The sequence below is a fragment of the Macrotis lagotis genome, chromosome X (assembly GCF_037893015.1).
Source record: "Macrotis lagotis isolate mMagLag1 chromosome X, bilby.v1.9.chrom.fasta, whole genome shotgun sequence".
NCBI classification, from domain to species: domain Eukaryota; kingdom Metazoa; phylum Chordata; class Mammalia; order Peramelemorphia; family Peramelidae; genus Macrotis; species Macrotis lagotis.
In genome coordinates, this window is record NC_133666.1 from 136,767,347 (window position 1) to 137,036,853 (window position 269,507).

The window sequence follows — 269,507 nt, forward strand, 5'->3', positions numbered from 1 at the left end:
AAATTTATCAGCTGATGGCCACTTTTCTAATAAGGAGTCTCTCTTTAGTTAAGTTAAAGGTTATTGTCCTTCCAGTAAGGATTCCCTGAAAAGGATTCTAAATTAGGGAAATACATACGTAAATAAATTACTTTCCCTTCCCTCAAGAGGCTTATACTCTAGGGAGGGCGAAAATAATGGGAAGCCTTGCTTGGTCTAGAAGAGGCAGGCAGAGGCAAAAAGCATTTTGTTAAGGGCCATTACTCTGGACCAGACTACAAATACAAACAAACAAAAAATATTGCTACCCTCAATGTACTTACATTCTTAATGGGTTAAGATAACATCTAAAAGGAAAGTAAAAAACTGAGGGAGGACCTGGGAATAGGGGCATGGTAGTCCTGGAAGAAACAATATGTCCAGAGACAAGTCAATAGTAATGGAGTAATATGGAGTAATACTGAAGAATGGCAGGGGTGGGGGGATCAGGAAAGATCTTGATTACAAGGCAATATATGAATGGTACTTTGAAGGAAGTTAGAATTTTAGGAGAGGTAAGGATGAAGGAAAACCTATAACCTAATGTCATTTGCGTAGGTGTAAGGGCAGAGGGTGGACTAAGACTGGCCGCAGACCAGATAGTTGAGCAGAAAAGTTGTTACTCTGCAGAGGTCTTGAGAAATCCCCAGTTATCATCATCAAAGACTGATGAAGCATTCCATGCTTTCTATCCTCCCCTTTCACCCCAGAGATGGGAAGGAAAGGGTTGACAGCTATTCTGTTTCCAAGAGGTCAAGGTCATTGACAAAGTGAACCTGATATTGCAATAAAACCCCCAATTGAGGGTATGTAAAAACTTGCTGGACTGAAGTTTTTCCATCTTTTTTAGTAATTAGAAATGTTAAGAAACTTGTCAAGAAAAGGTTAAGAGGGGGGCAGCTAAGTGGTTCCTTGGATAGAGCACTGGTCCTGGAGTCAGGAGGACCTAAGTTCAAATTCAGCCTTGGACACTTAATAATTACCTAGCTATGTGACCCTGGGCAAAGTCACTTAACCCCCACTGCCTTGCAAACCCTGCCCCCCCCCTTAAAAAAGAAGAAGAAGAAAAGAAAGAAAAGGTTAAGAGGAAAAACTAATCTAGACATAGGGACAGAAAACTCATTAACAGGATAAAACAGTCCAGCTTGGTAAAGACTGTCTCCCTGAGGAATCAGAAACTCTAAATTCTAAGCCTGAGTCTGCCAAGAAGGAACTATGTCACTGGAGCAAACAATTTCACCTGTCTGGTCTAGTTTTCTTTTCTAGAAAATAAAGGGCCTGGACTTAAAAAAAAAAAAACCCCTAAGTCCTCTAGGTTTAAAAGTTGGGGATTTTATGATATTTATTTCTTTATCAAAAAAAGTCTTTGGGAACTTCTGTAGGAAACATTTCTTGATGTTCACATTCGTATTCATCTAGTGGAATTCCATGATTCTTTGTAACTGAAGAGTTGGATCACCCCAAGGCCTCTAGGTTTGAAAATTGGGGATTTTATGATATTTATTTGTTTATCAAAAAAAGTCTTTGGGAACTTCTGTAGGAAACATTTCTTGATGTTCACATTCATATTCAGTCTAGTGGAATTCCATGATTCTTTCTAACTGAAGAGTTGGATCAGAGAATTGTATTGGTAAAAATTAGACCTCATCACCAAAAGGTTGGTGGTCACACCAACAAGCATCAAGCACAAACTTTTCTGTTTGTCTCTAAAGCCCTTTGAGTATCTTCCCATAGCAGCTCTGTGAGGCAATGACAATATTGCAACATCCCCTTACAGGTAAGGAAACCAAGACTCAGAAAATTTAAATGATTAACTCCACTGGGTTTCAAAGCTTCTTGATGATATGAACATAGAGGGACTACGATTTTCATTATTTTTTCCTTTAAAAAAACTATTTTTTGGCTTTATGTAACTTTCATTTCCTAATGAAGGAATATCTATCCTCTTTCCCCACCTAGAGAGTCATTCTTGTACCAGAGACTGACTGGCAGAGAAGGGATGTGGGGAAGAGGAGAAAGGGGAAAGAGAGAAACAGAGAGACACAGGGAAAGAGAGAGTCAAAGAGACAGAGAGAGAGAGAGAGAGAGAGACAGAGAGAGACAGAGAGAATGGGGGGGGGGGGTGTGGGGGGAAGAGATTTGACTGGGAAAGGGAAAAGAGAGGCAAAACTAACTAATATGTTGGCCAAGTCTGACAGTATATGCAAACTTCAACCATTCTAGTCAACCACCTCTGCAAAGAAATGAGAAAGTTGAAAAGGAGAGCACAATTTTTAACTTTACACACAAATGCCCTGCCCAAGCCCCGAGGGCTCCTTTCTCTACCTTTTGGATAAACTCAAACACCACAGACACGTATTTGAATAGGTGGATTTAAGAGGTCTTACTCAGAAAGAGGTCTGTGTTTTATAAATTAGACTGCTTACTTCTGATTTCTGTTAAATATTTGATTTGAAGGAGAAAGAAGCTTTCGTTGAGTTGATTGTTATTAGGAAATGAGTGCCATTCCTTTTAGGGTTTGACTGGGACTCTGGAGAGTAGTTGAAAGAGCTTAGGGTCAGAAGACCTTGTGACTCAGGCCAGTGACCCCCCCCTTTCCAGCCTCAGTTTCCTCTCCTATCAAATGAAAGGTATGTCTCTAGGATTTCTCTAAGGTCCCTTCCTGCCTTGTCACTCCATGGAGTGACATTAATATAAATAATAAATGACACATTAATATAAAAAATTACATATCATCATCATCTCTCCCAGAAAATAATTTTCTATTGCTCAGAAGGAAAGAATGCCATCACAGAAGGACAAAAACTCTAAATTGCATCTAGAAGATGTTGTAATTAAAACTTTCCACTCACTCTGTCTGCTTCTGACTGACCCTGTTCCCTTCCTTTGACCTCTGAGTTTTCCCCACTTCCTATTCTTGAGGAGCAGTCCACCCCACCCCTTGTTTGGGCCACTGGAGAGAATCTAACTTCATCTCCTTGCAGCAAACACACACCCACGCACTCAAATTCCCATGAAAAGACAAACTAAGGGGGCTGGAGGAAGAGAAAAAGAGAGAAATGGTCAGAGGCAGAGAAAGAGAAATTGAGACTGAGAAAGACTGAGACAGAGATACACAGAGACAGAGGCAGAGAGGTTGAAATGGGGAGACAAACAGCAAGAGAGAGAGAGAGAGACAGAGAGACATGGAGAAAGAGAGAAGGGGAAAAGAAAAAAGAGGAGGAAAGGAGAGAGAGAGAAGAGGGAGGGAGAAAGGAGGGGGAGAGACAGAGATATAGACATTGAGATTGAGAAAGACTGAGAGACAGAGATCCACAGAGAAAGAGGCAGAGAGGTTGAAATGGGGAGACAGCAAGAGAAAGAGAAAGAGAGACAGACAGAGAGACATAGACAGAGGCAGAGAGACAAGGAAAGAGAGAAGGGAAAAAAGAGGAAGGAGAGAGAGAGGGGAAAAAGAAGGAGGGAGAGAGAAAAATAGAAATTGAGACAGAATAAGTGAGATGCAGAAATATACAGAGACAGAGGCAGAGAGGTTGAAATGGAGACACAACTTGAGAGAGAGAGAGAAGGGAAAAGGAAAGAGAAAAAGAGGAGAGAGAGAGGGGGGGAGAGGAGGGAAAAGAGAGAGAGGAAATTGAGAGAGAGGAGGGGGAAAGGAAAAAGAAGGGGGAAGGGGAGAGAGAGAGAGAGAGAGAGAGAGAGAGAGAGAGAGAGAGAGAGAGAGAGAGGAGGGAAGGACACAGAGAAATTGAATATTACCTTAATTTCCCTTAGATTTTGGTTGTGTGAGTCAGTACTTTCTCTCAGACTTATAGCCAGAGATACTTCTCCACACCTCCCATTCTTACCTTAGTAGTATAACTTTCACACAAAACAAATACCTACCTTAAAATGACTGTTCAATTTCTACTTGAAGACCTCCAAGGAGAAGGATCTCACTGCCCACTGCCTCTCCGGCAGACCATTATACTTTTGGGCAGCTCTAACTATTTGAAAGTTTTTCTTGATATCAAAGCATAATTAGCTTCTTTGCCACTGCCACCCATCACCTTCTAGGCTAAATGACATAGTGGACAGAGCCCTAGATCTGAAGCCAGGAAGACCTGAGTTCAAATCCATCTCAGACTATTTACTATCTGTGTGATCCTGAGTAGGTTACCTTTATGAGAGAAATAGTCAGAGACAGAAATAGAAATTGATAGCACCTACTTATCAGGACTGTGAGGATAAAAAAAGGATTTTATAAAAGATGTGACAAGTGAATGAAGTAGGGCCTATAGAAAGACTTATTCCCTCCCTCTTCCCCTTCTGAAACCAAACAGAACAAGTTCAATCCCTCCTCCCTTCAACCCCTTTACCATTCTGGTTGACCTCCTTCCAATATTCTCCTGTTGACCATTATCTTTTTAAATCATGATACCCTGAGTTGAACATAATACTAGAAAGTTCCAATAAGCAGTGGAATCATGACTTCCCTCTTCTTGAAACTGTGCCCTTCTGAATTCAGCATCAAGATTATATCAACTTTGGGGGCTGGCAACTGTGGACTCAATGAGCTTGCAGTCCACTAAGCCTTCCAGATCTTTTACAGGATAACTGTTGTCTAACCATGCCTCCTCCTCCATCTTATCCTGGTGAAACTGATTTTTTGACCCAAAACAAGTGCAAGATATATGTTGATCTCAATTCTTTAACAGGAATGGTCCAAAGGGCTGGCCTCTTAGTGGGCAAGTACATCTTAGGTACTGAGAGGAGGGGAAACAAAGAGGTAGGGACTTGCAGAGAAAATGATCTAATTATTTTTTTTTTGTTAAAAAGGTAACTAAAAAGAAAAAAGAGGGTAACTAAGTTGAGCAGTGAATAGAATATCAACCCTACAGTCAGGAGGAGCTGACTTCAAATAGTCTTAGACACTTAATACAGACTTAGATACTTAATAATGTGACCTTGGGCAAGTCACTTAACCCAGATCACCCTCCTCCCCCCCCCCCCCCACAAAAAAATAGGCCTAGGATACATCAAACCAATCCCCTTGGATTCTTGCTTTGGGGACTAGTAGCTAGGATATGACATAATTAGGAAAACAGCCAGCAAGATTTGGGCCTTAACTGCCTGGTGCTGAGTGGGACTTAAATGAATGAAAAAAAAAAGATGAATTAATGAATTTATTTTTTAAAAATTTAAGTTTCTACTTAATGATTTTCTTCTAGGTGGTTAATAAACAAGAAAGGGGATTTGGATTGATATTCCTCTACAATATAAATGGAGTTGCCTTGAATTCTGAAGGGTGAGCTCTAGTCTTAGGTAGTCTGAATTCAGAACACTACTAATTTCCCTGCCATTTCCCCTTGTCATGGGTATCCTTCTGCCTTCTCCCTTTCCTCTTTAGAAGGCAAGTTCCTTAAAGACAAGGGCTGTCTCTTATTCATATTTGCATTGTATAGTCACATAGTCTGGCATGTTGTAGGTTCATAAAAAATACTTTTAATATTTATTTAATTCAACTTTCTTGGAGTTGTGATATTATAGACAACAAATACAAATGCAGGAGAAAGAGGAGAACAAGAATCATTTGGGGATGGGTAAGACAGGCTTAGGGAACACTGGAGTTGATCCTTAAAGGAAGTAAGAAATTTCAAGAGGAGGAGGTGAAGCAGAACATTCCAGGCATGGGAATGTTCCCAGGCTTTCCACTTTCCTCAGAACACTGTAATATATCATAAAGACTTAATAATAAGATTTTGTGGAATCTAAATGAATTGCATTAGGAACACATGAGTATAAATTTAAAACTATGAACCTTAGAAGTCATTGACAATACCAAGTTCCTTGTTTTGCGAATAAAGATTCCAAGGTTGGTACTGTTAACCTTAGTCTAAATATTTGAAACCAAGCCTTCTGACTTCAAATGCAGAGCTAGTTAGTGACTTTGTATTAATTACCTCTAATTTACAGAGAAGGTGGAACCAGGCTATAACTTATCTGTGGTTAACTACACATATAGCAAGTCAATGATAGAAAATAAATTTGAATCTAAATTTTTCTTGGTTTTTTTTTTTGCAAGGCAACGGGGTTAAGTAGCTTGCCCAAGGCCACACAGCTAGGTAATTATTAAGTGTCTGAGGCCGGATTTGAATCCAGGTACTCCTGAATCCAAGGCAGGTGCTTTTATCCACTATGCCACCTAGCTGCCATTTTTCTTGTTCTTACAACAAAATTTTCCTTTTTTTCTTTTTTTGTAGTTTTTTTCCAAAGTATGTTAAAAGATAGTTTTCAACAATCATTTTTTGTAAATTCTGTGTTCCATATTTTTCTCTTTCCCTCCCTTTCCTCTCCCATCCCTTTGACATCGAGTAATGTGATATAGATTTAAAATGTGCAATTAAGTCAAACTCATTTCCATATTAGTCAAAAGCAATAATTTTTCTATCTTTCTTTATAGAACCTTAAAATATCTCTGGGAGGGGAAGTGCTCCAAGTATTCCATTTTAAGAAAAGTGAAATGAGGCTGATCTCTCTTCTCCAAATTCCAAGTCTTTGAAGGATTGTTCTGCTAAGGACTAGATTTGTTTTATTTGACCCCAGAGGGACAAACCTGGTGCAATGGATAGGAGCAACAAAGGCTTGAAGTCAGGAAAATTTTAGAGTTAAGCAAAAGCAGGATGGATTGCCTTGAAAGGATTGCTCCTCCACAGGGATCTTCAAGCAGAATCTGGACCATCATTTGTGAGATGTACTGAAGTAGAGAGATTCCTTTCATGTAAATGGTAGACTAGATGGCTGCTGAGTTCTCTTCTGACTCTCAAATTCTGTGATTCTTTGCCCATTCTATTTCACCATGCTGCCTTATAAATTCTGCCTTCCCACCCACCCCCTAACCCCTGTCATCAAAAACACAAGTGTAGACCTGCCTTTCCCTGCTTTGCTCCTGTTCTCCTCCCCTCTCCCTCTGCTCCCCAGGCTGCCCTAGTCTGACTTCTCTTGGGAATGAGTGCCAAGCCTGGAGTCAGAAGACCTGTGCCCAAGGATGACTCAATGATATGGCCCTGGGCAAGGACCACAACCTCACTGACCTTTAGTTTCCTCGTCTGGAAAATGGGACTAATAACTGCACTAGCACCCTCACAGAATTGTAAGGAAAGTACTTTGTAAACCTTGAAGCCTACTTATGCATGAACTGTCATTAAGCCTGAACTCATTGCTGGTAAAAGTTTAACAGACCGCCCCCCCCCCACCCCGTGAATACAAAGCATACTTTTAAATTTAATCTCTTATGAACAATTCTCCATCAATTTCTTAAATCTAGGGACAAGCAATGAAACAAATCAAGCCCTGATTTGTGATGTCTGAAAATATAATCATCAACTTCACATCACATCACATCAACTCTGTGAGATGTTTAGAGCTGCCTCCAGCGTATCCCTGCCTTTTGACACAGTATCAACAGACATTTATATGTATAAGTAGGCATAAAATATATGAAAAAAAGTTGAAGATTTGGGAAGGAGAAGTCAATAGCAACTGGATGGGAGGATGAGGAAAGGCTTTGTGTAGAAAGAGTCATTTGAGCTGAGATTTGAAGGAGTAAAAGGATTCTAAGAGGTAAAGATGAGGAAGAGAGCACTCCAAGCAAGGGGTGTGACCTTGGAAAGACATAGAAACCAGAGAGTAAGACAAGAACTTTCAGTGAACTATGAAGGAGGCTGGAGGATGGAAAGGGATTGGTTCCTCTGGATTCATCATTGTAGAATTATTAGATGTCAGCACTGGAAGGGATCTTAGCAGTCATCTTGCCTGACTCCTTCATATTGCAAAGAAGTAAACTGAGGCGAAAACAGAAGGAGCAATCTGGCAAAGGTCCCACATCAAATTAATAGCAAAGCTTTTCACTTTAATATAAGCCCTGCCTCTTGACATCATAAGACTTAAACTGCATGAGATCTTGGGAAGATCCCCAGTTCCAAAGTCAGATATTTTGGATTGAAATTACATGTGACCTTGGGTAAGTCAAGAATTATTTGTTAACATCCTACTCTATGCTGAATACTATAGAAGAGTAGAGCTAGAACCTTGGCCATAAGGTGGGTCAAATTTGATATAGGAACAAAACAGAATCAGAATGATTTCTTCTTTCTCCAAATCTTTATCAAGAGAGTAGGCATGGCCAGGGTTTGATACTAAATCAATTCCACTGAGGCAGAAGTGGAGGGGGTACCATAGGTTGATGATAAGGGGGCTCTTGAGTTAGCTAATTAGGATACTTAAATATGGTTATAGAAAGAATTCAGCTATGAAAAGAAAGGGCTATTCTGACTCTCCAGAGTAGGTGGGTTATAAGCACTGGTATTGCAAAGAATAGCAAAAATAGTTCCAACTCTCAGGGAGTTTATAATCTATTGGGAGAGACAACAATTAAACAGCTCAGTAAAAACAAAATATAAATAGGATAAATTGGAGGTCAACTGAGAAAGAAGGCAATAGCTTTAAGGGGTATCTGAAAATTTTTCTTGTAAAATTAATTTCCCTTCACTGAAGAGAAATGATAGGATCACAGATTTAGAACTATGGAGAGACTTCAGAGACAGCCTAGTTCAACTCCATTACTTTTAAATTTTATTTTCTACAAACACTTCTTTCTCTCCCTCTCACTGCCTCTACCATAGAACTTCTTTTTAAACTTGCATTATACATGTGTTTAGTACAGTAAAACAAATTTCCACACAGACCATGTCCAAATATACATATCTCAATCTGGATTTTGAATCCATCGGTTTTATGGCAGGAGGTAGGTGGTATGTATGATTCATCTTGGTCTTCAAGGCTTACATTATCATTGCATCAGCCAGAGTGCTAAAGTTTTTCAAAAGTTGTTTTTCTCTATAATTTTATCATTATCAATTGTTCTCCTTCAGATCATTGAGGTTGTCTCTGTTTCCTCTGAAACTGCCTATTTTGTCATTTCTTATGACACAATAATATTCCATTACATTCATATTTTATAATTTGTATAGCCACTCCCTGTTAAGTAGGCATCCCTTTAATTTCCAGTTTGGGGTTAGAATGAAAAGAACTGTTGTAAATATTTCCTTTACATGTCAATTCTACAGATGAGAAAACTAAGACCTAGAGAAGTTAAATAACTTACTCAATGTCAGATGTATAAATAGGAATTATTGAACCCCCAAACTCCAATTTTAGAGCTAGTACCTTCTTATTGTTCCTATTACCTTTCAGCTTTAAAACCTGTAAGTCATTGTTTTTTACTTTATTGTGACGTTTAAAAAAATATTCAAGTAATATTATATTTTTTCCTAGTTACATGTAAAGACAATTTTTAACAATCATTCTAAAAATGCTTTGAGTTCCAAATTTTCATCTCTCCATCTGTCATCTGGAAGTGATGAGGAACCAGATACCAAACTAAATCCTTGTTTGGATTTGAATTAAACTTTCTGCCCCAAGGCACCTTGCTGGATGCCCCCTTAGCACTGTCAAGGTCACTGTACAAGATTACCAGGGTTGCTACTTGAAAGCCGGAAGAAAAGACCCAGTGTGCCCCTCCCTCTACTCCCTCCTCTTGTGGGTGATAAAACACAGTGCCAGGGGTGGCTGCTTGCAGGGTTTCCGTTGGAGGAAGAGAATGCTTCAGAACATCTAGTCCTGCTGAAGATGTGGCCCCAGATAAGGCTATTGGTGGTGCCCACTGACCTTTTCCCCTGTTGTGCCTGTGGGGAGAGGAAGTGGGAGGTGGGGGAGGGAAGGTGGTGCTGGCTGCTGGTGATGCATGTGTCAGCCAAGGGGGCAAGAAGGGGGAGTGAAGGCCCTCTCTGCCCCAACCCAAAACACTGGGCATTCTTACCACTCCACTCCACTCTAATGGCCATGCCCATAGCTCTCTCTGGTTCTGATTAAGGAAAATTTCCTTTCATATTTCAAGCTATCCTCATTTCTTCCAACACAGTCCGAATGTGGTAATGACTGGGTGAAAAGAACAAATGTTGGTTCAGAGGGTGTATGGGTACAGTGGGTATAGTGCTGAGTGAGCCAGTTTTGTCAAGGGGAATCAAAATTCCAGAACTGAAGACTAAGTCCCACCTGGGTAGCTACTGGGATAAATAACACTGGGAGCCCCTTCCCTAATAGCTTACCTTTTTAGGCTCATTACACTACTTCCCTTTTCTCACTCTGGTTCCCTACTGCCTCTAGGGTTGTCTACAAACTTTTCTTGTATTTAAAACCCTTCACAATCTGCTTCCATCTTACTTTTCTAGATTTATCACTCTTCTTTATCCATTCAATGGTGGAGTCAAACTACCCCTCAAAGGTAAGTTCACATCTCCGTGACATCATCTGTAAAATGTTTAGATTAGATGAAAGTGGTTGGTGGCATGGTGTATAGAGGGCTGGGTCTGAAGTCAAAAAGATCTGAGTTCAAATTTGAACACCTCAACACTTGCTAAGTGTTCGACCCTAGACAACTTCTTTAATTCTGTTTGCCTCACTGTCCTACTCTGCCAAATGAGATGGAGAAAGAAATGGCAAACCACTCCAGTACCTTTACCAAGAAAACCCCAAATGGGGTCATGAAGATTCAGATAAGACTGAAAATGACTGAACAACAATTTGATGATGATGATGAATAGGGTTCTCTCCCACACAGATTTAGGCAGACAAGAATTTCTATATTAGCTAAAATTTAGATTATGAAAATTAAAGAAGAAAGGTAAAATTCAGTTCTTAATGGTCAGAACTGAGTTGTGGAGGGTACTGAATGCCAGGAGTAGGAATTTATTTTATTAGGTAAACAATGAGGAAGTTGTTGAGTAGATGATCAACAAGATGATAGTAGTAAGATTATTTGAACAGTGAAGTGAAGGGTTGATTGCAGAGGGGATAAACTGGAAGCAGGTAGACCAACTAGAAGCCTATCAAAATGGTTTAGCCCTGATCCCAAGGATACAATGGACAATGTTGAAACCACCTTGGTGATGGATAGGTGGAAATGAGAATAACCTCTATGTGGCTACCTCTAGGGTTTGGAATATAGCTCTAAGGAAATCATCAATGTAACCCAGGGCTTCCTAGAATTCCTTTGGAGGCCTTATGGATCTCAGATCTCATCTAGCTGGAGCCTGTTGGACATATGATTGAAGAGTCAGTATGGGAGGATAGAAAGGTCATCTTATTAGGGGAAGGAGAATTGATCTCATGTATTACCTGTGTGACCCTGGACAAGTTACTTCCAGAACTTCATCAGTTAAATGATGGGGTTCTTTTCCAGGTTTGACATTCTGTGAGTCACATGTTATTCACCTCCTCCTACTTCTTTTCACAGCCCCCTGCAAAGACCTCACACAACCAACTCCTGCATCATTAGCTTTAATAACAGCTTCCATTTGTATAACTCTTTTAACTTTTCAAAGTGTTTTTACAATGATTATCTCATTTGATCCTCAACATTTCCATGAGGTAAGTCAGGAATTACTAACCCCATTTTATAGATGGGAAAAAGGAGGCTCAGAGATGCTGTAGGATTTGGCCAGTAGCACACAGATAATTAGTAACAGAGCAGGAATAGAACCCAGATCTTTGATTTTTCAGTTTGAGGCTCTTCTACTAGAATAAAAGTCCAAACTGTGAGTTCCTAGTGGGCAGAGTCCATGTAGAATTTACTCTTCTGTAGGCATATTTGCTTATATTTGTGCATGCACACTCATACTTACAAATATTTGTATATGTGATTATGAATGTGTGTGTGTGTGCATCTATATGAGGAGGCACATGATAGTAGGTAGCGAGACCCCCATTTAAGAACTACTGGAAAGCAATTTGGCAGAAATCAGACTTAGATCAGTAACTTACATCATATACCACAATAAGTCACTGTTGTATAGGGGCAGTTAGGTGACATAGCGGATAGAGCACCAGCCCTGGAGTCAGGAGGACCTGAGTTCAAATTTGACCTCAGACACTTAATAATTACCTAGCTGTGTGACCTTGGGCAAGTCACTTAACCCCATTGCCTTGCCAAAAAAAAAGTCACTGTTGGAGCATAAAAAGGTCACATCACTAAAAAAAAAATTAGAGAAGAGCAGAAGTACCTTTCATAGCTCCAGTTAAAGAATTGGAAATTAAGGGGATGCTCATCAATTGGGGAATGGCTAAATAAATAAATGAAGAATTCTTAACCAAATAATATAGAGGTGATTCTGAAAGAAATTAAATATTTACTTTGATATAAAATTCAAGTTTTTTTGTATTAATAAAATCAATACAGATATAATAATGAGAAAAATTCATTAAGCAATCAGTGGCTCAGTGGATAAAGCACCAGCACTAGAGTCAGGAAGATCTGAGTTCAAATCCAAGTTTGATCACTTATCAACTGCATAACCCTGGGCAAGTCACTTTCCTTAGTTTCCTCATCTGTAAAATGTGAAGGTCAATTGAGATAAAAATTATAAAGCACAGCACAGACCCTGGTATATAGCAAATACTATATAAATATTCTATTATTAATATTAACTGTCAAATGGAATAATATCTTTTCTTCAATTATCACTGATAAAAATGTGATATCTAAGATATATTAGAAATTGATACAAATATAAAAGACAAATAGTGATCCCTCAATGAATAAATAGTTGAAGGATACAAATAAACTTCTCAAAAGCAGAACTGCAACCTACTAATGACAATATAAAAAGATGTTCCAAATAGTGAAGAATAAGAGAAATGGGAATTAAATCACCTCTTATTCAAGAATTGACTAAAATAAAAGTTAATGATAGAGAAATTATGGGAAGATAGGCATATGAACTCACAGTGAGTAAAATTGTTGATTGTTCCATTCATTTTATTTTTTTTTAGGCTTTTGTAAGGCAAATGGGGTTAAGTGACTTCCCCAAGGCCACACAGCTAGGTAATTATGAAGTGTCTGAGACTGGATTTGAACCCAGGTACTCCTGACTCCAGGGCCAGTGCTTTATCTACTTCACCACCTAGCCACTCCATGTTCCATTCGTTTTAGAATACAACTTGAAGTTATGGGATAAAAATTACTAAACCATTTATTCTCTTTGAATCAGTAATTTTACTACTTGCAACATTCCCCAAAAGCTAAGGAAAAGCCTGTATACTGAAATATTCATGGTAGGTTTTTTTGGGGGGCGGTAGTAAGCTAAGAATAGGAAACAAAATTGGTGACTATCAGTTGAGGAACAAATTGTGGTATATGAATACAATGAAATATTATTATGCATAAGAAATTATGAATAAGAATTAAACAAGAAGATTAATATGATTTGATGCTAAATGAGATAAGCAGAACTAGAACAAAATACACACTATAATAATGTAAATAAAAAAACACCATAAAAGAATTGAACTCTGAATGACTATAAAAATCCATAGTTGTCCTGCAGAATAGACAAGAAAAGATGCTCCATCTTTTCAGCCAAGAAGTAGAAAACTGTAAGAATAGAATGTTTCAGACATTATTCATTCAATGAAGTTATTTGTAGTGTTTTTTAATTAATTTTTTTCTCATTTGCAAGAGGGGTCTTTCAATTGCAACAGGGATACTTGATATAGAAAAACAAAAGACAGTAGTAAAAGGTTTTTAAAGAATATTTTAGAAGATGCATTCTCCAAGGATAAAATACAGCACTAAACTCAGAAGGTAATTGCTCGCACAAGCATACACACACAAATTCACATATGTGAATACATGCAAATATATGTGAATTGTATATATAACTACATACATGCATAAACAGAAAACACACAAATAAATTCCTAATTTGTTATTAGTCAGAATACATAGTAATATACCTATTTTGTAATATATAACTATACATTGAAACTATATAAATTATTACTTTTATTATGTGTATGTACTAGTCTGTATTGTATATTATATAATACACAAATATATAAATTTATAAATGTAAATATTATATATACAAATATACCAATTGCTGCTTTTATATATGCTGTGTATTTAGTAACAGACCTAATTGTTTTATATATAAAATGATATACACACCTACAATAAAGACAGGAATTTATATGTGGGAGAGACAGTGAACTTGCTTCTTCCAATTCGCTATTATTGTGGATGAAATTCATTTGTATACCATTCCAGAGAGAATCTTCAAAATTTTAAACACCAAGTCACATAGTTACCTAGTTTAAAAGACTACTATTTAGTTCAAAATTCTTGAGATCAAAAAAGAGCCTAAGGGCATTCTGTTTTTCATGGCAGCCCCTAAGTTGGATATAATTGGATATAATTATAGTCTCTTGCTATGACTACAAGTCACTCTGACTTTATCAGAGAGAAACTTTCTGGTCACTTCACCCTTATAGACGGGAGCTGAAATGGTCAAGAGGTGATTCTGATGAGATGAAAGCCAGAATCTGATAACAGAGAGAGAAGATTGATGACCACAGACCAGAGGAACAATCCTGTAGGGATGATGTGCTCAGCAGTGATAAATGAATGATGCTCCCAGAAGAATAATGCACCAATGGTGAAGAGGCATAGCTAGCAGAGGATAGAGAGGAAGGAATCATGGCAACATCTCCAAAAGATCACAGCAATGCTGTAGTTATGAGTAATCTCTCCTCTCAGGTGCTCCTCTGCACTGTGTATGTGTTCACTCAGTGTTTCTCATCACAGTCCTTGGCACTTTCAAATAGCTCAATATCAGAAATAGATATGGTTTTATTGATTGAAACAATACTAAAGAAGATGCACTTATGCCTTATCTCCATACTATCTCTTAGAATGAACTTGTCCTTTGTTCTTGAAGATACCAGGGAGTTGATGCCATGACAAACACATGAATTGGATTTGATTGGGCAAGTCAATCTTAGAATATAGCCTATAGCCTAACTGGATTCTTTGGCCTTGCATCTACCTCATTGAGAAATTATTTGTAAGATACTTACTACAGGGCGGCTAGGTGGTGTAGTGGATAAAGCACCAGCCCTGGAGTCAGGAGAACCTGGATTCAAATCTGGTCTCAGACACTTAATAATTACCTAGCTGTGTGGCCTTGGGCAAGCCACTTAACCCCATTTGCCTTGCAAAAAAAAAACATAAAAAAAATGATACTACAGTGCCTGGGCTATAGTCAGCACTTTATAAATAATAGTCATAGTAGTGCAGTAGAACCCTAAGGACCTGTTCTTTTTTTAAAAAAAAATTATTTTCCCCCCAATTACATGTAAAAAACAATTATTAACATTTGTTTTTTAAAATTTTGAATTTTAAATTCTCATCTTCCCTCTTTACCTCCCCCCCTTACTGAGACAGCAAACAATTTTATAAAGGTCATACATGTATAATCATGCCAAGCATATTTCCATAATAGCCTTGTCCACTGGACTTTTCCATCTGCTATTCAACTAACCTCTCCTATTTTTATGTATTACCTTACCATTTGTTCAGTCATGCCTGACTTTGCATAACCCCATTTGTATGTTCTCTTGGCAGAGATGCTGGAGTGGTTTGTCATTTCTTCCACCAACTTACTTTACAGATGAGGAAATTGAGGCAAACAGGTTGAAGTGACTTGCCAAGGTGACACAACTAATAAGTATCAGACTCCAGATCTGGACTTAGGAAGATGAGTCTTCCTGACTCTAGAGCCAGGACTCTATCCAAAGCTTCACCTAATTGTTCCTATCTTGCTGTATTACAATGTAAATTCCTTGGGAGCAAGGACTGCTACTTTTTTTGACCATGCTATTTCATTAAATACTTTTATGATATGTTACTCATGTATTCTGATTAATAAAAGTAAACACATCTGTGGCAGTTTATGACTCCAGATTACCTTGAAGTTAAGGTAGGGCTTCAAGTTTGAGAGGAGGATGCCTCAGGTGCTAAGAATATATTTAAGGATGAAGAAACTTCTCTATTATAGTTGAAACTCAAAACAGTTTGCTACCCCCCCCAAACTCCACTTCCATTAACCACAGAACTTTCCCCCACCTCACTATTTTTTTTCTTCTTCTTGTAACTAACTTGTTCCAAGAAGAAGAGGGGAAGAAGGCAATCAGGGCTAATCTCTTCATTTTTAGAAACTAAAAAGTGAAACAACTAAAAACCCAGAATATGTTGAAATTAATCCGGGAAGTGAGAGTACAAAACTTCAGTGGAACAGTTATTAGCCCTAGAAAGGCAATAAAATGAAACCCAGGGGCAGTGATGATATCTTATTCTGCGCCTAAGCCAGTCTATTTCAAAAAGCATTTATTAGTCACCTCCTATATTCCAGACATTGGTCTGGTAACATTGTCAGTACCAGTTCTTCATAAAGTTCTTGGACACTTTTAGCCCTTAACCATTTTTACATGGTAGGTAGAAAAGAAACAATTTATAATCTACATTTTAAAAGCATATTTTTTTTAATGTTTAGTACAAGTATTTCATAGGGTCAACTAGGCGGCTCAGTAGATAGAATGCCGGGCCTGAAGATAGGAAGACTCATCTTTGTGGGTTCAAAACCCTGTCTCCCACATTTTTTAAACATATGACCCTGGGAATTTAAACTCCATTTGCCTCAGTTTCCTCATCTGTAAAATAGGCTGCAGAAGTAAATGACAACCACTCCAGTATCCTTGTCAAGAAAACCAAAAATGGAGTCCCAGAGGTTCAGACACAACTGAAAATTAACTGAACAACAATAACAAACAGCCACTTCATACAAAAAGTGCTCTTATTTTAGAGGCTAAGATGAGAAAAAAATTACTTGTTTACAATAGTTTTTGCACTTATTTGTTTATTATTTGACAGGATCTGTGAAGACCTCTCAGTGAGGAGCTCCCTCTTCCAAGACAAATGTTCCAACTTTTATTCTGAAATTTCCAGAATTAAAGTGTTTCCTGGGGGCCTTGAGAAATCAAGAGACTTTATTAGGGTCACACAACTAGTAGAAATCAGAGGTAGGAGCTGAATAGATAGTTTTCTAACTCATAGACCAGCTCTCTAGCTACTCCACTACACTATCTCTATTCTAAATAATAAGGAAAAATATGGTTAGCTGAATTGAAGCTATTTTACTGGGAGCTGAGATGAAAAATTATTTTTCCTTTAAATATAGAATCCATTAGATGGCTTCTATCATCCCTGTAACCTATAAAGAAAATCTAATAGTTTTAGTCTTTTTAAGAACAATATAATTAAAATTAAGTTTAGAATAAAAAGATCATTATGTCCTTTGATTCAGTTCTGACTCTGTGAATACTGAGTTAGGGCATTTAACACTCTTTAGGATGCAGTTGATATATTATTAAAGGGTTTTTTTGGTCTGGTATTCTTAATCCCCTTTGACTCCCTAGAATCAAGGACCATATCAAGATAAGGAGTGTATTTCATATCTAAAGAAGTGTGCTTAGTTCCACCAAAGAGATCAGAAGCAGTGATTAGATAGAGGATACTTCCTTTTGTTAACCAAAGGAAGTGTTCTTTAGTTGAACATAGGCTATGCTTAGCTAAGAGAGTTGACCTTTTGTCTACTCTGACCCTGACTAAAAACAGGAACCTTTTAGATTTTGGGGAAGCCATTTCTCCAGGGGTGGGCTGCCAAATTTATGTTATTAGTGTTCTGTTTGGTTAATTTAAAAATAAAAAACTAAACTGAAACAACATATCTTCATTTTTACATTACTGTATAATTTTGCCTTCTGTTTCTCAATTACTAGGAAATACAAGTTAGAAATTGCTTTAGAAGCAAGGGAATTCCAATTAGCAAATGAATTCTGTCAGTGGGAATGTCTTTCAAAGTAGAAATGTTTGTGTATTAGTAAATTATCTCTGACAGATTTAGAATAAAAAGCAAAGCATCAATTCTTTCCTTCTATGATATCAAATTAGCTTTGCTCTGTTGCATAGCTAAACTGTACTTCTCTCTGGTCAGCTGTCTCACAAGTGCTTTGGTCACAAAGATGGATGAATGATGAGCTAAATGAACCCCAGCCATTACTACAAATGGGACAGCTAGGTCTAGCAGTGGATAGAACTGGGGATAGTTGGGCCTGGAATCAGGAAGGCTCCAGAGTTCAAATATGAGCTCAAACACTTACTAGCTATATAAACCTAGGCAAGTCACTGGGTATTGTTTACTTCACTTTCCTCATCTATAAAATGAGCTAGAAAAAGAAATGGTAAACCACTCCAGTATCTCCACTAAGAAAAATACCAAAAGGGGTCATGAAAAGTTAGACAGTTGAAAAAACTACTCAATAATACTTTCCAAAAATGAATGAATTCATGTTTTTCTGGAATTCAATTTAATCCAGCTAAACAACCATTTATTAATCATTTATTTTATTCAGAATACTGTACTAGGTACAAAGGATTATGAAAAAGAGAACTTACATTCTTTTTTTTTTGGTCTAATTTTTCTTTTCAGACAAAAAATGTATTCTATCTCTTATCTCCTTTCTCATGGGGGAACATAAAGGAAAATAATTCCCTTGTAACAAATATGCATCACCAAGCAAAACAAATTCCCTTCACTGGTCACATCCAAAAATGCGTGTTTCATCCTGCATCATAAATCCATCACCAATCTGTTAGGAAATGGGTAGCAAGTCATCATCAGTCTTCTGGAATCAGGGTTGGTCATTACCTTGTTCAAGGTTGCAATGTTATTCAAAGTTGTTTGTATTTACAATGTTTTTATTGCATGTGTTGTTCTTCTGGTTCCACTCATTTACCTCTGCATCATTTATATGTCTTCTCTAATTTCTTAGAAAATATCCCTTTCAGGGGTGACTAGGTGGAGTAGAGGACAAAGCACCAGCCTTGGAGTCAGGAGTACCTGGGTTCAAATCCAGTCTCAGACACTTCATAATTACCTAGCTGTGTAGCCTTGGGCAAGCCACTTAACCCCATTTGCTTTGCAAAAAACCTTAAAAAAAAGAAAAGAAAATATCCCTTTCACCATTCCTTACAGCACAATCATATTCTCTTACATTAATATAATTAGTTTAAGATTGTGAGATGAAGAGGGAATGCCTTATTAGCACACAGGAGAGACATTTGTATCACCCAAGGCAGGTGATAGAGGATCATTTAGTAGACCACTCTCATTTGAACTTAGAACATAGAATGCTTGAAGGGAAGTAAAATGAAATCAGGATAGAAAGGTAGATGTGAGTCAAATTGTGGAATTTGCATTTTATCTTGAAGGACTAGGGAACCAATGTACAATTTTGAGCAGGGATTTACATGGTCATAGCCATATTTTAGGAAAATAATTTTGGCAATGTACAGAAGATATATTGGAGAGGGGAGTGACCAATTAGGAGGCTCTTACCATAATCCAAGAGAAAGATGATCAGGACCCACACTATGGTAGTGGTGTACAGAGAGAGATATAGAGACAGAGCTGAGATGATGTGGAGGTGGACTGCAGAATTTGGCAAATGATTGATTTTAAAGAAGGAAGGAAAAGGGAGAACCAAGGCTGCTAGTATGAATGGTTATGGCAGCTAGGTACTGTAGTGGAAAGAGAGGAGGATTTTTAGTCATTTCTCTCAGTCTCAGTTTCAGCATTTGCAAAATGACTATAATAATGGCATCTGCCATATAATTTTAAATCTATCTATCTATCTATCTATCTATCTATCTATCTATCTATCTATCTATCTATCTAAATATTAGCTACCTGGCTAACCATAAAGGAGGGTTATACCTTCAACAAATAGAGAAATAGAGGTGTTCCATCATCTGCTTTCAAACAGTGGCCTAAGTCCAAGATATTATCAAGCTGATTGAGGAACTCATTAATTTGATCATGCATTCTCTTGTTTAAACACCCCCCCCATTACATATTTAATAGGGTACTCTTGCAATTATTATCTCATTGGATCTTCATAACAGTTCCATTAAGTAGGTAAGGCATTGATAGAATCATAACAGTGTTAAAATTAGAAGAGAACTCAGATGTTATTAGAGCATGTATTTAGAGCTGGAAGGAGCCCAATCCCCTTATTTTGACAGATGAGAAAATTGAGTACCAAAGAGGATGGATAATTTGCACAAGGTCACAGAGACAATAAATGACAAAAATGGGAATTGAACCCAGGTTCTTAATGCCAAATCCATCTTTATTTCTGCAGCACTATACTATATGAAACATGAATCCTCTCTAGAGTATTTCATCAATAATAGACCCTACATTTCCTAGACCAGGAAATTTTTTTTTTTGCAAAGCACACAGGGTTAAGTGGCTTGCCCAAGGCCACACAGCTAGGTAATTATTAAGTGTCTGAGACCAGATTTGAACCCAGGTACTCCTGACTCCAGGGCTGGTGCTTTATCCACCATGCCACCTAACCACCCCACTATGCCACCTAGCACCCCACTATGCCACCTAGCTGCCCCTAGACTAGGAAATTTGCTGAAGATGATGTTCTATGACTTTTAAAGTGGTACTTTTTGCTGAGACTCAAATGCCTATTTCACCTGTCCTAATCCTGACCTAACTCTTTACTCATCTTTTTTTTTTTTTTTTTTTTTTTTTTTAGTTTTTGCAAGGCAAGGTTAAGTGGCTTGCCCAAGGCCACACAATTCGGTAATTATTAAGTGAGTGAGGCTGGATTTGAACCCAGGTACTCCTGACTCCAAGGCCAGTGCTCTATCCACTGTACCACCTAGCCACCCCCCCCCCTTTACTCATCTTTAATGATGATTATCCAGCTTCTTGGACAGTTAGGTGGTGAAGTGCAGAGACTTGGAGTCAAAGAGACTCATTTTCTTGAATTCAAATCTGGCCTCAGATGCTTACTAGCTATGTGACCCTGGGCAAGTCACTTAACACTGTTTGTGGCAATTTCCTCATCTGTAAAATGAGCTGAAGAAGGAAATGGCAATCTACTCCAGTATCTTTGCCAAGAAAACTCCAAATAGGATCACAAATAGTCAAACAGAACTAAAAAACAACTAAATAAAAATAACATTCAGCTTCTATTTGATGGTAGGAAACCTATTAAGGAAGCCCATTTCATTTTTTAAAATTCTATTCCATTCTAAATAATAGAAGAATTTTCCTCAAATTGAGGTGAAATTTCTCTCTCTAAAATTCCTACCCATTGTTCCATGTTTTACACTCTGGCACCAAGCAAAATAAGTTTAATAGACTTTCCATTAGACAGTCCTTCAAATATTTGAAGACAGGAGTGATTCACCTTGGCAGACTCAAAGATCCATAAAGTTTACTGTCTTCAGGTTGAACCGCTTTAATTCTTTCAACTAGATCCAAGGGCACATTGTATCTATCAGTTAATTATTTCTGTCAAACTATAAAGGGACTTGGTCTTGACTTGAAAAAAAATTGTCATGATTTGTTTTTAATAAATTCATGTTCCTGGTGATTACTGCTTCCCTTTTTAAGTACTCACATTAGTCCACCTAAATCAGGAACTGGGGGCCTGGGAAGGTTATGTGACTTGTTAGGGGCTAGAATATAATTTTTCAAACTGGGATTAGAAAATGATTTTCCAGTTATTTTCTCTTTGATTTTTTTTTTTTTTTAGGTTTTTGCAAGGCAAATGGGGTTAAGTGGCTTGCCCAAGGCCACACAGCTAGGTAATTACTAAGTGTCTGAGATCGGATTTGAACCCAGGTACTCCTGACTCCAAGGCTGGTGGTTTATCCACTACACCACCTAGCCACCCCTCCAGTTATTTTCTACCTCTTTCCATTCAATGATTTGACACAGTAAGTTATGATTACTTTGAAACTCAACTATTATTGTCTTCAGTGTTTCTTCTTTCTACTGAATCTGATCTTAGTTTTGCCTGGTACCTGAATTGGATAAATGCCAAGAAGAGGACTGACTATGGAGGTAGGAGGAGAACCTTCATTAAAGATGAGTAAAGAGGTAGTCTTAGCACCATTTAGGAAAAAAGTAACCCCATCATTAGGGGCAGTTACCTGGCACAGTAAATAGATTACTAGACCTTGAGTCAGGAAGACTCCTTTTTCTGAGTGTAAATCTAACTTAAGACACTTACTGTTGTATGTATGACCCTAGCTAAGTTACTCAACTATGTTTGCATCAATTTTTTCATCTGTTAAATGGCAAACCACTCCAGTATCTTTGCCAAGAAAACTCTAAATAGGAACACAAAGACGCTGAGGTTATCCCTTCTTTGCCATGGTTAGAAGAGTCTAATTTTTTTTTTGCAAGGCAAACGGGGTTAAGTGGCTTGCCCAAGGCCACACAGCTAGGTAATTATTAAGTGTCTGAGACCAGATTTGAACCCAGGTACTCTTGACTCCAGGGCCAGTGCTTTATCCACTATGCCACCTAGCCACCCCAGAAGAGTCTAAATTAAAAAAGAACTTTCTCCCACATTTGTTGTGTGATCCTATGTAAGTCCTTAATTCTATGTGCCTCACTTTGCTCATCTATTAGGTGAGGGGTTTGGACTCAGTGGTCTCCAGGGTTTCTTCCAGTTCTTAATATATGGTCTTATAAATAAACTTTTCAACCTGGAACAGTGATTTTATTGATGTAGGGAACTACTTCCTACCAATGCAGGTACAGGCAACTCCTCTGAATTGGCAACTTAATAGAATAACCTGAAATACTGAGAAGTAAAGTGATTACATAGACAGTATATACCAGAGGACTTGAAACCAGGTCATCTGATCTCAAGACTAATTGTCTTTCCATTATACCAAATTGCCAAGCATTCAAATTTGACAAATATAAGTCAAATCAACAAGTATTTTATATGTTCTTACTCTTCTAGAATAGGGGAAAATTCTAGTTTTTTCCAGTTTAATCTTTCTTTGCCCAATAAGAGGTCTCTAATTCCAGCCTCCTACCACCTAATTCCTGCCTAACCCTTTTTCTAGAATGTTCTTTATCTGAATGCCCTAGATCTAGAAGCTTCCACTTTCCCACCTGAATGGTGCCTACCTGACCAAGACTTCCAGAGAGGGAGTCAGACCTATTTGAGATGGATACCTTCTCCTTTTCAGATGACACTTGGGTTGCTCTCATCCTGAAGCTTCCTGTGACTTCCTAAAAACAGGAACCCAAGATTCCTAGTCAGAACTTGGTGCTGTTAAGAGTTAAGTCCTGGGATCTACCTCCTGCAAGACCAAGAATTCTTCTTTTTTTTAAATCTTAATAGTATTTTTTCCAGTTACATGTAGAGATAGATTAAAACATTAATTTTTGTCAAATTTTCTCCCCTCCTTTCATTCTCCCCTCCCCAAAATAGCAATCGATCTGATATAGGTTAAACAGGTATTATCATGCTAAACATATTTCCATATTATTCATGTTGTGAAAAAAGAATCAGAACAAAAGGGGAAAACCACAAGAAAGAAAATACAAAAAAACTAATTTTTTTAAAAGTGAAAATAATATGCTTTGATCTACATTTTGACTAAATAGTTCTTTCTCTGGATGTGCATGGCATTTTGCACCATAAGTCTTTTAGAGTTAGTGTGGGCATCCCTTTAGTTTCTAGTTCTTTGTTGCAGCAAAAAAAAAAAAGATACTTACAATAAGGGTAACTGGTAGAAAATTAGGATTGTGATATATCACTCATGAGGCTTCCCAAAGGAGACTGTTTTGAAGGAAACACTGACTAACACATATCCTGCATATTTTTAGTAATAAACAAATAAATAAACACTAGTCCCCTTTTGTAGTCATTTGGCTCTTAAGACTTAGCCCCTTTTCCTTCCCACTAACTTCCTTTGGGCTGTACCCAGACTGTCTAGGAAAAAGTACATGAATGTGGGAAGGGGTGATTTTAATTGACTGATAGATGTTTAATCCAAAAGGACTGCTAGAGTCCTTTTCTCTTTCATCTTCCCACTCAATGAACATGAATCAGTTCCAGGGTAATATTTCACCTTGAGAGGTCATTTAAGTCATTCCTCTGGCTAAGCAGGAGGAAAGGAAAGGGAACTAGCTTTTATTAAGCACCTATCATATATCTCATTTGAGCCTGAAAACTACAATGGGGAGAGAGGGAGAAGGTGCTTTTGTGATCACCCTTTCACAGTTAAGAAAACTAAGGCAGACAGATGTTAAGTGTCTTAACTTAAAGGGTCACACAGCTAGAAAGTAACTGAATCAGGATTTGAATTCAGGTCTTTTTGATCCCATGCCTAACTTTCTATCCACTGGGTCACCAAGTTATTCCTCTCGCACAATATAAAAGCCTGTCCTGGTTTTAAAAACTCAAGACTCAGACAAAAACTCAGAATCTTTAAATGTTAGAACTGGGATCTGAGATGTCATCATGGCTAACCCCCTTCAAATCCAACTATCCCCTATATAAGCCCCTTAAGGGTAGAGATTCTTCCTCTTTTATCTTTGTGTACTCAGTGGCAAGTGAAGACTATATAATGGGTCAACTCTTGTTGATTAGTTGATTTACAGGAGATCAAATTGAGACCATGATTTTTAGTGCTCCTCTTTGAGGGAGCCTTGCTGGTAAATGAAAGAATGTTGATTTGGATATTGGAAGACTCCCTTGTGTTCACCCAAGTAAAGTGATTCAGGAGTGGTTCTCATCTCTGACCTAAAGCAGACCTTAGTTTCTTCTGGTGTTCAGTTCCATGTGGTGATGGACAGCACCTGGTCTTCATCTTGTGGCTCACATTTAGAACACTGATCCTGGGTCTCCCCATCTACAGGTTAAATTACAGGTTCTTAGGAAGACACAGAAGTTGTTCTAATCTGAAATCCTTTCACCAATGATCTCTCTCTAACCCCTCCCTGAAGAAGAGGAAAAACAACTACATTGGGGAGGAAGAAGATAAGTAACTTCACAATCTTGCACTCTTGTCTCTAGTTTCTTTTTTACAGATCCTACAGCTTAAAGTTGTCAAAATATAATTTTGTCAAAACTATACTCTGGGGGCGGCTAGGTGGCACAGTGGATAAAGCACCAGCCCTGGAGTCAAGAGTACCTGGGTTCAAATCCGGTTTCAGACACTTAATAATTACCTAGCTGTGTGGCCTTGGGCAAGCCACTTAACCTTGTTTGCCTTGCAAAAAAAAAAAAACCTAAAAAAACTATACTCTGGTCAAAGATTGATTTTCTTAGCTATTATGAGGAATGGAATGTGTCCTTCTTTTAGACTTAGAAAGAAATATTTGTCCTGTCCTCCTCTTTTAGACAAGATAGCATTGTATAAGGATGATACTCTGATAAGATTTTGTTCAACCTAAGAGAGTGGCCTCTAAGGACGTTTTAATGTTTTGTCTATTTTTGTTATATCCTGGTTCCTTCTGCTTTGCTCCTGTAAAAATATTCTGGTCTCCCTCTGTTCCAGGTAGTTATCTTGGACAGATGGCCTCCACCTATGCTTTATGGTAAGTCCTAGAGAATAAAGCATCATGTCTAACATTTTCTGTGATTTTATTTTAACCCTATGTGGTTTATAAAACATTTTCCATTAGCTGTCATTTTCCAGTTCAGTGGTATACCAGTAAATTTTTAGCAGGTCCACTAGGAGAAAAATGTACATACAATATACATTTTTAGAATCTGCCAGTGTGAAAAGGCACCACCACATCCCTGCCCCTATCTCACATAGAGAGGAAGTAAAGAACTGGGTCCCTGAGGTGAAAAGAGGAAGCCCCTTGCCCAAGGTCACACAGGAAGTCATGACAGCCAGCACTAGGGCTCAGGGCTTTTTTTCTTCTTCTTCTTCTTCTTAGGATGAACAAGCAATAGGAAGCATTTAAGCGTCAACTATGTGAGGCACTGGATTATTTAAAAAAACCCAACAAAAATAGTCCCTGCCCTCAAGTAGCTTAAAGTCTTTTGGGGGATCCAGCAATAGAAAAGGCTTGGGTTCAAAGATATCAGTGACCAGCCATCAGCCCTCTTCTTTGTCCTTTCCTGCTCTGTATCTAAATAGACAGTTGGGTGGCACAGTAGGTAGAGTCCTGGGCTTGGAGCCAGAAAGACCAGAGTTCAATTTATCTACACTAACTGGGCAAGTCATGCCACTTGTCATATGTCACTCATGACTCAGTTTCCTCAACTGTAAAATGGGAAGAACAATACTTCTCTCCCAGAGTGGTTGTAAGGATCAAATTAGATAAGATTTGTAAATCTTGCTTTATGTACAGTAGATATGTATAAATGCTTTATTCCTTTCCCTTCCCCCAAAATGTGCTTCCGGGACCCTGACTCTCTCTTCTCCTTCCCAACCCTCACTAACAGATGAATTACCTTTGTTGGCAGCAAGCATCAGAGAAAAAAACTTACCCAATCTATTTTTCCCCCTGGGTATATCAGTGACATGAGCCCAAAGGTTGACTTCTTTGCCACACCTATGACTCTGTCTTAGTTGAAAGCCACAGAGTACTTAGCCTGAAAGGCATGAATTGAACACCTACTGAATACAATGAAAGGCTAGTATTGTGGGCAGAGAAGCATACTCAGAGTCAAGAGAGTTGCCCTCAGACTTATGACAAAGCATAGTATCCATTCTAAAGGCAGAACTGATGATGTCTGAATGCAGATTAAAATACTTTTTTTTTGAACTTTATTTTTCTTGAAGTTTCTGGGGAGCTGTGATTACTTTTTTTAGGTCTTTTTTTTTTTTGCAAGGCAAATGGGGTTAAGTGGATTGCCCAAGGCCACAGGGCTAGGTAATTATTAAGTGTCTGAGACTGGATTTGAACCCAGGTACTCCTGACTCTAGGGCCAGTGCTTTATCCACTAAGCCACCTAGCCACCCCAAGTTGTGTTTGCTTTTGCAACATGACGATTGTGGTAATGTTTTCCATAACTACACATTTTTAACCTATATCAAATAATTTGCTTTCCCAAAGAGAGGGTTTGGGATGGGAAAAAGGGAGAAAATTCGGAATTCAAGGTTTTAAAAGTGAATATTCAAATTTATTTTTGTATGTGGGGGGGGAACAAAATAAAATAGAAAAAAAGAGTTGCCTTAAAATTTTGATTCTCCAATTTCCTAGTTATATGCTCTTCTCTCTGACCATCAATTTCATTCTTTTTAAAAAAAATTTTTTTGAAGGCAATGGGGTTAAGGGGCTTGCCCAAGGCAACGAGGTAATTAAGTGTCTGAGGTCGGATCTGAACTCAGATACTCCTGATTTCAGGGCCGGTGCTCTATCCACTGCACCACCTAACTGCCCCTCAAATTTTTCTTAAAGAAGGAGTTGGGGGGGCAGCTGGGGGGCAGCTAGGTGGTGCAGTAGATAGAGCACCGGCCCTGGAGTCAGGAGCACCTGGGTTCAAATACAATCTCAGACACTTAATAATTACCTAGCTGTGTGGCCTTGGGCAAGTCACTTAACCCCATTGCCTTGCAGAAACCTAAAAAAACAAAACAAAACAAAAAAAGGAGGTGGACTCTTGAGTCCAATGACTCTGGGAGGGAGGTGCTATAATTATCCTTATTTTGCAATTGAAGAAAGAGGCAGAGGTCATGAAGTGACTTGCCCAGCTAGTATCTGAGGTTAAATTTGAACTCTGGTCTTCCTGTCTTTTTGCTTAGGGTTCTAAGATTCAACCCTTTTAAAGACCTCATAGCTCTGATTCCATGAAGTCTCAGACCTGGGATAGAGTGGGTGAACCCTAAACTGTTAAACTTTAAAAATATTAAGGGGTAGCTAGGTGGTAGAGTGAATAGAACACCAGCCCTGGAGTCAGGAGGACCTGAGTTCAAATATGACCTCAGACACTTTGATGCTTTGATGCTGTGAGACCCTGCACAGGTCACTTAATCCCAATTGCCTTGCATCCAGGACCATCTCCAATTGTCCTGATTCATATCTGGCACTGGATCCAGATAGCCCCAGAGGGGAAAGTGAGGCTGGTGACTTAGTACAGCATCCCCTCACTCAATTCCCATTCAAGTACATGTCATGGCATCATTTCCCTGATGCCATGATCTTCTTTGAGAACAAAACAATTAAGATCCAAGATGATCACCCCAAGCCGAGCTAAGGGAGATCAGGATACTTATATAGCAGTTAGGGAGGGAACAGAATATGCGTAACAATGGTAGACAGAATCTATAACTTCCCTAGAGGCCATCCTATTAAGTTGATCACCCTTATATGTGCACTTGGCTCTAAGGGAAAAGGTTTTCTCTACTAGACTGAAGTACAAGGAAGACAGGACAAGTCTTCCAGTATCCTGATCATTGTTTTTTCTGAGTTTGCAATTGGCATAGGGGGAGATAGTTACTGACTTCCTACCTACAAAGGTGACCTGTAAAGTGAAGGCTAACTACAGTTTTGGGTTTTGGGTTTTTTTTGCAAGGCAATGGGGTTAAGTGACTTGCCCAAGGTCACACAGCTAAGTAAGTATTAAGAGTCTAAGGTCGAATTTGAACTCAGGTCCTCCTGACTTCAGGACAGGTACTCTATCCACTTCACCATCTATCTGCCTCCCTGACTACTGTTCTAAAGAAATCATCCCTTTTCCTTCCTATCCCATGATTTTCTTTCTTTTCTCTTAGTCCTAATTCCTCATATAGAAAATGACTAATACATAAACATGTTAAACACAAATGTATATGTATAATGATCACTAGTCTGTTTGCCACTAGGAGGAGGGGTGCGAAGGAATGGTGGAAGAAAATTGTGTAACTTAAAAATATGCATGTGGGTGAATGTTGAAAAACTTTCATAATATGTAATTGGAAAAATAAAATAAAATAACAATAAGAAAAAAGAAATTCTTTTTATCAAGACTATAGTTGGGGGGTGGCTAGGTAGCACAGTGGATAGAGCACCAGCCTAGAGTCAGGAGTACCTGGGTTCAAATCCGGTCTCAGACACTTAATAATTACCTAGCTGTGTGGCCTTGGGCAAGCCACTTAATCCCATTGCCTTGCAAAAAAAAAACTAAAAAAATATAGTTTGGAAAAACATTATTATTATTATTATTATTATTATTATTATTATTATGCTTTGACAAGAGGAAGGGAGAGATGAAGAAGGGCATCTGCTCTCCAAGAACATATTATCTCATGGAAGAGAGATAAGAAACATACTCCGTCCCCCTCCCCCACTCCAGTAAAAAGGGGGAAAACTCATTTATTAAGAGACTATTTGTCATTTGGACAACTAGGTAGCAAAGCAAATGGAGTGCCAGGCCTAGAGTCAGGAAGAGCTGAGTTTCCAATCTGACTTCAGACATTTACTAATGTGTGACCCTGGGCAAGTCACTTAACCCTGTTTGCCTCAGTTTCCTCTTCTGTCAAATGATCTGGAGGAGGAAATGGCAAATCATTCCAGTATCTTTGCCAAGTAAACCCCAAATGGGCTCACAAAAAAGTCTAACATGACTAAAACAATAACAGCAAACAAAATTTGTTGAGCACTATTTTAGACATTTAACATGTATTTTCTATTTGTTAATAAAAAAAGCATAAGGACATTCCTATGGCAATGGCTAAATTATTGTAATTGAAGATAGACTGCTCTGTTTTTCCTCTCTATGTCTCTGTTTCTCTCTATCTCTGTCTCTGGAAGAAATAGCAAATGAACTGAAGAAGGAAATGGCAGACCACTCCAGTATATTTGCCAAGAAAATTCCAAATGCGGTCATGAAGAGTTAGACACAACTGAAAAACGATTCAACATCGAAAGAAAGAGTATTGGCCTGGGAACCTGGAGATTTGTGAATTCTACTTGCTCTGCCATGGATGTCCTGGGAGGTCTGACCTTTCTGGGTCTCTTCAGTCAAAAGAGGCAACTTGGGGTGCTTGGTTTCTAAGGCTCTTTCCAGTTTTGACTTTCATTGGATCTAAGCTTAATTGGTAAGTATTCAAGAATAAAGAACAATGTATTGCAGTAAGTGCTACATTTGGAGTCAAAATAAAGTTTATACTCAGATTCTGGCTATGGAGATTGTGACCTGTGTGAGCTTGAGCAAATCTCTGAAGATCCCCCCCCCAGGCCTCAGTTCCCTCATCTGTAAAAGAAGTGGGTTGGATTAGTTGGCCTCTGAAAGTCTCTTAAAGCTCTAAATCTATGATTTCATGAACTTAAGGTGTCAAAGGGTAAATGATCAAATCAGAGAACATTTTCTGAAGTAGGAAAGGTTTTTGCCAGCAAGAATGGAAAAGGAGTGAAGCTATTGTAGACAATTAAGGGGGGGGCTCAAACCATAGCCACTGATTAGTTTCTTGGGTTTGGTTCTGCCGCTCAGAGAATCCCGACTCAGACTCAAGAATGCAGGTTTTGGAAAGAAAATAGAGATTTATTAAAGGAAATTACAGCATATTAAGAAAGGGATAGAAAAGTTAGAAAGAGTTTAAGTGAGGGGCGGCTAGGTGGCGCAGTAGATAGAGCACTGGCCTTGGAGTCAGGAGTACCTGAGTTCAAAGCCGACCTCAGACATTTAATAATTACCTGGCCCGGTGGCCTTGGGCAAGCCACTTAGCCCCATTGCCTTGAAAAATCTAAAAAAAACAAAAGCAAAACAAGAGTTTAAGTGAATATCACAGTGGATTGCTGATTGAATTGGCCAGGCCGGCTGATGAGGGTTCAGCCCGAGACTGGAAGGTAAAAAAGGGACCAGCCCCTTCCTTGAATCTCCTTAAATTCTCTCCCAGAGTCCATGGGAGGGGTGGTGACTTGGGAATGACCCAAGTCCCTCATTGGAGATTTTACCTCTTGGGGAGGGGTCTCTTGGATGGTCTTCCAGGACCTGAGCCCCTGGCTGCCCCACCAAAACATAATGTAATCCAAATCAGGTTGAAGGTCAGGCCCTCAGGTGTGGAAGGAAGAAGGAAGATTCCCTTTACTATGGGAACCAAAGATTTACAAAATTTGTCTAAAACTGATCTCATCACTCCCATGGCCAGGTTTTTCTGCATCAAAACCTACTAGCCCAAGTGTGTGAGGTTTTCTAAGAGAGGTGGAAAATGAATGGAAATTGGGGGAAAGTGAAAGGAGAGATGGATTTAGGACTAGATTCAAAAACAGCATCTCAGAAGGACTAGCTTTAACTATTATTATTATTATTATTATTATTATTATTATTATTATTATTATTATTATTATATCTGAATTCCAACTCTGATGGCAGAGATGGCTAGTTTGGTACCCCAGAAGGAAATCCAGTCATTTACCCTTTTAACTAGACTTACAGAGTTCTGTGATGGTTTTCCTGTCAGACTGGGGTAGCCAGCAAGCCTCAGTCTTTCAGACTGAGGAGACTGAGGGTGGAGGGCAGAAGTGGTACTCTGGGGTTTCTCAGTTGCTAATGTTTCACAGAGATCCTTCAGAGCTCAAAGTCCCTTCTCTTTATTAGGTTTACAGAAAAGAAAAGGGTGGGAGTCACCTGATTATCACAGGGAGGGAAAATGATCCAAGCAAAGAACATTTTTTTTTTGCTGGGGAGATGGTGAGGAGGGGTATTGGGGGGTGGGGAGGCAAAGGCAGAAGAATGGGGAGCGGGGAGAGAAAATGAGAGGAGATCCTGGAGACTTTACTGCATCTCTGTAGCAAATGGAGTCAATGGCTACATGGTGGGATTCTATTGGAAAAAGTGTTAGGCATAGTTTTATGAGAAATTAGTGTTTGATCTAAATGACACAATTTTGGTTTTTCATAAAGCAATTATTTGAAAAGCACCCCCCTCTACCCCACTGCAAAAAAAAGGGAAGTCATTCAGGCTCATTTAGAGGCCTGGTTCTGGCACCTATAAACTGAGAGATATTAACTGACATTTATAGGACAATTTACAGAAGTTATCTCACTTGGTCCTTACAATAAGGTTAATGGTGTTACTATTCCCATTTGGGTGGCAGGACCTGAGTTCAAATTTGACCTCAGACACTTGACACTTACTAGCAGTGACCTTGGGCAAGTCATTTAACCCTGATTTCCTGTCATCCAAGGCCATCTCCAGTCATCCTATTCCATATCTGAACCCTGGACCCAAAAGGCTCTGGAGGACATTCCCCCTCCCCTCCCCCATTCAATTTAATTCACAAAATAGGCATAAATGCTCAAAAAGAAATGGGCACAAATATTGACAATGTGTTCTTCTTAGTGTAATTATCTCTTTTTCTCTGGGCCCTCCTAAGAGAGTTTTCCCTATTTTATTAAACCTTGAAATTTTCACAATGGAGGGCTATTTTTTACTTCCATTAAAATGACATTCTTTTCTCCTGTGAGTTCATTACTTTGATACTCTGATGGACCTGTGATTTCACTGATATTGATATTCCCTTTGATGATCAAAATCGCCACACACTTAGCCATGCCTGACCTTCTTGTACAAAGCTTATTCAAGTCCTCCCTTAAACTCTCCTCAGGATATGGACCCACATAAAAGGACTTCCTCTAAGAATGATTTAAAAGCATTTATTAAATGCTTTCTCTGTATAAGTACTATGCTAAGTTCTGAATATTCAAATATTAAAAAAAAAAAAGCAGACATGCCCTACCTTCAGGGATCTTACACTCCTCTTATTCACAAAGTCCTAACCTAAAGAGTTCTGTGATTTGCTTAGCTTCCGGGGATCTTGTTTGAGAATGTCTAGTGACAGGAACTTCACTGCCACCTGAGAGATCCCAAATTACCTTTTTTTAAAAACAAAAACCTTATTTTTAATTTTTTGGAATAAAACAGGCATTTCCATAACAGTATAATAAAAAGATGATTGCACATGAAACCACAAATCTATTATACACACTTGCTATTTCTTTCACATTACCACAAAATTATCATGTAAATTTCCTTTAATTCCTCCTGCCCCCAACCCTAGAGATGATTATATTAGACACAAATTACATATATATGTAAAATTATTCTGTGCATTCACTATCAGCTTATTCTCTGGTTGTAAATAGAGACTTTCTTCCTACATCTTTTATAGCTAATTGGGTATTTGTAAGAGTCTCATTATATCTTTTTTTTTTAGGTTTTTGCAAAGCAAATGGGGTTAAGTGGCTTGCTCAAGGCCACACAGCTAGGTGTTTATTAAGTGTCTGAGACCAGATTTGAACCCAGGTACTCCTGACTCCAGGGCCAGTGCTTAAATATCCACTTCACCACCTAGCCGCCCCTGAGTCTCATTATATCTTTAGATAGAGCTAATTGTTCTCTTTAGATGAAAGTAAAATTATCTTCCTATAATCATCTCCAGAAACAAGCAGACCCAGTGTAAATTGTATAGCGGCCTTCCAAATGATTGAAAATAGATTTATGATGGAAATTATGGCTTTACTTCTCCAATTTAAACATGTCCAATCCTTTCAACCTTTCTTTGTTGGGTGATGTTCAATCCTTTCTTCATCCTGTTTGTCTTCCCCCTATGCACTTCAACTTGTCAAATGTCCTTAAAATGGGATTCCCATAACTGAATACAAAGGATAGATGTCTTCTAGGGCAGTGAAGTGACACAGTGGATAGAGAGCTAGGTATGAAGTTGGGAAGACTCCTCTTCCCTTAGTTCAAGTTTGACACTTCCTATCAGTGTGACCCTGGGCCTCTGGTCCAGTCATCCCAATTCATATCTGGCCACTGGACCCAGGTGGCCCTGGAGGAGAAAGTGAGGCCCCTTTACTCAACTTCAATTCTTGTGCTTGTCATGGCATCACCTCCCTGATGTCATGGTCTTTGAGAATGAAGGACAAACATCATCATGATGACTCCGGACAAGTCACTCCATCCTGCTTACCTCAGTTTCCTCATCTGTAAAATGAGCTGGAAAAGAAAATGGCAAACCACTCCAATACTTCTGCCAAGAAAACCCCAAACAGAGTCATGGAAATGACTGAAATAACTGACAACAGAAAACTCCCTGTGAACAAGAACTATTTGTGCTTGTTTTTCTTTTTCAGTTGAAGGCTTAGGAGAATGCCTGGTTCACAGTAGGTCCTTAATAAAGGCTTGTGAATCGATTGCTAATTAACTTGTGTCGCAGCAAATCTCTCAGTTGCATTATTAGTATTAGTCTTGTTACTTCAACAAACTTCCAAGCAAGATCCCGGACAAAGATCTTATTCTTTAGATTTCTGAATCCTAGAGCTATAGAAAGTCAGACCTGTTAGGAACCTTAGAACAGCGAATTAACAGTTCAAGAACCTGAAAAGACTTTCTCCACTTCAAAAATCGCTAGGATCAGCATTTCTAATATTTTGATAATGATCTCAATAAAACTGCTTTTCTTTGTAATTCTATGCATTTTCATTTATGTATTTAAAAATATCCTTCTGAGAAGGGTTCCTTAGACTTTACCAGACAGTCTGAGGGGTCCATGACCCAGAAAAGGTTAAAAATCCCTGTTCTGGAGGCTTTCTCAGGATCCTTTCTAGTTCTGCCATTCTTTGAATCAAAGCTTGAATTCCAAGGTGGTAGGAAGCCAATGCCTGGCAGTTGGGGGCACCAGTTCTGGCAGCCCAGGCCTGCTGGGCCCCCAATTTGCATTGTAAATAGAAATGCAAATAAGTCCATTAGCTTAAAGCTTGAGAACGAGGAGGGAAGCCCCCAGAGCCAACCGATTACTTAATGAAATGCAGGAAGTGGTGTTGACTCATAGAACTCAGCCCAAGACAGGAAGTCTCCTTTCTCTTTGTTGTCTCTGATTATTTTAATAATCATTTAAAAAGAAAAGGAAGAAAAAAAAAACCCCGGGCCAGCCTTACAATCCCCTTCCCTATCCCGGTTCTGACACTTTTTGATCTTTTTTGATGTTATTTAGCCTCTATCCCAGAGTTTCTTGGCTGAGGTTCAAGAAGCAAGCAAAGGGACTGGAAGGTCCTTCTCTGCCCCTGCCCACTTTGGGGGCTCTGCTGAGGCTTCGGGGAGTAGAGATCACCAGAGACTGCTAGAGCTTCTCTGGGGATTTGCTTTTTAATAATAAGCTATGAATGGGGCAAGAGAGGGAGACCAGAGAGGCTTGGACCGGGAAGTAAAGAACCAGCCTCACAGTCGGCTCTTCTCTAAGTCCCAGCCAACTTGGTCAGAGAGTATGATGTTATTTCCAGCCTGAGGTTGCTTCTCTTGTATCACAGACTTTGAGGTGAGGAAACCCATAGACAAGGAAGGAAAATAACTGCCTGAAGTCTACCTAGTCTGGATCAGAGGGAGGAGGTTGGTCTGAGGCTGAAAGTCTTTTAGCCTGAGTTCGTTTTGGGGTTTTTTTTTTATGCTATGGATCCCTTTGATAATTTGGTGAGGCCTGTGGGTTCCTTCTCAGTATATTGTTTTTAAATGTATTTTAAAAAAACCACATAGGATTCCAAAGGAAGTAAATTACAATAAAATATATATGTGTGTTTTTATGTATAAACACATACATTAGTTGTTGTTTAATCATTTGCAGTCCTGTCCATCTCTTTGCCATCTCTTTTGAGGGTTTTCTTAGCAAAGATTATAAAGAAAATCAATTATAATGAAACACATACATGTATATATATATATACAGATATATATCTTTTTATGTATACTCACATATATTTGTTATTTAGTCATTTTTCAGTCCTGTACAACTCTCTGTGACCCCTTGTGGAGTTTTCTTGGCAAAGATACTGAAGTGGTTTATCATTTCCTTTTCCAGGTCATTTGAAGATAAGGAAACTGTAGCAACAGGGTCACACATCTAGTAAGCAACTGAGGCTAGATTTGAACTCAGGATAATCTTCCTGATTCCAGGTCTGGTACCTCTGTATATATACAAACGTGTGTATGTATGTATGTATATATGTGGCTAAAAATCCATATATCTTTATCCATTTATCTAAATTTCATGGACCTTAGGTTCAGAACCCTTGGGCCATTCTAGGAGGAGTGGGGGAAAGGTTATCTTCAAATATCTAAGTATAACTGGAACAAAGAAGTAGGGAAAAGAACAATTATTGATTAAATGTCTATTATAGGCAAAGTACTATTTCATTTGATTCTCCTAAGGTAAGTGTAAAATTATCCCCATTTTACCACCGAGGAAGCTGAGGCTTCCAGAGGATAAATGACCTGCCCAGGGTCACACAGCTAATACTTGTCAGTCTGTTTTTGAACTTAGGTCTTCCTGACTCTAGACCCAACACTCTTTTCACTTATACCTGCACACCCAGTTGTTGACTGAGGTTAAGATCCGTGATGCCTCCTATTCCCCACAAAATTTAAGATCTTCATCCTAAGATAAGAAGAGTTTCTCAAGTTTCACAAATTTGAGAAATGCCCCTCTACAGAAAGAAAGAATTTGAGAGTTGAAATAGACTCCTAGAAATTATTTAATCCATCTCCTCCTGGTCCATCCCTTTAAAGCAGGTGTCTTAACAGGGTCTGTAGTCTTTGCAGCAGGATCCAGGGCTGAGCAATCCATGGATGACCAACCCCAGACTTCCTGGATAATGTGACTCTAGGCCCTAGGGTTGAGGCTCTGAGACTTCAGGACAAAGTAATCTGTGGCATTGTGAGGTGGAAAGAACTGGATGCTTCATCTCCTTCATAGGTTTGCATTAACTATCTAATGAAGAAGCTGAGATATGTGAATACTTTGAAGGGGGGGAAGCATGACAGGTGGGTGGTATTAATACTGTCATTATCAGACAATTCAAGAGTACCTTGTACCAGTTGCATATGGGTTCTAACATGTGGTTAAAAATTTAATGAGCCAAATGAACCTTCCGGATAGTTTTCTTTTTTAAATAGGAATCACAATCTGGTGTCCAGGAAAAATGGAAGCTTAGGAGGGCTCTCTATCTCTGCCCCTTTCCCTCATCTTTCAACAAAGCATTGAACAGAGAAGATGGAAGGAGGATAGTAAAATTTTTCCCCCTAGAATTCTCTTTTCAGTGACCAGCTCTCTTGTTTACCTAGTAGTATGGTAGGATAGAAAAAGATTTAGTCAGAAGGATGGATTCTAATCCCACTTCCTTCTCTTTGACTACTAGTGATACAGGGGAAAGATGAAAAGAATTGTGAATGTAGAAATTGGGGGGCAGCTAGGTGGTGTAGTGGATAAAACACTGGCCCTGGAGTCAGGAGTACCTGGGTTCAAATCCGGTCTCAGACACTTAATAATTACCTAGCTGTGTGGCCTTGGGCAAGCCACTTAACCCCATTTGCCTTGCAAAAAAAAACTATCACAGGGATAGAAATTGGGTGGAGATGTAAATGACTACCACTTACTCTTTTTTATTTGTTTATTTATTTTATATTATTACACTAATCTTGTTGTGAGAGTAATCATAAAACCCCATCCCTCCAAAAAGATGAGAAACCTCAAGAATACTGAGAGTAAAAAAATGTACTTCAGTCTGTGTTCAGATTCCAACAGCATTGTCTCTGGGATGAGTTGTCTTCCCCATCATAGCCAACAGAGAAGTTGCTTCAATATTTTCCCCACAGTTGCTATTACTAGCTGTATTTCCCTCCACTCTATTCCTCCCTAGTTTCATTTATTCCATTCTCTCTCTCTCTCTCTCTCTCTCTCTCTCTCTCTCTCTCTCTCTCTCTCTCTCTCTTCGTCCTGTCCCTGTCCAGAAGTGTCTTGTAGCTGAGTACCCTCTCCCACCATCTTCCCTCTCCTTTACGACCTATTCCCTCTTTTTCTTTTTTCTTTTCTTTTCTTTTTTTATTCTCATTTTGTACAAATTTTTTTACATTAATAAAATATTCTTGTTTAAGAGTAAACAAAATACCCCTCCCCCCATGAATATAGACTTGCTTGGGTGATAAAGTAAAGGGGAGAGAAAAAAAATTAAAATTAAAAAAAATAATAGTAATAATTGTAGGTATGGCCAGGTGGCGCAATGGACAAAGCACCAGCCCTGGAGCCACGAGCACCCAAGCCCATATCCAGCCCTGTAGACCCAACAATCACCCAGCCGTATGACATGCAAGCCACCCGATCCCCACTGCCCTGCAAAAACCAAAAAGAAGAAAAGAAAAGACCCAAAATAAAATAAAATAGTAATAATGGTAGGGGTGGCTGGGTGGCAGACAGAGCATTGGCCCTTGAGCCAGGAGCACCAGGGTCAAAATCCAGCCTCAGACACCCAAAGATCACCCTGCTATGTGGCCCCAGGCAGGCCACCCAGCCCCATTTGCCCTGCACCCTCCCCCAAATAATAATAATAAAAAATGTGCTTCAGTCTTTGTTCCAACACCAACAACTCTGTCATGGGTGGATCTCATTCTTTATGGTAAATCCATCGCAAAAGTTACTTCCATATTTTTCCAACGTTGCCATTGCTGATCGCAACTCCCTCCTTTCTTATTTCTCCACTACCATGTACTATATTTTCTCTCTCCTTTCACTCTGATTCTGTTGTAGGGTGGCTGAGTGGTGCAGCAGAGAGATCCCTGGTCCTGGGGCCAAGAAGCCCTGAGCTCCCATACCAACCCCTTAGGCCCAGAATCTACCTGGCCCCATGGTCCTGGGCAGGCCTTTCAATCCCAGCCCCTTGCAAGAAGTAAAAAAGAAAATGTGTTATATCTGACCACTCTCCCCCCATGGTCCATCTTCTCCTTTATTCACATCCCCACCCCTTCCCCCTACTCCCCGCTCCTTCTTACTCCAGATGCCTATACCCCATTGAGTATATATGCTGTTTCCTCTGCTAGCCACTTCTGATGAGAGCAAAGGTTCCCTCATTCCCCCTTGCCTCCCCCCTTCCATATCATTGCAATAGCTCATTGTAAAAAAAAAAATCTTATTATATGAAATATCTTGGCCTATTCCCCCTCTCCTTTTTCTTTCTCCCATTACATTTCCCTTTTTTTTCTATTGACTCCATTTTCTTAAGTTGTTTTTTTTTGCAAGCAATGGGGTTAAGTGGCTTGCCCAAGGCCACATGGCTAGGTAATTATCAAGTGTCTGAGGTCAGATTTGAACCCAGGTACTCCTGACTTCAAGGCTGGTGCTCTATTCACTGCGCCACCTAGCCACCCCTATTGACTCCATTTTTATACCATATTTTATCTTCAAATTCAGCTTTCTCCTGTGTTTCAACTATAAAAGCTCCCTCTACCTGCTCTATTAACTGAAAAGGTTCATATGAGTATTATCAGTGCCATTTTTCTATGCAGGAATACATGCAGTTCGTCATCATTAAGTCCCTCATATTTTTCCCCTATCCTCCAATCTCCATGCTTCGCCTGAGTCCTGTATCTGAAGATCAAACCTTCTGTTCAGTTCTGGCCATTCCAACAGGAACATTTGAAATTCCCCTGGTTCATTGAAAGTCCATCTTTTTCCCTGGAAGAGAACATTCAGCCTTGCTGGGTAGTTCATTCTTGGCTGCATTCTAAGCTCTTTTGCCTTCCGGTATATTATATTCCAAGCCCTATGAACTTCCAATGTAGTTGCTGCTAAGTCCTGTGTGATCCTGACTGCAGCTCCATGATATTTGAACTGTGTCCTTCTGGCTGCTTGTAATATTTTCTCTTTGACTTGGGACTTCTGGAACTTGGCTATAATATTCCTAGGGGTTGGTTTTTTGGGATCTCTTTCTTGGGGGGATCGGTGGATTCTCTCCATTTCTATTTTGCCCTCTGCTTCTAGAATATCAGGGCAATTTTTCTGTAGTAATTCTTTGAAAATGATGTCAAGGCTCTTTTCCTGATCATGACTTTCAGGTATTCCAATAATTTTTAAATTATCTTTCCTAAGTCTGTTTTCCATATCAGTTGTTTTTTCAATGAGATATTTCACATTTTCTTCTAATTTTTCATTCTTTTGGTTTTGAAGTACTGATTCCTGATTTCTGGTAAATTCATCAATCTCCCTGAATTCTATTCTTTGTCTGAAGGATTTGTTCTCCTCAGAGAGTTTTCTTATCTCTTTTTCCATCTGGCCCATTTTGCTTTTTAAAGCATTCTTCTCCTCAATAACTTTTTGAACTGTTTTATCCATTTGACCTAAGCTGCTTTTTAGCATGCTATTTTCTTCAGCATTTTTTTGGATTTCCTTGACTAAGCTGCTGACTTCATTTTCATGTTTTTCCTGTATCTCTCTCCTTTCTTTCCCCCAGTTTTTCTTCTAACTCCCTCATTTGATTTTCAAAGTCTTTTTTGAGCTCTGTCATAGCCTGAGCCCAATTTCTGTTTTTCTTGGAGTCTTTAGATGCTGGAGCTTGTGCTTCCTTATCTTCAGATTGAGTATTTTCTTCCTTCTTGGGCTCATATGCAAAATATTTCTCAATGGTCTTCCTCTTGTTTTTCTGCTTGCTCATTTTCCCAGCCTGGGCCTGGTTTTGAGGTGCTTCCTGAGCTTTTGGGACACTCCCACAAGGGTCTCAGTGAGTGAGGCTCTGTCCTCTCTCCTGGTCTGTGAATGACCATAAGCACCCCCCTCTCTCATGGGGCTGAGGTGGGGGGGGGCCCTGCTGTTCTATGGGGGGCCTAGACTGCAATCAGGATCTGAATGTGGTCAGAACCCCAGAGTCCTGTTCCAGAGGCCCATGACAGAGCTCGGCAGTCTCTCTCTCTTCACTCCCTTCCCTCAGCTCAATGGGCTCATGCCCTGGAGGCTCCTGCTTACCGGCTCCACCTGCTTCTGTTTCCAGGTTTGGGCTGCTGAAAGACCAAGCTGCTCTCTGTATGCCTTGAGGTCTGGGCTCCACATGTTCGCTCTGGCAGAGGTCCCCCACTTTTCCCCCACTTTTTGCCCGGTGCTCCCCGGGGTGCAGCTTAGGAGACTCCCCCGCCGCTGTGAGCCACGGCTCCCAGTGCCCTGGGGCTGCCTCCGGGAGGCTGAAGTTCTTTGCTCTGGTGGGCCACCCCTCCTGCGGGCTGCCCCTCCAACCCCGGGGAGCAGAGCCTTTCTGCTCTTTTCCAGGTTACCTTGAGTAGGAGAACTGCCTCACTGGGTCCCTTTGTGGGTTCTGTCTCTTAAAAGTTTATTTAGAGTCCTTAGTTTCGAAGTTTTATCAGAGAGCTCCTAAGACTTGATCCCTTCTTGTCACCATCTTGGCTCTGCCCCCCTATTCCCTCTTTTCTCTCCCACCCCACCCCCTTCTCCCTTATCCCATCCCTTTCTTCTTATTTTTTTCTAGGGTAAGATAGATTTCTATACCCTATTAAGTGTGTATGTTATTTCCTCTCTGAGCCATTTCTGATGAGAATGAAGGTTCACCCCATTCCCCCTTGCCTTCCCCCATTCTACTCCATTGTAAAAGCTTTCCCTTGACTCTTATGTGAAATATTTTAGCCCCCTTCTTCCTCTCCTTTCCCTTCCTTCCAGTACTTTCCTTTATCACTCATTGAATCCATCTTTTTACTATATTTTACCATTATATTCAGCTCCTTTCTGTGCCTTGTCTATATATTCTCCTTCTATCTGCTCTTATGAATGAGAAAATTCATATGAGCTATCAGTATCTTTCTCCCATGCAGGAATACAAGCAATTCAACATCATTAAGTTACTCATAATTAGTCTTTCTTGTCCACTCCCTCTATGGCTCACCGGAGTCCTGTATTTGAAGATCAAACTTTCTGTTTAGCTCTGGTTGTTTCAGTAGGAAAGTTTGAAAGTCCCCGGTTTCATTGAGAATCTGTCTTTTCCCCTGAAAGAGGATGTTCAGTTTTGCTGGGTAGTTGGTTCTTTTGCATTCTGGAATATCATATTCCAGGCCCTATGAGTCCTTAATGTAGACACTGCCAGATCCCTTGTAATCCTGACTATAGAGCACAGTAGTTGAATTATTTCTGGCAGCTTTTAGTATTTTCTCTTTGACTTGGGAGTTTTGGGGTTTGGTTACAATATTACTGGAAGTTTTTCTTTTGGGATATCTTTTGGGGGTGACTAGTGAATTCTCTTGATTTCTATTTTACCCTCAGCTTCTATGATCTCAGGGCAATTTTGCTGTATTATTTCTTGAAAAATGTAGTCTAGCCTCTTTTCCTGGTCATGACTTTCAGGTAGCCCAGTAATTTTAAAATTATCTCTTCTGGATCTGTTTTCAAGGTCAGTTGTTTTTCCAATGAGATATTTCACATTTTCTTCTAATTTTTGTTTTTTGGTACAGTTTTATTTCTTCCTGATTTCTTGCAAAGTCATCAGCTTCCTTTAGTTCCATTCTGCATTTGAAGGAGTTATTTCCTTCAGAGAGCTTTTTTATCTTCTTTTCTAGCTGGTTAATTCTGCTTTTTAAGGCATTCTTCTCATTTGCCTTCTGTTTTGCTTTTTCCATTTGGCCTAATCTGGTTTTTAACATTATTTTCTTTGGTATTTTTTGTATTACTTTTCACCAAGCTGCTGATTTGGTTTTCATGATTAATCTACATCACTCTCATTCCTCCTCCCAATTTTTCCTCGACCTCCCTTAATTTTTTTAAGCTTTTTTTTGGCAAGGCAATGGGGTTAAGTGACTTGCCCAAGGTCACACAGCTAGGTAATTATTAAGTATCTGAGTCCGGATTTGAACTCAGGTCCTCCTGACTCCAGGGCAGGTGCTCTATTCACTGTGCCACCTAGCTATCCCTATCCACTATGCAACCTAGCTACCCTCTTAATTGCTTTCCAAAGTCTTTTTTTTTGAGCTCATCCATAGCCTGAGCCCATTTTCTATTTCTCTTGAAGGTTTTGACTTGGGAGTTTTGGAGTTTCAGTTTTCTCATCATATTAGTATGTATTTTGATCCTCCATGGGCCCAAAGTAATTTTCTATGGTCTGATTCTTCTTTTTCTGTTGTTTGCTCATTTCCTCAGCCTATGACTGATTTACTGCATTTCCAAGACTTTGGGGGTTTTTTTTTTGGCATAACTCACAGGGACCTTAATTCCTCCAAAGTCTTATGAGAGGCCTTGACTGCTCTCTTGCCTGTGCTCTGGGATGTGGGTGACCACAAGCCTTACCCTCTGCCCTGGAGCTGTGAGGAGGATCCCTGCTTGGCTGTGCTGGTGTTGGGGGGCCCAGACTGCAACCTGAACCTGAGTATGGGCACACAGCTGAATCCTGCTCCAGGGAGAGCAGAGAGACCTCTGCAGTCTCTCTGACCCCCTTACCATCTATGGACTGAGAGCTCTGGACATGCTGGGTGGCTCTGTGGATTCCTGCTGCAGGTTCTCACAGCAGGCTGTTCTGAGGCAAGGGCTCACTCTGTACGAACTCTAGTATAGCAGAGTTCTCTCACCACCCCTTCCAGCTGTTCCCAATGATTAAACCACCCCCTTTGCCATGGACCCAGGGACCTGTCAGGTTGTGCTGTGCTGTGGCTGGGCTGCACTGAGGCTTTTTCCAACCTCCAAGACCTGTCCGGGAGATCTTCTAAGTTTTCTTGGACTGGTAAATTATATCACTGAGTCTTTCTGTAGGTTCTGCCTCTCTAGATTTTGTCTAGAGTCATAATTTGATGGTTTTTGGAGTTTTTTGGGGAATGAGTTTCTGGGAATTCCTGCCTTCATGCTGCCATATTGGCTCTGTCCCCTTACCTACTCTTTCGATGTAAATTGACTACCATGGAAAAGATATAGAGAATCATGATTGTAACAGAAACAAAATCTGTAATTTTAAAGGCTGCAATCTTGTCAAATTGGGTGGGTCAAATTCTTGATGTAACTGACTACCAGATTCATTGTTTTTTTTAAATTTATTTTTATTAAAGATATTATTTGAGTTTTACAATTTTCCCCCAATCTTGCTTCCCTCCCCCCTCGCCACAGATAGCACCCTGTCAGTCTTTACTTTGTTTCCATGTTGTACCTTGATCCAAATTGGGTGTGATGAGAGAGAAATCATATCCTTAAAGAGAAGAGAATTCTCAGAGGTAACAAGATCAGACAATAAGATATATGTTTTTTTCTAAATTAAAGGGAATAGTCCTTGCACTTTGTTCAAACTCCACAGCTCCTTATCTGGATACAGATGGTACTCTCCTTTGCAGACAGCCCAACATTGTTCCTGATTGTTGCACTGATGGAATGAGCAAGTCCTTCAAGGTTGAACATCACTCCCATGTTGCTGTTAGGGTGTACAGTGTTCTTCTGGTTCTGCTCATCTCACTCAGCATCAGTTCATGCAAATCCCTCCAGGTTTCCCTGAAATCCCGTCCCTCCTGGTTTCTAATAGAACAATAGTGTTCCATGACATACATATACCACAGTTTGCTAAGCCATTCCCCAATTGAAGGACATTTACTGGATTTCCAATTCTTTGCCACCACAAACAGGGCTGCTATAAATATTTTTGTACAAGTAATGTTTTTACCCTTTTTCCTCATCTCTTCAGGGTATAGACCCAGTAGTGGTATTGCTGGGTCAAAGGGTATGCACATTTTTGTTGCCCTTTGGGCATAGTTCCAAATAGCTCTCCAGAAGGGTTGGATGAGTTCACAGCTCCACCAACAGTGTAATAGTGTCCCAGATTTCCCACATCCCTTCCAACAATGATCATTATCCTTCCTGGTCATACTGGCCAATCTGAGAGGTGTGAGGTGGTACCTCTGAGAAGCTTTAATTTGCATTTCTCTAATAATTAATGATTTAGAGCATTTTTTCATATGGCTATGGATTGCTTTGATCTCCTCATCTGTAAATTGCCTCTGCATATCTTTGGCCATTTGTCAATTGGGGAATGGGTTTTTGTTTTAAAAATATGACTCAGTTCTCTGTATATTTTAGAAATGAGTCCTTTGTCAGAATCATTAGTTGTAAAGATTGTTTCCCAATTTACTACTTTTCTTTTGATCTTGATTACATTGGTTTTATCTGTGCAAAAGCTTTTTAATTTAATGTAATTGAAACCATCTAATTGGTTTTAGGTGATGTTCTCTAACTCTTCCTTAGTCATAAACTGCTTCCCTTTCCATAGATCTGACAGGTAGACTAGTCCTTGATCTTCTAATTTGCTCATAGTATTGTTTTTTATGTCTATGTCCTGTAACCATTTGGATCTTATCTTGGTAAAGGGTGTGATTCATTGTTTAATGTAAAATTTGGATCCTGATCTCCTTAGGCTTTGCCTTCTACCTAATTCCAGGTCCAGTAACGGAAAGGGAGTTCACCTTCTAGATGAGAGGCAAGACATAAAAAACCTGTGTTGGACTCCACTCAGGGTCCCAGTCTTCTCTGAAGTGTTGGTCCATCCAGTGCTGCTTGATTGTTCTTTTAGCTCTCTCTCTTTCTCCCTCTCTTTCTACCTATCCCTTCCTATGTGTTGTAACTTCTTTTTTTTTGAATTATAAAGATTTTATTTATTTTGATTTTTAGAATTTTCCCCCTAATCTTACTTTCCTCCACCCACCCCCCACAGAAGGCAATTTGCCAGTCTTTACATTGTTTCCATGGTATACATTGATCCAAATTGAATGTGATGAGAGAGAAATCATATCCTTAAGGAAGAAACATAAAGTATAAGAAACATCAAGATTAGACAATAAGATATCAGGGGTTTTTTTTTAATTAAAGTTAATAGTCCTTGGTCTTTGTTCAAACTCGACAGCTCCTTATCTGGATACAGATTGTATTCTCCATTTCAGAGAGCCCCAAATTGTCCCTGATTGTTGCACTGATGGAATGTGCAAGTCCATCAAGATTGATCATCACCCCCATGTTGCTGTTAGGGTATATGGTGTTTTTCTGATTCTGCTCACCTCACTCAGCATCAGTTCATGCAAATCCCTCCAGGTTTTCCTAAATTCCCATCCCTCCTGGTTTTGTAACTTCTTTTAATATTTTTTTGTTTTATATCTACCCTTGCTTTCCTGAGTCTGAATAATGATTCCTCATAGGCAGAACCAAATTCAAGTAGCCAGCGGCTACACTAATTTCCTCTTCTGTAAAATGAGAGGGTTGTTGTGGTAGCCAGATCCCCCCACAGTACCTAACTCTTTGTGATCCCATTTGGGGTTTTCTTGACAAAAATACTGGAATGGTTTACCATTTCCTTCTCCAGTTCATTTGACAGATGGGGAAAATGAGGTAAACAGGGTTGGTTAAATGACTTGCCCAGGGTTATATAGTTTGTAAGTGTCTGAGGCTGGATTGAACTCAGGAAGATGAATCTTCCTGGCTCAAGATCCAACATTCTATTCACTGTGCCAACTAGCTGCCCCTAATGAGAAGGTTATTTTTTGCCATATTGCTAGATGGCAAAGTAGATATAATGTTGGACCTGGAATCAGGAAGATCTGAGTTCAGATCTAGCCTTAGATTCAAAAGTTGTGTGCCCCTGGGTTAGTTACTTTACCCTTTGCCTCAGTTTCCTCATGTGTAAAATGAACTGGAGAAAGAAATGGTAAACTACTCCAGTATCTTGCAAAGGAAAATCCTAAATGGACTCGTGAACAGTCAGACATGAAGCAACAACAAAAATGATTCTATTTAAGATATAACAAAAATTAAATAAGGGAGTTGATCTAGATGGACCAAAGAGTCCTAAATGAATGATGCTATAGCCTTTCCCAAGCCTATACCTCTGAGGCTGGCAGAGAACTAGGGACAGGTGTTTGCTGAAGTTCTGGCAGCTTTCTTCACCCCACACCAAACCAAGGTTAATCATTGCAAACAGAACGGTTAATCTGAGCTAGTCAACAACCCTTGCTGTGATTCCTTGCAGCTGCCCTCTCCATATACCCCCTTCTACTCCCTACTCTCAAAATGACTTCCTGGGAAATGGTTCCAATTCCAGTTTGAGGAGAAAGGATTTAACTAGGTCACTTGGCTCCCTATTCTGGAGAATAGGAGAAGGAGCCCTTCTCCAACAAGAAAACCAATTCCCTCTGGCCTTGAGGTCAGGAAGCCTTTGTTTGAATTCCATTTGTTATTCCTCCTAGCTCTATGATCCTCTACCTCTCTGAGGATCATTTTTCCCATCTGCAAAGTAGGGGCTTTAATACTATATATATTATCTATGGGTATAGGGTTCACTTTCAAGGGTCCACTTTCCTATCCCTATCCCTTGAAAACAGGTATCTTGTTTGAGTCCAAAGATTACTGCATATATTCTGGAGATATTGGTTCAATTCAGATACTCACTAACTGATTCTTTGACCTACATGGATCTCTGTTTCCTATCTCTAAAATAAAGAGGATGCCTATCCCACTATTTAGTATGAAGTTTATGGTTGTAATATTTTGCAGATTTTTTTGGATAGGTTGATTAATTATGTTGACTTTCCCCTTCTCATTTTCCCCTTTTAATAAAGGTCACTTGTTATATGAGATGGCTCTCTAGGAGAGGATGGGGGAGGGATACTGGTTGAAATTCTGGCAATGAAGAAAAAGATTTTAAAAAATTTATTTTTAAAAACAAAAACAAATAAAATGAAGGGAATGATCTGAAGGCTAGGTCAGGAATTCTTAACCTTTTTGCATAGATCCATTTGTCAGTCTGGTGAAGTTAGTGGATTCCTTAGAATGTTTTTAAATGCACAAAATAAAATGCATAAGATTAGAAAGGAAACCAATTAGACTGAAACACTGTAATCAAAATATTCTCAAAAGTATATTCATGACCCTTAAGTTTAGAACTTTCTGCAATTATCTCTAAGGTTCAAAAGCCTCTAATATGTGAGGAAAATAAACTCTTTTTCAAAGGTCATTTGTTCATTACTCTGGAGATGTCATTTTAGGGGGTTGTTGTTCAGTCATTTCACTTGGGTCTGATTCTTCTTGATCCCAATTGGGGTTTTCTTGGCAATGATACAACTCATTTTACAGATGAGAAAACTGAGGCACATAGGGTTAAGTGACTTGTCCAGAGTTATATAACTAGTGTGAGTCTTTCTTATTTTCAGCCCAGTGCTCTATCCGTTTTGTCACTTAGTCATTCTCAGCAATATCACAGTGCATGACAAAGACTATGTGAGTAAGCACTAGTTACAATTTTTTTGAACAGAAGTTTCCTTGCCTGTAAAGGGATGTTAACTTCCTGCCTCAAAGCATGAAAAGTCTTCTCAATGTAAAGCTACCTCCTCCAAGGAAACCTTCCATCAATCCTGTATGTATCTTTAATTAACCTTGTCTCCTTGAGAATATAAGCTCCCTAATATGGAAATATGTTTTACATGACTTCACATTGTTAATCAAAGTCATATTGCTTGGTGGGGTGGAAGGAAATGATAGAATTTGGCACTAAAAAATTTTTAAATGAATGTTAAAAAAATTTTCACATTTAAGACAAGGGCAAAGGATAGGGTGGGGGGGAGAGGATAAGGGAGAGATGTGTGGAGGAAGGATAGATTAAGGAAAAGGAGGACAAGGTAGCTGGTAGATATAGAGTGAGGAAAGGGTAGGTAGGGTGAGAAGGAGAGCAAATAAAATAGGAAGGAGGAAAATACCCAAGAAGTCATTATCGCTTAGAAGGTGAATGGGATGAATTCGCCCATAAGGTTGGAATATTGCTGGGATGTAGGAAATGATGAACTGGTGGAGTTTTTAAAATATGGAAAGGGGGCAGCTAGGTGGCACAGTGGATAGAACACCGGCCCTGGAGTCAGGAGTACCTGAGTTCAAATCTGGCCTCAGACACTTAAAAAAATAATAATTGCCTAGCCAAGTGACCTTGGACAAGTCATTTAATCCTATTATCCTACAAAAAATAAATATAATAAATGAAAATATGGAAAGATTTGGAGTTATGAAGGAAGATGTGATCCATGTTCAGAGAAACAAGGCAAGTGGAAATAAGCAAAGTTCAATCTTACATATATAGTGTATGTATGAGTATATATGTACATATATGTATGATTATAATTATGTATATATATATGTATACATGTGTTTATATAAAATATACCCATGATTAATTGTAGCCTTCTTGGGGAGAAGGAAGGGGACAAATAACAAAAAAGTGTATAGCAGAAAACAACTTACAAGGAAGCAAAGATGGACAACTTTGAACACATATTTTTTTTTTAGGTATTTGTAAGGCAATGGGGTTAAGTGACTTGCCCAAGGCCACACAGCTAGGTAATTATTAAGTGTCTGAGGACAGATTTTAACTCAGGTCCTCCTGACTCCAGGGTCAGGGCTCTATCTACTGCACCACCTAGCTGCCCCCCCCCACAATAATATTTTTATGTAAATTTTCTTGAAATGGAAATTTATTGCTTTATAGTGAAAAACTCTACCGTCTACATGGCATTTTTTTTCTTATTTTGTATTTTAGCTTAAAATAAAATTTAAAACTAAAAAAATTTAATTGAGAAATATTTAACAAAATAAATAAAAAATATCTTTTAATAAAAGATTGTAAGCACCCTGAGAGCAGGGACTATTTTTTCTTTTACCTCATCTTTCTAGGAGGCAGCTAGGTGGCCCAGTGAATAGAGCACTGGCCCTGGAGTCAGGAGGACCTGAGTTCAGTCCAACTTCAGACATTTAATAATTGCCTAGCTATGTGACCTTGGGTAAGTCATTTAACCACATTTCCTTAAATTTAAAAAAAACCTCTTCTAATACTTTATGTCTGCTTAATAAATACTTGTCAAATGATTAAATGTGCTTAATAAATACATGCAAAAGGATTAAAGAGCTCAAGAAACTATTATCATTTCTAAAAAGCCATTACTATTTAAACATTTTCTCTTTTTTCCTTATCAATAAAACCTAAAAAATAGGCTGCTAGTCTGGAGACATGAGACAAAAGGTGGATGGAAGGAAAAAAGAAAGACATGGGTGGGGCAGCTGGGTGGCTTAGTGGATAGGGCAGTCAGGAGGACATGAGTTCAAACCCAGCCTTAGACACTTAATAATTGCCTAGCTGCGTGACCTTGGGCAAGTCACTTAACCCTATTGCTTTAAATAACATAAAAAAAGAAAGACTTAAAAAAAAGAGAAAGACATGGGTGACAGAAACTGGTACCTAGGAACTTAAAGTAACAGAAGAAAGATCATAATTATAGTCTTGGAAAGAATTTTGGATGTCATATAATCCAACCTCTTCATTTTACAGATGAGAAAACTGAGGTCAAGAGATGTTCAGTGACTTCTCTAAGGTCACATTGGTAAGGAAATGGCAGGTCCAGTGACTTTTAATTTCACTACTCCAAGGTCAAGGCTATCTCCACTGCACTATCCTGCCTCAAAGTGGGAGGAGATGTGATAAAGATAGATGAACCCAAGAAGCCAAGGAGATGTAAAGGACCTTGGAGAATAGGGTCTAGATTTAGAGGTTTCACTAATCAGGAAAACTGGCCAGAGAGTGAAATATGAAAGCCTCAGGACCAAGCCCTGTCTGAAGGACAAATTCTGAAAAACTGTGAGAGGTCGTTGAGGCCTGAGGCCTAAGGCTGGTTTTTTTTGGAACCTTCATCCAATCTAGGTCACGGTTTGCACTTCCAGAGGTTGAGCAGATGGTCCAGCTGGGGAACTCAACTCATGGAACATCTGGTATCTTTCTATGTAGCAGTTTTCCACTTAAGCCCTCATGCCACCTCGTGGTGACTATCTTTATCTTTCTGGAAAGAGCTTTTAATAATTCTTTTATGGAGGGGTTTTCTCTGCCATCATCTAGAGTAAATTCAAGCAATCATGGTCATATCACTTTGCTCAGCCATGTGAAGAAGGAGATGACATAGCACCTTTTCTTTATATATTCACAAATGTATTTATATGTGTATATATATATATGTGAATATGTATATATAATATTTCAATTAACAAGCATCTATCCCCCCCCATCTCTTTCTCTCTTAGAGGTGAGTGGTGGAAGAGGGCAGAACCTCACACAACATATAAGTATAATCAAGCAAAAAAGAAAAAATTCCCACATTAGCTATGTCCAAAAAAATATATGTCTTAATCTGCCCCCTAAATCCATCACCTCTTGGTCAGGAGGTGGGTAGCAGAGTTTATCACCTGAAATTATGGTTGTACATTTTATTTGCTTCAGTTTTTTTTTTGAAACCAACTAAAAGATACAGTAGACAGAACATCAGGAGGACTTGAGTTCAAATCTGTCTCAGACACTTGATACTTAGTATATCTGTAAGCTGTATGACCTTGGTCAAGTCACTTAACCTGGACTGCTTCACATCCAGAGCCAACTTCAGTCATCAGATTCAAGAAGCTTGGAAAAGGTAATAAATTTCAAAATGAATAAGAAAGGTCAGAGAAAAGCAGGGACTATTGGAAGTTACCTTGGAGATAAGGATGGACAAAATACTAGCTCAAAAAGGAGAGCAGAAGTAGTTCTACATGTGAAACTTTAGAGAATAATATGAATTGGGCTCCAGTCCAGAAATGCATCTTAGAAGAACTCAGAAAGAATTTTAAAAAATGAAATAGAAAAATTGGGAAAAGAAATGCAAGAGAAAATTAACATCTAGTAACACAAAGTGACAGAAGAAAACAAATCCTTTAAAAATACAATTGGACAAATACAAAAAAGGAAATAATACCTTCAAAAATACAGTTGAACAAATGGAAAAAGACAACAACTCCTTCTAAAATGGAATTGACCAAATGAAAAAAGCTAACTGAAGAGAAGGAAGGACAAGAAACAAAAAATAATAATATAATTGTATTCCATAGCATTTGTATACCAAAGTTTGTTTAACTAATTTCCATTTAGTGGGTTTCTAATTCTTTGACACTACAAAAAGAGCTGCTTTAGCTATATTTTGACTTATATAAATCTTTTCATCTTTCTTTTAGCTCTTTGGAATATAGGTATAATAGTGATATTGCTAGGTCAAAAAGGTATGCACACTTTATTAGCTTGGTACATACTTTCAAATTGCTTTCCACAATGGCTAAAACAATTCTCAGTTCTAGTAACTGCATTAATATGCCTCTTTTTGTTCACCCCCTCTAGCATTTGTCATTTTCCATTATTCATCAATTTTTGCCAATTTGATGAAAATGCTGTGGAATCTAAGAGTAACTTTAATTTGAATTTTTCTAATATTAGTGATTTGGAGCATTTTTTTTACATGGCTATTGATTGCTAGGATTTCTTCCTTAAAAAATAAGGAATAATAAATAAATTGAGTTTTTGGTCTTGTGTTTATTATTTCATTTTGACCTTATATTTATTTTACATAGATATACATAGAGATAGATTTTCCTGTTAGAATGTAAGCTCTCATGGGGAGGGGCAGCTAGGTGGCATAATGGATAGAGCACTGGCCCTGGAGTCAGTAGTACCTGGGTTCAAATCCAGTCTCAGACTCAGACACTTAATAATTACCTAGCTGTGTGGCCTTGGGCAAGCCACTTAAACCCCATTTGCCTTAACAAAAAAAAAAAAGCTAAAATAAAAAAGAATGTAAACTCCCTGAGAACTTTGTCTGGTTTACAATGCATTCTTTATAAATATTGATTATTTGATTGAGAGAAATGAGGTCTTCCCATTTATTCTACCTATAATCTAGGTCAATAGGTAAAATTATGACTATATCCTAGTTTGCTTGTAAGTAATCCCAATTTCTTCATTCTTGATTTACTCAGCAGTGAAGATATTGCCTCTTGACCTCCAACTTTTCTCCCTTCCATAACAAACATTAAGTGACTTCTGTGTATTAGGGACTGTGCTAGATGTTAGGGACAGAAACAAAGACAAACAAAGCAAACCAAACCCTGCCCTCAAGGAATTTACATTCTACTGGGAGGGTGGGGTGGTGAAAAGCATTTCTATAGATAAATACAAAATATATCATATATAGTTTGTAGGATTCAGAGTGGGGCCATAGAGAAGTAAATTGCTCTACCCTTTATAGTAATGTGGATTTGATGATTGGCCCCTAAGTAATAGGTGAAAGGTAGTCTCTGGTCCTGTGTGATGCTCAAGGCAGTGGTCAATGATCAGTGAAGTTCTGGAGTATGAGTGACTATAGAAGGAATATGTTTGAGGTACCAAGGTTATCCAAGTGAGTTCTGCCACAGGGCTCACCCTCCCCCTCCCTCTAGAAAGGCTCAGGATGATCTTTAGTCCTGCCTAGTCAGCAAGTAGTAAAGGTAGAGTGTAAGGAGGGTCTGCTAAAGACTTACTTGTCCCACTCCCATAGGAAAACTATTTGCTTGGAGAAATCCATCCAAGTTAACTTATTAACCTCATCCTGAGCATCATCATAGTATATATATCATTAATTTATTTAGTACATATTTTATATACTAAATGTATATAGTCATACAAAACACACACACACACACACACACACACACACACACACACACACACACACATATATTTACTGTGGGCCAGGGCTTTACAAATATTTTCTCATTTTGCTCCTCTGAGGGGTAAATGCTTTTATTATCCTAATTTTACTGAGGAGGAAATTTAAGACAAACAGGTTAAGTGATTTGTCTAGGATCACATAGCTAGTCAATGTCTGAAGCAGGATTTGAACTCTTTTCTTCCTGACTCCAGGGCCTGCCCACTACATCACCAGCTGCCTCATCCAGATCCTTACTCTTAAGGTTACCTTGGAGGTATCCCATTTCTTAGACTTTTCTTCCCAAGATTACAGTAGAATGATTTCCCCCTAGGAGAGATGGCTGGTTTATATCCCACTTCTTCCTTCCCAACTAGCATATATTTGAAAAGAACTCAAAGCAAGGCCACTAAAAGAGGGAATTACAGTCTTCATAGTGGGCCTGGAGGTAGCCTGGGTGGGAATGATATTAGAAAGTGGCTCCAAAATTCTATTGCCCGCACTACTTGGGGTTGACCCCCTGGTCAGAGCCTAAGCTTCTGAAGCATAAGCCATTGCTGCCACCTAATGGAGACTTTGAGTCATAACTACTCGGGGAGTGTGAGGAGCTGTCCTCTGTTGCAAGTGATGAATGTCTGGATGCCCTGTTCTGGCTTTTCTCATTTGTCATTTGGCTTCATCTAATTCATCAGCGACTCATAGGACGCCATTACCATCTGGACTGCTTTCCCTGTCTTGATCTACCCTGAAAAGGATGCCAGGCTGTCCTCTGGCATTATCACCAGGTCTTTATCCTAAAACTACAGTGAAACCACTCCATATTTTAGAACATAGAATGTTAGAACTGCAAATAAAAAAAAAAACTACATATGAGCATTGCTTCTCCATTCCACAGAGGAGGAAATTGAGGCCCAAAGGAAGACAATTGACTTGTCCAAGGCCTTCCCACTATGGTAGTATTAAAAGTTCAAAGGATCATGACTTGGAAGAGATCTTTGATTTTATCTCATACAGTCCTCTCATTTTATAGATGAAGTGACTTGCCCAAGATCATATGGGTATTAAGTGAAATAAAAGATTTAAACCCAGCTTTTCTTTGACTCCAAAGCCATTACTCTCTCTCTTTTTATTTAACTATATTGTCTCTTTAAAACATGGTCATAGGATTCCCAACTCTTCTATGAGTTTGTAAGCTCTTTAAAGTTGAGGAATAAGCATGATATGGTAGATAGAATGGTATAACAAGAAATGAGAAGGGGAAGGGAGGAATTCCACAAAACTGACTATCTGCTGTGCCTTGCCTATAGTATGCATTTAATACATTTATCAGTTGATTGGGAAGGCAACTTTCCTTACCCACAGTCCTCCACCTCTACAAAGAAGGGAAATCCATTTTCCCCCAACACTTTCCCAAGCCAAATTTGTTCTTTTATAATTAGAGTTCCACTTTTTAGCCCTTTTTTTTAGACTTTAAGAGTAATATGTGTGTGTGCATGAACATTTATGTATAGGTATACACACATATATGCTATTTGTTAAAAATATATACATATAATATACACATCTGTATGTATATGGACAACAAAAATATAAAGGCTGAAAGTAAGGCATGTATGTACATTTATAATGTACATTTATAATACTTTCACACATTTCTACAGACTGTATGACACATATATGCCTCAAAGGTATTAGTGAAATATTTAGCTTTAAGACTTTAAGGCTATATACTCTAAACCATTCTAGGGGAAGGGAGGGAAGAAGAGGAGAAGAACATGTGATGTTCCTCTTTTTATTTGTCCCATACCTATCTTTTTTTTTAAGGACCAAGCCAATTAATTTAATTTTTTTAAATGAATGAACTAATGAATACAGTTTATTGTTGATGTCTTTTTTCCCCATAAATTACAAATTAACATTTTTTTGGTCTTTTTTGGGGGAAAGATTTCATGCCTATTTTTTTTTTGAACTTCAAGTGAGCCTTTCTCATTTGTCCAGTGACTTTAGAGACTTATAATATTCCCTCTTGGTCTTTGGTTCAATTGTTCTATAAATTGATTCTTTCTTTTTAGGATAAGAGCAGTTTGGTTAAAGCAAAGAATAGTGTCTCCCAATTTATAGACTCCTGGAGGGACTTTTGTCACATCCAGATCATTTGATGACTGGGATAGGGACTGCACCTAAGTTTTCCTTGGAATGAAGAACATTTTTACTTGTTCAACTTCATATACCAGTCCAGATTTTTTTTTCTGGGCTACTGAATAGTCTCTCTGCTATTTCCTAAACCCATACACAACTATTATAGTATAATCTTCATTTATTTCTTAAGTACCCAGGAGCCCATGGTAGTGAATGTGATTAGTGGTTGGGGTAGTAGCACTTATTCATCTGTACCACATCCTGAGAATGGGGGGAATCTATCACAGCAGCAGGCAATTCTGTTTCCAGATGGAGTAACTCAGGTTCAAGAAGACTGTATAATTATAGATTTAGTCCTGTGAGGAACCTCAGAAATCATGGGGTTCCACCTCATTTTACCTTCAAGAAAACTGAGGCACAGAAAGGCAATGGGATTCTGTGAGAGCCAATGTAGGACAGTATTGAAAGCGCGATCTGTCTTCAAATCTAACATTCTTTACTTCATTCCTGGAACTGGCAAAGTCTGAAAACCCAGAATATGGCTGCTTAAACACTGAGTAAGAGACACTGATAGAGATAAATTGGATCTCACAGTCCAATTTTTTCCTCAGACTTTACCATTTCTCAAATCATTGTATAAACAGGGCCAAAAGATTGATCCCAGGTTGTCCAGTTTACTAATAAGCAAACACCACAATTCAGACCCAGGTGCATCATCCCTGGTCCTTCTAATCCACTGTTTTGGGAAAACTAACTCAGTTTTCTCCAGTCATCTTCTATGCTATCAAGAATAAGCAAAAGGAGATCCCTTAAGAAAAGGAGTCAGCTTATTTCTTTCACTTGTTTATTTTAAAACATTAAACCCAAGCTGAATAGAAACCACAGAAATTACATTGAAGAGATTTTTAGTATTTGCCAAAAAAAAGAAGAGAATAAAACAAAAAAGAAAACAACCAAAACCCAGTAAAAAATAGCTACAGTACATCCATGAAACTACCAAGGTTAAAGGAAAAAAAAATACAAGAACAGGTTCAAGCCTCAGTTCAACCCTCACAATTTAAAAACATATTGGGGCAAGTTTAGGGACTTGCAGGAGGAAAAAAGAACTAGGAAGTTGAGCATTTCCTTAAAAAAAAATCATATATATTTATATATTATATATAACGTATATAAAGTGGTATGATATACAACCATTATGGTTAAAAACACAACAACAAAAACAAAATCAGTACAAAAGGCTCAAGGACAGGATGACCAGTCAAGTCCCACCAACACCCTCTTGTCAGAGAAGTTGTTCTCCATGACCTTGACCTTGGGGCCTGGCTCTGAGGGGGTCCCTGGGAGCTGATTGGGATCAAGGGAGGCATCCATTGATGGGGCTTGGGATTTGGAAGGAAAATGCTGTTTTGGAATTGCATAGTGAAATGGGTACCCAGGGCAGCCCTTAGGAATGTTGGTCGGTCCTCCCACCTCCCTACCCTCTAAATCAAAGGGAGCAGGAATGGTGTCCTCCTTCTTCTCTGGCATCCCATTTTGTTTCCAGCAATCTCTGCCTTTATGGAAAAATCAGGGGCCAATGGAGAATATATTGTTCTATAAACTCCTTCATTCTATGAACTTGATCAGAACAAAACTAAATTGCATTTGAGGGTGGAGTTCCTCCAGTGGTCTTGTACTATTACTTGAGAAGAATCAGTCTGGGGTCTAAGACATTCAACATCTTTCCACCCCAACTACTGATAAGAGAGCCTTTGGAACAAAGTGACATGTGAATTAGGAGATGGTAAGGCCAGTTAGTTTGCTGGGGGGAAAAACAAACAATTTTTCTTTGAGTTAGGCCACAATCTTTCTGAGCCAAGCTGGGGAACAAAGCCAGGACTCATTCCAGGGAGGGATGGAGTGGAAGGGCAGGGAATCCCATCTACTTTCAGTCTAACAAGCTACTAGAGAAAGAGAGGACCAGAGTGATTCCTGCTCTCTCCCTCCCTGGAAGAAATCTGGACTTATACTTCCATTCAGCATCACTCCTCTTTCTTTTCAAAAACCAGGATTCCTAGATTTCTACCCTAAAGGGTGAACTATAATGTTTTCTCTCCTAGTACACCAAGATCAGTCTAAGACTATGGGTGCCCATTGTGAAGCAGAAGAAGTTCAAAAGTGTCTGGTTCTGGTTGGGTAGAAGGAGAAGGAATGATATAATAATTGAGAATACCATAGTTATAATCAGAAAATTTTGTGTCTGGCATGGGGAAAAGTTTCAGTCACCCAGAAGGTAGAACCCTGGGATGATGCTTTTGGGACCCTTTAAATCTTAGAGCCCTGGGGAAAAGCACCAACCATCTTGCCTTTGCTATGACCCTGGAGCTGGTTCTCTTCACCCTACCAAACAATGGCCAAGGAATCAGTTCCATAAGACAGATGGAAGATACATTGACTTCTGGGTTAGCGAAAAACTTATATTTAGAAGTCAGATTGGGGTGTAGGATGCAACTGGGGGAGGGAAGGGGTTAAAAATAATTCAAACCAATCTAAGGTAGCAACCTAAGTCACATTGTTTGCCTAGGATGCTAGTTGGGTGTTGCAAAAGCCCCATTCCAAGTGCTGAGTTTTCGGTTTGAACCCCCCCTTTTTTTTCTTTTCCATTTAGGCAAGTAAAATTAACTAAGTTAAGAGATTACAGACAGGATACAAACACTACAGTTAAAGATTCCCAAGACAGCACAAGAAATTCACAGCCAAGTCTGGAATTTGATTTCTTTTAACGAGTACAATGCAGTCTTGAACACTGGACCCAGGAGTTCAACATGCTATTTACATTCACATTGTGGAGATGTCCATGTGCTTGGGAAAAAAAAAAGTCCACAGGCCCCCTCCCTCCCTAAACTGGAGGGTTTTCTTTTCTTTTCTTTTCTTTTTTTTTGTGGGAGGTGGTTGGTCTGATCAGTGGTGGATTTTTTTTGTTTGTTTTGTTTTTGCTCGTGAGGATATGGTGGTAAAAGAACCAAACATACCAGACAAAGTTGATAATGTTTGTGCTTCTAAAAAAAAGACACAGAGATAGCCGAAGCTTAGTCACATCCATGTCCAGAATGCAATGATTAGAAGGGAACAGAGGCTAGAGATGTTTCACATGGAGGAAGTTCCTGATGGTAGCTTCCAAGATGTCCTAGTGATAATGTTCAGGAGGCTCTTTGTGGCACGGGGATGTAAGGTCAGCAGCTCACATGAGTGGTTTAAAAAAAAATAGGTTCAGATGGACCAATGGGAAATTGTTGCCTTGCTCTTAACTTCGCTGCTAGGGATATTGCATGGAGCTGCTGTGAATGGTGTTGGGAGCTATCACAGCATCCCCTGGGGAATGGGCACCTCCCCAGACTTAGAAAACCATGGTCTCTTCCCTGAAGGAGTCTGAGGTCAGATAAGAAGTTGAGTCAAAAGATCTCCCTTCCAGATACCCCCTGAGGTTCTCAATGGCACTGGAGTACTATTACTAACTGATTATAGATTGTAACATTGTTGTCATGGCTAGCTGCCTCCTAGCCTGGCATCTTTTGGAGTGAGCTTCTAAGAAGAGGGATAATGGACAGATCATCATAGCAAAAGGTGATTTCTCTCATGAGGGATCCCTGACCCAAGCAGAAACTCTCTTCTGGTCTCTGAAGCACAACTTTCATTTCCAGGGGATTTATTCCAGGTGGTCCTGTTTTGTTTGTTGAGGAACTGAGGTCTCTTTGGAAAGAGACTGCGCTGCTTGCTCCCTTTTTGTATCTTCAGGTGTGTGTGTGTGTGTGTGTGTGTGTGTGTGTGTGTGTGTGTATAAGCGTAAAGGGGGCAGCATATATTCACAGCTTTCTTTGGTAGGACATTGGTTGCCTAAAATCTGACTCTAGAAGGGGCTCTTTTCTCCCTGCTGCTCCCATGAAACTAAAGACCCTTCCATCCTTCTCCCTGAAAACTTCTTGTTCTCAGAAATGGAAATCCTACCTTGTTCCTTTAGGACCCCATTATACTTTTCTTAAAAATTATTGGGGGACCCACCTCCAAAGAGCTTTTATTTATAAATGGATTATATTTATGGACAGTTACTATATTAGATTTTAAAAGATTTTAGTATTATGAAAATAGTTTATTTCCTTGAGAACCCTGTGAAAGAGTCCTGACCTCATGGGTCCCCAGACCATACTCTTGAGAATTGCTTCTAGCCTAACTCTTACATCTCCAAGGACCAGTAAGGAGGCCTAGGGACAGAATGGGGGTATGGGAATACAGACAAGATAGAAAAAAAAAATCTCAGAACAGCCCAGGGGGATGTAAGTATTGGTCATTTCCAGTAGTAATGGCAATGTGGGTCCCCTCATCTACACTTCTTAGCTGCCTGCCACAGAAGGAACCAAATAGTATGAACTGCTAATTGATGCTTCCTCTCTTCACTACACTAAGCTTTATTTACAGACCCTTACGGACTGTTATTGATGGACTCTAGCATGGCCTCTAACCCTGACAGGCCAGCTAGCTCCTCCTGATCAAGTCAGTGACTAAATCCTGGTCTTAATGCTTTGGATCTACTCTAGGCTCTTTGGGTCTAGATACCTTCTATCTCTGGTAAACAGTTTGCCAAGTAGGTAGGTGGTATGAGGGAAAGGTGAGACTGAGGGAAGGAAGATGACACCTCTCCCAACTTTCTGGCAAAAAGGAGAAAAGAGGCAGAAGAGTATTCTGTAACCCATGGCAACAAGCACCTTATGGTGGATGTCTCATTCCCATTTTGTAGACAAGGAGACTGAGACACAGAGGTTCAGTGGCCAGCCCTAATTCATATTTCAAATGGAAGGACCCCTGTTCAGTCATCACATGGGAGATTCTTCTTTCAGGCAGCTATGGAAAGGTCATCCAGAATGGCTGAAATAATTGGATTGATTGGAAGCACATTCTGCTCACAGTGTCTCCAGAACAAGGAACACATCTTGGCTGCTCCTCTCTCTTGAGCACTTCGCTGAAGCAATTTTACCCCATCAGTAGATCTCCTTTCCTCCAGATATCCAGATTCATTGCTTTCTCCATCTTAGAAATCTCAGTGTGGGTACCACTTCTGGATGAGGAAGGGATTTAAGTGAAGGGGTGCTGGCCTAGTTGAACCATCTCTTCTGGAAGCAAGGGGCCTTGGATCCAGGTTACTATCCAAACCATTGGTCCTGGCCCTGTTCCTCTCTGCCATTCAGGCCCAGTGGTCTGAGGAGTCCAAGGACATGTGGGAAGTGAGGTTAGTGGTTAGAACCAGGAAGAGCAGAAGGAGGGAGGAGATCTCCCATTCACAGTTGGCTCATGAGTCCTTGGCTTTCTATTTCTGATGCAAGCAAACAGACTAGAGAAGCAGAACCTGTTTTCCAAACTCTCAGAAATCTATCTGGGAGGACAATGCTTCTATTCCTGGGATAAAAAAAAATGAAAAAAAAAAGAGGGGAACAGGGAAATAGTCCAGCAGCAACCCCTATACTTTAAGGATGTCTCATCTGGCCTTCGAATGTTCTACCTAGAGATTACAAATATCATTAGTGCAAAAAAAAATAAACCAAAAAAAAAAACCCAACCCTGGCAAGTATTTTGCTAAAGGGAATTTGGCACCAAGGGGGTGGCCAGTTCCTGCTGACTCCTGGTTGGTTCTGGATAGCCACATGAGAGAGGAGACAGAGGCAGGGGACAACACAAGGTTAGGGGAAGGCCAGGGAAGTGAAGGGAGCCCAAGCCTTTGGTTTGACACCAGGTACCTGATGCTCACTCTAATGTGTATAGGAAATTTAAATACTATCATCTCAGAGGCTTCAGGAGGTGATGACCAAGGAAGGGAAAGAGAAGGCAGTGTGAGAGAGAGAGAATGACCTTGGCTGTGAAGGGCACAAAAGGCAGAGGTTTTTACCAAGACTTACAATCCACCATCCCCATAGATAGAGACAAACTTTCTGGAATAAAGTCTCTACCAAGAAGCTAAGTGATGAGCTGGGGAACATGGTTTGTGGGTGCATGTGTGACTGCATATGAGTGTGTTTATGTATGTGTGTGCGAATGTGAGTGTGTAATGTGAGTGAGAGACAGTGAGACAGAGACAAAGAGAAATGAGAAAGTCAGACAGGAAGAGACTGAAACAGTCAGAGAAGAGATGAAAATAGAGAGACATGGAGACAGAAAGTATGTGGATATGTCCCCTTCACAGGTGTGAAGGAATAGGTAGGTGTGTGAGAGAGCTTATATTTGATGGCAAAGAATATGTGTCTAAGTGAGCATCTATCTGGGTCAGTATAAGGGTATACATTTAGGTCAAATTTGAGAGTTTCTGGGTCAGAATGACATGTGTTCACCTGGGTCAGTGCCTTTATGTTTGGGTCACAAAAAGATGCCTATGAGACTGTTTTCCTGACCAGAACAAGGAAACCCTGGACTCAGCACCCTCATAACTTGAAGCTGGTCCAGAATGAATGAGAGAAGCACCGTTAGGAATCACTCCAGAGCCCAGACCTTCAAAGCATCTTTTCCTTTTGCAGGAGGGACAGAGATGAATGAGGCAGAGGAAGAGGAGGAAGAGAAATAGGAAATGGATCTGTTAATATTCCCATTTGGCTTATGGAAGAAGCACATGAATCTGGGCCCGTGGCCTGTGCAGCTCGTGTAGGCTGGAAGGTGAGTCCTTAGCTGCCCCAGGAGCCCCTGCCCTCTCACTGGGCTTGTTCCCTGGTGGTCCTTGGCCTCTCAGGGTCCCAGTGGCCAGATGCTGGGAGCAGCAGAAGCGGGAGGTACAGCGCCAGCATCAGGAGGAGTGGAGGGAGGGAAGCAGAGTGGTTTGGCAAGGGAGCACAGGGGGGCAGGGAGGCAGTTGGCACATTTGCGATCGGTGTCTAATGCCCGCTGCTGGAGTCAGGGCGAGGTTGGTTGGTAGCGAGGTATTTGGCTCTCATGCTGGAGGTGTACTAGAAGAAGAAACAAACAAACAAACAAAAAAAGATTAATGTCAAGAAAGCTTTGTTGGGAGGGAACGTGTGCCCAGCTTGGTCAGCGACATCCACTCTAGGTTTCCAAGACCCAATTTCCCCTGGTCTTCATGCCAGGCCAAATAACAACCTAACCAAGGGCATGTTTGCTACCCTTTGAGTCACTCCTGGGCATCTTAGGGGCCATTCCTCTGCCCTCCTTGCCAGGGGTCAGGCTCCACTAGAGAGAACCAAAGGAGGGGAACTAACATGACCTGCTTTTGATCAAAAGTCACCCGCCAGCCACCCCAGAAAGGGGGACAATCTCCTTGGCTTCAATTCCTGAATTCTTGGCCAGAATGGGAGTTACGAAAATCAGGACAGTTTTTGTTTGTTCTTTTTTTGGTTTCAACCTGCAATTTAATTTCTTTTCAATTTTATAGGAAACTAGAAGGCAAAGAAACTCCATCTAACAATGAAGGCTGGCACTTTGAAGAACTGCCCAGATCACTAAAGAGCTCAGTGACTTGTCCAGGGTCATAGAGGAAATACCAGGGATAGGACTTGAACTTCTCCCTCTCTAAGTCCAGTTCTCTGTCTACTAGGCCATGATACTTCTCAAGAGACAGTTTGCAATCTCTAAACTTGAAGGATAAAACAAGGCCATATTCTGTATCCCAGATGGGGCCCTGGTACCATACGGTAGGGGCTCTCAGAAGCCACCTCACATCACTAGCGTTCTTGTCTGTTCTCCCCCTCCTTCCTTCTCTCTCTCTCTTTCATCTCTCTCTGCTCCCTCCCTTTCTTTCTCTCTTGTTCCCTTTTTATCTCTTTCCCATGCCTCTCCCTCTTTCCCTCTTTTTCTCTCCCCCTCCTTTACTCTCCTCCTTCCCCCTTCTTTCTCTTTCCCATCTCTCTCCTCTCTCTCCAACTCTCTCTCTCTCCCTCTCCTCTCTCTTTCCCCCTTTTCTTTCCTCTTCCCTTTTCTTCCCCCCTCTTTCTCTCTTCTCTTTCTTTCCTGTCTCTCTCTCCCACCACCAGGTGCTTGGAATTAAAAAAGATATAGGTGGAATTGGTCAGAGATCCAACTAACCTCCTCTAGCAATAAGTTTGTCCTAGAGGAAGCAATGTCCTGACATCAAGTACAGCCCTGGCCTCTAAACTGGGGGAGGGGGACAGTCCTCCTGCCATCTGGTATCAGGCAGCTTTGCATTCCTCCAGGGAACCATAATCTCAGGTTGTGCAACATCCAGAAATTCTGAATAAGCCATCACATTACAGAAAAATGCCAAAGATTGAAGGGATCAGGACAGCTGGGTGGCACAATGGATAGAGCACTAACCCTGGAGTCAGGAGGACCTGAGTTTAAATTTGATATTAGACACTTAATTACCTAGCTGAATGACCTTGGGCAAGTTGCTTAACTCCTTTGCCTTGCAAAACAATCAAACAAAAAGATAAAAGGGATCTTAGAGATCATCTCTCTTCTCTACCTAGTCTTTCATTTTATTTTCTTATTTTTAGGTTTTTGCAAGGCAAATAGGGTTAAGTGGCTTGCCCAAGTCCACACAGCTAGGTCTGAGGCCGGATTTGAACTCAGGTACTCCTGACTCCAGGGTCAGTGCTCTATTCACTGTGCCACCTAGCTACCTACCCCCAAGTCTTTCATTTTACAAAAACAGAAATCCAGGCCAGAAACTTCAAATAATTTACCCCATGTTAAGATGAGTAAATGGCCAATCTCCTCTCTAGATATAGTGATTCAATATCAGTTCCCTCAGATTTAGAAAGTAAGCAAGGCTTATTTTTCATGTTTCTTGAGACAGATGAAATCATTCTAAAGCAGGTTCTTAAGCTGTAATGAACTTTTTTTTTTTGCTTTGGCAAAGCAATGGGATTGTGACTTACCCAAGGTCACACAGCTAGGTAATTATTAAGTGTCTGAGGCCCGATTTGAACTCAGGTACTCCTGACTCCAGGGCTGTTTGATATACTCTGTGATGAACTTTTTCTCCTTCTTCTTCTTTTTTTTTTTTTTTTGCAAGGCAAATGGGGTTAAGTGTCTTGCCCAAGGCCACACAGCTAGGTAATTATTAAGTGTTTGAGACCAGATTTGAACCCAGGTACTCCTGACTCCAAGGCTGGTGCTCTATCCACTGTACCACCTAGCTGCCCTGTGATGAACTTTTAAAAATATTTTGCCTATGGTATTTCAACATTATTGGTTTTCTTTGTAATTCTATATATTTTATATACATTTAAAATATTATTCTATATACATTTAAATATTATTCTAAGAAGGAGTTAGAGGCTTCACCAGACTGCAAAATTGTATATCCATGACACCAAAAATTAAGACTAAGAACCTTGCCTTAATAGGTGAAATTCAAATTTGAGTCTAGAATCAAGATGGTCCAAAAGAAGCCTCTGCTGCATCTAGGACTTCTCAAAGAAGAGACTACCACAGACACAAAGTAGTCAGAAGATTTAGATTCAAAACTTCTCTCTATTATTTATTGCTTATGGGATCTTGGGACAAGTAACTTCATTGCTCTGAGTCTTGGTTTCCTCAACCATAAAAGGAATGTTGGATAAAATGAGTTTGTTTTTTTCAGATTTTTCAAGGCAATGGGGTTAAGAGGCTTGCCCAAGACCACACAGCTAGGGAATTATTAAGTGTCTGAGGCCACATTTGAACTCACATCCTTGGTCTTGGGCAAGCCACTTAACCCCATTGCCTTGGAAAAAACCTTAAAAAAAATGAACTCACATCCTTCTGAATCAAGGGCTAATGCTCTATCCACTGCACCACCTAGCTGTCCATCCATGGACATTTCTCTTAAGCAGGACACAGCTGTCAATTAATGCCCCAAGAAGTCACCCCTTCCACTGTTCTCCTGTTCCAAGTGTGGGGGACATTCACATTGGTCCAGAGTTGTACTGACGATCTAATCCCTGATAGTTTTCTCCAGCCTCTTCCTCTGTCACCTAGGGTCAAGAGCTAGAATGGTGGAAGAAACTTCATATAGTTAAGGGGACAAACTCATTCATCTTCAGGCAAGAGGAAAGTCCTAAACCAGCTAGTCAGCCATTCTCATCTTGAGGTTCTCCTCCTTGGGGATCTCCAGGACATAGAGAAGCCACAGCCTCCTTTTGTTGCCCCTATCACTTGTTGGCTATGTGGAAAGGTCAAGGAATTTTATTTCTCAAAGCAAAGTGAGCAGCACTCAAGTGGGAGCAAGGTTTAGGAAATAGCTGGTGACAGGATCATATTAATAGTATTCTATGCAGGAAAAACTGCCTTTTTTGACAAGGCTTATGGAGCTGCATCAAGTTAAGAAGAGACTAGACACCGAGGAGTACTGAAAAGGGAAGAAGAGATGAAATCATTCCTTGAAGACTATGGGTTGAAATGAAGAATTAAGGAGTAAGGGTTCTCAAAACAAGCACAGGAGAAATTCTCCAAACACATTTCAACTAGCAGATCTACTTCTTAAATCGTGACAGTGAAGTGACTGCTTCCAGATCTGTGACTGAAAGACTTTTTAAGACTAGGAAAGAAACCAGGGGAGTGAAATCAAGCATTCTGATCTTGCTATGGTGAAGTAGGGGATTTTGCTGAATGACCCTAAAGTCTCTTGACTTAGTTTTCTCAGGTTCAGTGAAAATGTGGGGAATAGATTGAACCGCCCCAAGGCAGGAAACAAAATATCCTTCCTGGTGGCCACAGAGAGCACTCGCAAGCAAGAGGGACATTAGAATCATGATGAGACATGGCAGATCTGGTAGGAAAGGAATCCAAGGCTACATGTCTTCAGGAGTCTGTCAAAAATGATTCCCCTTAAACAATGTCTGAAAGGAAAGGTCCCCAAACTAGGTAAAAGAAGGAAATATCAGGTCTATGACATAAAAATCAAACAAATAAGCCAGAAACCCTACCTCACTTCTGTTAAGTCATTGTCAAGCAGATTCACAGAAGCGTGTAGAAGGCAGAACAAGATTAATTCTCACAGAATTGGATAAAATGCATCCAAGAATCAGAGAATATCTGAAACCTTCTGTGCTTCATCAACTAAAAGAATGGAGGCTGGACTTGACCCTCCCAACTAAAACAAAATCATGTGGCAAGAACTGTTATGGGACTAGTAAGTACATGATGGATGGATGGATAGATGGATGGATGGATGAATGTATGGACAGATGGAGGGATGGATGGATGGATGTCCCAAGGATATAATCCAATTTCCTTAGCTATAGATCAGAACCTTACCCTGAGAATCTAGGGGAAAATCCACCTATGAAACCCCTGTTCTCACCCAGCTGTAGGCTCTAATATCAAACCTGCAACTAATCTGCTTGGGGTGATTCAGGGATAATGAACTGTTGTTGGGTTATTATGATCTCAACTTGTCCCTTCTTTTTTTTTCCCCGACTCTCCTTCAACCACATCTCTGCTGAATGGTTACAAAAGATAATACCAAAATCCTTACAGGTCTCTTTATGTACCTGCGAGCAGTTCTGGGTCAAAGGAAACCATTAATAAAGTGAAAATCCCTAAATTAAATAACTTAAGTATTCAGGACCATCACATTATCTTCAGATTAACTTGCTTCAGTCTGTGCCATAGGGTGATGATGGGATATAGGGTGAATAGGCATTCAAGTAGTCTGGGCACAGAAAAGAGGTGACCACAGAGGCCAGTGGCTGGCACAAGGACCTTCTGTGGGTGTTTTTGCATGACTTATGATGTCTATAGACTGCAACTCATGTAGTAAATAGCAATTCTAGATTCTGCAAGGGAAAAATGCCCCATGAAAACCTAATCCTATGACACTAGCTGCTACCCTCTCTGTGTGAACCTCTCAGGCTGACTGATATCTTAGTCCTCTCTTGCATAAGGCTATAACATGGACTATAACATGAATCATGGACTACAACATGAAGCCAAGGGGATCTCCGTGCATGCATAAGGGGAAGAAGCCCCTTAGAAATGGAAAAGCTTCCAAGTTGAACCTCCTTCACCAATAATAAAGCAAATCCTATAATCTATTGCATTCCTACAATGAGTTTATAATTTTCCAAAAGTGCTTTCACAATTTTTCTCATTTTATTCCCATAAATATTCCCCAAGAAGGATCATCTCCTTTTTACAGAAAAAGACACTGAGGCACAGGAAAACTAAGTAATTAGCTCTAGGTCACATGAAGCAGACACAGGACTCAACATAGGTCTCCCCACTCTAAGGCCAGTATTTTTTTCTACTAGAACACAGCTGGTAGGAAGAGGTAGGTGCTTTTCCAAGTGAAGGCAGACTAAGTCTATATAAGACCAGTCCAAGAGTAAATATGCCCATCACAGCAGGACTGGTGAAAATACCCAGCCCTGCCTAGGCATGGCCAGGGCACCTGTAGGGGTAAGGAAGAAGCAAGAAGCGCTCAGAGCAGATGACATAGGGAGTGGAAAGGGGAAGGAAAAATGGAGCCAGGTAATTCCACAAAGCACCAGCAACATGCAGAGGGCAGGCCAGGCTTGGCATTTCTGCCCATGCTCCACCTCCAGGTGCCCTGGAGCTGGGGGAGCCCCTATCCTTGAGAGCCCCCAATCCAGCAGAGCCCCCAAAACAAGATGCAACCCAAGCAAGTGACCATGGCATCCAGAGGGAGGTGAGAGCAAAGGAAGGAGAGAATTAGGGAAAGGGACAATGGAGAAGGAACAACTCAGACCCTCTGACACACAGATAGGCAATATGAAACAGACAGTGACTTAATATGGCATGGACACCAACCCCACCCCGACTTTAAGGGGAAGGCCCACCTATCTCCCAGAGACTGCCCTTCTCTTCTGGGTTCTCTCTCTCTGTCTCTTTCTACCTCTGTCTCTCTGTCTCTCTACCTCTGTCTGTCCTCGTTTCCACCTCCCCTCCTCTTGCCTTTGGTTCAGTTTGTTTGCAGTTACACCCAGCTGATCCCACTGAGTCATCAGAACTGTAGTGCTTGGAACAGTCCCTTTCTCCCTTTCCCTGGGTACCAGGAACAAAGGGAATTTGTGTGGTAAAAGAGGCCAGAGTCATGAACTAGGAGCCTGAAGGCAGGGGTGGGGGAGAGGCAAGCAAAGGCTAAATTCATGGGGTTTAACAGGGTTTAGAGAGATCAGTTTAAAAATATTTCTCTTATTTTTTTTGGGGGGGGGGAATGGGAAGAAATTTGGGTTAAATGATTTGTCCAGGGTCACAAAACTAGTATCTGAGGTTGAATTTGAACTTGAGTCTTCCTAATTCTAGGGTCAGTGCCCTACCACTGTGCCACCAAGCTACCCCAAAAGTATTTCTCTTAGTAGGAATTCTTTTGTTTTTAATTCTTGGTATGGTCAGAATATAAACCAACTACCATGCTGTTCAAAGTAATAACAATAATAATAGCTAGCATTTAAACAAGGCTTTAAAGTTTGCAAAGTGATTTGCATAGGTTGACTCCTTGATTCTCACAACAACCTTGTGAGGTAGGTGCTATTATTTCCATTTTATAGAAGGAAACTGAGATTGAGAAAGGAAAAATGACTAGACTAAGCTCATACAATGAAGTATGTGTTTGAATTCAAGTCTTCCTGATTCCAGGTCCAACATATGCCACCTGGCTGCCTAAGGAATCATAATATTTCTTAATAACCCAGAAAATTTTTTGTAGTATGTGGGACAATGCTCAGGAAAATCTAAGAGCTTGAATAAAGCACTTTCTCTCACTGTCTTCATTTGGTACTGGTACTTCTAAGGGTCCTAGGAAGGCCCTGAGACTTCTGTCAGAGAAGTGAGGTCCGGAGTAGGAAGTGAATATCCATCAGTTCTGGGATGGGATAGGGAGTTGCCACTGCTTTTTTTTTTAATATCTCATTTAAGGCAAAGGGGCTAAGTGTCTTGCCCAAGGTCATGTAGCTAAGTAATTATTAGGTGTCTGAGGCTGGATTTGAACTCAGGTCCTCTTGATTCAAGGGTCAGTACTCTATCCACTACGTCACCTAACTTCCCCCATTGCTACTGCTTTTAAAAAGAGGAATATGTAATCTCCAGGTGCCTAAAACACTACTAATTAGCCCCTCAGAGGACTGGAGCAGAAAGGATGTGTGGAGAGCCTTGCAGAACTGGAAACTGTGTGGGCTGGGAAAGCCCTTCCATTAGTAACAAGAAGAAAAGGGCTATAGCCAGCTGGAACTGGCTAAAACTATAAATCAGGACTTGACTTACTGTTTTGCAAATTGTTTAAACTTAAGAAAGTGATGGAAAAAGTGTGTGTATGGCAGTTATTGCTTTGGTACTGTGTTTTTCAGAGAACTGGTTCTTAAACATTTACCAGCATACTATTGGTGATGTGGATCAAGTATATACCAGACCAGCATGGGGGCTGGTGGGTCAATGGGATCTGGAAAGAAATCAGGCTCCATCTGATACATAAGGATGACAACTGGCATGACCTCAGGGTAAAGGGGTCTTTTCTCTCAGAGTAAGGACAACAGCAGCAGTTTAAGCCTGAGTGGAGGGAGGGGACATGACTAGGAGCCCTACAAGTCGAGAGGCTCATGGACAGTTGGGGCCTGGGACCTAGAGGTGGATGCTGCCTTCTTAGCCAATCACTGGCTGAGTCTTGAAATGGGCTTTGCCCCTGGTGGGAAGGGTGTGGAGGAGAAAGATGCAAGGATGGAAATAAATGTGAAAAGTAAAGGCCTTGGCCAAAAACGGGAGAAGGAAGAGGAAGGGGAGGGGGAGGAGAGTGCAGGGATGGAAGGGAGAGGTGGAGCAAGAAGGACCTTATTTCAGTACCTGTTCCATTTGAGGGCGTTGCTGTTACCAGTATGTCCTTGAACTGTCCGAGGGCTTAAGCTGCCAGCTCATATGGCTACTATTGTCCAAGGCAGCCAGATATAGCTGTGATGTCGCAGGAGAGAGAGAAAAAAGAGAGGGCAGCCTCAACCGGCATGAAAAACACAGAGCAAGCGAGATGGTCCATGATGGGCAGAAGGGTGCAGACCCCCTGCAGGAACAGGAAGGGGGGGAAAGGACAGAAGGAATTAGGGAAGGAGGACAGGAATGATTGGGGAATGGGGGGAAAGAGGAGAGAGCAGGAGAAGACAACCAGAACAGACTCATCCATCATCCAGACACGTCACCGCAGCATTGCTTCAATGGGGAGTGACTTCCTTCTGTCTCTCCTTTTCCTCTCTGGCAGTTGAGGCTGCTAAATTTCACAATGACCATGCTGCAGGGGCTTAGACTAGGAATCATTTCCTCTCCTCTCTGCCCTTCAAAAGACCCAACTCAACATTTTCCTTCTCCACAAAGGCCTCTTTGACTCTTCTACCTGCCTACTCGGTCTACCTACCTACCTATTACAGAGCTCTCCCTTCTAGGAGTTCACTCATTTTGATCCTTAATCATATACTGCTTTATATTGTCATTGAGCTCTTCCATCTTTTTCCAGATGGGGTATTAGCTTCTAATGAGTAGGCCCCATCATATGCTTAATTCTTTTAAACCTTAAAGTCCAGGGCACATGATAGAAACTGAAAAAATATCTGCTGAATGAATGAATGAGTGAAATGTCTGGGTGACTTTGGCAGTCCATGTGGATGGGGTTGGGGGTGGGGCAGGGAGCAGGTCCTGTCTATCTGACATTTCTTGATGTGGAAAACAAAAAGAAGATGACTAGGTTCACTATACCATGTGGAAAACTGTCCCTTTTCAGATTCCTTCCCTTCTTCCCAAGGGCTGGAGGTGATGCTCCTTGCCTGAGAGAAGATCTTCCAATGCACCTTGTTTGATATCCAGCAGCTTCTTCCCTGTCTGTCCACTGAGCAGAACAAATTCTCTTGCCAGCATTTCTCCCCCATCCCAGGTCCCACAACTTACATTCACCTCTATTTTGAAATTTGTGAGCTGTTGCTCACCTAAATCAACCGATGAGACTCGCAGGCCTGTGGAGAAAAACCTGTTTTTCTTGGTGATAATAGAAGTCATAAGGCAGAGAAAGAAAGAAGTTCCCCTCTTCCAAAGGAGAAGACAGAACTAGGATGATACAATTCAGAAAGAGGGGGAGAATGGATCATAACATATCTCACCAGTCCTTTGGGGTCCACCAAAGGGACCCAAATCTCCCCATTCCCCACCTACTCACCATGCCATGGTCTGCTGCCATATTTATTTTCCAAGACCTTATATTCCACCAAGAGTCTGCTGCACTCTGACCATCAGTTCTCAAGTTCCTGAGGCTAGTCTTAAGCACAGTAGACTCTGCCAGGGTGGCCAGTCTGGCAGCTGAGACAACTCAGCATTTAAATTGACCCATACTGGGTCTATGTCTAGACCAATGCCTTAGGGTCAGAGCTGTCTGTCTGAGCCTGAACGTGAGAAGAAATAAAATCCAACTCAAGAGGAGGGATTTTCTACCTCCCAATTTGAGACAGGATCCTTCCCCCCTCCCCCATCCCAAAGACCTTTTCATAGATGCCCTTGGGGAAAGAGCTATCCATGTTACCTTTCCAACCCCGCTTTCTCCAGAAATAAAATCACAACTGAACAAAAGTTAAGTCAGAAGAGAGAAAACCAGAGATATGGGTGATCATCCCCATCCTGGAGGCCTCCATGCACAGACTAGATGGAGGACTGGAGTTAACCACCATGCAGAACCTTGGGTACAAATGAGAAGGGACACAGGGTTTAGGTTTGCCAGTGACTCTAGACTTGGCTCTACTTTGCCTCTTAATGTTCTGGTTTGAGTTAGACTTACTGAAGGCGGCGGGGATTCTCGACCAATCAGAGGGGTATTCTCACATCTAGGGTTCTGAAAATTCGCATTCTGGCTCCTGTGGAAAAGGGCAAAATGTGAACTTGTGAGAGATTACCATGGCTCCATAGGAATTTCCTCTTACCATACCTTACAACTTAACAAAAGGTATTACTATTATTCTCTTGAGGACTTAGGATCCTGCTTCACAGGGACCAGGAACTTTTTTTTTTAGGTTTTTACAAGGCAAATGGGGTTAAATGGCTTGCCCAAGGCCACACAGCTAGGTAATTATTAAGTGTGTGAGGTCGGATTTGAACCCAGGTACTCCTGACTCCAAGGCCGGTGCTTTTTCTACTATGCCACCTAGCCACCCCTAGAACCAGGAACTTTTGTAGCCTTCACCCCACCCCCCAACCACAATGTTACTGATATTTATTTTTAAATCAATCTCCTGCTTCCCTCTCAGTCACTCATCTCTTATAAGAAAGATAAAAACAAGGAAAAAGGGGGGGAGGGGCAAACTATCAGTATTCTAAAAAAAAAAAAATCTAACATTCTATATAAGGGTCCACACTAGTAGACCTATTCTCCAGCACCTTTGAAAGGCAGCGAGAGGAAGAATTTTCTCCTATATCTATTCTTTGGGACCAATCTTGTCCTTAGCAACACTGCAACATTATTTTGTATTATTTTGTTGGGGTTTTTGCACTTGGGCTGCTGGAGTAATTTTGTGTAGTTTTTTTGGCCTTCCTTAGTTCATTAGATATTTTGTCAAAGTTTTAATCATGAATTTGGAATAATTGGGCACCTGTGCTGTCAAAGAGGTAGAGGCAATTGGGGAAGAGAAGGGGAAGCAGGTCCTGTCCCTGCCCAATTGAGCCTCCAGTGATGACCAGACTCTCAGCACAATCCTATCCCCTCACTAGCCTCTAACAACAATAAATATCAATGGTATAGCAATTTACAGTTGAGGCTCTGGGCTTTTTTTTTTAACCTGAGCTAAGTAGCTCATGGATTATTTATCCCAATTACATATAAGGAAATTTGGCGTTCAGAGGATTTGTTCTCTCATTGATGATCACACAGTAAGAGGGAGAACCTGCATTCAAATTTAAGTCGGAGTCCAAATCTTAAGCTATCTCTCTCTCTCTCTCTCTCTCTCTCTCTCTGTCTCTCTCCCTCTCTTCTTTCTTCTCTTTCTCCCTTTCTCCCCCCTCTCTCTCTTTCTCCTTTCTTTTTTCCCCTCCCACTCCCCCTTTTCCCTCCTCCCTCTCTTCCTCTTTCCCTTCCCTTCCCTTCCCCCTTCTTTCTTCCCCTCTTTTCTTCCCTTTATCCTTTTCTACTCCCTTTTATTAATATCATTTGGCTTAACATCACCTTCAATTCCTACTATATCCCTCTCTTATCATTTTTGAAGCAGCTGCTTGTTAGAGCTAGAAGAGATTTTAGGGATTATTTAATCCTTCCCTTCAAATACTACAGGTGAGACAGAAACAGAAACAGGTCTTTGCATTCTATCTTCAGTTCTTTCTAGGTCTCATATTAATTTCTCTTCTACATTCAAAGGGTGACTAGGCACACCATCCACAATATTAACAGGCAGCTAGGTGATACAGTGATAAAATGTTGGATTCAGAGTCAGGATGACCTGCATTCAAATCTGCCTAAAATATCTTACTAGTAGTGGAACTCCAGGCAAGTTAATTAATTCTTTTAGCCTCAGTTTCTTCCTTGGCAAAAATGGAGTAATAGCACCTCTGTCAGAGAACTATTTAGAATAAGGAAATATGAGGATGAGGAAATAATATTTCCAGCACTTTGTAAATCTGAAAGCACTACATAAATGTTTGGGCATTGGAGGTAGAGGAAGGGGGGACTGTTGGCTCAGAGGATTATGCTGCCTCATACCCCACATCTGAATGGGGGGGAGAGAAGAAGTGCTCTACCACACTGACTCACATGTACTCTGTGACAGGAGCATTGCTGACTGTGTGTGCTGCTGCAGGGATACTGGTCTCACTGCCGTAGCTGCTCCCACAGCTGTACAGACTAGGCATGTGTACTCGATAGAGGTTGTCATGGGTCTGCCTGGCTCCTGGAGTCGCAGACTCTTCCTCCCCATCATCATCAGCAGCCCTAGAAGAGCAAGATGGCATCAGCAGAATAAGTGAGAAGATGGGTGATCAGAAAAGAAAAGGGACTGATAACAGACAAAAGACCAGAATTGTAAAGTCTGGCTCTGATTTTCCTAGGAAGTATCAACTGATCAATCAAAAAAACATTCATTAAGTTTCTACTATGTAACAATCACCATGCTAGACAATGGAGATATATAGTTTCTCTTCAAGAAACTAAAATGCTATTGGGAGATATAATATGTATTCACAGGAGCACATATATTCCTGCTTCTTTCCCTCCTCCCTGTCCAGTATTTCAGAATTCAGCCTGAACTAGATTCTAAGACAATTGAGAAATGTTTAATAAGATAAAAGTACATAAAATATAATGCCAATGTGTAGTCAGCAGGGATCCTTTCTATCTGAGTTTAGAGGACTATTCAAAACAAAACAAAACACTGCTTTAGAGGACAGTACACAAATCAATGTAAATGGTACTAGATTTTACAAAAGCTAGAAGCTAGGCCAACTTGGGCAAATCACTTATCCTTCCTCAAACTGGGTTGCTTCCCATTTAAAGTAGATTAAAGTAAGGGGCAGCTAGGTGGCCCAGTGGATAGAGCACCGGCCTTGGAGTCAGGAGTACCTGGTTCAAATTTGACCTCAGACACCTAATAATTACACTTAATAATTACGTGGCCTTGGGCAAGCCACTTAACCCCATTTGCCTTGCAAAAACATAAAAAAAAATAAAGTAGATTAAAGTAGACCTAAAGTAGGTCTCTTAAGTCCCTCCCAACTTTTATATTCTACAGGCTACAGATCTAAGTTTATTCAGGACATGAAATAAGGTAAACATTATATCAAATATCTTCTCTATTTCTACCCTTCCACTCCCTCATCTCCCATACCTCCCACCATTTCTTTCCCACCATTTCTTTCTAATTCCTTTGGAATTCCAATTCCAAAATTTCTGAAATTCCTTTATCTGATGATAAGTTTTTATCATTTTGCTTCTCCATCTGCTTTACTATCTGTAGCACTGATCTTCTTCATCATGACCTCTATTCCTTTCTTCCCCTACACTCTTTTTTCTTTCCTATCTTGACCCTCTGAAGAACCAGTTCAACTGTATTTAAGTCCTTTTCCTCCTTCACTCATTATGGTTTGCTAAGACTCAACCTTGTATTACTTCCAACACCCTCTGCCTTCACTTTCATTCTTGTGCTAAAATGAGACCTCAGAAAATCATGAAGTTTGGGTCTTTTGAAAATTTATAATACATAATATCAAATGGGTCCTCTCTGCTGCAAGGTAATTGTTTTACATGATACTAATCAATTCACTAGCTCACTCATCACAGCAGCTATTCCAAACCTCTTCATCCCTCCTCAAAAATCTCAAGGCATTAATACACCACCACCACACCTTTCAACTGAGATCCTTGGCTCATCTCACTGAAAACACTTCTCACTCCTTCCTGCTAGCTCACCTCACATCATTCATATGTCTTCTCCCATTATTTCCTTTGGCCATCTTGCAAGAAGTGACTCTTTTCCCCCCTCTACATTCACAATGACCCCATTCTATTCTCTCTTCATTAGCAAGTTGCCTTTCTATTTCTACTCTCTCTGTTATCTTCAGATTCTCTCTGTCCTCCACTGTTTCACTGCTTTATCTGATCACATCATCATGTCTCTCCCCATATTTAAAAAACTATCCCTTGATTCATTGCCAGCTATTATTTTATATCACCACCCTTTAAAGGCTAAACTTTGAGAGAACCATCTAAAATTGGTGCCTCAATACAATGATTCAAGATAATTCTGAATAAATGGAAAAGGCTATCCATTTTTAGTAAAATAACTGATGGAGTCTGAATGTAGATAAAAGCATACTTTTTCTTTACTTTCTTTCTTTTTCTTGTTTTTTAACTGTTTTCTTTCACAACATGATTAAAATGGAATTATGTTTTGCATGACTGCACATTAATAACCAAAATCAAATTGCTTGTCTTTTCAATGAGGGGGGAGGGAAGGAAAGAAGGGAGAAAACAAAAAACTAATAAATGTTAAAAATTGTTTTTACATATAATTGGGAGAAATAAAATGTTAAATTAAATTTAAATTGGTGCCTCCCATATATAATCCATATAAAAATGTTTGCATTCCTAATGAGGAGAAAAAAGAATATGGAATTCAAATTTTTTAAAATGAATGTCAATACAGAAAATGATTAATATGTAAACTTGTTAAACACAAATGTACATGCATAGCTTTTACAGACTATTCATCACTGAGGGAAGGAGGTGGGAAGGGAGGATGATAGAAAACTGTGTAATTTATAAATATGCAAGTGAATGAATGTTGAAAAACTTTCATAACATGTAATTAGAAAAATAAAATAAAAAATGAATGTTAAACATTTTTACATGAAATGGGGGGAGAAATAAATTATTAAATTTTAAATAGGTGCCTTCACTTCCTTTCCTTTTATTCTCTTCTAAACACTCTGTAGTTTAGCTTCCAAACTCATCATTCAACTGAAATTACTTTCTCCAAAATTACCCAAGGTCTTTTCTCAATGCTCATCCTTCTTGACCTCCCTTTTGGTGAAAATGACATCAGTTCCCCTCTTCTTTATATTCTCTTCTCTCTGAATTGTTGAGATATTGCTTCTCAGTTTTATGTCTTCCTGTTTCACCTTTCCTTCCCAGCTTATTTGTTAATTCTTCATCCAAAGTTCTGTCCTTGACTCTCTTCTCTTCTTCCTTTAGACTATCTTGTTTGGTCATCTTTTCCAGATTTCATCCATTCAAATATCATTTTCTATGTGGTTGATTCTCGGATCTGTTTATCCAGCCCCAACTTTTCTTCAGACTTGGTATTCCATCACAAGGCTGGATATCTAATGTTTGACATCTTACAGAAATCTCAGACTCAAAACATTCAAAAGAAAACTATTTGTTCCCCTCCCTCCCAATATCTTTCCTTCTTCCATACTTCCCTATTATGTGAGAGCACCATTCTCTTCCCAGGCACCCAGGCTCACAATTTAAAGGGAAGCTAAGACAATATGTACTTTGATAGCATCATTATATGTGCCAGTTCTCATGCTAACTACTTTACAAATATTATATCATTTGATCCTCACAACTCTGCTAGCAAGTAGATGTTAGTTGTTTTTATTATACCCATTTCACAGTTGGGAAAACTGAGACAAACTGAGGTTAAGTGACTTTCCCTGGTCACACAGGTAATAAGTATCTGAGGTCAGTTATGAATTCAGATTTTTTTTAACTCCAGCCAAAATAATATCACCTATCTCTCAGGAAGATAGCTAGGTGACAAAGTTGAAGAGAGTGCAGATCTAGAGTCTCCAAGATTCATCTTCCTGAGTTCAAATCTGGCCTCAGACCAGATATGCAAATGAATGTTGAAAAACTGTGTGACCCTGGGTAAGTTACTTCACCCAGTTTGCCTCAGTTTCCTCATCTGTAAAATGAACTGGAGAAGGAAATGGCAAACCATTGCAGAATCTTTGCCAAGAAAATCCCCAATTAGATCACATAGACATGATTGATAAATGAACATCCACGACATTTTCTGACCAGGCCCAGCACTTTAATTCATTGCACCATTAACTGTCATAATAATAATAGCTGACATTTATCTAGCATCTATTAGATAAATACCAGGCCACCTAGCTTCCTCAAACATCCTCCTCAACTCCTCACTCACATTCACCCCAAAGATGCAATCTGTTGCCAGTTCTGTCTTCACAACATTACTCATATATAACCTGTCCTCTCCCCTGACACTGCCTAAGCCCAGGCCTTTCCTAGTTCCCACCTGGAATACTGAAATAGGCTCCTGCTGGTCTCCCTCCTCAATTCTTTCCCCATTTCAGCCTATTCTCCACTAATCTGCAGCACTGATCTGATCATGTCAATTCCTCCAGTGGCTCCTTCCAGAATATTAAAAAATTTTAAAGAAATTTATTTATTTGTTTTTTCAACTATACACAATGCTTGTTTCTAACCAATCTTTTTTTGCAAGGTTTTGAGTTTTACATTTTTCTTCCTCCCTCCCTTCCTTCCCCAATAATTTTTTTCTAGGTTTTTGTAAGGCAAATGGGGTTAAGTGGCTTGCCCAGGGCCACACAGCTAAGTAATTATTAAGTGTCTGAAGTTGGATTTGAACTCAGGTTCTCCTGACTCCAGGGCCAGTGCTCTATACACTGCGCCACCTAGCTGCCCCAACCCAATTCTATAGATTTTTACTGATTTCCCCATACCTAACATGCTCCCCTTCCTCCTCTCCACCTCCTCATTTCCTTCCTTCCTTCCTTCCTTCCTTCCTTCCTTCCTTCCTTCCTTCCTTCCTTCCTTCCTTCCTTCCTTCCATCCTCAACTCAATTTCTTCCTTGTAAGGATGTCTTCCTTGTTATTCCTGCTAATGCCTTTCCTCTGAGATGATCTCTGAATTACTCAGCATATAACTTGTATGTACATGGTTATTGGAACATCATCTCCTTCTTATGGATGTGTAGGCAAGAATTGTTTTTGATTAGCACAGTGTTTCAAAAAGAGCAAGCACAGACTGCCGGACAAATTTTCTTATGAGCTCTCTCTCCATTGGATTTGCTCCTGATGATGCGGACCCTTCCTATGTCTCAAGCTCAAAGACACTTGGAGCAGATCAGAGGGCTATAGAGAGCTTGCTAGGAGGGCTGTTCCTTTTATCCATGGACAACTCTGATCAGATAAGAGGAGCTTATTCGAAGGCCTTACTCCCATCCACTCAGTCCTTTCCTTCCCCATGACAACTAGAGCCTTTCATCTTCCCTGTATATTTTTTCAAAAAACTGGTATGTTGAAAATGCTTTTACTGGCCCTTGTCTGAGAGTGGGACAGTCAGTACAAAGACACCTGAGCAAATCAACATGTCCTCATCATGAGGCTCAGACCATCTCTGGTCCCTCCCATATTCAGGAAGCAAAAAGGTCAGGTCTTCCCTTCAGGGTGAGCCTCATATTTTGACCAAGACCATATGTTCTAGATGCAATGTATTGTAGAAAACCACTAGATTCACAGTGAAGGACCCTGGTTCTATGACCACGAGACTTCATTTTTCTTAGTCTCAAGTCTAAAAATGAAGAGAATACCACCTGTCTTGCCTACCCTATGGGTTACTGTGAGGCTAAAGTGAGATAATGGAATAGTAAGCATTTATTTAGCATCTGCTCTGTACCAGACTCTTTGCTAAGCCATGGTGATGTAAAATGAAAATCCTTACCCTTATGTAGTAGGTGGCATATGAAGTAATGTTTGGAGGAAACTGAAGATTCTGAAAGTTTGAAGTGAGACATGTATAACCTCCATCAAATTGTCTGATGGCTCAATAAGCAGGGGATGGGCCAGAGGAAGGGAGAGTGTTTGGTACTCAAAATTTTTTTGCAATTAATAATATTTTATTTTTTTCCAATTATATATATAAAGATAGTTTTCATTTTCATGTGAAGACAGAAATCTTAAAGTCCTCTCCATAAGATTTTGAGTTCCCTATTTTTTCTCTCTCCTTCCCCCCTCCTGAGAAAGCAAGAAATCTAATAAAGGTTATACATGCACAATCATGTTAAATGTATTTTCATATAATCATATTGTGAAGGAAGAATTAGAACAAAAGGGGAAAAAACCACGAGAAAGAAAAAACAAAAAACAAATTTAAAAAAGTTAACTAGTATACTTCAGTCTACACTCAGACTCCACAGTTCTTTCTCTAGATGTGGATGGCATTTTCCATGATGAGTCTATTGGAATTGTCTTCAATTATTACATTGCTGAGAAAGGCTAAGTCAATCATAGTTGATCATTGCCCAATGTTGCTGGTAATGTGTACACTGGAATGCAAAATTTTTAAAAAACAAATGTAAAAGTCATTTTGAGAATTGGAGAAGAAATAAAATATTGAAAAGAAAAAGTTTTAGATGGGAAAAGAATGAATTCTAGACATGGGGAATGGGAGAAGGAATGAAATGTGTGAAAGACAGCAAGAAGATCAGTCAACTGGGGAGAGGGAACCATATAGAACAAGCCTGAAAAAGGAGGTTGCAGGGGCAGTTAGGTAGTGCAGTGAATAGAGCACTGGCCCTGGAGTCAAGAAGAACTCAGTTCAAATCCAGCCTCAGACACTTAATAATTGCCTGTGTGACCTTGGGCAAGTCACTTAACCCCACTTAAATAAATAAAATTTTAAAAAAGTAGATTGCAGTCAATCTTCAGAGGGTTTAAAATGCCAGGAAGGAGAGCTACTGGGATTGATTGAACAGCAGTCATGTTCAGATAAGGCAATTTCGGAATATCATTTTGGCCTCTGTTAAAGAGACAAACTAAGGAGGGCAAAGACCTCAGGCAAGGAGATGAATTAAGAGAATACAGCAATAGTTCAGAAAGAAGATTATAAGGGCCTGAACTCAGTAAATAGCTGGGTATGTGAAAAATCAAAGAGAGTAGATAGGGCTAATGGGAAGGATGACAGCACCTTTGACAGAAAGAGAGATATTGGTAGAGAAGAAGGTTAAATTATGGGGAAGACACAACCAAAATGAGAGCAGGCAATTGAAACGAAAATTTAAAGTAAATGTAAAATGTAAAAATTCTTTGAATACTAAAGAGTGCAATACAAATATATGGGATTATATTCCTTTTCATCAAAAGTTAAGATTTGCTATTTTCCCATGTTATATTCCACTCAGCCAGCAGGTGGCAGGCAGGATACAAGAATATCAGTAATTGGGATCCCAGATGAAATTCTTTGAATCTTATAATATCCTTAAATGAGAAAACCGTAGTTTGTACATCTGGAGTGTCAGGAAGCTCACTACCTATTAAGGCAACACATTCCATTTTGGGGCAATTTTCTAAAACTTAAAAATATCTTCCTTATATTGAGCCAAAATCTATACCCACTTTACCTTCAACTCATCTGTTCAATTTCTGTCCAGGGGAAACAGCAAAATAAGTTTAATTCCCTCTTTTATATACGAGCAAGTCTTTGAGTATGTGAAGACAGAAATCTTAAAGTCCTCTCCATAAGTAGTTCCTTTAATTCTCATACAACTAAGGCTGAATTAACTTCCCATTTTACTCTTCTTTAAATAGGAACAAACAAAAAATTTCCTCTTTCTCCTCCTACATTTACTCCACCCAATTCTAATTGTCTCAGAAAAGACCAGTATCTGGACTATCTCTTCCTATGGATTGGCATCTCAGAATTGTCTCCACTTTCTGGTCCTCAATTGAAGTTTTTTAAAAATCTATCTGAGAGTATATTTATTAATATATATTCTGGATATAGCTTGTTATGTTCATCTCTGAGTCCTGTAGATTTGTGTAACTGCCCAAGACCCTAGGGGATATCTATAGCCTAAGTCATTTAATAAACTTTGAATCCTATAGGGATTCTTCTTCTCACCTGAACACTAAAGGGATTCTAATTAAGCATTTGTACTAAATGCTGGGGATATAAAGAAAGGCAAAAGACAGTCTTGCCCTAGAGGAGCTTATAATCTAATGTGGGAAGACAACATGCAAACCAAATAAAAATATGTGCAAACAAAGGATAAATAGGGAATAAAGTCACAGAAGGCACCAGAATTAAAAAGGTTGGAAAAGGCATTGTATAAGAAGGTGAGATTTTTACCTCCAAGTACCACAAAGACACAGTCGTCCCCCCCCCCCCCCCCCCCCCGCCGTTAACCTCTAGGTTTCCCCTCTCTTACCTTTTCTGCTGCCAGGTATGAGGAACGCTGCACACTATAGAGCTGAACATGAGGGCCGTGACAAAAGAAAAAAGCACCAGGTAGATGAGACCCTCTACTCCATCATAGCAGAAGCCAGTCAGAGCCTGGACATAATCCTAAAGCAGGGCAGAACAAAAGAATTCTTAGTTTTAGCCAACAAACAAATAAACAAACAAATAAATAATAAAATAAAATAAATAAAACCAGTGATCCCATGTTGATCTACAGCCCCACTTGTTATTTCTTTGTTTCTTAGCCTTGTGTGGCTAGTCTGGTCTGAAATGGCTTTCAAGGCCATTGTTGTTGTTGTTCAGTCGTTCAGTTGTGTCCCCTTGACCCCATGGAGTTTTCCTGGCAAAAATACTGGAATGGTTTATCATTTCCTTCTCCAGTGGATCAAGGCAAACAGAGGTCAAGTGACTTTCTCAGGGTCACACATCTAGTGAGTGTCTGAAGCCAGATTTGGAGTCAAATCTTCTTAACTACAAGTCCAACATCCTATCCACTGAGTCACCTAGTTGTCTCCTTCAAGGCCATATGGATGCACCAAATCCATTGCTTTTGAGTGGTACTTATAGTAGCTGTGACTCCAAACAAAGCTAACCAAATAAGGGTCATGGGGGACAACTTGGTGGCAACATTCTGGGAATTGTTGGAGAAAGGAAATTCTGAGAGAGGAGAAACAAGAGCATGAAATTAATCTTCTCTTTTATTGGAATAATAGCAAAGTGTTGGATTTGGAATTAAAATTAAAAACCCCAGTTCTGCCAGTAAATTACTCATTTGACCTTGGAGCTGTCTCTGGACTTCAGTTTCCTCCTCTGTAAAAATGGGGTAGCTAAGTAGCCCAGGAAACAGGAGACATCTTCCTTAATTCAAATTATATCTTAGACACTTGCTAACTGTGTGGTCCTGGGCAAGTCATTTAATCCTATTTGCTTCAATTTCTTCATCTGTAAATAAACTAGTTAGAGAAAGAAATGACAAACTATTCCGGTATCCTTACCAAAAAACTTCCAAAATGGGGTCATGGAGAGTCAGAAACGACTGAATAACAAAAATGAGGAAATTAGACTAGATGAACTTTAGAGTTCTTCTCCAATAACTCAATATCTAAGCAAGCTCGGGTGTAATATGCATGTGGTGTGAGCCTGTTATTTTTTTTTTTTGTCTTTTGTTTTGCAAGGTAATGGGGTTAAGTGGCTTGCCCAAGGCCACACAGCTAGGTAATTATTAAGTGTCTGAGGCCAGATTTGAATTCAGGTACTCCTGACTCCAGGGCTGCCCTGTGAGCCTGTTATTTTAACCACATCTTTGGGGTAACCCAGTCTGGAACTAGATCAGAAATCTTCATGTACTAACAATAAAGTATCAGAGAGCAGCATACCAGTTTCTGAGTCCTTCCAAGTTTTTCTAAGTCTTTGATTATGTTATTCTCTTGAGCTATCTTTCTCTCCTGTGATTACTGAAATTTTATCCATATGGGTAACTAGGCGGCATACTGGAACAAGGCAGGGCTTAAGGTCAGGTAGATCCAAGTTCAAATCCAGCCCCAGACACTAACTATATGACTCTGGGCAAGTCACTTCCCCTGTTTACCTCAGTTTCTTCAATTGTCAAATGAGTTAGAGAAAGAAGTGGCAAAGCATTCCAATATCTTTACCTAGAAAAATCCCACATTTTATCACAAAGAGTCAGAAATGATTGAATAACAATATCCATACTGCAAAGGCCAAGTCAAGTCCTACTTTCTCTATGAAGCCTTCTCTGATCAGTCCAGCTCAAAGGGATCTCAAAATACCTTAGAGTTAGAAGGAATCTCATAGGTAGTATAACCACGTGAAAAAAAATTGGACTTGGAGTCAAGTGATCTGGATTTGAAACTCAGATACTTCTTTTTCATTTCATCCTGGTCAAAGCACAACCTCTTTGACCTTCAACTTCCTTCTTTGTAAAAAGAGATAATACAATACCACCCTCTATAAATCTTCAAATGTTAAATGGATTTAGTTTTTTATTTGGATTGGACCTGTGATTTATTTAGTACAGGAAACTCCAAATAAGGAGACTCTTTCAACCATTGAAGATTGACACTTACTCTGAATCTTATTGTCTTAGTTGACTGGAGCAGTAAGAGAAGAAATGAACCCGCCCAGAGTCACACAGCTCATGTGTCAGAGGCAAGACTTGAACCCAGGTCTTCTGGACTTCAAGGCTGATTCTCTATCCACTACACCATGCACACTACTTCAAATGCAAATTATCATGACCATCACCATCCAAGTGGACCAAAAATCATTTCTACATCTTGTCCAAAGGGGTCACCAAGCTATTTTAAAGACCTCTGTCTAGTGAGAGGGATCTCATTACCTTCTGAGGCAGCCATGCCACTTCTAGGCAATGATTACGGCATTTTAAGTAGTTATACTTCTAGTCTGAACTATAAATCTAATCCAAAAGACTTTAAACTAAAAAAGATGAGGGAGAAAGATGACTGCCTGCCTGTGTGTATCCTTCAGGTTAATTATCATGAAGAGTAATGACAAAAAAGGAAGAAGAATTGCAATTGAGACATTCAGAAATTTACAGGAGACAAAATCAAAGAAAGAAGTCAGGAGTAAAAGACACAGCTTCAAATATTTATACAGAATGCTCAAAGTTGGGCAGATGAGTAGTGCACAGTACAAAGAGCACCAGACCTGGAATCAGGAAGATGAGTCTTCCTGAGTTCAAATCCAGCCACTTGGTAGCTGTCTACTGTCTAGTTGCCTCATACTATCAACTAACAAATGTCATTTCCCTCTATCAACTTTAGTTTCATCATTTGTAAAATGGGACTAATACCACCACTAACCCAGAGGACTGCTGTGAGAATTCACCGAGATAATATTTGAATGTACTTTTCAAAGTATAAAGCATTATATAAATGCAATGTTTGATGTTGAAAATAACAATAATCTGCATCTAGAGAAAGAACTATGGAATCTGAAATGCATACTATTTTCACTTTTTTAAATCTGTCTTTTGATTTTTCCTTCTCAAAGTCCCCCCCCCCCCCAATTCTGCTTCTTCTTTCACAATGTGAGTAATATGGAAATATGTGTAATACAATTGTACATGTATAACCTTTATCAATCAGATTTCTTGATATCCTAAGGTAGGGGCAAGGAAGGGTGGGAGTAAGAAAACTTTACAAAAATGGATGTTGAAAAGCAGGGTAATGGAAAGAACAGTGGACCAGAAATACAATCACACATAATTCTAGTTCTAACTCTGCCATTACTATAGTCTGTATATATAGTCACTTCTCCTTCAGGTCTGTTTCCCCAATTATAAAATGAGGACCCTATGGGCCATAGTTTGCCCACCCCTAATTTAGATGGTCTCTAGGGTCCACTCTGGTTTTAAGGTTCTTTAATTAAAGAATTCCATGATTCAAAATCCCAAACAAATACCCAGGACCCCAGTCAGTCTTTCTTAAGCCTATATGGCAGATTTATGTTCATTAAGATGCGGGTGGGAAGAAAGGGTGAGACAGGAAATTGTCCAAAGGGAACAATGTGGATGAACAAGGAATTCATCAAAAGTGAGGGGGAGAGAAGACTGATTCTGATTGAAAAAGAGAAAATTTTAATAAAAAAAAAAAAGACATGTACATCTCTTTGGCACAGGAGAGGAGGAAGGATACAGGGATAACTTTAGGTGATGTAAAAACAAAAATTAAAAAATTGACTGAAAATGATAGGAGGTAATAACAGAGAATGAATATAAAAGCATGCAGCAGTCCTGCCCAAACAGAGTCAGGAACAACAAAGATTAGAATGAGCTGAGGCTGATACAGAAGGCTAAGACACCAAAATAATGTTTTAGTTCTATTGGGAAAATAAGAGAAAGAATCCTTTGTCTTAATAAAAATGATCCACTTGCTATTATTATTATTATTATTATTATTATTATCATTATTATTATTACTACTATTAATAGAGAGGGGCAAAGAGGGAAGTGAATAGGCTTGAGATATTTAAAATACTTTACATGAATTATCAAGGGCTCAAAGAGAAACCTACATATTCTAGATGGTCTCACCAGCCACACTTCTTCATAGCTCTCCTAACAGGTAACAGCAGGCTCCAGTTAGATGCTGCTAAGAGTCTTCCCTAATGGTCACTCACCAGATGCAGGCTGCGGCAATCCACCAGGGCAGTCAAATGCTGTAGATTGATCTCTGTGGAATTCAGAACTTCCTGGATGCGAATCAGATAATCCTGGAAAAAATACCAAAGCAAGAAGAACAAATTATGGTCACCTTTAGACTCAAAAGGCTGTGCTCTGGGTCTAATGTCAGTGGGTAATGGGGTTGAATTATAATTAATCCATTCATATCCTCTCACCCAGACTTCTCCAAGGTCAATGAAGATGTGAGCTGTCTAAAACAAGGAATGAAGTAGATGGCCATGGAACAGAACAAGGTGAACTAGCTTAACCCTTGAGGATGGAACCCCTAAAAGTGATCTCATTATCATTGAGCTCTAACTGTTAAATAAATTAAAAAGTGACAATTAAAACAGAGTGGGGGTTTGGAGGGGGAGTTTACCCTCTTCTTAGGAGCAAAGTATTTTAACAATTTGCAGGACCCTTTCCCAACTCTTACCTTGGAGGTGGGATATTCTCTAAGTGCAGACCTCAAGAGCTCCAGAATATCATCTTGCATTTCCACCAGGGCTTTGTGACTCCCAGACAGCTTCTGTTCAATACAAATGTGACCAGCTCAGGACCCATAAGGAGAAGGGATATATGATATAGTGGTTAGAGCATGGGGCCTGAAGTCAGGAAAACTTGAGGTCACATCTGGCCTCCGCCCTTTACTGGATGTGTGACCTAGGTAAGTCACTTAATTTCTGCCTCAGAAATTAAAGGGTTGTTGCAAGGATCCAGTGAGATAATTTTTGTAAAGTACTTATGTGTATAGCACATAACAGTTATTATATAAATGTTTGTTATAATGTTGATGATGATGACTAGCATAGCACTTAATGTTTGCAAAGTGTCATCTATGTTGTCTCATTGCATTTTCACAACAACCCTGAGAGATGGGTGTTATGATTATCCTCATTTTGCAGATGAGCAAACTGAGGCAGATTCAGTGATTTATCCAGGCACAACTTCAGGTAAGTAAATGTCTGAGGTTGTATTTGAACTCAAGTCATCCTGACTCCAGCTGGAGCAAACTCTCTCACTGTGGTCCTCAAGTCACCTAATCTTTCTGATACCATTTTCTTTTGTAAAATGGCTATAATGCCACATATCCCATCCAACCTTATAGATTAACAGTAATAGCAGTAAAGGATGTTAAAGTGTTTTTCCAATTCAAAAAAAAAGGACTATAGTTAGTAATATTATTAAGCCTAACCAGAGTATTAGATTAGACTATTTCTCATTCTCCATTTCCTCCTCCTCCTTGGTTGTTTCCCTTCTTGTTTTAACCGTGCTTATTTTGCTTCTAAAAAAGTTTTTCAAAATTTATACAATAAAAATTGTGCGGCTTCCTTTAGTGATCATCTCTATCTGTTGTTTACTTAAGAATTCTCCTTTTATTCATAGTAATGAAAGGCATTGCCTTTCTTCTCCAATTTATGATCTCATCTTTCATCTTTAGGCCATTTATGGAGCTTACTATGACATACTGTGTGATAGGGAAAGCTAAACCTAGTTTCAACCTTATGGCTTCCCGATTTTACCAGCAGTTTTTTGTTGAATAGGGAGGTTTTATACTAGTAACTGGTGTTCCCTGGCTTTTCAAACACATTTGATTGTGTCCCCTCCATTTTCCTTTCACTATTGCCCACTGCTAAGACCTCTCCATGGACAATACTCCACCTTCCCCAAGGAACTTGCTACTGCAAATGATCAACAATTCCTTGTCTCACAGGAGCTCAATCCCAGAATGATACCAGGCTCAGAGCAAGCGTGTGAGAGCCAAATCATCCCTGTGGCAATCTCATTAGTTTTCTCCTTGGTTCCTATGAGCCAGGGCTCCCTCCAAACAAGGATAAAACATGTGAAGCAATGATCATCAAAAGAGACGGAATAGCTTTTTTTTGGAAAAAGACTGGATCAGCCTTGAGGAATCAAGCTAGAATTCAGTAGGAGGAAAGGTTTCATAAGGGAGAAGCTGGCTTGTTCCCAAGGTTCCCCTCAGGTTTATCATCCCTGGACAGCACAATGACCTACACTGGTACCTTCTGGAATTTGTAGAAACCAAATAAGTTTCTGAGATTGAAGTCTCATGTTCAAATAGGTTTTGGGGAGCAGAGCCAAGCTGGTCTAGTCTGTGAGTGCCTTCTCTCTCCATAGGGAAGTCAGACTTGTGGGAGATCAGATGGAAAACCCCAAAGTTCTCCCTTTCCCAGAATGCTATGGTTTTGGTGTGTGAGAAATACAGCTTATTGCCAGTGAACTACTCACCTGCTGAAAGGGGTTTATATATCCGGCAGAACAGTCCAGGTAATAATGAAGGATCTCTGAGAATAGAAAGAAGAAATTTCTGATTGTAGCCATTAGATAGTCATCAATCGCTTTCTTTTTAGACTTTAAAGGCTGCAAAGTGCCTTACATTTCTTTTTTTTTTTATCAATCACTGTTGAAGAGGTAGGTATTAGGCAGGCTCCAGTGTCTCAGAATACACAGGTAAAGTCTAGAAGGCAGCTAGATGGTACAATGGCTAGAGCAGTGGGCCTGGAGTCAGGAAGACTGGATTCAAATCTTTTTTTTTTTTTATTTTATTTAAGACAATGGGGTTAAGAGTGACTTGTGGGGTGGCTAGATGGCACAGTGGATAGAGCACCAGCCCTGGAGTCAGGAGGACCAGAGTTAAAATCTGGCCTCAGTCACTTACTAATTACCTAGCTGTGTAACCTTGGGCAAGCCACTTAACCCCATTTGCCTTGAAAAATCCTGAAAAAAAAAAAAAGAATAACTTGCCCAAGGTCACAAAGCTAGGAAACTATTAAGTGCCTGAGGCCAGATTTGAACTCAGGTCCTCCTGACTCCAGGGCTGGTGTTCTATCCACTGCACCACCTAGCTGCCCCCTGGATTCAAATCTAACCTCAGACACCTACTAATTGTATGACCCTGGTCAAGTCACTATTTGCCTCAATTCTTCAAAGATAAAATAAGTATAATGATAGCACCTATCTCCAGGATGTTGGAAGGAACAAAGGAAATAATATTTGCAAAGTGCTTAACACAATGCCTTACACATTGTAGGTTCTTAATAAATGCAAATTTCTTTCCTTCCTAGGAAGCTGTAAGGAGCCTCAAAAGCTATTTAATCCAATCTTAATCTGTTTTATAGATGAGGAAACTGAGGCTCAAGGAATTTATGTAACACACAGATTGAATCATAGATTTAGAGAAGGAACTCCAGAGGTCATGTAGTCCATTCTCATCTGCCATTCCAAAAGAAGCAATGCTCTTGGGCAAGGCATTTTAGCTCTTGGGCCTCAGTTTCCTTATCTGTAAAATGAGGGGTCTGGACTAGAAGACCTATTAACCTCTAACTTTTTGAACAATGCTCAAGGGAGTTTCCTGTTATACCACAAAATCAGAAAAAACTGTAATTTATGCCTATGCCTTTTAGTTTTATGTTATATTCATTTCTGAAAACTTTCCTCCTTGTTGAGCCTTACCTTGTAACAAAGGTTAAAAAAGAAAACGTTCAGTAAAACAGACCAACATGTCAGAGAATGTCACCATTTCACATTCATAGTCCCCAGCTTTCAGAGATGACAGAAATTATAACTCACTAGTTAGGTGACCTTAGGCAAATCCCTTAAACTTTCTGAGTTTTAACTTCATCTAGAAAACGGGAATAATAATACTTTCACTACCTACTTTGTAGGGTATTGTGAGCAAAGTGCTTTATAATTTTAAGAGGCCATATAAAGACAAAATATCATTACTGTCAATTTCTACAATATAAACAAAGTTCAATAATCCACATCGGAGAGGTGAAAGTGATGGGGATGATCAGTAGCACTGGATGACTTTTGATAATGCTATTTAGCTTTGGAATATAATTGGTAATTAAAAAAAAATTCAACTTTCTAATTATGCCTACTCACACCGCCAGATGGTGTGCTCAAGCCTGGAAACATTTTCTAAGGCAAAGAAATGCCAGTTTGGGATTTTACAGAAGATCCAAAACAATAAGCAACAGGTGGATAATGGAACATTTTCTTTAAAAAGTCATTTAATAAAATAACCTTCATATGTTCATGTACAAAATTTGTTTTTAAAGCCTCCCTCCCTCCCCATTCACTCTGTGATTTAAAAAAATAAAACTAAACCTGCTGGGGACATGGGACAAGCTGGCATGTTATATAGATGGAGGGCAATCTAGCAAGTTTCTAGATGCTTGAAAGGAGACAGCTAAGTGGCTCAGTATTGGGCCAGGAATTAAGAAGATTTGAATTCAAAACTAGCTTTGTGACCCTAGGTAAGTCACTTAACCTCTATTTTTTTTAATCTACTAGGGATGAAAATGACAAATCACCCCAGTATATTTTCCAAAGAAATCTCATAATGGGTCACAAAGAGACAGAATTGAACAACAACCACAAGAATTCTCAGAGAAGAGGGCTGAAAATCCCCTCTGCCCAGTCCATGGAGGGTTGGTGTAGGGGAGAAAGAAGTGAATAAGAAGTATAGCATAGACTTGGAGAGAGCCAACATGGAGGCCCAAAACTGGGGGATTTAGATGCTCTCTGTTCACATGTACTGTTGTGCCAATTTCCCTAGACTTACTTTATTGATAGACTTTGAGAATAAATGAGGAGATACTCTCCAGATTTGAGATGTTTTATTTTGAGTTATAATGAATTTTATTTGTATATTTATTTATACATCATTTATATATATATAATGAATTTTTTAAAAGTGATATGGGAGGGATTAGGAAATAAAATTATTTTAATTCTACCAACAGTTGTAACATTAAGATTATTATTACATAATATGCAATACTAATTCCATATTAGTTATAAGCTTATATTTATAGAAGTCTGTAAATTTAAGATGCTAAGATTTGTTTAGTCTGCTCCTTATGGGAATTAGGTGAAAGTGATTAAGTATCTAAAGATTTCTTAACAATTACTATTTTTCAGAGTTGCATACTTTAAAAAAATTGAATTGAAGATCTATCTTTTGCATATACTGGACAAGAGTAAAAGCATTCTAGCTATGGGAAGCTATGAGCAGCATATGAGTCATAAAGTCAGTTAATCATCTGGCAAGCTCAAACATTTTCTGTAATTATCATATTAATATCTCCTTGATTTCATTCAGTATTGAGTCATCACATGTAGAATACAATAATAATAGTAGTTAACATTTATATGGTGGTTTCACTTTGCAAAGGGCTTCACAAATATCTCATTTGAGACTGACACCAACCCTGCAGCTAGGAGCTTGATTACCTCCATTTTATAGATTATAAGACAGGTTAAGCAACTTGCCCAGGCACCTCCATCTAGTATCTGAGGCCAGTCTTTCTGACTCCAGGTCCAGCAGTCTGTGTCAGCTGCACATTGACTTAGAAAATCTCAAATTAATATAATCAGTGTTTTATGGTTTGTTTATTTATTCATTTATTTAGTCAGACATTTCTCAATATCAATTTAATTTGGTTCAGGTTGCACTTAGGAGTATTGAGGGCCTCAGAGTTAAAATTTGGCATCTCTAATTTACTGCATAACCCAGCTGCTTCCTGGTTCATTTGGTCCTGGAGAGTAGAACCAAGATCAATGGGTAGAGGTTACAAAGAAAAAATTTAGTTGAGAAAAACCTCCTCATAGCTTTATTTCGGTGTTTTGTTTTGTTTTGTTTTTTGGCAAGGAGAGGGCAAACATGATTATAATAATTCATCAAGGTGGAAACCTATCCCCCTCTAACAGGATAGATTCACAACTCATATTGGAGGGCTTCCTGAAGACAGTGAATTAAGTGACTGTCCAAGATAATGCAGTTAATATATCATCAAGATTTGAACCCAGCTCCTCTTGAATCCAAGGCTGAAACCTTTATCCACTATGCCACCCACTTCTTAATGGTCAATAGTTATAGAGAAGTAGACTTTAGCTCCCTTTTACAAAGAAAAATTTCTCAATAATTTGAGTATCTAAAAGCTGGTTAAAAGTAGAATGAGCCATTTTGTGAGGTAATGAGTTCCCTATCAGTATTCAAGCAAAGGATGGGTTTACGTATCACGTAGAAGCTGGACTAGATGACCTTTGACATTCTTCCCAACTCTTAAATGCTCTGCAATATGAAATTCTCGGGGCATGGAACAGCATGAAGGCAGGGGGATGGAAGAGAGCAGGATAGGGTCAGTAACTAGCTCTATTTAACTGGAACAGAATAAAGGAAGGGGAGTGGCATGAGAGAATTTGGAAATCTCAATCAAAGCCTAACCAAGCAGTTCATTGGGAACATTTTGTAGTCTGAGGGAAAAACATTAATTGAAGAAAATAATTATGAGGCTGGGAGAAAAATCTAGATGAGAACTGATGAGGACATGAACTAAAGTAAACAAAGTAAGAGTGAAAGGGAGGGAACAAATAGAAAAATTTCAAAGTTGAAAGGGACCTTCGATGTCATCTAATACATTGCCCTCTTTTTTTCCCACTGGATCTGTGAATTCATCGGTTGAGTGAGGAGAACTCCTTCTATCACAGGTCAGCACCTGCTCTGTAATGAACAGCTTTAAATTTACTTGGTTCAGTTGACTTGCCTAGGGTCACACAGTCATTTCTTCCTGATTATAACTATATACCACAAACAACCACATCTCACATTTGTGGTTGTGTTTCAGTTCTTTCAGTCATGGCTGACTCTTCTTGATCTCATTTGGGATTTTTTGAGCCAACATACTGGAATAGTTTGACATTTCCTTCTCTACCTCTTTTTATAGATGAAGAAACTGAGGCAAACAGGGTTAAATAATTAGTCTAGGATCGCTTAACTAGTTAGTGTCTGAGGCCAGATTTTAATTCAGGAAGAGAAGTCTTCTTTGTCTCCAGACCAGGTCATTCTATCCAGTTCTCCACCTAGCATGATGACATAGAAGGGAGACCACATTTGGACTGGAAAACCAGAAAAACCTACAGTAAGCTGGCATTTGAGCTAAGTCCTGAAAACAGTTTTCAGTAGGGGGTAATCATCATAATAAAGTATTCATACAGTGTTTTAAAGTTTGCAAATTTTATATAGCTATGTCATCTGAGGGTTTCAACAATCCTATGAAGAGGTATTATCCTTATTTGACAGATGAGAAAACTGAGACTCAGGGAGGGTCCATGCTGACAGTCATTGAACTAATATATATCAGAAGAGAAATCTGAAGTCAGGTCTTTCTCTACACTTAACCCAAGGGCTCTTTCTGCTACACCATCCTGCCTCTCTTAGGAGAGGGAAAGAGTTAAGAGGAAAAAGGAATGTTTCAAGAATGAAGAGGTAGTGAACAAAGGCAGAAAAGCTTGGAGTAGGTACGTAGAACAGCTTGGCTGTGAGACCAGCATGTGAGAGGACATGGTGTGAAGGTCAGAAAGGCAGATTGGAAAAGAGACTCAGAGACACCAAGCAACCAGCCCTCAGTCACAAAGTAAGAGTCAAACTAACCAGTTTCACCCCTAGATTCTTTGGGTCCTTGCATTAAACTATAGCCTGGTCTGCAACCTCTCCTGACTCCAAATTTCTAAAGTACCTAGTGATTCTTGGGTACTTATGATAATGCCGACTTGTGACACTTTCTGTATGGCTGACTTGTATCACTATTTACCTTCTCAAGTGTGTATCTTGTCCTCCCAAGAAGACTGAAAGCATCTCTAGAATAAAGACTGCCTTCTTCAGTAACCCCCACAGTTCCTGGCAGATCACGGGTACCCAATGACTGCTTGTTGAATGAATGAGTTTGTTGGCTCAATAATGCAGGAAATGGGCTTCCCTCCCTCTTTCCCTGGCCTCTGTGGACTGGGAAGGAGGAAGGAGGGAGAGAGGGGGCTGCCAGCCAAAGGAGATAAAAGCCCCAGTCTCTCAGCAGTAATAACCATCATCTGTCTCCATTGTGAAATGCTTCCATCTGAAGAGTGAAAAGCACTTTAACTAAAAACACCATCCATCATTGAGAGCTGGCTTCCCCCTCCCTTCTCCCCAAAAGCCTGGGAACAAGTGCAAGAGTTGCATCACCATCACCTAAAGCAGTGGACTTTGGGGACCATTCACACCTACCCCATCATCTTATTCCCTTAGGAGAAAAACCAGTCTCTCCATCTTTCTCCTTGAACCCTGACATTGGCATTGAGGTGGCTCTGAGAGGGAAGTTGTGGTATAGTCAAGGATATGGAGTTAGCTACAGACTCTTACCCTCTCTGGTCTCAGTTTCCACATCTGTAAAATGAAGGTGTTGAATTACATCAATGAATTACACCGTGGGCTAGTTGTTAGTTGGCCTCTTAAGGCTAATTTCAATATCTAATCTAACCACAGTCTGGTCACTGACAAGTCACAACTCCCGTGTGCTTCAGATAACTAATTCTCTGAAATATAAGCAACAGATGGGCTGCTAATCTACATGGGTGAAGGTAGTCACCCTCAGAAAGTTCCCTCAAACTAATGAAATCACAGTTCTGAATCACACTTTCAAAAAAAAAGAAATCCTGATCTTGATTCTCACGTATCTCCCGTTTAATCCTTGGCCTCTGTCGTCTGCTCCTGACCTTAGTCCAGTTATATCATTTTGTCTCCTATCCCGTTCCTTCTTTTTCTGATTTCAAACCCTGCCCACACTGGGCAGACTCTCAACAGGAATTCAATGAATAGGAACCTTTAGGGACAACCCCCCCCCCAACAGGGAAGGTAATATGATACTGTGGGAAGAATACAGAGCACCTAGGTTCAAATTCAAGTTATTTGGGTGATCTTGTCACTTAATTTGACAGGTTCTCATGTATAAAGTTAGGGAATTGGATGAGATAACCCCTGAAGTCTCTTCCAGATCTGTGATTTCCTCATTGCCTTAGATCTTGGTACCGGTACAGCATATCTTCCAAAATTGATTAGACCACAGCATTAAAATAGGACCCCAAATCTAGAGTTGAAAAGGACCTGAAAGATCATCTAATTCAACACCTTTATCTTCCTGAGAGCCAGTTTAATTATAGGATTTGCTTAAGGTGACAGAACTGTAATTTGAATTTAGCTCCTCTGACTCAAAAATCTATTTTTTAAAATTGCACCACATGGCTATCTCCATATGTCCAGGAGTAGGATCTTCAGGAAGAATCATCCCTGACCAATGTACCATGAAAAGCAGCTAGATGGCATGATAGATATGCCAAAAAAATATGAGTCTCCCATAAAGAACTGATACAAAGTGAAGTCAGCAGAACCAGGACAACATTGCACAGAGGACACAATAGATGATCAACTATAAATGACTTAGCGTTTCCTCAGCAATACAATGATCCAAGATAATTCAAAAGGACTCAAGCTGAAAAATGCTATTCACATCCAGAGAAAGAGCTGAAATATGAATGCAGATCATAGCATACTATTTTCATTTTATTTGTGAGTGTGTGTATTTTCTGTAGACCTGTTTCTTCCTATACAACATGACTAATATGAAAATATGTTTTAAGTGATTGTACATATATAACAAATCAAACTGCTTACTGTCTTAGGGAAGGAGAAAATGTGGAACTGTCAAAGTTCTAAATGAATATAACCTCTTTCAACCTCATTTTGCTCATCTGTAATAAAAATAGCATCTACCTATCTCCCAGAGGATCAAGTGAAGAGTGCTTTGCAAACCTAAAGCACCAAAGCAACTAGTTATCATTATAATAAATATCTTTCTCCTCAAATTATCCTATATTGGCCAACATGGAAATACGCATGATTTCACATGCATAATTGACATCATATTGCTTGCTTTCTCAGTGGGTGGGGAAGAGGGGTGGAAGGGAGGGAAAGATTCTGGTACTCAAAATTTTAAAAAAGGAAAAATGTCAAAAATAAATTATAAAAATTTAAATTTATAAAATCCTATATTTACTTATCTTTTAACAAGCTAAAATTTCCCTAGTAGAAAGCAAATTCCTTAAGGTGGGGGGAAAGATGACTTCATATCATTAGCCCCTTTTACAGTGCCTTATAGAGTAGTAGGCATTAAATAAATTTGTTAAGCTAAATTAATAGCAGTGTGCTGAGAATTGTGGTGTGCATAGAAATTCTGTTCCTCAAAGCTCTCACTCCCTTCCACTACTCTATGGAATAGGGACACTGGTTTTCCTGATTCTCCTTGAACAGGATCTTCCTTTTCCTAAGCATCCAGGTGTTTTTACTAGCTGTCCCTTTTGCCTTGCACTCTCTTCCTCCTAATCTCCAATCCAAATTTCTCTAGTTTCTTTCAAGTCTCAAATAAAGTCCTCCTTTCTGGAAGATTCTTTTTCTAATTTTCTTTAATTTCAGTGCATTATCCCCAACTTATCCCATCTATATCTTTTTTCATACACAGTTGTTTTCATATTGTCTCCTCTGTTAGACACTGAGCTGCCTTGGAGCATGACTTGTTTTGTTTGCCTTTTTTTGGATTCCCAGCACTTAGTACAGTACCTGGAACTCAGGAGGTATTTAATAAATAATAGCTGACTGACTGATGAAATAAGAGTGTTGAATTGTGGTTGTTATTTCTGTTCAGTCACATCTTTGTGACTTCATTTGGAGTTTTCTTGGAAAATATACAGGAATGGTTCACCATTTCCTTCTCATTTTACAGATGAGGAAACTGAGGCAAATAGGGTTAAGTGACTTGTCCATGGTCGCAAAGCTACTAAGTGTCTAACATCAGATTTGAACTCAGGAAGATGAGTCTTCCTGACTCTAGGCTTGTCACACTGTCAACTAATTGATAGCAAAATAAGAGAATTTTCACTACCATCCCTGCCAAAAAGGAGCTAAGCATCTCATGAGGAAGACAAAAGTTGACTCATGAAATGGTAACTAATGGCACAAGGCAATAGATGACAAGTGCCAAATAACTGTACAGATAGCAGGTCAAAGGGTTAATCCTTGTGTCTCCCCATCAATTGGATGATTGGTCATAGGGTTCAGATATCCTCAAGGGTGTACAAAGCATCTTATGTTGCAGAATCTCATAGTAAATCCTTTGCTGCAAATTACCCAGTTAAGTCACAAAAAGGACTCAGAAAGACAAGGGGATGGATGTTCTAGCAGACATTCAATTTAGTCATTTTTAAGTTGTGTCCTACTCTTTTTGGCCCCAATTGAGGGGTTTTTTTTTTGGAGGGGAGTTGGGTTTTTTGTTTTTGTTGTTTTGTTAGCAAAGATACTGGAGTGATTTGTCATTTCCTTCTCCAATTCATTTTACAGATGAAGAAATGGAGGCAAACATTAAAGTGACTTGCCCAGGGCACACAACTAGTAAGTATTTGAGATTGGATTTGGATTCAGGAAGGTGAGTCTTCCTGACTCCAGGCTTAACACTCTATCCACTACACACCCTCGCTGTGGAAACATTAAAGATGCTCAGATGCAAAGACTGGGCTGTTCCCCCAGGATAGATCACTGGGGGAAGATCCTAATGGTAAAGAAGTCTAGGTAAAAAAAGAGCTGAGGGGAGAGGTGGAGAGAGAGTTATCTAACATAAATGCATGCAGTTATTATATTGTACTATTATGGTTTCTTTTGTGGGATACTTAAGAGGATGTTGGGAAAAATTAGAAAGAACATCTGACATAGCTGGTTAACCTCTCCAGGTCTCAGTATTCCCACCTGGAAAATGAAGGAATTGAATTCAGTAACCTCCAAAGTCTTCTAGAACTAGATCTAAATTCTATGACATTGAGTCTACTTAACCTTAAGAAAGGCAGAGATCATGCCTGAGAATTCTCTTGTATTTTCCAATGACCCTAACATATATCTAGACACCCTGCGGGAGAATGTATTTGAATTCTTTATATGTTAGGATGTTTAATATCACTTTGAAGGGGTGAAAAAAACACCAGGAAATTGAAGGATGAAGAAGAAGAGCACAGTCTCAGCAAGGATAGAGAGGGAACCTCTGGGATGAATCACAGTGCAGAACCAGTACACCCTTCCCTCTGCTGGCATTTGTATTCAGTGACTTAAAATTCATCTCCCTGACAAAATTTTAACAAGGCTGCCATGTTTTTACACACCTCCTTCTTCCACCTCCTAGTTTCTCCTCGTCTCATGATTGGGTGAGTTACTGCTGACAGTAACTCCTGTGGGAAGGACAATGGCAGCTGCCAAGAGATTCTTCCCAGTTTTGAAAATCCACTTCTGGAGTTCCCCTGCCCATTCCATCCCCACTCCCCTGGAGGATCCAAACCCAGGGGATTGTTCTTTCCTGAGAGTCTTGGTAATTTCTCAGGCAGGAAAAAGATGAGTCTTCATTCAGTTAGCTGAAAGACAATGAGGAATCAAGGCCTGTCCCTTGGAACCAAGGGGGAAATTCATAAAAGATACTGATGAAAGGATCAGTGAAAAGTCAGTGAAAAGTAGACTGGGTTAGGCATTGGAAGATACAGCTCTGCTACTCACTGTGAACCTTGGAGAAATCATTTAACCAAAGAGAGACCTCAATTTCCTTTTCTGTAAAAACAAAGAGTTTGTCTCTTCTTTGCAGTTGGGGACTGGGTAGCATGGTAATTGATGTGGAATAATGTATACCCTTTCAGACTTGGTTGATATTGGTTGGTTTTGCTGAAATGCTGTTGCTATTGTTATTTTCCTTAAAAATTATTCCTGGGGATGGTTCGACAGGAATAATGATATGGTAAGGGGAGGAATATATCCTGACATGAAGTTGTTGCAAAAACAAACTATATAATGCTTTTTTCCCAAAGAACAGAAGTCTATTACAACTTGGGCATTCTATGAATATCTTTGGGTCAGTAAGGCATGGCTGGTGGTCAAGGTCTCTCCCAAATGGGTGGGACAGAATTCAAAAAAGTATGCTCCTTCTAACTTCTCTACTTGAGGTTCCTTTTCATAGCCTTAGAAAATACAGAATTATTTTTGTGCTACAATGAGATAAAAGAATATTTATTTGTTATCCCCCCCCACACACACTTTAAAAAAAAAGAAAACCATGAACCCTAAATAATTTGCAATCTACTGCTATTATTATCCATATTTTACAGATGAGGAAACTGAGGTAGAGCCATAGCTATTATCTATTCAGGATTTGAACTCATGTTCCTGACTCTAGGGTTCAGTGCTCTATCCACTGTGATAATTGAAAAGTTTCTGTGTGTAGCATTGTACATAAAAAGCTGACCTGAGTTCCATTGGATGACCACTTGCTAAGAATGGTCAGAAGATGTTTCTGCTGAGGTTCATGAGAGACACGATGTCCTGGTGACTGGAGTGCTTCCACTGTAGTCAGAAAGACCTAGCATCTGATACATACTGGATGGGTGCCCTCAGACAAGTCACTCACACTCTAAAGGACTCCACAGCTGCCCTTCACCCTTCTGTCTCTAGTTTATGCCAGGGCAAGGGGTGGTGAGACAACCTCCTGCAGAGGATTTGAGCAGGGACAATTCTTTCAGTACCCCAGGCTAGAATGAAACCTAACAGCTGTTATTTATGATGCATTAGGCTATTCCTGGACTGCTCACACCAGCTGCTACCATTTTCCCCACTGCATCTGTCTCTCTGGGACAACTTCTGCCTAGGGCTCATTGGGGTTAGTAAATGGCAGTTACCCAGGTCTCAGGATGAGAGCTTGGGTTTCAGAAGCTATCTTCCATGGGACCCATCCCTTATTACAGTGGGGCACTGTGGGGTTACAGAAAAAGCAAGTGATAAAGACATCATCACCCCATTCCATTCCCAACCTTGGTCAAAATCATTAATCCTTCTCCTTATCTACAAGTAGGTATAATATTTCCTGTCCCTCTCTCTCATGCAGTTATCATGAGGAGGGAGAAGAGATGATGAATGTACTTTGAAAAAGTTTTAAATTTTGAACAAAGGTAAGTTATTACTTATTTTACTTACTACTACTGCCAGATTCAAACTCTCAACAGTGCTTCAAGAACAGGGACTGTTGTATGTAAACTTTTAAAAAATATATTTTGATAGCTGTATTTTAATATAATTGGCTTCCTTGGTAATCCTGTATCTTCTTATTTTTTTTAATGCATTTAAAAACTTTCTGAGAAGACATCTGTCAAGTTAGCTAATTATACAAAAGAAGTTACAAACCCATTCCCTAGAAGAATGTTTGGTCAGAGCTAAAGACTTGGACAAAGAAACGGGTTGTACTAGACAGAGACAAGCTCCTTGCAAGCCCAGCCTGTTATGTGTGAGTATCTTGAAAACAACAATGGATCAGGACAGTTGCATTTAAATCCCAGTCTAGTCATTTAATAATCTATGTGATCCTAGATCAATCACTTAACCTCTTGGTGCCTTAGTTTTCTCAACTGTAAAAGGAAGAAGGTAAATTCCTTGACATCCACCGAGTTGCTTCCTTTTAAGTCTTTCTGTTCCTAGGGAGAACACACTATCTACTGACATCTAGGGAAACCTTAAGAAATATTCTTTGATAAATGACTCTTACTGTGCCATAAGAAATAATGATGTGGGGTGGCTAGGTGGCACAGTGGATAAAGCACTGGCCCTGGAGTCAGGAGTACCTGGGTTCAAATCCGGTCTCAGACACTTAATAAATTACCTAGCTGTGTGGCCTTGGGTAAGCCACTTAACCCCATTTGCCTTGTAAAAACCTAAAAAAAAAATGACAAATGTGAAAAATGCAGAAATGAATTTACAAATACTTAGATGAACTGATGCAGAGGAAGTGGAGCCAAGAAAACAACATACACAATGACTATAAGAATATAAATGAAGAAAACAAAATGAGCCTTGTGTATATTATGGAATCTGGACCAAGTTTGACTTCAGAGAAGAGTTGAGAAAATCATTTTCCTCCTTCCCTTTTTTATTTTTTTTTCACCAGAGTTTGAAGACTGGTGGTATAAAACATTGCATATATTGTCAGACACAGTTAATACAAAGAACTGCTTCTCCCCTCTTCCTTCCTTCTTTCCTCTCACTTTCTTCTGTTTCTAAGTCATGTTCTACTCTTCCTGATCTCCTTTGGATTTTCTTGAGATACTGAAGTAATTTGCCATTTTCTTCTCTAGTTCATTTTACAGCTGAGAAAACTAAGGAAAACAGGGTGAAATGACTTGTGCAAAGTCACATAGTTATTGTCTGAGGCTGGCTTTGAACTCAGGAAGATGAGTGTGCCTGGTTCCAGGCCTGGTATTCAATCAACTGCACCACTGAGTTTTCTTTCTAATTAGTTGTTTAATGGGATAGCTTCCTGGATTGGGGAGGGAGCCAGATATATTCAGAAATAAAAGTAATACAAAAACATATTATTGATTTTTTTTAAAGGGGGGGTTGGACTAGATGACCTCTAAGGTCACTTTGAATCTAAATCTATGCACCTATGGTGTTGTTCCAAAACTGTACTGGGGGAAGGGACCTGAGAGAGGTAAAATCACATTAAGAAGCAACAATAGGTCCATTTTCTTCCTTCTCTTAAAACTTATTAATCCAATCAAATGGGAAAGAAGAAAGGGGAAAAACCATCTTTTTTTCCCCCTTTTCACCATTTGGCCTTCTTTTAGCTCTCCAGAGGGACCTCAAGAAAATTTAGAGCTGGGTTTTGTGGTGTGGGGAAGCAGGGCACCAGACCAGTGTTACTTTGTTGTGCTTCTAGAAGATTGGACATTACTACAAAGGTCTATGAGTAGACCAGATGTTTCTACTCATGAAGAAATTTTCTTTCTAATGGAAAACCTTGCTTCCTGTATTTAGATTAATCAATTATCATTAATATTTTACCTTTTTCAGAATATTGCAACCTTCCTCCCCCCAACTTGGCCACTGTAATGCAATGGTTGTCCCAGTTCTGTAGACCCTCATCAGTCTCCTTATTTTGTGCTCCCTTCTCAAACATCTAACTATATACTTCTCTCATTTGCATTTTTCTGCATTCTCTAAAGATTATACATTGTTTAGCTACACTTAAATGAAAAGCATGACTCTGACACTTGTTTATATGTCCATGGTCCAGTTCTTTTCCTTGTGCAATAAATTATACTGCCTGGATGAAACTGAAGTCCTATTTCTCTGAGTTAATTTTTCAACAATTGGTTGAATATTTCTATGTGACACCCCCTTTTCCCCTAAGTCTCTGAACAAGAAGAATGAGAAGAATTCACTTAGAAGTTTTTTTTTAAATAATTATTTCACTACAAAATTTGATTTAGGAGAAAGAACTCTGAACCAAGGATTCAAAGCAATCTGGATAAAGCTAGTAGCAGCTCTGCTACTAATTCACCCTATGATCCTGAGCAAATCACCCACACTCTTTCCTAACCTGGGACCTGCTCTGGATGACTATACCTTTGAGAGTCCAGAATCATTTCTCTGCCTAGATGAGGTATCAGCATAATCGCTTTTTTCTTCTGCTCCTAGTTTTTTAAGTTTTTAAGTAAAAACACAAACTTAAATTTACTTACATTTGTTTAAAATATATAGTTGTTTTTGAGAGAGTCTATCATGGTGTAATAGGAAGAGAGAGTTGACCAGGGAGTCAGGAGGACTGCTTCTGCTACATACTAGATATGTGAATTTTGATGAGTCATTTATATTTTTTCCTTTTTTTTTTGTAAGCAACGAATGGGGTTAAGTGGCTTGCCCAAGGCCACACAGCTAGGTAATTATTAAGTGTCTGAGGCCAGATTTGAATTCAGGTACTCCTGACTCCAGAGCCAGTAATCTATCCACTGAACCACCTAGCTGCCCCTTGATAAGTCATTGAACATCAAAGTGTGCCAGATATAAAATTGAAGACTGTAAAACTGAAAAACGGCTGTGATCTGCATCAGTAGAGGGAATTTTCCTACCAGGAATCCCTTTCACTTATCTACTTGAAATTAAATTGTGCACATTAATTAAACAACTAAAATGTTACAGTATCTCTTTATTTTTAAAAAAAGTATATTAGTATCTTTTATTTATGATGCATTCAAAGGGCAGCTAGGTGATGTAGTAGACAGAGCACCGGCTCTGGAGTCCGGAGGACCTGAGTTCAAATCTGCCCCCCACATATAATAATTAACAAGCTATGTGACCTTGGGCAAGTCATTTAACCCCACTGCCTTGCCAAAAAAAATAGCAAAAAATAAATAAATATTTATAGTTCATAATCCTTTCTGAACAAATCCCTTCTCCATCCAGCTAACTTTCCCTCATAAGAAACATTTTAAAATAACAAATAACAACAGTTCAGCAAGACTAACTGTGTTTGAGAGCAAATGCAATACTCAATACCCACAGTTACCCACCTCTCCAACAAAAGGGGCAAGTTACATATATTTTCCCTTATCTGGAGTCAAATTTATTCATTAGAATTAAACTGACTTGTATCTATCTGAAACTATCAAAAAGCATTATATTCAACAGGGAGAGGCTAGAGGCATTCCCAATAAGATCAGGGGTGAAACAAGGGTGCCCATTATCACCACTACTATTCAATATCGTATTAGAAATGTTAGCTTCAGCAATAAGAGAAGAAAAAGAAATTGAAGGAATTAGAATTGGGAAGGAAGAGACAAAACTCTCACTCTTTACAGATGACATGATGATATACCTAGAGAATGCCAAGAAATCATCCAAAAAAACTACTGGAAACAATTAGCAACTTTAAGCAAAGCTGCAGGATATAAAATAAACCCTCATACACCCTCAACATTTCTATATATGACCAGAAAGATACAGCAGGAAGAGCTAGAAAGAGAAATCCCATTCAAAGTAACCTCAGACAATATAAAATACCTAGGAGTCTATTTGCCAAGGCTGACTCAGAAATTTTTTGAAAACAATTACAAAACACTTCTCACACAAATAAAATCAGATTTAAATAACTGGGCAAACATCAACTGCTCATGGATAAGTTGAGCTAATATAATAAAAATGACAATTCTAACAAAACTAAACTACCTGTTTAGTGCTCTACCAATCAAAATTCCAAAAAATTACTTTAATGAGTTAGAAAAAGTTGTAGGTAAATTCATATGGAGAAATAAAGAGCCAATTATTTCCAGGGATTCAAGGAAAAAAAGTGCAAAAGAAAGTGACTTAGCCCTACCAGATCTAAAATTATATTATAAAGCATCAGTCATCAAAACTGATATTGGCTAAGAAATAGAGTGGTGGACCAGTGGAATAGACTAGGAGCAATAGCAGGAAACAATTGTAGTAATCTGCTGTTTGATAAATCCAGCTATTGGGATAAAAATGCTCTCTTCAATAAAAACTGTTGGGAAAATTGGAAGTTAGTATGAAAGAAAGTAGGATTAGACCAACACCTCATACTCTATACCAAGATAAGATCCAAATGGATACAGGATTTAGGCATAAAAAAACAATATTATAAGCAAACTGGAAGATCAAGGAGTAGTTTACCTGTCAGATCTATGGAAAGGGAAGCAGTTTATGACTAAGGAAGAGATGGAGAACATCACTAAAAACAAACTAGATGATTTTGATTATATTAAATTAAAAAGGTTTTGCACAGACAAAACCACTGTAACCAAGATCAAAAGAAATGTAGTAAACTGGGAATCAATCTTTACAACTAGTATTTCTGACAAAGGATTCATTTCTAAAATATACAGAGAACTGAGTCAAATTTTTATTTTTTTAATTTATTTAAGACAATGGGGTTAAGTGACTTGCACAAGGTCACACAGCTAGGCAATTATTGTCTGAGGCTGGATTTGAATTCAGGTACTCCTGACTCCAGGGCTGGTGCCCTATCCAATGTGCTTCCTAGCTGCCCCTGAATCAAATTAAAAAAAAAAGCTATTCCCCAATTGGCAAATGGTCAAAGGATATGCAAAGGCAATTTACTGAAGGGGAGATCAAAGCAATCCATAGTCACATGAAAAATTACTCTAAATCATTACTTATTAGAGAATTGCAAATTAAAGCTTCTCTGAGGTACCACTCATACCTCTCAGACTGGCCAATATGACCAGAAAGGACAATGATCATTGTTGGAAGGGTTGTGGGAAATCTGGGACACTAATACATTATCGGTGGAGTTGTGAACTTATCCAACCTTTCTGGAGAGCAATCTGGAACTATGCCTAAAGGGCAACAAAAATGTGCAAATGTGCATACCCTTTGATCCAGCAATACCACTACTGGGTCTATACCCTGAAGAGATCATGAAAAAGGGTAAAAACATCACTTTGTACAAAAGTATTCATAGCAGCCCTGTTTGTGGTGGCAAAGAATTGAAAATCAAGTGAATGTCCTTCAATTGGGAAATGGCTTAGCAAACTGTGGTATATGTATGTCATGGAACACTATTGTTCTATTAGAAACCAGGAGGGATGGGAATTCAGGGAAGCCTGGAGGGATTTGAATGAACTGATGCTGAGCGAGATGAACAGAACCAGAAAAACACTGTACACACTAACAGCAACAAGGGGGTGATGATCAACTTTGATGGACTTGCTCATTCCATCAGTGCAACAATCAGGGACAATTTGGGGCTGTCTATGATGTAGAATACCATCTGTATCCAGAGAAAGAACTGTGGAGTTTGAACAAAGACCAAGGACTATTACCTTTAATTTAGGGAAAAAAAACTGTCTTCTTATTGTCTGATATTGCTATCTCTTATACTTTATGTTTCTTCCTTAAGGATATGATTTCTCTCTCATCACATTCAATTTGGATCAATGTATACCATGGAAACAATGTAAAGACTGGCAAATTGCCTTCTGTGGGGGGGTGGGGGGAGGGAAGTAAGATCAGGGGAAAAATTGTAAAACTCAAAATAAATAAATCTTTAAAAAAAGAATTTATACTGACTCACTCTTCTGATCTCTTATTTTTGCATATTTTTCTTATTGTTGTTGTTGCAGATAGTTTTATTATTATTATTAATCTTTTTCAATAATTATAGTCAGTTTTATATTCTTATTGTTTTCTTTTCTCTGGAACCTATACTTGTCATTTCTTACAGTATAATCCTCTACTATATTCATATGCCATATTTCTGTGGCCATTCATTCTCCAGTCACTGAACTTATGAATCATTTTCAGTTTGGGATTTTGAGGGAGGTTTAGATTAGTTATTATGGATAACTACTAAAACCTTTTGTATAGAAAGACCCTTTTTCCACCCTTTGCAAAACACCCTTAAGGGACAGAGAAATTACTGGGTCAAATGGTATATAGTATATATTGCTTTTTTAAAATGTTGCATCAATTCACAGCTCTAACCACAATATAATAGTGGGCTATTTTCTCCAGTATGTCAATATTGAATTTTATAGTTTTTAATTATATTTACCAATTCGATGGTATAAGGTTTACCTCTCTCAGAATTGCTTTAACTTGCATTTCTCTTTATTAATAATTTCATTATTTTTCAAGTGGTTACTAAAAATTTGTTTCTTCCTTTTGGAACTGCCTATTTCTTCAACTTCTTATCCATTGGGGAATGATTATTACTCTTAAAATTCAATGCCAATTCCTTAGAGGTTTTAAATAGCATATTTTTCACAGAAATATTTGCAGTTGAGATTTCTCCCTAATCTGTTTCTTTCCTTTTTTATTATGAATTGTTCTTTTTTATTTTTACATGATTAAATACATCTGACCTACAGTCAGTCTGACTCAACTGTTTATTCATGGACAATTGATTTATCTTGACCTCAGTTTCCTCCTTTGTAAAATGAAGAAGTTGATGCTAAAATTCCTATAATGTTCCTTCCATCTCTAAATCTATGAACCTCTTAAGTATACTTTCAAGTTACCAATCCTTATCCATTCTCCAATCCCCCCAACTTTACTCATTCTATATTATCTTCTGCTGTGAAAATATGTTCAAATGAAGATCAGAATTGCCACCCTGAATCAGACCCTTGACCATCCACATAAGAAGTAAGGTGTCTGATGATAAGTACCATAATCTGGTGGCAAAAAATACTAAACATCCTTTTTTCAGAAGTAGAGATCTATAAATATGTAATATTGAATATTCTTTTAGAAGCAGTTATGTTTTTCCCCTTGTCCTTTTTCTTTTTTATCCTTTATAACAAGGGACAACTTGTATGGGATTTTGAAATTAAGATGATATTAAAAAAATCAAACTTTGGTTTTGGAGGTTAGTTTTTTTAAGGATGCTGGGATACAATTAGAGATTATGGGTTCATATCCTGGTTCCAACACTAATTGTATGACACCAAATATGTTAACTCAGATTATTTTCCCACCTGTTAAAGGGAATAATAATAATACTTGTTTTACTAACCTACTAAGATTTTTGTTTTGTTTTGGTGGGAAAAGCACTCTGTTAATCTTAAAACTTTTCAGGGGCAGCTAGGTGGTGCAGTGTATAAAGCACCGGCCCTGGAGTCAGGAGTACCTGGGTTCAAATCCGGTCTCAGACACTTAATAATTACCTAGCTGTGTGGCCTTGGGCAAGCCACTTAACCCCATTAGCCTTGCAAAAAAACAACAACAACGACTTTCCATTGTGTGTCCCCAAAGTCTGTGCACTATTAAAACTAAAATCAAACAAACCAAAATTAATTAAGTAAATAAATTTAAAAAATAAGAAAACAATACTGTGGTTTTTGGGATACACTGTATAATGTGAGACATTATCAGAGGAAGAGGAAAAGGAGGGAATAAACATTTAATAAGCTGCTGTTATTTCTATCCTTCATTCTCAAAGAAGACCATGACATCAAGGAGGTGACATGCTCATGAATTAGATTTGAGTGAATAGGGGCTGTATTAAGTCACCAATCTCACTTTCTCCCCTGGAATTATCTGGCTCTGGTGGCCAGATATGAAGCAGGAAGGCTGGAGATGGCCCTAGATGAGAGGTAATTAGGGTTAAGTGACTGGTAGTCATACTACTAATAAGTGTCAAATGTTGAGGCCAGATTTGAACTCTGGTCCTCCTGACTTCAGGGTCAGTGGTCTATCCACCTGGGTGCCCTATTTATCAATCACTGTGCAATGTCCTTTGCAATTATTATCCCATCTGATCCTCACAACCACCCTGGGAAGTAGATGATATTATTTTCTCCATTTCTGTAACTGAGGACACTGAGGTAGGCAACAATTAAATGACTCAAGGTCACACTGCTAGTAAGTGTCTGAGACTGGATTTGAACTCAGGTTCTAGACTATGCACTATGCCTCCTATCATGACTAAAAGTCATAATGGGGGTGATTAGAACAGGATTGTCAGACAGTTCAACAAAAAGTTTTCTCATTAAAGTAGATGTTTTCTGACGTCCATTCCTGTTCTAAATCTATGGGTCTGGGATCTTGACCTCCTAAGGTTACAGAAAGATTTCCCAAATATTCTGTACACTGTGATTATACAATTGTGTATCAACTGCTGCTGAATAGAGGCCACTCCCTAAAATGAAACCTTGTGAGGGGAAAAAAAAAAACCTATCCGAACCCATTAAAAGATATCCCTGATTAAAAGCTGCACTAGAGTGACAGGGTATTTCTATTTTCAGTGCCTCACAATATAACAAATTCTGCCAGAGATATATTGGATACCATGGGGGTTCTTCAAGAACAAGGACAATCAACAGCATTCATTGTATAAAACTGGACTTCCTTTATTTGTCCTCAGTCTATCTCCTCCAAGTGAATCTCTTGGTCTCATACATTCTCTTTGTTAATTTCAGACTTCAATCATTTCCCCTACCTCTGGGAGGGGAGTTATTCCTCTTCCACCCATCCCCAGTCTTTGAGAGACAATGAAAAGAGATCTGGATTAGCAGTCTGAGGTTCAGTCATTTTCAGTTGTGTCCCATTCTCTGTGACCCCATTTGGTTGGGGTTTTTTGGGAGGGTGAGATACTAGACTGGTTTGCCATTTCCTTCTCTAGCGTCATATGAAATAACTGAGGTGAACAAGGCTAAATGACTTGACCAGTGCCACATAGGTAGTAAGATCTGAGACTGAATTTGAATTCAGGTCTTCCCCACTCCAGGCTTGGCAGTCTATCCACCATGGTATTTAGCTGAACTATGCCCTCCCCCCCAATTTCAGTCAGTTGTTTTTTTAAATTATTTTTTAAAATTTCATTTATTTAAGGCAATGGGGTTAAGTGACTTGTCCAAAGTCACACCGCTAGGTAATTATTAAGTGTCTGAGACCAGATTTGAACTCAGGTAATCCTGACTCCAAGGCCAGTGCTCTATCCACTGTGCCACCTAGATGACCCCCCAAGTCAGTTGTTTTTAAGTCTTGTCTGACTCTGTGTTCCCACCTATTGGATAGAGAGCTGATCTTAGAGACATGAAAATCTGAGTTTGGGCTACTTTTAACAAATTGGTCTATATTTCACCTTCTCCACCTCCCTCTGCAAGTCACTTAACCTTATTGCTTTCTAAGTACCTCTCTAATTTAGAAAGAAGGTGCCATTCTGCTTTGGTAGAGGGACTTTCTTCATATGGGAGTTCCCTTTAAATCAATGAAATCATTGATTCCATATTCTCCTCTGTTTTTATACACACATATATGTATATACATATTACTCTTCCTACAGGAAAAGAACTTATGTAAACTTCTGGAGGGCGCAAAGATTCCTGCACAACTGAAAATGACAATAATTTTGGAGGTAGGAAGTCAACAATACTTAGGAGGGGACAGGGAAGGCTTTGCATACTCAAAATTGAGTTAAATTTTGAAGAAACAGAGATAATATCTTTTTTCTATATCTATTTCCTGTTTCCTTAATTAAATGACAAGATCCATTAGGGTAAGGAACAATTATTTATCCTTTGTTTTCTTCCCACAGCTGCTGGTTCAGGCCCAAACCCTGGACTAAAACAAGTTCTCTCAATTGTTTTAAATGAAAGCTTACTGAGCTGTGAGCCCTAGTGATAGAAGGGAGGAGGGAGAACAAGGGAATGCTCTCTAACTCCAAGGACAAGGTCATAGGGGTTGGATGGGATGCAGGAGGTTGCCCCAGGAAAGAGCAGGGTGAGATTCCAGGACAGTGCTCTTCACTCCCCACCCCCCCACATTCCAATGTTATAGAGAGATCAGCCTAAAGTCTGAATCTCAATAACCATCCATGGTGGGATTGGAAGAGTCCACTGTCCAGGTTCTCAGGCTCTTCTGGGTAGGCAATAGAAACAGAGCTAGACTTGTTCTCTCCCAAGTGGTCACTCACTTTCCCTGGGGCCAAGTACACTGGAAGTGGATGGGAGAAGCCCACCCCCAGCAGACATCAGCTCCACCTTCCAAATGCTCTTCAAGGCAGAGCTCCCAATGCTCTACTGTTTAATTTTGCTGAATAAATCACCCACAAAGTTGCCACATTGTCAGCGGAAATGACTGATTAGACTGGAAAATAAGTCTCCCAGCCTGAAAAACAAAGGATTCCATTATACCTTTGTGTTTATTTTGCAACAGGAAACCAGGACACAGGGACTCACAATGGCACCTCTGCTGATGAAAGCAGGCTTGGGGCATGCCTGAGGCTCCTGAGCCCTGGGGCTGCCTGGTTAGAGGGCTTTCTCTTTGCCTTAGGGTATTACCTGGCTCAGTAGAGGAGCTGATCAAAAATAGGATGAGAAGGGTTTGGGGGTTGGATGTAGAGGTTTTTTTTTAGATCAACCCAGAACATATTAATGTTGTAGGTTTCAAAAAGAAAGAGGCTGGGGGTTCATCCATAGTGGACCAAATCAGATTAATTCAAGGTCGTTAATTCTGGCTCATTATTGGACAATAGATAGAAACAGCTAAAAGAAAAGCAGACCTCCACCTAATGTGTTCATTCATGGAATCCCATAGTCAAGGTTAAGTCTCTGAACCTTGCTTCTCTGCTTTAGGCAACAGTCCCAGCCTGGTTGAGTAGGGGAGCTAGTCATGAATGAAACCTGCTGGGGAGAACTCCCTTGGCACGTGGCTACTCTGCAGCATACATCTGACCTGCCTTAGAGGAACCTTGTAAATAAAAATTCAACATTTCCATCCCACAGGTATATACTAGTCCACATGCATTGTACAACTGACTGCTCCCCACCAGGGAATAACAATAATCATAATCATAATCATAATCATAGCTCAAAATCCCTTAGGGCTGACAAAGTCCTTTACATATATTCATTTGGCACAAACATGGGAGCATAGATTTAGAACTTGGAAGGTGCTTTAAAAATCATGCAGTCCAACACTCTCATTTTACAAAGGAGGAAACTGAGGCTCAGAAAAGTTTTGACCTTTTCCAAAGTTAAAAGGCAAAAAACAGCTGAGTCAGGATTCACGTTCTGGCCCAAAGGATCTAAGTCCAGTCTGATTTCTCCTGTATCATGCTGTATGAATGGGAAAGGGCAATCTTCTCTTCATAAGATGTCATTTGGGACTTTTCCATTGTGGAGCAATGGAAAGAATATGAGCTTACTGCAAACCCTTTAACCATGTGCTCTTGGGCAGATCACTTCAGGTTTCTCTGGACCTACCTTCTGGTTCTAATCCTGAGATTCTGAGAAGGTATGATAAAAGACTACTCATCCCTAGGTGTCACAAACACACATACTCCTTTCTGCCATCTTCCCAGATACTCAACCAGTCTCTTTTCACAAAGAATGAGTCAATGTCCAAAAAAAAAGAGATAAGAGTGGAAGAAAGAAATAATTCTTTGAGTAGGAAGGTGACCTGACTGAGCATTCGTAGAGGACCCCTTCCCTATGTATCATCATCACCAGGAATCTGTGTTTCTGCAGTTAAGGGAAATGGGCCAATATGACAAGAAGATGCCCCACTCACCACCAGCCAAGTAACCAGGATGAGGAGAAACAAAAGTTAGAGTACTCTAACTTTCTCACTTCTATTCTTGCCCTCCTCCTCCCTTTCATAAAAATCTTGAAATCATAAAATTTTAGAAATGAAAAGGATTCTGCCTATGATCTGGCAAATCCCCCCATTTTTAAAAATGAGAAAATTAAGGTCCAGAGTAACAAAGGAATGTATATCCAACCCCCCCCTCCAAAAAAAAAACCCAACAACAAAATGGGAAGCAACAGAATGAGAATAGGGACCCAGCTCCTATGATTTTCTAATATGGTATTTTCTGGGTTGCTTCCTCCCTTTTCCAGAAGTTATTCCCTTTTTTCTCAAGATACTATCTCCTGATTATCTCTCTTGCCTCTTCCTACAAAGTAGCCAGTCTGCCCTACTTTAGTTTCCAGCATATAACTTACAAACTCTGTTTTCAGAGGTTAATATATGACATTAAATATCAGGATAGATATAGCTTCCATAGCAAACAGGAGCCCAGAGACATCAACATTGATTTTTAGTCTTATCTCACATATCCAGCCATTCACCAGGACACCAGAATCCTTCAGCTCAGACACCTTGCCATCTGCTGCACTGAAGACCCTTTTTCTCCACCAGAAGCAGGGACTCTCCACACTAGAGATCTAAATCCCAGTTTTTCATTTCCATCTCCTTTTTCCAGGGGGACTTAATCTCAGCTAGGTCACTTCTGGATTAGAAAAACCTGCAATCTAGGTTCATTCAGGGTTCTAGTGACTGCTTAGGGCTCTGGGATTCCAGCTGTCCTTCCTACAATGGTGAGGAAATATTGGTGTCACTCCTGCCAAAATGAAGTGGAGAGAGTTCCATGATACCATATGGCCCTTTCCCTTGTGATCCTGGGAAGAGAGACAGCATCCTTCAGAGCACAGATGTCCTTCCTTCCTCATCACAAGAGTCCTGAGCATCTAGGCATATCATAGGATTCAGAGATGAAAAGAACGTTCAGTTTAGCATCTAGTCTGTCTTCCATTTTCCCTAAGGTCCATTTTACAGAGGAGGATGCTGAAGACTAGAAAGATTAAATGACTTGCCTGAAGTCACACAAGTAGCAAGTTAACATTTGGGCCTGAGATCCTACAAATCTGATCCCTCTGAGTGTGAATTCTGGCTTTATACCTTGAGTCGTGATAATCCTTCTGTCTAGTGTGCCCTCTCCAGTCCTCCACACCTGCCTATGTAAATTCAATGCCAACCATAAAGATGCAGGTGAAATGAGGCAGCTAGGTGATGAAGTGATTAGGAGATTGAGTTTGAATTCAAATCTTGCCTCAAATACTTAAAAGTTTGGTGATCCTGGCCAAGTCACTTAACTTCTGCCTGCCTCAGTTTCCTCAATTGTATAATGGAGGAAATAACAGCACCCACTTCTCAGGGTCTTTATGAGGATAAGATGTGGATAGCCCCTGACTTATAGTAGATGCTTAATAAATGCTTGTTTCCTTCCATAATGCCTACAAGTCCAGTTTTCAGGTATAATTAGTAAATGAGGCAGGCAGTTAATTAAAGTAATAAGTTCTCTGGCCCTGGAGATAGAGGACATGTTCAAATTCTACCTCTAAAACTCACTTCTGAATGAACAAAATTACTGAATGTCTCTTGGCTTCATTTTTCTCATCTGTAAAATAGGGAGATTATATTAGAGGTCTTTTAAACTCCTTTCCGGATCAGTTTTGTGGGCCTAGAAATGAAACAGAAGGGGAAAGGGAGAAAAGAAGAGGCAGTTCATTCTAGTTAGAAGGAGCTTGGGCCTGGGTTCCCATTCTCACTTCAACATTAACTTGAAGCTGTTTCACCTCTGGAGATCTCAGCTTCCTCATCTGTAAAATGGAAGTACTTGCATTAGCCCTACAGAAATAGGAATATCTTGAAGATCAAACAAGATAAAAGATTATAAAAGTGCTTTTAGGTTGTTTTCAGATGGTGCTTTCAGATGAGCTTCCCTCAAGTCTTGCCTACTAATCCCAGGTTACAATGATCTCTCATCACAGAGGTCTTAGAACTATCATAGTCAGAATTGAACAGTGGGAGACTTGATTACACATCACTATGTATTGATTTGTGGTTGTTTCAGGTGTCCTGAAAACAAGAGGACACACTGCGCAAGAGCAGGCACCAATCTCATTCTGTTTTTTTTCCCCTCCTTCTCAATTCAACAGAGGATCAGAAAATGAACAACCTATAATTTTATTTCAACAGGCAACTCATTTTACCATCACAAATATACAATTGTTCTGAAACTGAGAATTTTAGAGAATGATTATTTTTGTCTTTTTTTTAAGAGAAAGAGTTCTTCACCTGAAGTTCATAAACTTTTATGCATTTAATTCTATTATTCTGAGACACAAGGTCCATAGCTTCATTCATTCATGCTTTTCATCTAAAAGGTCCCACAACATACACATGTCTAGGAAAGGGGGATATGGAGCCAGGATAAGTAAGAGGCAAGACTTGAACCTTGTCTTCCTAACATGGAAGTCAGTTCTTTTATTAAATATTTATTAAATATCACATTACAGCTCTCTCAAATTCAAAAATGCCAAAGGCTCATCAATTCAAACACTACTTTCTTCCTCCCTCCAGAACATTACCAAGCTAAAACTATTCCTCAGTGCCAAAGGCAGGCATACTTTCATTTGAACTCTGGGCTGAGTCTACCCTGGAAAGTAATTATGCTCCAGCCTCTTCAGGGCCTTTCTCCAATTGGGTGATTAATGCCTATGGGGCAGGTTGGCATGCATGAAGTCAGCTTACCTGCACTAAGTACTGAGTGATCATCCACCATCTTAGTCACATAGGTATCAGGGTCCACACAAAAGTCACTGGAACCCTAGAGTAAGGGGAAGGAAAGTAATGAATATATTATGGATTAGTACCAAAAATGGAACAGAGGTTTTGGAAGTACCCTAAAATCACATACTCAGAACTCAGCTGGAAAGAAAGCAATCTGCTAACTGAATTCAACTGTTCCATGTATAAATCCCCTTTTGGGGATGTGGGAAGGGGCCATCCCAAGCAATGATTCACAAGTGGTAGAATTCCAGACCCTGTGACAAAAAGCTGGAGAGATCTGAGGGTAGGGAGGCCATTTCCAAGACTTTCCATCAGACTGTACCATTGTAGCCAGCCTCAGGTTGGACATTTAGGGGAAAGGATGATGACTAGCATCAGTCACTTACCACAGAGACTGCCAGCTCTAGCCCCAGGGATCCCCAGCTGATAACCAAAGCTAGTACACCCAGCAAACACACCCTAAAGGGAAAGAAAAGGCATAACATGTCAAGAGGGTCCCATACCCTGTTCCCTTACCAATAGCGACTCCCATCAGCTGACTTCTCAAATGTAGGGAGAAGTAAAGTGGGAAATAAAATCTGATTCCTGGCAGTGGTTTGAGTAATAGGAAATGGAGGCTTTATTTATAAGAGGCTTGGATCCTTAGGGAATTTTTCTTCACTAAGAATTCTCACATAGTAAGTGAGATCTGGCCACGGTCAGAACCAAGACTTCATTCAGAGAAACTAGTTTTTCCTTGGAATTTGGTCCTACTCCCGAGTTCCCACCATCATTAAGTAGCCTTCTGCTCCCCAGGAGCAAGGGGGTGGGGAAGGTATTCCCTGGTTTATCCCAGCCAAAGACACAGATTCCAGTTGTCCACAGCTGGGCCAGGCCTCAGCCTAGACTGGCAGTCAGAACTCTGCTCCCACTCCCTTTCTAAAGTTACCCTCAAAAGACTGTCTGTGCCTTCATTTCCCATTGTCTGGGGCAGCTGCACTTTGCACGAGACATACCCTTTTCAAACCCCAAGGCAAAATCTTAGCTTTTGACAAAACAGCTGCAAAAAACTCTGCTTGCTTACAAAGCCCTTAGTGGCTACCAGAACGATTGACTGTACTTGGAGGCAATGGGCCAAAAAGCAAATGCTGCTGACTACAGTTCAGTATATACGTGGCATAGGAAGACAGAGCCACAGTGTCAGAATGATGAGTCTCTCTCCAGACTAGCTAAGAGACCTCCATATATTTCATTTACTTCCCCTATGGTAAATGTCAGTTTTAAAATGAGGTGGGAAGGGGAAGAGGTGGTGTGAACAAAAGCATAAACTATTATTTCTCTAGTCATCTTTCAAGCTTTCTCCTTTCTGCAGGTCACAAACTACTTATGACTGGCTAAGGTTTAGTATTCAAAGCTTCCAGTCCTAATGAACAGGTACCCATTAGGGGATGGAAAAGACAGGAGAAAACTATAACAAGCATTTTCAATTACATTCATTTCAAACATTAAGGACCGATGCTATTTCAAAGAACTGTGCTAGGGGCTACAAAGACAAAAAAAGAAAACAACAAAAACCAAGCATTCCAAATTTTAAAATTATCACCTGCCCTGAAGAAACTTACATTTCTTTGAACAAAAAGAGAGGAAAATCTGGTAGAAAGAACTTGGGGCTGTGCCTCCTCTGGCAAAAGAGGGAAGTCAATTTAACCTTAGCATAGTATAGAAGCTAGAACCAGTCTTAGAGCTAGGAAACTTTTGGGTTCAAGTGCCTCCTCTGACAGATAATGGCTATGTGACCATGGCAAGTCACAAGTTGCCTTAGGCAACTCTCTAAAATGGTTATTTGAAAAGAAGATGCCAATTATTACTGGTGGAAGAAGTATCCTCATAAAGCACTTAGTTCCATAAACCAATGAAATCTCAGATCTAGTTCTTTCCTAAAAATGCTGTGAAGATCAAATCAATTAAGAGATGTAAATAAACACAAGTAAGTCATTTTAGGCAGATGGTGTTGGTCTCTTAGTTAAAAACAAAACAAAACAAACAAACAAAAAAACCAACAACCCTGGGCTTTCCAATTATACTTGAGTCAGGGACAGAAGCTTAAATCTTTAAGATTCAATTCCATTATATCTAGTATAGTACAGTCTCACATTTAAGAAACCTTTCTGTCTCTTCCAACAAAAAGTAGTTCCGAACTGTGGACACAGCCATGCTGAGATCTGAACCTGTGGGTCAGAAAGAATTCACAGCACTGAAGGGACCCACAACCTCTCTTGATTTGTTTTCCCTTTTCTGTAAAATAAAGGGGTTAATTCTTTATAGAGACGGGAGATGACAGGTGTGAAACAACACCTTTACTGTCAAACAAGGTTGACTTTTGTTAACTGGTTTTGCTGACCTGACTTCCCCTCCAGCTTTCTTATTTTATTTGTCTTCAAAGGGAAAATAGGATGAATTGTGAGGCAGGAGCATCTTCATAAATGAAGGGGAGGTGTATTAAAACAAAAAAGTTATAAATAAAAATATTTTAAAAAACAGGAAATGGTAGTTACAGCTAAAAAAACAGACAATTTGTTGGGTTTTAAGTTGTTACTTTGTAGAGTTTACATATTTAGAGAGTTACAAAGGTAACCAATCATATTTAAATACATTTATTTATTTATTCATTTATTTATTAAAACAAGTTCACAGACTCTAGGTTAAGGAACCTCTTCCCTTGGGGAAATATTTTTCCAATTATAAAACTCAACTGAATCCCCAGAGAATGTCTTTATTGAAATTTCTTTTTTATAAATTCTGTGAGGGGAAGACTCTCTTTCAATGATGCTGATATTTTGGAAGTTGCTCCCATTAGGAGATAGGATCATCTTAGGGCCTGATGAAAACTGATTGATCGGTGAGGTTAAAACAGCCCAGTCTTTTCTCCACCCCACTGGCAAACATCTTCCCACCCTCAATCTGCTGAGCCTCATCTAGGCTCCCCAGGACATACCCTACTAGGATGGCCTTGGAGTTCCGGATGAGTCCAAAGAGCACGAGCAAACAGATCAAGACATCAAAAAGGAGGAGACCTAGGTACCCCAGCCACCTGAGAACAAGGAAGCAGATAGGTACAGGTTTTATGAGAATACAAATACAGTCAAGATAGAGGCTACAGACAACTTGTATCCACCAAGAAAGAAATGCCAACTTCAAGGGTGACTGCATGCATTTCTTCCCAGTTTTTCTGTCTTAATATGATACATTACCATCTCCATTCCAGAACTAGAACTTCCCTTTCTACCCTTTCCCTTTTCCTTTTTCCAACTGCTATTGTTTCCAGATCCCTATCTCCAATAATAGAAAAAGGTGGCAGCCCATTTTTTATATCAAAGTTTTTTAAAGTTTTTTTATTAAGAAAGATTTTATTTATTTTGAGTTTTACAAATTTTTCCCTATTCTTGCTTCCCTCCCCCTCCCCCCCCACATAAGACATTCTGTTAGTCTTTACACTGTATACCAAAGTTTTAGAAACCTAGTATGTTACCCTTCAAGGGGGTATTTTCATTTTAGAAGAGGATATCAGTAGCTTTCTTCATCCTAAGGAATGACTATTTTTTCCTTTTTTTTTGTTTTAAAGATTTTGGCAAGGCAAATGGGGTTAAGTGGCTTGCCCAAGGCCACACAGCTAGGTAATTATTAAGTGTCTGAGACCGAATTTGAACTCAGGTACTCCTGACTCCAGGGCCGGTGCTTTATCCACTATGCCACCTAGCCACCCCTGGAATGACTATTTTAACCTTTTTCTATTTGTCACAGACCCTTTTGGAGGCTGATGAAGCCTATAAATTCTTCTTCAGATTAATGATTTTAAATATATAAAATACAATATATAGGGCTACAAAGGACATCAAGTGTTTTGAAAAAAAAATGTAATTTTTTCCCGATCCATGTTCACAGACCCCTTAAGAGTCCATGGACCAAGGGTTAAAAGAATACTTGGTCTAAAAAGAAAATTTCCATGCAGAGAAAAGAAGGTAAGGCAAAAGTAGGCTTTGAAAGCAGCAGGTTTAAACTTGTTGTTGTTGAGTTGTTTCAGTCATGTCCAACTCTTCATGACCCCATTCTGGGGGTTTTCTTGACAATTTTTACCATTTCCTTCTCATTTTACAGGGAACAGAGACAAATAGGAGCACATGACTTGACCAGGGTCACACAACTATGAAGTGTCTGAAGCCAGATTGGATCTCACAAAGATGAGTCTTCCTGACTCAGTGCTCTATCTACTGTTGCCACCCAGCTGCCCTTACAAATTGTACACAACTGTCTTATATACAATCATCTTTTTCTGATCAACTATGCATCTGGAAAGCAGCTAGGTGGTATGGTAGATTGCGCTACCAGGTCTGGAGTCAGAAAGACTCTTCTTCCTGAGTTCAAATATGGCCTCAGACATTGACTAGTTGTGTCACCCTGGGCAAATCAGTTAACCCTATTTGTCTCATGGCTTCATCTGTAAAATAAGCTGGAGTAAATTTGCATGAGTATTTTAATTTTTGAATTTTAACAGTCTAAACAAAAGCCAAGTGGATAACTTAAATATAAGGTATATACATACATTTTACAGGCACTTATATAGATGCAAGAATAATAACAATCTCACCAATGTCAAAGTATTTCAACATTCATGAAGTCAACTATTTAGATAATGACTCATGGGTCATAATTTTAAAATTTTCACGCGTAGGGGCAAAGACTTACTCCAGTATATTTGCCAAGAAAACCCCAAATGGGTTCCTGAAGGGTCAAACACTATTGAAAAACTACTGAATAACAAGAGTATATATGGGTGGCTAGGTGGCGTAATGAATAGAGCACTGGCCCTGGAGTCAGGAGTACTTGAGCACTCAAATCTGGCCTCAGACACTTAATAATTACCTAGCTGTGTGGCCTTGGGCAAGCCACTTAACCCCATTACCTTACAAAAAACTAAAAAAAGAAAAAAAAGAGTATATATAGAAATGCCCATTCTATTTGGTATTTGTTTAATTCAAAATAAAGAAAAAATTTTAATGAATTTCAGGGATCAGTGGGAGAGGTTTTTGTATTTCTGTTTTGTTTTTGCCAAGCAATGGGGTTAAGTGACTTTCCCAAAGTCACACTGCTAGGTAATTATTAAGCATCTAGAGGTTGTATTTGAACTCAGGTCCTCATAACTCCAGGGCCAGTACTCTATCGACTGCACCACCTAGCTGCCCCATTGGGAGAGGTTTATGTAAGCAGGTACTTTGTCAAATATCCTTCACATCACATATCTCTCACATCACACTAGGCTTATGCCTCCAAACTTTGACAGCAAAATATTTTGAATCTTCAAATTATTAGAACACAAGGGAATTCTGGAGTGACCTGATTTTCCCAAAAATTTTTTCCACAACCCACTCAATAAACCAAAAGCAAGAAAGCATCATTATTGTTAGTGTCCAAAGTCACCCTGGTACAGGAACACAGATCTCATAGGGCAGTCACTCTAAATTTCCAAACTATTTGAGAAGGAAGTTAAGAGAAAGCTATTTTTACCTGTACCAGTCATAGAGGTCAACCTGCACTGCCAGATCCTCCAGTGAGACTGCGCTGTTTTTCCAGAAGGGAATCTCTGTGGTCTGCCGAACCAAGTCATACAGAAGCCCCTGGAGTTTCTGGACAATGTGCAGATAATCAGTATGTTTCGTGTAGAGTTTCTCCAGGGTCTGAAGGCTGGTCTCCACCGTCTGATTGAGGGCCATTGTGGTGTCTGTCACCTGAGAGGCAAAGAGATCAGGGAGAGAGAGGATAGAGCAGATGGTGAGTTCTGGGTGGGCAGTGGAGTAGGGGCAAGTGTAGAACCGGTTCTGGGACATATTTTAGAAATTTAGAATGCTACTTCTTCAAGGGGATATTTTAATTTAGAAAGAAGATATCGGGGGCAGCTAGGTGGCACGGTGGATAGAGCACTGGCCCTGGAATCAGGAGTACCTGGGTTCAAATCCGACCTCAGACACTTAGTAATTGCCTAGCTGTGTGGCCTTGGGCAAGCCACTTGGCACCATTGCCTTGCAAAAAAAAAAAAAAGAAAGAAGATATCAATAGTTTTGATATTAACTAGGGAAGTCAATTTGAGAACCTGGGAAATTGTTATCTCTTACTCTATGTAGGAATGGGGCTGGAGTGAGGCAATTAGGTAGAAAAGTAGATAGATTTGAAGTGAAGAAAATTTGTATTCAAATCTAGCCTCAGACACTAACTGTGCAACCCTGAACAAGTCATCTAAGACAACATGACCTAAGTCCAAATCTGGTCTCAGATTCTTACTTAGCTGGGTCAACTTAGACAAGTGTGCCTCAGTTCCCTGGAGTTTTTATGAAGAGAAAATAATCAACCTTAAGTTGCTATATAAATACTGGCTATTATTAACTATTGGTGAAAGGAACAATGGATTTTGTGCCTCTGGATAAATCACTTCCCCTCCCTAAGACATAGCTTCCTCACAGAAGGGGGTTACTTTTAGGTAATCTTGAAGTGATAGGATGAAAGAGATGAAGGGGATCTTGAAGACCATTGGGTACAATTCTCTCCCCCAATTGGAAGGCAGAGAAGTTAAGGCTGAGCAAAGTAAAGTGAATTATCTAAGGTCATCAAAATAGTAAGAATCAGAAGAGGCATTTGAATCCAGATATAAATGATTATAATCCAGCCCCTTTGGGTTCAATGTCAATATTCTTTTCTGACCAACTTTAACATTCTTCCATTCAGAAGTCCTTGAGAGGAGAGTGATTGCTTGTCTCCTCTCTCGTATGACCTTACTTGTATGACTGTGGGCAAATTCACTTAACCTAAGCCTCAGCTTCCTTATTTATAAAATGAAGAGGTTGGTTTAGATCTGTGATCAGAGGTAAAGTCCCATCTCTGATGATTACTCATTCTTTGACTTTGGGTAAGTTATCCTCCCTGAGCTTCAACTATTGTTTGGTTGTTTTCAAGTTGTATCCAAATCTTCCTAACCCCATTTGGGTTTTTCTTGGCAGATACTAGAGTGGTTTGCCAAGACAGCCCAATTCAGGAATTCAAGAAATACTGATAGGAGTAAACAACAAGATGAGAGGTGAACAGCAAGATCTACTATCCAGATAATATCAATTATGTCATTTGAACAAAGTCACTCATTAAAGAATCTTCTCTGCTTATTGAAAAGACAAATTCTGCTCACATCACTTTTCTCTGGAGTGTTACTTGTTTTAAACTCACCCCGACCCTATTCACACCCTTTCTCTTCTCTCTCACACCCACACAAAACCCACCTTTCTCTCTCACACATAGACAAATGTCACTTCTCTATTACACACACATATCCCACCTCTTCCCTCCCCCTATATATGCAAATCTAATTCTGTCTCTCCCATCTGTCTTTCTCTCCCTTCATAGACTATAGGATCATGGACCTGGAAGATAGAAGATACCTCTAAGGTCATTTTGTCCAATTCTCTCATTTTATACTGAGGAAACACACTTGCCCAAAATCACATGGGTAGGAATAATCAAAGATGGGATTTGCATCTAGACCCTCAGTTTTAGAGTCAACTTTTTTTCCCATCATACTTTACATTGTAATAATTATAATATTATATAATATCATATAGCTATATATTAATATGATATAATCTATAACTATAGACTATATATTATAGATTTTATTATTTCCATTATAATTATACAATTATAAACCCCACCCATTTTTCCCACATAAAACTAAATCTCTCCCTACTTTTACTCATATAAACTCTAAACCACACTTCTCTGCATCCCCCTCTTACATTCTACCCACTCACACACACATGCACTCCCCCCCCCATACACACACACACACATACACATACTGCATACAGTGAAACATATTCTTTGGCTGGCAAATTGCAGCCCTCAGCATGATGTTTCTTGGGAATAAGAAGAAAGAATATAGCAAACGCTCTCTCTTTCAGCATGGCCATGGCAACCCTCCCTCTAAAGGTCAGAGTAGAAGGAGATGAGCTGAACAGCATTAAAAGAGATGGCTTCTGCTATTGGCTCTCCCCACTAGTTCCCAGGACATTCTTCTCTCAACTTACCCGATCTTGGACTCCAGCCACAGTGCGGTTTGCGTGGCGAAGCGAATATGTGACCCGGTGAATGCCATCACTGGTCTCTCCATTGCCATAGAATCCCACTGCGATGCCAGCACTAAGAAGAAAGGTGAGGAGCTGGTTAGAAAAATGCTCATTCATCCAGGAATGAACTCTCTCTCTCTCTCTTCTCCACTCCCCAATCAGTTGAGAAGATAGAGGAAGCCAAGGTAAGACTTCCTCATCTTCCTGAGGAACCAAGTGACTAACTGGAAGGGAAGGAAAATAAATCATTCAAATGACTAATATTTATTGATTCTCTACTATATGCAAAGGACTCTGTCCATGGTGGTGGGAAGTTTATAAAATACAAAGCATATTAAGTGACAATTTGTAGAGCAATTTAAAAATTTGCAAAATGCATTACGTAGTCAGGCAACAAGCTTTTATTTCAAGTTTCCTATGAGCTAATCACTGTGGAAGAACTGGGAATACAGAGGCATTAAGGGTTCCTACCCTCATTATTTCATTTAATTCTCACAATAACCAACAACCATAAGTGCCTACTATATGTCAGATGATTCCCATTTTAAAGAAATGAAGAAGCTAAGGTTCAAAAACAGATTAAATACTTTGACTTTTAATCCTCTGAATATGATCCTTTAAATTGCAAATGCTGCTTCCCTCCCATTACCTTATATTGGAAACATATTGGACAGAGTCAAGGTGGTGGAATAAAGGTAGAGACTTGCCTGACATTTCCCCTAAACCACTCCAAATACCTTTAAATAATGACTCTAAGGGACAACTAGGTGGTGGAGTGGCTAGAGCACCAGCCCTGGAGTCAGACTGGAGGACCTGAGTTCAAATCCAGTCTCAAACCCTTAATAATTCCCTAGCTGTGTGACCTCGGGCAAGTCATTTAACCCCATTGCCTTAAATAAAAATATTTTTAAAAAAATAATGACTCTAAACAAATTCTAAAGTGGCAGAATCCACAAAAAGACTGAGTGAAACAATTTTCCAACCCAAGACAACTTAGAAGATCCAGGGAAGGGTCTGCTGCACTGGGGTGAGCAGGAGGGATCATACTTGGGCAAACTGATCCTAGCAATCCAGGAACAGACTGTGGATTGACTGCAGAGTGGTTTCCAAATCTCTCAACCCAGAGATTGCTAAGGACAACTTGGAAGATCAGCAGGAAAAGTCTGCCACACCAGAGTGAGAGTAGAGCACGATCCAGCTACATGATCCTAGCAGACCTGGATCAGTCCTTGGGAGCCACAGAATCAGTAGAAGCAACTGCTTTCAGAGTTCTCTCCCTCAGATGTTAAGGGTATCAAAAGGAGATGACAGGGATCTCTTTGCAATCCCTGAGGTGGGATCTGTTGCTTTGCCCATAGTCAGATCCCAGTCCCAGGAAAAGGAACAGAAGTACAACAGAACTTGCTGCCCCAGAAGAGGGACTCTCCTCACGGTGCCAGGGCAAAAAAGAGTGTTTGTGATCATCCAAAGATAAGAGTACAGGCCAGGAGAATGGTATAAATTTCTCCTTAGATCATAAGACCTTGGAAGAACTGAAAATGTGCAGATTTCTAGAAGTATCTCTGAAAACAGCTGCAAAAAAAAAAAACAACCTCAACTCAGAAGCTTGGAACATGAGTGATGTGGAAAACCAGATTGAGTCAAATGGAAAAAGAGGTCCAAAAAGCCAATGAGATAGGGGCAGCTAGGTGGCGTAGTGGATAAAGCACCAGCCCTGAAGTCAGGAGTACCTGGGTTCAAAAAGCCAATGAGAAGAAGAATATTTTAAAAAGCAGAGCTAGCCAAATGGAAAAAGAGGTCCAAAAGCTCACTTGGTCCAAAATAAGTCCTTAAAATATAGAATTGAGCAAAGAGAAGATGATGACTTTGTGAGAAATCAAGAAATAATAAAACAAAAGAATAAAAAAACTAGAAGAAAAATGTGAAATATCTCATTGGAAAAACAATTGACTTGGAAAATAGATCCAAGAGAGATAATTTTAAAATTATTGGACTACTTGAAAGCCATGATCAAAAGAAGAACCCAAACATCATTTTCAAGAAATTATCAAGGGAAACTGCCCTGATATTCTACAAGCAGAGAGTAAAATAGAAATTGAAAGAACCCGGGCGGCTAGGTGGCATAGTGAATAAAGCACCGGCCTTGGAGTCAGGAGTACCTGGGTTCAAATTTGGTCTCAGACACTTAATAATTACCTAGCTGTGTGTCCTTGGGCAAGCCACTTAACCCATTTGCCTTACAAAAAACCTAAAAAAAAATTGAAAGAACCTATTACTTTATATTTGGGCAGCTAGATGGCACAATGGGTAGAGACTGGTCCTGAAGTTAGGAGGACCCGAGTTCAAATGCAGCCTAAGATTTTTATTAGCTATGTTACCTTGGGTAAGTTACTTAACCCTAATTGCCTTACATCCAGTAATCCTTATTGATATCCTGGCCACTGGATCTAGAGGACTCCAGAAGAGAAAGTGAAGTTGATGACTTAGCCCAACTCAAATTCAATTCACAATGGCATCACCTCCCTGATGTGATGGTTTCTTCAAGAAGAAGGACAGCAGGACCTTATATTTATTTTGTATATCCCCATATATTGTCTGTTCTAGTGAGGTAACATCTTATGGACAGGGATAGAATCTAGCAATAGGACCATGAGATCATAGATTTAGAAGTGGAAGGAAGCCATTGAATCCAACCCCTTCAATTTACAGATGAGGAAACTGAGACAACAGTCCCTAGGACCAATAAGGGTCTGAGACAGGATTGTCTCAGAATGTCTTCCTGACTCAAAGGTGAACACTCTTATCTACTAAGACACTTAAGGTGTAGACATTTAATAAATTCTGGTTGATTGCTCAGATCATGCAGTTCTTAACTAGCAAAAGAAGGATGGGAACCTAGAATGTTTCTGACTCCAAGTTCAAGCTCTTTCAATTAAATCATGTTTCCTTTCTTGGTAGGGTCTTGTGTTCTCCAGGAATTTATTATCTAAGTACAGACATTGGATAGACATAAAATTAATTCAATATGATTTAGATTAAATATTAAAATTAATACTTAATTTTAATTTCCATAGAAATTGGAGGGAAGGAACAGAGATAGACTCAAATATAGATGGTTTGGGGTTGGAATCAAAACAGACTCCATCAAAAGTGTGGGACCTGAAAGTTGGGTTGAATTTAAATTGACCCATAGTGCAGGAAGCATGTTTTAGAGTAAATAGGGCATTACACTCAATGGCAGTTCAGCTCATTTAACAGATCAGGATACTGAAGCACACTGACTTCAGGTCCAGCACTCTTACCACCTAGTTGCCCATCCCCAGAGCTATCTAAAGATCACTGAGTCCAGCCCTCTTATTTTAGAGATGAGGAACCTATGACCCAAGGAGATTAAGCAGTTTGTCTTACAGATACTAACCATTGAGGAGTAACATTAGAACAGGTTCTCCAACTGTATAGGTAGGATGCTTCCCATTGTACTACCCACACCAAAATCTCTCTACCAGTTTCTCATCACAGTGATCCAGTTTGCTCTCTCAGGGAATGAGAATAAAGTTTTGAAATCAAGAGGCTACTTTAAGGTTCAAAGTTTGTCCCCCTTCCTACATTTCCAGTCTTCTTCTACCTTTTTCTATCCCCACATCCTTTGCAATCCAGTGTTTGATGTTCCATGAACAAGACATTCCACCTCCTAATTCTGAGCATTTTCACTGGTTCTCCCAGACAACTGGAAATCTCCACCCCCTGGCTTCTTCCAACTCAACTAAAATCCCATCTTCTATAGGAAGCCTTTTCCCATCCTGCTTAATCTTCTCTATTTATTCTGAATATAGTTTGTTTCTACATAGACTTCTTCCCCATTAGATTGTAAGCTCTTTGAGGGCAGGGGTTGTCTTTTGTTTTCTTTGTGTTCTAGATGTTTAACACAGTGTCCAACAGATAGTAGGGCTTAATAAAAATTTACTGACTTGACTTATGTTGTTGTTCAGTCATTGTGTCCAACTCTTCATGACTCCTTTCCAAGTGTTCTTAGCAGAGATATTGAAATGGTTTGCCATTTTCTTCTCCAATTCATTTTACAGAAGAGGAACTGAAGTAAATAGGATTAAATGGCCTGAGGCCACTTTTGAACTCAGAAAGATGAGTCTTTCTGACTCTAGACCCACACTCTATTCACTTTACTAACTTGTTGCCCTTTGACTTCATTTAATTTGACCCTAAGTTGGGCAGGAAGGGGCAAGGAAGTGCTGGGAAAGCTTCCCTGTTGATTCTCAAAGTAATAATTTCATAGAATAGGAAACTGTCTCAGAGGATCATCTTGTTCCAGAGTCCTTAATCTTTTTGTGCATGTCATGGATACTATTCAGAATGTTCTTCTATGTGTAAAATATATGTATATATATAATATATAAAATATATGTATAAAATAAAGGACACTAATCATATTTAAATGCAATTATTATTATTATTATTATTATTATTATTATTATTATTATTATTATTTTAGGGTTTTGTAAGGCAAATGGGGTTAAGTGGCTTGCCCAAGACCACACAGCTAGGTAATTATTAAATGTCTGAGGCTGGATTTGAACTCAGGTACTCCTGACTCCAGGGCCAGTGCTCTATTCATTGTGCCACCTAGCTGCCCAAAATGCAATTATTAAAAAAATTTTTAAGTTCATGGAATCCAGGTTAAAAATGCCTTATAGTTCAATTATCTAATTTTACAGAGGCAGAAATATATTCACAGAAGAAAGGTCAACCTGTTTATGACTGGCCCTGAAGTCCCCATTCCACCTTTTCTTTTCTTTTCCCCTCTTTACACTTAAAGAATCAAACACAACCAACTCATCCTTAATTATAGGACCTTTAAGACTAGAGACCTTCATATACTTCCAGCTCTCAGGAGAAGCATTAGCTAATTTGCTAATGTAATTACCATCTTATACTCCAGGAGGAGAGGAGGGATGCTATTTGGGGAAACCTGGCCTTACTGTCTCTGCCCCTGCCCCACCTCATATTCCCTCCCAACTTTATTCCCTTTCAGTTTGAATGGCCATTCTGTACTGACCACTGAAATTTCTTAACCTTTGACACCCTATACCTTGAAACTGTTGTGATAAAACTAAGAGTTGTCTTCTGCCCTAGGGTCCATTTAGCCACTGAAAATCATAGAACTCTGGTTCCCATGTGATTGGGAGGAAGAAACTTAGGTGTAAGAGGGGTGTTTGCCCAAAGTCCCACAATGAGTGGCAAAGTTTAGACTTGAACCCAGGTCTCTTAACTTTCAATCCAGAATACCGTCTCTGATGGGGAAGCTAGAGCAAAGTAAGGATAGTTGCCCTCCCTGGCAACAACCTAAAAAAGGCAGGAAATGCCCCTGTCCCCTTAAATATTCCTAATCGTTTTTAATAACATAGCTAAGCAGAGTGGGATAGAGTACTAGACTCCAAGTCAGGAAAACTGGATTTATATCCTACTTAGATCCTTACTAGTTGTGTAACCCTGGACAAATCATTTAACTTTTCTCAACCTCAGTTTCCTTATCTATAAAATGGAGCTAATTTTAGCACCAATCTCACAGGGTTGTTATGAGAGAACATGCATAAAACTTTTTGCAAACCTTAATGCACTATAGTGCTTATATATCATATTATCATATATTATATAATAACTGTTAATAGTATTTAATAACTAATGACAGATTCACTTTCCATCATTTTCTTTCAGCATTCCTTGAAACTATTGTCCATATATTCTCCAACATGCTAGAAAGTTTAAGGTTTTATAAGTTTATTCTCCATTATATAAAATAACATTTTTCCTTTTATAGAGTTCAAAATTCATCTTGTTTAGAGTTCAAAGGGAAAAGCCTCCTAATTATAGAATTAGGATTTGGTGAAGTCCACCATCATCCTCATCAACATTGTTTGCATCCCATCTCCATATTCCCAAAGAGAACTGCTAGGGACAAGCTATAAAACTTAATAATATTAACAGTATTTGTAATAATATAATAAAATCATAAAATCATATCTAGCATTTATAGAGAGCTTTAAATTTTTCAAAATACCTTACAAATACTTCATTTTCAATCAATAAATAAACATTGTGATAAGCCTCAAGCTATTATTATCCCCATTTTACAGATATGGAGATGAGGAAGACAGAGATTAAGTGACTTACCAGGGGTCATACACCTAGCAAGATAGGATTTGAACTCAGGTCTTCCTGACTCTAGGCTCAAGTCTGTAATAATAGCACCACCTAATTTGCTTAATAACCTATTGGGTAGTCAAGGAAGAAGCACTAAAGAGAAGAATAAGGAAAGCCTCTCAATTGCCTACTTAGTAAGTCCAAAATCTTTAACCTAGCATTCAATCTTTCAAGATCTGGTTCCAACCTACCCTCAAATCTTGACTCACACTACTCCCACCCACTTCAAGTGAATGAAATGTCAACCAAGTCATCCAAACTCACCATTTTCCAAACAAAACACAGCTGAAAGCCTACCATTTTGATTTGTTCATTTCAGCAATTCAATAATCAAAGACACTACAAAGACTTGTGATGGAAAATACCATCTATATCTAGAGAAGGAATTGTGGAGTTTAAATGTAGTCCAAAACTTACTATCTTCAATTTTAAAAGTTGTATTATGTATTATGTCATTTTTTTCTCTCTAATGTTTTTTCCTTCCATTTGGATTTGATTCTTCTTTCACAATATGATTAATATGGATCCATGTTTAGCATGGTTATATAAGTAGAGCCTATACTAGATAGTTTTCTGTCAGAGGAGGGAGGGGAGAGAGGGAGAAAATGTAAAACTCAAAACTTACAAAAAATGATTGTTGAAATCATGTTGAAATGCATGCAGTTGGAAAAATAAACAAATAGATTTTTTTTATAAAAAAAAATCCTACCATCTTCAAGGTTCCATTTAAATGTCTTTGTCAAGAAATGTTCCTTCAATCCTACCCACCACTGACCTTCTCTTCCTCTGATTCTGGAAGCACTTTGCTAATACCTCATTTACAGTCCTGGATACACTTAAAAGATCACTTGCTGGACTGGGAGTCAGGAGTCCTGTACTCCAACCATAGTTTTTTTCACTAACTGTGATCCTGAGCCAGTCACTTTCCCTAATTGGGACTAATTTTTTTAATCCATAAAATGAGGCCATTGAACAAAATTATTTACATATCTATGTTTCTTCCAGTGGATCAAAGGAAAAGCTATTTAAGGAAGATACAGAATAAATGAGATTCTCCACAGTGGCCACCCCCCAAAGACGTAAGTCTTTGGAGTTTAAGTTTGATATGCAGGTGTCCTAGACCACTAGCTCATCTCAAAATTTCAGTCATCTTTAGGGTCTACTCACCACCCTGGGGTATAATCCCTTCAGATTGGAGCTGTAACTGGTTTAGCAATTCTTTATAGCCTTGAGGTCAATTACTGGTACAACTGTACAAGGAAAGGAGATGATTCTGCCTTCAACCCAATATGGGTAGTAGGAGGGAAGACTGTATGTGATGTCACACTTTCCTCTATGTCCCACTACATCAATTGTTTTAGCCTTGGATGAAAATATGCCTAGCCACAGCTCTGTTTAGGACTCAGGGCAGTATGGTTGGGGGGGGGGATCAGGAAGGGAGAAGGGGCAACTCAAAATGTATTTTGGGGGGGACAAAGCAATGGGATTAAGTGACTTGCTCAAGGTCACAACACTGTTAAGTATCACATGTCTGAGGGCAGATTTGAACTGGGTCCTCCTGATTCCAGGTCTATACACTGCCTACCTAGCTACTCATTCAAAATGTATTCATAAGGATTTCCATGGTACTTAGGCCATCCATTATTTGTCTATATATTATCATAGGTTGAGTTAATCAGTGTGGGTAACTAATTACTCAAAGAGGGTGTGTGTGTGTGTGTGTGTGTGTGTGTGTGTGTGTGTGTGTGTGTGCACGCGCATATGTGAAGCAAGATGAGATGCTATACCTGAAAAATGTATCACTGGTGTCAAGAATCTTCAGCCTTAGCTACACCAGTCCTTGAACCACAGGTATCCAGTCTGTTACCAGGTAGAGGGCATTTTTTGTTTTTATTTTTTCGGTTTTATTTTTGCCTTTCTTTTTAATAACATTTTATTTTTTCCAATTACATGTAAAGATAATTTTTAAAATAAGATCATGCATTTCAAATTTTGCTTCCTCTATATTTCCCCTCCCTAAGATGGTAAGCTACTTGATATATAGGTTATATAATTACTCATGTTGTGAAAGAAGAAACAGGTCAAAAGAAAAAAAAACATGAAAAAATAAAGGGAAAATAATGTGCTTCGATCTACATTCAGATTCTATCAGTTCTTTCCCAGGATCTGGTTAGCATTTTCCATCATGAGTCTCTTGGAATTGTCTTGGATCGCTGCATTGCTGAGAAGAGCTAAGTCAATTATGGTTGATTATCTCACAAGGTTGCTCTTACTGTGTACAATGTTTTCCTGGTTCTGCTCACTTCACTTTGCATCAGTTCAGCTAAAACTTTTCAGATTTTTCTGAAATCATCCTGCTCATCATTTTTTATAACACAATAGTATTACATTCATATATTACAACTTATTCAATCATTCCTCAATTGATCAGCATCCCCTCAATTTCTAATTCTTTGACACCACAAAAAGAGCTGCTATAAATATTTTTATACTTGTAAGTCCTTTTCCCTTTTTTATGATTTCTTTGGGATACAAAAAGCAAGTAGGGGGTATTGCTGAATCAAAGGGTATGCAGTGTGATTGTCCTTTGGTTATAGTTCCAAATTGATCTCCACATTAATTGGATCTCTTCACACCTCTACTAACAATCAGAGGACATTGTTTTACAAAGCAGTGTTACTTTATAATTTTCTAGGGTATTTCATGGGTTTATTTCAGAGGTCTAATGATGAAGAATGCTAGGTATCTCCTGCCATATAGATGATAGATACTAAGTGTAGAATGAGAGTTTTTTGGACATAATTAATGTAGAAATTTATTCTTTAACTACCCATATCTGTCAAAAGGGTCATGTTTTTTGAAAAAAATTTAAATTAAAAAAATTGTTTCCTGAGTATATGCATACTGTAACTCCCTAACAGACTGTAAACTCTGAGAGGAGGAACTGATTTGTAATTTATTATATAACTAAACTTTCTCTCCATTCTACACTGCCCCTCCCCAACAAACACCAACTTAGAATCATAGAATATTAAGAGCTGGAAGGGACCTTAGAACTCATTCAGTCCAATCTCCATTATTTTATAGATGAAAGAATGGAAGTTCTGTAATGTTATATATTGTCCAGGGTCAAAAGGGGTGGGAAGGAACAGAGCTGAAATTAGCAAGCAGGTCTAATCCTAACCCAATGTTCTCTTCACTACAGCCCCAGTGCCTCCCTAAATGCTGTGTTAAATAAAATGTACCCAAAGGGCCAAATTCATTAATACAAGACCATAGACCAAGGGGTTCTTGACTTCTTTTGTGTCATGAACCCATTTGACAGTTTATGACTTCTTCTTCTTCCTAGGAGAATGTTTTTAAATGCATAAAAGACAGAAGATTACAAAGGAAATAAATTATATTACAAAGCAGTTTATATATATGTGTGTATGTGCATATCTATATATCTATAACCATATTATATATACATACATATCTATCTATCTAGAGATAACAGGATCCAGGTTTAGAACTCTCTTCTAGATCCTAAAGAATTCCTCTTCCCAGAAACAAAAATCTCCTTGTTAAGCTATCTCCCTAATCCATGAGGTTGACGAAGACATTAATAAACAAGTGAACCAGAGTAACAGAGAGTGATTGAAAGAGACAAAGTGACAGAGACATAGAAATAGAGACAGGGCTGCAGAGATGGAGATTGATATCATGAGGGATATGAAAGAGGCTATGATCAAATTTCTGGAGTTTGGCAAAGAGGGAAGTATGCTACAGTGGAAAGTACCCTAAATTTGGAATAACAAAACACTAGCTCAATCCTCGATTTTTCATTTAATACATATGTGACAATTTTGTAATATTCTGGGTGTAGCACTTAGCTCCCTTAGTCTCACTTAGTCTCTTCATTGCTGAAATAAAGGGGTTATATTTAATGATGTTTCAAGTCTCTTCCATCTCTAGATTTGCTCATCTTAGCAAATCAAAAGTTTTTGAAAAAGGGGAAATGGTTTTAGGGGAAGAAGACTTCCAGTTCTGCCAGGATGAAATTGGTTCTATGTGAAGTAAGGCCAAGAAAGCAAGAATCTTAAGAACAAAGGAGAAGGAGGAGGAAAAGGAGAGGGTTCCCAGAAAACTCACAGAAGCCCATGCTCCCCCTGAGACCCTGCCAGCAGACTAGGGGACTGACTCTCTACTGACGCAAAGGAAAGGCTGCCACATATGAGCCAGGAAGGGGCAAAGAAATGGGCCCTGAGGTGCCGTCCATCTCCACCAGAGCAAATCAAAATGATCCTAATGCCTACTGTGGAAGCACTTAGCAACAGTAATGGGCCTCTGATGACTCCTGAAGAAGAATCGAACCACTGGAGGCCATTATCAGAAAGAGGGAAGAAACTGTACTGAGGGGTAGCAATGTCAAGGCAGAGATAAAGACTTGTGGGGGGGGGGGGAGGAGTGAGTACAGTGTTTAGAGACAAACCCAAGATACCAGTATTTATTAGGGATATGGGGCAAAAGAATCCATGGAACAGTATTTCTAGAGTCAAAAGACTAGTCCCAAATCTGCCACTTATTATCAACTGTGTAACCAAAGGCAAGTCACAAACTTGATGGACCTCAACTTCCGCATCTCTAAATGTTCATGATAATAATACTTTTACTACCTAACCTCATTGGGCTTATTTAGGGAAAATATTTGATAAACAAAGAATGTCATATAAGTGGAACTGACTATCAGGAAAGGTAGTATGTGGATAGAAAGCTAACCTAGAAGCCAGGAAGACCTGGTTCATATTCTACCTCTGATAAATACTAAGAAAGTCATTTAACCTTTTAGTGCTCTGGGAAACCTTGTTGTTGTTTGTCCTTCACTTTCAAAGAAGACCATGGAGACTGCTTGAGCTAAAGAGATCACTAAATCTGTCATGATAAGACAAGCCAAGACTGGGGACAAGGGCACCAAAGGCAGAAGAGAAATTAGTACTGGCCAGGGTAGAGAGGAATTGGCCCTTGTGCTTTACTTTCAATCACACTGAGTCCAGATTAAAATGAAATTGGTAAATATTTAACAAAACATACAAATGCAATAAAACATATATAATGTAATATCAAAATATTAAAATTTAAAACTCAGTCAATACGCAACTTGCAGAGATTTTTGTTGTTTTGGGGTCATTTCAGTCCTGTCTGACTCTTCATGATCCATTTGGGATTTTCTTGGCAAAGATACTGGAGAGATCTGTCATTTCCTTCTCCAGCTTATTCTACAGATAAGGAAATTGAGGCAAACGGCGTGGAGTGACTCGCCCAGGGTCACACAACTAGGAAGTATCCGAAGCTGGATGTGAACTCAGGATGAGGAGACTTCTTGACTCTAAGCCTGGTGCTTTATCCACCAGACTGCTCCGAGTACAGATTAGTGGCCATGGCTGCTATTTGAATTTGATACCAATGGTGTATCCTACAGGGGTTAAGAAGGAATGATGGTAGGGCAGAGAAAGGAATCAATGATTGCTTTCGCCTGCCCAGGCCCTTCTGAAACACTCCTCTTATGTCCTATCCATCCGTGAAACCTGGACCACTCTCCTGCCAAGCCCAGCAAGCAGTCCCTCTGCCCGCTTTAGCTGAGGTCTCCGTAGGACACTCATTCTGCATTAAGGATAGCCCCGGGAGTCTGCAGGCAGGGTAGCAACAGCAGCAGCCTTCAAGACACGCTACCACCAACCCTCTGAAAATAGGCGTGGGGAAGACTCCTGGAAGAAAGGGTTAGGAACCATGGCACCTGCATAGGATCAGGATTAGCTCTTATGGCAGCTGATGCTAGCACAGGAAAGCCCTGCAGCTCTGGCAGGGATGGAGGGTGTGGAAATTCTCGATTCCTACACTTCCGCCTCCTCTAGCCTGGGTCACAGTAGTACTGGGTGGGACATCCTAGAAGCAGCAGGCTTCCCCCACCCCCACCCCCCAATTGGGGATCCTGGGCCTCCAGAGGCTGATCCATCTCTGGATTTTGCCACTCCCACGTGCTGTGGATTGGCTTAGTGTCTGAGCAACTGTTCCTGCAAAGAGGTGGGGGTACGGGGTGGGGGGGGGGGCTCCCTGTTGCCTTTGCCATTGCCTCGTGCAAAGAAGGACAGAAAATAGCCAAAAGATCAGAGTGAACCCCAAACAGAGCAGTCTGGCTTTGTCTCTAACGAGCACTCCTCAAAACCCCAGGGCAACCTATCAGCAGTCACACTGCAGGCAATGAATCCTTCCTAACTACCTCCTTTTTCTATCACTAGTACATCTCCTTAAAGAAGCATCCTTAACCTCTTTTTGTATAATGGCCCCCTTTCGCAGTCCAGTGAAGCCCTATGGTCCCCCTCTCAGAATAATAGTTTTTAAAATGCAAGAAATAAAATGCACAAAATTACAAAGGAAACTAATTATATTAAAACAAAGATGTAATATTTTTGGTCTTCTGACTTCACAGACAGATCTGAAATCTAGCCATTGATCTTTTGCAAGGATCTTAACCTCGTGGTTAAGAATCAGCCTAAAGGAAGCTGGCATACAGAGGAGGAACTCACCTATAAGACTAATGAGCAGGGACCCCTCACACACACACACACACATACAAACACACACTAGTAGGGAGTAGTTCTCTCCTCACCCCACACACACACTTATCTTATGGGCTCACTTGCTTCTAGGACACAAAGCAAACTAACTAGGACACTAACAAATCACAGTTCAATCTGTGCTGAGTAAACAGATGATAAGGTGCTCTCTGAGAAGCTAAAGGTGCTGAAGATGTCTGGAGGGGCCATTAAGTCCATCCCCATCCCCACACTTCAAATATGAAGACAGGTGAGATTCTAAGCTGGCTTTTCTGAGATTTCCAGGAAATGAAAACTCAATAATTCATGCCAAAGCTGAAAAGTCATCAGCCAAGTCTTCCTGAAATCTAACCTTGAGTCTCTCATGATGCAAAAGCTTAAAACTGAAACCTCTTGCTCTGCAGAAAATAGAAAAGACCAGTACTAGTCACCTCTCTTGAAATGACATGTTCTCCCAAGTGAAAGAAAAAGTAATAAATTAAAAAATAAGCCACCTCTCTGAGTATCTATTGAGCAATAAAACTGAAAGTTCTTCATCACAGGGACCAACAAATCCAGCACACCAGGACTCAAATAATTTCTTCTTTCTTTCTTTCAGAGATAATCAGGATTAAGTGACCTGCCAAATAAAACACAGTTGGTATGTATCTGAGTCCTCCTGACTTCAGGGTGGGTGCTCTATCATCTATGTCACTTAGCTGTCCCTGGGTCAACTAATTTCGATGTAGCTCCCATTATTTTGGCTCATTTTATTTGTTTTAAGTGTGAGAAGAACTTCATTCTGCTGACTTCATTCTCTCAATAATCTCGGAAGGAAGCTGCCTTGGGTGGTTGATTAGACCTAGTCTTGAAATCAAGTAAACCTGAGTTCATATTCTATTTCTGACACTCAATCACTGTCTATGTGACTCTGGACAAGTCACTTAACCTTTGAGTGCTTCTAGATGTTCTTAACTTGGCATCCATGATTTTTAAAAATATTTTAATGACTATTTCAATAGAAGATTACAAAGGAATTTGTTTTATGCATTTTAAAAACATTTTTCTGATAAGAGATCCATGGCTTCACCAGTCTACAATAGGAGTCTAGGATACAAGAAGGGCTAAGAATTTCTGCTCTAAGACTTTAAGTAGGAGAGAAGATAAAATTCCTCATCAGAAACTCCTTATATGAAATTACTGATTCAATAACCCATTCTCTGCCCCTTCTGGCCCCAAACAAAACAAAACAAAAACTAGCCACCTTTGAAAGAATCTGAAGTGATGTGCCATTTCTTCTCCAGCTCATTTTAATATGAGGAAACTGAAGCAAACAGGGTGAAGTAACTTCCCCAGTGTCATACAGCTAGTATGGGTCTGAGGCCATATCTAACTCATGAAGATGAGGTTTCATTAGTTCTGGCCCAGAGCTAATTGTGCCACCTAGCTGCCCACTTAATACTTGTTGATTAATTGGTAACCGAAGCTTCCATCCATATACAGATGGCACAATAAATATCCAGATGTGCTCTTTGGCATTTTCTGATCCTTCCATACGTCTCCAGTGATTATAATTTGGGTTTGGATCTGTGTTTGGGAACTAATGTATAAAGTCAGCAAGTCAACTATCACTTCTTAAGCATCTGCTATGTGACAGAGACTGTGCTAAAAGCCAGAGATCCAAAAAAAAAACCACCTAGTTCTCAAAGATCTCACAATCTAATGGGGTACACAACATGAAGACAACTATTAGGAACAAGGCACAAGCAGGATAAATTAGGGTTAATATCAAAGGGAAAATACTAGGATGAAGGAAGTCTGGAAAAGCAGCAGCAGCTAAGAGGTGATAAGAAAAGAAGCCAGGAAGAGAGATGAAAAGAGAGGAAAAAGTTGAAGGTAAAGGGTTTAACAGATTGTAAAGAGGCTAATGTCTATGGATTGCAGAGTATACGTGGAGGGGATAATAGTCAATAATAATTAATAAAAGCATTCCATTTGATGATACTACAGATTGGTTTTCTTTTCTAATCCAACCCACACAGATAGGGAAACTAGTATCAAAGTGGTTAAGTGATTGCCTGGGGTCAAACAGATAATTCTCAGAGTTGAACTTGGTTATTATTTGAGGATTACACCAGTTAAAACTTGAGAGTCAAGACAAAGGCATTGAACTATAATTTAGCAAAGTTCTTAGTTGGGGCTCATGGAGGGCCCTAGAAGTAAAAGAAAAAAGACAAGGATGCCTCTATGAAAACCACTCACACCCCATAACTCTACCCACCCCTGAGTACCCCAGGAAGGCCCAAAACTTTGAGTTCAAAGGCCAGCCATCTTTTTAGCCTCACAGAGTCAAATGCTGCACCAGCACATAGCAGGTACTTTGCTTGTGTGAAATGTGAGAAGAAAAAGGAGAAAGGAGGGAGGGCCAGGGTGAAAGCTCACCTGCAAACCAGAGTAGCGATGATGACACACCAGGCTGTACAGCAACAATCAGCATCAAGATGTTCCTCACTTTTCCGATGACGACAGCACAGCCAGAAGGAGTAGAAGAGGAGGAAGAGGAGATCCAGAGCCAGGCAAGATAGAGCTACACTACCCAACAGCAACAGAGCCTATGGAGAAAGAGAAAGAGAGAGAGAGAGAGAGAGAGAGAGAGAGAGAGAGAGAGAGAGAGAGAACAGCTGTTATAAAATCATTGATCATCAAGGCCAGTCTTTGAATTTTACAAATGAGAAAATGAAGACTCAAGAGAGATTAAGTGATTTATCCATGATCACATAGTAAGTGTCTTACTTAGGATTTGAATCCAGGTCTTCTGACTCCGAACCTAGTTAGTCAATAAACAGTTATTAAGTACCTACTCTATTCCAAGCACATTAGTTCCAAATGTTTGTATATTTAGGGAAAGGGATAAACTGGAGGATAATATCCTCTTCGCCCCCAAGTCACTAATGAACTCAGTGATGGAGGTAAAAGCTAATAAGAAAAAATATGGCAGAGGATCAGGTTGGCAGGCAGTTGATAGCATGGTGGTTTAGAGACAAACAGCCTGCCCCACTGGCCTATTTTCTTTAAAGAAGGATGCCAAGAGCAAACCAATAATTAATATTGAACACACAGGCAGCTCTGTCTATGTGCAAAGTGCCTGAGAAGCGTTAATTAATCCAACTCTAGGCCATCTTCAAGCAAACGCCTCCTTTCTACTGCCAGATAGCCCCACCTCCCTCCAATTGAACTATGAGTGTCTGGGGAAACCTAGAGTTCTACAGAGAAATGAAACGATATAAATAAAACTATCTTCCTGAAAGGTTGCCATATTGTTTTCCCACCTTCCTCGACAGTTGCTTCAGTGATCTCAGTGCCACTGGCAAGCCCAAGGTATTGGGGGGAGAAGGGGAGACAGATGGGTGGAGGAGGGATCAAGGAAAGAGAAAAAAGAAAGGAAGCAGGGGGAGGAGGAAGGGAAAGGGAAGGCATAGAGATATGAGAGAGATAGAAGCAGACAGAAAGTGAGATTGAGGGAAGGAAAGCTGGGGGGGAAGAGAGTTTATAGAGAGGTAAACAGAGGGAGAAAGATAGACAGAGAGAGAAGAAATAGAGGATGAAAACATTCAGTGAACCAATGATTGACCAATTGCCTGCCTCTACATTATCTGTCTCCCTAATCTCCAACACCCCATTTGCAATTGGTCTTTTACAATGTCATATCATGGCAGGGAAGGCATTCATTGGGTTCCTAAAAACTATGGCTAGTGGGGCACAAATCCTATAAGATCTTATGAGGCTGGAACTTAGTTTAGGTATGAGCTTGGTGACAGATTGTGTGGTATCTGTGGAAGAGTGGATACAAAGAAATCCACTCTCAGAAGGCTGATCACAGAGTAATTCAGAAAGATTATCTCCCTGAAGTATGGAGAAGGAATCTATAGCAAAGAAATCATCGTTCTTTGGGATACTGAACTATTTCCAAGTTTTGTGCTCAGTGCACAGCTCCTTCTAGGAGCTTTGAGTCTGTTACCAATCTCTTCTCCAGGTTGTCTTCTCTCTATCCCAAAACGAATGGGTTTTCCCTTCCTTGAGAATGCACACCTTTGTTTCCAAGTAAATCCTGGAGTTGATTTCAACTCCCTTTTTCTTTGTGAAACATCTAAGTCAGAGGACTTGGGTACCAATGGCAGGTGAGGAGCAATGCTATTAAGGATGGTACATGCTTCTGCGTAATACCCTCTGTATGACACCTACCACAAGGCCACACATACAGGGCTTTAGTAATATTTCCTACTGAAGTTTAAGTTTACAAATCAAAGCATATGCCAACCCATTTTAGCGATGATCACACTAATGCTGAGGTAGATGTCTCTGTCCAACTCTCCAAAGGTAAGCTGAATGGATGGCAATTCCTATTCGGACTCATGCTTTATTTCTCCAAACTCATCACCTGTCCTTCCCAACACCCAGTCCCTTGAGCTAAGGGGGAATCTGACATCCAGAAAATGATTCTGATTCAGTGCTGCCTACCCTCTTCACCACAAAGAAATAACAATGAATCACCCAAGTTGAGAAGCAGGACACTCCCACAGGGCTTGTGAAAGTCCATTGTTAGGATGTCTTATAGTAAATGCTTGGGAAATATTCAGCTTTTCCACTGGCTCCCATTCCAGATTTTGCTGTTTTCATACAACTGCCAAAAAAAAAAAAGATTTTCCTAAGGCATAGCATTAACTTGTCACCCTCTACTAAATAAATTCCAATAGTTCCCTATTACCACTAGGAAACTGAACCTTGACTTTTCTGGAGTCACATTTTCTCTTCCCTCTATCCTCCACCCCCAATTAGTCTATAATTCAGCCTTACTGGACTATTGTTCCTTCTACAGGACACTCCCATCTTCCATTTCCATGCCTTTTCATTGGCTTCCCTCACTATTCTACCTGACTGGCTTTTTAGAATTCCAGCTCTAACACTCCCTTCTAGAAACAGTAGGATTTTTCTGTCTCCTTAACTGCTAACACCTCCTACTTTATATGGATCCAGTATGTTCCTCCTTTAGGTCATTTTTTCTCCCCCATTAAAATGAAAGGCTTTTAGGGCAAGCAATGGTTTTACCCCTTTGCAGTCCCAGAAAATTGCATAATGCTTAGAAGGCAGTAATACTTAATAAATACTTGTTGATTCTGAGGACAATCTGAGTCATCCTGTATCAGCACTCTTCAAAACCTGCCAGCCAGAGGAAGAGAGCCTGAGACTTATCAGGTAAACTCAAAACTGCTAGCAGAGTTTCCAAAATTGCTTTTATTACAGATATCGCTTTCCCCCTTTCACAAATCATGTTGTAACCAACTCTCTTTCCAACCCCATATTATAGGAAGAAAACAAACCCTGTCACCTGAGATCTTTCAGATACTATTGGAAAGGTAGAGCAGTAGGCTTCTCTCTCTCACTGCCCAGAAACTCTGGAGAGTCAATGTTCTTTCCAAATCACTATCTGCTGGATGATGAGATCATTGCATTTAGTGAACATGTACAAAGCATTGTGCTAGGTGCTCAAGTACAAAGAGGCATAAGATAATGACTGAACCTGGCTCTAAGAGACTTACAATCTGAGAAAGGGCTTTATACATGCTAGCTGCCAAATGGGTGCTTCAGACAATAGGTGCTGGAGATTAAAGAGTAACCCTGGCAAAGCTCACCAGGCAAAGCTCTCCAATGACGGGGCTAACCCTGTGATGGTACATGTTGACTTTGGCCCTAAATCAGAATCACTCACTTTCAATATGGAGCAGGAATAACCCCACCCACCCATCATATTCACCAATCCACTGCTTACACTTAGCCTCTGGCAAAATCCTGACTCATCAGTACTTAGAGGCTAAGAGTTATGAAGGGGGTATTTGGTTTTTTTAATTTCTGATTGGGGACAGTAAGGAAAGCAAAATCACAGGTCACTTGGTAACAAAAACTTTCATTAAAGTTAGAAAAGACAGCCTAGGACACTAACACTATAAAGAACCTTTGTAAATAATTAACACTGAATAATCATTTAGCCACAAACAAGGTCTTGGCTCACACCAAACCAACCCTTTCTAGTCTGTCAAAGGAGCTTTGTTGGCTCCAGCTTCCCAGTGCTGGCAGGACCATATTATTCCCTGAGCAGGCAAAAGATCTGATTTCTGGGAAAGGGAATCTTTCTAAGTCTGGCTTTAGATTAGAAAAAAGAAGATGGGAAGCCTAGTGGAGGAATGGGAGGAGGGAAATAAACATTGCTATAGCAAGCCCTATGTGCCTGCTAAGCTACTGTCCTAAGCTCTCCACAATTGCTATCTCATTTGAACATCGTAACAACACTGCATAGTTAGTACAATGGTGAGTCCCATTTTACAGATGGAGAAACTGAGACAAACTGAAGTTAGGGAACTTGCCCAGAGTCACATAGCTAGCAAGCATCTAAGGCCACATATAAAAGTTAGAAGAAAAGGCAAAGGAAAAATGAGCCTGAGAATAAGGGACAGGCAGCCCCATTCTAGATGCTGGAGTTTCTTCGCTAAGGAGAAAATCTCTTAGTAAATTCAATTAATAAATGAATCTTTCTGAATCCCTCTCTTTCTCCCCTCCATAGACTTTCTTTTGTTTGTTTGTTTTTGCAAGGCAAATGGGGTTAAGTAGCTTGCCCAAGGCCACACAACTAGGTAATTATTAAGTGTCTGAGGCCAGATTTGAACTCAGGTACTCCTGACTCCAGGGCCGGTGCTCTATCCACTATACCACCTAGCCACTCCAGTTCATAGACTCTGGCTTAGACTGAACCTTCATTCCCTAGTGCTGCCCTATCACAGTCCAGAGTTACTAAAGATGGGGGTTGATCTCAAGTTATTGAGCCATTACACATTAATTCATCTTGAGGTGAGTGTATACATAAAAAATGGGCAAATTAATATTACCATAAACTCTGCTTTTTGCTTCCAAGAGCTTGTATTTTTGGGGAAAAAATGTGGGAGAAGTTACTAGTAAAAGGTATTTCAAGTGGTAATTCCTGAAGAAGAAAAAAACATCTTCCAGGGACAAATTCATTTCCACCCCACACACATTAGGTGCTAACTTCATTGTGCAACAGTTCATATAAGCATTGCCATATTTCTCTAAATTCTTCACTTTTTTGTCTTTATCTTACAACAAAATAATAATCTATCATGAAGGTAGCATAATTTGTTGAACCATTCTCACTCTATATTTTCATTGTTTAGAAAATATTTTGATAATTTTTGTTTTTACATCACTCTGATTTCCTAATATAGCATATTCCCTCAACTCAATGAACCATGACTTATAACAAAAAAGAAAAAAGAAAGGAGTAGGAAAAAATTAGTTCAGCAAAATTAACAGAGAGCAGCAGAACTATAAGTACAAGCTGACATTGCCCTAATGTTAAACCTATTGTCAGTCATATACTAATGAGTAGCTCAAAAGTAGGTCTAAGAGGAAAGGCTGCATTGATGTTAAGTGCCTCAGTGAAACAGGAGGAAGAGAACCTAATTCAAGACCAAGAGACTCCCACAGCAGCCAGACTATCACCAAAAGTCCAGTTTTCTATCAATCAGATCATGAGGTGCGATAGTTCTGGTGAAGGCAAGTGAGATATCTTGCTCAGTATACCCCTCACTATAATAAACATAATTTTGCAAGTCCCACTGCCAATCACTAGTTAGTTGGTGTGGTCCTCTCTGATACTGAAGGTAATCTTCTAGTAGTAGCAAATATACCTACCTAGTTATGCAATGTATATAATGTATATGCAACTGTATATATGCAATGTTTTACACATCCATAGTCTCCTGCCTCTACAAAGAAGAAAGATGAATTTTCTCATCTCTTCTTTGAGGACAAATTTGGTTATAATTCTTGGGCCCAAAGATCACTGCAGATCTTGACTATAGCCATGAAATTAAGACACTTGTCATTAGAAGGAAATGAAAAATCTGACCAGAATACTAAAAAGTAGAGACATCACTTTTATATAGTCCAAGTCATGGCTTGTCTACTGGCAATGTAAAAACTGTGAGAGTTGAACTATAAGGAAAGCTGAGTGACACAGAATCAACATTTTTGAACTATGGTACTAGGGAAGACATTTGAGAGTCCCCTGGAGATCAAATCAGTCAATACTTAAAGAAAATCAGCAAGGAGATCAAATAAGTTAAAACTCAAATTATTTCAGACTTTTCACTGGAAGGTCAAATACTGAAGCTGAAGTTTAACTATTTTGTTCATATAATGAGAAGACAGAACTCATGGGATCATGAAGTATTAAACACAACTGAATGATTCAACAACAACAACAAATTGGTTTTCATAATTACACAGCTTTCAGGATTTTTTTTTTGGTGCTTTCCATTTACATTGTAATCATTGTGTATATTGTTTCCTTAGTCTTCTCATGCTTATCTGAACTCTTCATATTGATCATTTCTTATAACATATCAAAATTTCATTTCACGCAAGTTCCACAATTTTTTAAGATATTCTCAAAGAGATGGGTACCTATTTTGTTTCTGATTCTTTGCTACCAGGGAAAATCTTGCTTTCAATATTTTGGTACAAATGGAACTTAACTTTCTCTTTTTCCTTCTTCTTGATATGCTTGGTGATCAGATCTCTAGGTGAAAGAGTTTAGACGGCATCCCACATTTTCAAGGGAGGAAGAGTTTGTGGGGACCTTCTACTTGTGATCTTCTAGGTATACTATAACTCTAGAAGGCAAAACAAAATAAAAGCACAATTCTACCTTCTCCCTCTCTGACTATTCATCCCACTGGGGACCAATAAATAGATGAAGAGTCAAGATGATGGGCTGCAAATGAAAATCCAACTTTCCAGAAGTTTGGTATGATGAAATAACAAGACTTGGACAAGGACCAGACGTGACACAACTAGACAGATATTTTATTCCACAAGAGCCCCCACCCCTTTCCCTTTCCCTTTCCCTTTCCCTCCAGGAGCCTCTGGGTCACTGAAATACATTAATCAGGATTCAGTTCTCAAAATGTTCCCAAAGACCCCTGAAGAACACCAAATGGATAGCACTGGAAACCCATGGAGAAGAACAGAGACTATCTTACAGTCTTATTTAGACTATGTTTCTATTCCTAATTTCATGAAAGATATATTATGTCCCTCCATTTGTGGAATATATTCTTTCCTCATCTCACACCTGCCTTGTGGAACCCCCAAGTTTTCTTCAAAGCACACCTCAGGTACCATGTCCTAAATAGGATCTTTCCTGATCACATCTTTTTAGTTGGGGTGCTTTATTTTTTTTACCCCTAACCTAATACATAGTTTTGTGCAGAGTGCATGTTTGACAAATGTCTGTTAAATCACTACATAGATACAATGGAAAAGATGTTGTAGCCTTTTACTTACTGGTCAGGCCTCTTATCCTACCCTCTACCTACTCCTACTCCTAAAAGCATCATCAAAAATATTAATATTTAATTCTTAAATGATCTTTAATTAAATAGGTGAGTGGGAACTTCTTCCACCTAGATATATAGCTAACACTGGCATTTAAAAAAAATAATGACTGTTGGGGCGGCTAGGTGGCGTAGTGGATAAAGCATTGGCCTTGGAGTCAGGAGTACCTGGGTTCAAATCCGGTCTCAAACACTTAATAATTACTGAGCTGTGTGGCCTTGGGCAAGCCACTTAACCCCATTTGCCTTGCAAAAACCTAAAACAAAATAATAATGACTGTGGCAAACATATATATATATATATACATATATATATATATATGTATATATATATATATATATATGTATATGTATATCTACTTAATTGATTAACAGATGAGAGAGAATGTGAGTTCCTTAAAGTCAGGAAAGATTTCATTATTGTTTCTGTATCCTAAGCCACTCCACCACCACCACCACCACAATGCTGGCATATGAAGGTACTTATTACTTAATTATTTCTATCCTTCCACAAATTTGCCTTCAATCAAAAATACACAGAAGCCTGTACCATAAGTCTACTTCTCAGTAGCCTCTACAACTTGATCAAACATCTAGGATAGAGGTTCTTATTCAAGGAGTCTGTGAACTTGTTTTTGTTTTTTATGATGATGATGATGATGATAATGGAGCTACATGGTACAGTGGATAGAATGCTGGCCACAAAGTCAGAGAGACCTGAGATCAACTTATCTCTCACAGTGGCAGCTAAGAGGCAAAGTGGAAAGCGTGTCCAGTCTGGAGTCAGAAAGATTCATCTTCCTGAGTTCAAATCTGGCCTCAGACACTTACTAGCTATGTTACTCTGGGCAAGCCACTTAACTGCTATCTGCCTCAGTATCCTCATCTGTTAAATGGGGATAATAATAGTACCTATCTCTCAGGTGGCAGTTAGGTGGAAACATGGCTACTGAAATCAGAAGACTTATTTTCCTGAGTTCAAACATGGTCTCATGTTTACTAACTATGTGATTCTGTGCAAGTCATTTAACCTCATTTGCCTCAGTTTCCTCATCTGTAAAATGAACAGGAGAAGGAAATGGCAAACCACTCTAGTATCTTTGCTAAGAAAACAGCAAATGGGGTTACAAAGAGTCAGATATGACTGAAAAATAAGTGACTCAGCTTTCAGAATTGTTGTGTAGATGAATATAGTATTTGTAAAGAGATATATAAACCTTAAAATACTATGTCAATGGTAACTATTATTATTTTTCAAAATTTCTGATAATTATATTTCAGTGTAATTGGCTTCTTTTGTGATTTGATGAATTTTATTTTATGTATTTAAAAACATTCTGGGAAAGGGTTCATAGGCTAACTGGGCTGTCAAAGGGGATTGGGTCACAAAAATAAAGGTTACAGAACCCCTGCTATGATGACAAAGTCCTTCAGAACCCAAAGTTAAATCCATGCCATACTGAACCATCAAAGTAGGGCTTTGGTGAAAGATAATTTAATCATTATTAATTAATTGCTAACTATATGACCTTGGGCAAACACATAGAAGGCATTTAATAAATATTTACTGAATTGATATAATGATAATTAAACAATTAGTCAATTATCAATAATAAAGTATTTTTTATCATTCATGGTATAATAAGCACCAACAAGCTTTCATTTTCAAAGAGCATTTTCTTTCTCTTTTTTGCCTTCAATTTAGTATTTCTTTTCTTTTTTTTTTTTAAGGTTTTTTGCAAGGCAAATGGGGTTAAGTGGCTTGCCCAAGGCCACATAGCTAGGTAATTATTAAGTGTTTGAGATCAGATTTGAACCCAGGTACTCCTGACTCCAAGGCCGGTGCTTTATCCACTACGCCACCTAGCCGCCCCTAGTATTTTATTTTCAAAAAGTCTTCCTATCCATGACCTCATTTAAGTGTCACAATATCCCTAGAGATCCACAGGACAGGCTTAATCATGCCATTTGACATGTGAGAAAAGTGAGACTCAGAAAAGTGGTCTAACTTGCCAGGGAATCATAGCAAGCTAGTAAATGGAATGAGGCCCACCTCCTGATGCCATGCTTATCTCCTATACTCTATACCACACCATCTGTCATAGTAATTGGAATACACACCACCAACTCAAATGCGGAATGGAGAGAAAAGAGCCAGTGACAGAGGAGACTAATCACAGAATGTCAGATGGTGTTTGAACCTCTCCCTCATTTTATTTTTTAACCAGAACATTGATTTTGCTGGTATAAGACAAGGAACTTGGAAACTCTGTCAATCAAGTTCGGCAACAATTCCACAAATTACAATCTTTTTTAAAATTTTTATTTATTTATTTTGAATTTTACAATTTTTCCTGTAATCTTGTTTCCCTCCCCCCACCTCTCACAGAAGGCAGTTTTACATTGATTGTTTCCATGGTATACATTGATCTAGGTTGAATGTGAGGAGAGAGAAATCATATCCTTAAGGAAGAAAAATAAAGTATAAGAGATAGCAAAATTACATAATAAGATAATTTTTTTTTAAATTAAAGGTAATAGTCTTTGGTCTTTGTTCAAACTCCACAATTCTTTCTCTGGATACAGATACTATTCTCCATCACAGATACCCCAGAATTGTGTCTGATTGTTGCACTGATGGAATGAGCAAATCCATCAAGTTTGATCATTGCCCCCATGTTGCTGTTAGGGTATACAATGTTCTTCTGATTCCGCTTATCTTGCTCAGCATCAGTTCATGCAAATCCTTCCACAGGCTTCCCTGAATTACCATCCCTCCTGGTTTCTAATAGAATAATAGTGTTTCATGACATACATATACCACAGTTTGTTAAGCCATTCCCCAGTTGATGGACATTCACTCAGTTTCCAATTCTTTGCCACCACAAACAGGGCTGCTATGAATATTTTTGTACAATTGATGTTTTTTACCCTTTTTCATGATATCTTTCAGGGTATAGACCCAGTGGGTATTACTGGATCAAAGGGTATGCACATTTTTATTGCCCTTTGGGCACAATTCCAAATTGATCTCCAGAAATGTTGGATGAGTTCACAGTTCCACCAACAACGTATTAGTGTCCCAGATTTCCCACATCCCCTTCAACATTGATCACTGTCCTTTCTGGTCATATTAGCCAGTCTGAGAAGTGTGAAGTGGTACCTCAGAGATGCTTTAATTTGCATTTCTCTAATAAGTAGTGATTTAGAGAAATTTTTCATATGACTATAGATCACTTTGATTTCCTCATCTGTAAATTGCCTTTGCATATTCCTTGACTATTTGTCATTTGCAGAATGGTTTGTTTTTTTTAAAAAATTTGACTCAGTTCTCTGTATATTTTAGAAATGAGTCATTTGTCAGAAATATTAGTTGTAAAAGATGTTTCCCAATTTACTACATTTCTTTTGATCTTGGTTACAGTGGTTTTGTCTGTGCAAAAGCTTTTTAATTTAATGTAATCAAAATTATCTAGTTTGTTTTTAATGATGTTCTCCATCTCTTCCTTGGTCATAAACTGCTCCCCTTTCCATAGATCTGACAGGTAAACTATTCTTTGATCTCCTAGTCACAAATTACAATCTTAAGAGAGTTGTCTGGGACACTCAAAAGTTGTATGTTAATCCAATGCAGGCAGATCTTGAACTCAGATCTTCTGGAGTCCTCCTTCACTTAATGGAGGCAGAAAGCGAAGTCCAGAATACTGTTATAATGACCCTGGTCTGCCTCCAAACAGAGATTGGTGTCATTCTCTTACCCCTCTTCAGGGACCCCCCAAGTTCTAAAAGGTGATCTTTCACTTTCACTTGGCAGGAACCAGTCCACCTATGCCCAGGCATGGGCAGTGTACAGTGTCTGGCACAGAACTGGCACTTATCCATTATAAGTACTTGGATATTTAATTACAATTATTTAAATACTCATTCCTCCATTCATTCATCCACCGAGGCAAAGTTCAATTCAATTCAGCAAATATTTATTAAATGCCTTCTATGTGCTTGCCCAAGGTCATATAGTTAGCAATTGACAACAACTAGAAAGACTGGGACCTAAACTCAGCTTTTGTGATTCCAAATCCAGGACACCTTCTATACCACCCATCCTTAACAGGTCCTTTAAACTCTTCTCTTTCAAAGAAGTGCCTGATTTCCCCCCTTCTCTATTATCCTACTTAGCCCTTTTCCCCTTACCACCCCCAAATTCACCTTCTTCTAGCACCTAGGCCCCTTTCCTCCTATCTGTGAGCAGCTTCTTCTCCATTAAAGTGCCCTTATTTTTCCCTGTTTCCAGACATGAAGGATAGTTTGTCCCATGTGCTGGCATGGGGGACAGCCAACTCCTGCCAATGAGCAGCTGCTCATCGGAAGGCAGAGCAGCTGGGTCTGGGAGGATGGCTTAAAGCCCAACAGCTAGGGACCCTTTGCCTTTATTAAAGAAAGCCAGATCCTTCAGGAATCCCTGGAAAGCAGCAACAAGAGGCATGACTATTTCAAAGGCTCAGTTACTCTGCCAGCTTCAAGGGAAGGCAGTCACTGTCCTATAGTTAGCCATTTTCATTTGGCCATTCATGGGATGGGAAAGGAGAGGTAGGGGAACAGTAGACCACTTTGGTGGTCAAACACAACTATTCAGAATTAGATGACGTCCTACCTCCTTGAATAGGTAGGAGGAGAGTTAAAATCACTTTCCCTGCTTCCTTCCCACTCATTCCCCCATCTGCCTCCCTCACCACCAGTCCCCTCTTTGATGTTCCTTCCTCATTCTTTGGAATCAAAGCCCATTAGCTAAGAAGAAAACAGATTGATGGAGTTGTTTTTGTTCTGTTTGGCCCCACACATCACAACTGGAAAGACAGATGGAAGATTTCAATTGGAAGATTCTGGTTCTAGTAAGGGAGAAACACACAACTTACACCAAAATAAAATGGAGCAGACTGCTGCAGGGGTGTAGCAAGTTTTCTATCCCTGCAGGCTTTAAAGGGTATTTCTATTAAGGAATGGTTTAAATGAGATGACCTTTGAGGCCACAAAAATGGGTTAAGAACCCTTTCACTAGAGATAAGTGAATTTCTCAACTAAGTGGGGAGGTGGGGAAGAAAAGATAAAGGAGAGAATTTTAGAGGGATGGGTAAAATAAGATGGAAAAGATAACAGGGATAGGATAAAAAGAAAGACTGAGAAGGAAAATTATGAGTAAAAATAAGATGGAGGGAAATTTAGATAGTACTTAGAACTTTGTCAAGTTCTTTAAGAATATCTATAAGATTGTGATTCATTCCCTAATTGATAACTGGTCAAAGAATATGAACAGGCAATTTCCAAAGAAGAAATCAAAACAATTTATAGCCATATAAGAATGTTTTAAATCATTATTGATTAGAGAAATATTGATTAAAACAATCTTAAGATGCAATTTTGTACTTACCAGATTGGATAAAATGACAGAAGGGAAAAATGACAACTGTTGAAGAGGATGTGGAAAAAATGGGATTATAAAATGGAATTATAAAATGATCCAAGGTCATTCTGGAGAGCAATCTGGAATTATGCCCAATCTGGTATTTTACCCTTTGGGCATAATACTAGAATATTATATACAGTGACAACAATAGTGTTTTAAGAGCAACGTGGAGCAAATAAGTTATTTTGTTTATTGTAAATACCCAAATCAACTATAAAGGACATATGAAGAAAAATGCCATTTGCATCTTGAGAAAGAACTGATAGATAGAATAATTTATATATAACACACGCATTCCCATTTGTGTCTAAAGATAGCCCTCTCTGAGGTAAGGAGGAGGGAAGAAAAAAAGAAAAAATTTACATGGTAATTTTGTTGTATATTTTAAAGGACAATAGCAAGTTTTGCTTAATAGATTTGCCATTTCTTGTACAATTGCCTTTTTTGTATTATGTTATGGAAATGCTTGTTTTATTTCATAAGTTAAAAATAGAAAGAAAAATAACCATTTCAACATAAATTTAATTTGATGCTATTCAGTCATTTCAGTTATTTATGACTTTTTTCTTTTGTTGAGTCAAAATGGTTTGCCATTTCCTTTTCTAGCTCATTTTACAAATGAAGAAATTGAGGCACACCAAATTAAGTGACCTACTCAGGGTCACACAGCTATTATCTGAGGCCAGATTGGAACTTATAGAGATGTTTTCCTAACTCCATGACTAGCACTCTATCCACTGTGGCACCTTGGTTGCCCTAAAGAAGTATGGGAAAGGACTATTGAAGAAGGTGGGACTTTAGTTAAGACTTCAAGGAAGCCAAGGAAGGCAGGAGTCTGTAGCAATGAGATAGACAATGCCAGGGGCAGTTAGGTGGCACAGTGGATAGAGCACTGGCCCTAGAGTCAGGAGAACCTGAGTTCAAATTCAGCCTCAGATACTTAATAATTGCCTATCTGTGTGACCTTGGGCAAGTCACCCTTAACCCCATTTGCCTTAAATAAATAAAATTTCTTAAAAGAAAGCAATGCCAGCCACTATGCGAAATGCTGGGGATACAAAGAAAGGGAAGGGCCAGACACTGTCTCAAGGAACTCACATTTTAATGAAGGACTCAACACCAAACAATTATGTGTATACAAGATATATACAGCATAAATTGGAGAGATATTCAAACTTCAAAATGTCTTCTATTACAGGTATATGTCAGAGCATGCTTGGGCATTTCTCTCTTAAGTAAGACTTTTGATTAATACTAAACCAAAACATTATTTCTGGCAGACTTGTGCCTTTAACACAGATTACCGTATTGGTATCTTTTTCTTTGACACATCCAAGCCCATTGCTGAACAGAAATCCCCTCTATGACATCCCCAATGAGTAGTGAATCAATTTCTATTAGAGATGCTCTAGCAATGAATGGAGTACTCCCATTCTGTAGTAGTCCATTTTGCTCTTGGATCACTCTAATTGCTGGGAATTGGGGAGCAGCTAGGGGATACAAAGAACAGAATGCCGGGGGTGGAGAAAGGAAGATTCATCTTATGAGTTCAGATCTAGCCTCAGAAACTTATTAGTCATACGACCCTGACTAGTCACTTAATCCTGTTTGCCTCAGTTTCCTCATCTGGAGAAGGAAATGACAAACCAATCCAGTATCTTTGCAAGAAAACCCCAATTGAGGTCATAAAGAGTCAGAAACAACAGAAAAAGCAACTGAATGCATGTTGGTAAATATTTTCTTAAAGCTTCTCTCTATCTCCCATCTATTTCTCCCATTTCTTCAAATACTTAAAGAAAGCTATCATTCCAGTGTTCTCTAAGATAACTCCCTAGTTCTTTTAAGCAACCCTCATATAGTCTGGTTTAAAATCTCCTTATTATCTTAGATACCTCCATTTTGGAATTATGGGTTTTGTTAATGTCTTTCCTAAAATGTGGTACCCTAGGGGTGACTAGGTGGCACAGTGGATAAAGCACTGGCTCTGGAGTCAGGAGTACCTGAGTTCAAATCCTGCCTCAGACACTTAATAATTACCTAGCTGTGTGGCCTTGGGCAAGCCACTTAACCCCGTTTGCCTTGCAAAAAAACCTAAAAATATAAAAATAATAATTAACTAAAATGTGGTACCCATAATCTAACAATACACCTATTCTTTTTTTTTTAGATTTTTTTTTTTGCAAGGCAAACGGGGTTAAGTGGCTTGCCCAAGGCCACACAGCTAGGTAATTATTAAGTGTCTGAGACCGGATTTGAACCCAGGTACTCCTGACTCCAAGGCCAGTGTTTTATCCACTACGCCACCTAGCCGCCCCAATACACCTATTCTTTAACTAGAATTAAGACACAAAAAGGGCAATCAAGGATGGAAAACAACTTTTGCCATCCTGCTAGCTAGTAGAAGTCGATAGTAGCAAGAGTCAAATGGGGCAAAATATCTGACTTCGTTTTCTGCCAACTTCATAAAATCCAATTGACAGCCAAAAAGAATAGTAGAAACAAATCAGAGATAGCCCAGGAAATGTGAAGAATAGCCAGAAAGAGATTCTGTTAAAGAAAAATCAAAAAGCCTTTCTGTTTTAAAGCTTAAGATAAACTTTATTCCCTTCTTGGGATACACCAAATTTCCGCTGTCCAGATGACTTCCTGAAATCATTCAGGGATGACCCTAAGTTTGATCTTCCAGACTATTAATAATTCCCAGCTGTGTTACCCTCATCCTTTTCTCTTTAGTTCTTCTCTTCCCACCCTTTGTCCTCATATCCCCTTCTTTGGTGGGGGACAGGGAGAGGGGAGTTCAGTGGAAGGAGACTCAGAATGAGCAACAGCCAAGAGAAAATCATCAGCATCAAACTTCAGGCCACAGTAATTACACCATTCATACCTATGGCAGTGATCTTAAAACTAATTACCATTTTAGTTTTGGAGATACAGGTTCAACTAGGTCACTGTAGTATCCAATGGGGATTTAAGATGGCAGGAACCAAAAGAATCCTTTTCCAATACCTGGGGACCTTAGATTTTTCCGGCCATTCAATAGTTCCAAAGGATCATTTGCCTCATTGTCTCCTTGTTTATCAAACACACATTTATATGCACGCATGCGCAAGGCACACACACACACAATTCCATGGAACTTTTCCTAGAAGGAAATGAAACCATTATGGTAAAATTGTTAAATAATCCTCAGAACTGAGGGATTTTAAGGTAAAATTCAAATCTATAGTTAAAAAAAATCATGACAAAAATCTCTTTGGGTAGAGGGACATTTGGGACCTCAGTCTGGCCACACCCAAAGGATCCTTGGATTCAATTACTGATACAAGAATGAACCACACAGAGAGAGCTAGGTCAGGAAACAAGGCATGAGAACTAATGCATAATGTTCCACTGGGGAAGGAGGGGAAAAGATTACTAAGAGTTAAGATTTCCTTTTACCTAGAAACCCTGAGATTGAGCTACCTCTCAACCATTATACCTAATCTTTTAAAAAATATTTTTTACTTTATCTTTTCATTTATAAGCTAAGATAATTTTCAACATTTATCTTTTTGTAAGTTTTTGAGTTCCACATTTTTCTACCTCCTCCCCTCCCTATGACAGTGAGTAATCTGATACAGGTTATACATGGACAAGCCATAGACCTAGCCTGGACTACAAGAAAATCCACAAACATGAGCTAAATGATGGGAAAAGAGAGAAAGACAGACAAAATAATAGAAATAAAGACTAGGCTTCATTAAGATGGAATTGCTATTTGTCCTTTGTTCTAAAACAAGACCATTGACATCAGGCAAGTGATGCCATAACATGCATGTAAATTGAATTTGAATGAGAGGGTGCTGTGCTAAGTCACCAATCTTACTTCCTCCTCCAGAGCCATCTGTCTTCAGGGACCAGATATAGATCAGGACATCTGGAGATGGCACTGGGTGTGAGGCAATGAGGGTTAAGTCACTTGCCCTTGGTCACACAACTAGTGTCAAGTATGTGAGGCCATATTTGAACTCAGGTCCTTCTGACTCCAGGGCAGGTGCTTTATCCACTAGACTACTGCACAGGTGAAGACTACAGTACTCTTATCAATGTAGGTCAGCACTTTCTCTGACTATTTCCTGGGTTAAGTAACATATCCAAGATCCCACAGGCTAGGATTTGCACTTGGATTTTTTCCTGGCTTTGAGGTCAATCACACCACCCTGCCTCTCAGTAAAAAATTTTGCCAAATGAAAGAAACAGAACATTTGCTTTTTCTTGGTTTTTTTTTCATGGTGTTGAGTACAGTCATGTAAGAAAGGGTTTGTGTGGTATAAACGTATAGTCATTAGGATTGAAAAGAATTTTTTAGTTGTTTATTTTTTACTTTGAATTTGTTTCCAATTAATTAAAGATAATTTTTAATATTATTTTTCATAAGATTTTGAGTTTCACATTTTTCTCCCCCCCAAATAGCAAGTAATCTGACATAGGTTATACATGTACAATTATGTTAAATCTATAGGAAGAGAATTTAATGAGCTATCAATAAACGGATATCTCTTGGTTTAAATATGTCTGTCTTCTGCTGTAAATTATTTGGATTTTAATTGTGCATTTGATTTTGTTTCCATGTAAAGTTATTTAAGTCTATGATCTAATTTTTAAAAAAGGAAAAGAGATGCCACATCTTCAGGAAAAAAAGTGATGCAAATAAGATTTCAAGCAAAGCTTTGAACTCATACTAGTGATCTCACCTGAGGTGAGTCTCTAATGACTCAGAAAGGAATCAAATAGTAAAACTGGCATCAGTTGGACTTATCAGTAGCTGTTCTTCCTCCTTCACTGTAGATAACCCTCCATGGCTGGTTAATGCTAACATGGCTCCACAGTTACAAATCTCTCCCTCTAATCCCCAAGATTTTGCTAGTTGTTGAGAGAGTCCTTAGGGAAAGGAGAAGGTTCCATCTAATACAATGATGGAATTTAAAATTTAAATACATGCAGTTCAGCAAAGTTTGATATGATTTCCCCATATCAAAGGCTTCCCTATGGAAAAAGCTTCTCACAAAGCACACATACAGAAGTTGGGGGAAGCAAACCTAGAATGATGTGTTGCTATTGACTATGTATGGTACCCTCAGTTCTCAAAGTGTTTCCCATGAGTCACTGCATGCTGGTTGCTTACATTTGCTCTGACGTCACTCAAGAATAAAATCAGAGTGGAAGCTGGATGACTCTCAGTTTGATTCCGGGGACTATTAATAATTCCCTCCTGTGTTGCTTGTGCTACCTGCAGTGTTCAGTGAAAGAGAGCCAAAGCCTGGAATGACACTGGAGAAGGGAGGCAAAAATAAAGAAGATCCTAACAAAAAAGTGATTGTAGAGGAACCAAAGAAAACCAAGGCTAAGCGAATCACCTGGATTCTTATCTCTAACTCAAACCCATCACTGTCAATGACAGATGTAGTTTCTCTGAACTTATTCCTGGTCATTGCAGAAGTTCACTAGGCTTTCTTCATTGAAGATTCAATAGAAATGATACAAATAAACCTGCTTAGTGTCATGGAAACTTCCAAAATAGAGTATATTTCTCCTAACCAGCCAAAAAAAAATCTGTAATTTCAATGGTATGCTTACTCATGACACAGATGCAGACAATCATTCCCTGGGCCTTTAATACATAGCTCTTCATGCGTTGCTATGGCCAAAAAATTTAGTCATATAGTGGACAGTTTTCTAGTGATAATCTTCTTTGCATTTAACTGTGTTCTGAATATCATTGAGTTGCCAGTGGTCTCTCCTCACTTTCTACATACATTCCTGCCCCATTCACTAGGCTGTATTATCCAGATGTCCTTGATATTCGTTTTAACTTGATTTAACCTATATTCAGTATGATGGGGAATGGACCATTCAGGATGATTTGCCCTAGTGTTCTTCACTGACTTAGGGAGGAGATTGGGTAGTAAGGGGAAAGCGAAAGGGAGCACTTCTATAGTAGCACATGTTAGGCACTGTACTAAGAACATTATCAATATCATCTTATTTGATTCTCACAATAATCCTGCAAGGGAGGTGCAGTTAATATCTCCACTTTTGTTGTTCGGTTGTTTCAGTCATGTTTGGCTCTTCATGACCCCAATTCGAGTTTTCTTGGCAGAATTACTTAAGTAGTTTGACATTTCCTTCTCCAGCTCACTTTACAGATGAAGAAACTGAGGCAAATAGGGTTAAGTGGTTTACACAGGTTCATACGGCTAGTAAGGATCTGATTCAAATGTGATTCTCAGAGCCTAGAAATCACCTTTATTCTTACAAGTATATGTACCCAACCCACCCTCAAAGAAATTACTTTTATTTATTTTTTATAGACTTCATGTTCAATAATTTTTGTTCATGTTGTAAGCTCCTTGAGGGCAAGAATTGCTTCATTTTTGTTTTTATATTCCTGGGCACATAATTGGTTTTTTAATATGCTTTTCACTGACACAACTAGTTTATGACACACTTTAACAATGACAAATCAACTTCTTAACAACCAACCTTTGAGATGAATCCTTTTTATTATTATTATTATTTTTAGGTTTTGCAAGGCAAATGGGGTTAAGTGGCTTGGCCAAGGCCACACAGTTAGGTAATTATTAAGTGTCTGAGGCTGGATTTGAACTCAGGTACTCCTGACTTCAGGGCCAGTGCTCTAGCCACCCCTCTTTTTTATTATTTTAGCCTCATTTTACAATGGGAAAAGTGAGATTTCAGAGGGATTAAGTGACATGCCCAGTGTTGCACAGCAGATGAATGAATGAATGAAATAGTTGGGGGGGGGGGGGGTCATATCCAGGTAAGGAAAAAACCTTTTCTATATACCTCACCAGCATTCAAAGTTCTATACTCTCCATCTGACAGTCAAGAATTCTCCCATATTTAAAGTAGTATCTGGGTCCTACGCTCTTTGTCTAGACTTCAGGGTGTCTAGTTGAATACTCTAACCCACCATGGTGATAAAAAGAGTCTTTCAGTAACTCTTCCCTCCCCCCACTTTTTTCTTGTGGTTCTCATTCTTTCTCTTAACTCGGCTTCCATTGACAGGTCCCTACAGACTAAATCTTTATTAAATGAGGCTTAGCACAAACTGGCAGCTTGTCAAATGGGCAGTCTCAGTGAAAAGGCAGATTTTCCTTCCTGGGGCTTTGCAAGTTCCTGTTCATGGTTTATAATCCAATGGAGGCTCCCTCAGACACACAACTCTTCCATTTTGAATCCCCCTGAACATGCTCTGGCCACATGGGGTCTAGAAGGTGATGGAGGACTGCCACCTGGCCTAGCAAGCCAGGTTACATTTCCAAACTCCCCTCTCCAGCCCTTCTGTGGGGTCAGCCAGGAGTAGCTGCTGGTGTTTCCAAGAGGAAAAATTCTAAGAAGGGAGCTTCTGGCATCATCTAAAAGCAGCATCCTATAGTAGGAAGGAGGCTAGACATATTTGAATTCTGACACAGGCACTGACTAAGTATGTGACTCCAATCAAGACACTTAGTTTGCCTCAGTGTCCTCATCTATAAAATGGAAGTGATATTAATATCTACCTCACAGGGTTGTTATAAGGATCAAATAAATAATATTTGTAAAGCATTTGCAAACCTTTAAGTGTTGTATAAGTTCTAGCTATACTAGCAGCAGCAGCAGCAGCAGCAGCAGCAGCAGCAGCAGCAGCAGTAGTAGTAGTAGTAGTAGTAGTAGTAGTAGTAGTAGTAGTTATACTTGCTGGCTGTGTGACAGCAGGTAGGTCAATCTCACTGAGCCTTAATTTCATTTTTAAGAGATTAAAATTTATGCTGCCTGCCTCACAAGGTGGTTGGAAGGAAGTCATTTTGTGGATCTTAAAGCAGTGGATAAATGTGAGTTATTATTATTATTTGCTAGGAGACTAATCCAAAACTTAAATAAACCCTTTCTCACCTCCATTTGATGATCTTGGGAATTTCTACTATGGACCTGGTCTTGATCTTTGTTTCTGTATGTCATATACCATGCATGCCCACACACATATATGCACACACCAAGCATAATGGAAAAGACTCAGCCTACCTCTCTCCTATACTAGCTATTTGATCTTTGACAAGAGTCTTAAGGGGGGGACAGCTAGGTGGCATTGGACTTCATCTTCCTGTGCTCCAATCTGGTCTCGTACACTAGCTGTATGACCCTGAGCAAGACATTTAATTCTGTTTGCCTCAGTTTCTTCAACTGTTAAATGAACTGGAGAAGGAAATGGAAAACCACTTCCAGTGTCTTTACCTAAAAATCCCAGATGCAGTCATGAAGAGTCAGCTATGATTGAAACAGCTGAACAACAACAACAGAACAGTATTACTGCATTATGTCCTGGGCAATATACCACGTATGTAATTTTGTTCATTTCTTGGTGCCACATTTTAAGATCTGACAGGCTTAAAAGCATGCAGAGGAGACTAAATCATTCAAAGATTAGATGAAAGAATTGAGATTAGGGTAATTTAACCTGGAGATGACTAAAACCACTCAACAACAACAAAAGACTTAAACTCTTAATTGTCTGGGTAAAGAAGACTTTAAGGATAGTAGGTTCATAAATGCTCTGCTGAAAGGCTCTTATCGGTCATCTGGTCCAAACCTCTCATTTTACTCACAAGAAAACCAAGGTGCAGAGAAGCAAACGACTGCCCAAGATCACATAGTTAGAAGTCATCAATTTAAAAAAAAAAATCAAGGGACACAACAAAATCCTTTTTGTCTGGTAAGCTTAAATTGGAATACAAGGTTGGTCAGACTGGGACCTCTTCTTTTCCCATCCTCCTTAGTGACTGTCCCGGGTGAATATTCTGATCCCACCTCTCTCAATTTGAGACTAAATTCATGTTCCCAGGCTCATTCCTGACTGCTTATTATGAAACTAAGCTTTCTCTGACACAGATTTGTTTATTATTGATACACTGTTTTTTCTTCTCTCCCCTTCTGTTGTCTCCAAGTAAGTTATTTAAACTCCAGTTTGGAAACTATGAAATCCCTTCTACCAAGAATTCTAGATCCCTTGTATTTCATGTCAGTTTTATTTATAATTCCAGCAATGACTATCATTACCATCAGAATAACATCTAATAAATACATTTGTGATTAGTGAGACAGAATATCATAGGGTTCTATATGGAGGAAATCCCAAATTAGGAGATGAGAATGCAGTCACCCAAATGGGAACTCATGGGAATAGAGGGATATAGAGCGGTATTGGGGGAGAGGTTGGGATGCATTAAAAATTGCTAACAACAGCTCCTCTTCCATTTACTTCCTCCCTCCCCATCTGACTCATTTTCCTCCCCTGATCAAGGCCAGAACCAATGTCCAAAGACTACTGGTTTCCTGGGCCACACACACACACATAGCTCTTTGTTGAAAACAGGATTGGATCTGGCTGCAACCCAACTTTGAGAGATTCTAATTTAACAGATTGTATGGGAGAAAGGGAGGGAAAAGTGCCCTAGGCCTCAAGAGACAGCAACAAAGAGTGGATAGAAACTGAAGCTGTCATTCTTTCCAGGATTGGCAATCCCTAGTATTCAACAGTAAATTCCCAGAATTCATTTTGCACTTGAATGGAAAGAGGTATGGGCCCTAAACTGTGGTTCTGTTTGGTCTCTATATCAGAAGAAGAGGAAGGGTCCCTACACAAAGGCTACAAAGGCCAGGGAACTGCTGCAACTTCCTGGAGGGAACATCCCCAAGTCTCCTGTGCTGTTTCTGTCTTTAGTTCTCACAATGAAATGAGTCAAGGAATTATAGAAACTCAGAAGGGTTCTCCAATGCCATCTAGTCCAGAATGAATCAGGAATAAGCCATATATATATATATTTTTTTTTTTGAGGCAATCAGGGTTAAGTGACTTTTCCAGGTTCCCTGAGCCTTGTGTATTTAGAAACTAGAAAATGGACCTCAGAGTCAATAAAAACTGGGTTCAAATCTCACCTGTAATACATAGTCCCCGGAATGTTGCTCAACTGTTGCCATTGCCTAACAGTATAAGTTGCAGAGAAAGTGTCATTTACCATCTATATTGGTAGAAGGAGTTTGCTTATTAGGGAGATCTTTGTACCAATAAAATTACAGACTATATTCCTCTACCTTAATGAGTAGTTATGTCTGGGAGGAACAAAAGATTTGAGGGGGAGGTAACAGGGTGATTCATATGTGTCCCTCCATTGAATCCTTCCCTGGTGGGTTAGAATTTCCAGTTTTCCACAGGCTAATGCAGTCAAGCTGAAAGTGATACAAACAGAGATGAGATTATGCCCAGAGTCTCTGGATTATGCCCCTTCTCCCCATTTCACCTTCATGCAGAAAAAAAAATAGAGGCTGACACCATTGCTCTGATCAGATGAAACATGTGGTGGCAGGGATGAATCCTGACCTGAAAATCAATCAATAAAGATCAGTTAAGTGGGGCAGTGGCTAAAGTACTGGTCTTGAAGTCAAGAAGACCTGAGTTCAATTCAGCCTCATACTTTTACTTGATACTTACTAGCTGTGGGACCCTGGACAAGTCATTTAATACCAATTGCCTACCAAAAAGAAAGAAAATCAATCAACAAACATTTATTAAGCCACTACTATGAGTCAAGAACTATTCTGTGATAGAAATCTCTTCCACCATCACTATCTTCCTCCCCCCCCCCCAAATCTTTGCTTCCAAGGAATTTACATGCTAATAGAATATATAGAAAAGGAAGCTAGTATTGGGTGCTAAGGTGGGAGAAGGATTCTACTAAAAGCTTCCCCCCTTTGGTATGATCAACCCCTCTCATTCCCCTCTAAAATCTGGTTAGTCATTCACACATCAGTCTTTGGATCTAACTTCTCTTCTTTGTTTTCATAATTCTTTCTCTCCCTCTTTCTTTTTCATAACTCCATTTTTTTTCAGTCAGAAATCATATATATTTCTCCCTTCCAGCATCCTTTTCTAACAAATATGCATAGTCAAAGAAAGTGAATTCCCATCATGGTCATGTCCAAAAATATGTCTCATTTGGCATCTTGATTCCATCACTTCTCTATCATGAAATGGGCAGCATTCTTCAACACTGGACATCTGGAATCATGGGTAATTGGTAAAAGAATAAAGAAGCATGTGCTTTTCCATCCAATTGATACACAACCTGATATAAGGGTAGACATATTTCAACTGAATGGGACAGCTGGAGGCATTGAACACAAAACCTTTCGTTTCCCTCCATGCAAACATACCACAGGATTTCCTGACCGGGGATGAGTTTGTCTTCTGGGCAGGATGCAAAGGGAGGTGCTTATTTCTGAAATTGCTTAAGAAAGAGAAGCCATTCACTGACTTCAGCTCCCAAGGGACTCTTCTTCCTCCTCCCTGTGTGTTGAGCTGGGTCAGCTTCTCCCCATAGTGTATGAGATCAGGGAAAAACAGAAAGGCACCTGGAGAATGGGGATATTCCACTACTTATAAGAGGATCCAAAGAAGACATAGGGGAAAGGTTGCAGCTAGGTAACACAGGCAATGGAACATTAGCCTGGACCTGAGGAAGATTCCAGGTTCAATTCCCTACCTCAGACATTAGCTGTGTGACTCTGAGTATGTCACTCAATCTTTCTTTGCTTCAGTTTACTCATCTGGAAAATGGAGGAATGGGGGGAGAGAGAGAGAGAGAGAGAGAGAGAGAGAGAGAGAGAGAGAGAGAGAGAGGAGTAATAGCACTCACCATGTTTTGCTTTAGTATTATACAAATATTAACTACTTTTATTGTTAATATTAGAATTCTGATCTTGGAATCAAAAAAAATATGGATTTGAACTGGGTTGACCTGAGCAAGTCACTTAACACCTGTGGGCCTCAGTTTCCTCATCTGGAAAATAAGAATTGTACTTAATAACCCCTAAAGGCCTTGTTCAGCTTGAAATTAATGATACTATGACTGATGAGAGAAGATGAATATATATTTTTTAATTAATAAAATCTATTTTTTCTCATGTTCTCTTCTTCATTTTCATTAGGAAAAAACAAAAATTGTGTATTAAATTTGTATAGTCAAACAAGGCAAATTCCCCCATTTGGAAAAAACAAAACTCTTATAACAAATGTGCATAGTCATTTAAACAGGGCAAATTCCAACATTGGTCATATTAAAAATATACAAATGGATATGTGTATATACATGTATAAATGTATGTCATTCTATACTGAGTCTATATGACCTCTCTAGTTTCTGCATTAAACAGAGTTCTTAAGTTTTTCAAAATTGTTTTTCTTTCTAATGTTTTTGCTGATATATAAATAGCTCTCTTGGTTTTTCTCACTTCACCCTACATCCATTCATACAAATCTCGGTGTTGTTTTGAGAAAATGAATTTTCTTGAAATGTCAAGGTCACGGCGGCTAGGTGGCACAGTGGATAAAGCACCAGCCCTGGAGTCAGGAGTACCTGAGTTCAAATCCGGTCTCAGATACTTAATAATTCCCTAGCTGTGTGGCCTTGGGCAAGCCACTTTGCCTTGCAAAAAAAAAAAAGAAAGAAATGTCATGGTCAAAGGATTCAAACTGAAGCAAACTGAAAAAGATTTCTGGGGTCATCCAGTCCTATTGGATAACCTCATTTTAAAGATGGAAAAACTGAGGCCTAAAAAGGTTAAGTGACATCACTTGGATAATATGGGGCAATGGGAGGCATTAGAATCTATCATTAGAACTCAATATCCAGCATTCTCTCAATCACAGACAAGTTTTATTGAATATGCAGGGAGGTGGAGGACAGATCTAAGGGTGGATAAAAAAAGGAATGGGATCCTTTGATGGCCAGCTAAAGGTCAGCTTTCCTTTAGGAAGCCCTCTCTGATTATTGTAGCTCAAACTGAATACCTTCCTGGCTCTTACAGCATCATACCACATATTTTATCACTTGATTATGCATTGTTTTGTTTTTCACTTCAGGTGAATGAATTTTGTCTCCTTAGCTAGACTGTGCATCTTGGCCAAAGGTTCTTTTTTTCCCTTTTTTCTTTTCTTTTCTTTTCTTTCTTTCTTTTTTTTTTTTTAGGTTTTTGCAAGGCAATGGGGTTAAGTGGCTTGCCCAAGGCCACACAGCTAGGGAATTATTAAGTGTCTGAGGCTGGATTTGAACTCAGGTACTCCTGACTCCAGGGCCGGTGCTCAATCCACTGCGCCACCTAGCTGACCCTTGGCCAAAAGTTCTTAACCTTTTTTTGGTGTCATGGACCCTTTTGGTAGACTGGCAAAGCATAGAATTCCTTTTCAGAATAGGGTTTTTAAATACCTTCAGTAAAATTTAGAGGTTTCTGAAGGAAAAGCATTAAGTTGAAATAAAGATATATTTTTTTTCCCTTCTAGATTGATGGTCCCCCTGAAATCTAGCTCAGGTTAAGAACACCTTCTCCAGGGAGGACTTGTCATCTATTCCTTTTATACACCCCTCGTAGTACCTAGTCATACTTGTTGGTTTAGGCAATAGAAGTTTTACTTTCTCACACAAATGGAAGAATTATTGAAGACATTTCCTGAATGCCGAATAGATAGTTTCTCCATAAGACAGTCATTCTTTGCAAGTCAGGGTCATGGATGATGGGACCAGGAGGAGATCATTGCTGAGGAGCTGATGTTGAAGGTTCTGCTTAAGAAATCAAATTTCACAGGACTCTGAAGAGGGGAATTTAGTCAAAAAATAGATAGACATGGTTGAGGGATGGGGGAATAAACCAAGAACAATCTGGAGGAAGACTGCCCCACCTAAGAGATGCCCTAGTGATCTTCAGGGGACTAAGTAGGACTGAACAGACTTGAGGCATCCTTTCTCTCTGTCTATATTATCCTAGTATTCTGTATCAACCTCTAGACCTGGAGACTTTAAAGCACTGTTTCCTCACTAGGGTATATGGTATAATGGTAAAAATCCTGATTTTGAATTCAGGAGGTATGGATTGAATCCTAGCTCCAACACTGTCTGGCAGAATAACCATATACCAGTGACTTAAGTATCATTTTTTTAAATTTGTAAAAGGAGGATTATATTAGACATAGTATCAATCAATGAGCATTCATTAGACACTTATTAAATTATAGGTAGAGCAGCTAGGTGGCAAGATAGATAAGTAGAGTCAGGAAGACATCTTCCTGAGTTCAAATCTGTCCTTAAACACCAGCTATGCAAACCTAGACAAGTCATTTAACCCTGTTTGCCTCAGTTTCCGCAGCCGCAGACTGAACTGTCAAAGGAAATCGTAAACCCCTTCAGTATCTTTGTTAGGAAAACCCCAATGGAGTCATGAAGAGTCAGACACAACTGAAAACAGTCAAACAAAAACACAGCTTCTCTCCTTCCTAGGTAATAATTACCTCAAAGAACTATCAGGTATTTACAGACACACACACAGAGAGAGCAGATACATCCATGGTAGAGATGTGGATAGAAAAATGACTGGGGTATTTATCCTGAGTCACTACATTACTAGATCAAGGGGAGCAGAGAGGTATTCACAGATTTGTCACAGATTTAAAAAACATGATAAAAACAAAACAAACAAATATTATGTACCACTGCCCCAGTAAAAAGAATACTAGACAGAGCCCAGGGATACACTCCTTATTCCATTATACTCTACAGGGACAAGTAAGGCACAGAATCTCCTCAGTGTCTCAGTTGTTCCCCCTATGGAAAAAGAGCCAAGCCTTTTCTGCCAACGTACCTTCCTTCCCAAGAGTACTACAAAAAAACAACAAGATGACAACACTACAACACAGGGGCCAAATTCCTAGAAGAGTTTTGGATCAGCATAATGCTGTAAGAGAGGGAATCCCTGGGATGGCAGAGACATTAAGCTCAGTAAGACAAGTAAGGGAACTTCTGCTGAGGCTGAAAGGAGGGAAGCACTGAAGTCTAAGATGATGGCCCCAGGAAAAAGAAAAAAAAATTTGCTGTGAAGACAACATAGCATGGCAAAGAAGCCCTCAAGCCTATATGTCTGAATGAGACCTAATGTAACACTGCTTCCTACTGTCCCTACCCAGCTCCCACCCTCTGCAACCAAAAAAAGTTTAAAAGTTTAAAGGACAGCAGACTAAGCAGCAGATGTGGTAAGTATGAATTTCACTCAAACTAGGTTCTGAAACGATTGCAAGTAATTCTGGAATAACAAAATTATCACAAAATCAATGAATCAGAGTTGGAAAGGTCCTTAAAACATATATATATATATATATATATATATATATATATATATATATATATGAATCTCCTGATTTTATAGAAATATAAACTGAGACTCAGAAGTGAAAGGATTTATTCATCATATGGGTACTAAGTGTCAGAGGTAAGATTTGATTGTCTAACCCTCCCCTCCAGAACTAGTATTCTTTATCATTCTTTATCATCTTTATCATTATTCCTATGAGGGAATAAGGAACTAAGTGCTGCCTTCATCCTAAAACCTCCTAGACTCAGTCCCTGAATGAAGAAGGCTATACAGTAAAGGTGAAGAGTTGAATTTTCTGCTCACATTAGCAGTAAAGAATTTGGACAGCCAGAATAAAATCAATAGAATACAAAAGTTATGACAGGAAGGAGAAGCCTAGAGAATTCTCTCCCCCCCTTCTCATATCTCTTCATCCCTCTCTTCACACACACACACACACACACACAAACTCTCTCTCTCTCTCTCTCTCTCTCTCTCTCTCTCTCTCTCTCTCTCTCTCTCTCTCTCTCTCTCTCTCTCTCTCCCACCTCCCACCTTTATCAGTGTCCCATTATAACCCCTTCCACCAACACCACCACACTCCCCAGGACAATTGTATAATCCCCTCCTCAACCAGTAAGGAGACAGTGACTGCTGATACTTCAGTTATAAAACCAAAACAACTTTTCCCAGCTGTCTGAAACTATAGGAAGCAGAAAGATCAAAAAACAATCAAAGGCAGGGAGCAAGACTCACCACTGGGTCTTGAGTAAAGGCCTGTGTTTGGGGGGTGGAGGTGGGGATGGGGAGGAGTGGAAATGCCAATAGCTGCTCCTTTCTACCAATACTCCTTTGTAGAAGTTTCTTCCCAAGGATAAAAACAATTCCTAACCCTAATCCAGCCCTTACATATTTCTCAAACAGATAATCTGTCCTGTGTGATAAGGGTAGGGCAGTTAATATTCACATTTTTTTAGAAGAAAGTGAGACCCAAAGAAGTTAGCCAGGGACACAGAGATAGTTAATGGTAGAATTGTGATTAAAACTCAAGTCTCCTAACCATTCTTCACATTCAGGGCTCCTCTCACAAAACTGCAAAGAGAAATAAAGAAGCAATTGACTTTTTATGTAGGAGAGCAGATCACACATCCTTAGTTCCAAGGTACCTTAGAATCCAGTTAATTCAAACCCCTCAATTTACAGATAAGGAAATTTGAGACCCAAAGAGGTTTAGTGACTTACCCAAGGTTACCTGTTTAGCATCAGAGTCAAGATTCAAAACCAGGTCATCTGATACCAAACCCAGTCCCTTTTCCATTATGTCACACCCTTCCTATATGTCTGGAGATGACTTGAAAAGATACAATAACTGATCTTTACTCAAAATCCCAAAACTTACCAAAAGGTAAGTTAGAAAAGTGTTATTCTTTTGTTACAGATGGCAGTGGACATTAAGGCACAGAGAGAAAATCAAAGGGAATGCTGAAGGAAGTGTCAGAGGCAGTATTGAGCTCACCATTCTACAATAAGAAGTGATGCACATGTAGCTGTTCCTGGTCCACAGAACTCTGAGAATCACTGCCCATGTCCTCTGTAGCCTGTAGGCTAGAAGCCAGCTCAACCAGATAACCAGCAGACACTTCATATTGGAGATGGGGGCTACCAAAGGGCAGAAGAACAGATAACTGGGACCAGAGGGCTCTAAGAGAAGGGAACAGCTATTTGACTGGAAGAGAATTTGCTAGGCAGCAGGACCATAGCGATTAACGCAAACCTCAGTTAGAGTCACCAGGAGATCTGAGGTACTATGACCTTTTCCCAGCTTCTGCTAGTAAGAATCCTTATTTTTCCCTTAGCTCTGCCTTAGTTGTTTTTCTTTGTTTGTTTTTGTTTTTGTTTTTAGGTTTTTGCAAGGCAAATGGGGTTAAGTGGCTTGCCCAAGGCCACACAGCTAGGTAATTATTAAGTGTCTGAGACCAGATTTGAACCCAGGTACTCCTGACTCCAAGGCCAGTGCTTTATCCACTGTGCCACCTAGCCTCCCCTCTGCCTCAGTTTTTCACCATCTTCCTTTCTGTTTGGTGAATTATCATTGTTTCTCCCCTTTTGTAAGCCTTTGGTCCAAATAAGTGAACAAGTAAGAGTTCATCAGTACCTCCATCAGAAGCTAGACAGAAGAAATAGAAGTGAACCCCAAATCAGACACAAGGGTTCTTGGAGTCTTGGAAGTGAAGAGGAAGAAATCTATATTGAGTCTTGGAAATGGGCATGGGTTTCTTTTTCATTAAAGATTTTATTTATTTTGAGTTTTACAATTTTTCCCCCAATCTTATTTCCCTTCCCTTCCCTCATCCCCCACAGAAAGCAATTTGTCAGTCTTCACTTGTTTCCATGTTGTGCATTGTTTCTCCATGTTGTACATTGATGGGTTTCTTTTTCAATCATTCAACAAGTACTTATTAGCCACCTACTGTTATTACAAATTACTACAAAATACTACAGGTATTTGGCTATCAGGAAAATGTTGCCCTATATCTAGAGAAATGGATGACTAGGAGTTGACTATGAGGATGTCTACAATGAAGAGGGACAAGTACAGGAAGGTTTGTTTGTGAATTTGAACAAATGTCCCATCTAACATGGAGTAAGATCTGAGTTCAAGTCCCAGCCCTGAAACTTACTGGCAGCATGACCTTGGTTAAATTAGTCATAGTTTTCTTTTATAAAGTGTTTGTGTGTGTGTGTGTGTGTGTGTGTGTGTGTGTGTGTGTGTGTGTGTGTGTTTGTGATAATGGAAAGGGGATGATAATAATTGCAAGGAGAGTAATTTACAATTCAATGCACTATATAAATATGAATAGGACATAACAGATCTACAAAATGAAAGGGTTGAAGCATCTAAATTATCTCAAAAAATCTCTTCCATATCTAACACTCTTTTTTCATGATATGTGATTTTTCTTTCTTTGTTTCTCTCAATTACTTGTTAAAGATAGTTTTCAACATTCATTCATTTCTAACATTCTACATCTGACTCCATGAGGTGACATGGTAGGTATCATACTAGACCTGAAGCCAGGAAGATCCAAGTTCAAATCCTACCACAGAATCCCTACTTCCTGTGGGATCTTGAAGAGTTCTCCTCCTTCTGATGACATGGTCTTCTGAGAGAATGAAGGACAAAACATCATCATCATTGAAAAGTAAGATGTGTAAGAAGTCTAGAAAGGTAGAAGGATGCTAGGTTATAAAGAGCATCTTATGGAAGCCACTGGAATTTATTAAGTAGGGGAGGTTACATGATCAGATGTCTTTTGGGACAAGTATGTTAGTGGCTAAATGGAGGATGAAGAAGAGACTTGAGATAGGCAGACTCACCAGAAGGCTATTGCAATAATAGAGAACTGAGGTGATAAGGAACTGCACCAAAATGGTGGTAGTGTCAGAGGATAGAGGGGGACATATTTATGAGATGTTGCAAAGATGAAATGGTTGGTTTTGGCAAAAGTTTGGATATAGGAAGTAAGGGAAAGTGAGGAGTCCAGGATGAGCCTAAGACACAGGGAGGAGGACATTAACAAGTGGATTTAAGAGAGGAGGATTGTGCAAAGTCACCAGCCTCACTTTCTCCTTTAGAGCCATCTGGGTCCAATGGTCAAATATAAATCAAGACATCTGAACATGAGCTTTTTAACCCCAAACCAGAGTCTTTAATAGCTCTCAGTTTGACTGAGACAATGCTCATCCAGTGATTAAGGTTAGGTAAGAAAGAAATGAAGTGGAGATTGGCACTTTAATCTAGTGAAAAAAATCAATCTAGGTTTCCAGTCAAAACAGAAACAACTGTTATTTACATTTATTCTTTGCCAATCAAGATCTAAATAATGACTTAGTAGGAATAGGTCTAGGACCTACTGTTGACCAGAATGTTTTGAGGCTTGTTAAAGTCAAGATATTGCCAGGTTTCATGATCAAAATTTCCATTCCTTTTTGTTTGTCCTTGTTCTTGAAGAGAGGATCATGACATCAGGGATATGATGCTATGACATACAAGTGAATTGTATTTAAGTGAGGGGGTGCTGTACAAAGTCACCAGCCTCACTTTCTCGACTAGAGCCATCTGGCTCCAGTGGCCAGATATAGATCAGGATGATTGGAAATAGCCCTGGATGCTGTTGGAGATTTTTTAAAGCTAGGTCTTTAATAGCTATGTTGCCCTTCACAGTAATAGGGAGAGTAGGAAGGGAGGGAGGATTTAAGGGTAAAAATAATGAATTCTGTTTTGGACATATTAAGTGTCAGAAGTCTAGGAGTTATTCAGTTTGACATGTCTTAAAGACAATAGGAGATCTCAATAATGAGAATAATTCTAATGGAACAGGCAGTGATTCAAAAGAAAGAAAGAAAGAAAGAAAGAAAGAAAGAAAGAAAGAAAGAAAGAAAGAAAGAAAGAAAGGAAGGAAGGAAGGAAGGAAGGAAGGAAGGAAGGAAGGAAGACAGACAAAACCAACTAACAAATCTGACTGGAAAACCAAGCTGCCAACAGACAGCATTAGGGAAAAGGGATGCTGTGAAAACAGAAGGGACCAAAAAATCTCAAGAGCCATAGATTCCAGTCCCAGTTCTGCCATTAATTGTCACATGCCCTTGAGCAGGCCTCTCCCAGGGTCTGCCTTTCTGAGGGGCCTAAACTAGATGATCTCTGGGGTCCCTTCCAGCTCTGACATTCTAGGAATCCATGATCCCTATGTTCCAGATGGACACCCGGGCATCTCTGAGCTGCCCTGGAGCCGCCTATCTCCCTGTCTCCGTCTTCCAGCCCATGATTGGCTGTCTGATTTTTCAGCTGCATAGCAACATGCAATCTCAATGAGGTGTGTGAGTGGGAGAGAGAAAGGTGGGTGGGAGAAACACAATGAGGGCCATCCTTGTCTTCCCCAGAAAGGACTTATTTTGTTATTCCCCACCTCCGGTCCACTGAAGCCCACTCAGTGGATAGGGAAGTGGAGGGTACTGGCTTAAATGCTGGCTTCTGATGGCCAAGGAAGTCTGTGACATCTTTGGTGTGGAAAATGAAGTCTGCTTACCCTGTTTCCCTCACTTTTGGTGGGCAGGAGACATTGCTGTTTTTTACAGAGCCTCTAGGGGCCTGGTGGAAAGGGAAAAAACCTCCCTCACACCTCAGCTTACAATCTACACTTATAAATATGCTCTATGAGTCTAGCTTAGGAAAGATGTGATTGTCCCTACTTTCAAAGGACTAAAGGGGACGGACGAGCTAGCCCCCATACAGTTGTCATAGTGAGCTTCCTAAAAACAGATATGACTTGAATTTGATGATATCTATGTGAATGGTGTCATTTTTTCATTGAGGGCTATGATTTCATTACTGTAGGGAATATCCAGTGTGAAACCTCTCTCTACTGATGCAGATTCAGCATAAGTTAGCACAAGTGATGCCCCCACCCCCCACCCCCCTACCCCCGATGAATGTGAGCTCCTGGAAAGAAGGACTGTTTTCATCACTGTTTCTGCATCCCTAGTGCCTAGCAAAGGATCGTTGAGGGAGTTTCAGGAAGATAGGGCTTTTAGGTATATAGCTGAAGCTTTGGTTTCCTATTCATCCATTTCTGACATAGCAGATCTCTTTCATCTTGGTAAAAAATCCTAGTGAGGAGAAGGTCAGAGGAACTGAAGCACATCCAATGCTAGGATGCCAGGGAGATGAAAAATCTATACAACACACTCAACCAGAAGCACCAGAAAATGTTAATGCTAGAAAGGGTCATCTAGTTCACTTCATTTGTCTTTTATTATGAATTTTAACAAATGTTAACATTTCAATATTTAAATAAAAAACAGAAAAAGAAGATCACATGAAATTATGAAGTTCTATTACTTACAAGTATAAAATACAAGATGATACATGGACGTATATTTCATTTAACAGTCACTGGCCTTGGAATCCTGAAAGACCGGATTCAAATCCTGCCTTGGACAATATATAAACCCATCCAAGTCCCTAAAATTTTCATAGCTTCAATCTCCTCTTCTGGAAAATGGGAAGAATAATAATATCTACATCATGGGATTATTGTGAGGATAAAACAAGACAACATGCAAAGTATTTGGTAAGCTTTAAAGAGTTCAACTTCTGGGATAAGAACTCACTCTTTAATAAAAACTGCTGGGAATACTGGAAGATAGTATGGCAGAAACTAAGATTAGACCAACATCTCGCACCCTTTTTCAAAATAAGATCAAAATGGAAGTAGGATTTAAACAATAAAAGACAATATAAGCAAATTAGGAGAACAAGAAGTAGTTTACCTATATAAGATCTATGGAAAGGAGAGCAGTTTACGACCAAGGAAAAGTTGGAAAACACTAAAAAAATCCAAACTGGATAATTTTCATTACATCAAATTAAAGAGCTTTTGCACAAATAAAACCTCTGGGGCAGCTAGGTGACACAGTGGATAGAGCACCGGCCCTGGAGTCAAGAGTACCTAAGTTCAAATCAGGCCTCAGACACTTACTAATTACCTAGCTGTGTGGCCTTGGGCAAGGCACTTAACCCCATTTGCCTTGTAAAAAAAAAATCCAAAAAACAAATAAAACTTCTGTAATCAAGATCAAAAGAAATGTAGTAAATTGGGAAACAATTTTTACAATTAGTGTTTCTGACAAAAGACTCATTTTAAAAATATATAGAGAACTGAGTCAAATTTATAAAAAAAAAAACAAGCCATCCTCTAATAGACAAATGGTCAAAGGATATGCAAAGACAATTTTCAGATGAGGAAATTAAAACTATTTATAATCATATGAAAACTTGCTCTAAATCATTATTTTTTTTTAGATTTTTGCAAGGCAAACGGGGTTAAGTGGCTTGCCCAAGAACACACAGCTAGGTAATTATTAAGTGTCTGAGACCAGATTTGAACCCAGGTACTCCTGACTCCAGGGCCGGTGCTTTATCCACTGCACCAGGCCACCTAGCTGCCCTCTAAATCATTATTGATTAGAGAAATGCAAGTTAAAGCATCTCTGAGGTACCACTTCACACCTCTCAGATTGGTCAATATGACCAGAAAGGATAATGAACAATGTTGGAAGGGATGTGGGAAATCTGGAACACTAATGCATTGTTGGAGGAATTGTGAACTGATTCAACCTTTCTGGAGAGAAATTTGAAATTATGCCCAAAGGGCAACAAAAATGAGCATACCCTCTGACCCAGCAATACCACTACTGGGTCTATATAATGAAGAAATCATGAAAAAAAGGTAAAAGCATCTCTTGTACAAAAAAATTCAGAGCAGCCCTGCTTGTGGTAGCAAAGAATTGAAAATCAAGTGAACATCCATCAATTGGGGAATGGCTGAACAAATTGTAGTATATGTATGTTATGGAACATTATTGTTCCATTAGAAACCAGGAAGGATGGGATTTCAGAGAAGCCTGGAAAGACTTGCATGAACTGATGTTAAGCAAGATGAGCAGAACCAGAAGGACACTGTACACCATAATAGCAACATGGGGGTGATGATCAACCTTGATGGACTTGCTCATTCCATCAGTACAAAAATCAGGGACAATTTCAGAGTACCTGCACCAGAGAATACCATCTGTATTCAGAAAAAGAACTGTGTAGTTAAAACAAAGACTACTACCTTCAATTTTAAAAAAAAAGTCTTATGTTCTTATGTTCTACATAATTTTACTATCTGTAATATTTTATTTTTTCCTCTATCTTGCAACCACTCTGGTGCAGACCCTCACACCTCACTCACTGGTTTACTTCAGTAGCCTTCTGGTTGGTATCCCTGCCTTGAATCTTTCCTCTAATTTATCCTCTACTCAGCTGTCACACTGATCCTCCTTTAGGGCAAGTCTGACCATGCCCCTATTTAATAAAACACCAGTAGCTCCAAATTATGTAATGTTTTCAGAATCAAATATAAAATCCTGCTTGACTTTCAATCCCTTTATAACCTGGCTCCTTCTTACTTTTCCAGTCTTCTTACATCTTATTTTCCCCCTGATATTCTGTGATCCAGTGATTAAAATTCTTCTCACAAGATGCCCTGTCTTCCAACTCTGGCATTTTCATGGACTGATCCTATGCCTGGCATGCTCTCCCTCCTTATCTCTGCCTCCCTAGGTTCCTTCAAGTCTTAACTAAAGTACCACCTTCTTAGTCCTCTATAATCTTAGTGCCTTCTTCCTGAAATGATCATAGAGGGACAGTAGTCCCCTTCTTTATCTCAGAGAAGTCCTTCATAACTTCCAGTTCAGTGTTTGGGATCTACCTTGTTTGTACATAATTGTTTATATATTGCTTCCTTCAATAGAGTAAACTCTCCTTGTGAACAGGCACATGTTTTTGCCTTTCTTTGAATCCCCAATGTGAAGCACAGAAGCTGGTATTCAATAAATGCTTAATAAATGCTTATTGACTTGACCAAAGTCCAGTCTCTTTTATGAATCCTTTCTGGATAAGGCCTCTTTTCAGTGTGGCTAGAGCACAACCAGGTCTATAGAAGACATTAAATACATTTTCTCACTGATTGACTCTCTGAACTTGTGGATCATGTACAGAGATCATGAAATACTGTCTTCTATCCTTTTTTTTTTTTCATTATTTCACTTTGGTCCTCATTACCCCTACCCACCAACTCCTTCCCAAGGACATAAACTTTTTTTTTAGGACAGGATCTCATCCTTTACTTGAGAACTTCCAAGAAAATTTCTATCCCTGCTCAGTTACTTAAGAGCTGTGTAGTTTAGGGTCAACCAAGTTAAATCTCAGTTTCCCCCTCTGTAAAATTTAGGTTCTAAGTTCCTCAAGAAAAGGAATTTTTTTTTTTGCCTCTTTTTGGATTCCCAACACAGCATACTGCCCCGCACATTTATTGCTATTCAGTCACTCCATCATATCCAACTCTTCGTGACAAAGATGATTTCTTGGCAAAGATACTAGAATGGGTTACCGTTTCCTTCTTCAGAGTGCCCCCATTTTACAGATGAGGAAATGAAGAAAATAGGGATTAAGTGACTTGTCCAGCTAGTTGAGTATCTGAGGTTGGATTTCAACTCAGATCTTCCTGATTCCAGACCCAGTATTCTACTGTATCACCTGGTTGACTACCTGGTACATAGTAGACACTTAATAAATGTTTATTGATTGACTGACAAAATGGGGAAAAGACCTGCCTTTGTCTCCTTCTCAGGGTCACAGTGAGGACTGTTGGGATAATGAATACAAAAGCACCCTGAAACCTAAAGAGCTATGGGCAAATTAGGTATTCCCAGTCCTCTCACATTCTCTCACAACCTGGCACAAGACTGGGCATTGGTACCCAATAAATATTTAAGGTTTTTCAGGTCAGTCACTTCCCTCTGACCTCTTTGTAAACTTCTGCATCTTCCAAGTAGAAAGAAATGAATAAATGCGTTCCTAAGGTTTCTCCCTGAATAGCAAAAAGAGTGCTAACTGGTAGTCAGCAAAGCTACCCAAAACAACTATCAATTCTGACTTTCACTCTCTCTCTCTCTCTCTCTCTCTCTCTCTCTCTCTCTCTCTCTCTCTCTCTCTTTCTCTAGATATATAAAAATATAATAGAAAGAGAGAGAGAGAGAGAGAGAGAGAGAGAGAGAGAGAGAGAGAGAGAGATAACATCACACACTCCTATCATCTCTCACCTGTGCCAGAAAGGGAGAAAGGTACATTTCTCCACTCATCTCCAAGTCAAGCATGGTGGTCACTATAGTTAATGAGAATTCAGTTTCTTTTTGACCGCCTACAAATTTCTATATCTATCTATCTATGCTAGGGCTCTTTTAGATCCTTATTAATAGAGCTCACATTTATAAATCACTATGTACTTGAAAAAGAGTTTGCCTAAACAGCTTTATGCAGCAGAGGGGAGGGCATCATCCCCATTATAAAAATTCAATTCAACAATATTTTTAAGGTGTTTAACACATGCAATATACTGTATGGGATGTAAGAGATAATAAAGGGAGATAAAGATAGATATAAATATAATGTTAAAAATTACACAACATATATTTACATGTATGTATCCACCTAGCTGCCCAGATGTCTCATAGACTTCTTAAATTCAATATGTCAAAACTAAACTCATAGGGGTGGCTAGGTGGTGTAGTGGATAAAGCACAGGCCTTGGAGTCAGGAGTACCTGAGTTCAAATCCGGTCTCAGACACTTAATAATTACCTAGCTGTGTGTCCTTGGGCAAGCCACTTAACCCCATTTGCCTTGCAAAAACCTAAAAAAAAAAAAGAAAAAAAACTAAACTCATGGGGGGCAGCTAGGTGGCACATTGAATAGAGTACCGGCCCTGGAGTTAAGAGTACCTGAGTTCAGATCTGACCTCAGATACTTAATAATTACCTAGCTGTGTGACCTTGGGCAAGTTACTTAATAATCCCATTGCCTTGCCAAAAAAAAAAAAAAACCCAAAACCTAAATTCATTATCTTTTCCCAAAACCTCCTCTTTTTTGCACAAATAAAACATGTATACATACATACATATATATATATATATATATGAGGCCAAACAACTAAAATGAGAAGTTCAGACAAAGTGAGAGAAATTGGAGATAGAGTACTGCATAGGACTCAGGAAATGATTTCATAGTGAAAGGAAGAGAATTCAACCAAGTGAAATGGGGAGTGGAGTGGGACAGAATATTCCAGACTTAGTGAATAAAAGATTGAAGATAGATAAAATGGTAGAAAGATCATTAGAAGACATCAATTAGTCCAATTCCATCATTTTACAGATAAGGAAACTGAGGCCCAAAGAAGTCAAGAGTCAAGATTAGAACTCAATTCTTCAAAATTCAAATTCAGTGCTCTTTCTTTTGCAAAGTACCCCTCCTATGGGAAAGGGCAGGCTGAAATAAGGAAGGTAACTTGCCTAAAGTCAAATGGCTAGTAGGTGGTGGATAGTAGGCTTTGAACCCAGGTTTTCTGTTTCTCATTTCAATTCTCCTTTCTCCATCCCAAGATGTGGTTTTTCCTCTCTACTCCACTTCACTCCACCTCACCCCCACCAAGAGCTCTGGAAATTAGTCTGGTACTTTTAGACTTATATCTTAGCATAAGAACGGGCACTTCAAAACAAAACTGAAGTCATTGCTATTGCCAATCAAGGCTTCCCAGTTCTAGAGATAGAAGGATAAAGGGGTAGGGGGGAAGGGAGGAAAGAAAAGAGGGAGGAATAAGCAGCTCAGTCCCTATGTCAACAACCTGAGGGAATCAAGATTAAAGATCCTTGGCAATTTAATAAGGTCTTTCATCAGGCTACATCAAAGAACTCAGCAACTTCATCATAATCATTAATAGAGTTCTATAATGCTAACTACTCCTCTACCCTCCATTTTTCAGATGAGAAAGCTGAGGCAGAAGGAGATAAGCATTGACCACAGGGCAAGAAGAGTCTAAATTTCTCAATCTAACCATTTAGTCACCTCTCCTCACCCTTTTTTCACCGCCACTCCCCAGCTCCAGGTTCAGGAAGACAGATCTGAAAACTTCAAGGATGGAAGAATTTTTCAAGACTGAGCGTTAAAAACATGCAAAAAAAAAGTACTTCAGTGTCTACTGTATTATATTGGCCTGGGGAGATACAAAGTATAGATAAGATATGGTCTCTGGGGAATGACACAAAAACATAATTTTAAGATATAATATCAAGGACAGCTAAATGGGGCAGTGGATAGGCCCTGGAGTCAGTAGGGCCTGAGTTCAAATCTAACTTCATACACTTAATTACTAGGTACAGCACAAGAGATGGGGAGTGGCAGATGGGAAGAGAAAAGAGTTCAGATCTGGGATGGGAAGGCCAGCAAAGCCTCATCAAGATGACATTCAATTTATTCAATCCTTAATATATGCCAGACTTCTAGAATACAAATATACAATTGAGAAGATCCTTATCTTCAAAGAGTTTCCATTCAACCGGGGGATCAGGAAGCCTCAGTGAAGTCCTTCCATCTACCAGTTATCTCCTAATCTCTTCTTGTTTCCAAGCTCAGCCTCCATCTTTGTGAGAAAGCAAACTGGGGCTCAAAGAAAGAGGAGAAAAATCTTTCTAGTTAGCTCCCCATGACTTCATTTAGAGAACTCAGGATAAAAAAAAATCCACAAGGGGAGACAAGAAAAACCAACAGGAACCAGAGGGTCATTAAAGAAAACCTCCTTTGAAAACACATCCACAAGCCCCAAAGTGGCATTTGTAAGAAAATGTAAGAACACAATTGGTTTCATTTTAATAAGTATCTAAGCTGTGACCTGTGCATGGGACTAAAAATAACACATTGAAAATTGCTGGTTGGCAGAAGCTGAGAAGAAGGGGAAAAATGAGAAATGAAAATGAAATGAAAAAAAAAACTCAAAGAATAACTAGAGCTCCCTAATACAGAAACCACAGGTTTCAGTCACTTGATTTATTTTAAGCTTTGCCAATTTCCTGCCCAGAGAACTGGGTCATACAAAACGAACTTTGGGCTAAAGTTAGAGAGCTTTGCCAATATTGCTTCATGACCTGGTGGAGACAAACACACTCTCTCTCAGGACCTCATTCCTTCCCTTCTATTAAATAGGTCTAAGGTGATCAGTGAGTGGCTTACAGATGGAGGGAAAGGTACTATCAGCACATAAGCACCCATATAGTGTCAGGGATAAGGCATAGAAAAAGAATTAGAAGGGACCTTAAAAAGTGTCCAGTTGCATTTCCTCATTTTATTGTTGCTGTTGTTGTTATTTAGTTACATCCAACTCTTCATTACACCATTTCTGGAATTTTCTTGGCAGACACACTAGAGTGGTTTGTCACTTCCTTTTCCAGCTCATTTTACAGATGAGGAAACTGAGGTAAATAGGGTTACATGATTTGCCCAGGGTCACAGTTAGTGTCTGAGACCAGATTTAAACTCAGGGAGCAACTGGGTGGCACAATGGATAGTGCACCGGCCCTGGAGTCAGGAGGACATTAGTTCAAATCTGGCCTCAGACATTTAATAATTACCTAGCTATGTGACCTTGGACAAGTCACTTAATCCGATTGCCTTGCAAAAACAAAAAAAAAACAGATTTAAACTCAGGAAGGTGAATCTTCCTGATTCCAAGCCCATTGCTCTTCTATTGAGTCATATAGCTGCACACCTCCTTTATTTTATAGATGAATAAAATGAGGCACAGAGGGATGAAGGGATTTGCCCAAGGTAGCATGAATAGTGAGAAGTGGGATTTAAATATAGGCACAAGATCTCACTCCAAATTCAGTGTCCTTTCTACTACAATATGCTATCTCATTCCCTAAAAAACTAGAGCTATCTGGGGGTGGCTAGGTGGTGCAGTGGATAAAGCACTGGCCCTGGAGTCAGGAGTACCTGGGTTCAAATCCGGTCTCAGACACTTAATAATTACCTAGCTGTGTGGCCTTGGGCAAGCCACTTAACCCCATTTGCCTTGAAGAAACCTAAAACAAAACAAAACAAAAAAAAACTAGAGCTATCTGAAAAAAATTAAATGACTATCTAATTGGAGAAACATCACCAAAAGTCGGAGTGACTGATCAGAGCCACCATCACACCAGTCCTTATTTTGGCACTTGGCAAAGCAGCAGTGTGGTCCTAGAGTTCTTACCTTAGTTATGCAGCATCTACATCAAGATCTCATAATTATTCCTAATTAGACTTCATTACTTAATAAAGAGGAGGCTACACCTTGTTGGGGTCTGACCAAGAGCCTGCTGCCACTTGTACTCTCCTCAAAAGGTCTGAGTATTTGGAATCAAAGGCCTATGACTGTTCCAGAAATCTCATTAACCTACAGACAGCCAGAGTCACTGCAAACAATGGCAATAGCAACAGGCAAAGGCTGCCTGATTATAACCATAATGGTCAGGGGTCATTCTAGAGCATAGAGATCCCTCCCATCTAAGACGTTGTGATTTTCTCTCTCACATCTTTTTTATTCATCATCCACCAGGCATTCGTGTTGCTTGCTCACTGTCCAAAGACAAGGTTATTCCATTTAGCAGACTAATTCTCCCTGACTGGAAAGTCCATCTGAATCCTATCTGCCCTTCAGGGCCCAAGTCAAGAATTACTTCTTTCACAAAACCTTCCAAGATTACTACTATAGCAGGTATTTAATCTATCTGCCCTGAACCCCTATAGCACTAATAGTCTATAGTAGCTATAGGCAGCTGATGGTTCAGTGGACTTATTATTGTTCAGTTATGCCTGACTCTTTTTGACCCCATTTGGACTTTTCTTGGTAAAGATACTGAAGTGACTTGTCAATTCCTTGTCCAGTTCATTGTACAGATGAAGAAGCTATAACAAACAGGGTGAAGTGAAGTGATTTGCCCAGAGCCACACAGTTAATAAGTATCTGAGGCTGGATTCAAACTCAGGAAGATGAATCTTTCTGACTACTCAGCATTTGAGTTCAAATTTTACCTCAGTCTTACTAGTTGTGTGGCTCTGGACAAGTCACTTCACCCTGTTTACCTCAGTTTCCTCACCTTTAAAATAAACTAGAAAAGGAATTAACAAACCATGGGGTCACAGAGAGCAGGCCAGGACTGAAACAATTCAACAACAAAGCATATACAGATCTCCAAAAGTATTCTAAATTCCTTGAAAGAAGAATCTAGGGGAGGCTAGGTGGCGCAGTGGATAAAGCACCAGCCTTGGAGTCAGGAGTACCTGGGTTCAAATCCGGTCTCAGACACTTAATAATTACCTAGCCGTGTGGTCTTGGGCAAGCCACTTAATCCCGTTTGCCTTGCAAAAACCTAAAAAAAAAACAAAACTATGTCTTCTACTTCTTTATTACATCTAGCATTAGACTAAGCACATAGGAGTTTGATTATTTATCTATATAAATCAAAGAACTGCACATTATCTTTTAAGGTTTTTTCCCCCCCAAGCTCTGAGAACCCATAATGGGCCCATTGTCCCCACAAACAACCTAAAATATAGGAAGCTTTTAATAAATGCTTATTGATGGACTGACCAAAACTGTGCCATAACTAGATACTTAAATGCACATTCCTTTGTACCCTTTCTTTTATTTTTAGGTTTGTTTTTTTTTTGCAAGGCAAACAGGGTTAAGTGGCTTGCCCAAGGCCACAGGGCTAGGTAATTATTAAGTGTCTGAGGCTGGATTTGAACCCAGGTACTCCTGACTCCAGGGCTGGTGCTTTATCCACTGCACCACCTAGCCGCCCCCTTTGTACCCTTTCTTAATGTTTAACAGAGTTCCTAAAACATGGCAAATTCCTCATAAATGCTTGTTGATTGATTAACTAACCATAACCACTCCTATTCAAACCCTAGGTAGTTGATAGTCATTAAATATATCAGTCCATATAGTTCCTTCACTCAATAAGTCTTTGCTGAACTCTTGCTATGTGCAACATGTTGACTGTGCCAGAGGATATTCAAAGATATTTAAGACACGGTCCTTGCCTTCAAATTATAGTTTATGATTAATCAGCAGGATACCAAACATAAAATTAATTTGGAACATAAAAGAGCACAAGATGCTCTTTTACATAAAATGCTATTTTAGGTAAGAGGAAGTTAAGATTTTCTGACCAAAAAAATCCAGAAAGGTTTCTTAAAGAAGGTAGCATCTGAGCTGGAGAGGATTTGGGGAGTAGACAGAGAGAAGGCTATTTTAGAAATAGGAAACTGCAAAAACAAATGCAAGAATGTTGGAAAAAAGACATGTCCAAGGGCACACAAAGTCGAGGGGAAAGAGGGCTAGATTTGAGGTCTTTAGGCCAGATTTCAAATCTGGATTCTGTAACTACCTGTGCACCCTAGGACAAACAAAAATCAATAAATAATCTGAGATCCTCTCCCAGATGCTCCATTTAAGGAGGGAGCCCAGAGCAGCCATTTCATCATTTCACACCAGACTGAATTCCTGGTTTTCATCATGAGTTGCTTCTGAAATTCAGGTCTCCTCAATAATTCTCCCACTCCAAACCACCCCCCTCTGAGTGGAGAAGGTTGAGAGTAGACATTGGAGAGCTTCCATTCAGGAAATCATACTCAAAGCAGTCATGTCAGCATGTCAAAACCAGCTATACTACTCTGGACTTGATCACACCCCCTGTACTGGATGCTTTCTCTCCCCTCACACTCCACTATTTTGGCTTCTTTTCATATGTTGTCTTCCTCCAACCTTCCATGAAACTGTGAGCTCCTTGAAAGAAGGAACTTGTCTTTTGTCTTTCTTTGCAATCTCAGTGCCTAGCAAACATTATTGTTTAATCATTTCAGTTATATCCATCTCATGGCTCCAATTTAGGGTTTTCTTACAAAGATCTTGGAGTGATTTACCATTTCCTTCTACAGACGAGGAAACTGAGGCAAATGGGGTTGAGTGACTTACCCAAAGTCATAAGCTAGCCAGGAAGTATCTGAGCCAGATTTGAACTTGTCTTTCTGACTGCAAGCCACTCATCTAGCAAATAATAAGCTCTTAAATGTTTCTTTATTGAAATAAAAGTCTAATGTTCTACAAGTATGAGTTCACAGACCCCTTGTAATCAATCCATGGATCCCTTGGTTATATGTGAACTATAAGTGAAGAACACTTGGGCTTTCTTCTCAAAGATTGACTTCTTCCACTCTGTATACACCATCTAATTATTTAGATGCTGAGTCTTTCATTAGAATATGAATTCCTTGTGCACAAAACTGCTTTGACCTTTTTATGTACCCACAATGGTTGACACAAAGCAAGTGCTTAGAGGGGTAGCTAGGTGGCATGGTGGAGAGACTGTGGGTATATATATATACATATGTATATATATATACATACATATATATATATATATATATATATATATATATATATATATATATGGGAGGGTCAGAGATAAAGAGGAAGGAGGAGGAGGAGAGAGAGAGAGAGAGAGGAGAGAGAGAGAGAGAGAGAGAGATGAGGAATTAGAGGAAGAGGAAAATGAATACTGTAGTACTGTAGCCTGGATTGGTATCAATGGTATCAAGTTGGGGGCTAGGTTGGGAGTTCAAATCCAGATTCACACTTAATAATTCTCTAGGTGTGTGGCCTTGGGCAAGTCACTTAACCCCATTGCCTTACAAAAAACAACAATAAAAAACAACAAAGCAAGTGCTTATTCAAATGCTTGTTCACTGACAATAAAGAGTATCACTTGATCAAATATGAAAAGAAGAATGGAGTCTGAAAAAAAGAGAAAAAGAGGACAGAGACTTTTGCAGTAGTCCGTCCAGATGGACGCTAATTAGTGGTAAATGATAGCAGAGAGAAAAGAAAGATGTATTTGAGGACTATTGCTTGGAATAGCACCTTATTTATCAAGGTAGACAGCAAACGTTGCTACTACCAGGGCAGTGAACAGGTTGCAGCGGCAGTCAGGAAAAAGCAAAAATCTTAGCCTAGGTATAAAAGGCACTACTTTTGCCGTTGCCCATCTGTAAGGTGAGAGGATTCTCAGAGAATAAACCAGATCTATTTTCTAGGGACCATTTATTCTACAAATGAATAGAGCACCTACTACATTCAAGATATTATACTATGCAGTGTGGAGCTGAGGTACTCATTTTCTGGAATTAATGACAAAAATAGTAATAGTAATAATAATAATAATTATCATTATTATTATTATTATTATAGCATTTATTTGTGATTAAGGTTTGTAAAGTATTTAGCAAATGTTATCTTGTTATATCCTCCCAACAACCTGGGAGGTAGATAATCTTATTTTATAGATGAGGATGCTGAGGCAGACCTAGAACTCCAATTGCATTTTCTTTCACCTAAACAATTCCCTCAGAATTCATGAGACAAGCACACAAACTAGTGACTCTTTCCTGAGGTTGTCTGAACTTGCTCATGTGGCTATGGGGTGAGCCCTCAGGGCTGCCCAGGGAGATACTACTCAAACAGGTTTAAGATATCATTATCCCATCTTTTCTTTTCCAAGAAGGAAAACCTTCATTCTACCCAGAATAACAGTCTCCAGAAAGTCTTCATTTCAGATCCTAAGATCTAAAGGTTCCATATATTCAATTACTGCTGACCTGGTGCTCTTTTCCTTCCACTTCAGACTTCCCCTCCCCCCCTTTTTGATTCTTTACTCATTCATTTGTAAATTGGGAAGAGACTTGGACCAACATCTGTGCTACAATCGAATGGAATTTTCCATCAGTAGTTCAGTTGATCAGCAAGTCCAGTCAGGATGAATGAGACACCTTTGCCCCACAGGCTGAACTATTAACAGCTATAACTTTTCCCAAGCTCCCCAGATATTCTGCAGAGGCACCGCCTCCCAGGGCTATACAAGAATATGGTAAACATGGCCTTTATATATATATATATATATATATAATAATGATAACAGCTCAAGTTTATTTAACATTTTAGAGTTAACAAAATTATACTCTGCACAATTACTGTAAGATAATCCGTGTTTTATTTTATCTTATTTTACAGATGGAGAAACTGAGATTCAGAGAACTGAAAACTGAACTAGATAGCATTCTTTCTAAGTGTATTAATCTGATTATATTTCACAAATTATAACACACACACACACACACACACACACACTCTCACACACCACTCCACTTCCCCCACGCTGGCTATTAATATCTGACCATTCCATAAACGTCCAGCAGAATGTGGACTCCAAGGGTCATATCATCTCCTCTAAGACACACCAATGAGATTAAGGCAACTTGGAGTTCTAAAATAAACCCAAATTCCCCTGATGGGCATGTTCCCCACAACCTAATTCCCAACCTACTGCCCCCAACTCAATACCAATCCAGGCTACAGTATTCATTTTCCTCTTCCTCTACTTCCTCATCTCTCTCTCTCTCTCTCTCTCTCTCTCTCTCTCTCTCTCTCTCTCTCTCTCCTCCTCCTCCTCCTCCTCCTCCTCCTCCTCCCCCTTCCTCTTTATCTCTCTGACCCACCCCACACACACATACACATATACACCATTCAACATTAATAACCTATATCCTTTAGAAAGGCTTTTAGACCAGAAAGAAACTGTCCAAAGAAGACTTAGACAACTGACAAAGATCGATAGTTTCCCAGTTTCTAGTTACACAAGGTCTCTGTCTTTCTGTCCAATGAGTTTTCCTCTAGTCACTCCAATGCACCAACAAGTCCCAATCACTGCCATTCTACCAGAGGGAGGGAGAGTTTTTCTCCTTGTGATGATAATCCTCTCATTCACTTGCCTTGTCTAGTCAATGAAGCTTCTATGGTCTTTATCCCTGACTGCCCACTTCCAAAATTAACTTCCTAGATTTATTTATTCATTCATACCAGTAGGTACTGAGCACCCTACCTAACTCTGTGAAAATATAAAGGGTTGAACTTAAATCAAACATTCACCTTGTGCTCACTCTGTGCACAATGCTAAGAACAGAGTAAGATCCAAAATTTAGATAATTAAAGTTTGTTTGCATGGAACTTAAAGTCTAACAGAACCAACTCTCTGTCATTCTTGTTAGAGCTGAGCAACTGTGTGGGGCAGTGGATTGAGGGCTGGGCCTGATGTCAGGCCCTGGGTCACTTAACCCTGTTTGTTTCAGTTTCCTCATCTGAGAAATTAGCTGGAGAAGGGACTGGCAAACCATTCCAATATCTTTTGCCAAGAAAATCCCAAATGGGGTCATGAGGAGTTGGGCATGACAAAACAATTGAACAACACCACCTCTCTAACATTTAGCATCCTCTGAAACCCACACTACTCTTTCCCATCTTGACTCCTATTATAGTACTGTCTTAATGATATTTCATGTGTCTTGTCTCTCTAATGAGACCCCATAAGGACAGGGTCTGAGTCTTGTCTTTTAAGTATGACATAGCTGAGAACACAGTAAGTGGGCAAAGATTTGTTGAATGAAATAAATCCCACCCAAAAAATGGGGTGAGAGGACAGTGGGAACCCTAAACCTGGGAAGTCCTGGTCTGAATGTCTTAGATAACAGACTGCAGGGAAGAAGGGAAAGACTTTGAGTGACAGCCCTTTTGGCCACACAGTTGTTTTAAACTTGATAACATAAGCCACTTCCTTAATGGTGCACAGGTATCAATTTTCTAAGAAAAGCTTTCTATGGCTCCTATGGTCTCATCCAGTCAACCTCAAACCAAGTAACCCTAATCAGATGTCTCCTATCTCTTACATATCAATATTTCTCTTTCTAGATCTGGCTCTGGGGAGAAACAATATGCAGTGGCCCAGGTCTGATACAACCCATAAGCTTGTGGGGCAGAAAACAAACAATGCTGATCTGAGGAATCTAAGGACCAAGGATTCTTAGTTGAAGGGGTGGGCCTAGGTCTGAGACTTGCATTTAAATTCATTATTTCTGAGGCAGCTATGCCGTGGATAGAGCACTGACCCTGGAATCAGGAGGACCTGAGTTCAAATTTGACCTCAGACACTTAATAATTACCTAGCTGTGTGATTCTGGGCAAGTTACTTAACCCCATTGACTTGCAAAAACAAAAAAACAAATTAAATTTGTTATTTCTTTAAGGAGGGTGAACCTAATCTCCTGAAGCCAGAGAAAGCTTGAGTGATAGCCAAGGGAATAGACTTACCAGGAAAACACAAGGTCTAGGTATTCAAACTCCCTGCTTCCTGATATACAGTAAGAAGGGTTGATGGTGTGGCTCTCACACATTGAAGCTAAACCATTCCTTTAGCAACTTCCTGGCAATTAAAAAATACCACAATCCTAAATTTACTGTAGATCGTAGCCACTAACCAGGGCAATTCAACAACTATTTCTTTCAGTATCTACCTTTTGCCAAGCACTCACTGTACTAAGTACTAGGGTCAGAGGAAGAGGAGAGGGAAAGGAGGATAAAGTAAAGGTAGAGGAAGAAGAGGAGAAAGTGGAGAAAGAGAAAAAAAGAGGTGGAAGAAGAGGAGGACTAATATTTATATAGTTCTTTAAGGTTTACATAATGCTTAACATGTTAGCTCATGTGATTCACACCTACATTTGTGATGCAAGTGATTTTCCTATCCCCATTTTTAACAAATGAAGAAACTGAGGCCAAGAGATATTAAGCAACTAGCTCAACAACACATAGCTCAGACAAGGTGTCTGAGACAGGATTTGTGTTCAGTGCTTCTGATTCCCAGTTCAGTGCTCTATCCAAAAATGAAAAGTGAATGATACACTCCTCACCTTTCAGATTGAGAGGTCAAAATGAGGTTGAAGATTAAAGGAGGCAATCATTCTCTGCTGAAGAAGAGTTAGTTGGGCAGTTTCTAGTCAGAGTAAGTCTCTACATCAAATTCCAGGCACTGGTTGCATTAGTAGCAAGAGAAACAAAGTACAATGGAAAGAATTCTAGATTTAGAGTCAAATTCTACCATATTTGGATCCAAATCTACCAGATCCAAGGACCTGCTCCTCACCCTAAATATCTTGTATTAATTTTATATGTGTCATATATATATGTATGTATGAATAAATGTGCACATGCATGTCTATGTGCACATATGGATTATACACGCATGAGTCTCTGTGTGTATACATATATGTATATGTGGTTATATCCATCCATTCATCTTCCCCACCCACCCTAGATTATAGGCTCCTCTTGGTCAAAGCTGCTTTCATTTTTGTCCTGTGCATCCTCACCTAAGACAGTGCCTATGATATAAATAAAATGAAGGGGTTGGACTTAATGACCTTAAAGTCTCAGCCCTGTATTTATTGCCCTAACAATACAGCTCTTTGGTATCCCTTGAGTCCCAGGATATTTAGGAGAAAAAGGGGATCCAACAGTTAACTGATCTTATTCTTTTTTTTAAAGGTTTTTGCAAGGCAAACGGGGTTAAGTGGCTTGCCCAAGGCCACACAGCTAGGCAATTATTAAGTGTCATGAGGCAGGATTTGAACTCAGGTACTTCTGACTCGAGGGCTGGTGCTCTATCCACTGTGCCACCTAGCCACCCCAACTGATGTTATTCTTGCAAAAGGACTAGTCCAACTCCTTTTCTAGTCATGTGTAACCTTTGATTATTGATAAATGGTGAACTGAAATTCCTTGGAGTAGTGACCTGGAGAGGTCCCTCTGAATTGTTGTTTTTTTGTCCTTCATTTTCAAAGAAGACCATAACATCAGGAAGGTGATGCCATGACAAGCACATGAATTGCATTTGAGTGAGGGGGGGTGGCTGTGCCAAGTCACTGGCCTCACTTTTTCCTCCAAAATCATCTGGATCCAGAGGTCAGATATGGATCAGGATGACTACAGATGACCCTGGATGTGAGGCATTCAGGATTAGATAACTTGCTCAAGGTCACATAGTCAAAAGCGTCAAGTATCTGATACTGGATTTGAACCCAGGTCTTCTTGACTCCAGGGACAGTGCTCTACCCTTCTCTCTGAATTATGGAACCTTGGGCTCCCAATTTAAATATTTTCCACTGATGTGAGATGGAGTTATGACTGGTAGGGATTCAAGAACATAGAAATTAGAAGGGAAAAGAGTCATCAAAGATCCTCTCATTAACTTTAATCCCCCATTTTACAGATGAGTAAAAAAAAAACGCATCAAGGTTAATTGATTTGCCCTTGGTTCAGACAAGTAGTAAGTAGAACAATGTGAATTTGAACTCAGAGTCTGATTTTAAATCTAGTGCTCTTTCTAGAGCTTTATACTGCTGTTTCTTGACTCTTGGATCAATTTTGGAGCAAAGCATAGCTCCTGTGAAATCATCTGTCTCAATCTTTTTTAAAAGTTCTGAACTTAATATCAACTAAAACAAGCATTTTCATATACATTGTAGAATAAAAGGAGGGGATAGTATGTGAAATTGAGGCTCTCTATTATGTAGAGTATACTTTTAAGTATACTGGAAATCCAAAAAAGTCTTTGGGGGCGGCTAGGTGGCATAGTGGATAGAGCACCGGCCTTGGAGTCAGGAGTACCTGGGTTCAAATCCGGGCTCAGACACTTAATAATTACTTAGCTGTGTGGCCTTGGGCAAGCCACTTAACCCCGTTTGCCTTACAAAAAAAAAACCTAAAAAAAAGTCTTTGTACAAGTGTAAAATGTGGTGCTCAGGTCTTAATAGCTTACAAGTACATAAAAACTTTTAGGGACACCTCATTTTATAAATCCACAATGTAACTTTCTTTTTTTTTTTTTTGTTAGGTTTTTGCAAGGCAAACGGGGTTAAGTGGCTTGCCCAAGGCCACACAGCTAGGTAATTATTAAATGTCTGAGGCCGGATTTGAACTCAGGTACTCCTGACTCCAAGGCCGGTGCTCTATCCACCGCGCTACCTAGCCACCCCACACAATGTAACTTTCAAAGTTATCTTAGTCATCTATAATTTCTTCCAGCCTTACACTTTTCTATACTCATTGGGGGCAAGTAGAAATGAATATAACCCTATTTATTCCTTACCCCTTTCAACCTCCCCTCTCCACAAGAAAGAAAGGAAGAAGAAAAGAGAAAAAGAAGGGAGGAAAGGAAGAAGAAAAGATAATTCAAGGAGGATAGGAAAGAAGGAAGGAAGGAAGGCCCTCACAAGAAATATGCATGTCAAGCAAAATAATTCCCATATTGGTCATATCCAAAACCATATGTCTAATTATGCTTCTTGATACTATGATCTAGAAAAGGAAAACTTAAAAACAGGAAAGTTGGGCAGTTTCAAGTTGGGAGAGAAGTCTGTCATTGGAGTCAATCATTTAGCAGAGTGTCTGGTGCATAGTAGATGCTTAATAAACATTTATTGACTCACTAAGGATGAAATTATGTTAACTGGGATGAAAATATGTTAATCTTAGGGAAAGTGGGGCCCAATGGCAGAGATGTGGGAGCAGGTTTTGTCTAAGGAAAAGGCATTCTTCATCTTCTGCCTCATGACTGAAGGGGATTTCAAGAACAAGAGAACATAAAAGTTCTTCCTCTTTTGCATCCCCGCCCTCCTCTCCAGTTTCCCAAACATCAGAAGTTTTGGGATCATGATACATGTTAGTAATCTCTATTCTTTCTCAAAACTGGGGGAAAGGCTATAAACCTGCTAAAATACTCTTTATATGGAGAAACCACTGGATAAGGGGACCATGGTTCAAGTTTCAGCTCTGATAATTTTCAGCATTTTATGATTGTGATCTCATTTTGATCCATAGAACTCTGTGAGAGAGTTGTTAAAATCATCTCCATTTTAATATGAGGTCACTAAGACAAATAGAGATGAAATGACTTGCCCAGGGTCAAATACTTGGAAGTGTCTGAGGCTGAATCTGAACTTAGGTCTTCCTGACTCCAGTTTCAGTGCCCTATCCTCTGTGTCCACTGTCTGCCTCAAATATGATCCTTATATATCATCTCCCTTACCTAATCCCCAGTAAAATAATCATGGATTTTTTTAAATCTCTGCTGGATATCCTATCAGTATCCCAAACTCAACATGTTCCCTAAATCTGTCCTGCCTTCAGACTTTCTAATTCCTGTTGAAATCATCATTATCTTTCCAGTTTCCCATGTTTGCAACCTCAGTGTCACTGTTTTCTCTTTTTCAATACCTGCATCTGGTCGACTGTCAAGTCTTATAGATTTTTCTCTCCAAAACAAATATTTAATTCATTCCCTTATTTTTCTATCTCCAGTCACAATCATTGTCATGACCTGTCCAATGTGTTCTAATTGGCCTCTCTGTTTCTATCTCCCCTCTTAATCCATACTCCACACTCATCATGTCACTCCCAAGCTCAAAAACCTATAGTGGCTCCCTACTGTCTCCAGGAAAATATACAAATTATCCAGGCTGGCATATAAAATTCTTTCCAATATGGTTATAAGCCTACCTTTCTAGTCTTGTTTTATATTACTCTCCTTCACAGAGTCTGCATTTCTGCCATGTCTGACCACTAGTTGTTTTCTGAAATCAGCACATCATCTGTTATCTAAGTGCCTGAGTCTGGAATGCCCTCCCTCCTCTCAACCACCAGAGAATACTTATCTTTTTTTTAAATTTTTTTTTTCCAAGGCAATGGGGTTAAGTGGCTTGCCCAAGGCCACACAGCTAGGTAATTATTAAGTGGCTGAGACCGGATTTGAACCCAGGTACTCCTGACTCCAGGGCTGGTGCTTTATCCACTGTGCCACCTAGCTACCCCAAATGCTTATCTTTTTTTAAAAGCTCTTTTTAGGTTTCAATATTCTCTAAGCTATCTCCATCCCTACTTTCTTATCTCTACTTTCTCCCTCTTCATATTACTTTGTGAAACTCACAGTTCAGCATTCACAACTTTGGGATTGCATGGATTAAGCTCAACTGGAGGCACCCCCCCCCCAAATAAATCTCTTTGGTTCAGCTCCCACCCAGAGATGCCTCAGCTATCTCTAAAAATAATTTGAATATAGTTTGCAAGTAAGTGTATCCACAGATATGTATAAACAGATCCCTAAATCTTACACAAGAATTCAAGGAAACAATATAGAGTACAATATCTGAAAGAGGACAAATTTAAGGAAGGGGGGGGAACAGAATACATATAAAATACTCAGAATAATCCACTAACAATCATATAGTGACCTTCAATGTGCAAAGTCCTACACAGCTCAGAACTACCAGGGGAGTTTAAACACCTTCCAGATGAGAAGAAAAGAAACTTTATCACTACTTAATCAAATTCCCCTTTCCCCACCTTAGTCTTAGGATTCTTAAGCTTTTTTTGTGGCACAGACCTCTCTGTGAAAGCCTATGAGCCCCTTCTAAAATAATATATATATATTTATATAAATATAAATATATATATATATATATATATATATATATATATATATATATATATATATATATAGGATTACAAAGAAAACCAGTGAGACTGAATACAGTTATCAAAATATTTTTTAAAAGAAATTCACAAATCCAAGTTATAAACCCCTACTTTAAGTCTCATCCCTTTCTTTAAGGAAAGTGTGTTAAAAGGAAGACCAGGAAGATACATTAAGGGTGGCTACCAAATTTAGAAAGAGAAATACCTTAAATCTAGTTAAGATCAAGGCCTTCCCCCACCTCTCACCTGAGAGCAGCACCTTCTTCCCCCCAATCCTTTGAAGGTGTTTGGGTAAAGGAGTAAATTTCCTGATTTTCAATTACCTGTTTTGAGGCAGGAGAAGAGAAAACCCTTGCAGGTAGTAATATGAGGGACTGACTGGGTAATTTGGGGAGGATGATTTTCTGCAGACATTCTCAAAAGACTAAGTGACTGTAGTTCTACTTTCCCAAGCAGAATGTTAAACATTACACTGGGTAATTTTTTGACTGTCATATTGTGAAGTTGGCCTTGTTTAAGATTCTTGGACATTACTTCAAAATGTTTTGTGTTACTTATGTCCCAAGACATGGGGGGGACTAGCTATTTTTTTGGACATTTCTCTCTCTAAGCTAGAAATTCATGGATTTAGAATAAAGATAAATATATAAAAACTGTTTATGGCAGACTTGTGCTAAAAACAAAGAATACAGTATTGGTGTTTTCTTTGATAATGAGGAAGGTGCTATATATAATATATCCTCCTCTTACCAGAAGGCTAAATTCAGGCATGTAATTTCCCCCATTAGACTGTGAACTCTTTGAGAACAAGGAATCTCTTTTGGACCTTCTTTGTATCCCCAGAGCTTAGTATGATACCTAGCATATAATATGTGGGTCCTTAATAAATGTTCATTGTCTGACTGATCCAGGAACTCCCCTTCCTCTCTCCAAACACTTGGGGTTTGGAAATTCTCTACTTTCTTACAGAGTGCTGGGATTCAGGAACTCCTAACACTTAACCTACATGAATTTCCCTCTCCATAGCTCCAACCTCTTAGTCTAAGAAGTTATGCCATGGCTTCCCCCAAGTGTAAGACTAAGAACCTGGGTCTGAAAATTCTTATGCAAGAAAATATCCAGTTTATATGTGTTTCTGTACCATATAAGGGAGGAGAAAAGAAGGGTACAATCTCCATCTAAGATCCAAGTCTAGGCTTCTAACCATATTGTGATAAGTTAATCAGGAAACTCATTGGGTAAAACTTCTTAATCAGTATTTTTTAAAATTTAATTAAATTTTTTTCAATGAACAAAAAACCCTTTTTCTTAATTTTCTTCTATGCTATTTCACCCTCCTCAGAAAAACTCCTCAAAACTTTCTAAGAAATATGCACAGACAAGGAAACTAATTCCTGTTGTGTCATATCAAATTATATCTAAAAATTCTTTGCCCCAAGTCCATCACCCTGGGTCAGGAGGTATAGCAATATGTTTCATCATCAGTCCCCTTAGAAGCATGCTATTCATTGTTTCGGTAAGAGTTAATTCTTTCCATGTTGTTTGTATTTACATAGTTACTGTTCCTGTATAAATTTGTTCTCCTGGTTCAACTTATTTCACTCTGTATCAGTTCATACAAATCTTCCCAGGTTTCACTTAAACATAGGTATTTTTTAAAGTATTAATTGTATTCTCCCTCATCCCATCAGTAAAACAAATTTCCACTGCTCTTTGAGGGAAGGGAATGTTTCCAGTTTGTTTTTGGTTTTTTGTCTTTGTATTTCCAGGAAGTCATACAGTGTTTTGCACATAGTAAGTATTTTAATAATTTTTTGCTGAATTTAGTCACATACCAAACTTTAAGAAGGAGAAATTTTAGAGGTGATCTAGTCCAACCTCATTTATAATGAGGAAACAAACTCTGAGAAGTAAAATGTCTCATTTCAATTCTCATAGTTAGTTTATGGCACAGTCAGGATTAGAATCTAGGTCTCCTGACTATGAGAGTTCAATCCCATTTTCAGTTTACTCCATACTCCTTCTCAAAAAAAGGAAACAGGAAGTCTAGTCTCATCCCTCAGGACCCTGATGAACCAACCATAAATTCATTCCTAATGTTCTATTCCAAAAAAGAGCTAAGCACTTTACTTGACTCCTATCTATTCAGCCCTTAAAAAGACATCACATTATCCCTGACTCCAGCTGGCTGAAGCAGCTGTTTTTATCTTTCTCTGCATGATATTTTCCAATCCTTGCATCTGATTAACTGTGTGGAAGATGGACTAAACCTTGGGCAGGTGCGCATGCGTGAACAGACGAAGGAACATATGAACACACATTCTCTCTCTCTCTCTCTCTCTCAAAATCCTGAAAGCCTAACTTTGCAATCCCTTAGCATAGACCTCTTTTGTTCATTCTGCTGCCCAGCCCCACCCACTATCCAAGGGAAAGGTAGGGGGGGGTAGGGAGAGACATACAATCCAAACAGAATTCAGAAGTTCCTGGCTTCTCAGCTTCTTCCAAAGCACCCAAGATGCCAATAATTCATTCATCTCTGACAGGTAATTCCTTGCTCCTTTGTCTTAAGCTTGTATTCTTTCTGTATGTAGCTGGCTTCTCTACAACTCTCCCTAATAGAATCTGTATAAGTTCTTTGTGTCCTTGATAGGCAAGAGAAGAGCAAGTAAAGTATAAGGAAAACTGGAGAGGGCAGGGCTAGTGTTTTAAATCACTGTATGTGTATTGCCTTAGACAAATTGAGATCTGGGAAAGATCTTAGCTTTAATTTTAAATTTTTTCTATTTTTTTTTATTTTTGCAAGGCAATGGGGTTAAAGTGACTTGCGCAAGGTCACATACCTTGGTAATTATTAATTGTCTGAGGACAAATTTGAACTCAGATCCTCCTGACTCCAGGGTCTATACCTTATCCACTCCGCCACCTAACTGTCCCCTTAGCTTTAAAAGGCCAAGGTTTCCCACTGCATCTGGGACCATCCCCAGTCATCCTGACTTAAGTCTTGCTATTGAACTCAAATGACTGCAGGAGGAGAGAGTGAGGATGATGGTTTTGCACAACCCTGCCTCACTTAAATGCAATTCGTTTACAAGTCAAGACAGCACTCTCCTGATGTCATTGGTCCTGTTTGGAGAAATGCAGGATAAACAACAGCATCCTCCCTCCCTATTCCCATACTCTGATTCAGTGACACTGCCCTCTATGGTATTCCTCAAACACACTCAGTCTCCCAATTCTGAGCATTTTCTGCAGCTGTCTATCATTCCTGAAATGCTTTCCCTCTTCACCTCTACCTTCTGGCTTCCTTCAAGACCTACTATCTACAGGAAGCCTTCCTCGATACCCCTTAATTCTGTTGCCTTCCCTCTGCGATTCCCTAATCTCCATTATACCCTTTATGTTTGTATGTAGTAGTTTGTATATTATGTTTTCTATTAAACTGTGAGCTCCTTGACAGCAAGACTGTTTTTTTGCCTTTCTTTGTAACCCCAGAATTTAGCACAGTGTTTACTGACTGACTGACAATATTTCTATAAGTTGGATATCATAATCTTCTTTTCCAGATATGGAAAGTAAAGCTCTGACAGGTTAAGGACTTGCCCAGGTTCCTAGAACCAGCAAGTGATTGAAGCAGGATTTGATCTCAGGACTCTATCCATAGACTATACTGCCTCTAAGGCAGGGGTTCTTAATCTGGGGTCTGTGAAGTCCATACGTCCCACTGCACAAGGGGTCCAAGACACAAAAAAGTGTAAGTCATTACAGTAGACCTGTCTCTTGCAACTCTAAAGCTCAACTGAGGGAGCTGGAAAAGAACACCAGATATTGAGGTTATCAAATGACATCCTAATTTTCAAGAGAATGCTACATTTACTGCATACTAACTGCCCATGCAGAGTGGAGGTGATGGTGGTATGATGATGATAAATAACATTTCCATGGCACTTCTTTCTAGTGAAGGGACATCAGACTTGTGATTTTGTGGGGAATAGAAAATCCCTACTGCCAATATTTTCAGGAGATTGTTACTCATTTAGATCCAGGTTCTTTTTCTTTTCTCTTTTTAGTCTAGTCCTGTGATTTCATTAGTGTGAAGAACTACAAGTTTGGAAACTCATCACCACCACCACTCCCCAGATACAGACTGGCAACTCATTTGTAATTTATAATCTTAAAGCAGAAGTTCTTAATCTTTTTATACTTTGGACCCCATTAGCAATCTGGGGAAACTTATAGATCCCTTCTCAGAATAATATATTTAAGTGCCTAAAATAAAACACATATAAAATTAGGAAACCAAATTACATGGAAATGAAGTTATCAAAAAAAAAATTTAAACCCTAATCACACACCCCTCAAAATCTATCTGTAGATCCTTTGAAGGTCCAGGGACTCCAGGTTAAGAACCATTATCATTAAGAGTTGCCTTAGATATGAAAAGGTCAAGTTACTGGTAGGTCACAAAGCTAATATATGTCAGAGGAGATCTTGCTGACCCCGGTACCTATTCTATCTATTACTTCTATTATTTTTCAGCTTTAAAACAGTTGGGGCAAAAATGAAACCTAAATCCTACCTTCCCATAGCACCTAACAATACCTTTCTTTTCACATTTACATTCCCTGTTATTCTCTTTTCTGCACACACAATTGCTTCTCTACCTGGTATGTTCCTAAAGACTGGAAATTATCTTAGACTTCCCTGAAACTCCCAACATCTTTTAGCTCATTTCTGTGCACATAGTAGGTGTCAAATACAGTTATTCAATCATTCAACAAGCAATAAATAAAAATGCTTTTCCTATTATGTGAGCTGCACATGCATACAAACGTTGTAATATGACATGTTGAGAATAAAGAAGTACTTGGTAATGAATTTTGAGTATTAGGATCTTAGTTTGAACATGCTCTCTCACCCACATACAAAAGACCTAAAATGTGCATTGAGCAACAGGGGTGACAAGGAAACGAAAGATGGGAACAGGGAAAAAACTCTACATCAGGCACTTTGGAAAATACACAGCTCTTGGCAAGGGATGATGGTGGGAATTCAGCAACTGGCACATCTAGCTGGCATACCGTCTGAATGGCCTATATATAAACATATATCTCACTGATATAAAAACACACTAGTGTGGCTGTTGAATAAATGACATGTGATTTCAGAAGCCTTGGGCTCATAGCTTGAGCTCTCCCTTCCAATCCAAAGGGCTGTTCCTTCCTAGTTTGCTGCCCACAAACAAGGATGCTAAAATACAGGTTGGTTTGGTGGTGGTGTTTTTCCCAAGGACTCTTGTCAGACCAACAACATGTAGTGCCTTCCATTGCCAAGACACACAAATCCAACTATAGGTTTTTAAATTCAGAAGCATGAGGACCTTCCATGCCAAGCGACCAAGTGTAAAAGGGGGTAGGGCACAAAGAGTTATGCCCACAGTGAGGTCAGAGCCTTCACTCTCCCATCTTACAACAAAGATTTCCTGCATGAAAATGAATGTGCCCAACCCTTTGTTTCAGCATCCACCTTCTCCCTTTGCCTTTTCTGTCAGGATCCTGTTAGTCATATCACAACCAAGTGATGATGAGATGAAGAAACAACAACAGGAAAAGCTGAGGGTGCCAGTCTGATCAAAATGTTTTGGGGGAATTAAGGAATTAAAGTTTGCTTTAAAAGCACACAATTCTGCTAACAACTGTGCCCTCATGGGGCCCTCTGCAGAGCTGTTGTCTAGCCCCTAATTTCAAAGGGATCATAGATTTAAGAGCTAGGAGGGCCCTAAGAGGTCATTTAGTTTAACCCTTTAATTTTATAAATAAGGCAACTGAAGCATGGGGAGTTATAAGATTTGTGTAGTCATGTAGCAACTAAGTGGATGGGGGAGAGAGAAAAATTTGAACCTGCTTTCTTCCCAACTGCAAATTCTATCCATAACAACCAACTTTCCAAAAAGATTTGGCACATTTTCAAATTTCATCTTCATTATTATTTTCTCCATCACTTTCTTAAGTCTAGACATTCAACAAAACAATCAAATCCTGATTTAAAGCCTTTGCCAATTTCCAAGGAGTAAATGTTCACACTGAAAAATGTAAAAATCCACCAGCATATCCTTCCTATGCCAGCAGGTATGTATCACCTAAGTTCCCTGGGGGTCCTTTAACTCAAGTCTAAAGGGACAACCACCAATCAATGCCTCAGGCTCAGATCCTACATGCAGAGGAGACTGTGAGGCCCTAAGAATTTTTAATTCATAGGCCCTATGCCTGAAAACGTCCTTTGTTAGATTATCCTCCTTTGCTGTGTTGGGGAGCTGGAGAGAAACAAGACTGCTTCAGATCTGAGTGACAGGCCCTAAGAACTGCATGACTAACCCAGCTACGTGCTCAGAATATTGGTTCTGCTGCCCCTGACCAGGAAGAGCATTTAGAGACAGATATAGAGGCCTGGGGTATTCCGACAAGAAACCCAGCCCCAAAAAGCTGTACCCCTGGCTGACCTGATGATAACAGATGCTCAGGTCAGGGTTATTATAGACAACTCCCATGGCAGTCTCTCCTCTGGGACATCTAGGGACTGAGTGAAAAGTGGCAATCCTGTGAAGGAGGGAGTATTTCTGAATGAAGGTAGCCCTGTCATTGTTAAGTAGGGTCTTGACATTCCCTCCCAGAAGCAACAACCCCCTTCCTCAAAAGTTTTCTCTCACTAAATTAGCTCTGCTAGCACATAGCATAGAATCAAATTTGAAGCCTCTCCCATGAGTTTTTAACCTTTTATAAGCCAAAGATCATTTTTTGTCAGAGCAGTGAGGCCTACAAACTCCTCAGAGTGATATTTTGCTTTTTAATTCCTAATTGAAGGAAATATACAATTTAAATTAGAAGTTAGTGAAAATAAAGATGTAATGCCCCCCCAAGTTCACAGACCCCCCAGAAATACAAATTAAGAAACTCAATATTGGAGGTGGCTAGGTGATGCAGTGGATAGAACACCGGCCTTGTAGTCAGGAGTACCTGGGTTCAAATCTGACCTCAGACACTTAATAATAATTACCTAGCTGTGTGGCCTTGAGCAAGCCACTTAACCCCATTTGCCTTGCAAAACCTAAAAAAAAAAACCCCAAAAAAATCAACATCTTTTTTCTACATGCTAAATTTCCTCAAAGAGGCAGCTATGATGCAATGGATGCCTGCAGACCCTGGAATCATGTAGACCTGGGGTCAAGTTAGTAAGAAATTCTATCTCCAGACTTCAGGGATTTTCACTGGCTATTTGTCCCCTATACCTAGAATACTCTCCCTTCCACATTTGTGCCTCCTGAATTCCTTCAAGTTCCAGGTACAATCCTTCCTTCTATGAGAAGCCTTTCCAGGTCCCCCTTACTGGAAACACCTTCCCTCCATTGATCATCTCTAATTTATCCCATAAAAGAACCTGTTTGTATGGATTTCTTTACATGCTATCTTCCCCATATCTGCTTTTTGAGGACAGAGACTGGTTTTTGCTTTTTCTTTATAATCCAGTTCTTAGTGTAGCACAACCTAGAGATAATTGTGAACTATACAGGATGTCCCAAATGAAGACTAACACTTTGAGGACATCATGTATATTGGGTAGCTGCCTCAGTTTAAAGGCATTGTACTGAGTGTTGTTGCATGCTTTGTATTTTTCATATCCTTTCAAAGACCCGTTTCCCCAATTAGACTCCAAGCTTCAGAAAGATGGTTGAGATCAGGGTTTGTCTCAACTATTTCTTTCATCACCTTCTAGTCCAGAGTTTTCCTGAACAGCAGACACATAAACATCTGAGGAAGGACTTCCAGGTCAGACCAGGGAGAGGCTTTCCTTTCTATCATTCTCTTTCTCTCTCAGATACTTTTTTCCTACCAATTCATGTTTCCTGGTTTGAAAAACAAGGAGAGGAGGTTCACATTTTCATTGTAGGCCTTTTTTATCAAAGAGTTTAATCAGCTGTCATTACTGAGTTTGCCAGGACATGGGCATGGTATAAATTAAATACTTTTGCCTTCTTTCTTACTGCAACCCAGGCCTTCATTTGGGCTCCTAGGAAATGATGGATCTAAAGACCCCAGAGTGAGGCAGCTAGGTGAAGCAGTGGAAAGAGAGAGAGACAGAGAGAGAGAGAGAGCACTTGCCCTGAAGTCAGGAGGACCTGAGTTCAAATCAGATCTCAAATATTTAATAATTACCTAGCTGTGTGACATTGGGCAAGTCACTTAACCCCAATGCCTCGCAAAAATAAAAAAAAAATAGAGGGTACTGGGAGTATTGGAGGCAAGGTCAGATGCTTACCAAGTCCCATTCCCTGGACTGCGTCTCAGGTTCTTTTTCATCTTTAATATGCAGGTTACACCTGGGGGCAGCTAGGTGGCACAGTGGATAGAGCACTGACCCTGGAGTCAGGAGTACCTGAGTTCAAATCTGACTTCAGACACTTAATAATTACCTAGCTGTGTGGCCTTGGCAAGCCACTTAACCCCATTGCCTTGCAAAAAAAAAAAAAAAAACTAAACTAAAAATGACGGTTACACCAAGAAATTCTGAGTCCAAAATAAACTAAGAATACATTAATAATAGCTAGTATGTATTTATTGCACCAAGATTTTCAAAGCAATTTATGAAAATTATCTCATTTTATCCTCACAATAATCACGGGAGGTGGGTGGTACTGTTATTCCCATTTTACAGGTGAGAAAACTGAAAAGTTAAATGACTTGCCCAGAATAACACAGCTAGTAAGTGCCTGAGGCCATATTTGAAGTCAGATCTTCCTGATTTAAGGAAATAAGAAGGGTAGATACAACAAATCAGAAATGGATGCAATGTGTCCATTGTGTCATCTAGCTACTATCTAGTGATTTGTTAGCAATATTGCTAACTTCCCTATGCAGCCACTGAAGGGGTACAGATTGGGGAGACAAAGAACCCAGGATCTTCTCTCTCCTCCCTCCTTGTAACCCGAGTTCATCAGCATGTCCTGAATTTATGGATATTCAGTTCCTGCTTTCTTAGGAAGAAAGTCAACTAACCCCCAATTACATAAATACTGTAACACAGAGAGGCAGGGACAGGAAGTGGAAAGTAGAAAGCTAAAAGCAGGCCAGCTGTGGAATTATTACAATATTGTCTCCTCTCACATCCAGGAGGCCTCTTCCCTATGGTAAAAGAAACTTTGACCTCTAGTTAACATTAAAGGAAAAATTTCACTAAATAAAGTCAAAGAAGGGTAGACAGTTTTTGATCATGTGTGAGAATGTCATCTTTCTATTCAAGCAAAATAATTATTCCTAAAGTGGGTATTGTACCAAAGATCAAGAAGGTTCACCACTCTTGGCCAGGGGACGTTCTGACCAAAGTACTGCCTCCCTCTCTTCATGGAAAGGTGAGGAAAGCAGGACAACAAACAATAGACACTGGAAAGAAGCTGTCTGAACTCCAGGAACAGGAAGCTGCTGACAGGAAAAGATGATGATAACCATGAGACCAAAATTTCTCCGAATGAAATGCTCTGCCAGTCTCCTTAATAATAATTTTAGCTAGAGTTTATAGGACACTTTTAAGATTTGCAAAATGATTTTCATGTATGATCTCAATGGTTTCTTACAACCATTCTGGGAAGGAGGGTATACTAATTTTACAGAAGGGGAAACAGAGGTGGGCAAAGTTTACATGATTTATCTAGAGCCAGAGCTGGTAAGTAGCTGAAGTAGTATCTGAAGTTCAAAATTCAGTGTGCTTTTCTTTGTAAAATAGGTCATCCCAGACAGAAAAAAACAAACTGTCCATACTACTAAAATGAAGTGTTTGAAGTCAGGGGAGGCACAGGTTGAAATAGTTAAGTCCTAGATATGGTTCTATCAGTAAATCACTAAGGCAGCCTTGGGGGGGGTTCCCCCTTTAAAAAAAAAAAGAGCCCGATCCTTCCTCACCATGCCATCCCCTCCCCAAAATGTAACTTCTTGAGGTGAGAATTGTCCGTGTCTGGCTTTGTTGTTGTTGTTTTGCTCTTTGCTGTTTGTTTCACTTCTCAGAGAGAACCAATGACAACAGGAAAGTGATGCCTTGACTTGAAAATGAATTGGATTTCGGTGACAGAGGGCTGTGCAGTCACCAGGCTCACTCTTTCCTCCAGAGCCATCTAGGTCCAGTGGCAAGATATAGATTAGGATGACTGGAAATGGCCCTGGATGCAAAGGGAGATCTTGTTCTTTTTTAAGCCAGGCTTTCCCAAGTCTTAATTTGTCTGAGACAATACCTATTCATTACTTAATGGTTAGGTAAGAAATAGAGGCAAAAATATGGTCGTTTACCATGACAAAGAACCCCAGAATGTTGGAGCTGGAAGGATCCCTGGAAATCAGTTGCAGGGTTGGCTAGTCTAAAATCAAGTCAACAAAATACTGAATGTTTACTGCATGCTCAGAATCAACCCATAGGGATACAAGGAATAAGAGGAACAATCCTTGACTTTAACCATAAAATGCCTCTAGAGAAGCAAAACTAACTACTAGCATGAAATTACTAGAAAACCAAAACAAGGAGATCATAGCTCTAGAACCAAAAGGGATCTCAGAAGGTATCAATCAATCCATCAATAATTTCTTAAGCAACTATTTTATGCCAATTCCCTTGCTAACCTCCAAATTTTATGTATGAGGAAATTCACTATGTCAGGAGGTAGTGCCTATGTGATAGAAAGTACCTAATATCAAAGTCAGAAATCTAAGTTCAAATCCTGTCTCTGATACTTCCTTATTTCCTCATCTACAAAATGAAGGGCTGGCTTAGATGTTCTTTGAGTTCTCTTTTAGGCCTACTTCTATAACCAGGTTTTTCAATAGAGAGAATACCAGACCTACCAATCAGGAAGACCTGCCTCAGACACAGTCAGATTCTAAGCAGGTTACTCAATGCTGAACCTCAGTTTTCTCATTTGTAAAATAGGGGTAATAATAGCACCATCCCATGAGATAATTGTGAGACTCAAATGAGATCATATATGGCTGAGGCTTTGAAAACTTTAAATGCAGCTATGCAATAATAATAATAATAATAATAATAACTATTATGTGATACTATTGTCTTTTTTTTTTTTACTACTCATTTGTGCTAATCTTGCCCAAATAAGTAATATAGATTCAGTTTCTTCTTTGGTAAAAGAGGAGGCTAGACTAGATGATTTCTTAGGTCCTTCCCAGATTAAAATCTTATAATAAGTGCCTCAAAAAGAAGGGAGAGATTAATGCTAGTAGTCTACATTCCCAGTCCTGTACTAGGTGCTTTGGAAGATTCAAGGGAAACATTATTTCTAAAATAATACTATCTAGCATTTATTTATAAGATTCTTTAAGATTTTCGAAGAGATTTACAAATATTATATTATCATTTTTATCCTCATGTCAACTCTGTGAGATAGGTGCTATCATTCCCATTTTATAAATGAAGAAACTGAGGCTGAGGAAGGATAAGTAACTTACCTAAAGTCACAAAGCTAGTAGGTATCTGAGGCTATATTTGAACTCGGGTCCAGATCCAGCACTTCATCCACTCTACCTCTTCAATAGAGGGTAGGGTCTGTCTTTTGCCTCTTTTTGTATCCCCAGCATTTAGCATAGTGTCTGACCCACAGTAGGTAGGTATTTAATAAATGTTCATTGAAATTGAATTTTGGCAGTGATAAGCCAAACCATATGCAAAAGTTGAGGTACCAAGTAACAGGAGGCAATGTGTAAAGTGAGTATTATTAATAAAACTATAACTGAAGTACATTTACTCTCTATAAGAAGGGAGACACAGAGGTATTCTGGAATACTCAGAAAGGAAGCCAACATGAAAAGAAAGAGTACTAGAGTAGACCTGAAAGGATGGATAAGATTGGACCCAAACAAATTCTCAGGGATGCTGGTCATGAATCAGCTCTCCTATGGATTGGCAAAAGCACTGACACTTCCTCCCTATTTCTGTAAATACAAATTCCCCTCATAAACTCCTATTAGACTATCAACCCTTGAGGGTAGGGACTTTGTCTTGCCAGCTATACTACATTCACTGTTTAAGGCTCAGTAAATACCTGTTGAATTGTTGAAGCTACCAGGCATATCCCAGTTGTTTCCCCCAAAAAAAGCCTGACCTGGAGGAATATGGTTTCAGCCATGTGGGAGATTCATTAGCTCTGGACAGTTGCATGTGTATGACCTAGAAAGACTATCACCTCCCTCTCAGACTATGCAATGGAATGTTGGCTCTGGGCCACCCAAAAGGAACAAATATGGTGAACCTACAACTCTATGTTAATATTTCAGAGATCCCAGACTACTTTGATGATAAAAGAGCAAAACAGCAAATCGCTGAAGGCTGCCACGTCATGCATGATATAAACAGATAGAATGAAGCCAGGCAATGATCTTACTCAGAGTGGCCTAAAATAGACCCTGGCAATGTTGTTATCTGAAGTGGTATTGCATCCTGGGTTAGGAGAGGGGGGACAGCAGATGAAGCCTTGATATGGGATACCACAGTGCACTCAGAGTTTCCAAGGTTCAGGTTACCATGGATCTCTCCCCACCCAAGAATTCAACTGAACAAACAGTTAATAGATTTCCCTAAGCCAGGCACTAGGGATATAAATGAAAATGACTAACACTGATCCTTACAGTTTAATGGGAGAAAGATATTTAGTGTAAATAGCTATAATACAAAAGAGTGATCATGACACTTTCAGCTTAGAGGTGGGGAAGAGAGAAGGGAGGGAGAGATGATCAAAGAAGCCTGTACTGGAAAGATGATGATACTAGAGGTGGGTTTGAGGGAAGAAGAGAGGGACTTCAACAGATGAAACCTTTCAAATTTTTCAGAGTTCATTCTGGTCTCTAAAGTTGGGGCCTTGGGGGCAGAACCAAGTTGGCAGAAAGATACCTAGAAGTTGCCTGAGCTCTCCACAGCTTCCCTCAGAAACAGGGTTAAATCACATCTTGAAATGGACTCTGCAGTGCTAGAACCCACAAAAAGAAGGAGTAGAGCCATTTTCTAGTCTAAAATTGGGGTCTTGAGAAAAGGCATAGAGATAGGGGCTGGTAGGAAAAGAATTGGAGAAAGGATAGTGCAGTTAGTTAATATGAAATATGGCTAGAAGGGTGTATTAGAGAGTCAAACCACAAGAGCCTTGAATACTAATCACCCACCTACTTCCTGGCTCAAACAGTCTACTGCTTTCTGAGAAAACCTGATCTGGGCACACAAGTCACTAAAATAGATAAACAAAACAAGCATACAAATTAAAAAAAAAACTCAGCTACCTTTCCCTAGGGGTTCTACATGACACCTATCACAGAATAACTTCAGTAAATGGGGAAGGAATTGCCTTGGGGGCAGTGGATTTCCCCTTACATTCAGACAAAGGTTGACTGACCATTCATGTGTCTTAACTAGATTTGAGGAAGAAATTCTTGCTTAGAATTGGTTGTTGTTTCTGAATCTCCTTTGATTTCTACAATTTTGTATTTCCATAAGCATTTATTGATCAGATATTCTGTTGCCAGGACCTGGGCTGATGTGGGAGAAGGGAGTGGGAGGGAGGGCCAGCAGCAGGAAGTAGGAATGGCAAATAAAGGCAGAAACACAAGTTTTCATCCTAATAGCTTTATGTATCTGAGTATATAATCAGTGTTAAGTCTAGTGTAACCTTCTTGACTTTGGTGGGAAGCAAGAATAAATCTCTACATTCCTATCCTTCTCTTCCAGCCCCTGTGTGACTACATTGGCTAAATCTCTCTGGGTCTCAGTTTTCACCTATAAAATGGGGACACCAAGACCCAAGCTATCAAATAACATAATGAATAGAGAGTGATTTGTAAGCCATAAAGTTGCTATATAAATGTCAACAATCATTAGATTACAAGGGCCAAGGCAGTCTATGAATCTCAACAGATCAAGTAACAGGTTTCTGGGGAAAGGCAAGCTGACTGGAAGGAGCCCAGAGAGGAACAGTGGGAGTGGGATAGTGTTCCTGAAAGAAATTGGTGGAGTGATGGGATTCTAAATAACTGCTGATGGGTCACCTGGGTGCCTTGTGGTATGCCCTAGAACCCTCATCCCAGTTGCTGCTGTTATAAGGTAATGGCCATCTGGTTCCTTCTTTAGAACCATTTCTTCTCTAGTGAGTAATCACTGGGAAATAATCAGAGACAAGGCATATGTGTGTGCTGGGGGAGGGGAGAGAAGGAGGAAGAGAGGGACTGAAGAATCTGAGGCTGAGGTCACCATTCTATAAACTTCCCCTTCAAAACTCCCCTCCCCCTCCCCCTCCCCCTCCCTAGAGCTACTGAAAGCAAGGAAGCCAGACTGACTTCTCCCCCTTTCCCTAAACTGCCCCAAGAGAGAACAGGCTTCCAGGAGAGGAAGAAAACCCGGCAAAAACAGCAGCTCCAGCTGAAAAGGGGAGAAGAAAATGCAGCAAGGCTGGAGGGAAGGCACAGATTAGTTACATATAATAACAGCAACTCATTTAGAGAGTATTTTACAGCATACAAAAAACATTTTCCCCAGAGTAAAACTGTAGGAGCCATACTTTCCCCATTTCAAAGGTGAGGTAACTAAGTTTCAAAGAAATCGGAGGATTTGTCCGAAGGCATACCACATAGTAAATGATAGAGCTGGAAATTAAAGTCAGATCTCCTGAAAACACATCCCAGGACTCTTTCCACTATAACACTGGCTCCCCCTTCAACCCCTGACTCAAATCAGAGTTTGGATCTGAAGCAGTTTAAGTAAGCCTTTCCACTAATGGAATGGAGGAGAAGTAAACAGAGAACCCAGAAACTCAAGTTGGCAGACTGATTCGAATTATTGATCCTTGCTTGTAACTTCCCGGGTGGCTGTGGGTATGTCATCTAAACTCTCAGTTTTCTCTGCTATAAAAGGAAGCATTTATTGGAACAATAAATAATGACTCACATTAAAAGGTTTATAAAGTACATTCTTCCAAACAAATCCCAAAGGGGAGAAGGAGGGAGCATAAGTGTCATTAACCCCATTTTACAGAAGGAAAACCCTACAGTCATTAAGTGGCAGGGTCAGGACCTGAATAAATGAAATGGAATTGGCTATATACTTGGAATTATTTGAAATAAAGAATCCTATGTAATGGATTTTAAATATCTGCCCAGTTCTAGAAAACTACCCTCCTTTTATTTGCATTGTACTATTAAATCTGCCAAAGCACTGACCTAAATTATCTCATTACCCAAGTTCGGTCTTCCACAAAAGCAGAAACAAAAGAAAAGGCAAACTATCTCCTAGCCCAGATGTGAACTCCAGAGAACTTTTGTGTGTTTGGGACCTTTACCAAGAAGTATAGAAAATACCTCATTCTGCTGCCTAATGGAATCACGAGGTGAAACTTTTCCCATTGCACTAAAGGGATGGCCCAGGATCCTCAAGGACCTGAAAGACTGAGGGAGAAAGAACTGCCTCCATTGGACCAATATCCCATTAGCCAGAAAGCCAGAACACTAACTTCCCCCTCTAACTATAATTTGGAACGAGGCTGCCCAAAGCCAAGTTCATTTGTCCAGGGGAAAGACAAGGACCAAATTTTCTCAGCATGCCCACACACCCCCTCCCTTTATCCCCCCCCCCCAAAGGATGCCTAACCAATAAGGTTCAGTTATTGGGAAAGCCAGCTGTGCAGGGTGGAAACTGGGCTCTCCAGAATGCTGAGTCGGCAGCTCTCTTTCACCCAGTTCCCTCTCCACCCCCCCAAACAATTACAGTTCAGTCTGAGGCTCCCAGAGAATGGTCAGAAATTGAAAACAGATTTCCACTAAACCAGGGCTTGGGTTTCATGAATTCCATTACTCTGAGCTCTCTCAGCGTTTCCTGGAGGGAATACTAAATGGGGGAGTGGGGAAAGGAATAAGAAAGAAGGGAAGGACAAGAGAAGAGAAAAACTGAAGAACAACCTAATCATCTTCTTACCAAAGTCCTGGAGACAAGGACCCAGGACCTGAAGCCCCAGGGGTCTCTCTCCCCCACCCAAAGGGCAACATAGGTAACAAATTCCTAAGACTTATCCAAGGAACTCCCTTCCATGTTACTACTGCCCTGTATTTTAGGAATCATCTGGGCATCCAGGGAATTGAGATGGCTTTTGCTTTTCCAGTACCTAAAATGTACCCGGGTCAAAAGTAAACCCTCAAAGGGTGGGGCTCACACTCGGTGGGGAAAACCCCAGGGATCCTGGGTGGGTAAGAGCTCTATGAACAAAAAGAACATAGGACTTAACTAATTTTATTAACTTGGACAAGTAATTTTCCTTCTCTGAACTTTATTTCCACAAAATAAAGCATTACTTCTTTCTTTTTTAAATTGAAATCTTGTTTAATTCTTCCAATTATATACAAGAGTAGTACCCTACCTATTTCAAAGGATCAATGGGAGCATCAAATATGTAAGCTCCTGCAGGGCAGGGCTAAATAACTCATTTTGCTTTTAGCATAATGCCCTGCCAAGCTTAATATATATTTGTTGAATTGAATCAAAAGAGTTAATATATCTGTGGAAAGGGAGAAGACCTGACTTTTTTATTTCACTAGTATAGGCAATACTCTTATGAGGAATTTCCCTTAATCAAGTCAAGTTCAAATTGACCCCTTCTTTATATAGTCTTTAAAAAAATGCCCAAGGGGGCAGCTAGGTGGGGCAGTGGATAGAGGACTGGCCCAGGAGTCAGGAGTACCTGAGTTCAAATATGGCCTCAGACACTTAATAAGTACCTAGCTGAATGGCCTTGGGCAAGCCACTTAACCTCATTTGCCTTACAAAAACCTTAAAAAAAAAAAGACACCCAGAGAAGATTCCTTAAGTGAATTGACCAAAGTCACACAACCAAAATGTGTCAGAGACAGGACTTGAACCCAGGTGTTCTTGGTTCCAAGGCCAGCTCTCTATCCACTACACTTGACATCCTTAACTCCCCTGTAGATGGAAGGACCTTTTCCTTTAGGTAAAATGTCAGATTGATAGTACCAGTCACATAACCATAATTGAATGACTCCCCAGGCTCTCATCCCATACTTTGGTCCCCTTCACCAGTGGAATTTCAGTTGATATCCTCTGGTATATTGTTTGATTGGGTGGGAGAATCTAGAACTCATTTCCTTTACCCAACCACTCTAGGTATACTGAATTAGAAAAGAAAGAGATTCACCCCATTCAGAAGTGTAAAGTTCCCCTCCCAGCAACCACTACCTCTATTTACATCCAGTGGAGGTAGGAAACTTAAAGATATTAACTTCATTTGGTATATTTTAAATGTATCTATTTTAGTTCCTCATTTTAACATATCTCCAGGGGTTTGAATTTAAAAAAATATTTTTTTAATCTTTTTCATTTTACAACAAATTCTTTGTTCCAATAGATAGCATCAATGGTTAGGACCACCAAGTGGACCAGGTCAGAGGACCAACAGTCTCTGTACCAAACAGGATTCTGTGTAATGAGTGGTCAAACCTGTTTTGCCTTTGCTCCCATGTTTCCCAAAAGACTTGTTTGGACTTGAACCCTAGCTTTGCTAGACTGACTGCCCTTAGGGCCAACCTCTACAGAGGCCTCTAATCATCTGTGTTCTTGGAATCTTCCACACAGTAAGGCCAATTTAAGCAGGGTGGGAAATTAGAAGAAGAAACCAGAGAAGAGGGAGGCCTTGACTAGTATGAAGTGAATACCTAAAACTGACATTACTTCAAGGAAAAGTCATACTACCCATTGACCTTACAAACAAAAAGGGAAAGTGAGTCCCACATATGCCCACAAAATGTAGGGAGAAACCAAAGGCAGTCAGATTATAGCACACCATAATTCCAGTCTCTTCACAGATTTATAAGGTTCCTCTCACCAATTTTTTATTTTTTCAATTTATCTGATCTGGGCGATCTGGGCAATCTCTCCACTGGCACAATTTTGAGAGATGCCTCCAACTATGCTGACCCAGGCACAATGGCTGAATCAGCATTGCTTCTCACCTGTAGAGGGCCAAAACTGCCAATCTAACAACTCTCTCAATAGTCAAGTGGGGCAGGAAAGGAGGGAGCAGAAGATGAAAATGAGAAACCACAGTCCAAAATGACGATTTGTTCTATTGTGTAAGCAAGGAAGAATGTTAAATCTCAACAATCCATGAAGGCTGAGACAGTCCAAGTTCTGTGTTATGGGAATGTAAGAAGAGATGCCCGCTAGGGTAAGATGTTTCACTCACTCTGGCTGTCTGTCTTTCTTTCAAACTTAGTCTTGAAAATTTAGCACCATGATTGCCTTCAAACTGAACAGCAGCAGCAGAACTGGGACAGGACTGGGTCATAAGGTTAGAAAGTTACACACACACACACACACACACACACACACACACACACTTAAGCTGGAAAAGACCTTTTTAACTCTCACAATATTTCTATAAAACTTGTTGGCTCCTGGATTACCATTTCACCTATCATCGTATGTGGTACTAAATTATTTTTTCTAGGGTCCTATATATATGTTCTTGCCTTTTCAAGTCTCTCTAGTACATTTCTGGGTTTAATCAATCTTTTCCTCAGTTCATCCTGACCTTGCTTTCCCAGAAGCCCTGATCCCTCTATACACTTAGTTCTCAGCATATATTTATGCCTCTATGGACCCACAAACTCATCAATATTGGTACTTTCTGCAGATTGCAACACATTCACACCTTCTATTCCTGTTCAATTTTTGTCCTTGTATTTCCATAAATCCTCCAACAGTGGATCTACCCAGTATTCCAAAGAACTTCTCCTTGTTAATATTCTGCAGATACTAGTGAAATATAAAGAATGCATTTTGTCCTGTTAATAACACATAGCTCACTAAACATGTCCTACAATGCTTGTATCTTGGATAGGTGCTACAGATGGACAATGAAGTAGACCCAGGGAAACAGGGAAATAACAGGACCAGAATGTCAGTACTTTAGTAATATCATTTTGGCAGCTGTATGGAATTTTCCAGAATTGGAAAAAGAGAACAGTCTAGACAACCTTTGGGAAAAATTAGATCACAATGAATCCAAGTCTCTCTCTGCTATAAGAATCAATCTGAACACTGACATTTTCACAATGGGAGTATAATGGCTTCAAATCAACCCAAGTGACCCAGAGGGCAAGGGAACAATTATATATTATACGTAAATGGGCCAGAAGCACATTGTCAATAATGATTTATGCTGAGATATAGTTCAAAAGGTAATAATCAACAAGCATTAATTGAGCATCTACTATGTGTCGGTCCCTGGATATACAAAGAAAAATAGAAACAGTTCCTGCCCTCATGCAGCTCAAATCCCATAAGAGGAAACAAATATGGACATATCTAAATGAATAAAAATATGTGTGGATGTATACACAAAATCATGGGGGGGATAAGAAAGATCTCATATAGAAAGTGGTACTCAGTCTGAGTTTGTTTTTTGTTTGTTTTTTTAGTTTTTTGCAAGGCAATGGGGTTAAGTGGCTTGCCTAGGGCCACATGGCTAGGTAATTATTAAGTGTCTGAGGCTGGATTTGAACTCAGGATTTTCAAACTGAGTTTTAAAGAATGGTTTTGTTGCTGTTGTTCAGTAATGTCTGACTCTTCATGACCCCATTTGGGGTTTTCTTGACAAAGATCCTGGAGTGGTTTGCCATTTCCTTCTCCAGCTCCTTTTACAGATAAGGAACTAAGGCAAACAGTTAAATGACTTAACTAGGATCACAGTTAATAAATGCCTGAGCTGGATTTGAACTCAAATGTTCCTGACTCCAGGTACTTCCTGGCACTCTATCCACTGCATTACCTTGAAGGATTCTAAATGACAAAGATGAAAGGGGAGTGCATTTCAAGCAGTCATGAGGAATGAAGAATAGCAAGATAAGATTGGATTATAGAGTACATGAAGGATAGTAGCATGTACTAAGCATAGAAAGGTAAGCTGGATCCTTGTTAATATGGGTTTTAACTATCATACCATAGAGTTTATAGTTGATCCGAGTAGCAACTGGGAATTACTAGAGATTATTGAGCAGGGAAATAAGAGGACCAGAATGTCTGTACTTTAGTAATACCATTTTGACAGTTGTGTGGAAGAGAAGGCCTAGAGATGTAGACCATTTGAGAGGCCACAGCAAAAATAGGCCAGGTAAGAGATAAAATGATCTGAACTAGGATGTCAGCCATGTGAGTGAACAGAAGAGGAGATGGTTGGAAGAGGAAGCTTGACAATGGATTGACTATGTGGAGAGAGGAGTAGAAGATGACTCTGAGATTGCCAGTCTGGCAGTAACATTGGTTACTCTCACATCACACACCAAGTCTCTATATTGTCTGTCAGTGGTGCTCTTCCTCCTTACCCATACCTCTGGTCTTCCTTCAAGACTCAGTTCAACCCCTTTCCAATCCCCGCCCCCCCCCATTGCTACTACCTTTTGTCTGAGATAACCTTTTATTCACACTATTTATCCTATAAGTATTTTTTCAGATTATCTCCTCCATTAAAATAAATATTCCTTGAGAGCTGAAGAGCATTTTTTAAAAAAATTTTTTTTTGAGAGCATATTTTTGCCTTTCTTTGTATTGAAGCAGGGGAACACTGGGCACACTATGAAGGCCTATGAGGAACTAGAGGGGCGTCTAAGCTGGCACATTGGATAGAGCACCGGCCCTGGAGTCAAGAGTACCTGAGTTCAAATCCAGCCTGAGACACTTAATAATTACCTAGCTGTATGGCCTTGGGCAAGCCATTTAACCCCATTGCCTTGCAAAAAAAAAAAAAAACTTAAAAAAAAAAAGAGGAACTAGAAACACTAAGTGAAAGGTCTTAGGTACATCGTATAATCCCAACTTCAGGAAAAAAATCTGAATTTCTAGAGAGAGCGCCCTAAATCAGCAAATCAAATGTGAAGTAGGAGAAATATTGAAAAGAAAAATATGTTTTATAATTAATCTATTCCCTCTACACTGACCATGTATTTTACATTAACACTGACCTTACCACTACCCCCTATCCCATAGTCCAAGCTATGAGTTGAGGTCAATAAACTTATAGTAAAATACCATGCCCAACCTGGCAAGGACTCTCTAAATCCTTGCCCCCAGGCACAAAACAAGCCCCTATCAGCAAAACAAAGGATTCCAGCCTTAACCAGAAAGGATAGTCTTTGACCTGCCATCCCCATCTACATATCCCTAATTATCTCTTCTGTTCTTTGAGTTACTGCTAGGTCATTCATTCTTCAATAGAACAGATAGTCTTTCTTTGGAAGAGCAGCATGAAGCCCCAAAATAAACTCTGAATTCCTATACTACTTTTAGGAAAGTGAATATCCCGCATTTTGTGGAACTGAAATCCAGCAAGAAATTTCAACTGACTTTGTGTATTTCTAAAAATGGGTCCCTTAATAGCCAAAGGACATTGCCCCAACTTCCCCAAAACAAGACCTGTACTGCAGATAGATAATAGATACAGATACTGTGTTCATTCAAATATAGACTGATTCTGAACATAGGGCAGTCCCTGGAAGGAGGTCTGTCTGAAAGGAAGAATAATAATAGTAATTATAATAACGTCAACAATAACAACAAACAACATTTATGCTTCAATGAATCCAGGACTTCATATTGGCGCTTCCTATAGACTGCATGTCATTCACACCTTTTCTTCATATTCAATTATTTTCCTAGTTCTATAAATTCTCTATAGATGAACTATCAGAGGATTTCCTTTAGTTATTTCTCTTACAAATGTCTTCACATATGTTAACTCATTTAATCCTTACAACAGCCTTGAGGTGAGTGCTATCCCCATTTATAGAAGAGGAAAGTGAGGCTGAGTAAGGTTAAGTGAATGCCCAAGGTCACAGAGCAGTTGTTTGAGACAGAATTTGAATTCAGTCTTCCTAACCCCAAATTTAACACTCTACTAGGGTAAATACTAATTAAAAATTATACAAAAATCATACTGAAAAATGATTTACTGTGAAAATTAGATACCTAATATTTATAATATATTACAGAAGGCAAGGATGATAATTTAATACTCCATATCTGTAAAAATTTAATACTCCATATCTGTAAACAGTATTGCTTATAAACTTTGATCGGAATGTCATCATTGAATTAAGTCTCCTGTACATTTGAATGCCTCAGGAGATGAGAACTGAGAGATGCATTTCACACAGTGGTTCCCATTATCTTCAACTTGGGAATCTTCCAAACAAGATTTAGTTTCTCCAGGGGATTTTTCAGAGAGCAGAAAAGGCATCTATCTCCTGACCAGTAACTTCAAATCTTAGAATCATCCATTCAGAGTTGGGAGAGGTCCAAGGGGTCCTCCTACACAGCTTCTTCATTGAATGCATAAAGAAATTGAGGTCTAAAAAGTGGACCTGGCTTGCCCAAGGTTGTAACTTGGACTGTCTAAGCCAAACTGAATAACAGTTCTCTTTGGGGATGTTCACCCAACCTTTGACTTTTGATGAGTTAACTATTCTTCCCAAGTAACACCTTTGGACCATTCTAATCCACCCATGGATAGCATCTTCCTTACTTCAAGCACTGGAGTTGAATCTTTGCATCTTCTACTCATTGTTTCTAATTTGGTTCCTCTAGGGCCATACAGGACATGTCTAATCATGCTTCACCACAAAAGCCAGTGCAAACTTTCCAATGCACTTCTTTTACAGCTGCAGGAACGAAAGGAAGAAAGATACTGAAGTCAGACCTGTCCCTCTTGTTTATTCCAAGCATCAGGAAGAGAGACTAGACTTTCCCAAAGTCACACCTCAGAACTAGGATCAGATCCTAATTTTTCCTGGGACAGCTACTCCTCTCTAATAGGTCTCAGGATAAACTCTGGAATGATAGTTTGATTCATTAATTTGTGTTAGTCTAGGTTTGTTGCTTTTCTTGTCACTTCTTGTTGCTATTATTTTTTAAGTTGTACCTATTTTTTGTGACCCCTTTTGAGGTTTTCTTGTCAAAGATATTGGTATGCTTTGTGATTTCCTTCTCCAGTTCATTTTATAGATGAGGAAACTAAGGCAAACAGGGTTAAATGAATGACCCAGGGTCATATGGCCCTGGAGTCAGGAGTATCTGAGTTCAAATCCGACCTCAGACATTTAATAATTACCTAGCTGTGTGTGGCCTTGGGCTAGCCACTTAACTCTATTTGCCTTGCAAAAAAACAAAACAACAAAAAAAAAGAATGAAGGACAAATATCATCATCATCATCATCATCATCATCATCATCGCTGCAGGGTTTACCCAATAGCGTTGTTTTAAGACTTGAAGAAGACTTGCAATCTTTAAAATACTAATAAATGTCACTCATGATAATCAATTTCAGTTTATTGTTTTTATCAGTAATTTCTGTCGTGGAATTGAAGTTCCAGAAGGCAAAGAATAAGACTTTGAATATCTTGAACAATTTGGAATTCTCAATATCTCTCTTGGTTTTTTTACCACACTGGTCTGCAAATGGGCCCTTTTTCTTGCTGCTGTTTGTCCTTCGTTTGTCCAACTTCACAAAGGGCTTGGAAGGGGATGTCCCCTCATTTTTTTCATTTGAGTCCTTCTGATTTTTATTATTTTGCTACATTCACTTTCGATTTTTAAGTTTATAGTTTGTTCTTTCCATTTGCAGTTATAGTTATTGTGTGGATTGTTTTCTTTTTTTTTAGATTTTTTGCAAGGTAAATGGAGTTAAGTGGCTTGCCCAAGGCCACACAGCTATGTAATTATTAAGAGTCTGAGGTTGGATTTGAACTCAGGTACTACTGATTCCAGGGCCAGTGCTCTATCCACTGGGCCACCTAGCTGCCCCTAGATTGTTTTCTTGAGTGTGCTTACTTCCCTATATATCAATTCTTGTAGATCCTTCCTTCCTTCTCTATATCCATCTCATATTAATTTCTTACTGAACAGGAATATTCCATTACATTTATGTACCACAATTTGTTTAGCCATACTCCAACTGATGGGCATTTACTTTGTTTCTAATTTTGCTGTCACAAAAAAGTGCTGCTACAAATTTTTTGGTGCATATGGGGACTATCTTCTTAATAATGGCTTCCTTGAGGTATATACCCAGTAATGGAATGTTTGGTTCAAAGCATATGAACATTTTATTCATTTTATGTGTATACTTCCAGATTTCTTTCCAACACAGTTGTACCATTTCACTCCAACTATGTATTAATGTGACTATCTTTCTACAACCCCTCTAACATTGAGTATCTGCCATGCTTTTGTCAAATTTACCAATTCAAGTAAAACCTCAGGGTGGTTTTCACTTTTATTCTTTCAAAAATTATTGTGGACTTCCAAAATTCTTTATTTATGTGGGTTAAATGTATCAATATTCACCATATGAGAAATTATTATTATTATTATTATTATTATTATTATTATTATTATTATTATTATTAAAATAGTTTGACCTTCACTGACCCCCTGAAAGGGTGTTGGGAAGGGAATAGATAGATCACATTTTGAGAACAGTTGAAATTAGAAATTTAGCTTTTAAAAATTCTAGGGTGTGAACTTCACAAGAATAGGAATATTGTCTCATTTCTGTTTACCTCTTCCCCTACTACTAGCATAGAGGAATATTATACTAGCATAATATTCTTTATAAAGAATACATTAAATATTTCAAAGATTCATGATTTCCTTAGGATAGTCATTTCTTCCATTATCACAACTCAAAAGTTCTCCACTCCTTTAGTGGAAGATCTTCATGAGTTACTATGACCCAAAAACTCATGTCCTGATAGCTAACTTTCTAGTAATAGATGTCTCTGAATTTTGCAATGTTGATGCTGACAGAACTACAATTTATCCCAAGCCAATATATAAAGTGTTTCCAGCTTGGGAAGATTCCCCCCCCCCCCCCCCCGTTTTTACACATTTCTGGCCTAGCCTTTAAGAAACCATGAGTACTTAGCAGCTAGGTGGCACAGTGGATTGAGCAGTGGCCCTGGAGTCAGGAAGACCTGAGTTCAAATCAGACCTCAGACACTTAATAATTACCTAGCTGTGTGACCTTGGGCAAGTCACTTAGCCCCATTGCCTGTCAAAAACAAAAAAAAGAAGTCATGTGTACCTTGGATGATGGTGGAACCATGTATGATGAGACAACTCTGTAGGGTAAATTAAAAATAAATTTTACATTTGTTTGTTGAACTAAGACGACAAATAAAGGTACTTATTAAGCCAGGCATTGTACTGCAGAGACAAATACAAGCAAACAAGACCATCCCTACCTTCATGGAAATTATATCCTCATGGGGAAAGATAACATATAAAAGAGAGAGGGAAGGATTGGGAGTCAAGATGGCAAATAACGATGATGAGTCAAGAATGCTTACATATTTGTTGTATAGAACAGAGAATAAATTGTACATTTTTTTTTGACAGAATAGGGGAGGGGAGGAGGGGAGGAGGAAAGGGAAAGATGAGAGAGAGAGAGAGAGAGAGAGAGAGAGAGAGAGAGAGAGAGAGAGAGAGAGAGAGAACAAGAATGCTTATTTAAAATTTTTAGCCTGAATCACCTCTTGGAGTAATGAGTTAAATAACAATAACATGTACTATATGAAGCCTTTTTCTTTTTGATCTGGACATGTAATTTCATAGGTGTATGCAATTATTTGAAAGGAAGTCCTCTCTAGTAATGCAAATCCACAACTACCTTTCAACTTCCTTGCATGAGTACTGAAAGTTTACATGATTTTTCTCAGGCATATAGCCAATATGTGCTGGAGATGGGAAGACCCAAGTATTCCAGACTCTGAGACTGGTTCTCTATCCACTAAGCCTCATTTCCTTTAATTTGGCCTGAGTTTACCCTGCTTCAAGCTTCAAAGGATGCTGAGTCTGGCACATAGGGATTATCCAACAAGTCTGTGTTTACCTCATTTGTACAATTCATGGCTTTATAGACCTCAATTATATCCTCTCTCAGCCTCTACTCTTCTAGATTATAGAGTCATGATTTTTTTTCAGTCTTTCTTTAGAGGATACATTCTGTTTTATTGAGAATAACTACCAGAGGGAAAAAGAGTTCCATGGAGACAGACAAGGATGGTCCCTTCTAACCTTCTATGGTTCTGCCTCACTTGATATCAGGGGTTTGTAAACTTTTTTCTGTCATGGAATCCCTTGTTAGTTTAATGAAGTCCATGCATGCATGGATACTTTCTCAGAAAGTTTTTAAACATATAAAATGAAATACCTAGGATTACAAAGGAAGATACTGAACTACATTAATTAAAAGATTTTTTAAAGTGCAGACCCCAGATTGAGCTCGAGATAATATTCATATCCATGGATCTAATTATATATAAATAAAGATAAAGAGAACAGGATTCTAGTCTGGAAAGATAAAAGGAAAGAAGAGATATAACATAACGGAAGTTTACAAAATCTGGAGATGGGGAGAAGATGAACCTTAGAACTAGCAAGATAAGCCTTGTAGTTCTGTTTGTAACATCCTTTCCAGTGGTTCCGCTGTAACAGAACATAGTGTTAGAAGAGCATTGGATCAGGAAATGTGGTTAGGGGAACCATTTCAAATGTCTATACAGGTATCACAATCATGTAGAAAGGTACTGAATTGAGTCTTAGAGGAACTAGAGTTGAGCTCTTAATCCATAGATTCAGACCTCAGATACTCCACCTCCATCATTTTCTAGATGAGGAAATTGAGACCCAGAGAGGCTAAAGCACTGGGATTACAAGTAGCAAAGCTGGAATTTGAACTCAGGTCTTCTGATGAAGATTGAACACTTTTTCCTGTTTTTTTTTTAATTAATATATATCTGCCCTCTTTCCCTGTCACTTCTCCCCTCTCTCTCATTGAAAAATAAGAAAAAATAAACACCAACCACATACAAAACAAAACAATTTCTTTCCACTCAGAGCCCATCACTTCTGTCAGGAGATGGGTAGGATTGTTCAATGTGAGTCTGTTGGAACTAAGGCTGGTCATTGTATTCTTTAGTCTTTAAAAGTTATTTATCTTTATAAAACTGTTGTTATGTTGTAAATTGTTCTCTTGGTTCGGTCCATTTCCCTCTGCAACAGTTCATACAAGCCTTTTCAGCTTTTCCTGAAACTATCCATTTCATCATTTATTACAACACAACAGTATTCCACATTTATATACCATTATTTAATTTGTTTAGTCATTTCCCTTGGAGACAAGTAGGTGGCACATTGGATAGAGTTCTAGGCTTGGAATCAAGAGACTCATCTCCCTCAGTTCAAATCTGACCTTAGACGTTGACTAGCTGTTTGTTCCTGGTCCTGTTAACCACAGTGGTTCCTCATCTGTATATTGAGCTGGAGGAGGAAATGGCAAACCACTCCAGTATTCAACAACATCAAGAACAAGAACAAATCCTCAATTCCAATTCTTTGCCATAATAAAAAGATCTGCTATAGACATAGCTCCATTTTTTTTTTCAGAATAGATAAACCAGTTCATAGCTCTACCTACTGTGAATTATTATACCTGGTATACCACAGCCCCTCCAGCAGTTTTCATTTTCCGTTTTTATCAACTTGGCCACTTTGATTGGTGTAAAGTGATACCTTAAGATTTTTCTAAATTTACATTTCAATTTGGACTTAAAAGTTGCATTACTAGTAATTTAGAGCATCTTTTCATGTGGTTATTGGTAACCTGCTCACCCCTCTCCTTTGCCAATGAACTGTGACCCTGAATGAGTCTCATTTTACTTCTTACTTTAGCCATCCTATAGGGTGTCCCACACTTGAGTCTCAGGGCCAAGGCTTAGAATCCATCATCCTACTTAACAAGGTTATTGGTTGTTATGAGAATCAACTGAAATAATACATGTGTAAGGCATTCTGCAAACTTTAAAGCACTAAATAAGTACCAGCTATTATTACATGTTAGTATATATCCCCTAAATGTATTATTTTGCATTTATTATATAGGAAGCTTATGCTTTCTTGGAGGATTAGACAAATCGTTTATTTCAAAATAAATTTCCTCTTATTTTGAACTTAACAAATGCCAAATAAAATGTACATTACCATATACATAATGAAAAGAAGAATTTTACATGAAACTCTGGATTTATATGCAGTTTGCTTTTCTTTTAAAAATGTAACAAATTGGGTGGCTAGGTGGTGCAGTGGATAGAGTACCTGAGTGAAAATCCAGTCTCAGACACTTAATAATGACCTAGCTGTGTGGCCTTGGGCAAGTCACTTAACCCCATTGCCTTGCAAAAAAAAAATCTAAAAAAAATGTAACAAATTCAACATGCAACTTTCAAATCTGTGTTCTTTGTCTGCAATTCTTTCTGGTTTTCCTACTGCTTTTTTTTTATGAGAAGCATCTAAATGCTTTCAAAGAGCATCTTCTCACTGTATCAATAGCATAGGTGCTTAGTACTATCAAAATAGTTTAAGAAGCAACTGTATTACCACTAACCATCAAGGAGGAAAGCTGGGAGCAAAAAGAAAAAAATAAACTTTTTGATCAACAGACTGGGCCCAACCACAGCTGAGAAAGAACTAGATGATGTGCCAAAAACTGGAGAGTCAGCCCAAGACATCAGAAATAAAGCCACCCACCCAGCACACAGGAGAGGTTTCAACACCATCCCCGTGAGCCATACAAAATATTCGTTAGCATTTGGAATTGTCCACCCACAGTCTTCTAAAAATGGGATGAAGAAGAATTAGAGATGTTAGGAAAGTATCCAGGAATACAATCAAGGCAAGCTAGCAGAGACCCCAGCCCTGAGAGAAATCAGGGTTCATCTCAAGGAAACTATAAAGTAAGTGAGCTCATGTTTGAAGAAGGTTTTTTTGTTGTTGTTTTTTTAATTTTTGCAAGGCAATGGGGTTAAGTGACTTGTCCACAGTCACACAGCTAGGTCATTATTAAGTGTCTAAGGCTGGATTTGAACTCAGGTCCTCCTGACTTGCAGGGCCAGTGCTCTATCCACTTCGACACCTACCTGCTCCTTGAAGGTTTTTAAACCCATTAGATATAAATCAGTGGTGTCAAATCCAAAGAAAAGTAGGGCCCACTCAATTGTAAATAAGTATTCCTTCAAGCTGCAAACTAAGAAAGTAATTCATTATTATTATCTATGTTTTATTGTATTTTTATTTATTTTGTTAAATATTTTCCAATTACATTTTCATTTGATTTAGACTGCCCTTAGGAGTGTATGCATGTGCATCTCTGACACCTCTGCTGTAAACTGTAAGTTTTCTAAAAACATAGATTTTTTTTGTCTTTGTCCTCCCAATGGTTAAAACAGAGCCTGAAACATTAAGTAATTATTTAATAAACGCTAGTGAACTGATTGATTAATTAAACCCAAACACCAGTGACCACTATCTATGTCCCCAAACAACCAGGAGAACTAATTTTGTTCTAAAAGAATAGAAGAGGGGTTTTTGTAACACACACAGTCTTCTCAAAAAGGCCTCACAGTCATGGTTTTCTACCTTCATTGTGCTTAAACAACTAATTTAGCTTCTTGAGGGAAGGGACTGTTTTCGGTTTTAGCAACCAGTATCTTGCTCACTGACCCAGACCTGGGATTTTATTTGTGTATGGCTCCCTATCTATAAGACACTCCAGCCTCTTAACCTGCACTGAGTAGGTGTTTGGTGTTAGTTGAAAAGAATATACAAGGAATAAGGTCAATTTAGAGAGGCGACATGTCACAATTGTTGGACATGGAGTTGGAAAATCTCACTTCAACTCTGACTTCAGACACTTCTTAGCTATGTGTAGGTCACTTAGACAAGACCCAGTTTCTTCATTTGTAGAATGAAGGGATCCTGACAGCCCAAGGTCCCCACTAGATCCCATGATCACTAGTAATACTTTAAAACATCCATGTACAAGAGGTTTTACAACATCTCTAAATCTTGTGATAATTTCTAAAGAAAAAGTATTATATTAGAAAAATTAAACACTCATTTTTAACACATTTACCCACAGAGGGGGTTTAAACAAAATTTCTAAAGAACCCTCACATTGTTCAAGTTTTATGATCCTGTGAAACTAATGCCCAGGATCCCAAGGAGATGTCTAGATTTCCTCTCCCCCTACCCCCACTCCCAAGTTTCTTTCCTTATAACCTCTTTTTTTAAAAAAAAATTCTGCCTAGGATTGCTGAGGATTTCTGGGTCTGTGAGCCCAGATGGTTGAGCTCAACTAAGGTTTTCTGGAGAAGGCTGCATGGTGTTATGACATAGCTGACCCTAGAGTTGTGTTGGGGAAATCAGTTAATTTCCCAGAATCTCTTTCTTCCTTCTGAGCTGCTCTGAGGGGGTCTATGAAAAGGAAGGAGGTCAACAGTGGTGAGGGAATGACTTCCCCATATGGGACTAGCTTTTCTACTGCGAGCACAAAATTTAGCTAGTTTCTAAGGAAAGGAAAGGAAGGAAAAGGAAAAGAGAAAGGGAAGAAAAAAGGAAAAAGAAACAAAGAAATGAGACCATTGCCTTAAAAAAGTTTCCCTCTCTAATACATGTATGCACACACCACACATACACATATATACACACACACACACACACATTCTAGGTATAGGAAAGGAGTCTGACACCCTGGAAAATCTGCCTAATGCCTGGCATTATGAAGATTAACTCAGCCTGCTCAGAGTTTTCCCACCCTATTCTTCAAAGTGAATTTGTGACCGTGAGGGTGGGGGTTTGGGGGGGGGGGTGGAGAGAAGAAATAAAAAACAGAAAAACAGCTTCCACCTACTTAGGCCCCACAGCAGAGAAGAAGAAAAAGAACAGTTCAGATGTCTTGCTGGTGAAAAAGAAAATATGGAATTTTTTAAATGCATTAATTCATCAGTCTCCAAGGAATACCACTAAACAGGGAAGCAAATGGATTAGACTGTGCTGAGTTTTTTCAGCATTAAAGTTCTACGACTGTGAAGCCTAGAGCTAAAGAGGTATTCTTCGGTAATACTTAAGTTATTTTCCCATTCTCCTACCCTCTTTTCCAATGGTCCTACAGTTAATTTCATATAGTGGCTGTGTAACCCTGGCCAAGTCATTTAAAATACTCTAGACAAGGGCAGCTAGATGGTGCAGTGGATAGAGAACCAGCCTTGGAGTCAGGAGGACCTGAGTTCAAATCCGATCTCAGACACTTAATAATTGCCTAGCTGTGTGACCTTTGGCAAGTCACTTAACCCCACTGCCAAAAATAAAGTAAAATACTTTAGATAACTATAAGCCTAGAAGTTGCAGATATGGAGTCAACTTGCATTGATAAAGGGAGTTTCTTATCCAGAAATTCTTGCATGCATGCATGTATTAAATGATGTACCCCTATAGTTACACACAAACACATATATGGACATACACATATAATTGTGTGTGTTACATAAACATGTGTGGCTACATGTATGTGTGTATATCCATGAAATAATAGGTTCAGTCTCTATCAACAGCCTATAAACAAACCCTAGTGCCAAAAGATGGGGTCCTCTCCTTCTTCATATACTACCCTTATACAGAGAGTATATACTTCATACACTTCAAACATGAGAAGTACTCAGAGCAAAGCTATCCAGATAACTACTCCTGATTTCTCAAATCAAGACTATAAAAGAAATGGGATTCTTGATAAAATGCTCTCCTGCTGGTATCTCTGGAGACTACCAACACATACAGGACCCCCAGACTCCAACATTGATTTTTCTGCCACCTTCATTATGAACAGGTCACAATGCACATTTTAAAGCAATAACCTGGCACCAGACAACTGCAAAAGAAGTTTTCTCTCCATACAAACAAGGGTGAAAGAGAGGTGAGAGGAAATGTAGGGGGGAAAAACATAGCTTACAACAAAGAGCATCTCCCAAACACTTGCCCTCTGATAACCCAATTGAATATTAGGCCAGTATCTATAGGAAACAGCTCTCCAGACAGAGGATAGTAACCGATCTTGTACTTTCAAGTCATTCCAGAAAACCCCAAGGACTCCACAGCACACCTTATCATTACTCCTGTGGAGGTGGTCTCAGATTATCTACTATTTCCAGACATAGACTTCTCCGGCATTCTCCAGTTTTCAGGCTTCCTAAGAGGAGTTGGAGATTATGATTTTCCATTGGGTCTGCACTCCACAAGATGAGGACACCCTCTTTTCTTTTCTCTACAAATTTTCAATGTGTATATCTCTTAAGAGATAATGAAACCAAGAACAGCATCCTCTAATCCCAGGGCTTAAAGTGGAAAGGAATGAGGAAGGTTTCTCTACTGCTTCTCTTCATAACAGCTCCAAACCATGCTGCTACCTAAAAGAGACCTTTTGGGTAAGAATTTATCCCTCTTCATTCCACAATTCAACAGATTTCCATAGAAGAAGCACATCACAGCATTTGCTATGGGTGGTACAAATATGAGATAAAATTTTCAACCTTAGCAGTTTATTATCTGATTAGAGAAACAAATCTAACATACACCAGAGAACAACTAACAGAAAAAAATGCTAGAGAATGCTAGTTTAGAGAAGGAAGAGTTCCAAAACCTGTTTCTAGAATTCAAATCTCTCCACAAATTAGTTCCCACCTGCCTTTTTATTCTCATCTCCCACTTCTTTTTCCCTGTTATGTATTCTATGTGCCAAACAAATTGAACTGTTCTCCTTGTTGACATTATCCCCACCCCTGACCCGTCTTTATTTTTCTGCCCTCCCATCTCCAGAGCTTTGCTTATCTTGTCTTCTGGAACAGCCTCCTACCATCTTTATCTTCCTTCCTTCAAGAAAATCTGAGGTACTACCTCTTCCATGATGCTTTCTTTGACTATTAGCTGAAAGTTATTTGTCCTGCCTCAAATTTCTCCTAACCTTTTATCTGAATCTTTTCTTTGCCTTGTATTTAATGATTTGTAGATCTGTCCTCCCCTCTATCTTCTTAACCCATAAACTTCTTAAATATAGGTCTTCTGTCCTTTCTGCTTCTTGGGTTTAATACATAGTAAGAGCTTAATAAATGTTTGTTGAATTGGATTGTGGTAATTATGGGCAAGAGTAGCCAGGGAATAATTCCTGAAGGAGAGAGCAATCTCAGTTGGTTAGATAGGTAAAAAGAGGATTTTAGGCAGGGAATATTAGATTGTAAGCACTTTGGTAGAAGGGACTGGTTTTCGTTTTTTCTTTGTATCCACAGTCATTAGCACAGTGTCTGGCATTTGACAGCATCTATTGACTGACTGACTGTACAAAGTCAAGATGAGAAATGATTAGCAGGAAGTGAAGTGATAAACCTGGTTAGAGTAGAGGATCCTTTAGTGGACTAGTCAGAGAGACAATTACTATAAGGAAGAGCCTGAATTTGAAGATCCTAGAACATGAGGATGAAGATTTGTAAGTGATGGGGAGCCACTGAAGGTTTCTGAGCAGTAGAGTGACAGCATTTTAATAAACAAAATCTTTCCTTTGATTTCTTTCTATGTAGAATAGCAGTGACAGGCTGCCAGGTCCCATCTCCTGTCTTAAAAGGCAAAAAAAAAAATGTTATTTGATGATAACAGGAGTGGATAAGACCCAGCTTCCAAACTTTGGACCAATCTCTCTTCTCAAAATTCTGTTGTGGGTTCAAATGAAAGGTCTTCCTGACATATTTATGAGTGTGTCTGCTTTCCCCCAACACCTGTCACAGGCAAGGCCAAGACTGCCTGCAGAAGGATGAACCACCAAAAGTCTGAAGGAAAGTTGAGCATCAAGTTCTATAGCAGGTGAGGGGAAAGGGTTTACTTTACTTCATTCTGACATCTGCCTGGATTGTTAAAACACACAGACTCATCTCTAGGGTATCTTAGACCAAGGCAATTGCCCTGGGCTCGGGGCTTTGGGAGCAGTCCCAGAAGGCTATTGGGGGGGGGGGGGGAAGGAGTGAAAGAGCCTTGGCCAGCTAATACCTAAAATCAAACTTAAACCCCTACAACTTCAGCCTGTGTATTTACCTTCCATAGCCATTATCCTCCACTTCAAGATTGTTTCATTCATTTCAACAAAAACTTGACCTTTGTCAAAATGTGAAGGGACAGAGAAGATGTCCATACAGAGTGATTTACCCCTCCCTAGGAAGGGCTCAGATCACATATACTATTCTTTAATCTGTTCACCCATGTTTCTCTCGATACCACTTGGGGTATGAGTAACTGACTCCAGGGGAGTGAAGTGGAATAGTTTAGAAACAATAAGATCCAGAGGGAAGTCCAGGGGCTGATTAGATACTTGCTGAATTTTTTGCTCTTGTTTTCTCTCATTCTGGTTTTAAACTACCATGGCAATTCCCTGAAGCTATCTACCTAGGAGATTAAATGGTCTTGGAAAACAGACATTTAAAAGTCTATATATAGCCTATTCAACTCACTGGCAAGCAGTTCACCACAGGATGACAAGAAGAAATATTTATTGTTATTTAGTCGTTTTCAGTCATGTCTGATTCTGAGACCCCTTTTTGGAGTTTTCATGACAAAGGAACTGGAATGGTTTGCCATTTCCTCCTCCAGTTTATTTTACAGATGAAGAAACTGAGACAAACAGGGTTAAATGACTTACCCATGGTCATACAACTAGTAAGTATCTAAGACATCCTGTCTCTAGGCCTGAAGCTCTATCTACACACCATTTGAAATATAGCTCTCTTCAAATACCCATCATTCATTCATCCCAGTCATCACAGGACTTAAAACTGCAAAGGACTATAACAATAATTTAATCCAACTCATTTTACAAATAAAAAAACTGTGGATTGGCCAGGGTCATACAAGGAATATACATCATAAAGCACATTCAAACCTAGGTCTTCCTCTCTCAAATTCAATGACCCTTCCTCTCTGAGCTTTAACGTCCTCATCATGCTTTTGACATTCACTTATTAAGCTCATATGTACAACAGTGTCCTAGGCACTAGGGGAGATACAAAGTAAAAAAGTCCTTCAATCTCAATATTTATTGAACACAAAATACAGGACTTCCTTTTACTTTATGACCTTAACAACATAGTCTGATCCACTTGTATTTTTCCTTTTACTCCTCAGTCCCCAAAGCAAGAATTAACAAGACTGAAAAAACACACAAGGCAGCTAGGTGGCTCAATGGATAAAGTGACTGGGCATCAATCAGGAAGACCTGAGTTCAAATTCAGTCTCAGACACTTACCAGCTGTATGATCTTGGGCAAATACTTAGCCTCTATGTACTTTAGTCCACTGAGAAAGAAATGACAAACCATTCTAGTACCTTTAGCAAGAAAACCCCATGATATGATCAACAGGGGTCACTAAGCATTGGAGTCAGACATGCCTGAATGACTGAACAAGAAAAAACCTACAGAACTCCCAACAGGAGCTACCACCTCCCTTTTTATACCACCCCCACACAAAGATTTTCTCACCTTCCTCCCCTTTCCATGACAGAGGCCTCTAAGTCAGAAAATTTATATAGGTCTAACTGACACTACTGACCAAATCAGGGTAAAACTTATAAATCTCCATGGACTCTGTCTGTGACAAGTCCAGAGGCCACCAGAAATATACAGATATTGACAGTTTTTTAAATACAATAGGCAGAAGGGAGAAACCAACAATAATTTTCTTCACCAGCCTTCCTTTATGAGAAGACTAGAGGGGAAAAATAAGACCTGTTCTAGTCTCAGTTTTGTCATTAAATAGTTATGTGATTAAAATAAGATGTTCAGCCTTTCTTCTCTTCAGCGTCCACATCAATAAATTAGAGATACCACTCCCTTCTCTATGCATTTCACAGAAAAATTGAGAGAATAAAATTTGAGATAATATGAGAACACACGTTGAACAGATTTAAGTGCCATATACAAGATGACATCATCATCATCTACAAATTAGGCCCTCAGATGCTGGCCATTAAATAGTATTCCCATAGCACTCAGTTTCTACTGCTTATAAAGAGACTGTCTCCATCCACCCACCGTGCTCCACCCCCTCCACCCCCCACCCCAAGAACAGATCATTGCTTTGAGAAGAGGAAAGGCAGCTTAGAAACAGAACCAGGCCTGGTAGGAAACAAAGCACACAACTGAAGCCCTTGAAAAGCCAAAACTACATCATGACTCTGAGCCAGCTGGGAGCAGGACAAGAACACGTCATCCCAAACGTGCATGGGCACACATGCTTCCAATATGTAGGAGAGAGGAGCCAAGCCTATAGGACTTGGTGAAAGCCAGTATGGGAGAGACAACACAAAGACACGTGGCTTTGGAAGGATGAGCAGCTCTGGAGCCCTCTCCTGACAACTCCTGGCCCAAAGAACATATCACTTAGAAGGACCAAATTGGAGGCTGACTGCCCATCCAACCCTATTAACCAATAAGGATAGATTGGGCAACATCTTAATGTTTAGCCCTGGGGTAAGAACAGTGGACTTTGAATCCAAATAATTTTTTTTAATAAAGAACTAAGTTCTCAAAGCACTTTATGTAAATTTTCTCATTTGAGACTGAGAGTCACTCTCTGAGGTATATAGTATAACTTCATTTTGTAGCTGAGGAAACTGAAAAAGATGAAATGATTCCCTATTAAACACAAGACAAAGGATCTGAATTCAGGCTCCAAATCCAACGCTACTATGCCACATTGCCTCTCATTCATATAGTCTTGAAGTTTTTAAATAGTTGATTTTGATTACTTACTAAATGTATTACCTTGGAGAAATCACTGTACATTTTGTCTATATAACAAAGGGAATTAAAAAAATCAATGAAGTCCCCTCTAACCCTGGCTCATGTTTTAAACAAAGGGAATATAAAGCAAGACTCTTACTTTCAAGGAATCTAAAGGAGATTAACAGAGCAACATGTATTTATTAAGTACTTACAAGATGGTACAGTGAAAAGAACACAAGACCTGGAATCAGAAAGACTCATTCCAGGGTTCAAATCCAGCCTCAGACAATTAATAAGCTGCATAACCCTGAGCAAAGCACTTTACATTGTTTGCCCCAGTTTCCTCAAAATTCCTGTAAAATGTGCTTCAGAAGGAAATTTCAAACTACTCCAGTATCTCTGCCAAGAAAACTCCAAATGTGGCCATGAAGAGTCAGACACAACTGAAAAATGACTAAATCACAAAATACTATGTATCAAGGCACTGTGTTGTGTTGTGCTGGGGAACAAGAAAAAGAGACCAAAAAACACTCCCTAATTTCAAGAAGTTCTCAATAATTATAACAATCCCTTACTTTCATATAGCATTTTCCATTTTTATAGGAGGCTTTCCTCCTCCAGTCTCATTTAATCCTCACAAGATATTATCATCCCCATTTCAGAGATGAAGAAACACAAGTCTCCATGGATGTATCTTTCTGGTATTTTTTTTTTTTAGGTTTTTGCAAGGCAAACCGGGTTAAATGGTTTGCCCAAGGCCACACAGCTAGGTAATTATTAAGTGTCTGAGACCGGATTTGAACCCAGGTACTCCTGACTCCAGGGCCGGTGCTTTATTCATTACGCCACCTAGCCGCCCCTGGTATTTTTCTAATATAGTTACCTTCCAATTTGGATTGTCCTCCTAAAGGAGTTCGAAGTAGAAGGAAGTTAATAAAGCCTAGAGTTATTAGGAAAGGATTTATGGAGAAGATAGAACTTGACCAGAATGTTGAAGGAAAGTGGTCTGAGAAGGTAGAAGAGACCATGAAAAGTGGTAAAAGCTGAGAGTAAAACAGCTTGGGTCTAGGCTATATAAAGTCAGGAATGAGCATGACATGTTCATGGGATAGTGAAAAGACCCCCTTCCATTGTTCTTCTCTGATAACAGCCCCCAAAACACAGAGAAGACATCCCTGACCACTGTTTCTAAACCTTAAGAGTAATTAACCTAGATCAGGATAGTCTTTGGTCTTCTCTCTCCTGGTTGGATTATTTAAAAGGTTAAAAAAAGATCAGTCTCCCACTGCATCCAGGGCCATCACCAGTTGTCCTGACTTAAGCCTTTGCCAATGGACTTCAGCACCTCTACAGGAAAGAGTGAGGCTGATAACTTTGCACATCCCTGCCTCAATTAAATTCAATTCACTTGCAAGTCAAGACATCACCTTCCTAATGTCATGGGTCCTCTTTGAGAATGAAGGATGAACAACAATTTAAAAGGTGTTGAAGACAGAGTTCTAGATATACAAGTAAGGCTGGATGAGGAATTGCTAATGTTAGCAGTATCAGCTAAGACTAAGGAGACCCTGATCCCTATGCCTCTTAGAAGAAGCCTCTGGTTTACGCCAATGGGTTAAAATAGGTCACAGTTATAGCCATGAGAGGACTTTGCGATTCTAAAGGAAAAGTTCAGGCCAACTAAGAATCATAGAGAAGCAGCTGTCCAACACTTCAAGTTAGAGAAGGTCCTATTTAGTTTTATACACTATGTCTAAGTTAGGTATCACAATAGACACAGCCTCTTATTCCTACCTTTAAGTATTTACAATGTATTTAGAGATTAAGAAGACAAGACTAACACATTTTAAATTAGAGAATGGGGCAGGCAATGAACCATCAAGACCAAAAAATAAACTATAAAAAGTAAGTATTATAAAGATTGAGGAAAGATACTTAGTATTTTCTAAAAGCATTTATTAAGCCTGGGAAGATATATGCGAAGAAACATATCACTAAAGATATCCCAGAAGAGGTATATGAGACTGGAAAATAAAATACTAAACAGCAAATGAACTCTGATTAATTGCAATGACCATTCTGAGTGCTGCAGAACTGATAATGAAATTCAATTCTTTCTTTTTAGTAGAGGGCTGGGGAATTATGGGTACAGACTTTTGAACATTCTGCCAAAAACAGTTTGGAATTACTGGGAGCAAAAGTGATAGACTATATTTGAAAATGACTTGTAAAAAACAAAACGGCATCAAGAAATGAAAGGGGAAAAAAAGACAACTAAAGGAAGGAAAGAGAGAGAAAGAAAGAGGGAGAGAAAGAAAGAAAGAAAGAAAGAAAGAAAGAAAGAAAGAAAGAAAGAAAGAAAGAAAGAAAGAAAGAGAGCAGGGCATGGGAATCAAGAGATCTGGGTCCTAACCCTGGCTCTACCACTTGCTAGCTGTAAAAACTTGGGCAAATCTTTTGCCCTGAGTCTCAATTTCCCATCTGTAAAATGAAATGGTTAGATGACATCAAAAGCCCATGGTAGTTCTATTATTCAATGATGTAATCAAGTTTGTTCAGATCTTACAGGATAAAAGCTGTGCCCAGGTAGGTATTTAAGTCATCCCTTTACCAAAGAGGGGCCTCCTCTATCACCTTTCCTCAAATCTACATTTCTCAGAGCATAGCCTCTCCAAGGAATGGAAAAGTTTCTAAGACACATTGGTGCATGCCTTGACAAGAGGCACAGGAACTCACATCCTTGATCCTAGCCTTGGCTCTCAATCAAACAATAAGCATTTATTAAGCGGTTACTATGTGATAGGCACTGTACTTAGGAGCCACTGATAAAAAAACAAAAAGACATGTTTCTTTTAGGAAAATCTGTGACTGAGGATGAAATCATGAAATCCCAACACCAGTCACTGAAAATAGGTGGTCTTCAGCATCTTGGGGGTACCCAATAAGAACTGTGTATCCTACAGTTACAAAGAACACAGAATCCTAGAACTTGATGCTCCCCCATCTGCAAATGCAACAGCAGACTCATGAGAATCCTGTTTACAACAGTAAACAAGAATCCAATACAATCCTTGCCTGCCCAACTTGAAAGAGGAATCTGACTTCAGTACGGATTGGCCCTAAAGATAAAGAAACATACCTCTTCCACCTGCTTGATCATGACTAAAATTCCTTTACTTGAAAAATGAAATGAGAGACATTATCCCTTCCCACAAATTGGTTCTAAGGAAAAAATGCAACTAATTTACACTAAGATGTTCATATAAGGTCACAGGATCATAAAAGTACCTTTAAGGGATAATATAGTTTAAATCTCATCTTTTTTTTTAACAGCTAAGGAAATTAAAGACCACAAAAGTCAATTGACTTGACTAAGGTCACACAGATAGTAAGCCACAGAGTTGGTATTCAAACTCAGATCCCATGATTTAAAGTTGAGCACAAAGTGTTCAGACATTTAATACTTACTTAGCTGTGTGACCTTGGGCAAGTCAATAAACCCCATTGCCTTGCAAAAACCAAAAAAAAAAAAAAGAAGATAGGGAAGGGCTTTGGTTAGTAGAAGGGTAGGATGATAAGAGAGCTAAGATGGAAGATTGCAAAAGGAGGAACCTGAAGAAAGAAAACTTTGTTAGAAGATAATTTTTGGGGCGGCTAGATGGTGCAGTGGATAAAGCACCAGCCCTGGAGTCAGGAGTACCTGGGTTCAAATCTAGTCTCAGACACTTAATAATTACCTAGCTGTGTGGCCTTGGGCAAGCCACTTAACCCCATTTGCCTTGCAAACCCCCCCCCAAAAAAAAGATAATTGTTGACAGTAACTACTGGGTTGTTATCTTCCCTCAAAAGAGAATATAAATTACCTGAGAGTAGGATTGTTCTATCAATCAGAAAGCATTTGCTAAGACTTATTTGTATTGCAGAAACAGAGCTAAGTACTGAAGACAAAGAAAAAAACAAATGGTCCCTCTTTTCAAGAAACATAATCCAGTGGAGAGACAACATGTAAACCACCAGATATATTCAATGTAAATAAGAAGGCAGATAGGTGGTGCAATAGATAGAAGGCTAGATCTGGAGTCTGGAAGACCCGAGTTTAAAACTGACCTCAAAACACTTACTACCTGTGTGACCCTGGGCAAGCCACTTAACTCTGTTTACCTCAGGTTCCTCATCTGTAAAATGAAATGGCAAATCATTCCAGTATCTTTGCCAAGAAAACCCCAAATGGGATCACAAAGAGTCAAACTTAAGTGAAACAACTAAACAACAACTGGAGAGAGGAAAGATTCTTGTAGAGGAGGAAGTCAGGAAAGATTTCTTGCAGATGATGGGATTTGAACAGTCTTGAAAGAAAACCAGGAGATGAAAGTGAGGAGTATTTCATTTTATCTTTGCATCCCCAGTGCCTAGGAAAGTGCTTTGATACTTTGCAGGTACTTAATTAATGCTTGCTGAATGAATGGAAAAGATTTCTGAAGATTTCTGTGCAGATCTAATCCCAGAAAGAGATCATCAATTTAGGCCTGGAGCTTGACTGTCCTTTTGCCTCCACCCTGATTACTCAGCATGCCCCTACCCCTAGGAAAAAAGGGAAACAGAGCTTTCCCGAGATGAAAAAATAGAACGGATAAGCTTCCTCTACCGGCTGGCATCCCCATTCCCTCCCCCTCACTTCAGTTTATCTCTCCCCCAACAATAAGAACTCTTAGCTGAGCACTGCAGTATGACTCAGATGAAGTCAGTTCCTCTCTCCAGATACAACTCCCTCTCTTTTTGAGAGAGAATTTAGCAAGGGCCAGAAAAGTGCTTCCCCATAGCTCCAAAGGGCAGCAGTTAGAGTCCATACAGGTATTTCCAGAGGTCAGCAGGGCTGGATCCTGTTATCCAGCATCAGAATATCTGCCCCAGATACCCTTCTTGACTTCATCATCTAATCTGGTCACTGGGGCTTAGGCATAGCTCACAACTTCCCTCCTCCTCCAGGACCTATACTGATAGCCTGCTGCAAAAAAGACTTGAGTCTGGGCCAAAAACTAATTCATGATTGTATGGAAGCGGGAAGGGGGGAGCAGTGAAGCTGTAGGAGATGCCAAAGATGAAGGATATATAACAACCTATTCACCTAAAGTTGACTCAGTTTCAGAGTCCTTAGAGGAGAAGTTGACTGAAATATGTGGGTGGAGATCACTGTACCATACACACATAAGGTCAGCCAAGGAGGAACTAATGCCAAAGACCCAAACCACATACTGGGAGCTTCCATGTCACACCATCACCTCTAACAACCACCCCCCTAAGACCTCTGACGTTGGAATGCAGTTGCCATCACGAGTAGCTTTCTCTCCTGGACACTTCAAGACAAAGGCAGCTGCCCCCAGTGGATCAGGTAGGTACACTATTGGGTAGAGTTGTCTCCCAGCAGAAGAGATACTAATCTGGCCTCCTCATATGAAAAACACCCATAAACCACACACAACAAATGATGCAATGCCCTCCCTCAGGGAGTCTCACATACCCTAGGAAAGCACCTGAATGCCCCCTTTTGAGGTGAGAGGGTATCAAAGCGGAGACTGTTTGTTCCATGGGACATCTGCCACAGATCTGTTGTGCCCCAGCACAGCCTAACTCTGCAGAAGACTTCTCAGTTTTTAGAGATTCCCCCAGGCCTCCAGACTCATCCCAAACCTGGAATACCCATTTTTCTCAGGAATAAACATGGACTCCCAGGACTGGACAAACTGAGCAGTCAAGCCTTCAGCTCCTCAGAAGTCAGGGATCCATTTCCCTTGCCATGCTATCATGACTAAATTTAAATAACCTTCCTTCTTTTGTTTATGACTGTTTATGGAGTTTATGGAGTTCAGTTAACTGGCTGCTCCCTGGATCCCTGATGGTCCTCAGCAAAATAATCCAGCTTCTCTTTAATCCTTGCACAAATTCATTCCTCTCAGTACCAGCCCCCTACTCCGGCTGTAAAGGAAACTACCCTTACTTACCCTCAATCCACACAAAGAGGAATCAAGATCCTTAAAGTTGCCAATATTAAAATAAGAAAGAAATTAACATAAGATCAAACCCTAAGGTTTCTTACCAAAGGAGAAACTCTTTCTAGGTATTTCAAGGTCTCAGTTTACCCTCTTGCTTAATCAAGGAGTTAGACTAAATGATCTTTAGGGGCCTTTCCACTTCTAGTAATCTGATTCTGTAAGGCTGATTTAGTGGAGAGGAACAGGAGATGGAAGGAAGAGAAAGGAAGGATACAAGCATTTATTAATGTGTAAGGCACTATTCTAAAGACAGAAGGCTAGATCTGGAGTACCATTTAATCCCTAAAATAAAGTTTAGGAAATTGGGGCAGAGAGAAGTTAAGTGACATAATAAGAAAATGTCTGAGACCACATTTGAACTCAGGTCTTCCTGACTCCCACATTTCAACTTTTAAAATTATTCACTGGTTAACTCTGAGGCAACATGGCACTATATAAAGGGCACAAGGTTTGGGAGACAGAAGACCTGGGTTCAAATTCTGCCTGGGCTAACAAAGTGATCACTTTTTACATCTGAGAAATCAGGAGGAAGAATTAAATAATCTCTAAAGTCTTTTCCAATCAAATTCGTTGAATTCATGCATTTAAAAGAAGAAGTAGGACATAAAAATTTGGGGGGAGGGGGAACATCTTCCTTCCTTCTTGGCAGAGGTAGAATATTATATGTATATATATATATAAAATATCAAAAAGTGAATACATTTATTAGTTTTGCTGAATTGACTTAGGGGGAGAGTAGGAGAAATATATTCAGAAATTAAATGACAAAAACAAAAGTTGTCTTATAAAAGCAGAAAAAAAATTTTTGAGAAGGGAAAAGGCAAGAAAGAATATGTCAGCACTTGCAAAGAGGATATGGAATGAGGTAAGGGAATGGTAATGTTTCTCCAATCTAGTCAAGAGACCAGAACAAGGAAAAAGAGGAATTCCTATGAGAGGGCCATACAAACAGCTCTGTAAAACAAGGGAGGCTGGCTGTGCCCTAAGTTTATCAACATTACTGCCAACTTTCCTGACTAACCACAAACCACACACAACCCACAAGTAGTATGGTCCTTGTGAGTACACAAGGCAAGTCTGCTTCCTAGATGGATGCCTGTAAGTCATTCAACCATAGATCCCTGAATTCTGGCCAGGGAAGACAGGACAGAGATTGACAGGTGTGTGTATAATGCTATCCAGGTCAAGAAGGATGTCCAGCTTATTTTTCAGACCTCCCCCCAAAAAAACAGTACCATCAAACTGATCAACAATCCCCAAAAGGAAAGGCACAATCAATCAACATTTATTAAGCATCCATTATGTGCCAGGCAACCATTCTAACCAACCAACCAGAGGAGTTGGGGACTCCCCAATGGGATGACCCTACAAGAAATATCCAATAAAAGACAGAGTGGCTTTAACCTCCCAGGTAATCAGACACTGCAGAGCTACTGGAACTGGATATCATGAACAAATGTGAACACAACTGTCTTCAAGAAAGAAATCCCAGCTGCCAGCTTCCCATTGGCCACTTCATTTGCAAAAGGGAAAAAAGTTGGCTAGGCAAGGGAAAAGTCACTTGAGCTCCTAGGACTGGGTCAATGATAAACTCAAGTTTTTGGGTGCAAGACCAGCCAAGCCTCAGGTCCAAAGGGTAGGCAAAGAAACAAGCACCTGGGAGACTTTAGGGTGACTTTGTTCTACTGCCTACAGAGATAGAGGTGGAATTGACCATCATTCTAGATTCACCACCAGGCCCCATCATTTGTCTATGCATGTTTGTCTATGCCTCTTGTACCCAAGAAGACAAAAATGGTGATCACTCAATGAAGGAACACAGCTCAGTAAGCCATCACAAATCACTGCAGCTCCTTCTCAGTCCTGAAAAGAGACAGGGCCCCAGACACCCTACTACAGTTTTTAAGGAGACAGCTGGTCAGTGTTAAAGCCAGACCAAGAGACAGACTCTTCTGCAGAGACCAGGTTCTCCCACAGTTTTAACCTCTCTCTTCTCCTGCCAGAGCACTTTGTTTACACTGATTAGAGGCTGTCCTCACCACAGTCCTAGGCAGGAAAGCACAAGCCCCAGAACCACAAGAAGAGGACTCAGTCCAGGGGTCCTGGTACCTTGGGTTGGGGGGGTGGGGAAGGGTAATCCACCTGCTGGAGTCCAAAGCCCGGGGGGGGGGATGTTGAGGGGAGGCCCAGAGGAGATTCCTGAAGCAGCTGGGAGCTGGCTTTTCGGAAGGGGACCTCTCGTATGGTGGAGGTGGACTGTGTAGGAAGAGATCGGAGCTATGAGAGGGAATGGAGCGCATTTTGCATCTTCCCAAGCTGCCAGCAAGCTTTGTATTAAATTATGATCCCCCAAACTGGACCAGCGGGAATTTTTCTATCCTGTGTTTACCAAGTCCCTTGCTCACCGATGCCTGATGGCTGTATTCTCGGGAAAGGCCCTGCTCTGGGGAAGAGGAACCCAGATTACGATATCCCTCCCTACCCCGAAGAGTTTCCCCGTAGCCCTGGGTGCGTTCTCGCCTGCCCAGCCCACGGCGGGCGCCACGGGCGGCGGAGCCCTAGGGAGGCTGCCCAGCCGCCCCCCGCGGGACACGGACACGAGTGGGGGGGAGGTGCCACTCACCTGCTGGTATTCCGTGTCCTCGGGCCGGAACTGGCTGCTCGTCGTCTCCCACTGCAGGTTGAAATGGGGCAGCCGGTGCAAGAGGTTCACCCACCAGGGCGCGGAGTAGCTGACCCCGGCCATGGGCCCGGCTGTCCGCGGGGGGGATTCCGAGGGGTGGGGGTGGGCGGCGAGAGCGGGGGTGGGAAAAAGTGGGGGGAGACGCCGCCTCTCCCTCCCTCCCTCCTCTTCCTCCGCCTCCCCGGGCTCCCCGGCCTTGGCTCTGGGCTCAGCGGCGTGGGGCCCCGGCTGCCATCCGGCTCCCACTTCTCTCGGGGCTCCCGGGCGGGTTAGGGGGCCAGGGCCCCCCGCTGCCCGGACGGCGTTCTGCCCGCTCCCCGCATCGCCGGGTCTGCAAAGGGGCCAGCAGCCTAGAGCCCCCCGACGTGCCGCCTGCGCTCCCCTCTCCTCTCCAACGCCTGCTCTTTGTTCGCAGCCGCTGCCACCAGCGCGGAGAGAGCTGAAGCTCCCCGCCTCCCCCACCCCACCCCCACTTCCACCGCCGCGCCCCCTTAGCCTTCATTGGTCCCGCTTCCACAGAGCCACTCCCCCTCCCCCTGGGGGACGCGCCCTCTCCCCCCAAGACCCGCGTCTTCTTGCCTAGCTCGCCTTGCCATCCCCAAACTCGAGCCAGTCTCCCCAATGGTTCTAAAAGCCCACCTTGCCCCTGGGTCGGGTGCTGCTGAGGCAGAGGGCAGCCTCTTGGGAAACAGTATCTGCAGGACTCTGGACTACTTAGTATTTCCACGGTGGCATCTTTCCAAGAGGCTGACTACAATACAATGTAAACATTTAATCTTCACGCTTGCATGTCCAGTATTGTCTGAGTTCACTAAACGGCTCCCGCCCGACCACAGCCTCCCCGGGTCAGGCAGGCAGGCAGGCTGTCAGCCCCCTCGAGGGCCAGGGCTCAAGCGCCCCACTAACCTGGGAAGGACCCAGTTTGGGAGAGCCCACGAAGACGGACATAAAAATCAAGTTTGGAGAGTTTGTTTCAGATTTTTGTAATGATCTTACAGACAGACTTGGAATCTGAGACTTGAGTTCTACTCCCTGCTCAGCCATTATTACCCTCCCTTGCCTCACCTGCCATATAGAGATAATAGTTCAGCCTATCCTGACTACCTCACAGGAATAGAATACAATGAGATAATATGCAGATAGATAGCATAGTTGATAGATTGCTTTGCCTGGAGTCCGGATGGCCTAAATTCAAAAATGATCTAAGATATTTACTAGCTCTACGATTGTGGGCAAGTAACGACTTCTGTTTGCCTCAGTTTCCTCTACTGTAAAAATGAGGATAATAATAATAATAATAATAATAATAATAATAACATCTATCTGCTAGGGTTGTTATGAGATACTATTTGTAATCTGCTTATCAAATGGTAGCTATCTTAAGCTTAAATAAGCTTTAAAAGTCCTCTATCACTTCTTTTTGTTCAGTCTTAGCTGACTTTTCACAATTGCATTTGGGAATTTCTAGCTGGAGTGGTTTGCTATTTACATCTCCAACTCATTTTTACACATGAAGAAACTGAAGCAAATGAAGTTAAGTGACTTGCTCAGGGTCACATAGCTAGTAAGTGTCTGAAACCAGATATAAATTCATGAAGAGAAGTCTTCTTTCCACTAAACCACATAGCAGGCACATAGTAAATGCTTATAAGTATTTGTTGATCTACATTATAAATATGTTGATCTATATAAATAACATATATATTATATAAATATATATTTTGATATATATAAATATATAAAAATATAAATTAAAAGTCATATATCAATGGTACTTATCTCTGGATGGATTTCAGAAGATGCATGAACTTGGATGACAAAAAAAAATGCATCTTTATCTTCAATAATTTTTTTGGTTTTTGCAAGGCAATGGGATTAAGTGACTTGCCCAAGGTCACACAACTAGATAATTATTAAGTGTCTGAGACCGGATTTGAACTCAGGTCAGTGCTCTATCCATTGCACCATGAAGCTGTCCCCTTTTTCACTAATTTCTAACTAAAATTTTTACCATTTTCTTCAATTATTTGAAAATACTACTTTTTTTTTTAGTTTTAGTTTTTTTTTTTTGCAAGGCAACAGGGTTAAGTGGCTTGCCCAAGGCCACACAGCTAGGTAATTATTAAGTGTCTGAGGCTGGATTTGAACTCAGGTACTCCTGACTCCAGGGCAGGTGCTCTATCCACTGCGCCACCTAGCCGCCCCGAAAATATTATTTTTGAAATAGGATCCAAAGTTTTCACCAGGATGCCAAAACAATCCACAGCACATAAAAAGTTAAGACTGCCAACTATATATATATATATATATTTATGATATATACACATATATGTATATATAATATACATATATATAATATACATATATATATATAATATACATATGTACATAGTCCTTAACACAAAAAAGTTAAGACCACCTCCTTTTTTTGGTGTGTGTGTGTCTGTATACATATATATATATATATATATATATACATACATATATATATATATATATATATATATATATATATATATATATACATATATATAAAACGCAAGGAAGATTAAATGACTTGCCCAAAGTCACATATCTCAAAGCCTAAAAGAGTAGATTTTAAACAAAGATCTTATGACTTGTACCAAGTTTTTCCTCCTATGTTTCATTCTGGAATGGACAGGGCTCTGGAAAGAAAAACTAGAGAAGCAAAAGCTATGTATGGCAAGTCCTATACACAGACCTACTAGATGTCCTGATCTTATATCTGTCTCTGAAGGTCCAACCTAATTCAAAATACTCATTTATTAGGTGATTGGCTGCCAAGCAATGTTTTTAGGCCTTAGCAGATCATGAAGGTCTCCTAAGGCATGGAGAGGTTATAACCTGCCTGGATGGAAGGAACATTCATACTGATGAAATCACATTCTTCCGAAGTAAAAAGTATAGAGAGATAAGGTATTATGACTGTTATTACCATCCTGAGCCACACCCCTGGGACCTTGTCTGTGCATCAGTTCTGGCTCACAGTCCCTTCTGGGGATTTTTCAAAGCCTTAAGCTTTTTCAACTTGTGTTAGTCACTGCCATGTTCTATTTTTGTTCATCCCCTTTACTGAGTCATGGGCTCTCCAATTCTGGTTGTTGTGGGTTTTTTTTATATTCCCCTCCCCTAAACCTCTTATGGGCTTTCTTCCCCAGTGTAGTTGTGAAGTTCTGTATTCTTTATAGAAGAGAAAGGTGCCACTGAGTTAGGAAGGCCCTTGGACTGCAGAAATTCTCCTTGAATTCACCTGTTTAGACCAGATTCTCTGAAGAGCTCATTAGACTTTAGAATTTACGAAGTGCTTTCCTCACAACTTTGTCAAATTCCTCCCCAGTGTTGGTCGGTTGTTTTTTTTTTTCAGGTTTGTTTTAAAGCTTCATGTGAGGTTTTTCCTTGGCAAATATAATGTAATGATTTGCCATTTCTATTTCCAATTCATTTTACTAATGAGGAAACCAAGACAAACAAGGTTTGGTGACTTGCCTAGTATCACATGCACACTAGTAAGTCCAAGGCTGGATTTGAGCTCAGGTAGGTCTTCCTGACTCCAGTGCTCTGTCCACTACTTCATCTAACTGTTCAGCAGCTCAAGTCACCTCTTCCAAATCTATCACTTATCACAACCACTCACTCACTTTCCCTAATGGTACCACTAAAGAAATTTCTCTCTGTCTCACCATCTGTTTCTTGACTATCCTAATTCCAAATATAAGGTTTCAGTCCTCTGATTCATTTCTTCTTTTGACAAAGACTCTAACCCAGGAAACGTAACCTTTTTTATGTTAAGGATGTCCAGTGGGGTGTTCATAAATATTTAGCAATCAGCTCTCTAGGAAAAAAAAAATGCAAGACAAACTATTAATTTTCATCTTTATTATTAACATTGTCTCTATCATTTTCTTGTCTGGACAATCAACAAAATAATAAGTCAAGTCCTGATTTGTAGCTTTACTGATTTCTGAGATGGAAATGCTCACACTGAAAATTTAGCAATTGGTTCTCCAGAGGCTGAATAGACCACTTTGGCAATCTGGTGGTCTATGAACCCTTTCTTAGAACAATGTTTTTAAATGCATAAAATGAAATATGTGAGATTATGACAGAAAATAATTATATTTAAGTGGTTATGAATTTTAAAAAGTCTATGGACCCCAGGTTAAGAACCCCTACTTTAGACACTATTCTAACTTTTCTATAACCTATGTCCCTTTGCTAAACTTACCCAAATCTAGCATTACATTTTCTGTTTGAATATCAACTAATTGGAACCCATTCATTTGTGCATTTTCTATCCCATGAAATGGAGCTGAAGGATATCACCAGAGAGATCTTTGAGACCAAAAAAGAAGGTAGACTTTTCATGTAGTGAGATGTAGAAATGGCACAAGTGGACCTGTGATCTCAGCCACTTAACCTCTCTTTGACTAGTTTCTTTGTCAACAAAATGAGACGGGGGCTTGGACGAATGAATTCTAATAGCCCTTTCAGTTAAACATCTAAATATTGTGCATGTTGGGTGGACCCCTCCACCATTGGAAGGACATGGAAAAAAGAGAGCTACATGTGATGAGAGGACATGGATGAGTTGAAGAACATATCTATGAGTACCTTCATTACTGGGATTGAAAAGCCATCCCAATAGGAAAATAGTGAAATGCAGATGATATAAACATTAATGTAATGCAGTGGAAAGAGAATTGTGCTTAGATTTCTGAATACCTGGGTTCTGATCCCTGGCACTGTTGCTAATTTAAAATGTAACCTTTCACAAATAACGTCTCTTGGACTTTTAAAAAAGAATAGTAGATTAAAAATCTCTAAGATCCTTTCCAGCTTTAAAATTCTCATGACTAAGTCATGATCCTATGAAAAGCCAAGGGTCAGTCATTGTGAGAGGAGAAAAAGAATTTGCATTTGTAAGGTTATAATTTTCTCCCTATTGATAACTATTATAGAAATGCTAGAAGGCACAGTGAATAGAGAACTAGATTTAGAATCAGGAAGACTCACCTTCATGAGTTCAAATCCAGTTTAAGACACTAACTTTGTGACTCTGAGCAAGTCATTTAAACTTGTTTACCTCAGTTTCCTCATTTGTAAAAATGAGCTAGAGAAGGAAATGACAAACCATTCCAGCATCCTTGCCAAGAAAACCCCAAATGGGGTCACGAAGAGTTGGACTTGATTGCACAACAACTAATAAAAGCATTTATAAGATATATTAATATTTGCAAAGTTCTTTATTCATTATTTCATTTGGTTCTCACAGCATCCATATGAGGTAGGTACCACTACTATTATTAGTAGTATTCTCATTTTACAGATGAGAAAACTGAGACTGAGATTAACTTGCCCACATTCATACCATCTGAGGCAGGATTTGAACTTTAGGTCTTCCTGATCCTAACTACACACTCTATCCTCTGAACTACCTATTGAAAACTTTTAAATACTCCACAACTATTAAATAAATAATCCAATCCCAGTCAATGATGACGTTGAGATATTTCAATTGTGTCCAATTCTTTGTAACTGCATTTGGAGTTTTCTTGGCAAAGATACTGAAATGGTTTGCCATTTCCTTCTCCATTTCATTTTACATTTAGACAAAAAGGGTTAAGTGACTTGCCTAGGGTCACCCAGCTAATAAGTTGTGAAGTCAGATATGAATTCATGAAGTTTTCCTGATTCCAGGTCCCGAGCCCTTTCCACAGCGCCATCTAGCTGTCTTAGTCAATGATAGAACTAAACTGAGGTTATTTTTCTTTTCTATAAGGCAAAGAAAGTGAAATCTGGGATCAATAATGATCGGCCAGAATTAAAGAAAACATTAAGCAAAGCTCGAATTCCCCATTTCTAGGCCACCTGCCCAGTGGTCTTTTAATTTACAATAGTTAGAACTAATCAGAGCTGGGAATGATTTATTTACTTGTTTGTATGGCTCTGAAGTCCTGACACTTAAATACTCCAATCAGAACTTGAGTTCCAATCCATGAAGCCATCTCAAAGTGTGAGTCTAATAAACTGCGAGGTAAATCCCACATGGTCAAGGTACAAGGATCCTAAGATCACATTTCTGGGCCGATAATAAAAGTGAATAAGAAAAGGAAAAGCAAGTAAAAGAACTAGATGCCAAAAAGAAGGAAAATAGACCCACCAACAGGAGAAAAGCAAGGGTGTCACAGTGTCTAGAATTGAATCAATCAGTCAACATTTATTAAGCATATACTATGGGTCAATATCAATTAGTTGGAAATATAAAAAAGGCAAAAGACAGCCTCAAGGAATTTACAATCTAAAGGGGGAGAGAGGCAATATATAAACAAATATACACAAAACAAATTATAAATAGGAAATAATTAATGGAGGGAAGGCACTGGAAGAAAGGTTGGAGAAAGTTTCCTATACAAGATGGGATTTTAGTTGGGACTTAAAACATGTAGGTCAGTAGTTGGAATTGAGGAGAGAAAACATTCCAAACAAAGGGGACAGTCAAAGAAAATGTTTGAAGTTTAGAGGTGGGGGGGGGGGTCTTATCATGGAACAAGACAGACTCACTACTTTGAAGAATATAGGAAAGGTAGAAGAAGGCTAGATTATGAAGGACTTTTAATGCCAAACAGAGGATTTTGTATTTAATCCTGGAGGCTATAGAAAACCACTGGAACTTATTGATTAAAGGGGTGACATAACTTTAGTGGCTGAATGATGAATTGGATGTAGGGAGAGGCTTAGGAAAGGCAGACCCACCAGCAGACTGTTGCAATAATGAAAATATAAAGTAATGAGGGCATTCACTTGAATAGTGGCAATATTAGAGGAGAGAAAGGGAATTATTTGATAAATGTTGCAAGGATGAAGTCAACAAACCTAAGCAACAGCTTGAATATGGGGGAAGGAGGAAGAAGGAGGAGAGTGAAGAGTCCAGGATGACGTCCAGGGTTGTGAGCCTTAAGGATTGAGAGGGTAATGTTGTCTTCTACAGAAATGGGAAGGTAGGTATGAGGCAGGATTTGTTAATCAGTTCTGTTTTGGACATTTTGAATTTAAAATGTCTACTGGACAAACAGTTTGAGAGGCAGTTAAAGATGTTAGATTGGAGGTCAGCTGAGAGATTTGAGATTAATCAGCATAGAGTCATTAGCTAATGAAATCACCAAGTGAAGTGGTGCAAAGAGAAAAGAGAACAGGACCCAGGACAGACCCCTGAGGGCCTCCTTACAGTTAGAGGGTGTGATCTGGAAAAGAATTTAGCAAAGGAGACAGAAAAGAAGCAATCAATTAGATTAGATAGGACAAGAACCAGGAGAGGGTTGTTTCTGTCCCAAAAACATAGAGAGAAAAAAGTATCAAGGAGGAAATAGAGATCAACATAGAAAGAAAGAGAAGAGAGAGAAATCAAGAAGAATGAGAATAGAAGACATTGGATTCGTTGACTAAGAGACCATTAGTAACTCTGGTGAGAGTAGTTTTGGTGGAAAAATAAGATAGGAAGCTGGATTGTAAGAGGTTAAGAAATAAGTGAGAGAAAAGAATGAAAAGAAGAATCTGACTCCATAATGCTTGTGTGTGACTTTGGGCAAGTCAATTAACCTCTCTGAGGCTTAATATCTTCATATGTAAAAAGACAGAGTTGAACTAAGTTCCCTTCCAGTTAAATATCGATGATGCCATGACCTAGGACTGAGTTATAGCCCTACCAAAATTTACCATTAATTGGAGAAATTGGGGAAAGGAGAGTCCCTTATCAATTTGATGAGCTTACAAAGCATAGAACCCATATTTGGATCTTTGCATCACTTTATGGAAAGTATAGACAAACCATAGAATCATTGATTTGAGGCTAGGCAGGACCTTAAAAAGTCACTGAGTACTATCTCCTCGCTTTACAAATGAGTAAACTAGGCACAGTTGCTTGATACCATGTCCAAGGTGACAGTAAGTACCAGAGACAGAATTTGAACTCAGATCCTCTGACTCCAACTTTAACACACTTCATTGTACCACGTTGCCTCCATATAATGGGAATAGGGGTTTGCCTCTCTAGCAAATTCATTTCCCCGCTGGAAGAATGATAAGATCATTATATTTAGATTTTGGGGAGGGGGACTTCAAAAGTCATGTAGGTTAACTCTCATTTTATAGTTGAGGAAACTGAGACCCAGGATGGTTATGAGATTTGTCCAAAGTTACACTAGTAGTAGGTGGCAGAGTCAGGATTCTAATGATCTCCAGTCCTTTGTAGTCAAATCCAACACTCTCTTCTCCTCTAAGCTTCCATGATACAAGCCCTCAGGATAAGATTGGATGCCTGTTTGGTATTTAGGGAGAAGGGAGATGCACCAGAATGTCAGGGACGCGATTGATAAATGGTCAAAGGATATAAAAAAGTAATTCACAGATGAAGAAATTAAAGCTGTCTATAGTCATATGAAAAAAATCTCTAAATCATTATTGATTAGAGATGTAAGTGAAAACTAGGAGGTACCACCTCACACAGATTGGCCAATATGAATAAAAAGGAAAATAATCAATGTTGGAGAGAATATGTCTAATGCATTGTTGGAGTTGTGAACTGATCCAACCTTTCTTGACTCCCAAGTCTCTCCCTTCCATTGTTTCTAGAGATCAATTTGGAATTATGCCCAAAGAGCAATAAAAATGTTCATACTCTTTGATCCAGCAATACTACTAGGTTTATATCCCAAATAGAGCACAACAAAAGAGCAAAAAACCCACATGCACAAAAATATTTATAGTAACTTTTTTGTAGTAAGAACTGGAAATTGAGGGAACGCCCATCAACTGGGGAATGGATGAACAAATTGTAGTATTTGAACATGATGGAACCCTATTTTTCTATAAGAAATCATGAGGAATGGGACTTCAGAATAGACTGGAAAGACTTGGATGAACTGATGCTGAATGAAGTGAGCAGAACCAAGAGAACATTGTATACACTAATAGTAACATTGAGTAATGATCAACCAGATTGGATTTGTTCATTTTAGCAGTACAATAATCAAAGATTATTCTAAAAGATGTGACAGGGAAAAAAAATCTACATCCAGAGAAGGAGTTATGGAGTTTAAATGAAGACCAAAGCTTTCTATTTTCATTTTAAAAGTTGTCTTATATATTTTGTTTTTTTTTCTCTGTTTTCTATTTTGATTTGATTCTTCTTTCACAACATGATTAATATAGATCTATGTTTATCATGGTTATACATGTGTTTAGCCTATATTAAATTGTGTGTTTTTGTCAGGGGGAGGAGGAAGGGAAAGAAGTGAGAGAAAAAATTGTAAAATTGAAGATTTTGCCAAAAATATGATTGCTGAAAACTACCATTACATGTAAGTTGGAAAAATGAATAATGAAATTTTTTTTAAATGTCAGGGATGGGCAAGAATGCCCATCTAGTAATCCTAAGTACAGTTCCTATATATGAATATTTAAAATCACAAAATAGTATTATAAATCTGGGGATCTCTATTAGTAAAAGATGGCCCTCACCAAAGAGGGAGAATTATATTGATTATTTATGAGCAACACTGTGATTTTCATGTGCTTTCTGCATTTTCTGTAGGGTGGAATAAAAATTGTCCTGAACTACTAAGTATTTTCATTGTACCATAAGTATTTGTATAGTATCCTTTGATCCACACATCAGATTAGATTCTAGACATTATATTCAGTATATATTCTGAGATTTTCTAGAGGCAGTTATGGAGAGTAGCATTAACTACACACACATATTACATACACACATGCATATATACACATGGTTATTGTCCTTTTCTCAAAGAGAACTAAAATGGCATCACTATGTTAGAGTCAAGCTACAGTATGTTCAATATGAGCTCAGAATGCTCTATTGTCACAGATCAGGCACCAATAAATAGTCCATGTGAACATTTGGGATGAATTCTCTAAATTTGCTCACAGGGAGAGAGAAGGTGGAGGAGGACATTTACACTTGTTGGGGATATGTTAAGAAATGTCTAAACTGGTCTCCTGCTGACATTTTCTCTCTCTCTCCAATCCATTACTTCCACAAAACTGCTGAAGTAATCTTCCTAATGCCTAGATCTGGTCATGTTAAGTCCTTGCCAAAAACCTCAAAGGTTCCCTTTTGTACATAGAATAAAATCCAAATTCCTTAACCTGGCATTCGAGGTCATCACATTGACTCCTTATAAACTCATTTCATATTAATCTTTTTCAAATACCCTATGTTCCAACTAACCTGGGCCATTAGCAATTCCCTAAATTAATCTTGACATCTTCCATTCCTGTTTTTTCATATAAAGTAGATCATCCCTCTTTTCTGGAGAGCATGTCTTCCTCTCTGCATTCCAGATTCCTTCTCTTCTTTCAAGGCTCAGGTGCTCCTCTTTCATAGAGCATTCCATGATTTTTATCAACTAAAAGTCTCTCTCTCCTTGCACTTTCCTAGATCACATTGTTTGTACCTCTCCTTGTATTCTGTTATTCAAGTCCATGTTGTATCCTCCCAATAGATTCTAAACTATATTAGTGAAGTAACTTTTGCTTGTCCATATCTTTACCCTCAGCATATAACAGAGTGTTGTAATCATTGGTGGTGGAGAAATTACCAGTTCAATTTGCTTTAGGTCAGTCATTTTTCATTTGTGTTGTATATTTGGGTCACATTTTTTTTTTGGTAGAAATAGCGGAGTGGTTTACCATTTCCTTATCTAGATCATTTTACAAATGCAGAAACTGAGGTATAAAGAGTAAAGTGACTTATCCAGGGTCACACAGCTAATAAGTATCTGATTTGAATTCAAGTCCTTCTGACTCCAGGGCTGGCATTACCAAGAAAACCCCAAATGTGTCACTAAGAGTCAGACATGACTAAAAATGACTGAACAACAAAATCTTCCTAACTTCAGGCCCAGTCTAACGGCCTCCTATTATCTATCTAAACCTAGGTAAATTAATGTACTTCTCTGAACCTCAGTTTCTTCATCTGGAAAATAACAAGAGTAGAGCACTTCAAACGTTTCTTCTAGCTCCAATGTTCTGTGATTCTTGAAGGGAGAGAGATGATACTCACCTATGCTTAAGAAACATGGAAGCCCTAAGCCCAAGATTAGAAGAACACAGTGTCTAAACTTAATGACACCTTTGTGGAAATAGGAGGAAAACCAAGCTAAATTTACTAATTGCCCAATTGGTAGGTTGAGGTGTGACTGTGAAGTTATATAATTGGTCATGTTAATGAAGCAAACAAAAACTTAGTCCTCATCATGTTTCCTAGTGAGGCTTCTATCACTCAAAACATGTGGAACTCCCCTTTTGGAATAACCTTCAAAACCCAGTATCCATTTCTGGGAACAACCTCAATTGGGACAAAATCTTTCTGAGAAGATTTGATTTCTGGAAAGTTAATAGTTACTTGGGACAAGGGCTGATAAGATAGCTGTCAGATGGAGTCATCAAAAAACAACATACTGCTACAATGTCTTGGAACTAGTTTTGTTTCAGTTATAAATTATCTCTGAAGGCCATTGGCAAAAAATAGGTCCCAAACATGTTCTGAGCAAAAGCAGAATTTCTGAGAGAGGGGTAAATCCTTGTAAGGATAATAATTTGAAAAAGACAATATTCCATTGGACAGATAAATTGTGTTAAGTTTCTTGAAAATCCAAATCATCATCTATTTCAGTATGCTATAAGGAGAAGGATATTTTTTTAATCTCTTGAAAGATTCTGTTTTTAATCCTAATTCCATTTCAGCAACCAGCAATCAGTCTGTGACCTTGGCCAAGTCACTTTCTCAATTTGAGTTTTAATTTCCTCATTTATAAAATAAGATAGGTGGACTAATGGGAAGGTAATAGGGAGTTACATGGCACCTACTATGTGTTTAACAAAAATTATTTCATTTGATCCTCACAACAACCCTGCAAGGTAGGTAGTGTTATTATTTTACATGTGAGGAAACTGAGACTGGGATTAAGTGAGTTTTACAGGGTCACACAACTAGGATGTATTTGAGGATGAATTTGAACTCAGATTTTTTTTTTTGGTATTTATCTTATTTTTTTTATATTTCACAGATTTTCCCCTAATCTCACTTCCCTCCCCCCACTCCACATAGAAGGCAGTCTGATAGTCTTTACATTGTTTCCATGCTATACATTGATTAAAATTGAATGTGTTGAGAGAGAAATCATATCCTTAAGGAAAAAATAAAATATAAGAGCAAAATTACATAATAAGATAACCTTTTAAAAAAAAATTAAAGATAATAGTCTTTGGTCTTTGTTTAAACTCCATAATTCTTTCTTAATATACAGATGGTATTCTCTATCACAGATACCCTAAAATTGTCCCTGACTGTTGTACTGCTGAAATGAGCAAGTCCATTAGGCTCAATCATCAACCTCATGTTGCTGTTATGATGCACAACATTCTTCTGGTTCTGCTCATCTCATTCAGCATCAGTTCATGCAAATCTCCTTCCAGTCTTCTCTGAATTCCCATCCCTCCTGGTTTCTAATAGAACAATAGTTGAATTCAGTTCTTCTTGATGCTAAGCATAGTGCTCTATCTGCTCCACCACGACCCAGCTGCCTAAGATCTCGTTCAACTCTTATACTCTCTAGACGTCTCTTGTAGTGGTTCTTGATTCCAAAAATGCACTTAGGAAGGTAAATGTATGTCTTTTCATATATTAAATTAATATTGTTATCAGATTGACTTCAGACTACAAAAGTGCAATGGAGTGAGATAGAAGAGGGAAATCTGTAAAGGAACAAGGGAGGGGGAAGAGTTCAGTTGAAGGATTGTGGAAAAGAGCACTTAACCTGAAGTCAGGAAGACCTCAACCCACATTGGATCTCAGACACAGATGTATGACCTGGGCCAGTCACTTAACTTTTGTTTACCTCAGTTTCCTCATCTGTAAGATGGGAGTAATAGTAAAATCAATATCAGATCAGTAAGTTAGGTATAAGTATCAGGGAGCCATTTGGTTCAGATGTTGTTTCCCCAAAGCTTTGAACTTTTTTGAGAGCTAGTATTTTTATCATGTCCAAAATTGATTTTTTAAATCTTTCGAAAACACTTTAAATATGTAATATCTTTATTTTATTGTAATTGTTTGTTTCATATGATTTTGCATTGAGTTCACAAGATTTTGACAAATTTTCTTTAATTCTTCATCATGAATCTATTCTTTTTTTTTGTTTTATTTTGTTTTTAGGATTTTTGCAAGGCAAATGGGGTTAAGTGGCTTGCCCAAGATCACACAGATAGGTAATTATGAAGTGTCTGAGACTGGATTTGAACTCAGGTACTCCTGACTCCAGGGCCGGTGCTCTATCCACTGCACCACCTAGCCACCCCAGAATCTATTCTTTTTTTTACACATCAACTATTAAATGTAGCTTTGATGAAAAGCCTTTTGATCCTAAGATTAGCCTTCATTTACAATCCATAAATTGTGTTTTTTAATATCATGTTTCAAAATTTAAATTTTGTTTCAGTTTCATATCTTATTCCTCCCTGCACCCCTCCCAACTATTGAGAAAGTAAAAGATAGAATATCCATTTATATATATACAGTCACACAAAGCATATTTTTGTATCAACCACATGCCAAAAAAAAGGTTAAAAAATAGAAAAATGCTTTAATCTTTACTCTGAGTCCACCAATTCTCTCTCTGGAGGTGAATCATATTTTTATCATGAGTCCTTTGGAGCTGTGTTAGATCAGTATAGATCAGGTTTTTTGCAGTTGATTTTCCTTACAATATTGCTGTAATTGTGTAAACTGTTCTCTTAGTTCTGCTCACCTCATTTAGTACAAGTTCATGTAGAAGATCCCTTCATCTTTTCTTACAATACAATAATATTCCATCACATTGATATGCAGCAATTTGTTCAACTATTCCCAATTGATAGGTATCCCTTTCAGTTTCTAATTCTTTGTCATCACAAAAGAATCAATCAATCTTTGCTTGCAAATCAACCCCTCTTTCGACTTCCTTATTTCTGTTGAAGTCTCCACCATCTTTCCCAATGCATGGGTTCACAGCCTTAGTGCCTCTTCCTCATCCTATGTCATATCTATTACTAGATCTGGACTTTTCTACCTTCTCTTTTTTATTCCATCTTCTCTATTCACTAGGTGCCATACTCATTCAAGTTCTTATTTTTTCATGCTGGACTAATAATAATAATAATAATAATAATAATAATAATAATAATAGTAACAGCTAAGCTTTATAGAGAACTTCCTATGTAGCCAGCACTATGCTAAGCATTTTGCAAATGTTGTCTATTTTGATGCTCACAATGACCTTGGAAGTAGGGGCTATTATCCAATTTTATAAATGAGGCCACTGAGGCAAACAGCAACTAAGTGATTTTCTCAGGGTCATACAGCTATTAAGTGTCTGAGGTTGGACCTGCATTCTGGTGTTCCTGATTCCAGGCCCAGGGCTCTTAATTGAACTCTGTGCTTTCCAGTTCATCATTTACTCAACTGCCATATGATATTCTTCAAGCACAGCTACTCCTTAAATAAACTCCTGTGGTTCTGCAATGCCTCTAAGATCAAATATAAATTTCTATTTGGCATTTAAACCTAGCCCAAACCTACCTTTCAAGTCTTGTTATCTACATTGCTTCCTCTCCTGCATTGTCAAATTTGCCATATTGATAATTAAAAGAGATGATATTGATTAAAAAGCACTTAGCTCAGTGATTTAACAGATACTTTGTCAGTTCTTATTCCCTGCTTCTACATCCCCTCCCTCATCTTCTGCCTCCATACATTTGCATTGACTGTGTTGCATGTTTGGAATGCACTTCCTCCTCTATTTCTTGAAATTAATTGTTATCCTTCAAAATTCAACTCAAATGTCACCTTCTAAATGAAGTCATTCCATATCCTCTTCCTCACCAAAATTGCCTTGTATTACTCTGTATAGACTTTTGTGTGTATGTGTTGTCTTCTCAATAGTCTATGTGAGCAGGGATTGTTTCTTTTTTGCCTTTTGTGTCCTGGGAGCTTGTCCTAGTGTCTGGCAGCTTGGTTGCTTGATTTCCCATCCCTACATCAACAGAGGTCTTCTTGGTCCTTTCCCAATTATATCTAAAACAATATGTACTTAAATTCTATCTCCCCTACCCAAATGTTTCCTAGATCTCTGAGCCATGACCCATTAGAATGGCATTGGTGAAAGGTCTCCACCAGTTCTTGGGTGTGCACATTGTATTAGCTCCCTTGTCTTCTCAGCTCTCTCCTGACAGTCCACTTGCTGTTAGAAGTGAACCTACAGTTCCCTAGAATTGAAGATATACTGAATGTTTTCTTTTCTTTTAATCAACCAATCAAAATTTATTATGTATGTCTGTGATTTTGGTTTCCTTAATTCAAAAACACTTTTTCAGGGGATAAAAATTTATTTGCTTTTCCTTCTACCTTCTCTTCCATTGGGGGAGAAAAGAAATACATACCCCTTTAACAAATATACATAATTAAGCAAAACCAGCTCCCACATTGGCTATGTCCACAGTTCCACTCTGAACAATGTAGTTTTCTTGATCATTCTTAATTTGCCATGGTGGACAAGTTCTTAAGATGAAATCTGGAGTCAGGGTGAACCTGTCTTAATAAAGACCTATGGAACATGGAGTAGAGAGTGATCAGAGGGAGGGAGGTAACCCCAACTGATAGACAAGTAGGTACCCATGGAACCTGAGTGATGGAGAAGGGACACATGCTTTCTTCCAGTTTCTAGGAAGGTCTGTCACTATTGAGTTTACAGGACCTATCCCTTACATTCAAGTTTCCCTAGTGGTACTATATTACCAATTGCCCAACAATCTCTTGGGTGATCTCCTATACCCTAAGGTATACCCAAAGATAAATCCCCTTTAGGGCAAAGAGGAAAAAGCAGGGAGAGGAAGCCACAGGTTATATAGAAGGGAATGTTTTAGATAGATAACTGTATATATTTATTATAAGTAACAAAATTTCACTTTGGGCAGCAAGGAAACCCAGTTATTCTGAGGGTAGAAGGGGAGGGAGGAGAAAAGAGAGGATGGGGGGGAGTGTAAAATTCAAAACCTTACCAAAAAGTGATAGGTAGAAACTACTATTGTACATAATTGGAAAACAGAATATTTATATAAATTTTCAAAGAACAAACAAATATAACTGATTTTTCAAGGAAAAAATAAAACTGTATTTTCAATAAAAAAAAGAAAGGGAATCACCACAGTGATAGTGTTTCAGGACTTGGTTCAGATATGCCATGGAGAGAACATAGCCCCAGTTGGAAGATAGCTCAAACCTTTCTTTCCTTGGTTATTTCGTTTGTCACATGTCTCACAACCCATTCATTTGCTGCCCAATCCCATACCATAGAAGACATACACACATACAAAATATATACTAGATAATACATTTATACTATACATTTATACTATACATGTGCAATCATTATCTTCCCCATTAGACTATAAGCTCCTGGTAAGGACTGGGGCTTTTGCTGTTGTTGTTATTATTTTTTGGTCTTTCTCTGTATTCCCAGGACCTAGCACAAAGCAGATTCTTTTTTACTTTTAATATTTTCTTTCTTATTTTTTCAATTACATGTAATAGTAGTTTTCAACAATCATTCTTTTGCAAGTTTTGAATTTCATATTTTTCTCCCTTTCTTCATTCCCCCCCCGACAGAAAGCAATCTAATATAGGCTATATATGTTTAATCATGTTGAACACAGATCCATATTAATCAAGTTGTGAAAGAAGAATCAACTCAAAATGGGAAAAACATTAGATAGAAAAAAATAATAAAAAAGATAACTTTTAAAAATTGAAGATTGCAAACTTTGGTCTGCATTTGGACTCTACAATTCCTTCTCTGGATATGGATGGTATTTTCCATCACAAGTTTTTCAGGATTGTCTTTGATTATTGTAGTGTTGAAATGAACAAGTCCATTATAATTAATCATCACCTAATGTTGCTGTTAATGTGCTGTTAATGTTGGTTCTGCTAATCTCACTCAGCATCAGTTCATGCAAGTCTTTCCACGTTATTCTGATTCTTTTTTTTTTAGGTTTTTTTTTTTAACAAGGCAAATGGGGTTAAGTGGCTTGCCCAGGGCCACACAGCTAGGTAATTATTAAGTGTCTGAGACCGGATTTGAACCCAGGTACTCCTGACTCCAGGGCCAGTGCTTTATCCACTGCACCACCTAGCCACCCCACTATTCTGATTCTTATAGAATAATAGTACTCCATCACATTCCTATACCACAGTTTGTTCATCCATTCCCCAACTGATGGGCAATCTCTCACCTTCCAATTCTTTGCCATTACAAAAAGAGCTGCTATAAATATTTTTGTCCATATAGGGTTTTTTTTGGTGGGGTGACTTTTTTTGCAAGACAGTGGGTTTAAGTGACTTGTCCAAGGGCATACAGCTAGGTATTTATTAAGTGTCTGAGGCTGGATCTGAAATATGTAGGGGTTTTTTTAAGCCTTCTTTGGGATATAGATTTAGGAGTGGTATTATTGGATCAAAGGGTATGCACTTTATTGCCTTACTGGCATAATTCCAAATTACACATATCAGATTCTTGATAAATGCTTGTTGACTGACTAAAAAGGAGCCAGTGAACCATGATCTCCCACTTGGAATAAATAGAAACTTCCTGAGTTGATCCTCCACTGAGTACAGACTTTGAGCTTACTTGGAGGGTGGAGTCTCAACCTGGATATAGGTGGGCACTTCAGCCTATCTACTCTGCAGCTACTGCAAAATTTACAGTCAGTAGAAGGGTTTATCAGGGTGACTTCCCAATAGGTATCCAATCTGAGTTTTAAGATCAGTAAGTCTGACCACAGATTTTTTTAAGTGGAATTTTTTGTGATTTATTTTTTCCAAATACATGTAAGAATAATTTTTAATATCCATTTAAAAAAAGTTGTTTTCCAAATTCTCTCCCTCCCTTCTTTCCTTCCTTCTCCCCAAGAAGGCAAGAAATATGATGTGGATTATACAGGTTCAGTCAAGTAAAACATATTTCCTTATTAGCTCGGTTAAGGGAAAAAGTAAGAAAAAGTAAAAAAAGTCTCCTTCAATCTGTGTTCATATTTCATCAGTTGTCTCTGTGGAGGAGGACAGCATTTTTTATCATGAGTTGGAACTGTTTTGATCACTGTAATGATCAGAGGCACTAAAAGATCCAAATTGATCATACTTACAACATTGTTGGTACTATGTACAACATTCTCCTGATTTTGCTCTCTTCACTTTACAATTCACATAGGTTATCTCATGTTTTTCCTGAAACCATCCCACTAATCATTTCTTATAGCATGATATTTCATAAATCATATGCCACAACTTGTTCAGCCTTTCCCCAATTAATGTCTGCCCACAGATTTTAAGGTCTAAGACCAATAATTGAGAGTGAGTTCAACTTGTTGGAAAAACAAACCAATGTCCAGTGGACTGATTGCTAGCTGAGTTGCTAAGTGGTCTAGATGCTTTGGATTCTGATAGTCATAGTGAATGATGTCCCCTTCCAAGGATGATACTTCCAAACTTCAAATTCACAGACCTGTGAATAGCTTCTTCTCCTAATCTGTATAGTTCTTTTTCTGCAGAAATACAGAGCTGGGGTATATGGGGTAGCATGTGACCCATGAGATGATGGTCCCATGGTAGTAAGTCTCCTGAATAAAGTGTTTCTGAGGTTCTGATTATATATTAAAGTAGAAACTGAGGTGAACAGATTTTCCAGATCATGACATGTACTATCCATCTCTGGGAAGCACTAGAAAGTCTTGGGGTGCTTAAATGTGATGGTGAGAGACACCAATAACAGGGAATGTAAGGATAAAGAAGTACTTCAGAAAAAAAAACATTTCATTTTAAACCATTGCAGATCCTTTGTGGAAGCAGGGATGCCCCCAATGCAAGGAGGCATAACTCTCTTAATTCTGTTAGCTTGTTAGAACTGGAAGATGACTCAGAACAGCCTGGTGTGCTGGGTAAGATCCCAGACATATAGGAAGCTGTCATTGAGGAAATCTTCACCTTCCATAATACATACCCCCCCATAGAATTAGCATTGAAATACCAAATACTTGAACCCCTGAAAGAATTATTGTACAAAATCAAACAAAATATTCTGGTATTCATATATATGCTAAGTGCTAGGGACCCAAATACAAAATTGAAACAGTCCCTGTCCTCCCAAAAAATTTACAGTCTATCAGGAAAAATGCATATCCATGAATACAAAAAAATATAAAAAAAATATAAAAAAATTTTGGGGAAGAAGGTACTAGTAATTGGGGGAATCAGGTAAAACTTCAGGAAGAAGTTTGTGCTAGAACTGAACCTTGAAGGGCACTTGTAAGAGGCAGAAGTTGGGGAAGGTGAGAAGGGACAGCATTTAAGGAATAGAGTACAGCCAGTGCAAAGGTTTAGGGAGTTAGGGCATAGACTTTGATTTGGAAGGGACCTAGACTTAGATGGTTCAGTCACATCATTTTATACATGATGAAACTGAGAGCCAGGGAGGTTAAAGTACTTTGTTCAAGCAAACAAGAGATGGAACATTGAGTGTAAAGAACAGTAAAGAGGTCAGTTTGTCTGGATCATAAGAGTACATGAAGGGGAGTAATGTACAAAAGACGGTATGTTGGAACCAGGTTACAAAGGGCTTTAAATACCAAGCAGATGAGTTTGTATTTGATGCTAGAGATCATAGAGAGCCTCTAGAGTATATTGAGCAGGAAAATAGAATGGTCTGATTTGGGAGACAGGAAAATCACTTTGGGCAGATGTTTGGAGAGTGGATTAGAAAAGGGACTCATTTGAAAGACCAGTGTGGTGGAAACAGAGAAGAGCCAGGAAAAGTGGGTGGTAATCAGTGTCAAAGAACTTCAGAGCAATCATAAAGGAGAAGGATTGAGAAAAGTTCATCAGATTTGACAACTAAGAAATTATTAATAACTTTAAAGAGAGCAATTTCAGTTTGAGAGTTTTTAGATTGAAAGCCAGGATGCATAGTTGAGAAGTAAGAGGAGGAAAAGTAGTGGTATCAGTGAGAGCAGGTAGTTTTTATTTTTTTTCCTAAAAAATTAAAAGGGAGGACAGGTATAGGCCATAGCTTGAGAGGATGACTGAGTCTCATGATTAAAAAAAAGATTGGAAGAGATTTAGGTGTATTTATAGGCAACAGGAAGGGAACTAGGGGATGGAGTTGAGTGATCAAGTTGTAATTGCTTGTCATGTCATCATCATCTTGTTGTCATGGTCTTCTTCGAGAATGAAGGACAGATATCATGATGGCTCTTGTAATTAGCAAAGGTCTGATGGAGAAGGTGGAGAAGTTAGATGAACCTGTCCTTTGACATAGAATGGTGATACAGTCTGGTATTTGTGCTCCTGTGACCAGTCTGGCTACACAGCTTAATACTTTTTTTTTATTTTATAAATATTTTGTTTTCCATTTATATACAGTAGTAGTTTCTACCTATCATTTTTTGATAAGGTTTTGAATTTTTTCACCTTTTTCTCCACCTTCCCTTCCCTCCCTCCCTCCCCCACAGAAGGCAATCTGATAATCTTTATATTGTTGCCATGCTGTACATTGATCAAAATTGAACATGTTGAGAGAAAAAAAACATATTCTTGAGGAAAAAAATAAAATATTAGAGACAGAGATAAGACGAATTTTTTTTTAATTGAAAGTGATGGTCTTTGGTCTTTATTTAAACTCTCACAGTTCTTTCTCTGAAAATACAGCTTAATAGTTTTGTGGGGTCAACTTCTCAGCCTCAACTGAAGTAACTAGATAGCACATTGAATAGAATGTTGGGTCTGGGGTTGAGAAGATGAGAGTTTAAATCCAGACTCAAACACTTAGTAACTGTGTTGACCCTAGGGGAAGTTATTTAACCTCTATCTGGGTTGCCTCATTGAAAAAATGGGTGTAATAATAAGCTACCTCCTAGGGTTGTTGTAAGGATAAAAATATGTTTGTACAGTAGTTTTGAAAACCTTAAAAATGCTAAATAAGTGCCAGTTTTTATTATGAATTCTGAATAGCCCTATTCCTGAAGAGGGTTTCCTGGATGAAGAGTCATGCAGGCTGAGAACCATGGCATCCCATAGCATATAATTATTTTAGGTAATGGCAGTTCTGGAGCAGATGCTCTTAGCTCTCACAGGAAGGCTAGATTGTAAAGTCAATCTTCACATTCCTGAGGAGAATAGTGAGCCAGTTATATTTAGACTAAGCATTTGCAATATTTCCTTATTCAGAGTCACAGAAGGTTGATCCCCTAGGGTCATTGGTCCAGATCAGAGTGAGAACTCATCAATTGTTTTATTTACATTGGGGTTTGGGTGAGGGACAATGAGACTGGTCTATGGGATCCCAGGTACTGTTGGGTTAAGGGCAGCTAACTCCAAATACCATCTGGGTGTAGAGCAACAAATGTTCCTCTCTGCACTGCTGATTCCTTGGAAGTCTTGGCCGACAGTGATTACAGCTCCACAATCCTGAGATCTCTGGCCAGGTGGTTTGCAGTATGGACACTAGTGCTGCCATTGTCAGCAGCAGGCAGCCTATTAATTGAATCAGGTAACTTGGTCATGTCCCTTTGGAGGGAAGCCAACATGGACTGCTCTTTAGGGCAAGTGATATTGCTGGGAGGAACTAGTTCTGCATCATTTTGGAAAAAGAGTATATCAAAATTCTAAGATGGATAGGTTTCCCATGTTTCTTAACACTGAAATTCAAGGGGGGAGGGGGATCCATTGTGAAAGCAGATTCATGAGGGAGGGGATCAGTACTAGATTGGGGGCAAGACTTAAGAAATATTGGGGAGTTTATTATTTCTATTACTCAACCTGTCTCCTCAAAGCTTTGTCTTTGGGCTTGGAGAAGATCCTGCCCCAACCCTGTGCTGTCATGCCAGTGGTTTTTTGATTCACCATCCTTTTCTAAGTTGTATGCATAAAGCCACAGACTTAGAAAATTCCAGGCAAAGAAAATAACTCTACAAATACATGAATACAAGAAAAGTTACATGTGCTCAGGGGACAGGGAATAGATTTGGTTGGAAAATAGAATATGAGATGGAAATAGTATGTAGTAAAGCTGGAGTGGTAGGATAGGCTCAGGACAGGTAGGATGACTTTGAATACAAGGAGCTGGAAAGGTTAATGAAGCCTTTAAAGGCTTTGTAGGAGGGGAGTGACATAAACAGATTTAAGCAGAAGCAAAAATTTTCCCAGAATTGATAATGTAGGAGAAGGGAAAATATAGGCTAGAAAGCTTGCTGAGTAGTCATGAATACTACATGTGCTAATCATGAATTATATTCTGAATTGTATAGCTTATAATATATTTTTATATGTATTCATAGCTCATAGTGTTGAAAGGGACTTCAAAAAATTATTCAGCCTCCTACTGTAGGGTACAAAAGTTAGCTTCATTTTCACATAGGGAATAACTAAAGCCCAGATTTCACTCATTCTTGATAAGATGGAGCTAAATGTTCAGTTCTGGGGCTACTATGAAGTGGCATTATTATCTGAATTAAGACATATGACATCTTTGAGTTTCTGTTAATTGACCTGTGAATTTGGAGAAAAATAGTTGTTTATCCCAATTTGCTTCTAAGATATACCAAGGGGGAGATTTCAATGAATATTAATTCAGTGACTTGGAATTTTCAGAAAAGTGTGCCACCCAAGCCAAGGTGTTGTGGCAAAGGAAAGGGAGATTACAGAGTCCCTTCATTATAACTTCCATGTCATGGTTATCAGAAGAACGACAAGGAATTTTACTGAGGACAAGTGCTGCAGAGATGAGGGTAGAAGGTCTACACAAGTTTATTGGTACAATTGGAAAACTAGTTGGTTCAACTGGAGCAGGGATAGACTCGGTGCTGAAAGAATTTCTTTGGACAAGGGGGAATTATATTTTCAGGGGTGACCCTTTGAGAAGGAAGAAATAGGCTGTATGCTTTTCCTTTGGGGCTCTCTAGGGCAGAAAGAGAACATTTTGGTGAACTCTTAACAATCCTCCCAGATTTGGCAGGGCCATACATCTTATAGAGTCCTATTGGAAAACAAGTCAGTGCCAGTTACCAGCCACCAATTTGAGCATTATGGTGGGAGTTGGACTAGCCAGAAAGTAAATTCACTGAATTTGGGCTCATTTCAATGGAGTTCATGTTTCCCAAACTTAGCAAGAAGAAGGAAGCAGAGAGATAAGAAGAGGGAGACAGACATACAGGAACAAAGAAAGACAGAGGGGGAGAGAGAAAGATACAGAGATGGAGAGAGACAGAGATATAGCAACAGAGACAGAAATATAGCAACACAGAAAGACTATATTAATAATAATAATAATAATAATAATGTTTGTCCTTCATCAGGGAGGTGATGCCATGTCAAGCACAAATTGGATTTGAGTGAGAGGAGGCTGTGCTAAGTCACCAGCCTCTCTTTCTCCTCTGGAGTCATATGGGTCCAATGACCAGACATGAATCAAGATGATTGGAGATGGCCCTGAATGCGAGCATTCGGGGTTAAGTGATTCACCCAAGGTCACACAGCATGTGTCAGATGATAGATTCGAACTCCTGTCCTCCTGATTCCAAGGCCAGTGCTCTATACACTGAGTCATCTAACTGACCTATACATGTATATATGTGTGTGTGTATATGTATACACATATACATACACATATACATTTATACACACACACACATATATGTATATATATATATATATATATATATATATATATATATGAGAGAGAGAGAGAGAAAAGATTTTATATAAACAGATAGCAAGAGATATATAGAGACAGAATGGGACACAAAGACAGAAAGTGAGAGTTAAAGACAGAGAAAGACAAAGAGAGATGGAGACCGAGCGAGAACTGGCTGGTGTGTTCATGTCCCAAGCATGTCTGTGGGTAATTGTGCTCTGTCCAAGCTGAGCGAATTCATACACTCAAATCTTGTGACTACTCACCAGGAAAACCATGTTTTGAAGCACTCGGGCTTCACCCTTGCTGGGTATTATTTCTAGCTCCAATTGTCTGTGACAGCTTAGAAATGTGTTTCCCCAGTACTGCAGTACAACTGATGATAAAGGGTGCTGTATGGCCAAGGCCAAATACGAACACACTCAAAAGGAAAGTGAAGCCAGCCTGGAGTGTGTCTATTCCCAATGGTCCCTTTCTGGAGGGTTGGTGCTAGTGCTGCTGCCAGAATTATAGATGGAGAAGCTTCTGGACTATGGTGAAGGATGCTCCCCACCTCTTGGCAGGGAGGTGATGGACTGTAAGTGTGGAGTGGGCATACATTTTCAGACATGGTCAATGTGTCCATTCATTTTCCTGAGCTATGTTTCTTTGTCATAAGGGAGTGTTCTATTGGAGGTCAAAGGGGAGTTATTAAGAAATGATAGTAATGTTGAAAATAAAAGCAGCAGCTAACCAATTTAAGAAACTTCTGAAGGTCGGAAGTTATAAATAAGAAACTTCTCTGTAAATTTTTTAAAGAACCAGTGCACAAAAGTTATAATAATAATAAGTAACATTTATATAGAGTCAAATACTTCATCTCATTTAATTGTCACAATCCTGGGAGATAGGTTCTATTATTATTCTCATTTTATAGATAAGCAAACTGAGGCAAAGAGAGGTTAATTGACTTTCCTAGAGTCATACAGCAAGTAAGTATCTGAGATCAGATTTGAACTAAGGTTTTCCTGATTCTATAGCTCAATGGCCCTGAAGTCAGGAGGACCTGAGTTCAAATTTGACCTCAGACATTTTCTGTGTGACCTGGGGCAAGTCTCTCAACCGCAATTGCCTCCTAGCTGCCTCAAGTAGATGTCCTGAGAACTTTAATGGAGGATTTAAATTTTTTTAATTAAAATTTTATTTTTCCAATTACATGCAATGGTATTTTTTTCAGCATTTATCCATTTGCAAATTTATGAATTCCACATTTTTCTCCCACCCTCCTTTCCCTCCCCCTCTCCCCTTGGCAGTGGATAGTCTGATAAAAATTGTGCATGTACATTCATATTTAACATATTTACATATTAGGTTGGGAAAGAGGAATTAGAACTAAGGGGAAAGAAAAAATCATGAGAAAGGGAGGAAAAACTAATTTTTAAAAAATGTAATCAAAGTTCACATTCAGATTCCATAGTTTGTTTCCTCTGGATGAAGATGGCATTGTCCATAATAGGTCTTGAACCTCTGAACTGCATCCATCATAGTTGATCATCTCACTATGTTGCTAATGTGTTCAATGTTCTTCTCATGGTTCTCACTTCAGCATCATTTCATGTAGGTCTTTGCATGCTTCTCAAGTCTGACTACTCATGATTTCTTATAGAATAATAGTACTCCATCACATTTATAAATCATAATTTGTTCAGCTATTCCTCAATTGAGTGACAATTCCCGTCAATTTCCCATTAGTTGCCACTACAAAAAAAGAGTTGCTATATAGTTTTGTCTACTTTTTTTTTTGGCAAGGCAATGGGGTTAAGTGACTTGCCCAAGGCCACACAGCTAGGTAATTATTAAGTGTCTGAGATCAGATTTGAACTCAGGTCCTCCTGACTCCAGGGCTGATGCTCTATCCACTGCGCCACCTAGCTGCCCGAGTTGCTATATTTTTGAACAAGTGACTTTTCCTGATTTTTTTTTTTATGATTTCTTTGGAATATATATCTAGTATTGGTATTGCTACATTAAAGGGTATGATTAGTTTTATTGTTCTTTGGGTACAGTTCCAGATTGATCTCTAGAGTGGATGCATCTGTTCACAACTCCACCAACAGTGCATTAATGTCCCAATTTTCCTACATCTTCTACATCATTTTCTTTTTTTGTCATCTTAGTCAATCTGTTAGGTATGAGGTGGTACCTCCTAGTTCTTTGAATTTACATTTCTCTAATCAATAACTTGGAGTATATATATATATATATATATATATATATATATATATATATATAGCTTTAATTTTTTTAATCTGAAAATTGCCTGTTCATTTATATTCTTTTATCATTTATCAATTGGGGAATGACTTGTAATCTTATTAATTTGATTCAGTTCTCAATATATTTTAGAAGTGAGTCCTTTAACAGAAACACCAGCTGAGAAAATTGTTTCCCAGCTTGCTGACAACTTTCTACTCTTGGTTGCATTGATTTAAATCTCTCCATAGATTCAACAGAGTATTTCTTGTTCTCTTCCTATGGTATTGCCCTTTTTATCTAAAACCCATACTCATTTGAGTGTGAGATATAAATCTAGTTTTTGCCTATTTTCCAGTTTTCCCATTAGTTTTTGTCCAATATTGAATTTTTATCCCAGAAACTAATGTCTTTGTGTTTGTCAAATAATAGATTACTATAGTCATTTACTATTCCTTCTTTTGTACTTTGTTCCTTAAGGGAACAAGACTAGTATGCCATGGAGGCATGCAGCACTGACCAAAATACATCTCAGAAGAGAGATGGAAAGGACTTCACATCCTTACCCAGTCCAGCCTGTACCTGATCAAACATCCTTTCTAAAATTTCATTGATGTATGATTGGCTAGCCTACACTGAAACATTTCTAAGGATGGGAAAATTCAATGCAATTCCATCTGGAGAATGCTAGCTCTTAAGAACCTCTCTCCCTTACACTGAGTTTAATCTGCCTTTTGGTAATTTCCACCCATTGCTTCTAGTCCTGTTCTCTGAAAGATGAAGCAGAATAAGTATAATACCTCTTCTATATGACATCTCTTCAAATATTTGAAGACAATTATGATACCTCACACAACTTCTGATCTCCTCCCTGGTTCTCCAGGTTAAACATCCCCATTTCTTTCAACTGATCCAAATATATGATTTCTGTTCTTCTCACCGTCTAAGCTGACATCTTCTGGACAAATTCCAGTTAAGTCTTTCCTAAAATGTACCCATAATGGGGGTAGCTAGGTGGCACAGTGGATAGAGCACTGGCCCTGGAGTCAGGAGGACTGAGTTCAAATCCGGCCTCAGACACTTAATAATCACCTAGATGTGTGGCCTTGGGCAAGTCACTTAACCCCATTGCCTTGCAAAAACCTAAAAAAAATGTGCCCAAATTGGAAGAACTGTACTCTGGAGATGATTTCCTTCAAAATGAATAGCTCTACCTTTCTTTAATGCTGGGTTTTTGTTTGCTCCTATTTGTTTTTTAGTCTGTAATTTAATACTATGGATTCATTTTGAGTTGCAATCTGTTAAACTCCCCAAATCTTATTCAAAGAAACTGTCTAGCCACATTTTTTCATTCATCCTGAATTGATGAAGCTTATTTTTTGGGGGGTGTGGGGTGGAGTAGTTCAGCTGAGAGGCGAAAAGGAAAAAATTCTGGCTTGGGAGTCAGGAGAATCTGTTTACGAATCCCAGTTTTGCTCCTTATTATCTATATGGCTTTAAGCAAGTTCTATAACCTTTTGGGATCTTCCTTATCTGTTAAAAAAAAAGGGAGCTGAGCTAGGTGGTGCCAGGAGATCCCTCCTAGCTCTAAATCTTTATCTTCTGAACTTCATAATCTTCCTTTATGAATTTTTTCTTATTCAATTCATCTGATTTTTCTAACCTGTTGATTCCACCTCATTTAGTATCCTTCCCCAAATCTGGCAAGCATGCCATTTGTGACTTCATCCAGATCATTGATAAAAATATTGAATGGCACAAGGTCAAGACCACATCCCTGGGGTATTCCATTAGAGAGCTCCTTCCAAGTTGCTATTGATCTATTAATGACTACTCTTTGGATCAGATCATTCATAATGTCCTAAATCTACCTAACTATATAATCAGAGATATCTTCTCATGTTGTCCATAAGGGGAGCATAAATAATTGTGTCAAATCTAAATTGTTAAAATCTAAATATTCTATTCAATTAGCATTTCCCTGATCTATTATTCAACAAGCCTTTATTAGGCTCATTATATACCAGACTCTGTGATGAATAAGGAAAAAATAAAGGAGAGGGGTAAAGAAAAAGAAAATGAAACTGAGGTTAGTTTAACATAACTTTGTTCTTGATGAAACTACCTGACCCTGTAGAGATCACTATCTTTTATAATGCTCACAAGTAATCATAATGCTGCAGAACTTTGCCATGAAGAGAAGCATTGTTTTAAAGCTTTCTTTAAGCAGAGGTCATTTCATGACCTAATGAATGTCAGAGATACAGAAAAGAGGGAAGGATAATAGTATAATTTGGTGGGTTAATAATTAGTTGACTAAGTCCAAAAAGCACTCTAAGTTGGAGTAAAGGGTCTAGTGGATTGCTTAAGAAATCTATCCTTTGGTCTGTTCTGTTCAACATTTTCATCAATGATTTGGATGAAGACAATTTGTGGCAGCACCAAATCCAAGAGGGACTGGTTAATGCCATTGTAAAACATAAGATTAACAAAGATGTTTGGGTAAAATGATGTGGCAATAACAACATTCAATAGGGCAAATATAGTTCTACACTTCAGTTCAAAAAAATTAAGCTTCTTATGTATAGGGGATAAGAGTTGTTGCTTGACACTAAGATTTTGTGAAAAAGACTGGAGGTCTTTGAGGATCATATGCTCAACATCAAATAACAATGTGTTGTGGCAGTCAAAAAATCTTATATAATTAAAGGTTGTATTAAGGACAGTGTCTGCGAATGATGGGATTGGAGTGTGGGTTTGGGGAGGAATGTGTGTGAGGGTTCTGCTCTACTCAGATAATATCTAGAGTACTGTGCTCAGTTCTGTGCACCAAAATTTAGGATGTTGGCAAAATGGAGTGCGTAAAAAAGAAGGCAACCATAAGAACAGTTTTGAAACTATGCCATGAATGGATTTTTTGAAAGAACTAGGGATGCTTATTATAGAGATAGGATAGCAGGATTCATATATATAAAGGAATCTCCTCTTTATGGGAGAGAGACTTTTCTGCTTGATCCTGGAGGGCAGACCTAGGAGTTAAGGCATGGAAAGTGTAGTTGAACTGAATGTGAGAAGTTTTCCAAAAATTTAAACTGTCCCCCAAAATGGAATGAACTGTCACAAGAAATAATAACTTCCTTACAAGGTTATGCTAAGAGTCAATTTGACCCAGTCAGCTGATTGTTAAATTTTCAGTGTGAGCATTCATATCTTGGAAAGGAAATCAGCAAATGCTACAAATTGGCATTTGATTTATTGTCTAGACTTAAGTGGTGGAGAAAATGTGAATTAACATGTCACACTTTTTGGGTAATGAGTTCTTTGGCATTTATGCACACTTCCCAGAAGTCTTCAAGCAACAGTTGAATGACCAAGCAAAGTGACTCTTGAAAAACAGCTGAATAACCAAGTAAAATGACTCTTCCTTTCATTTTTTTCAGGTTTTAATCTTTAATTCTGGGATGAATTTTGTGCAAGATCCAAAAGGGAAGGGGTAGTTAGGTGGCAGAGTGGATAGAGCACAGGCCCTGGAGTCAGGAGGGCCTGAGTTCAAATGTGACCTCAGACACTTAATTACCTAACTGTGTGACCTTGGGCAAATCACTTAACCTCATTGCCTTAAATTAAAAAAAAAAAAGAACTAGAAGGGAATATCAAGATCCCCTAAAGTCCAGCCCAATCAAATAACAGATAATCAGAAAGAAGGCTGGGACTGTAACTCAAATCTAACTTCTAGTTTAGTGCTACAACACTTTCTTTTTAGAAAATCAAACTTTTATGTGTAGAGAAATCTAGTTGGCACAGTTAAAAGGGCACTGGACCTGGCATATTAGACCCGAGTTCAAATCCACTATCAGTCTCTTAGTAGCTGGGTAACTCTGGCCAAATCACTTAACTCTCTGCTTCAGTTTTTTCATCAGTGAAGTTGGGATAATAGTACCCATCTCTCAGGCTTGCTGAGATTAAAATGAGATATTTGTAAAGTATCTTACAAACATTAAAGTTATATTAAAAATTTTATCAAAGCACCAAATTCATTGCTAACAAGTGTGAAGGACAAACAGCGGGGTTGGCAACTTTTCTTTCCTTTACAGAAAATTCAACAAAAGACATCCACTGTTGTCTTTAGCTTTGTGGATGAATTTGAATTGTAGTCCAGAGACACCCTGCTTGGTTTCCCCCCTCAGCCTAGACAGCTCCCATAGATTTTCCCAGGGCTGCAGTGGAAATTCTTCACTGAGAGCTCTTTCTAAAGCATACAATCATCCTAGTCTTCACAAAGAGAGGGTGACAAGTTCTCCTGTGAACTTAAACCAGAGCCAAAAATACCCTTATACTGGGAACATGAGAAAGAGTAGGGAGGAGGGAAGTAGATGGTGCTAAAATAATTAAGAGTTCAACTACACTTGGATGGAGGACACTTACCAGATGTTTCTGCTCCAACAGACCCCAGTATGGAGAGTAAAGAACAAGTGGACAAGCCTTTGGTCTCCATAGAGGTGCTGGGGTTTTGTGTTTGTTTTTTTTCTTCAGTCCTCTAAGCTTTTGTCAGCACTAAACTGAGCTTGGAGGGTTGACAGTTGCAGCAAACACTTGAAATAACACAGGGGTTGGATAGAGCTGATGTAAATCACCCATGAAGTTTTTTCAATCTGCTTGTAATACAAAAAAAGTCCAGTGCTATTAATGGTTTGAAAAAAAGACTACAATTTTTATGGGAGGGTTGCAAGCATCTAGCACAGAATGGGGTGAAGGCTTAATACTGACATTGCTCAGAGGTGGACTACTAAGGTGGTCAAATAATAGAAATCACAGAATGTTAGACATGAAAGGGAACTTAAGAGATCATCTAAGCCAAAATGAGGGACCTGAGATCCAAAGGGGATAGGTTAGTGGCAGAAACTGAACTTAAAATGCAAGATTCCCTACTTTCTAGTCCAATGCCCTTTCTGCTTCAAGGATAGAAAACCTTCATTTATCTGGTGGTGATTTATCCAAGAGACTCCCTTATCTTCACTATAGCCAAGTACCAGAAAAAAGTAGGGTGAAAACAGTCAAAATGAGATGCTGCAAAGTCAGTAGTTTACTTGGCCTCTAAGTTCTTCTCTTGATGTCCATTTATTCCTATTTTATACATTATCCTAAGCTTATTTTCTTAATATAAAGGGGGTGTGGGGGAGGGAGAATGTAATTATAGTGATCAGAAGTGAGAGCTGACATGGAAGAAGGAAACAGAAAAATTTACTTGAACAAAAATAAGCTGGGAGTTTGGGGCAATTAACTCATACCTCAGTGACATCTCAGTGAGATCTAAGGACAGCTCTATTATAGGACAGTACTTTATAGAAGATATTCCTAATACCTATGGAAGCATATATAGTCAGAAGCATATATATACTCCTTATTTTTCAGATGAGGAAACTGAGGTAAAGAGAAAGATAGAAAGAAGCTACAGTCACACTAGGACCCCTAGGGCTTAATGGCCCAAAAACTTTATTTAGCATTACACATTATATTAAATAATGTAACCTTCTGGATTTAAGTCTCTTTTCTATTTGGAGATTATTATGCATAAGGTGTGAAATGCTGGTTAAAACCTAATTTCTGCAAAATTGGTTATCAGTTTTCTCCAAAAACTTGTTAAATAGGGAATCTTTCTCCCAGTGGCTTGTATTCTTTTTAATCAAACACTTAAGTTTCAATAAGCTTCCATGTTCAGTTTACTTGTGCCTTTTCTAGTCGATTCCTATTCTAGTGATCTGTTCTTTAGTTTTTTAAATTAACTAAATTTAAAATTAAAGGGCTTAAATGATTACTTGCTTTATGATAGATTGAATTCTGATAAAGACCCATTCATAACTGCTTTATGATTATTTCTCTTGAGATTTTACACCTTTTATTTCTTCAAATGATTATTACTTTGTCCAATGCAATATAACACTAAATCTATAATAGTTTCATCATTGGTGTAATTTATAAAAAAAAAAATCCCTCTTCAGTTTTTATTTCTGCAGCATTTTGAAGTTGTATTTATACAAGTCCTAAGTGTGTCTTGGTAAGTTAACTTCCATATACTTTATGCATTAAAAATGCATAACTACAAAGATCTTATGAAAAGAATTTATAATTGCCTCCTGCTTTATGATAATTAATGCTGTATAGAAATGATTTTTGTGAATTTTATATCCTGTTTATATCCTAATTTTTTTTGTTAGGTTTTTGCAAGGCAATGGGGTTAAGTGGCTTGCCCAAGGCCACACAGCTAGGTAACTATTAAGTGTTTGAGACCGGATTTGAACCCAGGTACTCCTGACTCCAGGGCCAGTGCTTTATCCACTGTGCCACCTAGCTGCCCTATTAA

General features: G+C 39.2%; 1 protein-coding gene across 2 annotated transcripts; it reads right to left on the reverse strand.

The window, feature by feature from the left end:
- Nucleotides 1-56,124: 56,124 nt before the first annotated feature.
- LOC141500071 (protein tweety homolog 3-like) lies at nucleotides 56,125-237,207 on the reverse strand. Of its 2 annotated transcripts, XM_074202956.1 has the most exons (14): nucleotides 237,036-237,206; nucleotides 138,039-138,208; nucleotides 122,767-122,878; nucleotides 120,206-120,426; nucleotides 117,639-117,734; nucleotides 115,051-115,123; nucleotides 114,626-114,701; nucleotides 88,327-88,382; nucleotides 86,513-86,605; nucleotides 86,034-86,126; nucleotides 81,841-81,977; nucleotides 73,901-74,077; nucleotides 71,942-72,017; nucleotides 56,125-62,168 (listed from the first exon to the last, which is right to left on the reverse strand). In XM_074202956.1, exons 1-14 carry the CDS (start codon nucleotides 237,156-237,158, stop codon nucleotides 62,097-62,099), a joined length of 1,575 nt encoding a protein of 524 aa, XP_074059057.1. In that variant the 5' UTR covers nucleotides 237,159-237,206; the 3' UTR covers nucleotides 56,125-62,096. The 2 variants fall into 2 exon arrangements, with proteins under 2 accessions (XP_074059057.1, XP_074059056.1); XM_074202955.1 differs by lacking the exon at nucleotides 56,125-62,168 and having other exon boundaries at nucleotides 70,309-72,017; nucleotides 237,036-237,207.
- Nucleotides 237,208-269,507: the final 32,300 nt, after the last annotated feature.

Bases quoted from the DNA above. Each gene is read 5' to 3' on its own strand.
- LOC141500071 (XM_074202955.1), bottom strand. From the start codon at position 237,158: ATGGCCGGGGTCAGCTACTCCGCGCCCTGGTGGGTGAACCTCTTGCAC. The intron at 120,427-122,766 runs GTAAGTTGAGAG...TTTGCCTCTCAG, and splicing joins TGGCTGGAGTCCAAGATCGG to GTGACAGACACCACAATGGC. The intron at 88,383-114,625 runs GTAAGCTGACTT...TTCTATTCTCAG, and splicing joins TCACTCAGTACTTAGTGCAG to AGATCCTTCATTATTACCTG.